Source organism: Stomoxys calcitrans, chromosome 2, assembly GCF_963082655.1.
Source record: "Stomoxys calcitrans chromosome 2, idStoCalc2.1, whole genome shotgun sequence".
Lineage (NCBI taxonomy): Eukaryota > Metazoa > Arthropoda > Insecta > Diptera > Muscidae > Stomoxys > Stomoxys calcitrans.
This window is the reverse complement of record NC_081553.1, coordinates 65,996,106-66,280,275: the sequence shown is the minus strand read 5'-3', so window position 1 is coordinate 66,280,275 and position 284,170 is coordinate 65,996,106. Positions and strand designations below refer to the sequence as shown.

Genomic DNA, 284,170 nt, shown 5'->3' with positions numbered 1-284,170 from the left:
CAATCAAGTTCGATAAACTTTTGCAAAACATTCGTAGCCGACAAGGCATTAAGGCGATCACTTCCGTAGACCTCATCGAGAGCTTTGTTGTGACTATTATGGGGTGGCCCAAGAAAAGTTGCGCAACTGCTGGATGGGCCTCACTACGTTTCAAACATTTATGTAAAGCTAGCAGCTTGAAATTTTGCACAGATACTTAATATTGACGTAGGTCGTTGGGGATTGCTAATGGGCCATATCGGTTCAGTTGTGGATATATTTACCATATAAACCCATCTCCCGATTTGACATATTTAGCCCTAGAAGCTGCAATTGTTATTAGATTGGGCTGAAATATTGTATGATTTGATATCTTGAGCCCCAGGAAGCCGCAATTTTTGTCCGATTTAGCTAAAATTTAGCATGTTGTGTTTTGTTTCGACTTTCAACAAATGTGCCAAGTACGTTTGAAATTGGACTATAACCTGATATAGGTCCCATATAAACCGATCTCCAGATTTGACTTCTTGGGCCCATGGAAGCCGCAATTTTTGTCCGATTTGGCTGAAATTTTGCATGTAGTGTTCTGTTATGATTTCCAACAACTATGTTAAGTTCGGTCTAAATCGGTTTAGAGCTTGATATAGCTCCCATATAAACCGATCTCCAGATTTGACTTATTGAGCCCCTGGAAGCCGCAATTTTTGTCCGATTTGGCTGAAATTTTGCACATAGTTTTCTGTTATGACTCTCAACAACTGTGCTAAGTACGGTTGATGTCGGTCTATAACCAGATATAGCTCCCAACAACTGTGCCAAGGATGTTTCAAATCGGTTAAGAAAATGATATAGCTCCCATATAAACCGATCTCCCGATTTGGCTGAAATTTTGCATATAGTGTTCAGTTATGACTCTCAACAACTGTGCTAAGTACGGTCCATGTCGGTCTAGAACCAGATATAGCTCCCATATTTTAGCAAACTCCATGGTGGTGGGTTCCCAAGATTCGGCCCGGCCAAACTTAGCATGCTTTTACTTTTTGCATTGCAATCTTTTTATATCCTTCACCATAGGATGAAGGTATACTAATTTTGTCATTCTGTTTGTTACACCTCGAAATATGAGTCTAAGACCCCATAAAATGTCTATATTCTTGATCGTCATGACATTTTAAGTCGATCTAGCCCTGTCCGTCTCTCCGTCCCTCTGTCCGAAAGCACGCTAACTTTCGAAGGAGTAAAGCTAGGCGGTTGAAATTTTGCGAAAATATTTTTTATTAGTGTAGGTCGATTGGGATTGTAAATGGGCCAAGTCCCCCCTATCACCAAATTAAGTCAAGATCGGATGACATTTGTAAACCTAAGAAATGTTTTCGATGGATCGGCCTATATACAACGAAAAATTAACCCATGAACATTCCATTAAATAACAGCGGGGACATTTCTTTTATATCACGAGTGTTCCCCAATGAAAGTTTAATATCAATGATATGGAACTTCCTAAAATTCCTTCCAGAGGGATCTGGGTCTGAGTCGAATGGGTTTGGCTGGGCAGTTAAACAGGTGACGTGTGTCGTGTGGTCTCAATCGGGACATACATCTTGCACGTTGGGATCAATCCTTGCTCCGTAGGAGTTGAGGCGGCTGCATCTGCCGCATAGTAACTGAACCAGAACTACTCTGGTTGGCCGGAGGAAGTCAATTTCTTCAGGTGCAAAGGGAGGCGGTCGTTATCCTGGGACCACATTCACCCCGTAGCTATTCGCCGCATCTGCTACCGCTTGATATGCTGCTTGATCTAGAGGTTCTCTCTTGTAGCACTGAACCTCACGCTCTAGATCATATAGATCTACCTTAAGGCTTCTGGACGTTGGCTACCTATCCACAAGATGATGAATTCGATGGTCTCTTCGATAACAGCCCAAAAGATATTGCTAGACATCATGTAGTTATGTCTTCTCACGGGTAGGACCTTTGTCTGCTAATGGAGATGGTCCATATGAGAACTGAGGGGACAGCCCGTCGTAGTTGCAAGGGCGGCATTCTCAGACGAGACCACACTGACTTTGCATTACTTACCACAGACCGGCCAATTGTTTTGTACGTGTTGCTACCGGCAAGTGACTTGAGGACCTTGTTTCAACTTTTGACCTTATCGCAAATTGCTGTGGCATGTGGGAAGAATGTGTAAGAGCTGTCAAATGTGACGCCAAGTATTTTGGGACACTTTTTGGTCAGAATCATTTCTCCATCGACCATCACTATCAGTTCAGTATTCACCTGACCAAATAAAAAAAATTTTGCCCATGAACATTCCACTAAGGAACAGGGGCATACTTCTGACATATCATTGAGTGCAGTCCGATTCAAGTCTAAGCTCACTGATAAGGGGCCTCCTTTTTATTGCCGAGTGCAAACAGCGTGCCGCAGTGCGACACCTCTTTGGAGAGAAGTTTTACATGGGATAGTACCTCACAAATGTTGCCAGCATTAGGAGGGGAAAATCACCGCTGAACATTTTTTCTAATATTCTCGCCAGGATTCGAACACAGGCGTTCAGCGTCATAGACGGACATGCTAACCTCTGCGCTACGGTGGCCAGATTCAGCTCGCTAATTCTGGGGTAAGTGGGGTCCGTACAACGAAACCCATCACGCTTGTCTGCGAGTATCACTGCTTGCGCCAAGAAATTGGTCCGCACTTGGTATTCGACCGGCTAGTATAAAGAGAGCGGCTGCTGCGTTAATAAAGTCTTGGAATTTCCTCTCGGCAACTAGCACATTCGAAGGGGGGTGTCAGTTCACTGAAGCGGCGATTGATGTACTCTCTGAAGCCGACTTAATCGGCCTTCATCTAATCGATGAACGTCGGTCGATGATGAGAATTATGAGGAGTCTGACCCCAAATAGATGACGTCTTGCCAGAATACTTCACTCAGGAGATCAGAGGATGCAATGGAAATGTCTAGCGAGCTGCGGCATCTCCTCAAAATCCTAGTGGGGGCCTCCTTATTCACCGTGCAAAACGTGGAGCTTTGATACTGCTATGCCTTGCTGGTCGTTACCTAGGGGAGAAAGTCTCCTAGAACCTGGCGATTATGGCCAAACAGTAGCCCACTTATGTCGGACATGTACGCTTGGCCATTAGGTTAGGTTAGGTTTGAGTGGCAGTCTGCCATCAAACTCACTTAGACGTTTTCGTCCATTGTGATACCACAAGAACAGAAGAAGGAAGATGCCTTCTAGTTCCTACCGTTGAACCATCCAGATCGCTTTAAAAAGCCCAATAACTTGCGAATGTTCACATCTGCTAAATCAGACAGCTTCTCAAAGAAATGAGAACCTAAAGTGGAACTCTTTCTAACTGCAAGCGCGGGACACATACAGAAGGTGTTCTATAGTCTCTTCTTGCTCGATGCCCCTTCAGCTTCTGCAAAAGTCGTTGCTGGCAACCTTTAATCTGTCAACATGTGTTCCGATTTGACCTGTCATGACGGACACAATGACTGAGACGTCTGTTCTTGCCAACGCACAGTGGGCCAAATGGCAAAAAAATTGGAAATAAGTCTACAACTTTTTATCTGTTGATTTTAGCCATACAAAATGTTCTAGACATTTGTAGAGGAGGACATAGGCTTTCAGAAAGGTGCTGTTGTTGGTCCATATCTTTAATACAGGGTGAGCTACAGGGTGTCAAAGTTGACCACTTTTGACTTCTCCAAGCTTCTGGGGGCCATAACTTTTGATCTACTCAACCGATTTACATGATTTAGGACTCTAGAGAAAGAGCTTGACAAGATCTAAAAAACTTATGCATAAAGTACCATGCCATCGTGTACTGTTAAGGAGTTATGAATTGTTTAATTTTAAAATATGAAAATTTGGCCTTGGTTTTTTTCAGTGTTTTTTTAATAACTCCGTCAATTTTAAAGCTATAAACTTCATACTTCACACAAATTATGCCAGCATATGTGTGCATAAAATACAAAAGGAATCACGTGAATATCTTTGGCGGTTTAAAAATGGCATCGTTTTCAATATGAAAAATATTTTTTTTGTCAAAAAATTGCAAAATTTTTCAAAAAAGATACTCCCATTTCCTTTAAGTTTTCGCAAACTTTGGCCGTCAAAGCATTATCATTTCTTTCCATTTTCACAAAGTCGAGGTATTAAGAAAAGTTTTAAGTGCTAATTTGGCTAATTTCGATATCAAACAACACCGTTATCTTAAGACCAAAATGGCCAATTTTTTTACTAAACTTCAAAAGTTTCTCACTGGAAAAAAAGTTCCACGGGGATTTTTTCGCTTTTTTTGAACTTAAATGAAAGCTTAAAATGTTCCCAACATTTTAAGGTATGTCTCGCCATATCCTAGCCATAAATGAGATCGTAGCGATCAAAATACTGAAAAAAGTCAATTTTCAAGTAGTGCTATATTCATTGCTAAAAAACAAGTATTACGTCACATTTTATTGCAAAGATGTTAAATAAACTTTTATTTGGTAACACTTCTTCTACAAAACACAAAAAGAATCATGGAAATATCTCTATTCTATTCCATTTTATGGAACCGGCAATAAAAAAGTCAATTTTTCAAAAAAGTCGAATTTCCCAAATTTTGTTTTTGTTGTCCTAATTGCACATGACACACTATAGCCATATTTACGCAACATACCTTATCGTAAAGGAAATTTTCATACCTTTCCAACGATGTATAAAACATTTCTCAACTCGGATTCTATCTACTCTAAAATTCATTTACACTTCATTAAACTCTATATAAAAATGTCTATTTGTGAAATGGAACCTTATATGGGGCCTACACTAAAACATTGATAGATTTGCCCAGGGTTTACAATACAAATGTGTTAGAATAAAAAAAGGTCTCCTGCCAAAGTTTAAAAAAATTGGAATAAAAATATGTGTTTTAGAGCGAAACAATTGGGAAGAAATATAAAAGTTTCGTTTCAACTACAACTCACTATGATCGATGGAAAGGTGGCAAACGCATTAACTGGCGTTATGTCCAATTGGAGATGCAATATTTGTGGCAAGAAGAATGGGCAATTCGAGGACAAGTCTGATGAAAATTTAGTAAACGAAAATGCGCTCAATTTCGGTATTTCGCCCCTGCACTGTAGAATTCGATTCATGGAGTATTGTTTGCATTTATCGTATGACCTTAAATATCGGACTAGCCCTGGAAACCGCGATGTCTCTGCTAGAAACAACCAAGATCTTCACAAAATGAGGCAGGAAGAGAAGAATCGAATCCAGTTGGAGTTTAAACAAAAGGGACTTATAATAGATAAACCTCTTTACGGATACGGAAGCACAAATGATGGCAACTCGGCAAGGCGGTTTTTTGAGGACCCCGTATCGACATCTAAAATAACCGGTCTTGATGAACACTTGCTAAGACGATTCAAAGTGATTTTGGCTGTAATCAATAGCAAAAAGATGATAAATTCAACCAAATTTGAAGCTTATAGTAATGACACAAAAAACATTTTATCTGATTTATATTCGTGGAAAGCTTTAACACCGACAGTACATAAAGTCTTACATCATGGCAAGGAAATTGTGGAATACAACATACTTCCGTTAGGAGAACTTACAGAAGAAGCTCAGGAATCCCGTAATAGAGATGTTAAACAGTTCCGGCTTTTCAATACCCGAAAGAGCACCAAATTTAACCAAAATTATGATTTACTTCAATATTTATTGTTATCGTCTGATCCGGTACTATACAGCATCAGAACTAAATGGCTACCAAAAATATGTGACGATATAGATAAGGACGATCCCGATGCCATTCAAATTAAAGAGCTTTTAAATTTTGATACCTTAGATTATTTGGTAGAGAATAAAATCAAATAATACAAAACTAAAATGCTTTTTTATTTTGGGAGTAGCTAATATACATATAAACGCACGCCGATGCGAAGTGTTTTCGCTCTAAAACACATATTTTTATTCCAATTTTTTTAAACTTTGGCAGGAGACCTTTTTTTATTCTAACACATTTGTATTGTAAACCCTGGGCAAATCTATCAATGTTTTAGTGTAGGCCCCATATAAGGTTCCATTTCACAAATAGACATTTTTATATAGAGTTTAATGAAGTGTAAATGAATTTTAGAGTAGATAGAATCCGAGTTGAGAAATGTTTTATACATCGTTGGAAAGGTATGAAAATTTCCTTTACGATAAGGTATGTTGCGTAAATATGGCTATAGTGTGTCATGTGCAATTAGGACAACAAAAACAAAATTTGGGAAATTCGACTTTTTTGAAAAATTGACTTTTTTATTGCCGGTTCCATAAAATGGAATAGAATAGAGATATTTCCATGATTCTTTTTGTGTTTTGTAGAAGAAGTGTTACCAAATAAAAGTTTATTTAACATCTTTGCAATAAAATGTGACGTAATACTTGTTTTTTAGCAATGAATATAGCACTACTTGAAAATTGACTTTTTTCAGTATTTTGATCGCTACGATCTCATTTATGGCTAGGATATGGCGAGACATACCTTAAAATGTTGGGAACATTTTAAGCTTTCATTTAAGTTCAAAAAAAGCGAAAAAATCCCCGTGGAACTTTTTTTCCAGTGAGAAACTTTTGAAGTTTAGTAAAAAAATTGGCCATTTTGGTCTTAAGATAACGGTGTTGTTTGATATCGAAATTAGCCAAATTAGCACTTAAAACTTTTCTTAATACCTCGACTTTGTGAAAATGGAAAGAAATGATAATGCTTTGACGGCCAAAGTTTGCGAAAACTTAAAGGAAATGGGAGTATCTTTTTTGAAAAATTTTGCAATTTTTTGACAAAAAAAATATTTTTCATATTGAAAACGATGCCATTTTTAAACCGCCAAAGATATTCACGTGATTCCTTTTGTATTTTATGCACACATATGCTGGCATAATTTGTGTGAAGTATGAAGTTTATAGCTTTAAAATTGACGGAGTTATTAAAAAAACACTGAAAAAAACCAAGGCCAAATTTTCATATTTTAAAATTAAACAATTCATAACTCCTTAACAGTACACGATGGCATGGTACTTTATGCATAAGTTTTTTAGATCTTGTCAAGCTCTTTCTCTAGAGTCCTAAATCATGTAAATCGGTTGAGTAGATCAAAAGTTATGGCCCCCAGAAGCTTGGAGAAGTCAAAAGTGGTCAACTTTGACACCCTGTAGCTCACCCTGTATTAAAGATATGGACCAACAACAGCACTTTTCTGAAAGCCTATGTCCTCCTCTACAAATGTCTAGAACATTTTGTATGGCTAAAATCAACAGATAAAAAGTTGTAGACTTATTTCCAATTTTTTTGCCATTTGGCCCACTGTGCAACGTCAGCAAAGCAGTAGACCTCTTCAAGTCTAGATGAGGCCACATAGTTTTGGAATGCCTACAGTCCCCTCTTTGTGACCATCTCATCATGAGTATTCGTTGCCCTTCGGGCCTGATCCTGAAAACTTAGCTTCCATGTCGCTAGAGGCATACCCACAGATTGCAGTGTCCTTGGAGGGTGTAAAGTAGTTCCTAGCCTCGCAAGCTCGTCTGCTTTAGATTTCCCTGGGATATCTCTGTGGCCCGGCACCCAGAACAGGTGAATTTTGAACTGTTCAGCCATCTCGTTGAAAAATCTGCTACAGTCGAGGGCACGCTTGGCCATTAACTGGGGTACAACTACCAACCGGTGGTATGTAAACGTTGTGTAGCTCCAGTACCGGACTTGAATGCTATCCCCATGCACTCCATGTTGGGGCCACTAGCGCTAGGTGCAGGCGGAATGGGTCTATACTGAACGGAAAGGTGTATGACACGACGTTTTAGTCTCTATATACAGCTACATCTAACTTAAGATCTAGACCGAATAGAGTAGGGAGGTCGAGGTATCGAAAGAAACTCACTATTCCGAATTTCGACGATATCGCGTAAAAAAATACCTCTGTAAGGGCTTAAGGCTTGACACCAGGAGATCGGGCTATATATCAGCTAGATTCGAATAAGGTCCGATTGGTATTATATTGGACAGGGATGTCACACTCTCACCAATTACGTCACTATTGGATGAAAAACAAATTTTTTATGGTCTCCAGACACTTAATCTGCATATCGGTATATACGGCAGCTATGTGCTAAAATTTTAACATTATTTGAAAGATTTAGAGCAATTTCACTTCTTTTGCGTATTTGGGGGCATGGTGTAAAAGATTTTATTTATTGTAAAAGGATATTTTGTATTTAAAAAAAGTTATTTTATGTTTTAAATTCCATAAAAAATTGTGTAAATATATTTTTTTAGAAATTTCGAATTTTTTTTAGATTTTGCCTAAGCGCTATGTTTCCTGGTCAACTTTTGTTCTCCATCACAGCGGAAGGTGACTTCAATGCCATCGGGCAACCATGGGCGAGACCAAATGGTCACATTGCACTTCTTGGTCTTGCCGTTGTTATCCACAAGATCAGCTACGATTTCGCTCTTGCGGCCAGCGACCACTTGTCTAGTGGCCGAATATATTTTCACCAATCTAGAGATATAAAGCGGTGATAATCAAAAAAAGAGTATTAGTTTAGATGGCAATTTTGTACATACCTATAGCGAGGACCATCACCAGTAGCTAACTTGGCCAAGGATGCATTCAATTCCTTTTCAGCTTCTTTAAGATTACGCACTGATGTGATACCACCTGACTGCAAGTAAAATAATATTAAATACCAGTGAGGATAGGCAAAAGTCGGGCGGTGCCGGCTATACCCTACACCTACCCTATAGGGGAGCTATATCTAATTCTGAACCGATTTCGATCGACCACACTTTTTCATTGCTCAAACTTTTGGCAAAATTGGTCAATAAATGCGCTTGCAGTGACTCTAGAAGTGAAAATCGGGCGATATACATATATGACAGTTATATCCAAATCTGAACCGATTTCTATGAAATTCACCAGTAATATTAAGAGTCTTTAGAAAATCCTTCATGCCAAATTACGAGAGAATCGATTAATAAATGAGCACTTCATTGCAATATTTCTCAAAATCGGATGAACATATATATGGGAGCTATATCTAAATCTGAACCGATTTCGAGAAAACTTCTTAGATATTGTAATAGTTATCGAGTAAAGCGGTGTACAAATTTTCGGCAAGATTGGTCAATAAATGCGTTTGCAGTGACTCTAGAAGTGAATATCGGGCGATATACATATATGGCAGCTATATCTATATCTTAACCGATTTCTATGAAATTCGAAAGAAATATTTAAAGTCATAAGAAAATCCTTCCTACCAAATTTCGAGAGAATCGGTTAACAAATGAGCACTTTATTAAAATTTTTCTCAAAATCGGATGAACATATATACATGGGAGCTATATCTAAATCTGAACCGATTTGAAGCAAACTTCTTAGATATTGTGGCAGTTGACGAAGAAAGCGCTGTATAAAGTTATGGCAAGATTGACCAATAAATGTGAGCCTTCTCAGTACGCTCCTGAATGTGACACTTCCAATTGGGTATCCTATCCAAAATCACTCCTAAGTACTTGACCTTGAAAATGCAAATTTTGCCCATGAACATTCCACTAAGGAACAGGGGCAAACTTCTCATCAATGAGTGCAGCCCGATTCAAGTCTAAGCTCAATGATAAGGGGCCTCCTTTTTATAGTCGAGTCCGAACGGCGTGGCGCAGTGCGACACCTCTTTGGAGAGAAGTTTTGCATGACATAGTACCTCACAAATGTTGCCAGCATTAGGAGGGGAGAACCACCACTGAAAATTTTTTCTGATGGTTTCGCCAGGGTTCGAACCCAAGCGTTCAGCGTCATAGGCGGACATGCTAACCTCTGCGCTACGGTGGCATTATTTGTCATAAAATTTTCAGTTAGGTATTTTCCCAAGAGTTGTCAACGTCGGATGCAACAGTGATGAGACTGCCTTTCAGACAGGAAATGAGGTACTAAAAGGGTGCGATGTGAAGTCTCACCAACATTAATAAGCGATGAAGAGTTCTGGCAGAATTTTTGAAATTGAATGTTGGAGACCATAGTAGAAGTCGTTGTGTAAAATTTCATAAAAATTGCGCCTTTATGGGGCTCAAGAAGTAAAATAGGGAGATCGGTTTATATGGGACCTGTATCAGGCTATAGACCGATTAAGACCATAATTGACACGTGTGTTCATAACAAAACACTTCTTGCAAAATTTCAGCCAGATCAGATAAGAATTACGCCCTGTAGAGGCTCAAGAAGTCAAGACCCCAGATCGGTTTATATGACAGCTATATCAGGTTTTGGACCGATTTGAAGCACACTTAACACAGTTGTTTAGAATTGGTAACAAAACTTCTGATGCAAATTTTCAGGCAAATTGGATAAGAATTGCGCCATCTAGTGACTCAAGAAGTCAAGATCCAAAATCGGTTTATTGGGCAGCTATATCAAAACATGGACCGATATAGCCCATTTACAATCCCAACCGACCTACACTTTTAAGAAGAAATTGTGAAAAATTTCAAGCGGCTAGCTTTACTCCATCGAAAGTTAGCGTGCTTTCGACAGATAGACGGACGGACGGACAGACATGGCTAGTTCAATTTAAAATGTCATGACGATCAAGAGAATATATATTGTTTATGGGGTCTCAGAGGAATATTTCGAGGAGTTACAAACAGAATGACGAAATTAGTATACCCCCATCCTATGGTGGAGGGTATAAAAATAAACCTTCCTATATGAAAATAAAGAATTAATTAATTCCCATCCGATTTGGCTGAAAATTTGCATGAGGTGTTTTGTTGTGACTTCTAAAAATCTGTATTAAGAATGGTTCAAATCGGTACATAACCTGATATAGCTGCCATATAACCCGATCTGGGGTCTTGACTTCTTGAGCCACTAGAGGGCACAATTCTTATCCGATTTTAATGAAATTTCGCACGACGTGTTTTGTTATGATATCCAACAACTGTGCCAAGAATGGTTCAAATCGGTCTATTACCTGATATAGCTGCCATATAAACCGATCTTGGGTCTTGACTTCTAGAGCCTCAAGAGTGCGCAATTCTTACCCGATTGGAATGAAATTTCGCACGACGTGTTTTGTTATGATATCCAACAACTGTGCCAAGTATGGTTCAAATCGGTTCATAACCTGATATAGCTGTCATATAAACCGATCTGGGATCTTAACTTCTTGAGCCTGTAGAGGTCGCAATTATTATCCGATTTGCCTGAAATTTTGTACGACGGATTCTCTCATGACCATCAACATACTTGGTTATTATGGTCTAAATCGGTCTATAGCCCGATACATCTCCCATATAAATCGATCTCTCTATTTTACTTCCTGAGCCCCCAAAGGGCGCAATTCTTATTTGAATTGGCTGACATTTTACACAGGTCTCCAACATATAATATAATTGTGGTCCAAACCGGACCATATCTTGATATCGCTCTAATAGCAGAGCAAATCTTCTCTTATGTCCTTTTTTGCCTAAGAAGAGATACCGTGGAAAGAGCTCGTCAAATGCGGTCCATGGTGGAGGGTATATAAGATTCGGCCCGGCCGAACTTAGCACGCTTTTACTTGTTGCTTATTACTAGTATTCTTTTTATACATTTCCCTTTAATGCAATGAATTTAGTAGCTATAACCACAGTATTGAGTTAGCCTTTTTTGTATCATCGACTTGATTCATGTTTTCATTTTCTTTGTTTTGTTTTAAGAAACTTTAAAATAACCGGACAATGTTGTTGTATGCATATCAGGAGTTCCCCACACATCTCTACCTCAAACACAAAAGGGTGTAACACACAGATTAAGTTCAATTAATCAAACATATTTAAATCAAATGTCTGTTGAATATAACATTAAATGTTTACTTACAATTGGTGGTTGGGAAGCCATGGCCATGGCCATACAAAAGCCCAAAAAAATCCACACTTTCATTGCAAACAATTTTATTCTAACCGATAGTTTGTTACAAAGCGCTCTAGAATCGAAGTCTTGCCGTCTTTCGAAGTGAATGATCAACAACTAATTTGTTGCATGCAATTGCAAACGTTTTTATAGAATAACCCCCGTTGACCACAGTACATCTCAGATTGCTGATGTGATAACGTAAAATGTGAAAAACCGACAAATATACCTACATACATAGGTATGTAAAAACGAATGTTTTTATTGCTTAACTCATTAGCTGAACTACCAATATAGACCAAATACTCATCATGCCAATTACAATAAGTTAAGACCACTTACAATGTGACGAATAAGAAAAAAGTTTCCTGATGAAACCTTAATTTTAACATAATTTTCTAAGAAAGATTCTGGAGATATTTTTTAAAAAGTTTTGCCACAGTTGTTGGAAGTCGTAACAGAACACATCATGCCAAATCGGACAAAAATTGCGGCTTGTAAGGGGTCAAGAAGTCAAATCGGGAGATCGGTTTATATAAGAGCTATATCTAGTTATAGACCAATTTGGACCGTACTTGGCACAGTTGTTGGAAGTCACAATAGAACACTACGTGCAAAATTTCAGCCAAATCGGACAAAAATTGCGGCTTCTAGGGGCTTAAGAAATCAAATCGGGAGATCGGTTTATATGGGAGCTATATCAGGTTACCGTACCGATTTGAACCGTACTTGGCACAGTGATTGAAAGTCCCAACAGAACACTACGTGAAAATTTTCAGCCAAATCGAATGAAAATTGCGGCTTCTAGGGGCTCAAAAAGTCAAATCGGGAGATCGGTTTATATGGCAGCTTTATCCAAATCTGTACCGATATGGCCCATTGCAATCCCCAACGACCTACATCAATATTAAGTATCTGTGCAAAATTTCAAGCGGCTAGCTTTACGTGTTCGACCGCTATCGTGATTTCGACAGACCGACATGGCTAAATCGAATCTGAATGTTGAGACGATCAAGAATATATTGGGTTGCCCAAAAAGTAATTGCTGATTTTTCATATAGTCGGCGTTGACAAATTTTTTCACTGCTTGTGACTCTGTAATTGCATTCTTTCTTCTGTCAGTCATCAGCTGCTAATTTTAGCTTGCTTTAGAAAAAAAGTGTAAAAAAAGTATATTTGATTAAAGTTCATTCTAAGTTTTATTAAAAATGCATTTACTTTCTTTTAAAAAATCCGCAATTACTTTTTGGGCAACCCAATATATACTTTATGGGGTCTTAGACGATTATTTCGAGGTTTTACAAACTGAATGAATAGTTTAGTATACCCCTATCCTATGGTGGTGGGTTTAAAAACCCGAAAACACCACCCAGAATCAAAAGTGGATCTATCGGGACAATATGAGTATCAACCAAGTAAGAGCGTGCTAAGTTCGGCCGGCCCAAATCGTATATACCCTCCACCATGGATCGCATGGAGTCGACTTCTATGCGAAATATCTCTTGTTAGGATCGTTCGGATCGCCTTCTAGGGGCTCAAGAAGCAAAATCGGAGGATTGCTTTATATCGGAGCTGTATCAAGCTATTGAACGATTCAGACCATATTAGACACGTATGTTGAAGGTCATCAAAGAAGCTGTTGTACAAAATTTCTGCAATTCGGATGAGAATTGCGCCCTCTAGAGGCACAAGATGTCAGCTATATCAGGTTATATACCGATTTACGCTATACTTAGCACAGTTATATCCAATATCTATGCTAAGTATGGCATAACATAACACCTCATGCAAAGTTCAGCCAAATCGGATGAGAATTGCGCGCTGTATTGGCTCAAGAAGTCAAGATCCAAGATCGGTTTATATGACAGATATACCAGATTATGAACTGATTTGAATCATACTTAACACAGTTGTTGGAAGTGATTCCAAAACACCATTTGTCAAATCGATCGAGAATTGCGCTTTCTAGAGGCTCAAGAGGTCATGTCCCAAGATCGGTTTATATGGCAGCTATGTCAAAACATGGACCGATTTGAACCATACTAAGCGCAGTTGTTGGAAGTAATACCAAAACACTACGTGCAAAATTTCAGTTAAATCGGACAAAAATTACGCCCTCTAGAGGCTCAAGAATTCAAGACCCAAGATCGCTTTATTTGGCAGCTATATCAAAACATGGACCGATTTGGCCCATTTACAATCGCAACCGACCTACACTAATAAAAAGTATTTGTGCAAAATTTCAAGCGGCTAGCTTTACTCCTTCGAATGTTAGCGTGCTTTCGACAGACAAACGGACATGGCTAGATCGACTTAAAATGCCATGACGATCAAGAGTATAAATACTTTATGGGGTCTTAGATGCATATTTCGAGGTGTTACAAACGGATGGGATGGTAAATGGGCCAAATCGCTCCATGTTTTGATATAGCTGCCATATAAACCGAACTTGGAGCTTGACTTCTAGAGCTTCTAGAGAGCGCAATTCTTTTCCGATTTGGCTAAAATTTGGTTTTTAGGTGTCACTTCTAACATCTGTTCCAAGAATGGTCTAAATCGGTTGATAAACTAATATAACTGCCATATTAACCGACTTTGGGTCTTGACTTCTAGAGCTTCTAGAAAGAGCAATTCTTATCCGATTTGGCTGAAATTTTGCTTGAATTGTTCTGGTTTGACTTTCAAAAACTGTGCCAAGTATAGTCTAAATCAGTCCATATCCTAATATAGCCGCCATATAAACCGATCTCCCGATTAGACTTCTTGAGCCTCTAGAGGGCGTAATTCCTATCGGATTTGGCTGAAATTTTCCATAACGTGTTTCGTTATGACTTCCAACAACTTTGCTAAGTATGGTTGAAATCGGTTGATAACCTGATATAGCTGCCATACAAACCGAACTTGGGTCTTCTTGAGCTTCTAGGGGGCGCAATTCTTAACCGATTTGGCTGAAATTTTCCGCGTGGTGTTTTGGTGTTACTTTTAAAAACTGTGTCAAGTACGGTCTAAATCGGTTAATAACCTGATATAGCTGCCTTATTAACCGACCTTGGGTCTTGACTTCTATAGGGCGCAATTTTTATCCGATTTTGGCTGAAATTTTGTTGAAGTGTATCGGTTGGACTTTCAACAACTGTGCCAAGTATATTCTAAATCAGTCCATAACCTGATATAGCCGCCATATAAATCGATCTCCCGATTAGACTTCTTGAGCCTCTAGAGGGCGCAATTCCTATCGGATTTGGCTGAAATTACGCATGACGTCTTTCGTTATGACTTCCAACAACTTTGCTAAGTATGGTTGAAATCGGTTGATAACCTGATATAGCTGCCATATAAACCGAACTTGGGTCTTGACTTCTTGAGCTTCTAGAGGGCACAATTCTTATCCGATTTGACCGAAATTTTGCATGAAGTGTTTAATTTCCACTTCCAACGACTGTGTCAAGTATGGTCAAAATCAATCAATATCCCGATAAAGCCGCCATATATACCGATCTCCCGGTTAGTCTTCTTGGGCTTTCAGAGGACGCAACTCTTATCCAATATGGTTGAAATTTGGCATATTTCGTTTTGGTATGACTTCCAACAACTGTTCCAAGTATGGTTTTAAACGGTATATAATCCGATATAGCTGCCATATAAACCGATCTCCCAGTTTGACTTTTTGAGCCTCTAAAGAGCGCAATTATTACTCGATTTGTCTGAAATTTTGGAGGTGGTGGTGTTCTATGACTGGTGTGTTTCTATCCTAGCGATCCATGGTGGAGAGTATATAAGATTCGGCTCGGCACGCTTCTACTTGTAATACCCACCACCGAAGGATGGGGTTATATTCATTTTGTCATTCCGTTTGCAACACATCGAAATATCCATTTCCGACCCTATAAAGTATATATATTCTTGATCGGCGTACAAATCTAAGACGATCTAGCCATCTCCGTCCATCTGTCTGTTGAAATCACGCTACAGTCTTTAAAAATGGAGATATTATTGAGTTGAAACTTTGCACAGATTCTTTTTTTGTCCATAAGCAGGTTAAGTTCGAAGATGGCCTATATCGGACTATATCTAGATATAGCGCCCATATAGACCGATCCGCCGATTTAGGGTCTTAGGCCCACAAAAAGCGCATTTATTGTCCGATTTCGTCGAAATTTGGGACAATGAGTTAAGTAAGGCCCATCGACATATTTCTGCAATATGGCCCAGATCGGTCCAGGTTTGGATATAGCTGCCATATAGACCGATCTCTTGATTTAAGGGTTTGGGCCCATAAAAGACACATTTATTATCCGACTTCGCTGAAATTTGGGGCAGTGAGTTGTGTTAGGCCCTTCGACTTCCTTCGTTTATTTGGCGTAGATCGATTCCGATTTGGATATAGCTGCCATATAGACCGATCCTCCGATTTAGAGTCTTAGGCCCACAAAAGCCACATTTATTATCCGATTTTGCTGAAATTTAGGACAGTGAGTTGCGTTAGGCCCTTCGACTTCCTTCGTTAATTTAGCCCAGATCGGTTCCGATTTGGATATAGCTGACATATAGACCGATCCTCCGATTTAGTGTCTTAGGCCCATAAAAGCCACATTTATTATCCGATTTCGCCGAAATTTGGGACAGTGAGTTGCGTTAGGCTCTTCGACAATTTTCTGCAATTTGGCCCAGATCGGTTCAGATTTGGATATAGCTGCCATATAAACCGATCACTCGATTTAAGGTTTTGGGTCCATAAAAGCGGCATTTATTATCCGATTTCGCCGAAATTTGGGACAGTGAGTTGTGTTAGGCCCTTTGATAGCCCTCCTCAATTTGTCCCAGATCAGTTCAGATTTTCAGATGTAGCTGCCATAAAGACCGATCTCTCGATTTAAAGTCCCCATAAACGGCACACGCTGAAATTTGACATAGTGAGTTATGTTAGGCTTTTTGACATCCGTGTCGTATATGGTTCAGATCGGTCTATATTTGGATATGGCTACCAAAAAGTTCGGCCCGGCCGAACTTAATGTCTTTTTACTTGTTTTTAACTATTGGGTTGCCCAAAAAGTAATTGCGGATTTTTCATATAGTCGGCGTTGACAAATTTTTTCACAGCTTGTGACTGTAATTGTATTCTTTCTTCTGTCAGTTATCAGCTGTTACGTTTAGCTTGCTTTAGAAAAAAAGTGTAAAAAAGTATATTTGATTAAAGTTCATTCTGAGTTTTATTAAAAATGTATTTTCATGCTTTTAAAAAATCCGCAATTACTTTTTGGGCAACCCAATAAAATACATTTACTTTACTTTAGTTGACCATTTCAGAACATTTACCCTCTAGCCGAAAGTAGTATAGATATCCTAGGACTTCGATTTCCTGCGCTGCTTTTCCAATCTCTGACACCCAGTTTCGTGCTTTGCTTTTCCACTTGGTCTCTCCTCCAGCACGGGGTAGCTGTGACCACCACACAGGCCGGAACATTGAGGTCCGATATGTGTGGTGCTCATGCGTCCACAAGTTACGAATAGTAGAATGCTCCATACGAAGTAGCTACAATGGCAATCGCGGACAATCAGCGGTATCGAGCGGAGAGTCTCAGTGAGAGGCCGGGCGGCATCGGCTTTTGCACAAATACTGAGTACCCATGATTTTTGATATGACAAGGAGAGTTATTGGCGCTTTTAAGTAACCAATGGTCAACCTGATCCCGCGGCGATCGGTCCTTTGGACCGAGCGATCTTACTCACATTCAGGAGCTTGACGAGGTACGTCACCGCACAAAAAAATGTGCCTACAACAACAACTTGGCCTCTCCATCGGAATTTTGATCTTCCCCTTTGCGCGCTGAGTTATGGTCGCTTTAAAAAGGCGCCTTTACTGGAGCTTCTTCATTCATTCTGACATCATGATGTAGCCAACGCGAGAGCTTGACGAGGATCGCTACCTCTACTCATAAATATGGTTGTCGTTGTCAACGACAACAATTAAAGTAGAAAATCATTAAAATTATTAAAAAATTTATTATATTTTATTATCTTTTAATATATTAAAAGGAATTAAAAAAAAGATTAAGAAACAAAACAAAAAGAACTGTTTAACAGATTTTAAACGGGGCTATTTGCAAATTAATTCTATTTTATGCAATTGTTATGAAAACTCATGTTCATACATTTTGCATCGACATATAGAAAGTTTACAGTATTCCATACAAATTTCTTTTAGCATTAGAGGCATAGTGAGCGCTAGATACCTTTGCAAAAAGGTAATAAAAAATGGTAAAAAATAACTTAATACAAAAGTGAATTATCTAAAATTAATATTAAATAGCTAAATATTGTACAACGACGTAGAAGGCTCTTACAAAGAGGGTGAAATTCCAATGGCAGGGGGTCAGAAAATCATTTAAGTCCCGAGAGCTTGAGAAAAACAGAAGAATCCAATTTAACAACTATTGGCACTGTGGTAATCATTAGTGTACGGGGAGGCGAGGGGGTGATAAACAACATCTTAGGCAGTTCCTTTAAATATGTATGGGCACATGATCCAAGAGCTGAGCACGATCTGAGAATACAGCCGAGCACATTTCACACTCAAAATAGCGTTGACGTTTACGGCTGGCCGTGGGATTTTGTTGGGCCGCAGCAGCAGCGGTAGCATCCGCTGCCGACACTACCGCCGATATGGAAGCAAACGAGTTGGCATTGTGGTGATGGTGATCATTGGGCAGCGAGGAGCTCGGCACTGCATTGAAGTTTTCCACCATGCCGTAGCTGAAAAATGATGCGGCATTTTGTGAGACTTTTGAGGGTTTAGCAGCTTCCGTTCTGGCCGCTTTGGAGGCTTTGATTGAAGGCGATCCCCCCATAGACAAATTTGAATGTGCAGAGTTCCTTTTGTGGGAGGAGGAGGCTTGATTGGAGGCAGTCTTGGTGGCGGCATTCAAGTGATCATTGGAAAATTCAAAATATTTTCTATTTGAGGCATTTGAATTCTTTTGAGATCTTGCAGCTTTGGAGTTTTTGCGAGATTGTGTGCCCATGCCAGAGCTCACATTCAGTTCCATGCCAGCGGTGGTTACCACCACCTCCGAGGTGTTAACTGAGCTAACCCCATTCACAATTTCCCTTAGATCTGGAGAAGTGGGTTCAATCTTGATTAAATGTTGCTCTTCTTCGGATTGCTCGTTCAAGAACTGAGTCGAAGACTCGCTGGTAAAACGCTGCCGCGAACCCGAAAGCTTATCCGATTTCATGGGCGATCTTAGAATTTCATCCAGATCAGTGCGTAGACCAGAAGCCTCCAGCAGTAGATGAGCATCGTAGATATCATTATTATGGCGGGTGCTGGAAGTTTGATTGCGATGGCTTGCCCCCGAATTTGGGGCTAAAACATTGGGATGATGATGAGTTTTCATTAGAATCTGATGTTCATGGTGTTCCTGTTTAATATGCAAAGGGCTGCAGCTGATTTGTTTGGGTGGATGTAAGGCAGGTGAAATTATGTCATAATCATCTACTATGCCCACAGATTTGGGTGGCATTTCAATGCTTGTGGTCTGAGTTCGGGTAACAACGGACTTGGATTTTTTCCTACCTCCCTCCACCGATGAAATCGTACATTTTTCGGTGCGTATCATTTGTGGTCCCTTTGTTTTGCTTGCCGCTGCCTTATCCGCCTTGCCCTTGCGACCTTTGCTGGCAGTGGTGCCATTTCCAATGCCGCTCTCCTTCACCTCATTTCTTACAATTTGTACTTGTTGTGTTCTTTGCGCTGTAGATTCGTGCTTGGATTTACGTTTCCCACTCGCAGGGCTGACAATATCCAAGTTATTCGATGATGGTCCCACTACTAAAGTGTCTATACTCTGCAATGTGGTTTCCAAATTGGACAAAAGCGATTTGTAAGTCTCCTCATTAGAGGGTTTAGTGCTCCAAATTTTATCACTACTTGTTGAATTAAATCTTGCCTTTTTGCCACCAGTGCCAGTGCCTCCGTTGCCATCCAAGCCAACGTCTAAATCGAAATCATCGGGATCCAATACAATTTGAGACTTCTTTTTGGAGGACGATGACTTTTTGCGTTGATTGTTGATTGCCTCCAGAGTTATATCGCTGGATATAGTCTTTTGCCTTGCGGATTTTTCAGTTAATGGTTCATGTTCCGATTTGCAAGTGGCATTTTCCGTCGAAGTATTTGTTTCGGTCATTGCCAAAAGATCGTCAACATTATCCATGTCAAAATCTGATAGATCGATGTCACTACTATTTCCGCCATTTTGTTTTGAATCACGTTTTAGTCGAGCCAATTCATGGGGTTTCAATTTCCGCCTGCGTTTATATTTTCGAGGTCCAGTCTGAAACGAAAAAGGAAGGCAGACAATTTAATAAACCACACACACACACTTTATTAAAACATAGAACACATTCGGAAAAAAGTTGGTTAATGGTAACAAATCAAACCCTAGAACTCCAAAATACAAATTTGCCCATGAACTTTCAGCAATCCAGTTGGCCAGAACCTATGTAAGGCAGTTCTATGTACCGGATTGACTCGGTGGTATACCCAACGGCCGGGGGCTGCTAACTCAATGTACGTTTTTATACCCTCCACTACAGGATGGGGGTATACTTATTTCGTCTTTCTGTTTGTAAATCCTTGAAATATTCGTCTAAGACCCCATAAAGCATCTTGATCGTCATGACATTTAAGTCGATCTAGCCATGTCCGTCTGTTTGTCGAAAGCACGCAAACTTTCGAAGGATTAAAGCTATTCGCTTGAAATTTTACACAAATACTTCCTATTGGTGTAGGTGTATAGTTGAAATCGCTCCATAACCAGACATAGCTGTCTTATAAACCTATCTGGGGTCTTGATTTCTTGAGCGTCTAGAGAGCTCATCCGATTTGGCTGAAATTTGGCATGAGGTGTTATGTCATGACTTCCAACAACTGCGCTAAGTTTGGTCTAAATCGGACTATAACCTGATATAGCTACCATATAAACCGATCTTGAATCTTGACTTCTAGAGCCACTAGAGGGCGCAATTCTTATCCGATTTGGCTGAAATTTTGCATGACGTGTTTTGTTAGGGCTTCTAATAACTGTGCCAAATATATTTTAAATCGATCCATAACCTGTTATAGCTGCCATTTAAACCGATCTGGGATCTTGACTTCTTGAGCCCCCAGGCGTAATTCTTACCCGATATGGCTGAAATTTTATACAACGGCTTCTCCCATGACCAACATACGTGCCAAATATGGTCCGAATCGTTCTATAGCCTTATACAGATCCCATATAAACCGACCTCTCTATTTTATTTCTTGAGCCCCAAAAGGGTGCAATTCTTACCCGAATTGGATGAATTTTACTATAGTCTCCGACATTCAATTCGATTAAGATCCGAATCGGACCATAACTTAATACAGCTCCAATCTTATAGCAATTCTTTTCTTTTATCCTTTGTTTGCCTAAAAAGAGATATCGGGAAAAGAACTCGACAAATGCGATCTATGTTGGCGGGTATATAAGATTCGGCCCGCCCGAACTTAGCACGCATTTACTTGTTTGTCATTTTTTCGTCATGGGAGAGGCACATCTCGGTACTATTCTAGTCCGTGCCGGAATTGAAGTTTGCCGGACCGCTTCATCATTGGTGTGATGTGTAACCGGAGCATGAAGTGAGAAGATTGCCGTTCGTTGTATGTCATGATGCCATTAAGGGAGTATAATCATACTAACTACCTTGCCGCAGCAGGGCTTGGGAATGCCTCTTTTTTTCAATTCAATTGCAATGGTCTCCGAAGCAAGATCGACAAAATGGTCGAATTTTTGGATCGGGAGAATAATATGGTCGCAGCGATGCACACAACAATGCTGATCAATATCTGCAATGTGCTGCGTAAGATTTGCACTCACAGTGGAGTAGTGGGTCATCGCTAGCACCGTCAGACTATGCGACTCGCCCGACTTCTCTCGTGTGGCGTAGTGGGTCATTGCTAGCGCCGTCACACTATGCGACTCGCCCGACTCCTCTCGTGTGGCAAAATTGCCGCAGCAGGACTTGGGAATGCCTCTTTTTAGCAATTCAACTGCAATTGTCTCTGAGGCAAGATCGACGAAATAGTGGAATTTATGGATCGGGAGAATACTATGGTCGCAGCGATGCACAAACTAAAACTGACCAACATATGCAATGTGCTACGTAAGATTTGCACTCACAGTGGAGGCGGTTACTGGCTTTCTTCATACACCGTTCTCTCTGTATATACCAATCTCCCCTACGCCTGGCGTTAGTGACCACTACATGGAGTGTATGGGGAAAGCTATCAGGTCCAACGTTGCTGTTTAACTGCCCAGCCAGACCCACTCGCCTTAGATCTAGATCCCTCTGGAAGCACCCCACCTTAGTACCTCACAAATGTTGCCAGCATTAGGAGGGGAAAACCACCGTTGAAATTTTTTTTCTGATGGTCCTGGCGAGCCCATAAGAAAAATTTTTCAGTGGTGGCTTCCCCTCCCAATACTGGCAACATTTGTGAGGTACTATGCCATGTAAAACTTCTCTCCAAAGAGGTGTCGAACTGCGGCACGCCGTTTGGACTCGGCTATAAAAGGGAGGCCCCTTATCATTCAGCTTAAACTTGAATCGGACTGCACTCATTGATATATGAGAAGTTTGCCCCTGTTCCTTAGTGGAATGTTCATGGGCAAAATTTGCATTTGCATTGTCCCAGTTGATACATCTTGGTTTGCATGGGTTTTGGGTAGGGCCTTCCGCTGTGTAGCTTGACACCATATGTATATGACAAACTCGCGTTTTTAGATTATCTTAAGATTGTAAACAAAGTTTCGTTCAAGTCAAAGCACAGAACTCAAATATCTATCATTTTTAAACTTTAAAGTAAGGGGACCCTCCGAATATCACCGACAAAAATCGGTTCAGCTGTTTTTCATGTCTATACGGAATACACAAACTAACCGCAACACTCCAACACCAATTTTTATAAAAAATTTTATTATATTTAATGGGATCAGATAAATTTCACAGCTGTGTTAACAGTCGTAACAACTTTTATAAAAAATTTTATTATATTTAATGGGATCAGATAAATTTCACAGCTGTGTTAACAGTCGTAACTTTATGTGTTGAGAACACAGCCTTCAAGCATTAGCATATGCCTGCAAGAAACTCAATCATCATATCCCATAAAAAAAACGACGGCAAAAAAAAAATTCCAAAAAGCCTTTACTTACCACCGGTTGCCTTTGCATGGCAGTATTGTTATCACTATGCTGTATTAGATGTTGTATCAAATCCCCCGACGAAGACAAATCAGCACCACAAACTGTACAATAGTATGTCCCTCGTTTGGTATCCAATCCAGAGTGATGCGATCGTATATGTTCTCGGAGAACCACTCGCTGATTGAATGCGCGAGGACACACAGAGCAAGCATAAGGCTTCTCACCGGTATGTATACGTTCATGTTTTCTCAAGGTACCACCGTCGGCGAAGGCCTTCCAGCAGAAACGACAACCATATGGTCGTTCCCCGGTATGTATGCGTACATGTATTTGCTGTGAGCTGCGTGAACCAAATGTTTTGCCACATTCATTGCAAGGAAACAACTTGCCAGCCGATGTAGTACTGTGCGAGTGGCGATGATTGGATAAGGTACGGCCATCGGGAAACTCTTCATGGCAAACATCACACTGTACCGATTTGTCACGATGCGAGGCCATATGACGTTTTAGTCTGGCCTTGTTGTGAAAATTCTTGCCACATTTGGAGCAAGAATGACATTTTTCGCGTGAATGATCCCAGGCATGTTTGATTAAAGCTTTGCGATCTCGACACTCTTTGCCACATAGAATGCAGGAATTTTCGGTCATTTCATGGGCATGTTGAGACTGTAGATGCTTTTTGATGGTGGGCTCTTCGAAAAAGGATTCACCGCAAAGAACACACCTGTAATAAGAAAAGATTGTACTTTTATCCTCGATATCATAATGACTTTCCAATTAAGACTTACTTGAAAGGCGGAAATCGAGCATGTATTTCTGCGTGCGCCAACAAGTCCAAAGCTTCAGCAAATGTCTCACCACAGGTATTGCAACAGTGTTGATCTTTAGAATTATCCACACTAATGCTATTTAGACCCGCATTATTTGTTGGCTTAGCATGACTTTTCGCATGTCTACGCAGCAGATCTTGCCTATGGAATGACATGCCACATTCGCTGCAATAAAATTCTCCATACAATTGTTGTTCGGACTCTGATTCACTTTGTGTATCATCTTCTCCCTCATTTGGATCGTATTCAGAATTGCTTTCTTCGAATTGGTGAGTTCGTTGATGATCCGTTAGGCTAGTTTGATCCCAGAAGATTTCATTACATTGCGGGCACTCGAATGGAGAATCATTGCGATGGGTCTGGAAAAGAAAGTCACGCATGAGGTTATTACAAAATTTAGAGGGAAGTGATTATAAAGTTTTAATTTTTCTCTGTGTGGTAGGGATCAGATTAATTTATAGAATGTGCTTTGGTCGTAACAATTGTAGGTTGAGCACACATTCCTCTAGTAGTGACAACCAGATCAAACTCAATCATCACTTCCCAATTAACATATTTTCAAAATAACAATAAAAAAATTTCATATAATCAGATCCTTCATATCAATGAAGGAATTTCGCAGCAATTGTGAAAATATTAAAAATAAATAAAATGGGATTGCTGGAAAATACATGAATACATCAGGCCATGTAAGGTCGAGTATGTTTGGGAGATGCACTTTTTTTCGAATCATGGGAAGGCTATCACAATGAAGATTCGTGCCCTCCGCCAAAAATCTATTTCACAATCTGCGACAACCTGTATCCCCAGACTCGCGCGAACACCCTCATCAGGAGACTTAGATCCAACCTTTCGTAGGCAGAATAACATGTTGTCTAAGCAGTATCTTCTGAGCCTTTACCGCAGCAGCCATCCAAATCACCATTTTGCGCATAGGCATTCATCGCCTAGACAACCACCCTTTCGGGCGGCGAAAGCATTGAAAAGCAATTAAAAGAATATCGTTCCCTAGGACACCGTACCGAAAGCGGTGAACATCTACCAGTGAATGTCATCCAACCCAAAGCACCCGAAGTAAACCTCCCTCGGCAACCCAGAGAAGTTCTGACTCAATAATAGGCTGGTACAGCCTTTTGGGCTAGCATTGATTGCCAACATGCTTTATATGTACTGCAAATGCAAAATCAAATTTTGCCCATGAACATTCCACTAAGGAACAGGGGCAAACTTCTTACATATCAATGAGTGCAGTCCGATTCAAGTTTAAGCTCAATGATAAGGGACCTCCTTTTTATTGCCGAGTCCCAACAGCGTGCCGCAGTGCTACACCTCTTTGGAGAGAAGTTTTATATGGCATAGTACCTCACAAATGTTGCCAGCATTAGGAGGGGAAAACCACCGCTGAAAATATTCTCTGATGGTCTCGCCAGGATTCGAACCCATGGTCTCTTCAGGATTCAGCGTCATAGGCGGACAAGCTAACCTCTGCGCTACGGTGACCTCCGCTGAATATGTACTACGCGTGCAAAATGGGACCATACGACGCACGTCACTTGTTTATATACCCAAGCAATCCTACTTGACCTACTACCTTATCCCCCTGGACGCATCCCATCCAAGTCGCAATATGCCTGGATCCTAATATTTAGCAAAATCTTGCAAACGAATAAAGCACGACATATTGTTACAACAACAAAAAGCACGCGAATGAGGCAAGGACTGATGCCGTGGGTTGCAGGGTGACCAAGTCCCTTTTGGCGAGTGTTTAGAGAAAAGGCACTTCACTTATCCTGGGGCAGGGGGAAGTATGACCTTAATTTGTTGAGAGGTGTCCTGAAAGGTCACTGCAATATTGGGCCCTGCAGTCGCGAACAATCAGCGGTATCGACTGGAGATCTCAGTAAGAAGCTGACCGGCGCCAAATCTTGCTGAAATATTGTTGTTGTTGTTGTAGCAGTGTCTTGTACACTGAGGTAGCAGCCCTTGCCGATAAGAAATGACTTCTTCGGGTCTATTCATTACATACAACCGACTGTCATGGGATTGTCTTGCTTAAATACTGAGTGCGTGTGATACTCGATATGACAAGGCGAGTTATTGGCGCCTTTAATGGCCAATGATTGGAGATGGTAGGGTGTCCAACTCTATTGTTTCCCTTGAAAACCATCGAAATTTGTGTTGTGTGGGGCTATTCTATCGATTCTTCCACGGTGTGTGTTCTTCGAAAATCAGTCTTCCGATTCCTGACTCGAGGTTGTTTGTCAGAAAAACAAGATTTTCTAGAAACGCGCACCCGTTTGTAATCGATTGGCCAGCTGATCGGACCATGCGCTACCGAGAGATTTCTTTTTCGCAAGAACGGTTCGTTTGAGGAATGGACTTCCAGCCGGATGTTTTTCCCCCTACTTACGACATCCAGAAATTCAAAGCAAATGTCAATAAACACTACTCCCTCTTTTTACCCTCCTATGGTTAACTTTCTACACTACAACGCAATGCACATACATAGGGGACATCCCCTGCGTGTTGGTTGGTTCAAAACAAAAAAAAATAGTGGTTTCGCGGCGAACGGTCCTGTGGATAAGAAGAAGCTTGCTCACCTATGGAGCTAGATGGGGATCGATACATCCACATACAAATGTGGCTCCAACAATAACAACGTCGCAACAAACCAGGATCAAGCGAAAGTCTGCAGGGTCAATGGTTGTTTGTTGTTGTTGCAGTACAATGAGGCGGCAGCTATTGTCGACGAAGGTCTCCATTGGGTCAATTTTGAGGATTTATGGTAACGAGGTAGAGTTCAGGACTATGCAGAAGACGAAATTGGCGGACGAAGCTCTCACATATGAGAGTCCCTTTTGGCCCGCTTTATTCCCATTTTTTGTTGTTGTAACAGTGCCTTGTGTTGTTCTATCTTTCGTCTGCTTAATTTTATTGAAAATCCACATCCAGGAACTGCGACTAAGGTAGGGTATGTCCGGAGGGATCTGGGTATGAGCCGAATGAGTCTGGCTGGGCAGTTAAACAGATTAAACATAAAGACGGAGCTGGTCTTCTTCAATGGCATATAAATTATACCGGGTTTAGACTTCCGTCTTTATACGTAAATATTAGTCGAATGAGGTTGTGTTGAGGTTGAGACTCACCGCTACTCCCTATGGAGCATTCCACAATTCGCAACCTGTGGATGCGCCCGGTAGCTCGCAGCTAAGCTTCTCGTGGCAGCAACGAACACCACACAGATCGGTCTTTAAGGTTCAAGCCTGTGTGGAATGAGGTGAAACACCATGGGCTAGTCCTATTTTCGAAATAGCTCTGAAAGAGTAATACAAAGAAAAAAGGCCGGAAACACTATGCGCCTTTTACTCTTGTAGGAGCTATGTGGCATTGCAATAGCCGAAAATGAAATCCGTGGAAGGAGATTACCGCCTTCCAAACTTAGCATTTATAAAAACAGAAATTTTAGCGCTCAAGGCCTTGGATTCAACGAAAGGATGCTGTTGTTGTTGATGCAGTGTGTTGTACACAGATACAACACGCTGCTACAACAACAACAACGAAACGAAAAGATGTTCAAGGTGCATGGCGGAAATTTAAATCTTCTAAAAAAAACTCCAAGCTAGTGACAGCGCTATCTTGGGTTCTCGCATACGCAATATTCCGGAAAATGACATTTCGAACGAAAATTCCCGGAAGGGTTCTTCCACGGCCAGCATGTATGCCATTTGTCGAACTTCTGAACAAAAAAAAGGGGAATGACTAATGCGAAGATTGTGGCGAAATATGAATATTTATAGGATTCCGGGCTGCCAGGATATTCTGGCATACCATCGACCGAAACAGCTGCTGACTTTTGGAGGTTTACTGAGAACGATGTATGACAGAAGTTAAAACCGGCACAGTGCCCGGGCAATTGGCATTCCGCATAACTTCAAGATCAGACTTGACGAACTCGTACACTGAGGCGGCAGCCCTTGTCGATGAGGGTTCCATCGGGTCAATCCGGCTGCCATGGGATTGTATCTGTGGTAAGTTATGCAGCGCCAGTGTGGTCTCATAAGCTTTGTGACACGCAGTGGATCTGTCAGAATGCCGCCCTCCGAACTGTGACAGGCTCTCTGTTCAGTTTTCATGTGGACCACCTCCATGAGGAGACAAAGATCCTACCAGTGCGAAGACATAACTACATGCTGTCTAAGCAATACGCAGAGACCATCCAAATCATAATCTTGTGGATATATATTCACCGCCCAGGAGCCTTAAGGTAGATCTACGTGAAGTTCAGCGCTACAAAAGAACCCCTAGATCAAGCGGCATATCAAGTATGTCTAGACAACATTCATGCAGACACGGTAGCAGATGCGGTAAATGGCTACCGGGTGAATGTTGTCCTTGGAGAACGACCGCCTCTCATTGCACCTGAAGCAATTGACCTCCCCCGGCAAATCAGAGTAGTTTTGGTTCAATAACGTTCCGGCAGATGCAGCCGCCTCAAATCCTCCAGAGTATGGATTGATGCCGACGTACAAGATGTATGTCCCGATTGTAACCAGGGACCGCACGATACACGTCACCTGTTTAACTGCCCAGCCAGACCCGCTCGACTCAGATCCAGATCCCTTTGGACGCACCTCATCTTAGTCGCAGAGTTCCTAGGTCTTGTCACTCAACAGAATCAAGCAGACGAAAGATATACCACAATAAACTGCTACAACAATCCACTCGACTCAGACCCAGATCCCTTTGGACGCACCTCATCTTAGTCGCAGAGTTCCTAGGTCTTGTCCCTCAACAGAATCAAGCAGATGCCAAAACAAACTGCTACACCAACAACATCAGACTTGGCGAGGATATGGAGAAGACTATATTTCAAGCGCTTGCTTTGTTCGTGTTTGAATTCTAAAGGCATATATGCTTTCCATCGTACGGAGGCGGTTCTTTTCCGATGTAGGTGATTACACTGTGTAGACAATTAAGTCATATACAGCCCAAATATGCATGGGTGTGGGTTTGAGTGTAGGTATATTGAATAGGTGCTTGCTCCCTGCTCTCTTCTTACATCAGTTTATATCCCCACCTCGCATTTTAACTTGATCTGGCGACTCACAAATGTTCTTTTCGTTCACTTTTACAATTCTTTCTCACTAGGTTTTCACTATGTGATGTTCTTCGTTATCACGAGAAGCTTAGCAGGGAGCTTCCGAGCACGTCCACAGGTAGCGGATAGTGGAAAGCTCCACACAAGGGTTTCACTATGGACCAGCCGGCATAAGATAACTATGAGCATCACACAGGCCGGAACTCAAATCTGTGTGGTGTTCTTCGTTATCACAATAAGCTTAGCTGGGAGCTACCGGATACATCCACAGGAAAGTGGAATGCTCCATACGGAGTAGCTGCAACTGCAACCGTGGACAATCAGCGGTATCGAGTGGAGAGTCTCAGTAAGAGGCCGGGCTGTACCGGCTCATGCTTAAATACTAAGTGCTTATGATGCTCGATAGGAAAAGGCGAGAAATTGGCGACTTCAAATAACTAATGGTCATCATGTTCCCGCGGCGATTTGTCGTAAAGACCGGGACGACATCCAAATGTGGCTAAAACAACAACTATGGACCAAAACTGCCTATCGAGTGAGTCTGCCTTTATGGTGGGTTGCCCATCCAACGTAAACCTAAACCTAGGATGCCAGTTCCTGTTGTTGTCGTAGCAGTGTTGTACACTGAGGCGGCAGCCTTCGCCAATTAAGGAATCCATCGGGTCAATCCGTAAACGCGGACAATCAGCAGTATCGAATGGAGAGTCTCAGTGAAATCACGGGCGGCACCAACTCTAGCTTAAATATTGAGTGCCCATGATACTCGATTTGACAAAGTGAGTTATTGGCGCCTTTAAATAATCAAATGCGACCACGTTTCCCGGAGGCCACCGTAGCGCAGAGGTTTGCATGTCCGCCTATGAGGCTAAACGCCTGGGTCGAATCCTGGCGAGACCATAAGAAAAAAACATTTCAGCGGTGGTTTTCCCCTCCTAATGCTGGCAACATTTGTGAGGTACTATGCCATGTAAAACTTCCCCCCAAAAGAGGTGTCGCAATGCGGTACGCCGTTCGGACTCGGCTATAAAAAGGAGGCCCCTTATTATTGAGCTTAAACTTGAATCGCACTACACTCATTGATAGGGGAGAAGTTTGCCCTGTTCTTAAGTGGAATATTCATGGGCAAAATTTGCATTTGCATCACGTTCCCATGGCGATCGGTCCCATGGAGCTTGCTCGGAGCGAACTTGATCACTTATATGAGCTTGAGGGGGATCGAAACCAAGGCGTCTACAACAACAGCAACAAGTGTGGAAGATTTAATAACTGGCGTTCAAAGCTAAAGTCGGCCATGTTAACCTCCTTAACCTTAAATTGAATAGGGTAACACTCTTTGCAGCACCAAACAGTGCCTTCCTTGAATTCGTAATTTCGAGGATGGTATCAAATTGAATTAAAATTGTAATTGTTTCCTTTTCTATTTTCTACTCCAGACGCTTGATATAGACACCACTATCCGAAAAATTTTATCTACTCACCTTGGTGTGTGAAAGCAAAGCCTTCTGTCGCGAAAATGCCAAACCACATTGCTGACAAACAAATGGTTTGTTATCATCTATTATGGGAAAATGTAGAACTTGTTTTTGTTGCAGCTGCTGTTGTTGATGTGAACGTTGTAGGTGTTGGGGCGTTGGCACTTGCAAGGAGGCGGGTGAAGGATCCTGAGTAAATTCAATGGTGTTATTGGGTAATGCATCACACTGTACTATACTGAAGGATGAGGCTAATGTGGCTGAATTATTGGGAGCACAATTATTGGCAACATTTACAACATAGGCATCCTCTTTGGGCTTAAGGCGACTTATGCGACCACGTGGTGGAGCTGTTGTAATTGCCACTGAGGATACTGAAGTAATTGCGGGCATTTGTAGAACACTATTGCCCATTACAGTGTGATGCTGATGGTGCCCACTACTGTGATTGTGATTGGAGGTAGATTGTTGTTGATGTTGTTGGTATTGTTTTCGACTAGATTTAATTGGTATTGTTACGGAATCTTCGGGAACACTCCAATCCTGCTCATAATAATGATCATTGGAGGTGCGTTGCGATGATGAAGTGGTATCGGTTACAAAGTGTATAACTGAAAAACAGGTTTGGAAAATTATTTTGGGCGAGAAGTCCAAAAACATAATGACTGAAACTTACAATCACTATCATCCATTTGAGGATCTGAGGCCGGCTCCTCCTCGGCATGTGCCTTAAGGTGATTAATTAGATCTTGCCTACGCATAAATCTTAAACCACACAGCTTACACAAATGAGGCCGATCATTCTGATGAGCCACCATGTGATTCATAAGACTTGCTTTCTTGCGAAAACGTCTACTACAAAAATCGCATGGATATGGTCGCAGGGCAGTATACTCATCTTGTACAGTGGGCAGGGGTACTTCAATATCCATTATTACTTGAGAATTGGAAATTATTTGTTCGGCAGATATTTCAACTCTGAAAGAAAAGAAAAAAAGCGAATTAGTTATTGATAACAAAATCTTTGAAGGTGAATGGCTTAGGTTGCCATTGTGGAATCAGATGAATTTCAAAATCGTGTTAAAGTCGTAACATTAGTGGGTTGAGAACACGATCATCAAACATTGAAAGTTGTGGTAACTCAATCATCATATTCCAGACTATCAAAGTCAGAAAAGTATTTGTCGAAAGGCCGAAGGAGGCCACCGTAGCGCAGAGGTTAGCATGTCAGCCTATGACGCTGAACGTGGGTTCGAATCCTGGCGAGACCATCAGAGACCTAATGCTGGCAACATTTGTGAGGTACGATGCCATGTAAAACTTCTCTCCAAAGAGGTCGCACAGCGGCACTGAAAAAAAACCCAGAAGTTGAGAAGGAGAGACCTTGCCCCCACGCTGCATAGATTAGGTAACAACCACATGCAAGTATCAAGATTCATTTTGCCGGCATGGGATAACTATGAGCACCACACAGGCTAGAGACCACCGTAGCGCAGAGGTTGGCATGCTCGCATTTTAGCCGAACGCCTGGGTTCGCATTCAGGCGAGAACATCAGAAAAATTTTCGTCGGTGATTATCCCCTCCAAATACTAGTGACATATATGAGGTGCTATGCCATGTAAAAACTTTTCCCGAAAGATGTGTCGTACTGCTGCACGCTTTTCAGAATGGGCTATGAAAAGCAGGCCTCTTGGCCTGCCAGCGGTGGTTATCCCCTCCAAATACTGGTGACTGGAACTGTGCCATGTATAAACTTCTCCCAAAAGATGTATCGTACTGCTGCATGCCTTTCAGAGTCGACTATGAAAATCAGGCCCTTGGCATTGAGATTAAACTTAAATCGGATAGCACTCATTGATAAGTGAGAAGTTTGCCCCCTTTCCTTAATGGAATTTTTATGGACAAATTTGGATTTGCATTTTTTACATAGGCTAGAATTTTCAGCTCCAATGTGTGGTTGTTGTTGTAGCAGTGTGTTATACACTGAGGCGGTAGCCCTTGCCGATGAAGAACTCCATCGGGTCAATCCGGTACGTACAACCGGCTGCCATGTGTGGTGTTCTTACCTATAGCGAAAAGCTTAGCTGGGACCTATCGCGCTCGTCCAAAGGTTGCGGATAGTGGAATGCTCCATACGGAATAGCTGCAAATGCAGTCGCGGACAATCAGCGGTATCGAGTGGATAGTGTCAGTGAGATACCAGTAGGCACCAGATCTTGCTTAAGTACTGAGTGCCTATGATGCTCGATTTGACAAGGCGAGTTATTGGCGCATTTAAATAACCAATGGTCACCTTGTTGCCGCGGCGGTCGGTCCTTTGGACTGGAACGAGCTTGCTCACCTACAGGAGCTTGGCGAGGATCGCCACCTCCACACGAAAATGTGGCTACAACAACAACAAAAGAACGAACAACGACAACAAGCCCCCATAGTGATATGTTTTATGCAACGGCACGACCCAGCTCACCTTGAGAAGCTCGCCAAGAAACGCTAACACCAAATGACGACAACAAATCCCGTCAATCCCATGGCAGCCGGTTGTACGTACCAGATTGACCCGATGGAATCCTTCATAGGCAATCCTTCACTGCTACAACTACAAAAACAACAAATCCCGTCCCGGCATTGGATAGCTGTGAGTACCACACAAGCTGGAACATTGAGTTCGGATCGAAGTAATTTTTTATTGCTGTCACGAGAAGCTTAGCTTCGAGCTACCGGGCGCGTCTACAGGTTGCGGATAGTGGAAACTTCATACAGAGTAGCTGAAACGGCAGTCGCGGACAATCAGTGGTATCGAGTGGAGAGTCTCAGTGAGAGGTCGGCTGGCACCATCTCTTGCACAAATACTGAGTGCCTATGATGCTCAATATGACAAGGCGAGTTATTGGCGCTTCTTCCCAAGGCGATCGGTCCTTTGGACCGGAACGTGCTTGCCCAACTACAGGAGCTTGACGAGGATCGCCACCTCCACGTGAAATGTGGTTACAACAACAAATACCGTCACGCTAGTCTGTGGTATTCGACCAGCTGGTAAAAAGTAAGCGACTGTTGTAGTAATTATGCCCGGGATTGCACAACTGATGGAGAAACTTGACAAACGCAATACTTGTCGGAGCATATATTAAATTGGCGTAAACCAAACTCTAAGCCCATAACAACAAACAAAAACTATTCCATGTTTTTCACCAATTGACACTTTTTGCGCCCCAAGACTTGACCCAGTTTGGAAATAGTGGACTTGAAAAGTTAAAAATAAAGCCCCATGTAAGCTGACGTTATTTATAAAAGCTACAAAGGCTTGTTGAGGAAACCTCACATGTTTACTGTTCGACGAAATATAAATGAACATGCTTACCTCTCTTCTCCTTGATGTTGAACCCAATCATCGGTTATCACTTCCTCTGTTACCATTTGTGGCGTTGTCTCGGTATAATGATCCACAGTGTAGACATCACCACCGCCGCCAGTGTCTTCATGCTGTTGTATTAAAGCGGCCTGCTCCATAATGGCATCACAATCTATCTGCTCTCCATCACTGGTTGTCATAACGACAGCACCATTTTTGTCCGTCCCATTGGTGTTTATAATTTCGGCCACCATTTGACCATCACGGGCCATGAAAATCAAATTTTCAGCAGCAATCTGATCAATGTTATTGGTGGCATCACCATCATCATCTTCTTCGGTGGCTATGTAGTCCGACGAAGAGTTGGCACTAGCCATTAGGTCCTCTTCACAAGGTGGTTGAGGATCTATTACCAATTGGCCGGCTGTCTTCATGTCTCCTGCAGAGGTCGTGGTGCGTCCACCGCCACTAGCACCTACGACATGATGCGTTGTTGTATGATGATTCACGGAACTGTGCTGTATCCATTGTATGCCACCATATTGACTATCCATAGTTTGTAAAGTTTTGTAGGTAAGTTATTACTTGAATCCAGGCAGGGCAAACACTAAAAGTTAACAAAAACAAAGATTTTATTAGCAAATATTGCCTATGACCCCCCACAAATGGTAGAAACACGTTGTTTTTGTGGAACACCAAATCCAATGTTTACTCAATTGGAAAAAAAATCAACAGTGTGAACCAGACATGAGCCGCTTAAAAAAATAAAGGGGAGGTAGACGACGCCGTTGAATTATTAAAATGGAGGCTTTGTTGTACAATCCATTTACATTCCACCAAATATTTGGCGGCATATAGCCATCTCTTTCTATAATACCGCATTATTGCGGCATTATCGACTGCTGCGATAACACTGTTTAACCATATACGAACCACACAAAAGCCGACAATGCCGAAGTACCATCGAAAAATTCCAAGTTATGAAAATTGCAATTTTCGTTCCATCTTTCATTTATTGATTGCTTTAAGGTTATGGCCAAATGAGGTTATGACCATTTATTTATTTACATTGCAACTGGGCCGCTTGCACTTGTATACTTTTTACGCTTGACAAATTGCACAAACGGTCAAAAACAGGTCAAATCACCCATCTTGGTTACATCACATGGTCCCACATTTATATCGAAAGCACGTTTTTTTTTTAATTTTCACCAAATCTCGAACAGAATTTTTCATACCGATTTCATTTTATTTTGTTTTGGTTATGAACACCCAGTGTAAATTTGAGGTTATTTTTAATGCAAAATTTTTCTCATCTCATGGCGATGGCATTTTGATGAAACTTACAATTTTATAACATTTCACTGCGCGACACGGCAATATTTTTAAGAATTTCTTTAGAAAATGTAGCAAACTCTTTAGGTTTCTTACGCCAACTGACACGAACAACATACTGGCTGTCAAGCGTGCACACAAACAACCGAAGACTAATCTTATTGGATTGAAAGTGGGGTGAGGTGGGGGCAACGCTACCAGCTAAGCAACATATTAACTGTGGGTAAGGCCGTTCTATGGAATGTAAAACAAAAACGCCAAAGTCAAAGTAATATAATATATATTTTGTATATAGATGATGATATGAAAATAGTAATTGGTTGAAATATTTAACAAAAAAAAGTCAAGTTCAATCAAGGACTTTGCATTTTCAATTGGATGCTGAATATTTAGTAAACAGTGGGTAATGCAGTTTACTCAAACGAAAGAAACAGTTAAAATTTTAAAACATATTCAGTATAATTGAATAAGGTATGTGGTTTGACTGCAATTAATAAAAAAAATGCGGCATTTTGTTAAATTTTCTATAATTCATTTAAAAGTAAGCATTAGAAAAACCATAATAATAAAAAAATTAGTTTATAAATAATAAAGAGCGAAAAAAATCCCTACGGTATTGCCACATTTCTCTTGTTTTTGATTTCTCAGCATTATTGCCATATTTAGTTTAATCCTACTACAGGGATGTTATGAACGAAGTAACCCAGAGCTGCTTTCGGAAAAATTTATAGACGCATAAGCGTTACGCCAAGTTGAATTATGTTTTACTTTTAACAAAAGTGTGTATTAGCAGATTAAAGAAGAAAACAGCTTAAAACAAGTAAGTTATATCGAAAATAATAAATATTAATGTGATTGTTGAAGCAAACAGGAAATATTTAACTAGTAAAGATTAGTCTTGATATCAAAACAAAGAAAGGCTGAACAAAAAATCGAAATATTAAAAATGTTTCCAACATTCTTTTCGTTTAAATTGCAGCAGTATATATCCGGCAACTAAATAAGTCTGCAAAACATGGTATTTGGCATCTTGAAAATCAAGATGACCAATCTGCACAATACAAATATGGTTTCAGGCGTCCCGCAGAAATCGAGAACATGCACCGAAATGCTCCAGTTCACTTTAAAAAGCTGGCTAAGGATTTCTACCAACACCTGATAGCATGTGGTTACAATAACATGCACCCGAACGACCTTGCTCATTCAAAGAAGCTTGTTCTGGCTCGCTACCCCGCAGGCATGTGGCTACAACAACAAATGGTTTCAGATGAGATTCATCTTCTTGTGAAATTACTGAGAAAAATTACATGCTATCCTGACTGAAATGGAAGTGGAACATTATAAACCAAATAAGAGGTGATACCCATCTATGCTGCCTCTTGATTTCAAGAGAGGAGTGATTGCAAACTTTGACCAATTGGCTTAGGCATTTGACCAAGCAGTTCCGTGGGACCAGAACGTTGACACCGCTTATACACAACAACAGGCTTAAAGTGAACTGAAACAAAAACAGATGTGGCTTTTGAATCAGGTAAGTAAAACACATTGTACTAAAAAACATTGTGAGCCGTAAATTAAAGGCTGTTACTAAGTAATTTTACTTCAGTCGGTATCATTTGGGTCTTTTAGAAGCTGGCTTGTGGCTTTTCTAAGAAAGAAGCGATCAGTGTATTCCCATGAATATGCTGCTGTTGTTGTAGCCAAATGTTCTTGTGGAGGTGGCGATCCTCGTCAAGCTCCTGTTGGTGAACAAAATCTTTAGGATCCAAAGGACAGATCGCCGCGGCAACAGGGTGGCCATTGGTTATTTAAAGGAGCCAAAAACTCGAATTGTCATATCGAGCATCATAGGCATTCAGTATTTGTGCAAGAGCTGGTGCCGCCCGGCCTCTCACTGAGACTCTATCCACTCGATACCGCTGGTTGTCCGCGACTGCCTTTGCTGCTACTCCATATGGAGCTGTCCGCAAACTGTGGTAGCTCGCGGATAAGCTTCTCGTGACAGCAATGAACACCACACAAATCGGGCCTCCAAGTTCTAGCCTGTGTGGTGCTCACAGTTATCCTTTGCCGGAATATGCTGATCTTTCACCCTGTGCAAACACCACCAATGATGTACAGGTTGTGGCTTTTAAAGAAAGACACTGTCGGTAAAATCATCATTGCGATTATTTAAAAATAATTTCGCTTTTGACATTTCTGTCTTCAGGTCATTTAGTCTGTTTTTGTGAGTAAGATAAGGTGATGATGGCAGTTTGCAAATCAGACTTATTGTAACACCTTGAAATATTGATCTGCATGCCATAAATTGCACATATTTTCTTTATCGTCTTGATATTCTAAGTGGATCTAGTCAAGAACGAATGACAGCTGGTTGGACATACCAGATTCACCCGATGGAGTCCTTCATCGGCAAGGACTAGCGCCTCAGTGAAGGACACAATGCTACAACAACAATAACAACCAATAAAGACTGCTTGAAATTGGGCACAGATTCTTTTTGTTGATGTAGTTCATTGCAAATGGGTCATATCAGTTCAGATTTGGAAATAGCTACCATGTAAAAGGGTCCTTCGACTTGACTGCATGGGCCTCTGATAGGCTCATTTATTATCCAATTTTGCCAAAATTTTACATGTGGTGTTCTGTAATAACTTCCAACAACCGTTTCAAGTACAGTACCAATCTGTAATCATAGTCTGGAAGCCACGAGTTTTTTTTTTCGCTCCTAAGAAAAAAATATATATTCGTACCTCGGAATAGGTACCACCTATTACGAACAATTTTTAAAGCCTTTTTGATTAGGCGAGAAATGGACTCCAAAGACTCAACAGCTGCGGTGGTGGCGTCAGACCGTAGGGTGTTGTCATACCCTCCTATAGGTGTGGATGCCTTGGCACCTGTAGTCGAGAGTAATGCTTCAAGCGCACAACTAGTCGTCAGACAAATTAATGAGGAAGAGTCGGATAAACCAGAGGAATGAACAGTGCGTCCCCAGCCTTTAAGTAAAGGAGGTGATTCTGACTCGAATTTAGACAGCGACGGTGTCAATGAAACAGTCATCGCAGCCGAATCGAGTGATGAGGATCGGGATGACGGCAGAAGTGAGCGATGGCTTTGCTAAGCTCAACCCAAACTGAAACTTTAGTAGAATATGGGAGTGAGAGCAGAGACAACGGAGGACATGTTGAGGCTTTTGATGAAAACCCATTTCTACAGGATACGACGGGACTCAGGGAGACACCGGAATCTTGGAATAATGACGTTGATCGAAGGTTTATAATTACGGAATTTATGGTGAAGGAATCCTTGAGGAGCTTCAAACCATTTAAGTCACCCGGGCGTGATGTAATATTTTCGGTGTTACTACGGAAAGAGGCAGACTGTCAAGCGCCTCATCTAGCCAATATTTTCACAGCGTGCCTAGGACTTGCATGTACTACGAAAGCCTGGCAGGAGATAAGGGTGGTGATTATACCCAAACCCGGCAAGCCAAGTTTTGCGACACCAAAGGCCTACAGACCCATAAGCCTTACGTCCTATCTACTCAAAACCATGGATCGTATTGTGGACACCATGATAAAGAGTAGGACATCCAGCGAACAGCTCAAATACAAAAAGCATGCCTATGTCAAGGGAAGGTCGGTAGAGATTGCCCTGCACGAGGTTGTGCATAAAATAGAAGAAACCTTCGTTGGCAAAACGTACATCCTGGTGGTATGCATTGACGTAGAGGGGGCTTTTATTAATGTGCGGACCGACACACTGATCCAATTCTTAGATCAGTACCGGGTGGAACCGGTTCTTAGAGACTGGATAAATCATATGCTAAGGAACAGGTTTATTAATTGTGTGTCGCATGGCACAAATATGGGGGAGGAAGTGGCAAGCCACAGGGGGCATTTTATCATCACTGCTATGGGTGACCACCATAAATGACCTATTACGGATGCTTACTGAGGAGGGATTTGAACCCGTCTGCTACGCAGAAGATGTTACAATACTTCTAAGGGGTAAGGATCCGAACGAGCTATGCGGAAGGGCCGAAAGGGTCTAGCATATGGCATATAACTAACCTAGATCCAGAGGTCTGAATATTAACGTAGAGAAGACTTTGTTCCAAGGAAGACGAAGGTGGGCCAATTTAACGCACCATGTTTCCTCAATAAGACAATTTCTTGGACAGGAAACTGAATTGGAAATGTCACATTCAGGAGCGTATTGAGAGAGCTTACAGATGCTGGGCACTATGTAGACGGGCTAGAAATGAGGCCTGAATCCGAGGATAATCCACTGGTTCAACATGAGCGTGATTAAACCAATACTTACTTACGCCTCAGTAGTGGACTGCTATGGAGAAAAAATGCAACATAAAGGCCATATAACAGGTTAAGAGAACATGTTGTCTTGGCATAGGCGGAGCGATGAGGACCACACCCACTCGGGCACTGGAGACTATTCTAGATATCCGATCCATTCACATACAGATTAAGTATGAGGCAGCTACTGTGGCCAAGAAACTTAAGGTGATGAAAGAATGGATTGAGAATGGGAGCAGCTCATAACATCGCGGTATAATCGAGGCGACGATAGGAAACCCAGAAGGAAAGGAAGAGGTTTCCGATTGGATACCTTAGATGAACCTTGATGAACCTTGAGGTCGAGTGCGAGGTACTGCTGCCAGCGGCACAGTCTTGGATTGATGGAACCCTAGTATTGCCATCCGGAAGATCATGTTACACAGATGGATCAAAGCTAGAGGACACAGTGGGCCTGGGCGCCTATATTGGGAACCCAGGGACTGAGATCTGTTTTAGACTGTCTCACCTTAATACGGTCCTGCAAGCGGAGATCCGGGCGATCACGGGATGCGTGAAGTAGTGTGGTGCTAATGCGAGGACGTCGAGTGTGAACATCTTTACGGACAGTAAAATTGACATAAGGGCAATAAGGGCCGTACGAACATGGCTAGATCGACTTACAATGGATCGTCCAGAATCCAGGATATATATTCTTTATGGGGTCACAGATCAATATTTCGAGGTGTTACAAGCGGATTGGCTAGATTAGTATACCCCCAACTGGTGGTGGGTGGGAATAAAAAAAACTATTGGTTGCCCAAAAAGTAATTGCGGATTTTTTAAAAGAAAGTAAATGCATTTTTAATAAAACTTAGAATGAACTTTAATCAAATATACTTTTTTTACACTTTTTTTTCTTAAGCAAGCTAAAAATAACAGCTGATAACTGACAGAAGAAAGAATGCAAATACAGAGTCACAAGCCGTTGAAAAAATTTGTCAACGCCGACTATATGAAAAATCCGCAATTACTTTTTGGGCAACCCAATATTTGTAAAGTGTCGATTTCATTTGCAATGATGCTATAGAATTAAATAGTTCGGGAACACATTGTTTACATTGCCATTTTCACTTTCGCTGCATCTGTCTTGCATCTGAGTTGACGCTGAAGAATTTGAATTTTTTTTCTTTTCAATGTATTTTTCTTCCAACAAATTTCGCTTATTGACTTACTTTTGTTTGTTTTAAAAATTCCGTTTACATTGTGGGTGGTTAGAAACAAAAAATTTTCTCTATTGCATAAAAAGGGATCAATTGAAATAATTAAAAAAAAATATATATATTTGACAATGTTATAAACACAAAGATATCTCGCGGTGATCGACCTAAGTAGGTGCATCACATTTTATCACAATCTTGAGAAAAATTCACCATTTATGAACCCATAGCAGCTATTAAGAAAAATAATAAAATAAGTAGTTTCGGATCAATATCGGCATGGACGTCAAGGGGTCTAACATTACTCACTGTATTTTATATTTGAGCGAAATCTTAAAAAAAAATTGGCTTGCAGAACGTAAGTCGGAAGCTATGTCAACATGGTATCTATATACTGATATGCTGAAAGATCTTCAATGGGCAGATCGGTCTATATGGGGGCTATATCCGATCTGTGGTCCGATCTGAATGGCACAGATGTCAAATGCCTAACACAGCTCACTGTGCCAAATTTCAGGGAAATCGGTAATAAACCCTTTTAATAGCCCAAGACCAAAAATCGGAAGATCGGTATAAAAGACAACTATATCTAAGTTTTAACCGATCTGAACCATATTCAGCATAACACAACTCTCTGTGTTAAAAAAACCCGTTTGAGACCTTTTTACGAGAAACTGAATACTTTTATTGCAAATTGCAAATTTTGCCCATGAACATTCCACTAAGGAACGGGGGCAAACCTCTCACATATCAATGAGTGCAGTCCGATTCAAGTTTAAGCTCAATGATAAGGGGTCTCCTTTTTATAGCCGACGATTGGTATAAAAGACAACTATATCTAAGTTTTAACCGATCTGAACCATATTCAGCATAACACAACTCTCTGTGTTAAAAAAACCCGTTTGAGACCTTTTTACGAGAAACTGAATACTTTTATTGCAAATTGCAAATTTTGCCCATGAACATTCCACTAAGGAACAGGGGCAAACCTCTCACATATCAATGAGTGCAGTCCGATTCAAGTTTAAGCTCAATGATAAGGGGTCTCCTTTTTATAGCCGACTCCGAACGGGGTGCCGCAGTGCGACACCTCTTTGTAAAAAAGATTTACATGGCATGGTACCTCACAAATGTTGCCAGCATTAGGAGGGGAAAACCACCGCTGAAAATTTGTTCTGATGCTCTCGCCAGGATTCGAACCCAGGCGTTCAGCGTCACGTGGACTCCATACTTTTGTTACAAAGTTTTTCTTTTATTGTAACTATGAAACGTTTCGCTTCAACGTATCTAACTTTAGTCATAAACGAAGTATTATTGAATGTAACTAACTTTGTTCATTGTTACTCTTTAGCAACTTCGCCTACGGCAAAAGTCCCTGTCTTTTGTTGTAAAAACAAATAATCTTTAATGACAATAGCGTTTCGATTGCCGCAAACGGTTATTCGTTTACCAGACCAATAATTATTCCCTTGTATCTATCCTACGAGAGAAAATGGGTGAGTTTTTGAGCAAATAGACCAGTGATGGGTAAAATACTCACACTATTTCACATTACTGTTTACGCACGGGATAATTATGAGCACCACGCCGGATGAAAGTTTGAGCTACATTCTGTGTGGTGTTCTTCGTTATCACGAGAAGCTTGGTTGGGAGTTACAGGACACGTCCAAAGGTTGCGGATAGTGGAATGCTTTAACTGAGTAGCTGCGACTGCAGTCGCGGACTATCAGCGGTATCGAGTGGAGAGTCTCAGTGAGGGACCGGGTAGTACCGGCTCTTATTTAAATACTCGATACGAATAGGCGAGATATTGGCTCCTTTAAATAACCAATGGGCATGATGTTCCTGCTGCGATCGGTCATATAGACCGGAACGAGCTTGCTTGCATATAAGAGCTTGACGAGGATCGCCCCCTACACATGCAAATGTGGCTACTATAACAACAACAACAATAAAAAATCCCAAGCAATGTCATATGCTTGCACATAATTGCAATTGGTTGTTCGTCACTGGTAAACCACAATTTCCCTCAAACAACATTTGTTTCATTTTTTTTGACTGACCAAAGAGCAGTCAACATTTTGAGCAGCTCGTTCGAGTACAGATGGAAAATGACAATTTTCACATTTTCGCCTTAGGTACATTAACGTCGGTATGTCTTTAGATCAACAGACAAATGACTGTCATGTACAAGGAAACACAACCAGAATTTCTTAGACACATACATTGTTTGGTAATTTTTAAACGATAAATAAATGTTCATCTCAAAGTAGGCATTTAAATGTGCGAAAACAACTACCACCATAAGTAATTTTTGTTTTATTTATCATAATAATTGCAAATTTTGCCCATAAACATTCCACTAAGGAACAGGGGCAAACTTCTCACTTATCAATGAGTGCAGTCCGATTCAAGTTTAAGCTCAATGATAAGGGGCCTCCTTTTTATAGCCGAATCCGAACTGCGTGCCGCAGTGCGACACCTCTTTGGAGAGAAGTTCTACATGGCATAGTACCTCACAAATGTTGCCAGCAAACAAGGAAGGCTTTTATTGGATTGCCCAAAAAGTAATTGCGGATTTTTCATATAATATAGTTGTGTAACAAATTTTTTTGTGAAATAGTCATCTGATATCTGCATACGTTGAAGCATTCCACTATCCGCAACATTTGGACGCGCCCGGTAACTCCCAGCCAAGCTCAAACTTCCAGCCTGTGTGATGCTCATAGTTATCCCGTGCGTAAACAGTAATGTGAAATAGTGTGAGTATTTTACCCATCACTGGTCTATTCGCTCAAAAACTCACCTATTCTTTCTAGTAGGATAGATAAACGAATAATCGTTTGCGGCTATCAAAACTCTTTGTCATTAAAGATTTTTGTTTTTACAACAAAAGACAGGGACTTTTGCCGTAGGCGAAGTTGCTAAAGAGTTACAATAAGTTTGAATTATGTTTCAACATTAAATTGAACTTGTAATTCTTTTATAAAAATTATAAAATTAATATTATAAAACAAAAATTGGATAACTTATGCACCCAAATTCGGCATTCGGACATTCAGTGGTCTAATAAAAATAAGTCACTGTAGAATTTTGTACTTCAAATTTCAAGAAAATCTGGTAATAAATAAAACTTTTATGAGCTTCAGACCCTTAGTCGGCATATCGGTGCATATGACAGCTATATCTAAATACAGTCCGATCTTTACCATATTTGGGTCGGATGGCGGGTGTCCTAAAACTACTTACTGTTTCAAATTCGAAATCGGATAAAAAATAAAGATTTTATGGGCTTTATACTCTTTATCGGGAGATCGGTCTGTATGGCAGCTATATATAAAGTCCGATCCGAATCATATTTGGGACGAATGTCGGGAAACCTAAAACTACCCACTGTTTCAAATTTCAGCGAAATCGTATACAAAATAAAGCTTTTATGGGTTTCAGACCTTTTATCGGCAGATCGGTCTATATGGCAGCTATATCTAAATATAGTCCGACCTCAACAATATTAAACTAAGACATCGGAAAGTTCAAAACCACTCACTATTTCAAATTTCAGCGAAATCGGATAAAAAATAAAGCTTTTATGGGCTTCAGACCCATTATCGGCAGATCGATCTGTATGGCAGCTATATATAAATATAGTCCGATCTGAACCACACTTGGGTCCTATATTGGGAGGCCTAAAACAACTCACCGTTTCAAATTTCAGCGAAATCGGCTAAAAAATAATGCTTTTATGGGCTTCAGACCTTTTATCGGCAGATCGGCCTATAAGGCAGCTATATCTAAATATAGTCCGATCTGAATCATATTCAGTTCAGATGTAAGGAGACTTAAATTAACCCACTATTTCTAATTTCAGCAAAATCGGATAACAAATAAAGCTTTTATGGGCTTCAGACCCATTATCGGCAGATCGATCCATATGACAGCTATATCTAAATATAGTCCGATCTGAACCACATTTGCGTCCTATATTGGGAGGCCTAAAACTACTCACCGTTTCAAATTTCAGCGAAATCGGTTAAAAAATAATGCTTTTATAGGCTTCAGACCCTTTATCGGCAGATCGGCCTATATGGCAGCTATATCTAAATATAGTCCGATCTGATTCATATTCAGGTCAGATGTAGGGAGGTTTAAATTAACCCACTATTTCTAATTTCAGCAAAATCGGGTAAAAAAGGAATCTTTTATGGGCTTCAGACCCATTCTCGGCAGATCCATCGATATGGCAGCTATATCTATGTATAGTCCGATTTGGACAAATTTCAGCGAAATCGGTTAAAAAATAATGCTTTTATGGGCTTTAGACCCTTTATTTGGAAATCGGTCTATATGGCAGCTATATCTAAATATAGTCCAATTTAATCCATATTTAGGTCAGATGTCGGGAGGCTTAAAATAACTTACTGTTTCAAATTTCAGCTAAATTGGGTAATAAAAATGGCATTTATGGGCATTAGACCCTTAATCGGCAGATCGAGCGTGCATCAAAAAGACGTGCCAAATTTCGGCTCAATTTATGAAGGCTGTAGAGCGATTACGACAGACGGAAGGACAGACACACGGGCATCGTTAAATCGTCTTAGAGTTTTACGACGATCCGAAATATTTATACTTTTAGGGTCGGAAATTGATATTTCGATGTGTTGCAAACGGTATGGCAAAATGAATATACCCCGCATCCTATGGTGGTGGGTATAAAAATGGACTAATACCAAGGATGCATATTTCTTTATGGCACAAAATATTGTCAAACAATCTATGCGCTGTAGAAATTCTTGTTGGCTCCAGAAAGGAACCGACTAGGAACTACCGCACACATTCCAGGGGAACTGGGATCCGTAGGATTGCCACAAGCTACATGTAAGCTTACTGTTTAGGGTCAGGCCCGAAGGACAACGAACGAAGATGGTCACAATGTGTGGGTTGTGAACATTCCTAAATGACTTGCTGGCTAGTCTCAGTTATTGTGTCCGTCATGACAGGTCACCCACAGGTCTGATCGGGAAGCATGCTGACAGACTGAAGGTTACAAGTGACAACTTCAGCAGAATCTGTGCGGTCGTCGAGGAAGAGAAGACTATAGAACATCTGCTATGTGTGTGTCCTGCACTAGAGTGTATTCGAATTTAAGCACGGCCGAACTTAAGGCATTTTTACTTGTTATACCCTCCACCATAGTATGGGGGTATACTAATTTCGTCATTTCGCTTTGGAATACATCGAAATATGCATATAAGACCCCATCGCCATGACATTTTTAGTTGATCTAGCCATGTCCGTCCGTTCGTCTGTCTGTCGAAAGCCAGCTAACTTTCGAAGGTGTAAGGCTAGCCGCTTGAAATTTTTTGCACAAATACTTTTTATTAGTGTAGGTCGGTTTGGATTGGAAATGGGCCAAATCAGTCCATGTTTTGATATACCTGCCATATAAGCCGATCTTGTGTCTAGACTTCTTGAGGTTCTAGACGGGCGCAATTCTTATCCGAATGGGCTGAAATTTTGTTCGTGTTGTTTTTGTATCACATACAACAATTGTACAAAGTATGGTTAAATCGGTTCATAGCCTGATATAGGTGCCATATAAACCGATCTCTCAGAGAGCGCAATTCTTATCCGATTTGGCTGACATTTTGTACATATCGTTTTGGCATGACTTCCAGCCACTGTGCGTTGAATGGTCTAAATCAGTCCATAACCTGGTATAGCCGCCATGTAAACCGATCTCCCTATTAGAATTCTTGGTCTTATAGAGGGCACAATTCTTAACCAATTTCGTTGAAATTTTGCATATGTCGTTTTGATATGACTTCCAACCGTTGTTCCAAGTATGGTCTAAATCGGTGGATAACCTGATATAGCTGACATATAAACCGATCTCCTATTTTGATTTTCAGAGCATCTGGGGGCGCAATAATTAATCGATTTGCCTGAAATTTTAGAGGTGGTATTTTTCTATGACTTCTAACAGTACAGTACTTCTAAGAAGTACAGTGCATATCGTTCAATAACTTGACAAATATTGGGTTGCCCAAAAAGTAGTTGCGGGTTTTTTTAGAAGAAAGTGAATGCATTATTAATAAAACTTAAAATGAACTTTAATCAAATATACTTTTTTTCTAAAGCAAGCTAAAAGTAACAGCTGATAACTGACAGAAGAAAGAATGCAATTACAGAGTCACAAGCTGTGAAAAAATTTGTCAACGCCGACTATATAAAAAATCCGCAATTACTTTTTGGGCAACCCAATATTATCCCTGGTGGAGGGTATATAAGATTCGGCCCGGCTGAACTTAGCACGCTTTTACTTGTTTTACTTAATTTTTAATAGCCATCGAGATAATAATTTTAAAATTTCAAATTGCATAGAAGAATTAGCTTTTTATGGGTTAGCAGAAAACACGTCTATTATCTCCTAAAGAAACAAAATACACGATTTTGTAGCACATAGCCTTGTTGAACCATTATCAAGGGAATTTTGTAATTATTTTGGATAGAATTTTTGTCGAAGCCTATTGCAGTTACAAAAATCTACCTCGACATTCGATGAAACTCAAGGGAATTGACATTATCACTAATTGGGCAATTATATGTCTTGAGATATGTGCTACCCCCAAAAACAAAAAAGTGTCACTAGTCCAGGGAAAATTTATCGCTTATGTTTGGCATAAAATTTGAAAATTTCAATATTTTCTACAATATAATGAACTATAAAGCACAATGAAGGTTTGGCCTGAATTGGATTTATTTCTACGAAAAAAAAGGAAATGTTAGTCTTACCAATTGGCAATAAACAGAAATGGATTCTGTCTGCTTGGTGTTTAATGTAAATATGTACACAAGGATGCTTTACCAAAACAAGTAAAAAGGCATTTGGATAACTACCACCTCGGAGATATATGTTAAACACCTCTCGTCCTAATACGGTGATCACTGTGTCAAATTTCAGGCCTAAAAATTTAAATCGGGAGATCGGTCTATATGGCAGTTATATCCAAATCTGGACCGATCCGGGCCGTATGAACAGTGATGTCGAGGACCCTAACACAACTCGCTATACCAAATTTATGAGAAATTGGGCGATAAATACGCCTGTTATGGGCCCAAGACCCTAAATTGAGAGATCGGTCTATACGGCAGTTATATCGAAATATAGACGGATCTTAACCATACTCGGTACGAATATCGAGGGGCCTAACGCAACTCATTGTGCCTAATTTCAGTGAAATCTGTTAATGTTAAAATTGGGAGATCGGTCTATATGGCAGTTTTATCCTAATGTGGACCGATCCGGGCCGTATTGAACAGGTATTATTGGCCCAAGATCTTAAATCAAGAGATCGGTCTATATGGCAGTTATATCGAAATGTAGACATAACTTAACCATACTTGGTACGAATGGCGAGGGTCATATCGCAATTCATTGTGCCCAATTTCAGCGAAATCTGTTCATAAATTCATCTTTTAGGGGCCTAAAACCTTAAATCGCTATATCAAATTTCTGAGAAATCGGACAATAATTTCACTTATTATGGGCCCAGGATTTTATGGCAGCTATATCCAAATCTGGACCGATCTAAGCCAAATTAAATAAGGATATCGAGGGGCCTAACATTACTCTCTGTCCCAAATTTCAGCGAAATCGAACAATAAATGCGTCTTTGATGGGCCTAAGATCTTAAATCGAGAGATCGTTCTATATAACAGCTATATCTAAATCTGGACCGATCTGGGCCGTATTGAACAAAAATGTCAGGTGGCCTAACCTAACTCACTGTCCTAAATTAAAGCGATAAGAAATGTGGTTTTAATGGGCCCATGACCTAAATTCGTCAGATCAGTCTTTATGGGGGCTATATCAACATTTAGTCCAACATAGCATATCATCGAACTTAACCTGCCTATGGATAAAAAAAGAATCTATGCAAAGTTTCAGCTGAATATCACTATTTTTAAAGACTGTAGCGTAATTTTGAATATGCTCCCATCCTTCGATGGTGGGTAAATGCAAATATGCCCATGAACATTCCCTTAAGGAACAGGGGCAAACTTCTCACATATCAATGAGTGCTGTCCGATTCCAATTTTAAGCCCAATGTTAAGCTGAGTCAAAACGGCGTCGGCGGCAGTGCAACACCTCTTTGGGGAGAAGTTTTTACATGGCATAGTGCCTCACAAGGCCATCGTAGCGCAGAGGTTAGCATGTCAGCCTATGACGCTGAACGCCTGGGTTCGAGCCCTGACGAGAACATCAGAAAACAAACATTTTAGGCGATAGTTATCCCCTCCTAATGCTGGCGACAGTTGTGATGTACTATGCCATGTAAAAACTTCTCCCCAAAATCCAGGGTGGTGGGTTCCCAAGATTCGGCCCGGCCGAACTTACCACGCTTTTACTTGTTTTTTTTTATGATGATCCCGCCAGGATTCCAACCAAGGCGTTCAGCGTCATAGGCGGACATGCTAACCTCTACGCTACGGTGGCCTATGTGGTGGGAATAAAAACGAAAATTAAGAAATGAGTAAGCGCCCCGGTAGCTGAATTGGTAGTGAGCTCGGATTACCAGTGCGAGTGATAACTATAAGCACCACACTTTGAGCTCCGGTATGTGGGATGTTCATCGTTATCATGCTAGGCTTAGTTGGTAGCATTGTTTGCGTCCACAGGTTTCGGATAGTGAAATGGTCTGTAGTAGTTGCTGCAACTGCAATCGCGGACAAACAGCGGTATCGAGGAGGATCTCAGTGAGAGTCCGGGCGGCACCCTCTCTTTCTAAAATACTGAGTGCCTGTGATACTCGATGTGACAAGGCAAATTGGCGCCTTTTAATAACCAATGATGATCATGATTCTGCGGCGATTGGTCCTATGGAACGGAAGGGCTTGCTCATGTACAGGATCTTGACGAGGATGGCTACCTCAACATGCAAATATCTGGTTACAACATTACCACAAGAGTCTTTACCCTGTCGCTAAGGTGAAATCACAATGGACAAAACTTGACCTAGTGAGCCGACTGTGGCTGCCACTATAACCTTACCTATGAAAGAATTGCAAAGGATGTCACCACCATCACCATACGATGGGGGGTATATTCATTTAGTCATTGCGTTTGCAACACACTTCCGACCCTAAAAAGTATATATCGGATCGTCGTAAAATTCTAAGACGATTTACCGATGGCCGTGTGTCTGTCTGTCAGTTGTAATAACGCTACAGCCTTCAAAAATTCAAATATTGAGTTGGAATTTTGCGCAGACTCCTCGTATATGCAGGTTAAGTTCTTGAATGGGCCACATCGGACTATATTAGAGTATAGCTGCCATAGAGACCGATGGCGATTTAAGGTCTTAAGCCCATAACAGGCGCATAGAACCGAAAATGATTCAGATCGGAACATATTTGGATATAGCTGCCATGTAGATCGATTGGCCGATTTTAGTCTTAGGCCTATAACAGGCGCACTGTTTACACTTTGACTTCGACGAAATTTGGAACAGTGAGTTTTACCTAGATTCTCAAAATATAGCTGCCATTGAGATCAATCTTCGCCTTTAGGGTCTAAGGACCATAAAATGCGCATTTATTCTCCGATTTTGCTTAAATTTAAAATAGTGAGATGCACTAGGGGGCCTTTACATCCGATCCGATTATGGTGTATACCGGATCATATTTACATATAGCTACCATATAGACCGATATGGCGATTTAGGGTCTTAAGCCTATAACAGGCGCATTTATTACCCGATTTCGCTGAAATTTGGCATAGTGAGCTTAATAAGGCCCGCAGATATTCGAAACAAAAATGGTTCAGATCGAAACATATTTGGATATAGCTGCCATATAGACCGATCTGCCGATTTGGGTCTTAGGCCTGTAACAGGCGCATTTTTTACACGACTTCATATGGTACAGATCGGTTAATATTTAGATATGGCTGCCATAGAGACCGATCTCCGGCTTTAGGGTCTAAGGACCATAAAATGCGCATTTATACTCCGATGAAATTAGAAACAGTGAGTTGCACTAGGGGCCTTGACATCCGACCCGAATATGGTGTATATCGAACCATATTTACATATGGCTGCCATAAAGATCGATATGCCGATATTTACGGTCTTAAGCCTTTAAGGCGCATTTATTACCCGATTTCTTTGAAATGCGGAACATTGAGTTGTGTTGGGTCCTTCGACATCCTCCTTCAATTCGGTCTAGATCGGTAAAGATTTGGATATAGCTTCCATAGGCTTTAGGCTTTTCGACATCCGTATCCTATATGGTTCAGATCGGTCTATATGTGGATATAGCGGCAATATTTTGATCAATAGTGCAATATTTTGTTCTACAAAATTGAACACTCAATATCCGTGCCGAATTTGGTCCAAATCGGACCATATTTCGATACAGCTGCTACGGGTGCATAAATTATGCATTTTTCACCAGATTGTGACGAAAGGAGGTTTACATGTATACCCGAGGTGGTGGATATCCAAAGTTTGGGCCGGCAGAACTCGCCGGCTGGCAGAACTTCGCCATCGACTATGACTGAAGTCAATTTTCGCGTTTGACTACGGGAATAAGGGTGATTATTCGTTTCATGAAAAATAATTGTTTAACAGTGACTCGTGAGTGTCTCGTGACTCGCGATTGTCTCGTGAGTCAAAAGTGTTTCGTCAGTGTTCCGTGAGTCGTAATTTTCTCATGAATGCCTTATGAGTCATTATTGTCTCGAGAGTCGTGAGTGTATCGTGAATGGTGTGTGTGAGGGTGCGTGAGTAAATTTTTTGTCTCGTGAGCGTGCGTGAGTAATATTTGTCTCTCGTGAGCGTGCGTGAGCACGCGCACGTCTCTAATACAGGGTATTATACCTTAGTGCATTTGTAAGTCTGTCTGTCCATGTTAATTTGTGTACAAAGTACAGATCGCAATTTTCATCTAATCATCAAATTTAGCACAGACATTTTTTTGGCCTAGAGACGAAGCCTATTGAAATTGGAAAAAATCCATTCAGATTTGGATATAGCTCCAATATATAGCCGATTTGGACTAATATTGCAATAATTTGGTCATTTATAAATTGATGAGGAGATTGGTCGAAATCGGTTCAGATTGCTTGCATTTTTTTCGTCTTTCCTTACTTGTTTTATTTATATCTCAATCATCTGGGTTAATATCTCAATCTTAAATTTGTTCTTAAGATTGATCGCGACAAACAATCCCTTTTATTTTTATGGTGACATTTCGAATACTTTTTTCATCCAATAAGAATCTATTGTTTGACATATAAACATCTTTCTCTGCTCTCCTTACTACTCTGCCTTTATAAATCATACCTTATGTGCATGTATGTATGTATGTGTGTGTGTATTGCATCTTATTAAAATGCAATAAAATATCCAACTCTTTAGGTTGCTAAGACACCCTAATCCACATTCACTGTGCATATTTAAATTCAGTGCGTATAAACTGCTACTTTACATACACATTCAACACCACACATGCCTTAGTGATGCATGATAGCAACAAAATAAACCAAAGCACCCAAACAACGCACAGCCCATCGGTGATCTGCTGCTGCTGCTGCTCACACTCGAACATCACTACATACCACCCACTAAAATAATTTATGTTCCTCACAGCAGCAACAACAATAACAAACACAACGAGAGCATCAAAACAACAAGGCGTATAAACAACATTCGCTCTTTTTTTATTTTGCTTTTACATTTCTCGCGTTTTTTGAGGAATTTAGAGAGAAATTTCTCGGTGCTTTTTTTGTTGGTTGAGAATAGAAATTGCAGAAAATTCAAGAGGCATGTAAAGAAAACTTTTGCTTTTTTTTCAAAAAGTAACTAACTAATGGGCGAACGATCGATCATATGATCTACCCCTAGATACGAGATGGAACCTTAAATTAAGGTAAAATAATGAATTTACTTGCAAATGTTCGGAAAATGTTTGCAAGTTAAAATAGATGAAGGGCATACGTGTTTTTTACGTACCAAATTTCTGCCATATCAAGCAAATATGTAAGCTTCTCGATTCCGTAGAAGAATCGGTTTATATGGGAACTATATCAGGTTCTAGACCGATTTGGGCAATATTTACTATTGATGTTGGAAAACATAATAAACCACAACGTGCAAAGTTTGAGACAAATAGGATTACAAATGGGGCTTTTAGGGACTTACGATATTAAATCGGGAGATTGGTTTATGTGGGTTCTATATTAGGTTGTAGACCGTACTTGGCACGGTTGATGAAAGTCGTAAAAGAAACACTACATGCAAATTTTCAGTGAAACCACTTAATATGGGTGCTGTATATGAATCTGAACGGCTATGGCCATTTGCAGTTCCCAATGACCTCAATTAATAAGAAATACCTGTGCAAAATTTCACGTTTTCGATCGCTGACGGACATGGCTAGATCAACTTAGAATGTCGAGGCGATCAAGAATGTGCAGTCTTTATGGGGTAGTAGATCAATATTTCGAGGGGCTACCAATGGAATGACTAGATGCTCTCTCTTTCTATGATGTTAGGTATACTAAATTATCATGGACTATTTAACAGCGCACAATGGGATGCGAAAAGCCTGCCATTAGAATGGATAGAGATATCTTCACGAAATTTAAAACGATTTTTATAAGGTGTTAACCAAAGGGATAAGGTGCTTACTAGTTGAAAATGTTTTAAATCAAATTTTCTTTAAAGGCACGAAACAATGAAACGCCTTCTTCCAAACACGATCAAGCAAAACAATTTTTGTTTGAAAAACGGACCATTAATTGGGCCACACGGCATTGCCTTCCCTGAAATCTATAGCATCAGGCCTTTTCTACCAATAAGTTTGCCCTGTGTTGTGCTCATAGCTTGGTTGGTCATTTGATGGCTGATGTTCATCATGTTACATTTTCAAGAATCGTATTTCCCGCCACAACCTGATGGGCCGAGACCCAGCTCATTCTGTAAACCTTCCTCATAATTTAAAGACCAATCTTACATTTATTGAGAAGTTAATCCAACTCTCCACACTCCAAACATTCCGACAATACGACTTCTAAGTTATCCTCGAAGAACGACTTCGCGGAAATATGCTCCGCCGCTTCACTCATACCTTGCATGGCTCACGTTCATCATTTAACATTTTCAAGCGAGCTCTGCCACCACCTGATGCGCAGCGACCAAGCCAATCCTGTAAACCTTCCTCATAATTTAAAGATCATTCTGACATCTATCGAAAAGTCAGCCCAACTCTCTACACTGACAAGAAGAATAACCTTCCTGATACGTCCTCCAAGAGAGGGTCTACTGTTTCCTATAAGGACCAACAACATCAGTGACACATTTCTGGCTAGCTCGTCAACAACGTCCTTCCTCGCCGCTGCCTGATGTCCCGGGATTGAGCACAGTCTGTCAACCTCCTCCATGATCCTGGCATTTCTCGACATGATCCACCCGACTGAACACAAATCGCTTTACTTTTATTAGTTAGTCACTACTGCCAAACAATCGTCTTCAGCTCCTTCAAGATTGCGTTGAAATCGCTGTACCTGTCCAGCAGTTTATATAGCTGCCTCTTTCCAATGAAATTAATGAAGACTACTGCTATTCTCAGCCCGCCCATATATATCCAGAAAAGGTTTGTAATATTCTCCCTCTTCAGCAAGCTGAATTCTGAGACATCAACGAAGAACGTTCTCATCGGTATTCTGTCTGTAGCGCCGCATATACCCTTTGTTTCACATAGCAAAGAGCTCACGCACATCACTCACCCATTTCTGGCTGGCTTGTCAGCAACCTATTACCTTCCAATAAAACGGTACCCATCACAACAAGTCAACCGCCTCCATGATCCAAGATGCCTTCCGGTGCGGGATAGCTTCGAGCACCACACAGGTTGGAACTTTGAGCTTCGACCTTTTTGATGTTCATTGTTATTATAAGAAGCTCTGCTGAGTGCTTATGGGCATAAAATAGTTTCCAGATAGTAGAATTCTCCGCAGAAAGACGGGGCTAATTTAATTGTAATCAATGGCATCCAGTGAAGAGTCTCGTAGCACCGGCTCTTGCTTAATACTGAGTGCCTATTGCACTTTATATGACAACTCTGGTAATTGGCAACTTTAAATAACCAATTATCATAGGTTAGATTAGGTGAAACAGACCTCCACCTACTTCCAAATCATGTGACAATGACCATAACGTGCTTGAGGCGACCTTTGGGCCGAAACGACCTTGCTCACATACGGGGACTTGATGAGGAGCGCTACCTCCTCATAGGTGGCTACTACTTTCATCTCTTGACATGTTTCGACTTGACATGACCTGAGGACAGATGTTTAAGCTCCACCTGACTGTACACGATGTAAAATTCTGACGGGACGGTCTCTCCTGGAAAGAATCTGACAAACAAGAAGCGACCAAATCTCAACAGTAAACATGCCTACAGTCCAAGGCCTAAAGCTACAAAAGTTCCCATGAACATTCCATTAAGGAACAGGGGATACTTCTCTCATATCAATGAGTGCAGCCCGGTAAAGTTTTATGCTCAATGATAAAAGACCTCCTTGTTTATGCCGAGTCCGAACGGTGTGCCGCATAGCGACACCACTTGGTAGAGAAGTTTTAACATGACAGGATACCTTATAAATGTATCCATTATTAGTAGGTGGATAACCACCGCTGAAAAATTTTCTGATGCTCACGGCTGAGTTTGAACCAGGGCTGCGTAGTCTGACCCTCGACTACGACCCCTAGTCGGAGTCTAAGTCGGAATCGGGGTATTAAGCCGGAGTCGGAGAGCGGTTTGGAGTCGAGGCAAACGTGTTCAACTCCGAACCGAACTCCGACTCCGGCTCAATAGTCCGACTCCAATTTCGACTCCGGCCTCAAAACCTAGACTCCGGTCGACTTCGCAGCCCTGGTTTAAACCCAGGCGTTCGGCGTCATAGTCGCACATGCTAACCTCTGCGCCACGGTAGGCCTAAGCCTACCTTAAACTTAAAACTGCAAATTTTGCCCATGAACATCACATACCAACGAGTGCAGTGCGATTCAAGTTTAAACCCAATAATAAGAGGCCTCCTTTTTAAGCCGAATCAGAACGGACACGACACTTCTTTGGAGAGAAATTTTTACATGGCATAGTACCTTACAAATGTTGCCAGCATGCTAACCTCTGCGCTACGGTGGCCTCCTACCTACAACTCGACAAAAGTAGGGCGCGTTCAGTCCTCTCTTTATCCCTTACTTTATGTTTCTTCTTCATTTCAATCAAGTGCCTAGGTACTTACCCTCCAGAAAAGTGGCAACTTCATCATGTCCAGAAATGGGAGCCTGACAGCGCCAAACTTTTTCTTTGAGGCGAATAGCTTAGATTAGTGTTTGAAGGGTTATAGTTGAGCCCATTGGCATTAGTCCACTTTGTTAGTGTCTTCAGTGCACCCTGAACCACCACCATAATGACAAAGTCATCCATTTAGGTGAACAACCATCACTCTCTCCTCCTTTGAAGGACCTGAGTATCTCAGATGTCTACGAGTGCAATTCGATTCAAGTGTAAACTCAATGATAAGCCACCTCCTTTATATAGCCGAATTCGAACGGCGTAGCGCAGGGCAACAATCCCTTGGGGAGAAGTTTCGAACCGCTGCGCCACGGTGGCTACCACCCTAGCCAGACACACATACCTGCTCTTTTTCTACACACATACCTCCTGGTTGAGCCCTCTCATATCTATGCGTCGATAATTCTACCCACCAGCAACATATTAACCCAGGATAGTTCAATTTCTCTGAGGATTAAAAATAAACCCCAACCTTCAAAACAATCTTCCGGTTTTTATTGACAAATGTTTTCTTTTTTTTTTTGGATTATAAAAAAGTCAACTCTATAAATTTGTCATTAAAACCCATGATTTTTGGGGCAAAACTTTCTAGAATTGGTCGAATATTTCGATTTAGGTTGTTGCTATACTTACTATACGAACCTCGTAACGATCAAAATACACAAATATTTGAAAGGAATTCCAATTTTACTATTGCGAGCAGTCAGCATTTGTTTTGGTACTAATTTTGCTCGCGATTTTGATGCTACTGCTGCGCTGTTGTTTGCTGTGTATTTGAAATGCTGCGGCTCTGCCTATTGTTTGGAGCTTCGTACTTTCTCGTTGGCAGTTTGATTTGGTTCGGAGTACGGTGCGCGCCAATGTTTTTTTTTTTTGTTTTACTGTTCGCATTTCTTTGCCACTTTTGTGTGAGTTGAATATGGGGGGATTTTAATTTGAGAGTAAACTATCTTAGTGTGGTGTTGGTGTGTGATGGTATGAGAATGAATGCTGCCGTCATTGATGGGGCTGTTGGTTGCTGCCGCTGCTGCTGCTGCGACTGTGCTGAATTTGTTTTACATTTTGAATTTTTGTGTGTACGTGAAAACAGTTGATCAACGCGTTACGTCCGATGGATGGTCGTGTATAGTGTGAGGCGCGTTGCCTATATCGATCGTTTGTTGTGTTGTGCTAGTTCTTCTTCTTTTTCTACATCGCCTTATTATGATTATAATTTATTTATTTATTTTTCCAAAGCGTGCCCGTGTCTTGTGGTAGTGGCGTTGTTGTCAGTCCCGTGTTGAAGAAAATCGGGAAGTTGCACAAAGTAAACTGCGGAAAAGACAAACAATTTCAAAAAAAGAATAACAAAAAGTTTTACGGAATTTTTTGCAAGATTTATATGGAAAAAACTGCAGAGATTTATGGTGTAAAGCATCTTTAAGTTGAAAAATTCCTTAAAAGGATATACCTACTAGTGAGAGTGTTGATTATTGTGAAAAAGAGTGTGTGTACCTAACAAGTGAACCAAGAGAGGCGCCATAAATGCTGCATACCACAAACAGCAACAACAACCTTGGTGAGCTCCCACTATGCTAATGTTGTTTAAATGAGGGCCCTATAATGCTTGCTGGTCGATGTAGTGGTAAGCCTTTTGTTTACATTTCTTTCCAAATGAACTCCGAAATCCTTTGATTTCAACTGCAAAGTGTCAGTAGGGGTTTCATGTGGCGCAATTGTGGTGTGTGTGTGTGTTGGAAGAATGGAGGGGAGTTTGGTTTCCCCACCTCCACACAAGCTGTAACGGTCAAAAGTTCTGGCACCCACTGCAGCAAAATATCTTGAAATTCTTCTGCTCTTTATGGTTGTGGCTATGAAAACTGATTTTGACAGAGAAGACATTCTGCGTCAGCTGTCGATCAACATCAACCATCAACTCAGTCAGTCAGTCATGCATAATTGAAGAAATCAGAAATCCTATAAGAAAACAAAAACAAATTTGATGACTATCGAGTGTGCGAAGAGAATTATGGAAATTTGATTGGGAACGAATAAGGAATGGGAAGTGGAGCTAAAAATAAGTCTAATGTAGCTAAAAATCTATAGTGCAGCAGAAAATGATTGCATTAGGAAAGTTTTGTATGCCTTACAGGGAAAACAATTTTTTGACACGGTCAGAGGTATTGGGGTCTTTGCAGATATTTACCTTAGTGAATAGGTAAGGCTAGGAATCAGAGTATGTTTAGGACTTGTAGGGTGCCACTACTTTCGCCTATTGGAAAGCATATCAAATTTTAAACAAATTGGATATTAGCTAAAGAAGGGGATCAGAGTATCGGTTAAAATGGGAGCTATATCTGGTTTATATGGAAGCTAAACCAGCCATTAAATCCCTGGGGAACATATTTCTTAATTCATGAACCGCCTTCGACTAGCGCATATTTCCCAGCGAGATGTCTGAACAGTTCAAAATTCTCATGTTCTAAGTGCCGGACCACTGAGATATAGCAGGGAAGAGCAGATGAGCTTATGAGACTAAGAACTTTCTTAAAAATTCCAGGGGAACCTTGGAATCTGTGGGTATGTCTCTAGCAAAATGTAAGCTTAGTTTTCAGGATCAGGCCCGAAGGACAACGAATGACAGATGGTTACAAAGTGAGGGGTGGTGAACATTACAAAATAATGTGGCCCAATCTAGACTTATATCCAAATAAAGCCCGTTCTGGGCCATACTCGGTATGAATCGGCAAATCGATATAGCCAAACTTTGTATTAAATTTGCCTATGGATAAAAAAAAAATTGTTCTCAGTTCAATATCTCTATTTTTAAAACCAGTAAGGAAGGGCAAAGGTCGAGCGGTGCCGACGGTATAATACCCTACACCTACCTACACCTACTCTATAAGAACAATGTGGGAGCTATATCTAATTCTGAACCGATTTCAAGCAAAGCGTGGTTCAAAATTTTGGCATGATTGGTCAAATAATGCGCTTGTAGCGGCTCTTGGAAATCTAAGCCGATTTCTATGAAATACGCCAGTATATCGAGAGTCATAAGAAAATCTTTCCTGCTGAATTTCGATAGAATCGGTTAACAAAAGACCATTTTATTGCATTATTACTGCAAATCGGACGAATATATATGTGGGAGATATATCCAAATCTAAACCGATTTCAATGAAATTCACCGGTAATATCGGGAGTCGTTAGAAAATCCTTCCTGCCATATTTCGATAGAATCAGTTAACAAAAGACCATTTTATTGCATTATTACTGCAAATCGGACGAACATATATGGGAGCTATATCTAAATCTGAGCCGATTTTTTCCAATTTCCATAGGCTTCGTCTCTTGGCCGAAAAACAGGCCCATGCCAATTTGTGTACTTTGTACACAAATAAACATGGACAGACGGACGGACAGACAGACAGACGGACATAGCTAAATCGAATCAGAAAGTGATTCAGAGTCGATCGGTATACTTATCAATGGGTCTATCTCTCTCTGTCTTCTGGGTGTTACAAACAAATGCACTAAGTTATAATACCCTGTGCCACAGCAATATTCTTTTTTGCCTAAAAGGAGATACCGCGCATAGAACTCGACGAATGCGATCCGTGGTGGAAGGTATATAAGATTCGGCCCGGCGGAACTTTGCACGCTCTTACTTGTTTATTTTTATACCCTACACCACCACTGTGGTACAGGGTATTATAAGTTTGTGCATTTGTTTGCAACGCCAAGGAGGAGAATAGCTAGACCCGTTGATAAGTATACCCATGGACTCTGAATCACATTCTGATTCGATTTAGCCATGCCCATCTGTGAGTCCATGTATTCTTGTAATCAAAGTTCAGGTCGTATTTGTTGTCCAATCATCACGAAATTTTGCACATATCACTTTTTTGGGACAAAGACGGACGCTATTGATTTTGGTAAAAATCGGTTCAGATTTAGATATAGCTCCCATATATATGTATCACCCGATTTGCATTTAAATGGCCGTAGTAGCTTCAATTTTCAACCGATCTGCACAAAATTTGGCACGGATTGTTTTCTTGCTGATCTTAACATATCTGCAGAATTTCATCAAAATCGGTTCACAATTGGATATAGCTCCCATTTATATACAGCGGTCAAAAAAAGTATTCATCATTCAATGTTTTTTTTTTTAATAAGTCTACAAAAGACAATTGAAATAAAAACATATTAAACTAATGATGCAGTAGTGCTTGTGTGATATATATGTACACAATTTCATTGTTTTTAAAGAAAAAAATAGTATTTATTGGAACAAAAAGGGCCATTTTACAGCTGAACACAAAAAATTAAACAAAAAAGTATTCATCATTGCAAAAAAACAAAAAAATAAATAACATAATTTAAAAAAATTAATACTTTGTTATTCGACCACCGCGTCTTATAACTTCTTTTAAACGGTTTGACATCGATTGGACTAATTTAGCGGTTATATTTTGGTCTATATTAGTCCCTTCACCCATTATCACCTGTTGCATTTGACTCTTGCTCGAAAAATTGCGCGTTCTCAATTTGCGTTCGAGATGTTCCCAAAGATGTTCAATTGGGTTCAAGTCGGGACTTTGAGGAGGAGTTTTAATGACTTTGGGGCAGTTATACAGCATCCACATCTTGGTATTTAAAGCAGAATGTTTGGGGTCATTATCTTGATAATATTGAAAGTTATTACCAAGCCCAAGTTTTACAGCACTATCTTTTAAATTCCTCTTTAAAATGTCAATGCAATACTTATGATCCATTACTCCATTAATAATTTCAAGATTTCCCGCTCCTGAAGCCGCCATACACCCCCAAACCATTAAACCACCTCCACCATGTTTTACAGTAGCAACTGTGTTTCGTTCTTCAAGCTCTGTATTTGGTTTTCTGTACACTATGACCTTTCCATCGCACCCAAAAAGATTAAACTTGCTCTCGTCTGCAAAAATTACTGTTTTCCAAAATGATTCGGGCTGTTTTACATACATTTTTGCGAAGTTTAGCCTTTTCACTCGGTTCTTCCTCTGTAACTATGCCTTTTGAGTGTATTTCGAATTGTTTGTGTAGTAACTTCCTTCCCTAAATATTCCATAGTGTTTTTACGAAGAATGGTCGCATTTGTCTTCGGAGTTTTCTGAACTTGCCGCACTAGCCAACGCACATCTCCAACTGAAAGTGCTTTTGGTCGACCAGATCTTGGTTTATTGTCAACAGTTTTCGTTTCTGTCCACTTTCTGATGATGGATTGTATAGTAGATCGTGGTCTATTTAATATTTCACTGATAGTTTTTTGAGTTAAACCATTCCTGTGGTGTTTTATTATCAAAACTTTTACCTCATCAGAAACCTCGTTTTGCTTACGACCCATTTTGACAAAAACTATATTTTCAATGAAATTAAATATTTGCTGTCAAGGGCAAAGCCTCCTTTACTAAATAAAACAGAAAAGGGGGATTCCCAAATAATATTTGAATTTGACTTTGATGATAGCACATCAATGATGAATACTTTTTTTGTTCTGTTTTTGGTGTTATTATATAAAATTGCATTTTTTGCGCTAATTAAATTTATTTTTTGAATTTATTTTAAAACATATTACGAAAAATAAACTATTGCATAAAACTGCATTATTTGTTTACTTTAAATTTTCTTCAATTACCCAAAATAAGTGAATTTATTATCAATTTTGCTAATGATGAATACTTTTTTTGACCGCTGTATATAGCCCGATTTGCACTTTAATGCTCGTAGTTACTACAAATTTAAACCGATCTGCACAATATTTGGCACAGATTGTTTTATTACTGATCCTAAAATATGTGCAAGATTTCATCAAAATCGGTTCAGATTTGGATATAGCTCCTATATATATGTATCGCCCGATTTGCACTTAAATGGTCGTAGTAGCTACAATTTTCAACCGATCTGCACAAAATTTGGCACTGATTGTTTTCTTGCTTATATCAACATATCTGCAAGATTTCATCAAAATCGGTTCAGATTTGGATATAGCTCCCAAATATATGTATCGCCCGATTTGCACTTAAATGGCTGTAGTAACTTAAATTTTCCACCGATCTGCACAAAATTTGGCACAGATTGTTTTATTACTGACCATAACATATCTGCAAGATTTCATCAAAATCGGTTCAGATTTGGATATAGCTCCCATATATATGTATCGCCCGATTTGCACTTCAATGGCCGTAGTAGTTACAATTTTCAACCGATCTGCACAAAATTTGGCACGAATTGTTTTCTTGCTGATCGTAACATATCTGCAGGGTTGCATCAAAATCGGTTCAGATTAAGATATAGTTCCCATATATATGTATCGTCCAATTTTTACTTAAATGGCCGTAGTAGCTACAATTTTCAACCGATCTGCACAAAATTTGTCACGGATTGTTTCGTTACTGATCTTAAGATATCTGCGAGATTTCATCAAAATTGCCTCAAATTTAGATGTAGCATCCATACATATTTATCGCCGGATTTGCACTTATATGGCCGTAGTAACAACAATTTTCAAACGATCTGTTTGAAAGTCGTTTCAGATTTAGATATAGCTCTCATATATACATGTATATGCCCGAATTTATAATTGTAGGATAGGTGTAAGGTATTATATAGTCGGCTCCGCCCTATTGTTGCCTTTCTTTACTGGTTTTTTTTTTAAATCAGAGTCCGAACATCTGTCGCCAGTGCGACACCTCTTTGTGGGGAAGTTTTTTGCAGTAAGGGGATAACCACCGCTGCAAATATTCACGCCGGGATTTTAACCCAGGCAATCGGCGTCATAGATGGACATGTTGACCTCTACGCCATGGTGGCCTTATAGCTAGATCGCCTTTGATTTTTATGACGTAGGGTCGGCCATAGATATTTCCATGTGTTGCAAACGGAATGACTAAATGAATATACACCCCTCGTTTCTTATCACACAACCCCATACGCTTTTTATAGATTTTTCTCTATAAAACTAAAGTTTTCAGTGTTCTTTGGCAGGCTTGTGAATTCTTAAAATCATTTTGTTATGATGTTAAACATGTTGCACATGCCTAAAATGCCGCAAAAATATAGAATGTACGAATGAAATTCTTTACATGCAGTAGCACTGATCATGATAATGTGAATAACGATGATAAAAATATGCAACTACTGGCTATGGTGATTACAACAAGTTAACAACAACAAAAACCACACAAAAACAACCATAATGACGATTAACATCGAGAGAAAAAACAAAAACAAATATTGCTCTCTTCCCCCATCAACATCATCGGCAACAATGTCGACATTTGATGGGATCGCTCATTAGTATTCCAATCGTTTGCTATTTTGTTTATAACGATCTTTTGTTGTAGGAGAATAGTGGAACTGTTGCCATTGCTGTTGATGTTGTTGTTGCTGTTGTTGCTGTTACTCTTACCGTTGATGTTCATGTTGATATTATTGCTGTTGTTTATTTATTTTCATTGTGTTTTTGCCCTCCCTCTCACGCTCTGGTCGTTAACGCACTTTGTTGTACATCGATCGTTAAGTGCTCTGTTCCCTCACACTTACTTTCATATATAACAAAAGCCGTGTGCGCGAAATTGCTTTTTTTATTAACGCATGCGCGCACGCTTATCTATTTCTTAGCGCTTTCGTTCAAAGCCATTTCGAAGAATGGTAGCAGAAAAAACAAAAAAAAAAGAAATAATAAAAAATGTTTTTTTCTTCTACTCAAAAGCATTCTTGCAGTTGGTGTTCTATTAAATGACCATTATGGAAAATGCCATGCACTTGCATTCGTTTTGTTCGCTCTTTAGTTTTTGTGGCATAAATTGCATGTGGGCTCTTTTGATTGTTGACATACAATTCATAAATTCATGTTGAAATGTTCGAATATCGCCCATAAATCCTTATGTGTGGTACATTATTTGCAATTTTATTTTCTCCAGAAATTTGATAAAAATCCGCATTTAATTTATTTTGAATAACGAAAAAAACCGTTTAAAGATACACAGTGTATAACTTAAAAAAAAGTGATTGCTAAACGAAGACTCGCTGTTTTGGCGCAATTGTTATCACATGAATCTGAATATTGAAAGCAGCACTGTGGACTAAATTACATCAAAAGTTTCAGTTGTGGCAAGTTTAAGCTTATTATGGCTAAACGTAATTTTTTTTATTTAAAAAAAAAAAAAGAAAACAAGCCTTCAAGTTCGGCCGGGCCGAACTTTGGATACCCACCACCTCGGGTATATACATAAACCTCCTATTGTCATAATCCGGTGAAAAATGGATAATTTATGCCCTCAAAGCAGCTATATCGAAATTTGATCCAATTTGGACCAAATTCGAAACGGATATTGAGTGGTCTAATATGTTCAAGTCATTGTTCAATTTTGGAGAACAGAAAATTGGCCTTTTTGGTAGCCACAACCAACTATAGACCGATCTGAACCATAAACGACACGAATATCGAAATGCCTAACATAAGTCACTGTGTCAAATTTCAGCGAAATCGGGTTATAAATATGGTTTTTATGGGGCCAAGACATTAAATCGAGAGATCGGTCTATATGGCAGCTAAATCCAAATCGGAACCCATCTGGGCCAAATTGGAGAGGAATGTCGAAGGGCCTAACACAACTCACTGTCCCAATTTTCGCCGAAATCGGAAAATAAATGCGCCCTTTTTGGGCCCAAAACCATAAATCGAGAGATCGGTTTATATGGCAGCTATATCCAAATCTGGACCGATCTTGGTCAAATTACAAAAAGTTGTCGAAGAGCCTAACGCAACTCACTGTCCCTAATTTTAGCAAAATCGCAAAATAAATGCGCCTTTTATGGGTCCAAGATCTTAAATCGAGAGATCGGTCTATATGACAGCTATATCCAAATCTGAACCGATCTGGGCCAAATTGGAGAAAGGATGTCGAAGGGTCCAATTTAACTCACTGGATAAGAATTCATTCGGATAAGAATTGCGCCTTGTATGGGCTCAAGAAGCAAAATCGGGAGATAGGTTTATATGGGAGCTGTATAAATCTATTGATCGATTCAGATCATATTAGACACGTATTTTGAAGGTCATGAGAGAAGCCGTTGTACAAAATTTCAGCCAAATCGGATGACAATTGCGCCCTCTATAGGTTCAAGAGGTCAAGATCCCAGATCGATTTATATGGCAGCTATATTAGGTTCTATACCGATTTACGCCATACTTAGCACAGTTATTGGAAGTCATAACAAAACAACTCATACAAAATTTCAAAAAAATCGGATGAGAATTGCGCGCTCTATTGACTCAAGAAGTCAAAATCCAAGATCGGTTTATATGGCAGCTATATAAAAACATGCACCGATGTAAACCATACTTACCGTAGATGTTGAAAGTGATACCAAAACACTACGTGCAAAATTTCAGTTAAATCGGACGAGAATTGCGCCTTCTAGAGGCTCAAGAAGTCAAGACCCAAGATCGGTTTATATGGCAGCTATATCAAAATATGGAACGATTTGGCGTGCTTTCGACACACAGACGGACGGACATGGCTAGATCGACTTAAAATGACATGACGATCAAGAATATATATACTTTATGGGGTCTTAGACGCATATTTCGCGGTGTTACAAACGAAATGACGGAATTAGTATACCCCAATCCTATGGTGGAGAGTATAAAAACAAAGCACAACAAACAAAGCACAACACAAGTACAGAGTATTATAACTAAGTGCATTTGTTTGTAACACCCAGAAGGAAGAGAGATAGATTGATAGATTGATAAGTACACCGATCGACTCAGAATCAGTTTCTGATTCTATTTAGCTATGTCCGACTGTCTGTCTGTCTGTCCGGTATTTGTCTGTCCGTCTGTCCATGTTAATTTGTGTACAAAGTACAGGTCGCAGTTTTCATCCGATCGTTCTCAAATTTGGTACAGGCACGTTTTTTTGGCCTACAGACGTTGCCTATTGAAATTCGAAAAAATCGGCTCAGATTTGGGTACAGCTCCCATATATATGTTCGTCCGATTTGCAGTAAAAATGCAATAAAATGGTCATTTGTTTGCCGATTCTCTCGAAATTTGACACGAAGGATTTTATTATGACTCTTGACATTATTGGTGAACTTCATAGAAATCGGTTCAAAGTTAGATATAGCTCTCATACATATATATCGACCGATTTTCACTCCTATGGTCACTTCAAGCGCATTTATTGACAAATTTTGTTAAAATTTTGTACAGTGCTTTCCCCGACGACTACCACAATATCCAAGAAGTTCACTCGAAATCGGTTCAGATTTATATATAGATTCCATATATATGTTCTTCCGATCTTGGGGAATATTGCAATAAAGAGCGCATTTGTTAACCGATTATGTCCAGATTTGGCAGGAAGGACTTTGACTGTGACTTTTAATATAACTGGTGAATTTCATAGAAATCGGTTCAGATTTATATATAGCTGCCATATATTTTAATTTCTAGGGTCACTGCAAGCACATTTTGACCAATATTGCCAAAATTGTCCACATCTCTTTCCTCGATGCCTACAACAATATCTAAGAAGTTTGGTCAAAATCGGATCAGATTAACATGTAGCTAAAATGTATTCGTCAGATTTTGGCTAATTTGCAATAATGTTGTCAATTGTAAAACGTAGTTATTACAGTTTGAACATATTTGCTCGAAATTTGATACGGGTTGTTTAATAACCCATCTGAAAACATCCGCCGAGGTCCATCAAAGTTGGTTCAGAATTAGATATTGCTCCCACTTTTCATTTATAGGGTTAGTGTAGGGTATTATTTATTATTTTGCCTTTTCTTACAGAGATAACATGCATACAAAACTTATTTTTGTTTGATTTTTGCTCTGTGCAACAATAAAATTAGTTTGAGAATTGGACCATAGAACACCATAGCGTATGAGTGTTAATAAATGCCAAGTAACAACAAGTATACGGCACAATGTACAAATATAATGGCTACTCAAACAGAGAAAAAAAACAGCTGGATGGTTTCTCTCATCACCGCTCTTCAGCGCCCTCTTTAACTCGCTTATACCTTTTATTTGAGCCCTATAATGCAATGGTCGACATATAAGTCCTGTTTTGGTAGAGTTTGAAGATTGGCACATTTCGCCCCGAATGTGGATATCGAATTCGTGTCATTGTTTGGGTCTGTTCTACTCCCTTATACTTTGCTTTGGACTCCTATATTGTAGTGGCTGAATATGTCGGGTTTGGGGTGTATTTTGAGAGTGAGCTGTCCACCCAGTAAATATAAGCTTCGTGCTATTCTCTCAAAAACTTTTTATATGAGCCCCATATGATCATAGTCGGTACATAAATCGTGTTCCATTTAAGCCCTATATTGTTGTGATTGGTCTATATATTCATTGGCGGGAGGTTCTTTTTGACGTAGGGATGGTATCTCAGACATTTGGCATTTTTTACATTCGTGCTCTACACCCAAATAACTTACTTAAGCCCAAAATTGCCATGGTCGATTAATATGTATGGGTTGGAGGGGTTTTTGAGGCTGGGGATGGCACTCCGCAACTTTGCCCAAAAGCTAGGTATCCAATGCGTTCTTTACTATCAAAAATCTTTCATTTAGGCCCCATATTCATATGTTCGGAAAATAAGTTCAGTTTAGGGAGTGCGCTAGGGTTTACCCACAAACACTTGGCCCCACAACTGTATTCTTTTTCTACTCTCAAATGCCTTTCCTTGGAATCTCAAATTGTCATGATGGGCCAAATAACCTATTTGAGGTGATTTAAGGAGGTTAAGCGCCACCTAGAAACCTTACCATAAATTTTAATGTCATTTTCCTAATCTACTGCCAAATTGCTTTCATTTGAGTTCCATATAGCCATGGTCGGCTAATATGTCCATTTCGAAAGTTTTTGGGGGTGGGGAAACCACCTATTCACCACATGCACTTCATTTGTTTGCGATATTCGTAATGTGTTCCCGAATGCCTTTCATTGGAGTCCCATATTGACATCAACGTCCAATATGTCCGTTTGGGGGAGTTTTGGGGTTGGGGAGGCTCGCTGGGTACTTAGTCACAACAAATTTTAAGACCATATTCGCATTCTACTTTCCAATACCTTTCATTTGATACCCATATTGTTCCGATCGTTCCACTTTTGATTTTGTGTTGTATTTTTGGGATAAGGGGGAGGGTACGATATCAAAAAATTATATAACCTATGTTTCCTTCCACAAAAACTTACACAATCTGTGAAAATTTTAATAAAATCCGTTCAGCCGTTTTTGATTCTGCGGAGCAAATAGACAAACCGAGTCTCATATAGTCATGATGGGTCATATGCCCATTTGAAGCATTTTTGGTGGGGTGGGGTGACCCCCTACACTTCGATCGGATTTTGTATGCCATATTCGTATTCTACTCTTCCATATCTTTCATTTAATATCCGTATTGTCCTTATCGGTCCACTTTTGATTTTGGGTGGTGTTTTTGGGATAGCGGGGGAGGGTCCGCCCCCTTCCAATATCAACAAACTATAAAGTCTGTTCATTTTTCCTGACTATATTCGTAATCTACTCCAGAATACCTTTCATTTGAGTCCCATATTGTCATGCTCGTCCAATAAATCTATTTTGGGGTGTTTTGGGGTTGGGGCGGCCCCCCAGTTACTTGGATACCAATTTTTAATATGAAATTCGTACTTTACTCCTGAATATCTTTCCTTTGAGACCCATATGGATCTGATTGGTACACTTTAATTTTTGGGTAGTACTTTTGGGGTAAGGGGGAGGGTCCGCCCCCCCCCCCCCTTCCGATATGAAAACATTTTTTAAGCATTTCTATAAAAAAATTATTTCCTTTAAATTAGAAATGAGATGAGAAATTTTAAGAAATTTGAAAGTTTTATACATCTTTTTTATAAAAATCACAATTTAACAAAATTTTCTATGAATACAAAACTTTAAAATGTCGCAAACATTTTCATAACAAATTATGTTTTGTAACACAAAAACATTGTGTGCCACTTTTTTCATATTGTCAACCACTGTATTTTATTTTCTCATCATTACCATCACCAGCGTTGGCAAACAGCACCTACATAAACCATAATTTAGCATAAAAAGCTGAAGAAAAAAAAAAAAACAAAAAAATTGGCACAAATTATTAAGCGCTCCAAATCGGACAATTGGGACTGCTGTATGGTGGCGATGGCGTTGATAGTTGTGGCAATGATGATGACGACGGTAATGGGGATGGCAAAGTATGTGCGTACATGACGCCATGCTTGAACAAATGCAGACATAATGCAAATAATCCCACACGTTTAAAACAATACTGCCCCAAAGGCAACACAAATAAAAACGACAACAACAATAGAATTGTTTAATAAATAAACAAATGCATGGCACAATGGAATGAATGAATGGACGGGCAAATTCTGAGGAACACTTGCACCTTCATAATTGTGAATTTACGATTTGTTGGAGAAATCAAAATAAATAGCCGAAAATTTCCAAGGAATTGAATGCGATGGTAAAGACAAAAACGTCTTAACTGAAGCGAGGGATGGCCGATGATGGATGGCAGTGAATTTATAGGTGAAAGAATATTCATTGAATTTCGGAGAATGTCAATCACCTTCAATTGTCACGATTAGAAGCTGAATAATGAATTTCATATCTCCATGAGATAGTAGGCTTTATGCAAAGGATTGGTGTGCTTTTTGAAGGCATTTTTTAATAGGTTGGCCACAAATTTTGTTTGGTCTATTTTTATACCCACCACCATAGGATGGGTGGGGGTATACTAATCTAGTCATTCTGTTTGTAACACCTGGAAATATTCGTCTAAGACTCCATAGAGTATATATATTCTTGATCGTCTTGACGTTCTGAGTCTATCTAGCCATGGCCGCCCGTCCGTCCGTCTGTCCGTCTGTTGAAATCACGATCGAGGTCGAAGGAGTAAAGCTAGCCGCTTGAAATCTTGCACAGATACCTAATATCGATGTAGGTCGTTGGGGATTGCAAATGGGCCATATCGATTCAGATTTAGATATAGCTCCCATATAAACCGATCTCCCGATTTGACTTCTTGAGCCACTGCAAGCCGCCATTGTTGCCCGATTTGGCTGAAATTTAGCATGTGGTGTTTACTTATAACTTCCAACAACTGCGCAAAGTGCGGACCGAATCGGTCTATAACCTGATATGGCTCCCGTATAAACCGATCTCCCGAATTGACTTCTTGAGCACCTGGAAGCCGAAATTTTTGTCCGCTTTGGGTGAAATTTTAAACAGGGCGTTCTGTTATGGCTTCCATCAACTGTGCCAAGTGCGGTTCAAATTGGACCATCGAGAGGCCATCGAGAGAGGACGATAAGGAGGTCAGTATAGATTTTGGTAACATAACGGGAGACATTGGACTATGAGCTCACTTATGCAAAATCGGTGCGGCAAGTGATAGCATGTGTAGGGCATGTGGGGAGACGTTAGACCATTTCCTATGTCATTGCCCGGCTTTCGCAGCTAACAAACACCGGTACATAGGTGGGGGCATAATACCAGACCTGAACCAACTTAGGGGAGTGGTATGGAAAACAATTAAGGATTAAGTAGCACGGAGTTCCAAACTTAAAATTTTCGTTTTCATGTTTACTTTTTAGTTTTGGAGCGCACATCAAGCCGATTACTCGCCTAGGTGTATGTTCATAGTGGCATGGGGCGGATTAATATCCGCATTTTCAACTTAACCTAACCTAAAATATTTTATAGGCCTTTTTTATTTGAGCAAATAATTTTTATACCCTCCACCATAGGATGGGGTATACTATTGGGTTGTCCAAAAAGTAATTGCGGATTTTTCATATAGTCGGTGTTGACAAATTTTTTCACAGCTTGTGACTCTGTAATTGCATTCTTCCTTCTGTCAGTTATCAGCTGTTACTTTTAGCTTGCTTTAGAAAAAAAGTGTAAAAAAAGTATATTTGATTAAATTTCATTTTAAGTTTTATTAAAAATGCATTTACTTTCTTTTAAAAAATCCGCAATTACTTTTTGGGCAACCCAATAATTTCGTCATTCTGTTTGTAACTACTCGAAATATTCGTCTGAGATCCCATAAAGTATATATATTCTTGATCGTTGTGACATTTTATGTCGATCTAGCCATGTCCGTCCGTCTGTCCGTCTGTCCGTCCGTCTGTCCGTCTGTCTGTCCGTCTGTCTGTCCGTCCGTCTGTCTGTCCGCCCGTCCGTCTGTCCATCTGTCCGTCCGTCCGTCCGTCTGTCCATCCGTCCGTCTGTCCGTCCGTCTGTCCGTCCGTCTGTCTGTCCGTCCGTCCGTCTCTCCGGCTGTCTGTCTGTCCGTCCATCCGTCTGTCTATTCGTCCGTCCGTCTGTCCCTCCGTCTGTCCGTCCGTCCGTCTGTCTGTCGAAAGTACGCAAACTTTCGAAGGAGTAGAGCTAGCCGCTTGAAATTTTGCACAAATACTTCCTATTAGTGTAGGCCGGTTGGGAGTGTAAATGGGCCATATCGGTCCATGTTTTGATATAGCTGCCATATAAACTGATCGGAGGTCTTGACTGCTTAAGCCTCTAGAGGGCGCAATTCTTATCCGATTTGAGTGAAATTTTGCTCGACGTGTTTTGTTACGATATCCAATAATTTTGCTAAGTATGGTTTAAATCGGTCCATAACCTGATATAGCTGCCATATAAACCGATCTGGGGTCTCGATTTCTTGAGCCTCTAGAGGGCGTAATTCTTATCCGATTTGAATAAAATTTTGCACGAAGTATTTTGTTATGATATCCAACAAATGTGTCAAGTATGGTTTAAATTGGTACATTACCTGATATAGCTGCCACATAATCCAATCTTGAATCTTGACTTCTTGAGCCTATAGAGGGCGCAATTTTTATCCGATTGGAATGAAATTTTACACGACGTGTTTCGCTATGACTTCCAACAACTGTGCTAAATTAGGTTCAAATTGGTCAATAACCTGATATATAGCTGCCATATAAATCGATCTTGGGTCTTGACTTCTTGAGCCTCTAGCGGGCGCCTGTGCGACGGAACCCCTCATGACTATCAACATACATGTTTATTATGGTCTGAATCGGTCTATAGCTCGATACAGCTCCCATATAAATCGATCTCTCTATTTTACTTCTTGAGGCCCTGAAGGGCGCAATTCTTATTCGAATTGGCTGACATTTTACACAGGTCTCCAACATATAATTTAATTGTGGTCCGAACCGGACCATATCTTGATATCGCTCTAATAGCAGAGCAAATCTTTTCTTTTATCCTTTTTTTGCCTAAGAAGAGATGCCGGGAAAAGAACTCGACAAATGCGATCCATGGTGGAGGGTATATACCATTCGGCCCGGCCGAACTTAGCACGCTTTTACTTCTTTAATTTTCTTTATCAACACCAAATGTTAATCCCATGGCCAAAGTATGGCTGTTTTTGACAGCTCTTTACCTTGCCTCACATTCCGCCTTAGCTTCTAATTTATGGCCTGAATTTAGATTTGCTTGACACCATCCAACATTTTTGTTGAAATTTCGTCACAATGTATGAGATAAAATATTTTGCTGGATAATCTTCTTGGGTTCAAGTTCGAATACATTTTTAGCTTTTTTTACATTTTTTGGAAAGCACAACCTTCATGGCCGTTGGCTGTTCATTAAAGTCACATAAAATGCTACAAATGGAAAAAAATATTAAACTAAAAAAAAAAATTTTGGGTAAAATTTGTATACCCTCCACCATAGGATGGGGGTATACTAATTTTGTCATTGCGCTTGTAACACATCAAAATATTGATCTGAGACCCATAAAAGTATTTATGTTTTTGATCGTCTTGACATTCTAAGTCGATTTAGCCATGTCCGCCAGTCCGTCCGTCTGTCGAAAGCACGCAAAATTTTGAAGAAATAAAGCAGAGCGCTTGAAATTTCGCACGAATACTTCTTAGAAAGGTAGTTCAGTTGGGATTGTAAATTGGCCATATCGGTCTATGTTTTGATCTCGGCTAATGACTTCATGCGCCTTTAGAAATTTGCATGATGGGTTCCAACAACAATGCTAAATATGGTCAAAATCGATTTATAGCCTGATAAAGCTCCCTTATAAACCGAACTCGGATCTTGGCTTCTTTAGCAGCTAGAGGGCGCAATTATTATCCGATTGGGCTGAAAATTTGTAAAAAGTTTTTTGATTTGAATAACGCCAAGTGTAGTCAAAATAGGTTCATAACCTGATATAGCTCCCATATAAACCGATCTCCCTGTATACTTCTTGAGCCTCTAGAGAGCACAGTTATCATCCGATTTGTCTGAAACTTTGCACGAGTTGCTTTGTTATGTCTTCCAACAACTATGTTAGGTATGATCAAAATCAGTTCGAAGCCTAATAAAGCTAGAATTTCATAAGAAGTGTTTTGATTTGAATTCCAACAATAACGCCAAGTATGCTCAAAATCGATTCATAATCTGATATAGCTTCCATATAAACTGATCTCCCTGTATACTACTTGAGCCTATAGAGGGCTCAGTTATCATCCGATTTGTCTGAAACTTTGCACGAGTTGTTTTGTTATGACTTCCAACAACTGTGTAAGGTATGATCAAAATCGGTTTGAAACCTGATAAAGCTCCCTTAGAAACCGATCACGGATCTTGACTTCTTGAGCCCCTATAACCGCAATTCTTATCTGATTTGGCCGAAACTTTACATGAAGGGTTTTGTTATGAGATGCAACAACTGATATGGCTTCCTGCCATACAAATCAATCTCGGATCTTGACTTCTTGAGCCGCTAGAGGGCGCAATTATTATTCGATTTGGCTGAAATTTTACACAATGACTTCTGTCTTCAACATCCAAACCAAGTATTATCCAAATAGCATAACTATTCGTATCCATTTTTCTTTGTTTGCCTATGAAGAGATGCCGGGCAAAGAACTTCACAAATATGATCCATGGTGAAGGGTGTGTAAAATTCGGTCCGGCCAAACTTTGCACTCTTTTACTTGTTTTACTTCATATGTCCCCTAAGCCCATGCAAAAAGTTTTTTGTACCAAACAATATTTGGATTTAGAAACTATCTTCACTCGAAATGGGTGTTTTGGATATTTTTGTGAAAAACTCGTTCAGTATCTATTTTCGGTTTTTTGAAGACGCCATTATCCAAAAAAACTCGGTCAAAATTATTTCTCACAATTTTTTCAATACGATTTTTCGTTTACAGAAAACTGCAAAAGTCAATCCAACTTTTTGTAGGGAATTTGGGCATTATTCAACAAAAAGATAATTTTGGAAATTAGATATACGGTGAAAAATGGGTGAACATGGGCAGATCGTTTTAAATATTTACGATGACCAAGAATATCATTAGACTGTCCAACGCTTAGATGCTCGGGCCCGAGGGCCGAGTAATAAAAGATACGATATTTTGTTGAAGTTTTTCACAGCTAAAATGAGTTTTTTAAGGGATTAGGTTAGATTTTCAAAATTTGAATCGATAGTACGGTCCATATAATTTAATGTTTGAAGATTATTTCATGCAAATGTTGACCGTCCAATATTGGCATACTCTTTCCCACATTTCGACTTCGATGTTGTCTTCCAATGCGTCAACTGCAGCGGGCTTGTCTGTATAGACATGAGCTTTAACATAGCCCCACAAAAAGTAGTCTAAAGGCGTTAATTCGCACGGTCTAGGCGGCTAATTGACCGGTCCCGCACGTGAAATAAAATGTTCACCAAACTCGCCTCTCCATTGTTACGCGACCTTTGTGGCATATGGCACCGTCTTGTTCAAATCATTGCATGACGCAAGACAAGCTCTTGCATTTTGGGCAAAAAGGTTGGATATCATCCCACGGTAGCGCTCACCATCCACAGTTACGTTACGATTCGTATCATCTTTGAAGAAGTACGGCCCAATGATGCCACCAGCATATAAACCGCACCAAACTCTGACTTTTTATACCCACAACCGAAGGATGGGGGTATATTCATTTTGTCATTCCGTTTGCAACAGATCGAAATATCCATTTCCGACCCTATAAAGTATATATATTCTTGATCAGCGTAAAAGTCTAAGACTATCTAGACATGTCCGTCCGTCTGTCCGTCTGTCTGTTGAAATCAAGCTACAGTCTTCAAAAATAGAGATATTGAGCTGAAACTTTGCACAGATTCTTTTTTTTGTCCATAAGCAGGTTAAGTTCGATGATGGGCTATATCGGACTATATCTTGATATAGACCCCATATAGACCGATCCGCCGATTTAGGGTCCTAGGCCAATAAAAGCCACATTTATTAACCGATTTTGCTGAAATTTGGGACAGTGAGTTGGGTTAGGCCCTTCGACATTCTTCGTCAATTTGGCCCAGATCGGTCCAAATTTGGATATAGCTACCATATAGACCGATCCTCCGGTTTAATGTCTTAGGCCCATAAGAGCCACATTTATTATTCAATTTTGCTGAAATTTGGAACAGTGAGTTGTGTTAGAACCTTCGACATCCTTCTTCAATTTGGCCCAGATCGGTTCAGATTTGGTTATAGCTGTAATATAGACCGATCCTCCGATTTAGGGTCTGAGGCCCAAAAAAGCCACATTTAGTATCCGATTTTGATAAAATTTGGCACAGTGAGTTGTGTTAAGCCCTTCGACCTCCTCCGTCAATTTGGTCCTGATCGGACCAGATTCGGAATGAAAGGTGGTTTACATATATACCCGACGTGGTTGGTATCCAAAGTTCGCCCCGGCCGAACTTAATGCCTTTTTGCTTGTTTATGGATGCATTGGTTGCTATTGCAATACTTTGGGCTGATCTTCACTCCAAAATTGACAATTCTGCTTATTTACTTACCCATTGAGCTAAAAATGAGCTTCGTCGCTGAACACAATTTTTAGATAAAACCGCGCGATGAACTTTCTTAACAGAGCACACATTTTGATAATAAAATTCAATGATTTGCAAGCATTGTTCGTTTTCATCGTTAAATTATAGACCAAACTGAAAATGTTTGACAGTGAAACAAAACACTAATCGTGCGTGAGCTGTTTAAACCGGTATTGCCAAAACGATAATGTCTAAAAAATCACCCTTTACAATGTTTTTTTAAGCGGCGAAGTCTATTAGCCTCAAACTCGACCTTTTCCCATCGTCAGACCAAAAAAATTCGCCCTTTCTGTGTTGCCATTAAAGTCTCCAACACGATTTTAATGCCATGTGGGCATGTAAGGCAGCATTGGTCTTTTAGTTCTTCTATCGCGACATATCGGCACAGATAAGATTGGTGTAAAAGTATTTGGTCTTTATGTGGATTGTGGCTGTCCTCTCACCCACAGGAGTAAATTTGGGAATACGAGGTCTAAGTCTCCGACTTACCACAAAACCACTGCCAAACTCACGTATTATAGCAGTTTTGATACATCTCACCTTGCGAAGTTTTTGTGGCGCCTCTCCATCCTTTTGCATCGCACTTTCTGCATGTAGACAATTCAAGTGTTTGATGGGATCTTCAACATCAGGAAAGTCTGCGTTTTTTTTCTCAAATTTTTATACCCACCACCGAAGGATAGGGGGTGCATTCATTTAGTCATTCGGTTTGCAACACATCGAAATATCATTTTCCGACCCTACATAGTATATATATTTCGGATCGTCGTAATATTCTAAGATTTAATGTCCGTGTGGCTGTCCGTCTGTCCGTCCGTCTGTTGTAATCACTCTAGAGCCTTCAAATTGAGATATTGAGCTGAAATTTGGCACAGATACGTCTTTTTGATGCATGCTAGTTAAGTTCTTGAACGGGTCAAATCGGACCATATTTGGATATAGCTGCCATATAGATCGATCTGCTGATAAAGGGTCTAAAACCCATAAAAGCTTTATTTTTTAACCGATTTCGCTGAAATTTGAAACAGTGAGTAGTTTTAGGCCTCTCGACATCTGATCCAAATATGGTCGATATTTAACTATATTTAGATATAGTTGCAATATAGACCGATCTCCCGATAAAGGGTCTGAAGCCCATAAAAGCTCTATTTATTACCCAATTTCGCTGAAATTTGAAACAGAGGGGTATTTTATTCCTTCCGACATCTGACCTAAATATGGTTCAGATCTGACTATATTTAAACATAGCTACCATATAGACCGATCTCCCGATAAAGGGTCTGAAGCCCATTAAAGCTTTATTTTTTAACCGATTTCGCTGAAATTTGAAACATTGGGTAGTTTTACGCCTCCTAACGTAGGACCCAAATATGGTTCAGATCGGACTATATTTAGATATAGCTGCCATATAGACCGATCTGTCGATAAAGGGTCTGAAGCCCATAAAACCTCTATTTATTACGCGATTTTGCTGAAATTTGAAACAGTAAGCAGTTTTAGGTCTCCTGACATCCGTCCCAAATATGGTTCGAATCGGACTATAATTAGATATAGCTGCCATACAACCGATCTCCCGATAAAGGGTCTGAAGCGAATAAAAGCTTCATTTTTTATCCGATTTCGCTGAATTTTAAAACAGTAAGTAGTTTAAGGCCACCCCCTATTTGACCAAAATATGGTAAAGATCAGACTATATTTAGATACAGCTGCCATATAGACCGATGTGCCGATTAAGGGTGTGGGGCTCATAAAAGCTTTATTTATTACCCGATTTTGTTGAAATTTTAAATACAAAGTTGAACAGTGACTTATATTTATTAGCCCACTCAATATCCGTGTCGAATTTGGGTACATAAGTTATCCAATTTTCACCGGATTGTGACGAAAGGGGGTTTTCATATATACCCGAGGTGGTGGGTATCCAAAGTTCGACCCGGCCGAACTTAATGCCTTTTTACTTGTTTAAGGCGATTCGGTAGGGTGGATAACTACCCCCCGCCTCCTAAACCCCAGGTGGCAACACGGAGAAGTCAGTGGCCACTATTGAGACCAAAGATGCCAAAATTGACATGAACTTTCACAATGTAGATGAGATATTCGATTAGAATCGATCCATGACTGTGGTTTTGTCAAGCAGTTCGACATTTCGTACATGCGAGGTGAAAAACTTTAACCATGGGTCCGCCTCTTAACCCACTATTGTCTTACAAAAAAAATATCTCAGCATTCCGTTTAAGAGAATCTTAAAGGTATCATTTCAAAAGTACAAACTTTTTTTCCAGAATTTTTCGATTTTTAACCACTGTGTAATGTTGGAGTTTTATCTCTATCGATAGGTCCCCAAAGTAATAAATAAAACTGTTTATCATAAATAATTTTTTTTTAGTTTTCCTTTAAACAGCTATTCACCTGTTCATTACTTCTATCGATTCGATATCTCTGATCATTGGAAACATTTTTGTTTACAAGTTCCATAGCTTCCGTTAGAAAACATGTCCTCAAAATCAGATTTATTAAGCCTCTAAATGCCTTAATGTCTTATCCGATTGTTCTGACGTATTGATTTCACCTTCATTTTCATTAAAAAAAATATATTCTCTTTCATCTTTCTCATCATGCTACAGAATGTGGAATATGGAACAGCACAATAGATTATGGACCAGTGCCGCGGCCGGCATTCCTCACTTGATAGACCATCTATCTTTGCGGACGATCATAAATTCTAGGGTGGAAAACAAAATATTTGCCTCGTCAAAAAGGGGGGATTTATTTATGTTTCTCAAGAAATGTGCCTTGATTAATACAAATGAACTTCTGAGCAGGCAGATCTCTTTAAATTTGTTACTTAATTGTCCATGGACAACTTTGGCACATAATCACTTAAGAAATAACAACAAAAAAAAAAAACAACAGCGAAGTCTATGCGTAAATACATTTGTTGGTACATGTGTAAAAGGGCATGTGTGTGTGTGTGTCTTTATATTTTTTGCGATCATATGTTTAGATATGTTGTTGATTTAAAGTAAACAGCTGATCATGGCCTGTGTTTGACTTCTTTCAATTCTTATTCGCTCTCACTGATATAGCTAGCTGCCAGACAGACAGACATACGCAAATTATTGTTTTATGATGATGCTGTTAAGGCTGGCTGTCTCTAAGTTTGGTTGTTGATGGTTTATTTATTTGTTTGTCTACGCGGCAGCAGCGTAGCGTTGTTCTTGTTGTTTTTTATTGCTGATGTATTTCGTTTGTTTGACAATAAAATAAACTATTTATAAAATGCCGCTACTTTGTCATTGAATACAAGCAATTAATTTGTTCCAATTTTCAAAACAAAAACAAACAGCCACCCAACAACATCTCCCCCACCCCCTACCAAACAAATGGAATTTCTTTTTCGTGGACTACACGACTTTCATCCATTCAACATAAGTGTGTGAGTATGTATGCGAATGCGAGTACAATCACTGTAACACTTACTCTCCGCTCTGCAATGAGTGAGTCTCTCTCATGTTTGTGTGAATTAAAATTGAATTGGCGTTGATGTTTGCCCGTCCATCAGTTCATTTGTCTGCTCTGCATGTCTGTCACCGTGTCTGTCCTTCAGAATTTTTTAGTTGATCAAGTAACCGAGCAATGGGCTTAAGGCGGCAAAAGTGAGGGTGGGGCAAGGGTTCAGGCGCGCATGCCGCCAGAATGTGTGCCAATATGTTTTGTTGTGGCTGTTGTTGTTATTGTTTTTTTTTATGGTTTTTGTTTCAATTCTTTAGCATGTAGTTGAGTTGATTGTTTTGGCTACTTCTTCATCTATTCCGTTTGCCCAAGTTAAACAATTCAAATCATTTGATGTTATAAATAAAGAAGCGTTCTTTCACCAAACATACATATACCAATTTGTGCACATCACACACATATGTGCATACACACACGCACACACACAAATAGTATTATTAGTAGCCAAATTTTACAAAAGAACATGCACGACTAGCCTTTGATTCAAAATCACAGTATTTTGCAAGATAAAAAAAAATTTTTAAAATTGGAAAACACTCTTGAAAATTTAAAATTTTGTAGAAAATTTCTTTAAAAATTAGATTTTCATAAAATAATTTTGAAATGTGACTTTTAAAGAAGGGTAATGAGCCTAAGGTTCCCCTGTAGGACGATGATAAGATGGGTTGGGGCGTCGGGTTAGTATTCCATCACCCGGAAAACTTGAAGAGATTACTTTGAAAAAAACTAAGAAGACGACTGAAAATCCCCCCTTAGGTTGACTACACCCAAAAACGTTTTAGTGACCATAATTTGCGTATCTGCACCTGGAATGTCCGCATTCTTTATAGGGAGGGTATACGCACTGGCGGATGTATTGGAGAAATACAGAGCAGACATTACCGCCATACAGGAAGTGCGATGGCTCGGGAAGAGCTCCACAACAACATTGAGAGGTGACGCCCTATGTTATAGCTGCCATGAAATGAGGCATGAATTTGGCTGTGGATTTGTGGTTAGGCGGAGAATGAAAAACCTTGTCTGCAGGTTTACTACGGTTAGCCACAATCCACATAAATGCAAAATTCTTCAACATCAACCTTATTTGAGCACATGTCCCGACGGAAGACAAAGACGAACAGACCAAGGATATTTCCTACGAAAATATGACCGCTGTCACGCCCATTATTAAAATAGTTCTGGGAGATTTTAATGCAAGAAAAGGGAAGAAAAATCTCTTTGGCTTAATAGTCGGAAAATTTAGCCTACACAAAGAAAACCGATAATGGATTCAGGCTAATAGATTTCGCCGCGGCAAAGAACATGGTAATTAGCAGCATCAGATTCCAACATCGAAGGATTCACATGACTGTCACCCTATCAAAACACAAGAAATCAATTACATCATGTTGTGATAGATGCAAGGCATTCAAACGATGGATGCAAGAGGCGAAAATCAATTCGGATCGTAACGTTATTGCAGCAAAGACTAGTTCTTGGTTTAGTGTGGCGAGAAACGTACGATCGACAGAAGGTGGACATCAAAAAGCTGCAAACACAACAGGTGGTAATGGCATACTCCACACGGCTGACGCAATTACTTGAAGAAAGTACTCCCTTTCCCTATAGTATAACAGCGCAATGGCAAACCATTGCCCACTGCATGGAATAAGCCGCAACTTCCGTAATTGAATACCAAAAGCCTCCCCCAAGCAACCCATGGTATGACCAGTTGTGCCAAAAAGGTGCTGTAGAGAAGAATGCGGCATACAGAGAAACCTTACGGTCAGTAACGGAAGAAAATTAGAGAGAAAAAACGACTCTTCCGCAAGAGGTAGAAGGAAATGGATAGACGTGAGTGGCTCCTGATCATATCGATCGGGAGCCACAATGAAATCCGTAAATTCTACCAAAGAATTAAACATGGCACATCCTCCTGCAGAGACAAAGAAGGTCATCTGGAAAGTGCTACAGATAGTGTGCTGAGGATATGGAAAAAATATTGTTGACAGCTGCTGGTATCCGATGATGGTGGCCATTAGTATACCACAGAATCAATCCCTGATGATGATACCGAATGTGTGGTACATAGTCAGAACGAAGTCCACGTAGCAGTAACCTGGCTGGCAGCAGGAGTCGATGGGTAGCCGGCTGAACTATTAAATACCGGAGACGAGACGCTTATAAGGCATATGGATCAGCTCGTATACACAGTGTGGCTAGAAAAACACATATCCGATTATTGGAACCTCACAGGTACACAAGGAAGGGGACAAGACGATATGTACCAACTACAGAGGAATTAGTCTTCACTCCATCGCATACAAGATACTATCGGGTGTACTGTGTGAAGGATTAAAGTCTAAACTCAACGAAAAAATTGGGCCCTATCAGTGTGGCTTGAGACCTGCTAAATCCGACCCGAGAAGGACTAATCAACACCATCTTTTCGTTGACTACCAAGCCGCCTTCGACAGCCATGTCTGTGTTTGGTATTCCTGCAAAACTGATACGACTTTCAAGGATAACGCTTGCTGAAAATGTTACTCCTAAGATAAAATGGTAAAGAATCTCTCGGATCCATTCAATACCAAACGAAGTATTGAAAGAGAATTATCGCTTCATATCATTTTTTTTTTTTCAACTGTGGGATTTGTGATCAAAGATTGAAGAGAAGCAGCCTTAGCTGCTTTGTCGGCATTTGCGTTGCAAACAAATTTTGAACTTTTTTCGAAAAAATTTACTATACCAAACACTGACAAAGGGTTGTCATCTCGACTCATCTCACATCGGCTGCTTCACCAGGTTCATGGAATATTATTTCATGTCAATTATTAAATCATTTTTTATTAAATAAACTGTACATTGACAAATTTGCATAGCTGAAAATTTATGTTTTTCATAATTTTTTATGTATTTATAATGACACTCTGTCTTATTTCTTTTTTTTTAACATATAAAAAATGCTAATGCGAGCAATAAAATTTTTATTGTTTTTCCCAAATTAATTATTAGTCGTTGTTATGTGTGTGTGCTCTTGTGGCGTTTTTTGTACAAAAACAACCAATTTAAATTATTATATTGCCAATACGTGCAGTTTAAACAATTCGCAAAAGTATGAAATCAAAATTATTGTTATGGAGTTTTTAATTTTATGGTTTTTGATTTGATGCCATTTGGCATTTTTATGCGAATCAAAAGCAATTCACGAAACACGTACAGCATGTGCGGCATGCTTAGGTGTTGACTTTTATGAATCATTGCGATTGTTGATTCTATGATAAAAAAAAAGAAAAAATCTTACAACTTGAAGAAAAAATAGACATGAGATTTGCCATAACATTCTTTAGACAAAATTTTCAATTGAAATAAATTGTAAAAAATTTTTGTTAAAAAAAAAAAAAAAAAAAATTTAAAAAAATATCTAAAGAAACAAAATGTTGACTAGATATTCGTCATAAATAAAATATTGAAAATATTATTTATCGACATAAAATTCTTAAAGAATCTATTACATAACAAGTAAGAGCGTGCTAAGTTCAGCCGGACCGTATCTTAAAACCCTCCACCATGGATCGCATTTGTCGAGTTCGATGTGCGATCTCTTTTTAGGCAAACAAAGAATATTGAATAAGAACTGTTATGCTATTGGAGTTATATCAAGTTATAGTCCGATTCGGACCTTAATGAATGCTGAACATTTTAGAAGTCATTGTGTAATATTTCAGTTCATTCGAATAAGAATTGCGCCCTGTAGGGGCTCAAGAAGTAAAATCGGGAGATAGGTTTATATGGGAGCTGTATCAAGCTATTGATCGATTCAGACCATATTAAAAACGTATATTGAAGGTCATGAGAGAAGCCGTTGTACAAAATTTCAGCCAAATCGGTTGAGAATTGCGCCCTGTAGGGGTTCAAGAAGTCAAGATCCCAGATCGGTTTATATGGCAGCTATATCAGGTTATGTACCGATTTGGCCCCATACTTAACACAGTTATTGGAAGTCATAACAAAACATCTCACGCAAAATTTCAGCCAAATCGGATGAGAATTGGCTCAAGAAGTCAAGATCCAAGATCGGTTTATATGACAGCTATACCAGATTAAGAACCGATTTGCGCCATACTTAGCACATTTGTTGAGGCTTAAGAAGTCAAGACCCAGGATCGGTTTATATGGCAGCTATATCAAAACATGGACCAGTTAAAACTATACTAAGCATAGTTGTTGGACGTGCTTCCAAAACACTACGTGCAAAATTTCAACAAAATCGGACCAGAATTGCGCCTTCTAGATGCTTAAGAAGTCAAGACCCAAGATCGGTTTATATGGCAGCTATATCAAAACATGGGCCGATGTAGACCATACTTAGCGTAGTTCTTGGAAGTGATATCAAAACGCTATGTGCGAAATTTCATTCCAATCGAATAAGAATTGCGCCCTCTATTGGCCCAAGAAGTCAAGATCCAAGATCGCTTTATATGACAGCTATACCAGATTATGAACCGAATTGAATCACACTTAACACAGTTGGCAGTGACACCAAAACATTTCGTGCAAAATTTAAGTCAAATCGGACGAAAATTGCGCCCTCTAGAGGCTCAAGAAGTCCAGATCGAAGATCGGTTTGCATGGCAGCTATATCAAAACATGAACCGATTTGGCCCATTTACAATCCCAACCGACCTGCACTAATAAGAAGTATTTGTGCAAAATTTCAAGCGGCTAGATTTACTCCTTCGAAAGTTAGCGTGCTTTCGACAGACAGACGGACGGACATGGCTAGATGATATGAGGATCAAGAATATATATACTTTATGGGGTCTTAGACGCATATTTCGAGGTGTTACAAACAGAATGACGAAATTAGTATACCCCCATTCTATGGTGGAGGGTATAAAAATGAAATTGTTGCGCTTTGATTGTTTGTTGGCTCTACAGATTTTCTTGGATTTTTTCACGGATGATGCATAATGATTCCGTGGTGAAAATAGGGTACCACATTTTTTGATAACTGAAAGTGGGGCGGACCCTCCCCCTTACCCTAATTTTCAGAAACGCCGGATCTCGGAGATGGGCGGAGCGAGTTAAGCGAAATTTGAGTGCTTTCTTATTGTAACCTAAAACCGAAAATTTGGGATCTAAATTTCGGATGGGCTACCTAGGGGGGCACCCCACCCCCAAAAGCTAACAAATATATATGTAGACCAAACACAACAATATAGACCTCAAACGATGGGTATTTAAGATTAGAAAACGCATATGATATCCAATTGTTTGAACCAAATGTTTGGGGGACGTCCCCAACCCCAAAAACCACCTAACTTATTTCACGACCATGGCAATATGGAAATCGAATGACAGGTATTTGATAGTGGAATATGTGGGTCCAACTGTTTGGGAGCCGCCCCTCCCTAAAAGCGCCTCCCAAACATTACTTATTTACTGACCATAGCAATATGGGGCTCAAATAAAAGGTATTCGAGTATAGAATACAAATCTGATATTCAAATGTGGGACCAAGTGTTTGGGGTACGCCCAAACACTGATATATTTTTAGAGCTTAGTGTTTGGGGGACCATCCTACTCACCAAAACAAGGCTAAATCGGGCATATTTACCGACCATGTCAATGTGGGGCTCATATGAAAGGTATTGGGGAGTAGAGAACAAAATTCATACCCACTTTCAGAAAAAATGTTCTGGGGGTCTACCCCTTTCCCCTAATAGACCACAACAGCAATTATTTACTGACCATCGCAATATGGGGCTCAAATTAATGTATCTGGGAGTACAATACAAATATCCAACTGTGAGACCATGTACTTGGGGCAACGCTCTTTCCACAAAACCGCCCCAAAGGGTAAAAATTTGCCTACCACGCCAATATGAGAGGTATTTGAGATTAGAAAACTAATTTGATAACCAATTTTGTGGCCAAGAGTTTGGGGGGGGGGGGGGGGTGGCAATGGAAATATGGGGTTAAAATAAATGGTATTTGAGACAAGAGCACGATGCTGATATTTTTTTAGGGTAAAGTGTCTAGGGGATCACCTCACCCAGTTCGGAAATAAAGTCATTTTAGAATGGCATTAAATCATCCGAGAGAATTCGTAGTCCTCTTCAATTGTCGAAAATAAATATTCAAAGGATAATTTTGTTCCATACAGAGTAAAAGAAAGCGCAGCGGCCGGATCAGTTAGTTTTCTATAAAATAGATATAAAATTTTTACAAAATTTTCTACAAAAACAAAGTTTTGACAGAATTTTCGTAAGAAATAAAATTTTTAAATAAATTTCTACAAAAATAAAGTTTTGCCATAGTTTTGTATAGGAATACAATTTTGACAAAATTTTCTAGGAAATTAGATTTTTTTAAAATTTTTCATGAGCATCGATTCTATTTCTTATCTGAAAACCTTGTTAAAGCGATTTCGATTTCTTAGTTATTTCTTCATACATTCAATTTTTGTTTATTTATTTTTTTTTTGTTTTAAACAAAATGAAAATATTGCCACCTCCATTAATTGCCGACCTTAAGTAAACTTTAATCGAGCCAAAGAAATTATTCATTTTCCGGCGAAACATACAGAGGAAAAAATCTCAGAATTTCTATGAGTAATTTGCCTGCCTGGTTCGAAAATAACTCAATTGGAAATTCTAAGCAAACGCCACGATTAATGAATGTTTTTGAATTAAATGCCCAATAAAAAATCACGTAAATTATATGGCACAAAAAACGAAAAACAAACAAGAGCAGCAACAATAACAACAAGGCAAATTACAACAAATCTACTTGCAACAATTTACAATACTTAAATAAAAAATTTACAAAAAAAAAATAAACAACACAGATGAGGGAATGCGATTTATAAAAGCTGCAAAATACCCCAATGGAGACGTCGTCGACCCCCACGACAGCATCCCGCCATAGCATCATCACCCTGATACTGATGAAGTGATAAAGATGCTGGTGCGATAGCTGCGAGGGCTTATCATGTATAAAGACTACGTCATCATCACTGATCGTCGTCATCGTCATCATCATCATCATCGCCAGAAAAGACAGAATATTTATAATTGTTTTTTTTTTTTTTTTTATTTTTAATTATGATGCAGAACCACTTGGCCAGCCTGTTGTCTATACTCACATGGCATTGTGTTAATGCCTCGCGTATTCACTCTCTGGTCTGGCGCGATCTTCAACGAAATGCATAAATCAAAAATATTAGTTTTTTTTTTTTTTTTTTTTTGGGGATATGTCAACTTTTTGAGACAACATATGTATGCAAATTTTTATTATCCTCAGTTGGCTACTGAAATATATGTATGCTACGGGTATATGAGCTATCAGATATATCAAAATATTTTTATTGTCTTGTCTAATATTTTGGATGTGATACCATTTTATAGGGGGGGTTAGTATGATGAGTTTTGTAATTTATGCTCGTAAAAGATGAGTTAGACATTTTTAGATATAAGGGGAAAATTTATAATTTCAAATGTTTTATTATGATTTTTATTTAAATCAATAGTAGGGTTATTAGGTTAGATTAGGTTGAAAAGAGACACTATGGACATAGACCTAAGCCAGTAATCGGCTTGTTATGCGCTCTAAAAACTAACAAGTTCTTTGAAAGACTTTTTCGAATAGATGGATTCAAATATCATGGCACCTCTTCTTAGGCAAAAAAAGGATAAAAGAAAAGATTTGCTCTACTATTAGAGCGATATCAAGATATGGTCCGGTTTGGACCACAATTTAATTATATGTTGGAGACCTGTGTAAAATGTCAGCCAATTCGAATAAGAATTGCGCCCTATGGGGGACTCAAGAAGTAAAATAGAGAGATCGATTTATATGGGAGCTGTATCGGGGTATAGACCGATTCAGACCATGATAAACACGAATGTTGATGGTCATAAGAGGATCCGCCGCACAAAATTTCATGCAAATCGGATAATAATTGCGACCTCAAGAGGCTCAAGAAGTCAAAATCCCAGATCGGTTTATATGACAGCTATATCGGGTTGTGAACTGATTTGAACCTTATTTGACACAGTTGTTGAAAGTAAGAATAAAATATGTCATGCAAAATTTCAGCCAAATCGGGTTGGAATTGCGCCCTCTAGAAGCTCAAGAAGTCAAGACCCAAGATCGGTTTATATGACAGCTATATCGGGTTATGAACCGATTTCAACCATACTTGGCACAGTTGTTGGATATCATAACAAAACAGGACGTACAAAATTTCATTCCAATCGGATAAGAATTGCGCCCTCTAGAGGCTCAAGAAGTCAAGATCCAAGATCGGTTTATACGACAGCTATATCAGGTTATAGACCGATTTGAACCATACTTGGCACAGTTGTTGGATATCATAACAAAATACTTCGGGCAAAATTTCATTCCAATCGGATAAGAATTTCGCCCTCTAGAAGCTCAAGAAGTCAAGACCCACGATCGGTTTATATGACAGCAATATCAGATTATGGACCGATTTGAACCATACTTGGCACATTTGTTGGATATTATAACAAAACACGTCGTACAAATGTTCAATCCAATCGGATAAGAATTGCGCCCTCTAGAGGCTCAAGAAATCAAGACCCAAGATCGGTTTATATGTCAGCCGTATCAAGTTATGGACCGATTTGAACCATACTTGGCACAATTGTTGGATATCATAACAAAACATGTCGTGCAAATTTTCATTCCAATCGGATAAGAATTGCGCACTCTAGAGGCTCAAGAAGTCAAGACCCAAGATCGGTTTATATGGGAGCTATATCAAAACATAGACCGATATGGCCCATTTACAATACCAGACGGACGGACATGGCTAGTTCGACTTAAAATGTCACGACGATCAAGAATATATATACTTTATGGGGTCTTAGACGCATATTTCGAGGTGTTACAAACAGAATGACGAAATTAGTATACCCCCCATCCTATGGAGGGTATAAAAAGAATAACATTCAAAAATGAAAACAAATTAGTAAACATTCCCTTTGCCCTACACAAGTTTGCCATGCATGGTCCCTGCCAGGCTTTGGAACACTTGAACTTGTAATTTGAAATGTTGAGCCCTCAGATTCATTCACTCACATTGCTGAATCGCTGCCACATGACATGACAGCCCCATGAAACATTCAAATAACCACGAATGTCACCATTTTAGGATTTGTTTTTTCTGTTTCTTATTTTGCTCCAACTAAATTCTTTAAATCTTCTACTTGTACTTGAACCCAAAAAAAAAAAAAAATTCTAAACTACAAAGAACAACAACTACAACGTTGGTTTAAGTAAATTTTCAAATGAGTAAAATACGTTGAGCTCGAATAAGCCGCCATTGGTATTGCCGCAGCGGTGGCAATACACAACGGCCCCATCATTGCCATCCACCATCACCGCCACCATCATCAGCGGCCGAGTAAGTAAGTAAACGGCGCATTTACCTAAATTGGAATTTCCGGTAAAAAAAAACCAACCAAAAGATGGAAAAATATGTACTCGGACTTGCTTCACTCACTACGACTATATTGGGACAAATGGAACTGAGAAAAAAGCACAGAAAAAAATGTCATCATGTTTGCAATCAAGCAAAAAAAAAAGTATAATGAAATAATTTAACTTATATAGAGAATAATAATAACGGTGTAAATGCTAACGAGGGTGGCATGATAAGGGAGTGAAGAATACAAATAAAAAAGAAAAAAAGTAAAAGATTGGTAAGTTCGGCCGGGCCGAAGCTTGGGAGCCCACCACCATGGATTCTGCTAAAATATGAGAGCTATATCTGGTTACAGACCGATTTGGGTCGTACTTGGCACAGTTGTTGGGACGCATAACATAAAATTTCAGCCAAATCGAATTAAAAATCGCGGCTTGTAAGGGCTCAAGAAGTCAAATCGTGAGATCGGTTTATATGAGTGCTATATCAGGTTATAGACCTATTCGGATGGTACTTAGCTTATATGTTGGAAGTCACAACAGAACACTACATGCACAATTTCAGCCAAATTGGATGAAAACTGAGGCTTCCAGGGACTCGAGAAGTCAAATCGGGAGATCGGTTTATATGGGAGCTATATCAGGTTATAGACCGATTCGGACCATACTTAGCTTAGTTGTTGGAAGTCATAAGAGAACACTATGTGCAAAATTTCAGCCAAATCGAATGAAAATGGAGGCTTCCAGGGGCTCAAGAAGTCAAATCGGGAGATCGGTATATATGGGAGCTATACCAGGTTATAGACCGATTCGGACCATACTTAGCTCACTTGTTGGAAGTCTTAAGAGAACACTATGTGCAAAATTTCTGTCAAATCGAATAAAAATGGAGGCTTCCAGGGGCTCAGGAAGTCAAATTGGGAGATCGGTTTATATAAGAGCTATATCATGTTCTTGATCGATTTGGACCATACTTAGCTCAGTTGTTGAAAGTCATAAGAGAACACTATGTGCAAAATTTCAGCCAAATCTATTGAAAATGGAGGCTTCCAGGGAAGTCAAATCGGGAGATCGGTATATATGGGAGCTATACCAGGTTATGGACCGATTCAGACCATACTTAGCTCAGTTGTTGGAACTCATAAGAAAACACTATGTGGAAAATTTCAGCCAAATGGAATAAAAATGGAGGCTTCCAGGGGCTCAGGAAGTCAAATTGGGAGATCGGTTTATATGGGAGCTATACCAGGTTATAGACCGATTCGGACCATACTTAGCTTAGTTGTTGGAAGTCTTAACAGAACACTACATGCAAAATTTCAGCCAAATCGGATGAAAATTAAGGCTTCCAGGGGCTCAGGAAGTCAAATTGGGAGATCGGTTTATATGGGAGCTATATCATGTTCTTGACCGATTCGGACCATACTTAGCTCAGATGTTGGAAGTCTTAACAGAATATCATGTGCGAAATTTCAGCCAAATCGGATGAAAATTAAGGCTTCCAGGGGCTCAAGAAGTCAAATCGGGAGATCGATTTATATGGGAGCTATATCAGGTTATAGACTACATGCAAAATTTCAGCCAAATCGGATAAAAATTGCAGTTTTGAGGGGCTCAAGAAGTCAAATCTGGAGATCGGTTTACATGAGAGCTATATCAGGTTATAGACTTATTTGGGCCATACTTAACACAGTTGTTGGAATTCATAAAAGAACACTAAGTGCGAAATTTCATCCAAATCGGACAAAAAATGCGGCTTCCAGAGTTTCAAGAAGTCAAATCGAGAGATCGGTTTATATAAGAGCTATATCAAGTTACTGATCTATTTGGACCGTACTTTACACAGTTGTTGGAAGTTGTAACAGACTTCTACGTGTAAAATTTCAGCCAAATCGGATAAAAATAGCGGCTTATAAGGACTCAAGAAGTCAAATCTGGAGATCGGTTTATATGGGAGCTATATCTAAATCTGACCAATATGGTCCATTTGCAATCCTCAACGATCTACATCGATATTAAGTATCTGTGTAAAATTTCAAGTGGTTAGGTTTACGCGTTCGACCTTTATCGTGATGTCGACAGACGGACGGACGGACATGGATAGATCGATTCAGAACAACGAGACGATCAAGAATATATATTCCTAATGGGGTCTTAGACGAATATTTCCAGGTGGTAGAAACGGAATAACTTGATTAGTATACCCCCAGCCTATGGTGGTGGGTATAACAATACCGTATGGTAAGGATGCTGTAAGCCATTATCAATACCATGCGGTAGTATTATGGTATTAATTCACGGTGTTGCTTTACTATGAATACCATATGGTATCAGTTTTTCTTTCGGTGTACTCTCTACAATGAATGGTATTTGTCATATCTTTTCTGAACAGGAGTCAAAAGAAGAAATCCTCATGGAAGATGGATTTACATAGGAGCTGTTTTAGGTTAAAGACCAGTTGGAATCAAACATTACTTGGCATGTTCATATCAGAACCCAACATGCCAAATCTTAGCTATTTCTTATTACTATTGCGCCACAATCCCATGGCAGCCGGTTGTACGAACCGGATTGACCCGATGGACTTCTTCATCGGCAAGGGCTGCCGCCTCAGTGTATAACTCACTGCTACAACAACAACAACTATTGCGCCATCTGTCCTTGATGGTTGGCCGGATCTTATATACCCTCCACCATGGATTGCATTTGTCGAGTTATTTCCCGGTATCTCTGTTTAGACAAACAAAGGATAAAAGAAAGAATTGCTATGCTAATTGAATTGAATGTTGGAGACCACAGTAAAATTTCAGCCAAATCGAATAAGAATTTTGCCTTTTAGGGGCTCAAGAAGTAAAATAGGGAGACCGGTTTATATGGGAGCTATATCAGGCGAAAGACCGATTCAGACCATAATTGACACGTATGTTGGAGGTAAAGCCGTTATACAAAATTTTAGGCAAAATTGGATAATAATTACGCCCTCTAGTGGGCAAGAAGTCAAGATTCAAGATCGGCAGCTATATCGGGTTATGGACCGATTTAAACCATACTTGACACAGTTATTGTAAGTCATAACGAAATACGTCATGCAAAATTTCAGCCAAATCGGATAGAAATTGCGCACTCTAGAGGCTCAAGAAGTCAAGACCCCAAATCGATTTATATGACAGCTATATCAGGTTATGGACTGATATAAACCATAATTGGCACAGTTGTTGAAAATCATAACAAAACACCTCATACAAAATTTATACTTGCAAAATTTCAGTCAAATCAGATAAGAATTGTGTCCTCTAGTGGCTCAAGAAGATCCCAGATCGGTTTATATGGCAGCTATGTCAAAACATGGACCGATATGGCCTATTTACAATCCCAACCGATCTACACATAAGATGTATTTGTGCAAAAGTTCAAGCGGATAGCTTTACTCCTTCGAAAATTAGCGGGCTTCTGACAGGCAGACGGACGGACAGACGGACGGACATTGCTAGTTTATGGGGTCTCAGACGAATATTTCGAGGAGTTACAAACAGGATGACGAAATTAGTATACCCCCATCCTATGGTGGAGGGTATAAATAACCAAACTCTCCAAAGTTTTCGATTTGTTTTTTAATTTCTTAACCATATTTAAAACTTCTCTCCAAAGAGGTGTCGCTCTGCGGCACGCCGTTCGGACTCGGCTATAAAAAGGAGGCCCCATATCATTGAGCTTAAACTTGAATCGGACTGCACTCATTGATATGTGAGAAGTTTGCCCCTGATCCTTAGTGGAAATTTCATGGGCAAAATTTGCAATTTGCAAATTTTTGCATTGGTTTATAACACCTAGAAGAACGAGAGATAGATCCATTGTTAAGTATGCCGACTAACTATTGGCAGCAATTTTCATCCGATCGTCTTCAAATTTAGTATGGGCGTGTCATTCGCCCTAGAGACAAAGCCTATTGAAATTGGAAAAAATCGGGTCAGATTTGTATATAGCTCCTATATACATGTTTCTCCGATTTGCAGTAATATTGCAATAAAATGGTAATTTGTTAACAGATTCTCCCGAAATTTGGCATGAAGGATTTTCTTGTGATTTTCGACATTACTGGTGAATTTCATAGAAATCGGTTCAGGTTTATATATAGCTGTCATATATGTATATCGCCCGATTTACACTTCTAGAGCCACTGCAATCGCATTTATTGACCAATATTTCCAAAATTTTGCATAACGCTTTTCTTGATGACTATCACAATATCTAAGAAGTTTGGTCAAAATCGGTGCAGATTTAGATATAGCTCCCATATATATGTTGGTCCGATTTTGAGAAATACTGCAATAAAGTGCTCATTTGTTACCCGATTCTCTCGAAATTTGGAAGGAAGGATTTTCTCTTAACTCTCGACATTGCTGGTGAATTTCATAGAAATCGGTTCAGATTTAGATATAGCTGCCATCTATATATATCAGCCGATTTTCACTTCTAGAGCCACTGCAAGCGCATTTATTGACGGATCTTGCCAAAATTTTGCACAACGCTTTCCTTCATGACTACCACAATATCTGAGAAGTTTTCTCGAAATCGGTTCAGATTAAGATATAGCTCCCTTATATATATTCGCCCGATTTTGAGAAATATTGCAATAAATCGATCATTTGTTAACTGATTCTCTCGAAATTTGGCAGGAAGGAATTTCTCCTAACTCTCGACATTGCTGGTGAATTTCATAGAAATCGGTTCAGATTTAGATATAGCTGCCATCTATATATATCACCCGATTTTCACTTCTAGAGCCACTGCAAGCGCATTTTTTGACGGATCTTGCCTGTCCTTACTGGTTTTGCACTGTTAAGGGGTTATAGCTATGAAGTCTCTCTCATTTTCATCAACATTTCACGTTCCCAACCTTATTAAACCTCCCTCATCCCTACGCAATGGCTTAATAGAAACATTCGTCCTCGTTAAATGTGTAGCAGTTTCAAACCAAATAATTTTTTCAATTTATTTTCGTTCAATTTTTATGTAAAACTTACTCTACTTGCCTGCTTGCCATCATTTTTATTGTCGATGTTGTTGTCGTTGTCGTTGTCGTTGTCGTCGTTGCCATCACCATTGCCGCTGCCACCGGCATCATTATCATTAAATCGTCATCAGTTGTTCCGTTCACTTTTCAATTCCTTTGGTACTTTTCTCATGCTTTCAATTTTTCGTACTTGTACTAATGCTGTGTTGTTCCAAAGGAATATTATATTCATTTATCAATTTCTCTGCGGATAGCATCTCATGAAAGCGAGAACTTTTGATTGTTTTTGGGTAAATTTGTATTTTGGATGGTATGGGGATTTAATATTTCTTGTGAAGGTTGTATTAATGAACTCACACACTCAAGCGTTTTTGAACGATTTTTAATGTAGTGCGCAGAAGGGCTTGCAATGTTGGCGGGACCAAAACTTTTATCTGCACAGCCATAAATTGTTATCAAAGGGATTTTTATTTAAAAATCCTTTTTTTATGGCAAAATATTTAATAAGGAGCTGTAAAGTAATAAATCGCTAACAAAACCAAATTGGAACAGGAACAGAAAACCCAAAACGTAAGATTTTTTGGATTTCACGGGTACCACCGTAGCGCAGAGGTTAAAATGTTCGCCTATGACGCTGAACCCCTTTGGTTCAAATTCCGTCGACATCATCAAACAAAATTGTCAGCGGTGGTTCTATCCTCCTTACGCTGCCGGTATTTGTGAGGAACTACGCCATGCAAAAACTTCTCCCCAGAGAGGGAATATTACTGCAAATCGGACGAACATATATATATAGGAGCTACATCCAAATCTGAACCGATTTTTTTCCAGTTTTATTAGGTTTCGTCTCTAGGGCGAAAAAAATGACCGTAGAAAATTTGATACGATCGGATGAAAATTGCGAAAAGTTTAATTTATACACAAATAAACATGGACAGACGGACGAAAAGACAGACAGATGGGCAGACAGATGGACAGACAGATGGACAGACAGATGGACAGACAGATGGACAGACAGATGGACAGACAGATGGACAGACAGACGGACAGACGGACAGATAGATGGACAGACAGACAGACGGACAGACAGACAGACAGAGAGACAGACAGACAGACACAAAGACGGACATACAGACAGACTGACAGACCGACAGGCATACATACAGACAGACGGACAGACAGACGGATAGACCGACAGACGGAGAGACGGACACACAGACGGACAGACAGACAGATAGACAGACGGACAGACGGACAGACAGACACAAAGACGGACATACAGACAGACTGACAGGCGGACAGACAGACGGACAGATAGACGGACATACAGACGGACAGACAGACAGACAGACGTACAGACAGACGGACAGACAAACAGACAGACAGACAGATAGACGTACAGACAGACGGACACACAGACGGACAGACAGACAGATAGACAGACAGACAGACACAAAAACGGACATACAGACAGACTGACAGACCGACAGACGAACAGACAGACAGACGGACAGACAGACAGACAGACAGACAGACAGACCGACAGACAGACAGTGGTGTAGGGTATAATGATTCTGAGTCAATCCATATGCTTAGAAATGGGTCTTGCGCTCTTCCCTCTGGGTGGTATTACAAACCAATCCACTAAGTTATAATATCATGTACCACAGTAGTGGTGTATGGTATAAATATGCTGTGCGAAAACATGTAGGGATATATCTTTGAAATTTAGAATGATTAGAGCTAAGGTGTTAGCGAGATCGTTTCAAGATCCCAGGTTGCCCGGACACCTTTTGGTAGGCCCCTAAAGTTGGTCACCTCGGCATTTCGAAAATTGATTGGGGCTACCAAATCTCCGTTTGTTATCCGATTTCCACAATTTTGGGAAATCGCAATCTGTATCAGAAAATTGCAGTTTTTCCCGTATTGATAAGTATACCAATCGACTCAGAATCACTTTCTGATTCGATTTAGCTGTCCGTCCGTCTGTCTGTCCACGTTAAGTGGTACAGTTCGTACAGTGCGCAATTTTCATACGATCGTCTTCAAATTTGAAAGGGGCATCTTTTTTTTGGCCTAGAGACAAACATTTGGATAAAGCTCCCATATATATGTTCGTCCGTTTCGGACTAATACTGCAATAGTATTGTCATTTGTGAACTGATTCTCATGAAATTTGGCTCAAGAGAGTCTCTTAGTAGAGCAATAACAAAAAATGCGAGCGAGCTCAGCCACACTTCGAAATGTGTACCAATGGTTGGATCAGGTAGCTTCTTTATAGTCATTATCCACAAATTAAAACAAGTAAAAAGGCGTTAAGTTCGGCCGGGGCGAACTTTGGATACCCACCACCTCGGGTATATATATAAACCACCTTTCATCAAAATCCCGTGAAAATTGTATACCTTATGTCCCATAGCAGTTATATCGAAATATGTTTCGATTTGGACCAAATACTAATTAGTACAAGTCATTATTCAATTGGGTATAACAAAATATTGGTCTTTTTAGTAGCTATATCTAAAAAAGGATCTGAAGCATATACGACACGGATGTCGAAAGGCCTAACATAAGTCCCTGTGTCAAATTTCAGTAAAATCGGATTATAAATGCGCCTTTTTTGGGGCCAAGACTTTAAATCGAGATGTCGGTCTATATGACAGCTATATGCAAATCTGTACCGATCTTGGCCAAAATAAGGAAATATGTCGAAGGGCCTTAGACAACTCACTGTCCCAAATTTCAGCAAAATCGGATAATAAATGTGGCTTTTATGGGCCTAAGACCCTAAATCGGAGGATTGGTCTATATGGCAGCTATATCCAAATCTGGACCGATCTGAGCCAAATTGATGAAGAATGTCGGAGGGCCTAACACAACTGATTGCCCCAAATTTCAGCAAAATCGGATAATAAATGTGGCTTTTATTAGCGTAGGACCCCAAATCGGAGGATCGGTCTGTATAGCAGCTATATCCAAATCTGAACCGATCTGAGCCAAATTGACGAAGGAGGTCGTAGGGCCACACAAATCTCACTATCCCAAATTTCTTCAAAATCGGATAATAAATGTGGCTTTTATGGGCCTAAGACCCGAAATCGGCGGATCGGTCTATATGGCGGCTATATCAAGATATAGTCCGATATAGCCCATCTTCGAACTTAACCTGCTTATTGAAAAAAAAATCTGGGCAAATTTTCAGCTCAATATCTCTATTTTTGAAGAGTGATTTCAACAGACAGACGGACGGACATGTATACAATAAATCGTTGTTGTTGTTGTTGTTGTAGCAGTGTGTTGTACACCGAGACGGCAGCCTTTGCCGATGGAGGATTCCATCGGGTCAATCCGGTACGTACAACCGGCTGCCATGGGATCGTCTTAGATTTTTACGCTGATCAAGAATATATATACTTTATAGGGTCGAAAATGGATATTTCGATGTGATGCAAACGGAATGACAACATGACTATACCCCCATCCTTCGGTGGTGGGTATAAAAATAGCATAAAAAATGGTTTTCTGCAGATTTTTTTACTTAAAACAGGAGATTGTTTGCTGATTTAGCTGATGGAAATGTTTGCTAAAACAGCAGCTCTATGTTTGCTGAAACAGCAGTAATGTCTGCTTTCCCATTTTCAGTTGACAAAAGCTGCTGTTTCAGCAAACATTTTTGTTGTTTTGAATATGCAATTTGGTTGAGAGAATGTATGCCGATTTTGATTTAAATCTGTTAAGATTTAGATATAATTCTCATATATATTTGTCAGATTTTGATTTATTTTGCAATAATTTTGGTAATTTGGTTATTTGTTAACTGATCCTCGCACAATTTGCCACTCTCTTTCTCTTGTGACTTTTTTGATCACTGATAAATTTCATAGAAAACTGTTCAGATTTAGACGTATCTTCCGATTTTCACTTTTAAGGCTTTTGCTAAAGCATTTATCAACAGATCTCCTCAATATTTTGCACAACAATTTTTTTATAACTCCGGATTTTGGTCGAAATTCTACATTTCATGTTTTAGTTTCGACGATTTAACTTGCTGTAGGCTAGCAAAAGTTCGGCTTTGCCGGACTTTAGCTCGTCCTTACTTGTTTTTACTGTTTTTATTTACATTACTCTCATTGTGCGACGTTGGAAGAGCTCAGAGCCAATATTGAACGGGAGATACTGACCGTTTCGGCTGACATGTGTGGCCGAGTCATCGAAAATTATGTCCAACGTATTGACAAATGCAGACGTACGTAGACGGTGGCCATATGCAATAATTCGAGTTCCATTCATAAACACTCATAGAATTTTCTTAGTAAAAACAGCAAAAATTGTTTGCTGAAACAGCAGAAATTCTGCTGAAAATGGGACAGCAGTCATTTTTTGCTAAAACAGCATACATTTTTTGCTGTTTTCAAATCAAAACAAGTAAAAGCGGGCTAAGTTCGGCCGGGCCGAATCTTATATACCCTCCACCATGGATAGCATTTGTCGAGTTCTTTTCCCGGCATCTCTTCTTAGGCAAAACAGGAAATAAGAAAAGATTTGCTCTGCTATTAGAGCGATATCAAGATATGGTCCGGTTTGGACCACAATTATATTTTATGTTGGAGACCTGTGTAAAATGTCAACCAATTCGAATAAGAATTGCGCCCCTTGGGGGCTCAAGAAGTAAAATAGAGAGATCGATTTATATGGGAGCTGTATCGGGCTATAGACCGATTCAGACTATAATAAACACGTATGGTGATGGTCATGAGTGGATCCGTCGTACAAAATTGCAAGCAAATTGGATAATAATTGTGACCTCTAGAGGCTCAAGAAGTCAAGATCCCAGATCGGTTTATATGGCAGCTATATCAGGTTATGGACCGATGTGAACCATACTAGGCACAGTTGTTGGATATAATAACAAAATACTTCGTGCGAAAATTCATTCAAATCGGATAAGAATTGCGCACTCTAGAGGCTCAAGAAATCAAGACCCAAGATCGGTTTATATGGCTGCTATATCAGGTTATGGACCGATTTGAACCATACTTGGCACAGTTGTTGGATATCATAACAAAACACGTCGTACAAAATTTCATTCCAATCGGATAAGATTTGCGCACTCTAGAGGCTCAAGAAGTCAAGACCCAAGATCGGTTTATATGGCTGCTATATCAGGTTATGGACCGATTTGAACCATACTTGGGACAGTTGTTCGATATCATAACAAAACACGTCGTGCAAAATTTCATTCTAATCGGATAAGAATTTCGCTCTCTAGAGGCTCAAGAAGTCAAGACCCAAGATCGGTTTATATGGCTGGTATATCAGATTATAGACCGATTTGAACCATACTTGGCACAATTGTTGGATATCATAACAAAACACGTCGTGAAAATTTCATTCTAATCGGATAAGAATTGCGCTCTCTAGAGGCTCAAGAAGTCAAGAGCCACGATCGGTTTATATGGCTGCTATATCAGGTTATGAACCGATTTTAACCATACTTGGCACAGTTGTTGGATATCATAACAAAACACGTCGTGCAAAATTTCATCCCAATCGGATAAGAATTGCGCCCTCTAGAGGCTCAAGAAGTCAAGACCCAAGATCGGTTTATATGGCAGCTATATCAAAACATGGACCGATATGGCTCATTTACAATCCTAACCGACCTACACTACTAAGAAGTATTTGTGCAAAATTTCAAGCGGCTAGCTTTACTCCTTCGGAAGATAGCGTGCTTTCAACAGAGAAACGGACGGACGGACCGACGGACGGAGAGACGAATGGACGGACAGACGGACGGACAAGGCTAAATCGACATAAAATGTCGCGACGATCAAAAATATATATACTGTCAGACGAATATTTCGAGTAGTTACAAACAGAATGACGAAATTAGTATACCCCCCATTCTATGGTGGAGGGTATACAATTTAATGGGTTTTCTTGTTTTGACTTTCCGCTAACTTGCTATGTGTCTGCCTGCAAAGAACCTGACAAGTGCAATTCATGGTGGAGGATATACTCGATTCGGCCCAGCCGAACTTAACAAGTTTTTATGTGTCTAAGTTTAGCATTTTCAAACACATTACGAGTATCACCAAAATCCCATTTAAAATCTATCGAATGATGGAGTACTTTATAGTCAATAATGTGAGCTACTACAAAACCACAAAAAGTCCATTAATACCCTCTTTAGTTCAATTGAGCCTCTTCCAAATATTTGGCGAGGAAAAAAAAATTCCTTCCCCTAAAAGGTTTGCAATTTGCGGTCAAATAGCATATTAAAATTATAACAAAATCTAAAACAAATTTGTGGTTTTCGAATGGCAATACGCGTTCATAATACATAATTAACTGACAAAGTTAGCCAAAAGCCATAAAAATAACTCATACTCTGAAAGTCTAAATCTAACTTCCAACACAAAGACACTCACCAGTACCATCATAAAAAATTCAACTCCATTTGTAATTGCTTGCCCACCAAACAAGGTGGAAATAAGCAACAGCAGACATGTTTGATGATGGAAATTAGACATTGGGATTTTCCCACTGTCATTTTTTTTTTAATTTCAAAGTGCAGGAAGTCAATGCCTAGACTAAAAAACACTCTTAAACGGAATGGCTTCTTGGGCGACAGCATGTGACCAAAGGCTAATTAAAACTGTTTCCATGCATGCACCTTCCACGATTTCCCAATACCTATCACAATCATAATAATAATACAAATAATAAATATTTCCATAAAAAAATAAAAGAAAAAAGCATAAAAATATAATAAAAACAAAGACAAATTAAAATTAGAAAAACCCACATTTACGATTAACAGTGTGGCCCGGTAGTCTTTAGTGCAATTGCGGTGACACGCATTGTAGAGAGGGCCAAACCAAGCATACACATATGTGTGTGTGTGTGTGTGTGCGTGTAACCATTTCCGTTTTGTTGCACCTGTGCCATATCCGCTTTTGACAGCTTAACACAGAATGCAAAGTGCTTTACCATCACACACCCACCGCAATATGCTCTGCTTGTACTCCGAATACTGTTTCTCAATAACAGGCTCGTATATGTATATGGCCCTAGTCTGGTGGTTTGGATAAAACCACCCACCACCTAGTGACCTCTACTAGGAATTAAAATGGGAAATAAACGGACTTAGAGTGCAATCACAGACGTTTGCAGACAGCAATAGATGGGTGGATAGGTGTATGAATAGATGAATGGATGGATAACTGACCGCAGGCCACAGAACAACTGACTGACCGCACCACCGTTCATTTCTGGTCGATCATAAAATATTCATAAATGCTGGATTCAATCAAATGTCTGTCTGGCTATTTGCTTGGTTCTTCGTATGTCTGTCTGTTTCTCTGACAGCATATATGTCCGTCTGTCTGAGCTCAAATATTGTTCATTTACTTTTCAATTTTGCACCGAAGGCAACAATTATTGAATGGCTTCGGCATGTTGATGTGTATGTGTGTGTGTGGGAGCCTATTTTCTTTGTTGATATTGGAAAATTATTTGCTTCCGTTATGAAGAAAATGCTTAAAGAAAATAATATTATGTATGCAATTTATGTTTACAATTAGATTTGGTATGGGCAACATAGGGCACCATATAGATAGAAAAGTGATTGAAAGTGACAAAATTTTCAATAAAATAAAATTTTTACCAAATCTTACATATATAAAAATCTATTTGTGTTTGTTTGTAGGTTTGTTTGTTTGTATGTTTTTGTGTTCCTTATAGACCCAGAAACGGCTGAATCGATTTTCTTGAAATTTTCACAGATACTGCATAATGACTCCGTGGTGAAAATAGGGTACTAAATTTTTTGATATCTGAAGGGGGGAGCGGACCCTCCCCCTTACCCAAATTTTCAGAAACGCCAGATCTCGGAGATGGGCGGTGCGATTTTAGCGAAATTTTGTGTGCTCTCATATAGTACCCTTAAAGAAAAATTTTGTTTCCAAATTTCGGATGGGGTACCTAGGGGGGCTGCCCTACCCTAAAACCTACCAAATATATATTTAGACCAATCACGACAATATGGGTCTCAAAAGAAAGGTATTTTGGATAAGAAAACGTATCTAATATCCAATTGTCGCACCAAGAGCTAGGGGGACCACCTCAAGCCCCAAAACACCCCTAAATCGGACATATTTACCGATCATGGCAATATGGGACTCAAATGAAAGGTTTTTGCGAGTAGAATACAAATCTGATATCCAAATGTAGAACCACGTTTCTGGGGGTCCACCCCTTCCCCAAAACACCCCCCAAACAGGACTTATTCACTCACCATGGAATTATAGAGCTTGAATTTGAATTGAATTTGAATGTAGAATACGAATCTGATATCCAGATATGGGACCAAGTGTTCGGGGGGCCGCCTCTCCCCAAACAACCCCCCGAAGGGGACAAATTTACGATCATAGCCCCAAAACACCCCTAAATCGGACATATTTACCGACCATGGCAATATGGGACTCAAATGAAAGGTTTTTGGGAATCTGATATCCAAATGTGGGACCACGTTTCTGGGGGTCCACCCCTTCCCCAAAACATCCCCCAAACAGGACTTATTCACTGACCATGGGATTATAGAGCTTGAATTTGAATTTGAATTGAATTTGAATGTAGAATACGAATCTGATATTCAAATATGGGACCACAAGTGTTTGGGGGGTCGTTTCAATTCATTCATTCATTCAAATCGGATGAGAATTGCGCTCTCTAGAGGCTCAAGAAGTCAAGACCCAAGATCGGTTTATCTGACAGCTGTATCAGGTTATGGACCGATTTGAACCATACTTGGCACAGTTGTTGGATATCATAACAAAACATCTCATGCAAAATTTCAGCCAAATCGGATAATAATTGCGTCCTCTAGTGGCTCAAGAAGTCAAGACCCCAGATCGGTTTATATGACAGCTATATCAGGTTATGGATCGATTTGAACCATACTCAGCACAGTTGTAAGGAGTCATAACAAAACACCTAATGCAAATTTCAGTCAAATCGGATGAGAATTGCGCACTCTAGACGCTCAAGAAAGGAGATCGGTTTATATGGCAGCTATACCAAAACATGGGCCGATATCACCCATTTACCACACTAACCACGCTGGACAATTACATCATGGAGACGTTTTTGTAATTAATCATCACACCTCATATGGTTGAAAAGTTTTCTAACCAAAGACGAACCGCGTCCCATAGTGGTGTGTGTTGATATCTCTGGCTTTGCTTTTCCATTTGCAAAGAAAATCTCCAATCATTGAGCTAGTCTCGAAAGAGGAACAAACATAAAAAATACAATTGTGACAAAATTTTCCATAAAAATAAAATTTTAACAAAATTTTTTAAAATGTTGACAAAATTTTGTATACAAATAAAATGTTGACCAAATTTTCTATAGAAGTAATTTACCCTACAAGTACTATCCAAAAATAAAAGTGAACCGATCACGACAGTATGGGGCTCAAAAGAAAGGTATTCAGGAGTAGAATACGAGTTTCGTATTAAAAATTGAGTGGAAATAACTAGGGGGCGGCCCCAACTCCAAAACCCCCTAAAATAGGTTCATTGGTCGAGCATGACAATATGGGACTCAAATGAAAGGTATTCGGGAGTAAATTACCCATATTCGTAATCAGGAAGAATAAATATGCTTTATAATTTGTTCATATCGGAGGAGGGTGGACCTTCGCCAAAAATACCTGCCAAAATCACAAGTGGACCGATAAATACAATATGGATATCAATTGAAAGGTATTCGGGAGTAGATTACGAATATGGTATTAAAAATTGGGTTCAAGTACCCAGGAAGGCGCTCAAAATATCTAAAATCAGACAAATTGGTCGTCCGTATCAATATGGGGCTTAAATGAACAACCAAAATCTGGCAACCAAAATCAGATCGAAGTATAGGTGGTCACCCTTCCCCCCAAAAACGCCTTAAAAGGATATCTGACCCATTACGACTACATGGCACTCGGTTTTTTGTTTGTTCAGTAGAATCAAAAACGGCTGAACCGATTTTCTTACAGTTTTCACAGATTATGTAAGTTTGTTTGGAAGAAAACATAGGCTATATAATTTTTAGATATCGGATGGGGGCGGTCCCTCAGGTTCGCATTAATAATCCTGCCATAAAGCATATTATTGGTCCACTGGGAGATTATGGGGTGAATCCCCGTGCAATCCAGTGCGGCGACTATCGATCCTATCTCCACATCCACACAATCCACAATCAATATCCAAGAAGGCCGCCAAAGAGTACTAATTCTTTCGAAGAGACGTCTCGACGTCATGTACCACCTCGTGAAGCACCGTTTCCACCGACCTGCCTTTAAGGCATGCAACACGCATACCTCAAAGGCAGGTCGGTGGATACGGCTCAGCAAAAACGATGACAGACTAATTGGCCTATAATTCTTCGTCGTACTGTTGTTTATTCTTCCCACCTTGGGCATGAAGACTACCTGAACCCCCCTCCATGCCCTCGGTACGTAGGACAAGGGCAGGATGACTCCAAGGGACTCCTGCAGCAATGCAGAGATAATTTCGTCAGGTCCGGACGACTTAAATGGCCAGAAAGTGCAGACCGCCCACATTATGTTCTCCTTGTCAACGATGTCCCTGACGAGGTCATCCGTTGAGGCCGCTAGATTGCAATTTATAATATACTAGCAGACCCGGGCCCGCTCCACTGCGCCTTCTTTTACTCTATATGGAACAAAAGTTCCCTTGGAATATTTATTTTCGACAATTAAAGATATTTTAGTGAAATTCCATGCTAACTTGACTAACAGTTTAACAATATAAATGCCTTTATCTGAATTCCACATAATCTTTATTGGTCTACGAATTTAAGTTTGGATGTAAAGTGTACTCCATTCTTAAAATACTTCATTTCAGTCCGATATTCTCATGATGTCTGATTAGGTGGTGCTTTCGGGGTAGAGGTGGTCCCCCAGCATATCAGCATCATGCTCTTCTCTCAAATACCATTTATTTAAGCCCCATATTGTCATTGGCTTAAGAGGAGGTTACAGGATGAGGCGCCACCCAAACACATGGCCCCAAAATAGGTTATCAAATTCGTTATCTAATCTCAAATACCTTTCATTTGAGCCACATATTGGCATGGTCGAAAAATTTTAATCCTTTGGGGAAGGGGTGATGCCCTAAATACATGGTCCTACATTTGGATATCAAATTCGTATTCTACTCCCAAATACCTTTATTTGAGCCCCATATTGCGATGGTCAGTAAAAAATTGCAGTTTATGGAGTATTTTGGGGAAGGGGTAGACCCCCTGAAAATTGGTCCCGAAAATGGGTATCAATTGCTCTTGCTCTACCCCTAATACCTTTCATTTAAGCTCCACATTGACATGGTCGGTAAGTATGCCAGATTTAGGGGTGTTTTGGAGATTGGGTGGTCCCCCAAACACTAAGCCCGGAAAATATATCATTTATTTTTACCCCATATTGCCATTGCCCTCAAAATTGGATATCAAATTCGTTTTCTAATCTCATTTAAACTCCTTATTGCAAGAGTCAGCAAATATGTCCGGTTTGGGTTATTGGCCCTAAAAACTATGAACTAAGACCAAAATTGCCTTAGTAAGGAAACACGTCCTTTTTGGGGGTTGTTAAGGTGGTGGGACGTCCCCTCGACAGTTGGCCACTAATGTTGATATCAGATACGTGGTCTACACCCGAATACCTTTAATTTGAGCCCCATATTTCCATAGTCGGCAAACATGACCGGCTTGGGGGGTGTTTTGTGGGATTGGCGGCCACTCAGTGAGTTGGCCTTGAAAATATATATCGGATTCGTATTCCACTTTAAAAACCCTCTTATTTGAGCCTCATATTGCAATAGTCAGCAAATATTTACTATTTGAGTGGTGTTGTGGGGGTGGGGTGGCCCCATAGACACTTTTCCCGAATATTGATATCAAATTCGTGCTTTACTCCCAAAGACCTTTCATTTGAGCCCCATATTGCTATGGTCGTAAATTTGTCCCCTTTGGGGGATGTTTTTGGGGAGAGGCGGCCCGCCAAACAATTGGTCCCATATTTTGATATCAGATTCGTATTCTACATTCAAATACGTTTTATTTAAGCCCCATATTCCCAAGGTCAGTAAATAAGTCTTGTTTGGGGGGTGTTTTGGGAAAGCGATGGACCCCCAGAAACGTGGTCCCACATTTGGATATCATATTCGTATTCTACTCATAAAGACCTTTCATTTGAGTCCCATATTGCCATAGTCGGTAAATATGTCCGATTTAGGGGTATTCTGGGGCTTGGGGTGGCCCCCTAGCACTTGGTCCGACAATTGGATATCAGATACGTTTTCTTATCCTAAATACCTTTCATTTGAGTCCCACATTATCGTGATTGTTCTAAATATATGTTTGATGGGTTTTAGGATGGGGCAGCCCCCCTAGGTCCCCATCCGAAATTTGGATACCAAATTTTTATTTTGAGGGTACTATATAAGAGCACACAAAATTTCGCTTAAATAGCACAAACCATCTCCGAGATCTGGCGTTTCTGAAAATTAGGGTAAGGGGGAGGGTCCGCCCCCCCCCCCCCCCCTTCAGATATCAAAAAATGTAGTACCCTATTTTCACCACGGGGTCATTATGCAGCATCTGTGAAAATTTCAAGAAAATCGCTTCAGCCATTTCTGAGTCTATAAGGACCACACAAACAAACAAACACAACTTGATTTTTATTGGGTTGCCCAAAAAGTAATTGCGGATTTTTCATATAGTCGGCGTTGACAAATTTTTTCCCAGCTTGTGACTCTGTAATTGCATTCTTTCTTCTGTCAGTTATCAGCTGTTACTTTTAGCTTGCTTTAGAAAAAGATTCGATAATCAGCTCACCCCTTTCGTTGATATCCGAACTTCCCCATATCTGGTTGTTGTTGTAGCAGTGTGAGGCGCTAGCCCTTGCCGGTGAAGGTAGCAGTGTGAAGCGCTATGGAGAACCTTGTCGATGAAGAACTCCATTGGGTCAATCTGGTACGTACGTCCGGCTGCCATGTGATATCTGGTGATGTGCATTAGCATCACTTTCTACAATGAGGCTCTTTTTTCCTTGCAAAAGCGGATTCAACCAGCAAATTAAGACTTGAATCGTGTGCCATATATAGTAAGCCAGCCAGTGATGAGACTTATTCATTTCAAGGCTGGCTACTACTGATTCCTCAGTACTTAGCGACGGAAGAAGAAAAACATTTAGACTACTCTTTGCAAGAATACAGACTCTGTGACTCCCATTCCCCGTACCCTTTAGTAGTTTAAATCCCGGAATTCTTAGTCCACGAACCATTCCTCCATTCCATATAAACTAATTATGACAACATTGGACTCAATTAAAAGATCTTTGCGAGTAGAGTACATATCAGGGCATTTATTATAGTCGACTAGAGACTCAAATAGAAAGTAATTCCAATAACACTAAGAATCACTCATCCACAGTTGTGACAAAGGGCCTTTGAGCTGACCCACCATCAAACATCCCCTCATTGTGGTGGTGGGCACCTAAGGTTCGGCCCAGCACATTTTTACTTGTTTTTGTTTTCATAAACACTCTCTTCATTATCCTATCAATTTTGTCCTATTGTCTGACGTTGATACAGTGGCAGGTTGATATGCTGTGTCTGTGCAACGGTCAACACCAAACACTCCACCCATTTCAATTTGTTCGATTTTTTCCTGCAAAAATATGCAGTTTAAATAAACCTGTGTGTCTGGCTGGCTAAGTGGCTACTAGCTGGCTGTTTGGCCCTGGCTAAGTACCTTAGCAATTAAATGACAATGATGACTTAGCCATATTTTATGTCAATTTTATAAAATTTTTCCCTAACAGCCTGTCCGTTGTACCAGGGTCCCTGTGTATGGAGAATATTTAATTACAATTTTATATTATTTTTATACGAATATTATATTCCTTATTATCTTTTTTTTTACCTTATGCAAATCACAGCAAATCCATGCAACAACATTATTAATGCATGTTTTTTTCTCTTAAATGTGTTTTTATTTTTTTTTTGCAGGTCAATGTTCTAAGCGAACTTTTTTGCCTTTCATTTGTTTACATTGATGTGTGGGTGTGGGTGTGGAAGAAGACAGAGAACAGCGAAAAAAACAGCCAAATGAAAAAATAATTTCTAAAGTTTATTTTATTAAAATTTTACTTTAAATCAAATAAGCCAGACAGGCAGCCAGCCCACAAACACATACACAGCCATAGGCCTCCACAAAAACCATTTGAATGTAGCCATAGCCCAAAACACAACGTTTCCGCCGGATATACAAATGCTGTTTTTGGGGAAGCAAACGAAGACGAAAAATTTCAGCTGCTATAACAAAAACAAATATTTGTTTTTTTTTTTTTTTGAAAAATAAGAAGGTGTGTATGGCTATCGTTGTTGTGTTTCGACTGATATTGCCACACAACAAGTGCACACTGCCAAAATAATAAAGAAAATGATTATTAATTCCATGGTGTTCAGAGTAATACAACAGAGACAGAGCGAAGACCTCACGAAAACGGCCGCTATATTTCGTTTGAATTGAACTTGAAGTTATTTCTTGTGTCTCGTGTACAAATTATTTCCCTCTAAAGAGATAGTGGTGGCGGTATTGGCTGTCTCAAAGGAAGCTCACACGTCTGGAACGCTTGCAACTACAATTGAACTAACACCAGCTACCAAAAGTTATTCAATATGTCTGTGGGTAAGTGAGAATACATTATCATATTAAATATTATTACTATTAATGCTAAGGGGAGAATATTGATATCTCAATTACTGTGAGAAGTCAATGTCTTAACTGAATTGAAACAGGTGTCTTATGGGCCTCTCATACTTGGGGAAATTTTTAAGAATTAAGAACAAATAAAAAGAAGTTAAGTTCGGCCGGGCCGAACTTTGGATACTCGCCACGTCGGGTATATATGTAAACCATCTTCGTCATAATCCGGTGAAAAATTCATAAATGTCCCCATAACAGCTATATGAATATATGGTCCAATTTGGACCAAATTCGACACTGTTATTGAGTGGTCTAATAAGTAAAAGTCATTGTTAAATTTTGTAGAACAAAATATTGGTCTTTTTGGTAGCCATATCCAAATATAGAAAAGCCTAGCATAAGTCACTGTGTCAAATTTCAGAGAAATCGGATTATAAATACGCCTTTTATAGGGCCAAGACTTCAAATCGAGAAATCGGTCAATATGAGGGGCTTAACTTAACTCATTGTCCCAAATTTCGGCGACACTGGACAATAAATGCGCCTTTTATGGACCCAAAACCTTAAATCGAGAGATCGGTCTATATTGCAGCTATATCCAAATCTGGACCGATCTGAGCAATATTACAGAAAGATGTCACGGGGCCTAACGCAACTCAATGTCACAAATTTCGGCGAAATCGGACAATAAATGCGCCTTTTATGGGGCCAAAACCTTAAATCGAGAGATCGGTCTAAATCGCAGATATATCCTAATCCGGACCCATCTGAGCAATATTACAGAAAGATGTCAAGGGGCCTAACGCAACTCAATGTCACAAATTTTGGCAAAATCGGAAAATAAATGCGCCTTTTTCGAGCCAAAACCTTAAATCGGGAGATCGGTCTATATGGCAGCTATATCCAAATCTGGACCGATCTGAGCAATATTACAGAAAGATGTCAAGGGGCCTAACGCAACTCAATGTCACAAATTTTGGCAAAATCGGACAATAAATGCGCTTTTTATGGGCCCAAAACCTTAAATCGAGAGATCGGTCTATATGGCAGCTATATGCAGACCTTCATCGATCTAGGCCAAATATGTCGAGGGGCTTTACTTAACTCACTGTTCCAAATTTCGGCGACATAGGACAACAAATACGCATTTTATGGTCTAATTGGACCTTTTATGGGCCCAAAACCTTAAATCGAGAGATCGGTCTATATGGCAGCTATATTCAAATCTGAACCGATCTAGGCCAAATTGAAGTGGGATATCAAAGGGACTAACACTACTCACTGTCCCAAATTTCGGCGAAATCGAACAATAAATGCGCTTTATATGGGCCCAAAACCTTAAATCGAGAAATCGGTCTATATGGCAGCTAAAACCAAATCTGAACCAATCCTGGCCGAGTTGGAGAAAGTTGTCGAAGAGCCTAACGCCATTCACTGTCCAAAAATTTTCGGCGAAATATGAAAATAAATGCGCCTTTAATGAGCCCAAAACCTTTAATCCAGAGATCGGTCTATATGGCAGCTATATCCCCATTTGGACCGATCGGAGGCAAATTGAAGGAGGTCGAGTGCAAAATTTCAGTAAAATCGGATAATAAATATGGCTTTTATGGGCCTAAAACTCTAAATCGGTGGATCGGTCTATAGGGGGGCTATATCAAGATATAGTCCGATATCTTCGAACTTAAACTCCTTATGGACAAAAAAAGAATCTGTGCAAAATTTCAGCTCATTATCTCTATTTTTAAAGATTGTAGCGTGATTTCAACAGACAGACGGACGAACATGGCTAGATCGTCCTAGATTTTTACGCTAATAAAGAATATATATACAGTATAAGGTCGGAAATGGAAATTTCGATATGTTACAAATAGAATGACGAAATTAGTATACCCCCATCCTTCGGTGGTGGGAATAAAAATTTGGTCACAATCAAATATATTTATTAAGTTACTAAAACAGAATCCATGATTTCGAGGCAGAAGCTTTTTGGTCCCATGAGCTTTTTTTCTCAATTTTCAGCATAAATTTTGGAGATATCTTTCACTAATTGATGTTTCCATCGAGGTTTCCATGTATATATAAGGCGTTCATTGCTGCAAAAATTTTTGCTGTTTTCTGTTTTTTTTGTGGGTCAGGCTTGGAAAATGCTTTACGTCTCGCCCTATGCCGGGCGCTGTTTCCAATGGCACCGTTCAGAAACCCACCATGTGTCACCTCTGGGGATCAATTTCACCTCGGAACCGCTTTCGCATTATTTCGTGGTGGACCCCTTATATGGTGATTATCCATATCATCATCGTTATATCTGCGTCCAGACCCCCGCATTAATACCCGACGTCCAGGTCTATCTTCTTCCTAGGGATCTAAAAGTCGACTTTCGACTAATCGATTAATAGACTTTTTGTGTAAAACAGTCGAAAAATCTAAGTTAACGAATAATCGACCTTGAAGTCAAAAAAAGTCAAAGAGTCGAAAAAAGTCAAAAAGTCGAAAATTCGAAAAAGTCGAAAAAAAGCCGAAAAATCGATAAAAGCCGGAGAAAAGTCAAAACTGATTTAGTTTCAATTCGATTTTTGCCGACGTCTGCTTCGACTATTTTTTTTAGTTATGGTTGCATTAGGTACAAACGTGATTTTTATAGAGCAAAAATACCAAAAATATCTCGAAATGGAGCGCCAAAAAAAGAAAGTAAAAGCGTGCTAAGTTAGGACGGGCTGAATCTTGGGAACCCACCACCATGGATTCTGCTAGACCGAATTAGACCCAACTTGGAACAGTTGTTGAGAGTCATAACAGAACACTTTATGCAAAATTTCAGCCAAATCAGATAGAAATCGCGGCTTGATCAGGCTCAAGAAGCCAAATCGGGAGATTGGTTTAAACGGGAGCAATATCAGGTTCTTAACCGATTTGAACGGTACATGGCACAGTTGTTGGAAGTCATAAAGTAATACTACGTGCAAAATTTCAGCCAAATCTGGGGAAAATTGAGGCTTCCAAGGGCTCAAGAAGTCAACTCGGGAGATCGGTTTCTATGGGAGCTATATTCAAATCTGAACAGATATGGCACATTTGCAATCCCCAACGACCTATATCAATATAAAGTATCTGTGCAAAATTTTGAGCGGCTGGCTTTACGCGTTCGACCGCTATCGTGGTTTCGACAGACGGACGGACGGACATGGCTTGTTCGAATCAGAATTTCGAGATGATCAAGAATATATATACTTCATGGGTTCCTATATCAATATTTCGAGGTGTTACAAACGGAATGACTAAATGAATATACCCCCCTATCCTACGGTGTAAAAAACCCAAAACCCCAAAGACACCACCCATTATCAAAAGTGTATATATCGGGACAATATGGGTATCAAATGAAAGGTATTAAGGTAAAGAATACGAATATTATTTTAAAACATGGTTTCCAGAACCCATGGATCCGCTCCATTCCAAAAACACTTTCGAACCGAAATATTGGAGTTCATACCAATATAGGTATTGGGGAGTAAAAAATGAAATTGGAATAAACATCAAATCCATTATTTGGACTTGATTTTTATGCCCCCACCTCCAAAAATCGTTCCAAATGGGCATATTAGTTGATAATGGTTATATGAGACTCAAATGAAATTTAGTTGCGAGTAGGTTACAAATATGAGATTCAAATTTTGATCTAAGTATTTAGGTGACACTTTCCTAAAATCACCTCAAACCAGTAATTGACGCATCATGCCAATCAGGTATCAAATTTAGTGGCCACATGTTTTGGGGTCCCATAACATCCGATAGTGGATATTCCTGCCCGAGAGCCATGTTGCCTCATTGTGAGTCCAGCTCCCTCAATGATGGTGTCCTGGAGCCGTTGCTTTATAAGGCGCTCCCAAAGCTTGCCGGCCGTAACTAGCATGCAGAGTGGCCTGTATGAGAATAAGGGTGTTGGATCACCTTTGCCCTTGCACCAGCGTTTGTCTCTTCCATACCTCTGGAAAAACAAATAGGCAGCGGTTAAACATTCCTAGAAGAAATTTTGCTCCATTTTCAGATATTTGCCTGTTGACCTTCGCCGGTATTCCATCAGGACCGGGGGCTTTTCTGTTCTGAATGTTGAGGGCTGCATTCCTTATCGTAAACGGGCTTGTGTTGTCAGTGGCCTCTTCATAGTGTGTGGACTATATTTTCCATTGTTCTTTCGTCCATCAACGCTGTTGGCCACCGTATGCCGAGTTTTTCCATCGCAATTTTGCACCCGAAGCCGCAAGGGTTTTGGTTTATGTCTTCTCTTAATCCTTCCTTCCACTTTTCTTTCCTGCTCCTATCTATTATGGCAGCGAGTAACTTTTTTGCCTCCTTGTACAGAGTGTCTTCTGTCTCAGCCATGCTTTTGCCACGAGCTTACATGTATTTGCGTCTTAGTTTAATGCAGTTACTACATTGCTCAGCTATAAAGTCAATCCACCAGTGTGTACTACGGTTCTACATTCTACATTTTTCTTTTATTCATGTTAAATTAAATTATTAAATTAATTATTAAATTATTATTAATTAAATTAATTAATTAATTAATTAAATTAATTATTAAATTATTATTATTAAATAGAAAAAAAGTTATTACATTTTTTTTTGGTAGCGGCTTTCATCAGCCACCCTGTATATCCCCTCGCCCTTTTGAGTCTTGGCATGGATTTCTTGCAACCACTCTCTATGATGCCTATCATTCGTTCCATTGTAGACAGAACGTCTGAACGCTGGGCTTGCCGGTCAGTTTCGAGGTGTCGAACTTGTTCAAGTTCCACTTTAGTGTATTTCTTGTTGTTGTCGTAGCAGTGTGTTATACACTGAGGCAGCCCTTGCCAATGAAGGACTCCATCGGGTCAATCTGGTACGTACAACCGGTTGCCATGGGATTGTTCGCGTACTTGTCCTCATTAGCTTTGTCCCTTTCAGCATTCAAGGAAAACAGAATATACTAGTTGTTGTTGTTGTAGCCACATGTCCATATGTGGAGGTGGCGATCTTTGTCTAGCTCCTAAAGGTGAGCAAGCTCGTTCCGGTCCAAAGGACCAATCGACTATACTAGTAGTCGCTTTCTACTACACTGCACTTTGTTATCTTTCCGATGATTTCCTCGCAAGCAAGGGTGATGCTTGCTTCCTGTGCGCTTCCTTTATATCTTCCTGAGCCAGGAAGGTGATCTGCCGGGCCTTTTCCGATGGGCGAGCGTATACAGCATTTCAGAGGGTTAGTGCACTCCTTGACGCATTTAATGCACCAGGGATTGGTTCCGTGGCATCCTGTTCATTCCATATCCTTAGTACACTATATGTATCAGTAACCATGTTTCCTTCTTTGTCTCTGCAGGATGGTGTGCCTGCACCAAAGCCATCGATTCGATGTTTGATTCTTTGGTAGAATTTCCGGACTTCACCAATGCCATTGATTCTATGTTTGATTCTTTGGTAGAATTTCCGGACTTCATTCTGACTCCTGTACATCTCAATTCGCTCACACACACGTCTTTCCATTTCCTTTTTCTGCGGAATAGACGTTTCTCCTCTCTCCTTTTCTCCCCATACCTCTTCTTCATCTGGCGCGTTGCTACTGATTACAGGTATACTCTCTATGCCGCATTCTTGGTTTCAGTAGCATCTCGACACTCTTGGTCGTACCATGGGTTTCTTGGAGGAAGCTTCCGGTACCCAAGTACGAATTTCGCTGCATTTTCCATGGAGTGGACAAAAGTTTGCCACTGCGCCATTATATCATCGGAACAAGGAGTGCTTTCATCAAGCAATTGGGTCAGTCGAGTGGAGTACGCCGGTGCGATCTGTTGTGTTTGCAGTTTTTCAATGTCCAGCTTTCGTACAGTGTCAGATCGTATGTTTCTCGCCGTGTTCAAATAGGTGCAAACCCTTGCTGCAACAAGGTAATGACCCGAATCTATATTCGCTCCACGGATCGATTGTACATCTAACACGCGGGATGAATACCTTCCATCTATCACAACGTGATCTCTTTGGTTCCTCGTGTTTTGATCGGATGACAGCCATGTGGCATTGTGAATATTTCTATGTTGAACTCTGGTGTTACTAACTACAAAGTTTTTTGCCACGGCGAAATCTATCAGCCTCAACACATAACTGGATGTTATTTCGTGGAGGCTAAACTTTCCGACCGTTAGACCAAATATGTCTTTCTTCCCTATCTTTGCATTAAAATTTCCCAGAACGATTTTAATATCATGGGCGGGGCAGCGGTCTTATTCTGTCTTTGGGCGCTCGTAGAAAATATTCTTGGTCTGCTCGTTTTTGTCTTCCGTCGGGGCATGGGTACAAATTCGGCTGATGTTGAAGAATTTAGCTTTTATGCGGTTTGTGGCTAGCCTCTCATCCACCGGAGTAAAGCTGGAGACAATGTGTTTCAGTCTCCGACTAACTATGGCAGCTATAGTATAGTTCGTCACCGTTTGGTGTTGTAGTGACGCCATTCCCAGTCCACCGCACTTCCTGTAAGGCGGTTATATCTGCCTTGTACTTCTCTAACACATCCCCCGTATACTGCACCTTCTCTATAAAGAATGCGAACATTCCAGGTGCAGATCCGCAAATCATTGTCCTTTTTTCGTTTGTGTAGGTCGTCAAAGTTGGGGGGTCCGTTTTTACTATTCCTTTGTTTCTCATAGTAGTTCTCATAGCTTTCCGGGGCGGGTTACTGGCCCAGTGCCCCAACCGCATGGATTTTGTGGGATCGCACATGTATCCCTCGTTGTGGCGAACCGCTTGCTCCAAGATCCGACGCTTGCTCCCAGTAGCCTCGAACCTGGGAACAGACGCTGATGTTCGCCATTGATTATATGAAGGCGCCAATAACTCGCCTTGTTATCTCGAGTATCATTGGCACTCAGTATTTAACTAAGAGCCAGTGCCACCTGATTCCTCACTGAGACTCTCCTCTCGAAAATCGCTGATTGCCCGCGGCCGTATTTGCAGCTACTCCGCATAAAAACGGAGCTTTCCACCATCTGCAACCTGTGGACGCGCCCGATAGCTTTCAGCTAAGATTCCCGTGGTAAGGATGGACACCACACAAGTCGGAGCTCAAAGTTACAGCCTGTGTGGTGCTCATAGTTATCCTGTGTCAGCCGGGACAGACCTCCACTAATAAGAAGTATTTGTACAAAATTTCAAGCACCTAACTTTACTCCTTTGAAAGTTAGCGTGTTTTCGGCAGACAGATGGACGGACAGACGAACATGGCTAGCTCGATTTACAATGTCATAACAATAACGAATATATGTACGTGCTTTATTGGGTCTTAGACGAATATTTCGAGGTGTTACGAATGGAATGACGATATTAGTTTATCCCCATTCTATGATGGAAGGTATAAAAATAGAGATATTGAACCCATACCTGCTCAGATTCTATTTTTGTCCATAGGCAGGTTAGGTTGGGTTAGATTGAAAAGAGGGTTCGGATCATAACCCGCCTCATGCCACCAATGACATACATCTAAGCCGTAATCGGCTAGTTGTGCGCTCTACTAAACTATATCCTTGAAAAAGAGAATCTTAGTTAGGCATTTCGTGTTACTTACAAAATCCTTAGTTGTTTCCAAACCAGGCCCCCAAGTAAATTCATGATTGGTATTGTGTCCGTATCTAAGTGCCGGTGTCTCCTAGCCACGAAAGCCGGGCAATGTTCCAACGTCTCGTCATTTTCAAATTTTTTAAATCATTAGACAATTTTGAAAAAACTTTGCAGAAAATCTTTTATTTCTTAAAAAAATTTTTTCACTGTTTTATTTTCATCACTGTCAACATTTACTTTATTTTCAACAATTTGCCAATTTTTTATTGTTAATATTTTTTATGTTCGATTTTCCCAGCATTTTCTTTTAAACATATATTCGACATAAATTATCAAAAAATTAGTTCTCATACATAAATTACATCTTTGTCACTTGTATCAGTATTTTGTTGGTGACTGACCCCGTCACGGACCCTCTCTGGTAATGCATCTGTTGCGAACACATGTAACAACATTTGTAATCTTCACATTTTGTTTACCTAATATTGAATCATAAACAAATCAAAAACAACAAAATTATCAATGAATGAATTATGGGTAAGGATATTAGAGTGGGTTAATGAGAATACCAAGAGAAAAGTTCAATGCAATGCTCATATAAATAAAAAAATATACAAAAAATTCATCTTGCAAGCGAGTCAAATTTTTAAAATATTTTTATAAACACAAATATTGTGCACAAGAATTGAGGCCCGACACGGGATGGCTGCGAGCATTACACAGGCTAGAACATTGAGGTCCGATCTGTGTGGTGTTCGTTGCTGTCACGAGAAGTTTAGCTTCGAGCTATCGGGCACGGCCACAGGTTGCAGATAGTGGAATGCTTCATACGGAGTAGCTACAACAGACAATCAGCGATATGGAGCGGGGAGTCTCAATGAGAGGCCGGGCGGCACCAGCTCTTGCACAAACACTGAGTGCCTATTATGGTCGATATGACAAGGCTGGTTATTGGCGATTTTAAATAACCGATGGCCACCCTGTTTCCGCGGCGAACCGACCGTAACGAGCTTGACGAAGATCGCCACTTCCACATGAAAAAGTGGTAAAAACAGCAATCGAGGCATAAGTGCCTCCCATCTAGATGTCGCTAGAGTGGCCATCCTATGCAATCAGTTTTATGAGTTCAATTCCGGATGATGGTAGAATGATATTTCTTGTTAAAAGTATGTAAATTTGCCCATGAACATTCTATTAAGAAACAAGGGATACTTGTCTCATTCAATGAGTGCAGTCCAATTCAAATTTAAGCTCAATGATAAGGGGCCTTCTTTTCATATTCTAGTCCGCACGGCGTGCCGCAGTGCAACACCTCTTTGGGGAAAAGTTTTTACATGGCAAAATACCTCACATATGTCGCCAGCATTAGGAAGGACAATTTTTTCTGATGTTCTCGCCAGGCTGCGAGCGGCTTCAAACCCAGGCGTCATATGCGGACATGCCAACCTCTACGCTACGGTGTTAAAAATATGTATGTGACTAAAATTCACCCATTGAATATATGGTTGACCCATCTTACAATATGTTTAGAAGTGTTTAATGTACATCTACATGCACCCATTCATACTTAGGCTGATGCCACTCATATGACATTATGGCATTCAAACAAGTGCGAGTACAGTCGAAATATTGATGTTGAGGGGAAAGGGATAAACGAACAAACAAAAGACATCATTTTAATTGCTTTAATTCCCATAAATATGCTGTGAAAGCCTTTAATTCAAGAAACGCAAAACAAGAAGCCAGCCACTTTCTTATTCATGTTGGATTAAATTCAAATCGAATGAAAAGAGGCAGCGACATTTTTTGCCAAACAGATAAACTTCGTAGGTACACGAGGGTTCAATGGCATCTTGGAAAATATAAAAAAGACCCTCATCAAATATTGAGATAAATAAGTGTTCAGTTTCAAACTAAACTAAAATAAATGAAAAAATTTAAATAAAAAAAAAACAAGTTATAGTCCGATTCGGACCATAAATGAATGCTGAACATTGTAAAAGTCATTATGTAATATTTCAGTTCATTCGGATAAGAATTGCGCCTTGTAGGGGCTCAAAAAGCAAAATCGCGAGATCGGTTTATACGGGAGCTGTATCAAGTTATTGATCGAATCAGACCATATTAGACACGTATGTTGAAGGTCATGAGAGAAGCCGTTGTACAAAATTTCTGCCAAATCGGATGAGAATTGTGCCATCTAGAGGCTCAAGAAGTCAAGATCCCAGATCGGTTTTTATGGCACCTATATCAAGTTATGTACCGATTTGCGCCATACTTAGCACAGTTATTGGAAGTCATAACAAAACACCTTATGCAAAATTTCAGACAAATCGGATGAGAATTGCGCTATCTAAGGGCTCAAGAAGTCAAGATCCAAGATCGGTTTATATAACAGCTATACCAGATTATTAACCGATTTGAATTATACTTAACACAGTTGCTGGAAGTGACACCAAAACAAAACGTGCAAAATTTCAGTTAAATCGGACGAGAATTGCGCCCTCTAGAGGCTCAAGAAGTCAAGACCCAAGATCGGTTTATATGGCAGCTATATCAAAACATGGGCCGATGTAAACCATACTTAGCGTAGTTGTTGAAAGTGCTACCAAAACACTACGTGCTAAATTTCAATAACATCGGTTAAGAATTGCGCCCTCTAGAGGCTCAAGAAGTCAAGATCCCAGATCAGTTTTTATGACAGCTATATCAGGTTATGTACCGATTTGCGCCATACTTATCACAGTTATTGGAAGTCATAACAAAACACCTTATGCAAAATTTCAGACAAATCGGATGAGAATTGCGCTATCTAAGGGCTCAAGAAGTCAAGATCCAAGATCGGTTTATATAACAGCTATACCAGATTATTAACCGATTTGATTTATACTTAACACAGTTGCTGGAAGTGCTACCAAAACACTACGTGCAAAATTTCAATAACATCGGTTAAGAATTGCGCCCTCAAGAGGCTCAAGAAGTCAAGACCCAAGATCGGTTTATATGGCAGCTATATAAAAACATGGATCGATTTGGCCCATTTACAATGCCAACTGACCTACACTATTAAAAAGTATTTGTGCAAAATTTCAAGCGGTTAGCTTTACTCCTTCGAAAGTGAGCGTGCTTTCGACAGACAGACGGACGGACCGCTAGATCGACTTAAAATGGCATGACGATCAAGAATATCTATATATACTTTATGGGGTCTCAGACACATATTTCGAGGTGTTACAAACAGAATGACGAAATTAGTATACCCCCAACCTTATGGTGGAGGGTATAAAAAAAAAATATATATAAAATAAAACGGAATAAAACAAAATAACATCTTGTTAAAATTGTTGCGCTTTGTTTGTTTGTCTGTTCCATATAGAAGCAAAAAACGGCTGAACCGTTGAGCCCCCTCGTCAAAATAGGGTACTAAATTTTTTGATATCTGAAGGGGGGGGCGGACCCTCCCCTATACCCCAATTTTCAAAAACGCCAGATCTCGCAGATGCTTGCACCGATTTAAGCGACATTTTGTATGCCACCTTATGGTACACCAAAAACACGAAATTGGTAAAAAAATTTTGGGGTCATATAACCTGGGGGGGACGCCCCATCCCAGAACCCACCCGAACGGACATGTGTACCGATTGGGACAATATGGGTATCAAATGAAAGGTATTTAAGAGCAGAGTACAAAGATTGTGTAGGTTGGTCTGGAAGGAAACATAGGCTATATACTTTTTTGATATCGGAAGGGGGGCGGATACTCCCCCTTACCCCAAAAGTACTACCCAAAAATGAAAGTGTGCCAATCGGGACAAAATGGAATTCAAACGAAAAGTTTTCAGGAGTAAAGCACAAAATTGCATATTAAAAATTGGGTCCAAGTAACTGGGTTCAAGCCCGCCCCAACTCCGAATCCCCCTAAAATAGGGCGGACCCTCCCCCGTTACACAAAAAAGACCACCCTAAACCAAAAGTGGACCGATATGATAATATTGGTATCAAATGCAAGGTATTGAAGGGTAGAATGCGAATAAGGTACTACAAATTGGCTTCAAGTATCTAGAAAGCCGCCCTTACCCCAAAACTCCTCCAAGCAGAAAAATTGAACGTTCACGTCAATATGGGGTTGAAATGAAAGGTATTCGGGTGTAGATTACGAATCTGGAATACAAAATCAGATTGAAGTATGGGGGTTCACACCAACCCTCCGAAAACGCCCCAAATGGGCATATTAAACAATTATGATTATATGGGACTCGGTTTGTTTGTTTTTCCGTAGACTCAAAAACGTCTCAAACGATTTTCTTAAAATTTTCACAGATTGTGTAGGTTGGTCTGAAAAGAACCATAGCCCATACAATTTTTTGATATCAGATGGGGGCGGACCCTCCTCTATACACCAAAAACACCATCCAAAATCAAAAGTTGGCCGATAGGCACAATATGGCTTTCAAATGAGAGGTATTAGAGACTATAAAACGAAAATCGTATTAAAATTTTGGCACCAAGTAACAAGCGGGCCGCCCAACCCCAAAACTCGTCCAAACTGATATATTCGACCTTGATGTCAACATGGGACTCAAATAAAAAGTATTTGGCAGAGATTACAAATATGGCATAACAAATTAAGTCCAAGTAATGGGAGGTCGCAAAATTGCAAATTTTGCCCATGAACATTCCACTAAGGAACAGGGGCAAACTTCTCACATATCAATGAGTGCAGTCCGATTCAAGTTTAAGCTCGTCTCGTCAGGTTTCGAACCCAGGCGTTCAGCGTCATAGGCGGAAATGCTAACCTCTGCACCACGGTGGCCTCCTGGGAGGTGGGAGGTCGCTCCACCCCCAAATACCCCAAAATGGACTCATTAGCCGACCATGGCTATATGGGGCTCAAATGAATGGTATTTGGGAGAAGATTACCAATATGAGATTGTAATTTGCGTTCAGGTCTAGGTGGCGCTTTTTCTCCTTACCCATTATGACAATATGGGACTAAAGTGAAAAATATTTAAGAGTAGAAAACGATTCTGATATCCAATTTTGGAGCCAAGTGTTTGGGGTACGCCCTAAAGCACCTCCTTAACTGAACTTCATTTCCGACTATGGCAATATGGAGCTCAAATCAACGGTATTTATAAGTAAAGAACGAATTTGATATCTATTTTCAGGACAAAGTGCCGATGGGCGCCTCATCCCCTAAACACCCTCCAAACGGTTCACATTTACGGACCACGACAATATGGGGCTCAAATTAAAGGGATTTGGGAGGGAAGCACAAATTTAATATCGATAAGTCTGAGGTTGCATCCCTCCCCTCTCCCAAATCTCGGAGATTGGTAATGCGATTGGTTCGAAAATTATTGGCCCTCTTACAGTCATCTAAAACAAAACATGGTTTCTATTGTTGGGGTCGGGTGCCTCGGGGGCCATCTAATAACCAGCAAATGGACATATAGACCAATCACAACAATATAGGGATCAAACGAAAGGTGCTTGATAGAAAAATGAATTTTATATCCAATTGAAGAGCCATGTGTTTGGGGGTTGCCCCACCCCAAAATACCTTCTTAATCGAACGTATTTATTTGACTTCAATATTTGACTTCTATAAAAGCTTTTTGGGAGTAGAATACAAAATTGACTTTCACTTTTGGGACAAGGACCCTGGGGTCCACTTCACCCTCAAACAGAACATATTTATCGATCATGTCAATATGGGGCTCATATATAATACATTTGAAAGTGGAGCACGAAGCTTATATTGGGTTGCCCAAAAAGTAATTGCGGATTTTTCATATAGTCGGCGTTGACAAATTTTTTTACAGCTTGTGACTCTGTAATTGGATTCTTTCTTCTGTCAGTTATCAGCTGTTACTTTTAGCTTGCTTTGAAAAAAAGGGTAAAAAAAGTATTTTTGATTAAAGTTCATTCTAAGTTTTATTAAAAATTAATTTACTTTCTTTTAAAAAATCCGCAATTACTTTTTGGGCAACCCAATATTTACTTTAAGGGCTAAGTGTCTGGGTAGCCACCCCACCCCGAAATACCCCATAAGTAGGAAATATTTCAAAAGTGGTAATATAGGACTCAAAATAAAGGCATTTGGGAGTAGAGTAAAATTTTGCCCATGAACCGATCAGGGGCAAACTTCTCACACATCAATGAATGCTTTCTCATTCAAGTTTAAACTGAATGGTAAGGGACTCTTTTTATAGGCAAGTCCAAACGGAGTGCCGTGACACCTCATTGGGGAATATTTACATGACCAAGCATGGCTTGGTACCTCGCAAATTTCGCCGGCATCAAGAGGGGATAACCACCGCTTTAAATTTTTTTTCCGAAGTTTTCGCCAAGATTCGAACGCAGGCGTTCAGCGTCATAGGCGGACATGGGCTACGGTGGCACGAATTCGATATCCACATTCAGGGCTAAAACAAAATATAATACAACAAAAAGAAAAATTTACGTTAAAATCAAACGTCAAAAATTACTTTTGTAGTTTCTTTGTCCTCCTCATTTCCTTGACTTCCCCATCTGCCCATGACAAATCTCTTCATTATTTCATAATAACAGAGTTTCAATTTTCTAATCCAATCAAAAAGATAACTGACCACTACTTTTTCACATTGGGAACTTTGGGAACAGTTAATGCGGGATAAACCCACACGAAAACGCGCATTTAACTCCCATACAAACCACTGACCAAATCAAGTGAAACAAATTGATGAATGACCCCTAACTAGCTGAGCAGGACTAAGGCAGTCAGTAAATGCATATTCAGTGCATGTGCAACTTGAGTCTTCTTCTTTTGTAAGACACAGAGACAAAGAGAGTACTTTTGCACATGGACATCAGCAGGGACCAGGCCACTTCATTTGTGTTCTATTGTGGCAATAAAATGAACAAAAACCCCAACAAGTCTTCTAGAACGAGAGAATGGGACAATGAGGACGCGGTGATTTATACTTTCTCTATTAGCAGTAATTCAAATCACAGCATTCCACTGTCGCACATTATCATAAACTTCTGGCATCATTTCAAATATTTTTGATTTTTTGTTGGACTATTTTTGAGATATTCCCAATGGAGCGGACACAGGGATAGATGTGCGGATATGAGTGAGAAAGAGTTGCCGTAGCATAGAAACTGAGCTGCTAGTTATTACAGGTCTTTTTATTATATTTTATTGTACTTTATTTTATTTCATTTTATTTTATTTTATTTTATTTTATTTTGTTTCATTTTATTTTATTTTATTTTATTTTATTTTATTTTATTTTATCTTATTTTATTTTATTTTATTTTATTTTATCTTATTTCACTTTATTTTATTTTATTTTATTTTATTTTATTTTATTTTATTTTATTTTATTTCACTTTATTTTATTTTATTTTATTTTATTTTATTTTATTTTATTTTATTTTATTTTATTTTATTTTATTTTATTTTATTTTATTTATTTTATTTTATTTTATTTTATTTTATTTTATTTTATTTCACTTTATTTTATTTTATTTTATTTTATTTTATTTTATTTTATTTTATTTTATTTTATTTTATTTTATTTTATTTTATTTTATTTTATTTTATTTTATTTTATTTTATTTCACTTTATTTTATTTTATTTTATTTTATTTTATTTTATTTCACTTTATTTTATTTTATTTTATTTTATTTTATTTTATTTTATTTTATTTTATTTTATTTTATTTTATTTTGTTTTATTTTATTTTATTTTATCTTATTTTGTTTTTTATTTTATTTTATTTTATTTTACTTTTTTTATTTTATTTTATTTTATTTTTTATGTTTTATTTTATTTTATTTGATTTTTATTTTATTTTTTTTATTTTATTTTATTTGATTTTTATTTTATTTTATTTTATTTCATTTTATTTTTTATTTTTTACTTTATTTTATTTGATTTTTATTTTATTTTATTTTATTTTATTTTATTTTATTTTATTTTATTTTATTTTATTTTATTTCATTTTTTTCTTCTATTAATGATTTTCTTTTGTAAACGGCAACTCTGATGTTATGGTTTGGTCTCTAGTTCGTTTGGTGTTTTTTTGGTTTTACTAGTTATGGTGGCGCTTTCCCATAAAACCAAACGTGGGTAAATCATGTCCACAAATAAATTGCATGCTCCATTAGCCGCAGTCACAATAGTCTCGAACTCTTAAACTGGGAAAAACAATGGGAAAGTATTCTCCTTTCAACTCAAAGATGCCACGACCATAAAAAGCGGCAGCCACATTTCCATCTTGGAAAAGGAAAATGTTTTGCGTTAATGAAGACAACGTAAAAGAAGGGACACAAAATGGTTTTGGAAAATTTTGCACTTTCCCTAATGGAATTTTCACATGAAAGTTCCCATAATGCATGCCAATGCATTATCGTAGGAGCAGACGACACATGTACTAGGAGGACACGGGGAGACTCCTATTTTTGCTACTTTGGCATCTTAATCACTTTGTCTTATACTTCTAAGTGCGGCTAAGGCTTTAGCTTGGTGTGTGTGTGTGTGTGTGAGTGATCATTACAGGGCCATTTGTACTAATTGTTTTCCCCCTATCAGCCACCAACAAATACCGCATCAAAATGCTAGCACACACATACCTATTGAACTACGAGAGAGAGCGAGAGAGAAAGAACTTCTAGACACGCATTTGAAGTGGCTCATTGTTTGTTGCTCTTAGAGGGATTTTTTCGTAAATGATAAATTGCTTAACGTTCTGGGAAATTTCCAATGTTCACAAGAGGCGCAGCATTTTGTGCATATTCCCGTTCGCCTCTTTTCATGGACATGTAGGGCCAAATTGGATATTTCTTCTTAAGATGTCCACTTATACTGTGTGAGGTTTTGTTGTTTGGACATTTCGATGGGTATTTTTGTGTGTTTTGTGTGGCAGAGATTTACCTCTAAGGATAATTTCTTTAAATGGCTTATTAAATGGATTTGTGTGTGACATTAATGAAACTGCACTTGTTTATGGGTGTTGCACAATTGTTGGGCCATATAACACCATTTACAATGTCAATTAATAACCTGAAATTAAAAAAAACGAACAAAATAAGTGGTCTTAACGAAATTTGAAGTAACTCCCTAAATGTTAGTCCTAGAGAAAAATAAGATTAAATTTAAACAAGATTTAAATAAAAAAAAATAAAATATAATAAAACAAAATAAAACACTATGACATGATATGATATGATATGATATTAAATGATATGATATGATATGATATGATATGATATGATATGATATGATATGATATGATATGATATGATATGATATGATATGATATGATATGATATGATATGATATGATATGATATGATATGATATGATATGATATGATATGATATGATATGATATGATATGATATGATATGATATGATATGATATGATATGATATGATATGATATGATATGATATGATATGATATGATATGATATGATATGATATGATATGATATGATATGATATGATATGATATGATATGATATGATATGATATGATATGATATGATATGATATGATATGATATGATATGATATGATATGATATGATATGATATGATATGATATGATATGATATGATATGATATGATATGATATGATATGATATGATATGATATGATATGATATGATATGATATGATATGATATGATATGATATGATATGATATGATATGATATGATATGATATGATATGATATGATATGATATGATATGATATGATATGATATGATATGATATGATATGATATGATATGATATGATATGATATGATATGATATGATATGATATGATATGATATGATATGATATGATATGATATGATATGATATGATATGATATGATATGATATGATATGATATGATATGATATGATATGATATGATATGATATGATATGATATGATATGATATGATATGATATGATATGATATGATATGATATGATATGATATGATATGATATGATATGATATGATATGATATGATATGATATGATATGATATGATATGATATGATATGATATGATATGATATGATATGATATGATATGATATGATATGATATGATATGATATGATATGATATGATATGATATGATATGATATGATATGATATGATATGATATGATATGATATGATATGATATGATATGATATGATATGATATGATATGATATGATATGATATGATATGATATGATATGATATGATATGATATGATATGATATGATATGATATGATATGATATGATATGATATGATATGATATGATATGATATGATATGATATGATATGATATGATATGATATGATATGATATGATATGATATGATATGATATGATATGATATGATATGATATGATATGATATGATATGATATGATATGATATGATATGATATGATATGATATGATATGATATGATATGATATGATATGATATGATATGATATGATATGATATGATATGATATGATATGATATGATATGATATGATATGATATGATATGATATGATATGATATGATATGATATGATATGATATGATATGATATGATATGATATGATATGATATGATATGATATGATATGATATGATATGATATGATATGATATGATATGATATGATATGATATGATATGATATGATATGATATGATATGATATGATATGATATGATATGATATGATATGATATGATATGATATGATATGATATGATATGATATGATATGATATGATATGATATGATATGATATGATATGATATGATATGATATGATATGATATGATATGATATGATATGATATGATATGATATGATATGATATGATATGATATGATATGATATGATATGATATGATATGATATGATATGATATGATATGATATGATATGATATGATATGATATGATATGATATGATATGATATGATATGATATGATATGATATGATATGATATGATATGATATGATATGATATGATATGATATGATATGATATGATATGATATGATATGATATGATATGATATGATATGATATGATATGATATGATATGATATGATATGATATGATATGATATGATATGATATGATATGATATGATATGATATGATATGATATGATATGATATGATATGATATGATATGATATGATATGATATGATATGATATGATATGATATGATATGATATGATATGATATGATATGATATGATATGATATGATATGATATGATATGATATGATATGATATGATATGATATGATATGATATGATATGATATGATATGATATGATATGATATGATATGATATGATATGATATGATATGATATGATATGATATGATATGATATGATATGATATGATATGATATGATATGATATGATATGATATGATATGATATGATATGATATGATATGATATGATATGATATGATATGATATGATATGATATGATATGATATGATATGATATGATATGATATGATATGATATGATATGATATGATATGATATGATATGATATGATATGATATGATATGATATGATATGATATGATATGATATGATATGATATGATATGATATGATATGATATGATATGATATGATATGATATGATATGATATGATATGATATGATATGATATGATATGATATGATATGATATGATATGATATGATATGATATGATATGATATGATATGATATGATATGATATGATATGATATGATATGATATGATATGATATGATATGATATGATATGATATGATATGATATGATATGATATGATATGATATGATATGATATGATATGATATGATATGATATGATATGATATGATATGATATGATATGATATGATATGATATGATATGATATGATATGATATGATATGATATGATATGATATGATATGATATGATATGATATGATATGATATGATATGATATGATATGATATGATATGATATGATATGATATGATATGATATGATATGATATGATATGATATGATATGATATGATATGATATGATATGATATGATATGATATGATATGATATGATATGATATGATATGATATGATATGATATGATATGATATGATATGATATGATATGATATGATATGATATGATATGATATGATATGATATGATATGATATGATATGATATGATATGATATGATATGATATGATATGATATGATATGATATGATATGATATGATATGATATGATATGATATGATATGATATGATATGATATGATATGATATGATATGATATGATATGATATGATATGATATGATATGATATGATATGATATGATATGATATGATATGATATGATATGATATGATATGATATGATATGATATGATATGATATGATATGATATGATATGATATGATATGATATGATATGATATGATATGATATGATATGATATGATATGATATGATATGATATGATATGATATGATATGATATGATATGATATGATATGATATGATATGATATGATATGATATGATATGATATGATATGATATGATATGATATGATATGATATGATATGATATGATATGATATGATATGATATGATATGATATGATATGATATGATATGATATGATATGATATGATATGATATGATATGATATGATATGATATGATATGATATGATATGATATGATATGATATGATATGATATGATATGATATGATATGATATGATATGATATGATATGATATGATATGATATGATATGATATGATATGATATGATATGATATGATATGATATGATATGATATGATATGATATGATATGATATGATATGATATGATATGATATGATATGATATGATATGATATGATATGATATGATATGATATGATATGATATGATATGATATGATATGATATGATATGATATGATATGATATGATATGATATGATATGATATGATATGATATGATATGATATGATATGATATGATATGATATGATATGATATGATATGATATGATATGAAATGATATGAAATGATATGAAATGATATGATATGATATGAAATGAAATGATATGAAATGATATGATATGATATGATATGATATGATATGATATGATATGATATGATATGATATGATATGATATGATATGATATGATATGATATGATATGATATGATATGATATGATATGATATGATATGATATGATATGATATGATATGATATGATATGATATGATATGATATGATATGATATGATATGATATGATATGATATGATATGATATGATATGATATGATATGATATGATATGATATGATATGATATGATATGATATGATATGATATGATATGATATGATATGATATGATATGATATGATATGATATGATATGATATGATATGATATGATATGATATGATATGATATGATATGATATGATATGATATGATATGATATGATATGATATGATATGATATGATATGATATGATATGATATGATATGATATGATATGATATGATATGATATGATATGATATGATATGATATGATATGATATGATATGATATGATATGATATGATATGATATGATATGATATGATATGATATGATATGATATGATATGATATGATATGATATGATATGATATGATATGATATGATATGATATGATATGATATGATATGATATGATATGATATGATATGATATGATATGATATGATATGATATGATATGATATGATATGATATGATATGATATGATATGATATGATATGATATGATATGATATGATATGATATGATATGATATGATATGATATGATATGATATGATATGATATGATATGATATGATATGATATGATATGATATGATATGATATGATATGATATGATATGATATGATATGATATGATATGATATGATATGATATGATATGATATGATATGATATGATATGATATGATATGATATGATATGATATGATATGATATGATATGATATGATATGATATGATATGATATGATATGATATGATATGATATGATATGATATGATATGATATGATATGATATGATATGATATGATATGATATGATATGATATGATATGATATGATATGATATGATATGATATGATATGATATGATATGATATGATATGATATGATATGATATGATATGATATGATATGATATGATATGATATGATATGATATGATATGATATGATATGATATGATATGATATGATATGATATGATATGATATGATATGATATGATATGATATGATATGATATGATATGATATGATATGATATGATATGATATGATATGATATGATATGATATGATATGATATGATATGATATGATATGATATGATATGATATGATATGATATGATATGATATGATATGATATGATATGATATGATATGATATGATATGATATGATATGATATGATATGATATGATATGATATGATATGATATGATATGATATGATATGATATGATATGATATGATATGATATGATATGATATGATATGATATGATATGATATGATATGATATGATATGATATGATATGATATGATATGATATGATATGATATGATATGATATGATATGATATGATATGATATGATATGATATGATATGATATGATATGATATGATATGATATGATATGATATGATATGATATGATATGATATGATATGATATGATATGATATGATATGATATGATATGATATGATATGATATGATATGATATGATATGATATGATATGATATGATATGATATGATATGATATGATATGATATGATATGATATGATATGATATGATATGATATGATATGATATGATATGATATGATATGATATGATATGATATGATATGATATGATATGATATGATATGATATGATATGATATGATATGATATGATATGATATGATATGATATGATATGATATGATATGATATGATATGATATGATATGATATGATATGATATGATATGATATGATATGATATGATATGATATGATATGATATGATATGATATGATATGATATGATATGATATGATATGATATGATATGATATGATATGATATGATATGATATGATATGATATGATATGATATGATATGATATGAAATGATATGAAATGATATGAAATGATATGATATGATATGAAATGAAATGAAATGAAATGAAATGATATGATATGATATGATATGATATGATATGATATGATATGAGCAAATAAGACTATTCGATGAAAATTCTTTATATTTGTTTTTCTATTTTAAATAGAACTTAAAGAAACGATGTAAACTAGTGTAATTAAAATCATGCATGGCTCATACTTTTCTGCCTATATCCATTTGATTTCAATTGCATTTCAGACGACTCGTGTCTGTTATTTTATTTTATCTCTTTTTTTTCGCAATGACTTGCTAAATCGGTTTGTCAGCCAACAAGTCTACTGTGCCATAAAACGGCACGCACAAATTGTGAATGGCGGTTTTTTAATTAATTACATAACAATTAACGCATAGAATGTGCCATTTTTGTTTTTATGGACGCTGCAATGAGTTTTTCTGCTCTTTCATAGAACATTCATTCCCATAGAAATGTAAATTTAGTCATTTTACTAGTAGGTTATTTTTGTGGTTTTATAAATACGTGTCATCTTTGGATTGACCTAATTGTTGCCAGACAAAATGTGCTAAATTTGCTATGGTAATTAAAAGGAGAATATAAAATATTGGGGATTTTTTTAGAAAACTAGTTAAACCGGGCAACAAAATTATCCTTTGTATATTTATTTTTGACAATAAAAGAGCTTTTAGTGAAATACCAAGCTACGATAATAATATGTGTATATCGTTGGAGCAACAGTATAACAATATAAATGACTTATCTGAGTCCCATATAAAGCATTGGTGTATGAATTCGCTTGGAGGGTTTACGGTCATTCTAAAGGCTTTTATATGGATTTTGGTACTGGGAAGTGCCTCAAGGTGGGTTGGTGGGTTAAGGGGTTAGTGTGGACCCCCAGAAACGTGGTCCTGAAAGTTGGTATGAATTTCGTGATCTACTCGCAAATACTTTTCATTTGAGCCCCATATTGCCATGATCGGTAAATATGACCTTGAAGTAAAATCAGCATCGTGCTAGAGCACAATTTTGTTTGAGCCCCATAATGTCAAGCATTTTGAAGGTGCTATCAACACATTCAAGGCTACGGTTTCACACTAATTCATTTTTTTGTATTGGTTATCTACATTCAAAATCATATTTCAAAGCGACCACTTGAGATATCACATTCTTAAAGACCCGCAGGTCCTCCTGTGTCCATCCCAATTTGAGGGTAAAAAGTGTACTCTACTACCAAAGACCTTTTATTTTTTCCTAATCGGCCTTCATATATTATTTCATATTACTCATATATATAAATCTAATTCCTTTTTTTTGAGAAGGATAGGGGGAGGGGGATTGCCCGCTGACTCGTCCTTTTCATTTGAGTACAATATATTCTTGTTCATCCTACATACCAGTTACGTTGCATTTATTGAGAGGAGAGGGTCGGTCCCCCCCTCGCAAAGAACCAAACGACAATTCATTTGAGTATTTTATTGTCGCGATCTGCGGAACGGTAGAACGTGATCCAGATACTTGAAACTTTATACCAACATTAGATTCGAAATATACTGCCATAGACCTTTCTTTTGATCGATATATTATCCCGATCGAACTACACGTCCTATTGAATGGTATTTAGTGGCTGGGCCGGTCCCAGACTCTTTCCTAATTGTTTATACCAGATTCGTAGTTAACTCCCAAAGACCTTTCATTCGATACCCATTTTGTGACGTTGGACATTTATGCCCGTTTGGGGGGTTTTTGGGGTTGGTTGATGGCCCCTTTGACACCTTGGACCAAATTCTTATAACAAATTCCAAATATCTTTCGTTTGATACCCATATTGTGTCAATCGGTAAATATGTCCTGTTGAGAGGTTTTGTGGGGTGGGGTGGCGCCTCAGACATTAAGGAATAAATTTTTATATCAGCATTGCACTCTTCTTTTAAATAGCTTTCATTTGATATCCATATTATCCGAATCGGTAAATTTGTCCTGCTGGGGTTTTGGGGGGGGTAGGGAGGGCCGTCAGACAGATTTGAGTTCTACTTTTAAATACCTTTTATTTGATACCCATATTGCTTAAAGTGGGTAAAGTGTCTTGTTGGGTGGTGTTTTTGAGGGTGGGGGCCCCCCGACACTTAGGGTAACATTTTAATGTCAAGTTCGTACTCTATTCTCAAATACCTTTCATTTGATACCCATATTGCCCAAAGTGGTGAAAGTGCCCTCTTGGGGCATTTTTGGGGGTGGGGGATCCCCCCCCCCCTTCCCGATACTAAATGTGAAATTTTTATAGTAAATTCGTACTCTACTGTATATTACCTTTCATTTGATACCCATATTGTCCCAATCAGTGCACATGTCCGTTCGGGTGGGTTTTGGGATGGGGCGTCCCCCTAAATTATTTGATCCCAAAATACTAATCGGTTCGGTTTTGGATATAGCTGCCATATATTCAAGCGCACAACTAATCGTCAGACTATTGAATGGGGTAAAGACACATAAACCAGAGGAATGTGCTGTTCGTCCCCAGCCTTTGAGTAAAGACGGTGGTGGCATCAGACCGTAGCATGTTTTTCGCACCCCCTATTGGTGTAGGTGCCATGTCACCTGCAGTCGAGAGTAATGCTTCAAACGCACAACGAAGGAGACTAAAAAGTAGCCGCCACTGGCAACGCAATTGGGCGTAAGTGCGGGATGCTGGCGAGGATAGAACTGACCGTCCAAGCACTTCTACGTACACTGAAAAGAGAATCAGATCTGCCGAAAAGCGTAACACTGCTAAAACGCTGAAAAAGAACTTACGCACTTTCAAGTACTCTGGGAAGATCAAGCTTGCCCTCCCGCAATGCGGAGGGAGACAAAATCAGTCTAGGAACGAAGGAAGCGCACACGGCCCATCATGGAGGGCTGTGACTTCTTAAATCGTCCGATTTGCAGTAACACTGCAATAAAATGGTCATTTTTTAACCGATTCTCTCGAAATTTGGCAGGAAGAACTTTTTTGTGATTTCCGACATTACGAATGATTTTCATAGGTATGGGTTCAGATTTAGATATAGCTCCCATATATATGTTTGTTCGATTTGCAGTTATGATGCAATAAAATAGTCATTTGTTAACCGATTCGCTTGAAATTTGGTGGGATGGATTTTATCTTGACTTTCGACATTACTGATGAGTTTCATGGAAATCGGTTCAGATTTAGATATAGCTGCCATATATGTATAACACCCGATTTTCACTTCTAGAGCCACTGCAAGAGCATTTGTTGACCAATCTTGCCAAAATGTTGCACAACGCTTTTCTCGACACGTACCGCATTATCAAATTTTGGGTAATTTGCGATAATGTTGTCATTTGTGACTCTTAGTTATTACAGTTTGAACATATTTGGTCGAAATGTGATACGGACTGTTTAATAACCCATCTGAAAACATCAGGCGAGGTCCATCAAAATTTTTTCAAAATTAGACATTGCTCCCACTTTGTACCTATAGGGTAGGTGTAGGGTATTATAAAGTTGACACCGCCCGACTTTTGCCTTTCCTTACTGGTTTTTAGATCCTTTAAAATTATCCAAGATTTGTATTTTTTTAAGATTTGTAAATGTTTCGTTTTTATAGTGATTTTATTCAAGTTTAGTTTTTATGGAAAAAAAAATCATACACCATATGTGTTTGAACAGAAGTACAAAATGGTGTCCCCCAAAAAGACATTGGTTCTAAAAGGATTCTGAAAACACAATTTTTTTTATTACCTCTAATAATCAAATGAATTATCAGTTTATTATGCATTAAATTTCCCTATTGCTCAACCAGTGCGATTACAAGACAATAAAAAAATCAAAATTAGCCTTAGAAAACCTGCATCACAACTCCATTTGCTTAGGCATGGTCCCCAGAGAAATGATTTAATAATGCGAGAGTATCATGCATTTTTATGACAAAAACAGAAAAAAAGAGTTTTTCATATTATTAACACAGGCATATGCCTTCAATGGTGCCCATAAATAGAGTCTCATTTATAGAGTCCCAGTTTTTATAGCTACTAAATCTTCGGAGACATCACAGGAAATGTACATTTGTGTGTTTGTCGGTGCTTGCTGCTATTTGCCAGGGCTTAATAATTTTAGTTTTCTTTTTTTGTTTTACTACACTACACTACTACACATTATGCTCCAATTAATAGAGAGAGTGGATTATGACACGACTTTATTGCCAAATGAAATTTTTATTAAGTGTATGTAAATGTTCATAATTTTGTTGTTCAGAAGGGTAGTTGGTGTAACCACAACAAACAAGAGCACCGACAAACATTAGGTTTTGTACATGTAAATAAATATTTATATATGACATAGCAAAGGGCTAAAAAACATAAAAGCAAAATTTTCATAAAAAATTTCTCTAAGGCAAAATTTCCCTGAAAAATTTCTCTAAGGCACAATACCCATAAAAAATTTGTCTAAAGACAAAATATTCATGAAATTTTCTCTAAAGACTAAATGTGCGTGAAATTTTCTCAAAAGCCTGAATGTCCATCGACATCTTATCGAACGCCAGCAACTCCCTTGTCCTCCTCTGGTCGATGACTGGCCATAGCGCCTTCGCAGTCCGTCAACCATTCACCGAGTGCCACCTCGCCACCGACGCCGCTCTGGCCATACCATCTACTGTGTTAAGTAGCTCGACAGATGGCACGTAGGCAAGACCGATGACTAGTCCCCCGGGCGCAGACGTACCCCTCGTGGCGCGCTCTTCCGCCCTCTCATTCCCTGAAGCCCCTCATGCCCAGGAACCCATATCAGCGTCACATCGTGGGCCCGGTCCCGGGATCCCAAAAAATCTGCCACGCATCTCGGCCTCACCATCCTTCAGCCCAAGGCCTTGTGCGCCGCCATACTGTCCACATAAATTCGAGAGTTTCGAGGGCGGTAAGCCCCTTACCAGAATTTCTCTTGCGGCCACTGCAATGGCACAGACCTCTGCCCGAAAGATCGTACAGTCGTCTGGCAGATATTAAGTGCATCAAAGTAGACCCCCAGTCCCGTCCCTGACTCCATCTTGAAGCCATCTGTGTAGATCGAGGTCTCATCGTCCTCAAGTACAGCATTTGCCCTCCATTCATCCCTCTCGGGAAATCGAATCGCGAATGCCCTCACTCCAGTCGGCACTGTTGCCAGGTTGTCAGAGATCCTCCTCAGTCTACCCTCCGCAACCATAACATCCAGAATCGAAGTGTGGCCGCAACCATCCTCCTTCAGCATGCCGAGCTCCCTCAGCCTAAGCGTGACCCTGGCGACGCAGTTCCGAATATAGGCCTCTATGGGCTGCATATCCAACATCCCCTCCAGGCCTGCCTGTGATGCGGATCTCAGTGCCCCTGTGAACCTGACGCAGGCCAGTCTTTGGACCTTGGATAACAGGCCTATTAGTCTGTCATCGTTTTTGCTGAAAACTCTGGAAAGACTGATTGATCTGAAGGTGAGAGGGTGACTGACGGCGGAAAAATTCAGTGGCGCACAACACGCATACCTCAAAGGCTGGTCGGTTGAGGCGGCCCTTCACGAGGTGGTGCAGGAGGTAGAGACGTCTCTCCGACAGAAGGAGTACACTTTGGCGACCTTCTTGGATATTGATTCAGTAACCGCACTGGACCGTGCTTTATGGCAGGATTATTAAAGCGAACCTTGGAGATAGTGTGGTCAGAAGGCGGGTGACCAGAGGAACGCCCAAGGGTGGGGTGTTCACGCCGATTCCATGGAACCTCGTGATTAATGAAATCCTGATGGATCTCAGTGGGGACGGCACGAGGTTTTTCGCTTATGCGGACGACGTTGTGTTGCTGGTCCGAGACCGAGTTTATGTCGACGATCAGCGAGATCTTGGAAGGGTCACTGAGAAGGTGGTCGCAATGGGCTATCAAGAATGGGTTGAGGACCAATCCAGAGAAGACGGAGCCGATGCTTTTACGCGTAGATATAAGATACCGGAGGTCAGACTCCCGTCCTTGGACGGTCTATTAGTCTGTCATCGTTTTTGCTGAAAACTCTGGAAAGACTGATTGATCTAAAGGTGAGAGGGTGACTGACGCCGGAAAAGTTCAGTGGGGCACAACACGCATACCTCAAAGGCTGGTCGGTTGAAACGGCCCTTTACGAGATAGTGCAGGAGGTAGAGACGTCTCTCTGACAGAAGGAGTACACTTTAGAGGCCTTCTTGGATATAGATTCAGTTCCCGCACTAGACCGTGCTTTATGGCAGGATTATTAATGCGAACCTTGGAGATAGTGTGGTCAGAAGGCGAGTGACCAGAGGAATGCTCCAAGGAAGGGTGTTCTCACCGATTCTATGGAACCTCGTGATTAATGAAATCCTGATGGATCTCAGTGGGGACGGCACGAGGTTTTTCGCATATGCGGACGACGTTGTTTTGCTAAGCCGAGACCGAGTTTATGTCGACGATCAGCGAGATCTTGGAAGGGTCACTGAGAAGGTGGTCGCAATGGGCTATCAAGAATGGGTTGAGGACCAACCCAGTGAAGACGGAGCCGATGCTTTTACGCGTAGATATAAGATACCGGAGGTCAGACTCACGTCCAAGGACGGAGGCACCCTGCAGCTGTCGAAAGAGGCGAAGTACCTAGGCATAGTCCTCGATTCGAAACTGTCCTGGAAGAGGAACAACGAAGAAAGAAGCCGTAAAGCACTCTTGCAGGAGGATTTTCGGTAGGAAGTGGGGGGTGACTCCCAAGAAGATTTATTGAGCGCTTTCTACTCCTGAAGAACGATGGTCGGTAAAAAGTATGGGATTATTTGATATACGGCCATCATGAGACCAGTGCTGTCCTTTAGAGCACTGATATGGTGGAATGCCGTAGAGGGGGTTACAAGGGCACTGAGATCCGCACCGCAGGCAGGCCTGGAATCGATGCTGGATATGCAGCCCCTCGAGGCCTATATTCGAAACTGCATCGCCAGGAACACGCTTAAGCTGAGGGAGCTCGGCATGCTGAAGGAGGATGGTTGCGGCCACACTTCGATTCTGGGTGTTATGGTTGCGGAGGGTAGACTGAGGAGGATCTCCGACAACCTGGCAAAAGTGCCGACTGGAATGAGGGCATTCGCCATTCGATTTCCTGAGAGGGACGAATGGAGGGAAAATGCTGTACTTGAGGAGGATGAGACCTCGATCTACACAGATGGCTCCAAGATGGAGTCTGGGAGTGGATTGGGGGTCTACTCTGATGCACTCAATATCAGTATGTCTCTGAGACTACCGGACGAGTGTACGGGCTTTCAGGCAGAGGTCTGTGCCATTGCAATGGGCGCAAGAAAAAATTCTGGTAAGAGGCTTTCCGCCCTCGAAACTCAGAATTTATGTGGACAGTATGGCGGCGCTCAAGGCCTTAGGGTGAAGGTTGGTGAGTGCGAAGCGGACTATTTGGTATCCCTGGATAGGCGCCCTGCAGGCCACCGTAGCTCAGAGGTTAGCATGTCCGGCTATGACGCTGAACGCCGGGGTTCAAATCCTGGCGAGACCAACAGAAAAAATTTTCAGCGGTGGTATCCCCCTCCTAATGATGGCAACATTTGTGAGGTGCTATGCCATGTAAAACTTCTCTCCAAAGAGGTGTCGCACTGCAGCACGGCGTTCGGACTCGGACTTGGCCCCTTATCATTAAGCCTAAGCTTGAATCGGTCTGCATTCATTGATATGTGAGAAGTTTGTCCCTGTTCCTTAGTGGAATGTTCATGGGCAAAATTTGCAATTTCCATTTTTTGGATAGGCGCCTGGCCCACGATATGATGCTGACATGAGTTCCTGGGCATGAGGGGTTTCCACGGAATAAGAGGGCTGACGAGTGCGCCAGGAAGGGTTCGTCTGCGACGGGCGGACTAGCCATCGGTCTTGCCTATGTGCCATTTGTCGAGCTACTGAACACAGTAGATGGGATGGCCAGGGCGGCGTCGGTGGGACTCGGTGAATGGTTTCCGGCCTGCGAAGGCGATATGGTCGGTCACCGACCAGAGGAGGACGAGGGAGCTGGCGTACGATAACAGGTTGATGAATACTTTGACAGGGGTCATAACCGGACACTGTGTCATAGGCCGCACGGCGCGCAGAGGAGGACGAGGAAGTTGCTGGCGTTCGATAAGAGGTTGATGAATACCTTGAAAGGAGTCATAACCGGACACTATGTCATAGGCCACACGGCGCGCATGGGGATACCGCACAATGACTGTAGGAGTTGCCTCGATGAGGATGAGGAGGAGACTATTGAGCACTTGCTGTGTTCCTGTCTGGGTCTGCAGAGATGTAGACTCTGCCTTTCTTCTGTGATCTTTGTGAACTTGCGAACGTACCTCTAGTATGTCTCCTGAGGTTTGTTGAGGGAACAGAAAGGTTCAGACAGGGGGTGCCACAAGCTCCGGCATAGGTAGATCTTTGCTTGCATAGGGACGGGTGGTTCTTCACCCACCGCTCGGCTTCTCCACTCCTTCTGCTTTTTCTTTTATTCGTGTATAACCTCTAGTCCGAGGTCTCACACTTTCTTTCTCCTCCATTTCTCTCTCTAGGATACCACAATGGGCCAAACTGCCCTCCGAATGAACTTACCTTTGACCGGCAACCCATTCAAAGACAAGATTTCCATAAAATAGACAAAATTTCCATGAAATTTTCTTCAAAGACAAAATTTCCATAAAATTTTCTCTAAAGACAAAATTTTCTCTAAAGGCAAAATTTCCATAAAATTTTTCTCTAAAGAGAAATTTTCTCTAAAGACAAAAATTTCATAAAATTTTTTCTTAAGACAAAATTTCCATAAAATTTTTTCTTAAGACAAAATTTCCATGAAATATTTTCTTAAGACAAAATTTCCATGAAATTTTCTCTAAAGACAAAATTTCCATGAAATTTTCTGTAAAGACAAAATTTCCATAAAATTTTCCCTAAAGACGAAATTTCCATGAAGTTTTCTCTAAGACAAAATTTCCATGAAATTTTCTCTAAAGACAAAATTTCCATGAAATTTTTTCTAAATACAAAATTTCCATGAAATTTTCTCTAAAAACAAAATTTCCATATAATTTTCTCTAAAGTCAAAATTTCCATGACATTTTCTCCAAAGACAAAATTTGTGTGAAATGTTCACAATGGCCAAAACTTCCATTAAAATGTCGCTAAATACAAAATTTTCACGAATTTTATCTGAAACTCAAAATGTTCATAAAATTGTTTCTAAGGTCAAAATTTTTATAAAATTTTAAAAAATTTTTCATGAAATTTTCTCTTTAGAAAAATTTTTCATAAAATCTTCTTTTTAGACAAAATTTTCAAGAATTTCTTTAAAAGCAAAATTTTCATAAAATTTTCTTTATACATAAAATTTCTTCAATTTTCTTTGGTGATGAGTATAATTGAAAAAATACTTCCCCCACCCACCCCATCGCACATCACCACTATTGAGCTTGGCATTTCAATTACTTGGAAACAAATTGATATAACGATCGTTGGGGTTCATTATAACTTCATTACCAAAAAGACAAAGACAAATAAAACACAACTTCAGGCATTTCTTTAGAATTTTTTTTCCCCAAAACGACATGTGTTTGCCCAAAAATAGAGTCCCACCAAACTATGCATAAATGGAAATATTTCCCTAAAGGGATTTAAATGATAAACCATTGACATCTAACATCACAACCTGTAATGTTAACACATCTGACAACCAAACAAAATTGTTGTCAGGTTTAGTTTAGTGTCGTCTTTGTGCGTTCTTACGATAGAATATCCCTTTGCAATCCCAATAGACAATCAGCCAGCCAGCCAGCCAGCCGGGCAGTCATTCTCAGCCACCATTAATGTATTTTTAGCTAAACCATTTCCAATGAAACGCCAAAAAACAACACGATCCCTTTAGCAAAATGCACGAGAAAAAAAACGCACCTCATTATTAAAAAAATACAGTTGTTGTAAAAAAATCTTCCAGATAAACAACTGCTGCTGGATAGTCTGTTGGGGGAAGCAGCCAAGTATGGGGCATTCCATACAGAATGTTTGAGTTTAAAGAAAATTTTATAAAAATGTTGTCTTTAAAGAAATTTTGTCGTTAGAGAAAATTAAGTGGAAATATTGTTTTAAGAGAAAATTTTTATGGAAGTTTTGTCTTTAAAGAAAATTTTATGAAAATTTTGTCTTTAGAGAAAATTTCATGGAAATTTTGTCTTTAGAGAAAATTTCATGAAAATTTTGTTTTTACAGAAAATTTCATGGAAATTTTGTCTTTAGAGAAAATCTCATGGAAATTTTGTCTTTGGAGAAATTTTCATGAAAATTTTGTCTCTAGAGAAAATTTCATGAAAATTTTATCTTTAGAGAAAGTTTAATGGAAATTTTGCCTTTAGAGAAATTTTCATGGAAATTTTGTCTTTAGAGAAAATTTCATGAAAATTTTGTCTTTAGGGAAAATTTTATGAAAATTTTGTATATATCATTTTTTAAGTTTTTTGCCTGTTATGGCGAAGATCATTAAATTTCACAATCTTTGTTTGTCTTTAGAAAAAATTTCATGAAAATTTTGTCTTTAGGGAAAATTTCATGAAAATTTTGTATTTATAATTTTTTAAGTTAATTTAATTTTTTTGTCTAAGATCATTAAGTTTCACAATCTTTATTTGTTTCTCTTTCGAGACGAGCTTAATGATAGGAGATGCAAATGGGTAAGGAAAGCCAAAGATAGCAACACACACCAACCACTATGGGACGCGTTTCGTCTTTGGTTAGAAGAGTTTTCAACCACATTAGGTGTGATAGGTTCAAGGGCCGTGTGGTTAGAGAAAATTGCATGAAAATTTCGTCTTAAAGAAAATTTCATACATATTTTGTCTTTAGAAAAAAAATTATAAAAATTTTGTCCTTGGAAAAATTTTACCTTTAATGAATTTTTCACAGAAATTTTGCTTTAAGAAAACATTTCATAGAGATTTCTTGTTTAGAGAAAATTGTAGAAAATTTTGATTTATGAGAACATTTTTTTTATTAGAGAAAATTTTACAAAAATTTTTTCTTGGAGAAAATTTCATCAAAATTTTATAAAAATTTTGTATTTAGAAAAAATTTCACGGACATTATGTTTTTAGAGAAAATTTCGTGAAAATTTTGTTTTTAGAGAATATATCGTGGAAATTCTGTCTTCGTGGAAAATTTATCGAAATTTTGTCTTTTCAGAAAATTTTGTGAATTTTTTAAAATATTTCATGAAAATTTTGTATTAAAGAAAATTTTCATGAAAATTTCGTCGTAACACAAAATTTTCATGGAATTTTCGTCTAAACAGAAAATTTTCATAGAAATTTCGTCTTAAAGTAAAATTTCATAGAAATTTTGTCTTTCGAGAATATTGAATAGAAGTTTTGTCTGTAGAGAAAATTGCATGGAAATTTTGTCTTTAGAGAAAATTTCATGGAATTTCATTGCCTTTAAACAAAATTTCATACAAATTTCGTCTTTAGAAAAAATTTCATGGAAATATAGTCTTAAGAACAAATTTTATGAAAATTTTGTCCTAGAGAAAGTTTTCCCTTTAGTGGAAACTCCACAGAAATTTTGTCTATGAAATTTTTTCTTAAGAAAAAATTCATAGAAATTTTGTCTTTAGAGAAAATTTTGTTTATAGAGACAATTTTGTGGACATTTTTTTATTAGAGAAAATTTCACCAAAATTTTGTCATAAGGAAAATTCTACCAAATTTTGTCTTAAGGAAAATTTTTATCAAATTTTGTCACCGAGAAAATCTTACCAAAAAGTTTTACCAACATTTTGTGAAGATTTTGCCTTTAGTGAAAATACCACAGAAATTTTGTCTTAAGAAAAAATTTCATAGAAATTTCATCTTTAGAGAAAATTTTAGGAAATTTTGCTTTAAGAGAAAATTTTATGGAAATTTAGGTATAAGAGAAAATTTCACCAAAATTTGGTCATAGGGAAATTTTACCAAAATTTTGCCTTTGGGAAAATTTTAACAAAATGTTGTCCTAGGGAATATTTTACCACAATTTTGTCTTAGGAAAAATTTAATGAAAATTACGTTTGTAGAAAAAATCGAAAATTTTGTCAGATTTTAGAGAAAATTTCGTGGAGAATATTTTGTGAATTTTTTGTTTTAAGAAAATATTTAATGAAAATTTTGTTATTAGAAAAAATTTCATGGAAATTTTGTTTTTAGAGAAAATTTCATGGAATTTTGTCTCTAGGAAATATTTCATAAAGATTTTGTCTGTAGAAAAAATTGAATGAAAATTTTGTGAGTAGAGAAAATTTCAAGAAAATTTTGTCTTAAGAAAAAATTTCATGGAAATTTTCATGTAAATTTTGTCATAAAAAAAATTTCATAGAAAATTTGTTTTTTAAGAAAATTGTATAGAAATTTTTTCTGTAGAGAAAATTTTGCCATTATAAAAAAATTAATAGAAAATTTTTCTATAGTTAAAATTGCATGGAAAATTTGTCTTAAGAGAAAATTTTATGGAAATTTTGTATTAAGTTAAAGTTTCATGACAATCGTGTCTGTAGAGAAATTTTCTTGGAAATTTGCTTTAGAGAAAATTTTAAAAAATTTGGTCTTCAAAAAAAATTTTATGAAAATTTTGTCTTTAACAAAAATTTTATGAAAATTTTGTCTTTAACAAAAATTTCATGGAAATTTTGTCTTTAAAGAAAATTTCATGAAAAAAATAAAGAACATTTCATGCAAAATTCTATTTTCGTGGAAACTTTTTCTTTAAAGAATTCGTCAAAATATAGTCTTTAGAGAAAAATGCATTTGAAAATTTCTTTATATGTCCCACTTAGCACGCAATACCCCATATCCCATTTGTGGCTGATCATTGTATAATTTCCCCCCTCCACTTAAACGAATATGACAACAATGCACATGCGCTCGTGCTTTAAAGAACAGACAACCACCGTCCGCCACCATCACCGCAACTATCGTCACTTTGACATCCCATATGGGGGATGGGATCACGCGTCTTTTTTTTTTTTTTTGATGTTCATTGTTTCCTTTTTTGTCTTTTGGTTTCATGTTATGCAGATGAGGGGAAGAAACAAGCAATATATATTTAATTTTGGTTTTTTTTAATATTTTTTTGGAGACGTGAGATGTGTACATCAGTTGTTGTTGTTCTTGGAGGATGTATAATCAAGTAACGGCATTTATGATTTTTCTTCTTTTTATTGTTTATGGATTTTTCTTTTCAGCGAGAGAAAAAAGGGGAATAAAGACATGAACTTTTTCTTTTTGGAAATTCTAAATAAGTGGGTATTTGTAAGCTTTTATGCGAAGAGAAAGAGCTGCTGTTGTAAGTTAAGAATTTAAAAGTAATTGCGGATTTTTCATATATTCGGCGTTGACAAATTTTTTCACAGCTTGTGACTCTGTAATTGCATTCTTTCTTCTGTCAGTTATCAGCTGTTACTTTTAGCTTGCTTTAGAAAAAAAGTGTAAAAAAAGTATATTTGATTAAAGTTCATTCTAAGTTTTATTAAAAATGTATTTACTTTCTTTTAAAAAATCCGCAATTACTTTTTGGGCAACCCAATATTTGGTTTCTAGTGTCTTGATCGGATGACAGTCATGTGGCAGTTGAAATCTGGTGCTGCTAACTACCATGTTCTTTGCCGCATCGAAGTTTATTAGCCTCAATCATTTATCGGAAGTTTCGTCGTGTAGGCTATATTTTCCGACTGTTAGGCCAAGGGTGATTTTCCTTCCCTATTTTTGCATTAAAATCTCCCCTCAATGATTTTTATTCCCTGGTCGGAACAGAGGTTATATTCTCTCTCTAGACGCTCGCAGAAAATATCCTTGGTCTGCTCGTCTTTGTTCTGCTAGTCTTTGCCTACCGTCAGTATCCGACTAACTACAAATCTTCAGTCAAATTTGTTCCTCTTTTCAGCATTTCCCTATCCATCTCGCTTCCTGTATGGCGGTAATGTCTACCCTGTATTTCTCCAATACATCCGCCAGTGCGTTTAATATTCTTCACCCTCTCTATTTATAATGAGTTCGGACATTCCAGACACAGACACGCAAGTCATGGTCCTTAAAAATGTTGCGGGGCTGAAAACCCAGAATCCGTTTTCAATATTTTTAGGATGGGGGTATACTAATTTCGTCATTCTGTTTATAACTACTCGAAATATTCGTCTGAGACCAAATAAAGTATTTATATTCTTGATCGTCGTCTGTCCGTCCGTCCTTCTGTTCGTCCGTCCGTCTGTCCGTCCGTCCATCTGTCCGTCCGTCCATCTGTCCGTCCGTCCATCCGTCTGTCCGTCCGTCCGTCCATCTGTCCGTCCGTCCATCTGTCTGTCCGTCCGCCCGTCCGTCCGTCTGTCGAAAGCACGCTAACTTTCGAAGGAGTAAAGCTAGCCGCTTGAAATTTTGCCCAAATGCTTCTTATTTGCGAGGTCGTCTTGGGTCTTGGCTTCTTGAGCCTCTAGAGGGCGCAATTCTCATCCGATTGGAATGAAATTTTGCACGACGTGTTTTGCTATGATATCCAACAACTGTGCCAAGTATGGTTTCAATCGGTCTATAACCTGATATAGCTGTCATATAAACCGATCGTGGGTCTTGACTTCTTCAGCCTCTATAGGGCGCAATTCTTATCCGATTGGAATGAAATTTTGCACGACGTGTTTTGCTATCATATCCAACAACTGTGCCAAGTATGGTTCAAATCGGTCCACAACCTGATATAGCTGTCATATAAACCGATCTGGGGACTTGATTTTTGAGCCTCTAGAGGGCGCAATTCTTATCCGATTGTAATGGAATTTTGCACGACGTGTTTTGTTATGATATCCAACAACTGTCCCAAATATGGTTCAAATCGGTCCATAACCTGATATAGCTGTCATATAAACCGATCTGGGGACTTGACTTCTTAAGCTTCTAGAGGGTGCAATTCCTATCCGATTTGGCTGAAATTTTGTACGACGTTTTTTATTTTGACTTTCAATAACTGTGCCCAATAAGGTTCAAATCGGTTCATAACTCGATATAGCAGCCATATAAACCGATGTTGGATCTTGATTTTTGAGCCTCTAGAGGGCGCAATTCTTATCCGATTGGAATGAAATTTCGCACGACGTGTTTTGTTATAATATCAAACAACTGTGCCATGTATGGTTCACATCGGTCCATAACCTGATATAGCTGTCATATAAACCGATCTGGGGACTTGATTTTTGAGCCTCTAGAGGGCGCAATTCTTATCCGATTGTAATGGAATTTTGCACGACGTGTTTTGTTATGATATCCAACAACTGTCCCAAATATGGTTCAAATCGGTCCATAACCTGATATAGCTGTCATATAAACCGATCTGGGGACTTGACTTCTTGAGCTTCTAGAGGGTGCAATTCCTATCCGATTTGGCTGAAATTTTGCACGACGTTTTTTATTTTGACTTACAATAATTGTGCCCAATAAGGTTCAAATCGGTTCATAACTCGATATAGCTGCCATATCAGCCGATCTGGGATCTTGACTTCTTGAGCCTCTAGAGGTCGCAATTATTATCCGATTTGCCTGAATTTTGTACGACGGATCCTCTCATGACCATAAACATACGTGTTTATTATGGTCTGAATCGGGCTATAGTCTGATACGGCTCCCATATAAATCGATCTCTCTATTTTACTTTTTGAGCCCCCAAAGGGCGCAGTTCTTATTCGAATTGGCTGACATTTTACACAGCTCTCCAACATTTCTTGCTTGGTTTATAACATCCCAAGTCATCCCTTTATCCTGATATACCTCCAATAAAACCGACCTCCCGATTTGACAAAATTGTGCCCCTAGAAGCCGAAATTGTTGTCCGATTTGACTTAAATTCTGCATCATGCACTCTTGTAAGACTCCCAAAAACTGTTCTAAAATCCATCCAAATCGGTTGGTAACCTGATATTGCTGCTGATTTGACATATTGAGCCCCTTAAAGCCGCAACTGTTGTCCGATTTGACTTCAATTTTATAAATGCCAACTTCAGCTTAGATCATTTGTGGACATTTTAAAACAATCCATCGAAATGGGTTCCGAAGATTTGATCCGGCCGATCTTAAGCGTTTTTACTTGTTTTGCATCCCCATTTTGGTGAATTAAAATCAAAATATGGCAACTCTATTTCTCTACGTATGCATATCAAATGCTATGAAAATAATTAAAATTTCTTTTTTCTTTTTTAAATGATCACATCCCAAGAAGGTGTAGGAAGCCAAGCATTTGCGACTTTTGCTTACGCGTTCTTGCGGTGATGTTCACTTCAATTTCGAGCGCTCAGTATTCAATGAAATCTGTTGAACAGATGTGTGGGCTGTGAGCTTGAGGTTTTTGTAAATATACAAAACAAACAAAAAATCCCCACAACACACAGTGTTCATGTGAGTCCTTTGTGGCCTCGAGTTAGGGAGTGTTGGGACTGGCTACTTGGTAGGTAGTTTGTTAATGATTTCTTGGTTTGCTGGTTTGATAAACATTTTGTGCTACATTAAAATACAGACTTTTAGGGAGTAGCTGCCTTGGACTTTAGAATAAAAATCGAATGGGGACTATGATTTATGTACTGGTTTTATGGATTTTAAAAGACTAAGGTTGTAGTAGAATAGGAAACCCCCATGTTAACCCATTAATGCCGGATGTTTAAAAAATACCCAGAACTAAAGCTGTGTTGGAAAAATTTCACCTCGCATTAGGAGGCGATTTGGTTGGAATAAAGTGGACGAATGAAACTAGATAAATAAATTTTAGCCGTCATATGGGGTCATGTGTTTGGGAGAAAATTCATGTTCATTCGTAAGTGCTCAGGAAGTCAAATTGGGAGATCGGTTTATATCATGTTCTTGACCGATTTGGACCGTACATGGTACAGTTGTTGGGGGTAAAACAGAGCACTATGTGCAAACATGGTTTACATTGGAGTTATTGGGTTGCCCAAAACGTAATTGCGGATTTTTTAAAAGAAAGTAAATGCATTTTTAATAAAACTCTGAATGAACTTTAATCAAATATACTTTTTTACACTTTTTTCTAAAGCAAGCTAAAAGTAACAGCTGATAACTGACAGAAAAAAGAATGCAATTACAGAGTCACAAGCTGTGAAAAAATTTGTCAACGCCGACTATATGAAAAATCCGCAATTACTTTTTGGGCAACCCAATATATCAGGTTCTTGACTTATTTTAGCCGCACTTGGCACAGTTGTTAAAAGTCATACCAGAACTCCACATGCAAAATTTCAACCAAATCAGATGAAAATTGCGGTTTTCAGGGGCTCAGAAAGTCAAATCGGGAGATCGGTTTGTATGGGAGCTATATCAGGTTATAGGCCGATTTGAACCATACTTGGCACAGTTATTGAAAACCATAACAGAAAACTATATTCAAAATTTCAGCCAAATCGGATGAAAATTGCGACTTGTAAGAGCTCAAGAAATCAAATCGGGAGATCGATTTATATGGGAGCTATATCAGGTTATAGACCGACTTGGACCGTATTTGGTACAATTATAGGAAGTCATAACAGAACATCGCATGCAAATTCATTCAGCCAAATCCGACAAAAATTGGGGCTTCCAGGGGTCAAATTGGGAGATCGGTTTATATGGGAGCTATATACAAATCTGAACCGATATGGCCCATTTGCAATCTTCAACGATCTACATCAATATTAAGTATATGTGCAAAATTTCAAGCGGCTATTCGTTCGTCCGCTATTATGAGTTCGACAGACGGACGGACAGATATGGCAGTTCGGCTCACAATATCGAGACGATCAAGAATAGTTTATGTGGAAATCGAAAATCGAAAATCTTCTCTCGAATCCTATTAGTATTCAAGAACTCTGCCAGGACTTGGTCCTACTTGTCAGCGCATCGCACCTTATAAGTACCTCGTTTCTTGTCTGTTTTGTCTTTCCTCACCAGCCGTTGCAGCTCCGACGCGGGTGGCAGTGTCGCAGAATCGAATATCTGCTATAGTGATGTCATGTATGCTGCACCGTCTCCCTGTCTCACCACTGTTGCATCTGACATTGACAACTCTGTTGGAAATACGGAGGTCCTCGGCCGAGTATCAGTGTTAGCCTAGAATAATTGGTAGTTGATATGGTTCAGTCCACAAAACTTTGTTCCGGGTCGCCCTGATTGCTGATTTTCTCCATCAGAGCGTGTGTAGCAGACTCGCTCCGCTGGAGGTTTATCTGTATAACCTAAATCATTGGTCCTCCTGTAAATGGGCTTCTTGGGAATGGGTGATGATCTCATCGCCCGCTCATTATGCAGCATTGACTTTCTTGTCACTGCAATGCCTGATGTTTTCGTATAAGGTTCTGTACCTATCCTAGTCTTCCGAATCTTTATAAGGTCGGTGATGGTTCCTTCGTCGGGACCCTGTTCGTTCCCGTCCATGTACTGCCTGATGTTTCAATACTATGGTATTTGCTTATTTCAGTCTTCCAAATCTTAAATGGGTTTCTTGGGAGTAGGTGATGGTTCCATTTTCGGCTCCCTGTTCGTTAGGCTGCATTGAAACTCCTGTTTATGCACTGCCTGATGTTTCAGTATTAGGATCTTTACCTGTCTTAGTCTTACGAATCTTGAAGTCGGTGATGGGTCTGTCGTTGGGTCCCTATTCCTTACGGTGTACGGGCGGTGTTGGGTGAGCGGGCGGTGTTGGGTATACGGGCGGTGTTGGGTGTACGAGCGGTGTTGGGTGTACGGGCGGTGTTGGGTGTACGGGCGGTGTTGGGTGTACGAGCGGTGTTGAGTGTACGGGCGGTGTTGAGTGTACGAGCGGTGTTGGGTCTCTCGTCCCTGCATTGCCTGTTGTTTTAGCACTAGGGTCTTTGCTTATTCTAGTCTTCCCAAAATTAAGAGAGACGGTGAATGTCTCGTCATTAGCTTCCTGTTTGTTGGGCGGTATTGAGTCACCTGCCACTGCACGGCCTGATTCCTATATATGAGGATTTTTGCCTCTCCTAGTCTTCCCAATCTTGAACAAGTAAAAGCGTGCTAAGTTCAGCCGGGCCGAATCTTACATACCCTCCACCATGGATCGCATTTGTCGAGTTCTTTTCCCGGCATCTCTTCTTAGGCAAAACAGGATATAAGAAAAGATTTGCTCTGCTATTAGAGCGATATCAAGATATGGTCCGGTTTGGACCACAATTAAATTATATGTTGGAGACCTGTGTAAAATGTCAGCTAATTCGAATAAGAATTGCGCCCTTTGGGGGCTCAAGAAGTAAAATAGAGAGATCGATTTATATGGGAGCTGTATCGGGCTATACACCGATTCAGATCATAATAAACATGTATGTTGATGGTCATGAGAGGATCCGTAGTACAAAATTTCCGGCAAATCGGATAATAATTGTGAACTCTAGAGGCTCAAACCGTCCCAGATCGGTTTATATGACAGCTATATCAGGTTATGAACCGACTTGGACCTTATTTGACACAGTTGTTGAAAATAAGAATAAAATACGTCATGCAAAATTTCTGTCAAATCGGATAGGAATTGTGCCCTCTAGAAGCTCAAGAAGTCAAGTCCTCAGTCCTGTTTATATGACAGCTATTTGAGGTTATGAATCGATTTGAACCATACTTGGGACAGTTGTTGGATATCATAACAAAACACGTCGTGCGAAAATTCATTCAAATCGGATAAGAATTGCGCCCTATAGAGGCTCAAGAAGTCAAGACCCAAGATCGGTTTATAAGGCAGCTATATGAGGTTATGGACCGATTTGAACCATACTTGGGACAGTTGTTGGATATCGTAACAAAACACGTCGTGCAAAATTTCATTCTCATCGGATAGGAATTGCGCTCTCTAGAGGCTCAAGAAGTCAAGACCCAAGATCGGTTTATATGGCTGCTATATCAGGTTATGGACCGATTTGAACCATACTTGGGACAGTTGTTCCATATCACAACAAAACACGTCGTGCAAAATTTCATTCTAATCGGATAAGAATTTCGCCCTCTAGAGGCTCAAGAAGTCAAGACCCAAGATCGGTTTATATGGCTGCTATATCAGGTTATGGACCGATTTGAACCATACTTGGCACAGTTGTTGGATATCATAACAAAACACGTCGTGCAAAATTTCATTCCAATCGGATAAGATTTGCGCACTCTAGAGGCTTAAGAAGTCAAGACCCAAGATCGGTTTATATGGCTGCTATATCAGGTTATGGACCGATTTGAACCATACTTGGGACAGTTGTTCGATATCATAACAAAACACGTCGTGCAAAATTTCATTCTAATCGGATAAGAATTTCGCTCTCTAGAGGCTCAAGAAGTCAAGACCCAAGATCGGTTTATATGGCTGGTATATCAGGTTATAGACCGATTTGAACCATACTTGGCACAATTGTTGGATATCATAACAAAACACGTCGTACAAAATTTCATTCCAATCGGATAAGAATTGCGCTCTCTAGAGGCTCAAGAAGTCAAGACCCACGATCGGTTTATAGGCTGCTATATCAAAACATCGGCCGATATGGCCCATTTACAATACCAACCGACCTACACTAATAAGAAGTATTTGTGCAAAATTTCAAACGGCTAGCTTTACTCCTTCGGAAGTTAGCGTGCTTTCGAGAGACAGACAGACGGACGGACAGACGGACGGACGGACACACGGACAGACTGACACACGGACAGACGGACGGACGGACAGACGGACGGACGGACGGACAGACGGACGGACGGACGGACGGACGGACAGACGGACGGACGGACGGACGGACAGACGGACGGACATGGCTAGATCGATTTACAGTCATGGCTAGATAAGTCATGACGATCAAAAACATATATACTTTATGGGGTCTTAGACGAATATTTCGAGTAGTCACAAACAGAATGACGAAATTAGTATACCCCCCATCCTATGGTGGAGGGTATAAAAAGACAGTCTTGCTCCCGTAATGCGCCATGCCTTTAGTCTTAGCCATACTTATCACCGAGACTTGAACAATGCCAACCACAAGGAGAGTTCCTTCCTCCTTGTCCTCCCTGGGAGGAAGACCTCCCACTTCCTTGTGACCAAACCTTGGTTTTGCTTGCCCAAGAATCCCAACATGCGTGCCGTCGCAAATTTACTCCCCCATCACTTGATGAAGACCGTAGCCTTTGTGAGCTGGGGGATGTCCATCTCTCCTTTGGTTTAAAATACACTGTTAATTGACTCATAGGTACTGTTAATGTCAAGACATTTCGCATTATTGACTATTTTCTCAAAGATCATTAACATTTGATGACCATTGGTCTCGAATTTCTAGCATTGTAAAGAAACAACTCACTGAGATGCCTATTGCCATTAAAAATAACGAATGTCATATGATGGTCGGTTTTTATGGCCTTTTTAACACATTAACAATGCAAGGCGGGGGGTTCAATAAAAACAACCAAAAAAGAAGCGAAAAAACAAAAATCCATAATAGGAAGAGAATAAATGTCCATTAAATACAACAAATTAATGGCTTCGTGTCCTAAAGGCCTAATTGATATTTCAAAGGAAATCCCAAAGGAATTCTAGGAATTTTTCTAACACTCAAACCACATGGATTTATAAAAGCCCTTTGGACTACAAGAAAATTGAAATTTTCCAAACACTAAAAGAATAAAATTAGCATTTTATCAAAAAAAAAAAAAAAAAAAACAAATCCTTTAATAGCTAGTTGTGAATGTCTATTTTTTCCTCTCATGAGCAATGCATTGTGGCTTCATGCAATGAAAACGGAAATGTCGATTTGTGTGTAGCTACCACAGCCAACTGGCAAGATGTTAAATATTTCATTGACACTGATAATTGCATCAGATCCCATCGGATCCTATGCTACTGTGAAATAAATTTCAATTAACTGTTGCTTAAGATGATGTAGGAACTTTTGTGCGTTTTGTTATCGTTGCTTGGAGCAGGAGGAATTTTTTAAATATTTTTGCAAGCCCAAGGGAAGTTGTCTAGCATTGTGACTTATGGGGCATATGATAAATTGGGTAAAAGTTTATAAAAGAGTATAGCATACAATCTGAGGGGTGATCAGTCACAAGTTAGAATAATGGTATTTGCTCAGTAGCAAAACCGTTAAAGGGTTTGGAGTTCCGCGGGTCAAATTTTTTTCAGAGGGGACGGAATTAAGCGAATTTTTGGTTGGTAATACTAACCCAAAAACATAAATAGTCCAAAGGGCCCATAATATGTATTTTATGGGAGAAACCTCCTCAGTTGGGAGTTCTTTACATATGGCAGCTATATCCAAATATGGTCTGATCTGGACCATACTGGACGTCGAGGGGCCAAACACAACCCATTGTGCCAAATTTCAGCGAAGATTGGTAATAAATGTTGTCTGGGGCCTTGTCCCTAAATCGGAAGATCAGTCATATCAAACTATAGACTAATTTGGACCATGTTTGATACTTATGTCGAAGGGTAAAATATAACTTAACTTGAAATCAGGTAATTGATGCGCTTTTTAAAGTGCCGGTGGGGACACAATATCGGACATGAACCAACTTTGGGTGGTGGCATGTCAATTTTTCATTTGGTTTGCATTACATCGAAATATCCTTTTCCGAGTCTACAAAGTATATATGTTTTGAATCGGACTATACTGACTATATTTAGAAATAGCTGACATATAGACCGATCTTCCGGATAAGGGTCTCCCAAAAGTAAAACCGAGGTCTCCCTAAAGTAAAACCGGGAGGTCTGATTATACTGAATTGGAAGTTCGTAGGAAATTTCACCGATATCGGATAAGAATTGCCCTATCTAGGGTCCAAGACGTACAATCGGGAGATCCGTTTATATGGGGGCTATAAACGGTTATGGACCGATTGAGACTATAGTTTACAAATGTTGGAGATCATAAAAGAAGCCTGTTTGCAACATTTCAGCCAAATCGGATAAGAACTGCGCCCTCTAGAAGCTCAAGAAATCAATTCAGGAGATCAGTTTATATGGGAACTTTATTAGGATATAGTCCGATATAGACGGCGATCAAGAATACATATAATCGGAGTTGAATATTCTTGATGCTGTAAACGTTATGACAAAATAAATGTATCATATCACAGGGCACGGTTTGTATCAGAATCTTCAAAAATAAATAGTTTATAGCCAAGTCCGAACGGCGTGCTGCCGTGCGACACCTCTGTGGAGAGAAGTTTTAACATGGCATAGTACCTCACAAATGTCGCCAGCATTAGGAGAGGAAAAAAAAATTTTGTGATGGTTTCGCCAGCATGCGAACCCAGGCGTTTAGCGTCATAGGCGAACATGCTAAGCTCTACGCTACGGTGGCCTCAGTCGAACGCGTAAAGCTAACCGCTCGAAATTTTGCGCGAACACTTCTTAATGATGTCTGTCGTTGGGAATTGCAATCGGTTCAGTTTTGGATGTGGCCCCTATCTAAACCGATCCCTGGATAGGACATCTTAAGCGCCTAGAAGTAGAAGCTTCAATTTCCATCCAGTTTGGCTGAAATGTGACTTCCGCTGTAACTTCCAACATCCATGACAAGTATGCTCCGAATCGGTCTACAAACTGATATAGCCCCTATATAAACCGACCACCGACCAAAATTTTTAGCGGAATCTATGGTGGTGGGGACCCAAGATTCGGACCGTCCGAACTTACCACGTTTTTACTTGTGTTTATATCATATTCGTACTATAGTCTTAATACCTTCTATATAAGACCCATATTGTAATAATCGGTAGACATGCCCGTTTTGGTGGGTTTTGAAATAGAGCACTCACCCCCTTTGCCTTTGTAGGTGTTTACTTAAATGGAAGATTTTGGGTTGCGTTTGTAGGTGACTACTCTTGTAAAAGTTTTCGGGAGGTCTTAAACTTGGGTACATCTTCTTACCATTTCGGTTTCCAAGAGGAAAAGAGCCTGTAGATGGCTGAATCCATGGGCAGGACTGTGTAAACGGGTCTAGCCCCAAATTTGTCCTCGAAATATTTATCGGTTACTTTTCATGGCAAGATGCACTTGTTGTTGGCCTATTACGCTGAACACCAAGATTCGAATCCTGGCAAGAACATTGGAAAAATCTTACGCGGTGGTTATTCTCTGGGAATATTTTTGAGGTACTACGCCATGTAAAAACCTCACTCCAAAGAGGTGTCGTACTGCGGCACGACGTGCGGACTCGGCTATAAAAAAGAAGTGCCTTATCACTGAGCTTAAACCTGAAATGGAATGTTCTTTGGCAAATTTGAATTAGTGGTACTATCAGTGGTAATATTAGTGGTACTATTAGTGGTACTATTAGTGGTACTATTAGTGGTACTATTAGTGGTACTATTAATGGTACTATTAATGGTACTACTAGTGATACTATAAGCGGTACTAGTATTGGTACTAATAGTGGTACTCTTAGTGGTTCTATTAGTGGTACTATTATTGGTAGTATAGTGGTACTATTAGTAAGAGTGCTCTCTTAGTGTACGATTAGTTGTACTTTTAGTGGTACTATTAGTGAGAGTGCTCTTTAAGCGGTACTCTTAGTGCTACTCTTAGGATACTCTTAGTGGCACTCTCAGTTGTTGTACTTTTAATGGTATTTTCAGTTATACTCTTAGTGGTACTCTTGGTGGTACTCTTAGTAGCACTCTCAGTTGTACTCTTAAAGGCACTCTCAGTTATACTCTTAGTGGTACTATAAGTGGTACTTTTGGTGGTACTCTTAGTGGCACTATTAGTGGTACTCTTGGTGGCACTCTCAGTTGTACTCTTATTGGTTATTTTAGTGGCACTCTCTGTTGTGGTACTCCTAATAGTATTCTCAGTTATACTCTTAGTAGCACTCTCAGTTGCACTCATAAAGGTACTCTCTGTTGTACTCTTAGTGGAACTATTAGTGGTACTATAGTTGTACTACTAGTGGTACTATTTGTGGTACTATTTGTGGTACTCTTAGTGCTACTCTTAGTGGCACTCTCAGCTGTACTCTCATTGGTATTCTTAGTGGCACTCTTAGTTGTACTTTTAGTGGTACTCTTTGTGGTGCTCTTGGTGTTACTCTTAGTGACACTCTCAGTTGTTGTCTTACTGGTACTTTTAGTTGTACTCTTAGTGATATTGTATATGGTACTCTTTGTGGTTTTCTTACTGGTACTCTTAGTGGTGTTCTTAGTGGTACTCTTAGTGGTGCTCTTAGTGGCACTCCCAGTTGTACTATCAATGGTACAACTTGGTGGATTTCTTAGTGATATTCTATTTGGTACTCTTAGTGGTATTCTTAGTGGTGCTCTTAGTGGTACTCTTTATGGCACTCCCAGTTATCAATGGTACTCTTGGTGAAACTCTTATTGATATTCTATGTGGTACTCTTAGTGGCATTCTTAGTGGTGTTCTTAGTGGCACTCTTAGTGGCACTCCAAGTTGTATTCTCAGGGTTACTCTTAGTGGTACTCTTGGTGATACCCTTAGTGGTACTCTCAGTTGTACTCTTAGTGGCACTCTTAGTTGTACTCTTAGTTATACTCTTAGTGGTACTCTTAGTGATATTCTAAGTGGTACTCTCACTGGTACTCTTAGTGGTATTCTTGGCGGTACTCTATGTGGTACTCTTAATGATATTCTTAGTTGTACCGTTAGTGCTACTATTATGCTGATAGCAAAGACCTCATCCTCAATTTTAACAACTACAAGAAATTTCCTTTAATTTTCATCCCATCCCCCCGTCATAAAATCATGTATGCTTTTCACACTTTTTGTCGAGCACAATAGTGAACTGATATTCCCCAATAAAATACGGAAATGCCAATGCCAAAGTAAATGGCATAACAGCTATGGAACAAATTTAATATGCCCAACGTATGCACATATGTGCAGGGTCGATGGTGTCGTTTACTCTTCCTTCCGATGATGGCCAGTCACCACTGATCATTATCATTGCGATCGAAATTTGTCTATGCACACTTACGAAAGAATTCACAATGAATGCTATCAATGCGCCTCCTGTCTGCCAACTGAGTGACTGCCTGCATGCCAGGCTGACAGCTCTGGCGAGAAAGTGTGAACAAAATGCATTTTTACTACCTGTCTGGGATGGGAGAATGAGCAGACAGACAGACAAACAGCCAGCCGGTCAACTTGCACAGACTCACTCAGTCACCCACCCAGCTCTATGCACTTCCGATTAGAAATGGTGTGGAAGATTTTCAAATAAAAATTCCTTGCATTGCTTTATGGACTGACTATTCGTATCGTACTCTCCTCAAAACGAAGCAAAAACAATAAAACTGAATTTGTTGAAACATGATTTTTATGGCTTGCCTTTGTTAGATAGGAGACAAGGAACGAAAAAAGGAAAATCACTATCCCCACATCCGTTCCCAGGCAAACAGTTCTAGGCTTCCTTTTTTTCTGTTACTGAGATATGGTCAATGGTATCCTTTAAATTTTCAAACGACAATAAAAGTTATTAATTATTCAGTACGCAATTACTTTGTGTTGTGGGTAGCATGTCCTTTAATCGGGGTTCCCATCTGCATGAGGATATCATTAATACGTTTCCACTTGTAACGATTTCACAACAATACCTTTGGTGATGTTTATCTTTAAACTTCTATTGTCCTTGTGGGCATTTTAATGGTGTTTTTAACAACACCTTCCATTGATTTTTAATTTTGTGATTTTTACGGCCAAAAAGGTTAAGGGTTTTAATTCTTAAAACCGAGGTTAAAAAGGTTGTCCCCGAAAAGGTCAAAATGCTCAAATCAAAATTCGGTTCAAAAATGATTTTTTTTTTTGATCCAGGGACATATAAGCCGTGGTGTAAGGAAACCTTATTGAAAAATTTAAAAGTTAACAACTTTTTGTATGTTTTGATTTTCCTCAAAGAAAAATTAAAAAAAAACATCAATAAGGATATTTTTTCAAACAAAGGATCTGTAGGATGCGAATGTCAAAAATTTAAAATATAAATAAATTAAAGTCGAATATCTTGAAAACTATATGAGATATTCTACACATTAATGCTTGTTTTTTGTAGTGTCCAACTAAAAAACCGCATTTCTTACCCAGAATTAAAGAAATTTGGTAGAGATCCCTTAACACTCGTGCCAGTTACTGTCAATATCACAACCTACGCCTTTTAGGATATTTTGAAACAGTGAGACGCCATGTAACAGAATTTGGCCCCTCAAAATCCATGGTTTTATTCTGCGCTGTTATCGAATACACCCACAGATCAATCCCATGGCAGCCGGTTGTACGTACTGGATTGACCCGATGGAATCCTTCATCGGCAAGGGCTGCCTCCTCGGTGTATAAAACACTGCCACAACAACACACAGACAAAAATAATTTTGAAAAATAACAACTTTCGTCGAAAAATCGACGACGAAATTTGTTAATATTCCTGCAACAATTTATTTCGAATTTAAACAACCCAAAATACAAATTTGTTGTTGAAAAGCATTCTTACAAGCCAACATACAACAACAATATATCCATAAGCAAGACAAAAAAACGTTTAACCAGCCGCTACATGTGCTTTCTTGCCTAGCTTCGGTTTGGTGGTGCTTTTATTTTCTTTGTTAGGCTTGGGCCGCTTCTCTTGTTTGTTTACTGCTTTGCTCTTGGGGTTTTTTTGTCACTCTCTCTACTATTACTCTAAAATCTAATTTTATTAATTTTGCCACCACGTGATTTGAGAACTCATGATTTCATGCTCAATAGTCTTGCACGCATCCTCTTGCCGACATACTTTATTCATGATGAAATAACTCAAGCATTATTGCACAGTAATAAATGTCTCAATAAAATTCGATTTTAAAGAAATGTAAAAACCGAATTTTTAGCTGAGTTTTCTAAAAAAGGTTTAAAGAAAAAATAACAACAAATAAATTTTTTGACCGGCTGGGGGATTTGAACCTGGGCTTGCAAGTACCTATAATGTCCCGGGTCACTAAGATTTGATGGGGAAATAACTTAGTGATCCGGGACATAACAGGTACTCGACCGTCTTCTACTTCCTCTCGTCACCATGGACCCTGCAAAAATTTGCCTTTGCCTTTGTACAGCGCGACATCAAAGACCTGACATTGCCATAACCAGTCAGGAGCCCCTTTCAGCAGCCCCAAGTCATGCTTCCTAAGCCGCAGGATAAGTAACGTCCTTTTCCGCGAAGCTCATGGCCACAGGGTTATATTGGTTGCAACCCATGGCGTCTGGCTCACACTTCATTCGCGCAATCATGTGCTACAAACGGTATTCTCTAACAACAAATTCCTGGTCGCAGCATCTCCTTACCAGTGTTGATCTCACATGGCCCAACACCAGATGCCTGTATGCCGTACTGTTTGACGCCCTAGAACGCCAAGGAACTCGAAGAAGATTCCAGCCCGGTGCTCCATCCATGTATACAGAAAGTCCTGGAAAGTCCAAAACAAGCAACTAGGAAACAACTTATCTTTGATTCAAAAGGTAAAAAAAAACCAGTAAGGAAAGGCAAAAGTCGGTCGTAGCCGACTATATAATACCCTACACCACCGAGTCTACGTAGCACTTTTAATATATAGCACTTATATCCAAATTTAGTCAGACTTTATTTTTGCATACCTATTGAAATATTGAATTGTGACTTCTACAGCCTTAAAAGTCGAAACGCTCAAAAGATATATATGAGACTTTTATCTAAATCTGATTCGATTTTAATGATATTTTTTGCATGTAGTGCGACGTCAAATAAAACATCTCCTGCAAAATTTTGTAAGGATGGCACCAAAATTGTGGCTTCTACAGCTTTAAAAGGGCATATCTGATGAAAGATATATGTGGGAGCTATATATAATTCTGATTCGATTCTGATGAAAATTTGAACACATAATAGGACGTCACAAAAAGCACTTCGCGCCAAATTTGGTAAAGATCGGACCAAAATTGTGGCTACTACAGCTTTAAAAGGACATATCGGATGAAAGATATATACGGGAGCTATATATAAATCTGATCCGATTCTGATGAAATTTTGCACACATATTGAGACGTCACAGAAAAGCACTTCGTGCCAATTTTGGTAAAGATGGGACCAAAATTGTGCCTTCTACAGCCTTAAAAGACCATATCGGATGAAAGATATATATGGGAGCTATATATAAATCTGATTCGATTCTGATGAAATTTTGCACACATATTGGGACGTCACAGAAAAGCACTTCGTGCCAATTTTGGTAAAGATGGGACCAAAATTGTGCCTTCTACAGTCTTAAAAGACCATATCGGATGAAAGATATATGTGGGAGCTATATATAAATCTGATCCGATTCTGATGAAATTTTGCACACATATTGAGACGTCACAGAAAAGCACTTCGTGCCAATTTTGGTAAAGATGGGACCAAAATTGTGCCTTCTACAGCCTTAAAAGACCATATCGGATGAAAGATATATATGGGAGCTATATATAAATCTGATCCGATTCTGATGAAAATTTGCACCCAAAATAGGTTGCCAAATTTGGTAAAGATCGGACCAAAATTGTGGCAACAAACAGCTTTAAAAGGGCATATCGGATGAAAGATATATACGGGAGCTACATATAAATCTGATCCGATTCTGATGAAAATTTGCACCCATGCTAGGACGTAAAAAAAAGCACTTCATGACAATTTTGATAAAAATCGGACCAAAATTGTGCCTTCTATAGCCTTAATAGGTCAAATCGGATATAAGTTATATATGGGAGCTTTATCTAAATCTGAACCGATTTAGATGAAATATTACACACGTGTTAAGACGTCACATGCTAGATTTGGCAAAGGTCGTACCAATATTGTGGCTCCTACAGCTTACAAAGGGCGTATCGGATCAAAGATATATATGGGAGCTATATCTAAATCTGAACCGATTTTATATTGGGATGTCAAAACAAATACTCCGTGCCTAATTTTGTAAGGATCGCACCAAAATTGTGGCTTCTACAGCTTTAAAAGGGCACATCGGATGAAAGATATATATGGGAGCTTTATCAAAATCTGGTACGATTTTTTTCAAAATCAATAGAGTTCGTCCTCGGACAAAAAAAACAGACTTGTGCAAAATTTTGTGAAAATCGGACAACAAATGCCACATTCGACCAGGCTGAATCTTATAAACCCTCCCACCATGGATTCCGCTAAAAATGTTTCATTATTAACTCTGTTCGTATTTGAATTATTTTGCAACAATCAAATCGGGAATTGATTGTGGCTGCTATGATCTCAAGTAGTCATATCGGAGAAACTGTATATAAGGGGCCTATATCAGTATATAGACCGATTCCGGATCGTACTTGGCACAGGCGCTGGAAGTCATAGCAAAAGTCTTTGTATCAAATTTCAGTCAAATCAAAGATTTGAGTGAGACCCCTAGGAACTCAAGAAGTCAATTCCGGGGATCAGTATGAACAACTACTAACCTGATATAGCTGCGATATAAACCGATCTTCAGATTTGAAATCTTGAGCCTTTCGAGGGTTCAATTCTTACCCAATTTGGTTGAAATTTTCTACATATTGTTTTGGTATGACTTCCAACAACTGTACCAAGTATGGTTAAAATCGGTCCATAACCTGATATGGCTGCCATATAAACCGATCTCCCGATTTGGCTTCTAGAGCCTCAAGAGGGCATAGTTCTTATCCGATTTGGCAGAAATATTGCACATGATGTTTCAGTATGATTTCCAACCATTGTGCTGAGTATTTCTAATTTTGCCCATGAACATTCCAATAAGAGAAGGGGCAAACTTCTCACATATCATCAATGGGTGTTGCCCGATTCAAATTTAAGCTCAAGATTTTACATGGCAAAGTACTTCACAAATGTCAAATACAAATTTTGCCCATGAACATTCCACTAAGGAACAGGGGCAAACTTCTCACATCAATGAGTGCAGTCCGATTCAAGTTTAAGTTCAATGATAAGGGGCCTCCTTTTATAACCGAATCGGAACGGGGTGCCGCAGTGCGACACCTCTTTGTTGTTGCCAGCATTAGGAGGGGAAAACCACCGCTGACAATTTTTTCTGATGGTCTCGCCAGGAATCGAACCCAGGCGTTTAGCGTTATAGGCGGACATGCTAAGCTCTGCGCTACGGTGGCCTCCCAAGTATATATCAGTAGCTGATGTAGCTCCTATATGAACCGATTTCCCGATTATACTTCTTGAGCCGCTAGAGGGCGCAATTCTTACCCAATTTGGTTGAAATTTGGTACATGGCTTCTCAGTATGACTTCTAACAACTATGTCAAGTATGGTGTAAATCGTCCCATAACCTGATATAACTGCCATATAAACCGATCTCCTGATTGGGTTTCTTGACCTTCTAGAGGGCGCAGTTGTGCAGCGTGCAATTATTACTGGATTTACCAGAAATTTTAGAGGTGCTATATTTCAATGCCAGCCATGATAAGTACGTTCAATATCGGTCTATAACTTGATATGACTCCTATTGAAAAAGTCATTCAAAGAACTGCGATCGCCTGCGATCCATGGTGAAGGGTATATAAAATTCGGCCCGGCCTAACTTAACACGCTTTTTCTTGTTTATATAGGTTGCCCAAAAAGTAATTGCGGATTTTTCATATAGTCGGCGTTGACAAATTTTTTCACAGCTTGTGACTCTGTAATTGCATTCTTTCTTCTGTCAGTTATCAGCTGTGACTTTTAGCTTGCTTTAGAAAAAAAAGTGTAAAAAAAGTATATTTGATTAAAGTTCATTCTAAGTTTTATTAAAAATGCATTTACTTTCTTTTAAAAAATCCGCAATTACTTTTTGGGCAACCCAATACTTCAATTCTCAATAATGAGTTTTATAACAAAGAAGCTAAAACTTTTACTATCGATTTGCCTTTCCCTAACCCATTTCTAGTACGAATATTTTGACTTCTAATTAAAATTTCAAAAAGAAAACAACAAAATCTTCTCAATATCAGCGACAGCGTAAAACTTTTAATTATACACCTCATTCGTGTTGGCTGCAGCTACGCAAATGTTGCATGCAACGCATGCAGCATTCAAAACAACTGCAACACGATAACCAAAAATTAAAAAAATAAGACAAAACTTAAAACTTTTTCCCGGCATAACCCTCGGCACCACATTGTGCAGAAGAAGTGCAGACAAATTTGTTTAGCCTTTATGGTTGGAATTGTGGCCGTAGCAATTGTTGTTCATCTTTTCATAATTGTTGATCAAATTTCATGAAATTTAACGACGCGTGCTCTCAATTTCGACAGTGGGAGCGGGGTGAGGTTATACCATCATCATACAACATCTTTCTTCAAAGAGTCATAAGGGGAGGGGGGGGTGAGAGAGTATGCTAACGAAGTTTTTGTTTTTTTCACAAAACCAAAATACATTTTCATTTTTATGAAATGATGCCTGCCTGGCAGACAGACCACTGCAGTTGTAGCTTTGCGTTGAAGGAGATTTGATGCCTCAAAAATGAAGCCATCAATCCAAGAGTTCTCGTTTTTCCTAATTGGAATAGAGCATATAGAAGCACTATTGAAGCTTGAGTGGGATGAAAATAAATGGGGAAATTTTTGGTGTGTCCGCTCATTTTCTCAACTGTATGTAAATTTAAAACCAAAAGAACAACATTTGTATGATATGGATCTGATCGGGGTAGTTTGAGGTGAATTAAGGGTTTCACGCAAACCACCAATGACTTCATTTGAAGTTAAATGGATATCTAATGTGGGTTTGCGTGCCCACATGCAATGTTACGCTTAGTAAAATGTCTTCAAGTGTAGGAAGAAGTTAAATTTTTTTCGACCCCAAATTGATTCATTTGAATATTTAATATGCATTAAGCTGAAATTGGGAATAAATGGAGCAATTGACACCATTTGGAGGATATGTCGTTTGGATATACTAGATCGATTTAAAATATCTATTGTGCCCAAAAAGTAATTGCGGTTTTTTCATATAGTCGGCGTTGACAAATTTTTTCACAGCTTGTGACTCTGTAATTGCATTCTTTCTTCTGTCAGTTATCAGCTGTTACTTTTAGCTTGCTTTAGAAAAAAGTGTAAAAAAAGTATATTTGATTAAAGTTCATTCTAAGTTTTATTAAAAATGCATTTACTTTCTTTTAAAAAATCCGCAATTACTTTTTAGGCAATCCAATATTTTATAGGATAACAGATCGATATTTGTATAAGGAACAAATTTTTGTCCTAATTTTGAAGATTCGAGCTAAAGTTTAGCAAACTTAAAAATAGCGTCAATGCACTCAATATCAGTGTCTCTGAGACTGCCGGACGAGTGTACGGTCTTTCAGGCAGAATTACCGCAAGAGAAATTCTGGTATGGCGCTTACCGCCCTCGAAACTCAGAATGTATGTGGACAGTATCGCGGCGTTCAAGGCCTTGGGGTCGAGGATGGTAAGATCGAGATGCGTGGCGGATAGTTTGGAATCCTTGGATATGCTCCGGGCCCATGATGTGACGCTGGCATGGGTTTCTGAACATGAGGCCTTGGGATCGGGGATGGTGAGATCGAGATGCGTGGCGGATTGTTTGGAATCCCTGGATATGCTCCGGGCCCATGATGTGACGCTGGCATGGGTTTCTGGACATGAGGGGATTCCAGGAAATGAGAGGGCGGACGAGTGCGCAAGGAGCGGTTCGTCTGCGCCGGGCGGAGCAGTCATCGGTTTTGCCTACGTGCCAATGTCGAGCTACTGAACACAGTAGATGGGATGGCCAGGGCGGCGTCGGTGGCGAGGTGGGACGCGGTACTGCGGAGTCGCTATGGTCGGACTGCAAAGACCCTATGGCCGGGCATAGACCGGAAGAGGACGAGGGAGTTGCTGTCGTTCGATAAGAGGTCGATGAGTACTTTGACAGGGGTCACAACCCGACACTATGCCATAGGCCGCATGTCGGCGCCCATGGGTATACCGCACAATGACTTCTGTAGGAGTTGCCTCGATCCCTGTCTCCTTTCTGGGAAGCCGTTTCTTCTGTGATCTTTGTGAACTTGCAAACGTACCTCTGGTATCTCTCCTGAGGTTTGTTGAGGGAACAGAATGGTTCCGACGGGGGGTTCCACAAGCTCCGACGTAGGTAAATCCGTGCTTGCGTAAGGACGTAGGTAGATCCGAGATTGCGTAAGGACGGACAGTTCTTCACACCCGCTCGGGTTTCTCCACACCTCCTGCCTATTTCTTTTATTCGTGTATAAGTACGAGGTCTCACATCTTCTTTCGCTTCCCTTTCTCTCTCAAGGGGACCACAATGGGCCAAACTGGCCTTCGAGTGAACCTAAATAAGTGAACAGAATTTGCAACGGATGGTCATGTATGGTCGAAGGCCACCGTAGTGCAGAGGTTAGCATGTCCGCCTAAGACGCTGAATGCCTGGGTTCGAATCCTGGCGGGACCATTAGAAAAAATTGTCAGCGGTGGTTTTCCTTTCCTAATGCAGGTAACATTTCTGAGGTACTATGCCATGTAAAACGTCTCTCCAAAGAGGTGTCGTACTGCGACATGCCGTTCGGACTCGGCTATAAAAAGGAGGCCCCTTATCATTGAGCTTAAAACTTGAATCGTACAGCACTCATTGATATGTGAGAATTTGCCCCAGTTCCTTAGTGGAATGTAGTTAGCACATTCCGTCTTGTCTCCTTTCTTGGGTGCGGGACATAGTATTCTGAGTTTCCAATCATCGGGTATGCGTTTTTCTAGACAGATTACGCAGATAAGCTGATGCATACGCCTCCGGTGTTAAATATTGGGTTGCCCAAAAAGTAATTGCGGATTTTTCATATAGTCGGCGTTGACAAATTTTTTCACAGCTTGTGACTCTGTAATTGCATTCTTTCTTCTGTCAGTTATCAGCTGTTACTTTTAGCTTGCCTTAGAAAAAAAGTGTAAAAAAAGTATATTTGATTAAAGTTCATTCTAAGTTTTATTAAAAATGCATTTACTTTCTTTTAAAAAATCCGCAATTACTTTTTGGGCAATCCAATATTTTATAGGATAACAGATCGATATTTGTATAAGGAACAAATTTTTGTCCTAATTTTGAAGATTCGAGCTAAAGTTTAGCAAACTTAAATCAGCATGAATGCACTCAATATCAGTGTCTCTGAGACTGCCGGACGAGTGTACGGTCTTTCAGGCAGAATTACCGCAAGAGAAATTCTGGTATGGCGCTTACCGCCCTCGAAACTCACAATGTATGTGGACAGTATCGCGGCGCTCAAGGCCTTGGGGTCGAGGATGGTGAGATCGAGATGCGTGGCGGATTGTTGGAATCCCTGGATATGCTCCGGGCCCATGATGTGACGCTGGCATGGGTTTCTGGACATGAGGGGATTCCAGGAAATGAGAGGGCGGACGAGTGCGCAAGGAGCGGTTCGTCTGCGCCGGGCGGAGCAGTCATCGGTTTTGCCTACGTGCCAATGTCGAGCTACTGAACACAGTAGATGGGATGGCCAGGGCGGCGTCGGTGGCGAGGTGGGACGCGGTACTGCGGAGGAGCTATGGTCGGACTGCAAAGCCCCTATGGCCGGTCATAGACCGGAAAAGGACGAGGGAGTTGCTGTCGTTCGATAAGAGGTCGATGAGTACTTTGACAGGCGTAATAACCGGACACTGTGCTATAGGCCACCCATGGGGATACCGCACAATGACTTCTGTAGGAGTTGCCTCGATGAGGATGAGGAGGAGACTTTTGAGCACATGCTGTATTCCTGTCTCTTTTCTGGGAAGCCGTTTCTTCTGTGATCTGGGTGAACTTGCAAGCGTACCTCTGTTATCTCTCCTGAGGTTTGTTGAGGGAACCGGATGGTTCCGACGGGGGGTTACACAAGCTCCGACGTACGTAGATCCGGTTCTTCACACCCGCTCGGGTTTCTCCACACCTCCAGCCTATTTCTTTTATTCGTGTATAAGTACGAGGTCTCACATCTTCTTTCGCTTCCCTTTCTCTCTCAAGGGGACCACAATGGGCCAAACTGGCCTTCGAGTGAACCTAAATCAGTGAACAGTGAATTTGAAACGGATGGTCATGTATGGTCGAAGGCCATCGTAGTGCAGAGGTTAGCATGTCTGCCTATGATGCTGAATGCCTGGGTTCGAATCCTGGCGGGACCATTAGAAAAAATTTTCAGCGGTGGTTTTTCTCTCCTAATGCTGGCAACAATTGTGAGGTACTATGCCATGTAAAACGTCTCTCCAAAGAGGTGTAGTACTGCGTGCGGCACACCGTTCGGACTCGGCTATAAAAAGGAGGCCTTAAAACTTGAATCGTACTGCACTCATTGATATGTGAGAAGTTTGCCCCTGTTCCTTAGTGGAATGTAGTTAGCACATTCCGTCTTGTCTCCTTTCTTGGGTGCGGGACATAGTATGCTGAGTTTCCAATCATCGGGTATGCGTTTTTCTAGACAAATTACGCAGATAAGCTGATGCATACGCCTCCGGTGTTAAATATTGGGTTGCCCAAAAAGTAATTGCGGATTTTTCATATAGTCGGCGTTGACAAATTTTTTCACAGCTTGCGACTCTGTAATTGCATTCTTTCTTCTGTCATTTATCAGCTGTTACTTTTAGCTTGCTTTAGAAAAAAAGTGTAAAAAAAGTATATTTGATTAAAGTTCATTCTAAATTTTATTAAAAATGCATTTACTTTCTTTTAAAAAATCCGCAATTACTTTTTGGGCAACCCAATAGTTAAGCGGGTAACCCATCGGACTTCCCGACTGTTGGATCAAAGATGTCTTCCTTCCCTATCTTGGCATTAAAATCTCTCAGAGCGATTTTAATATCATGGGCAGGACAGCGGTCATATTCTCTCTCTAGGCTCGTAGAAAATATCCTTGGTCTGCTCGTCCTTGTCTTCCTTCGCGGATTGCCACAAATACGACTGATGTGGAAGAATTTGGCTTTTATGCGGATTGTGGCTAGCCTCTCATCCACCGGAGTAAAGCTGGAGACAAGATGTTTCAGTCTCCGACCAATTACAAATCCACATCCAAATTCATGCCTCATCTTATGGCAGCTATAGTGTAGTTCGTCGTCGTTTGGTGTTGTAGTGACGCCATTCCCAGTCCATCGCACTTCCTGTAAGGCGGTAATATCAGGCGTGTACTTCTCTAATATATCCGACAGCGCGTATACTGCACCTTCTCTATAGGCAGTGCGGTCATTTCAGGTGCAGGTCCCCACATCATGGCCCTTTTTTCAATTGCGCGGGTCGTCAACGTTGGGGGGGCCGGTCCTTTGTTTCTCATAGTAGTTCTCATAGTTTTCTGTGGGCGGGTTATTGGCCCAGTGCCCCAATCTAATGGGTTTTGTGGGATTGCACATGAATCCCACGCTGTGGCGAGCCGCTTGCTTCAAGATTCGACGCTCGCCTCCAGCTGCCCCTAACCTGGGAACTGACGCTTATGTTGGCCATTGGTGATTTTAAGGCGCCAATAACACCACACAATTCGGAGCTCAAAGTTCCAGCCTGTGTAGTGCTCCTGGTTATTCCGTGTCGGCCGGAGATGGGCATACAAATTGCAAAAATTAAACTTTAAATAAAAAGTAAAAGCTGAGTTTATAGCGAGCACGGATTACCAATGTGAGGGTTGTGGATCCGGTTCCCACCAGAAGCTTTAATCTAGCACTACTGTGATATTGCAATGGACTAAAATTTGAGTCTGTAACGGACTGCTACTACTACCTAACCCATCTATAGTTAAAGTTCAAAGTGCCATTTTACATAAAAGATTATTTTTAAGTTCTTGGAATATTACATTAATACATAATTAATTTTTATATAAAAAATTACAACTTTTAAGAATATTTCAAACATTGTCTTGAATATTTTTTTTTTGTTTTTGAAAATGATTTTCTATTTTGTTTTCCCTGAAATTTCCTGAATTTTCACAGACTATTCAAAACCAAATTTCTTTTCGGAAAATGATTTTCCTCACATATAAAAATAGAATTTCTTGTGTGTTTTCTCTACCTCACTGATGTTTATTTTTTCATTAACCCTTCCTTAAACTTCCATATGATGGATGAGACAAATCACCCCCACCCCAAACATGTGTTCAGCTCAAGCCCATCTATGACCTTTTTACATTTCAATTTACATTTTTTCATACTCGTACATAGTAGTACCTCAAGTTGTGATTAGATTAACATGTGTTTTCATAATTTCCATGTAAATGATGGCTGCGTTTCCATTAAAGCAATTTCCGGAAGTATGGCTACAATCTGTCGGGGCTTAAGGTTGCAGGTGAATTCGTTTATTGATTTTTTGAATATTTTTTCATATTCTCATGGCAGAGACTATAAGGGAAGAAACTATTATTTCCATATATTGTAAAGGGAAATTATGTGATGTAAAGTTGTATTTTTATTTTGTTTGAAAGAAAAGATTCTTAGCAAATGGGTATACAAAAAAGAGGAAGTGTAATGGGTGGAAGAGCTGCGTCGAAATTTTAATTCTGATTTAGGTTATATTTTAAATAAATAAATAAATTTAAATAATAAAACAAAAAAAAACACTAAGAGCGCTTACAGTTCGGCCGGGCCGAGTGTTACATACCCTCCATCATGGATCTCATTTGATTCGTTCTTTGAATGACTTTTTAAAATATATAGACTACTTAATTTCCCATGAACATTCAGTTAAGGAAGAGGGGATACTTCGCTCATATCAAAGAGCGTAGTTCGACTGAAGTTTTAAGCTTAATGAAATGGGGCCTGCTTTTATATGACGAGTCCGAACTGGGAGCTGCATAGCGACACCACTTGGTAGAGAAGCGCCACGGTAGCCTCCAAATATATAGGGAACACATCAAGTTATGGACGGATATGGACCGTACTTGTCTAGGCTATTAGAAGTTATAAGAAAATACAATGTTAGAAATTTCGCTCCAATCACAATAATTGCGCCCTCTGGAGTCTCAAGAAGCCAATTAATGCGATCGACTTATATGGAAGTTATAGCAAGTTATGGACCGATTCAGATCATACTTGGCTGTTGGAAGTCAAGTATAAACTTTACGTGCAAAATTTCAGCCAAATTGGCTGATAATTGCGCCTTCTAGGGCCTCAAGATTTCAAATCTAAAGATCGGTTTATGTAGCAGCTTTATATGTTTATGAACTGATTTGGACCATACTTGGTAGAGTTCTTAGAAGTTAAAACAAAGCACCCCTGCAAAATTTCAGTCCTTTTGTATAAGAATTGCGAATTTCAAGAGCCTTCGACAGAATGTCAAGACTATGAAGAATATACAATCAAATAAATATTTCGATGTTTTACGCACAGAATGACGAAATTAGTATACCCCCAATCTATGACAAAGGGTATAAAAATCAAGAACAAAATTAAGAGCGCTTTAAGTTCTGCAGCCTCGAATTTTAGATTGCATTCGATGGGTTCTTATAACATGGGTTCTTATAACACAGATTACATAGGAGGTATATCAGGTTATAAACGAAATTGACCCTTGCTTGCCGTAGATGGTGGATATAAAACAAAACCAGTAAGGACAAACGTCGAGCGATACGGACCTCGGCGAGCAAATATGTTCAAACTGTAATAACTACGGTTGACAAATGACAACATTATTGCAAATTGCCCAAAATCTGTCGAACATATATATAGGAGTTATATCTAATTCTGAACCGATTTCGAGCAAACTTCTCAGATAATGTGTTAGTCGTCGAGAAAAGCGTTGTGCCAAATTTGGCAAGATTGATCAAACGATGCGCTTGCAGTAGGTCTTGCGGTGAAAATCTGGCGATATACATATATGACAGCTATATCGAAATCTAAGCCGATTTCTATGTAATTCACCAGTAATATGGAGAGTCATAAGAAAACCCTTCCTGCAAAATTTCGAAAGAATCCATTTAAAACTGAGCACTTTCTTGCAATATTTTTCAAATCGGACGAACATATTATATGGGAGCCAAACCTAAATCTAAACCGATTTCGAGCATACTTCTCAGATACTGTGGCAGTCGTCGAGGAAAGCGTTTTGCAAAATTTTGGCAAGATCGGTTAATAAATGCGCATGCTGTGACTGCAGAAGTTAAAATTTGACGATAGATATATATGAGAGCTATATTTAAATCTGAACCGATTTCCATGAAATACACCAGTAATGTCGAGAGCCGAGCGGAAATCTTTCCTGCCAATTTTTCGAAAGCATCGGTTAACAAATGACCATTTTATTGCATTATTACTGAAAATCGGACGTTATCGGAAGTTATAATACTCTGTACCACAGCATTGGTGTAGGGTATAAAATTTTTATTATGCTCCGCTAGAATATTTCCCCACCACGTAATATGAAGGAAAATGTACAGCCGTTTAAGGATAGCTACGATAGTGTTATTCACTAGGCGGTTGACGTTTCTTTTCTCGAGGAGTGAGAACTTGAGTCCAGTTGTAGTCTCAGAACGGATTCCAAAACTAACAGCTGCGGTGATAGTAAAAGGCGTTAGCATGTTGTCTGCCACCGAGATCCGACTGGGGGAGCTGTTGACCAGACTCCACTAGCCTACAGGCATCTGGTAAGCAGGTAAATTTCCGAATCCAATTAAGGAAGTCTTATCGCAGATATTGGAATCAGTCGTACAAAGACTCTCAATTAGCCTGAGAAAAATGCACGCCTTTGAAGGGCGTATTTGTTTGCCAGTTAAGGCCGATGGCCAAGGCAATAATGAACAATCATGTGTATATTTTCTGGTCCTCCCTCAATTGCTGGACCTCCTTCAGCTTATGACGATTCATGCTGAGGCCGATTCGAGAAAATTGCTTTCAACGTTCAATTGACAAGTATCATTGCCTCTTCAAAATATACAAGAGATCTAGCCCGGCGCAGCACTGGACTTAGGAACATAACTCTTCTGGACTCAACAAGGAACATAACTCTTCTTCACCAATGGCACACGCATGGAAACCAAGAAGAGCTTCAGATCCTGAATCCATTCTTGGGAGACTGAAGCATTGTAATTCTAATTCTTCAACCACCGACTGGAAAATTTTTAGATTGTATAGAGCAGACTGCAATCGGCGATATGCGGTATTCGTACTAAACACCGAGCGCCTAGTAAACCTCAACAAGTCTGAAGTTGTTGGATCCTATGGATTCAACAAGTGAAACATGAGGTGCATGGGAGCGGTAAGGTAGGGGAATCAGAAGATGACTCAAAAGATGTTGCTGACGACGTATGGGGAACAATCGGAGACATCTCTATCTCTCCCCTACCATGATGAAAATAGTGCTTCGAGAAGGGATCGGAGAAGCCTCGTGTGGGAGGGTGTTCTGGTTGACTAAGGCTCTAGGAGTGTGCCAGCCGGGAAGAAGGGATCTCAGAAAGTACTTCAACAACAGAACCTGTGAAAGCATCTTAGGTGGAATCGCCCAGCCAATACCGAAGGAGTTTGTGGGTATGCCTCCAGCGACATGTATGGTAATTCTTAAGGATAAGAACCACAGTCAAATATTTCCTCTACTCTACTCTACTCTACTCTACTCTACTCTACTCTACTCTACTCTACTCTACTCTACTCTACTCTACTCTACTCTACTCTACTCTACTCTACTCTGCTCTACTCTGCTCTACTCTACTCTACTCTACTCTGCTCTACTCTACTCTACTCTACTCTACTCTACTCTACTCTACTCTGCTCTACTCTGCTCTACTCTGCTCTACTCTACTCTGCTCTACTCTACTCTGCTCTACTCTACTCTACTCTGCTCTACTCTGCTCTACTCTACTCTACTCTACTCTACTCTACTCTACTCTACTCTACTCTACTCTACTCTACTCTACTCTACTCTACTCTACTCTGCTCTACTCTGCTCTACTCTGCTCTACTCTACTCTGCTCTACTCTACTCTGCTCTACTCTACTCTACTCTGCTCTACTCTGCTCTACTCTACTCTACTCTACTCTACTCTACTCTACTCTACTCTACTCTACTCTACTCTACTCTACTCTACTCTACTCTACTCTACTCTACTCTACTCTACTCTACTCTACTCTACTCTACTCTACTCTACTCTACTCTACTCTACTCTACTCTACTCTACTCTACTCTACTCTACTCTACTCTACTCTACTCTACTCTACTCTACTCTACTCTACTCTACTCTACTCTACTCTACTCTACTCTACTCTACTCTACTCTACTCTACTCTACTCTACTCTACTCTACTCTACTCTACTCTACTCTACTCTACTCTACTCTACTCTACTCTACTCTACTCTACTCTACTCTACTCTACTCTACTCTACTCTACTCTACTCTACTCTACTCTACTCTACTCTACTCTACTCTACTCTACTCTACTACTTCTTTTCCTCCCATAAATTGATCTTCATCAACCCTTCAACAACAAACTGTTCTATATTAAGATATGTATGGCTTATGCAAGCCACAACAACAACAACAACAAAACTAGAAAACTATTATCCTCTGAAGGCACGCATGCACTTGTAACAACAAACCAACGATGCCGGGGAATATCAATTTTTAAATAAAACGTTCGTACAGAGCAAATACCTTCTAGTGTGCTTGCTTTATTATCTACCCCACGAATCCCTTTCAATTCCCCTCCCCTCTATAAAATTTCAATGCGATCATCATTTGTGTAAAGTATTATCGTCAACAACATCATCATCATCATCAGATATTCAAAACGTCCTCTTCCTGTTTGTTGTTATTCCCTTCAATGAATGCATTGATGGTGTGCAGTGTGGACGTGTATTGGTTGCCACACAATGTCGACTGTATGCCTGGCTGCCAGCCTGCCTGATGGGGTAGACATTTATGCTCCTCGTCGGCGGTTTGGCTACTAGAAATGCTTCAAATATATGCATGAAAACATTGAATATTGGTTATACGCATCTAACCACCTCACCCGGCCGACCGCCCGCACTTTTCAGGGTGTTGGGTTCTTTGGATAGTTTGTTGCATGTTGCGTGTCTTTATGCGCATGCGCCGCTGCCTTAAGGCATACGGAAACAAAAGAAAAACAATACAAAATGTGAACATAAATGTATTTCGGCTTTGTCCTAATGTTTCTTGGTGTGGCCTTTCTCGGTGAAGACACTCACATGATGGTTGATGGTGCCTGGTTCTTCATTGGTGTCGGCCTATCCAAATGTTTATTATGGTAGTTATGCTCGCAGTTTTGGTAAGCGTATTATGAAAACAAAAATTAAATTTTCTTGCTTTTATTATTGTTTTGATACTTCGTAGGCAGGCATATGGAGAAGGGGTGGCGCAAGAACAAGGTTTAATGTAAATAAAATAATGAATGTAGGAAAATAGATTCATCATTTGCATAGTGTTTCATATGGCTAATGGATAAAATTAGAAAAAAACTAGATCTTATAGAGATTTTTTCAGTGGTTCATGCTGGATGCGTCATTTCAGTGCTAAATAGAGAAATTGTTTGATGCTTTGGGGTCTAGTACGTTTCTTTTTAAATTTCTAGCGCCACGCTACGAAATGGTTTTAACCAAGTTTCGTTCTCCTCCTTCTATATGAACCATTGGCAAAAATTGCAAGTTTGCCCATGAAAATTCCATTGCGGAACAAAGTTTACCGTCTCCGGCCTAAGCACCCAACTGCTTCCTAACAAGTTGGGAGAGGAGTAGAATGCATTCAGTCCCTTTTAGATCATTTTTTTCGACGCTCCTTCTCCAACTAAGTTTCTTGTCAATTCGGATGCTATGTCAGGTCATGGGCCAAGGATGGCAAACTTTTGGTCCACAGAAGCTTTAAAGGCGAATCAGTGGGCTAGTTTATATAGGACCATAGTGTAACAGAGCTAAATGCATAACTTAAAATTTGTCCATGGACATTCCATTAAGGAACAGGGGCAAACTTCTCTCATATCACTGAGTGTTATACGATTCAGGTCGCTCATAGGCTGAGGGAGCTTGGTATCCTGAAGGAGGACGGTTGTGGTCACAGTTCGATTCTGAGAGCTATAGAGGCGGAGGGTGGACTGAGGAGGGTGAGGGCATTCGCGATTCGTTTTCCCGGGAGGGATGAATGGAGAGCGAATGTTGTCCTTGATGAGAATGAGACCTCTATCTACACCGATGGCTCCAAGATGGAGACAGGGACTGAATTGGGACGCACTCAATATGGGTATGTCTCTGAGACTGCCGGACGAGTGTACGGTCTTTCAGGCAGAGAAATTCTAGTAAGGGATTAACCGCCCTCAAAATTCTAAATTTATTTGCACACTATGGCGGTGCTTAAGGCCTTGGGGTCGACGATGGTGAGGTCGAGATGCGTGGCGTAATGTGGACCCGGAGGTGACGCTGACGTGGGTTCCTGGACATAAGGGGATTCCAGGAAATTAGAGGGCGGATGAATGCGCCACCGGTCTTGCCTACGTGCCATTTGTCGGGCTACTGAACACAGTAGAGGGGATAGCCAGGGCGGCGGATTGTGCCTAACCTCTCACCCACCGCAGTAAACCTGGAAGAACCGTTATCAATCTTTTTCGTTTTTTTTAAGTAATTTCTTCAGGTTTATGGAAGATAACCCATTGACCCGATAATAGTTCTTCGGGTTACTTGTAGCACATTTTAGCCAGGTAACGACCGGGGAGGGGAGGTTTCTGTCCACATTTGAGATGAATGAAGAAGAAGATCCCTGCAGAATGTATTTCTGAACACAAAAAACGCCCTCGACTGTCGCAGATCTCTCAACAAGATGGCTGAACAGTTCAAAATTCACCTGTTCTGGGTGCCGGGTCTCAGAGATATCTCAGGGAATTGTACAACCTATACATTCCAGGGATACTGGCATCTGTGGGTATGCTTCTAGCGACATGTAAGCTAAGTTTTCAGGATCAGGTTTGAAGGACAACGAATGAAAGATGGTCACAAAGAGAGGGCTATGAGCATTCCAAAACTACGTGGCCTAATCTAGACTTGAAGAGGTCTACCGCTTTGCAGTCATTGGCTAGAACAGATGTCTCAATCATTGTGTCGGTCATGACTGGTCACTGTCTAATCGGAAAACATGCAAACAGACTGAAGGTTATCAGCAACGACTTTTACAGAAGTTGTGGGGACATCGAAGATGAAGAGACTATAGAACACCTTCAGTGTGTGTGTCCCGCACTAGCAGTCAGAAGGAGTTCCATTTTAGGCTCTCATTTCATTGAGAACCTGTCGCATTTAGCGGATGTGAACATTCGCAAGTTATTGGGCTTTTTAAAGTGATTTGAATGGTTCAACGGTAGGAACTAGAAGGCTTCTTCCTTCTTCTGTTCCTGTGGTATCACAATGGACGAGAACGTCTAAATGAGTCTTATGGCAGACTGCCACTTAAACCTAACCTAATACTGATGTGGGTCTCTGGGGATTGCAAATGGGCCCTATCGGTTCAGGTTTAGACATAGCTCCCATATAAACTGATCGCCGGATTTGACTTCTTGAGCCACTGGAAGCCACAATTTCTGTCCGATTTGGCTGAAATTTTTCACATAGAGTTCTGTTATGACTTTCAACATTTGAGCCAAGTACGGTCTAAATAGGTCTATAACCTGATATAGCTCCCATATAAACCGATCTCCCGACTTGACTTCTTGAGTTCCTGGATGCCTCAATTTTTATTCGATTTGGCTGAAATTTTGCACATAATGTTCTGTTATGACTCTCAACGACTGTGCCAAGTGCGTTGCAAATCGGTTAAGAACCTGATATAGCTCCCATATAAACCGATCTCCCGATTTGACTTCTTGAGCCACTGAAAGCCTCAATTTTCATCCGATTTGGGTGAAATTTTGCACATTGTGTTCTGTTATGATTTCCAACAACTGAGTTAACAACGGTCCGAATCGGTGTATAACCTGAAATACCTCCTATATAAATCGATCGCCCGATTTGACTTCTTGAGCCCCTGGAGGCCTCAATTGTTATCCGATTTAGCTGAAATTTTGCACATTGTGTTCTGTTATGACTCTCAACAACTGTGCCAAGTACGGTTAAAATCGGTATATAACCAAATATGGCTGCCATATTTTGGCAGAATCCATGGTGGTGGGTTCCCAAGATTCGGCCCGGCCGAACTTAGCACGCTTTTGCTTTTTATACCCTCCACCATAGGATGGGGGTATATTAATTTCGTTATTCTGTTTGTAACCGCTTGAAATTTTGCACAAATACTTCTATTTGGTTTAGGTCAGTTGGGATTGAAAATGGGCTATATCGGTCCACGTTTTGATATAACTGTCATATAAACCGGCAGCTTTTGAGCCACTAGAGGGCACTATTCCTATCCGATTTGGCTGAAATTTAGGATGAAATGTTTTATTGTGACTTCCAACAACTGTGCTGAGTATGGTTGACATGGGTCCATAACCTGATATAGCTGTCACATAAACCTATCTGGGGTCTTGACTTCTTGAGCGTCTAGAGTGATTTGGCTGAAATTTTGCATGAGGTGTTTTTTTATGACTTTCAACAACCGTGTTAAGAATAGTTCAAATCGGCTCATAACCTGATATAGCTGTCATATAAACCGATCTGGGGTCTTGACTTTATGAGCTACTAGAGGACGCAATTATTGTCCGATTTGGCTGAAATTTTGCATGAGGTGTTTTGTTATGACTTTTAACAACCGTGCCAAGTACTGTTCGAATCGGTCTATAACCTAATATAGCTCCCATATAAACCGATCTCCCGATTTTACTTCTTGAGCCCTTACAACCGCGTTTTTTATCCGATTTGGCTGAAATTTTATGTTATGACTCTCAACAACTGCACCAAGTACGGTTTAAATCGGTCTATAACCAGAAGCCACCGTAGCGCAAAGGTTAGCATGTCCGCCTATGACGCTGAATGTCTGGGTTCGAATCCTGGCGAGATCATCAGAAAAAAATTTTCAGTGGTAGTTTTTCCCTCCTAATGCTGGCAACATTTGCGAGGTGAAACTTCTCTCCAAAATGGTGTCGCACTGCGGCACGACCTTCAGATTTGGCTATAAAAATTAGGTATCTTATCATTGAACTTAAACTTGAATCGGACTGCACTCATGGATATGTAAGAAGTTTGTCCCTGTTCCTAAGTGGAATGTTCATGGGCAAAATTTGCATTTGCATAGCCAGATATAGCTTCCATGTTTTAGCAGAATCCATGGTGATGGGTGCCCAAGATTTGGCCCGGCCGAACTTTTACTTGTGTTTTTTTTTCTTAAATTTTAATTTTATTGTCAAATATTTTGAAAAAGGGAATTCAATTTATCACCGCATCGTTGCATTAATTTCTACATATTCTGTTCCTCATTGTAATTAAAATTGTCTGTCAAAAATATGTTAGTTTTAACGAGATTGAAGATTGACAACAACCCCTTACCAAGTCTCTCATCACCAAAGGTAAAAACGCCCATTTTGGTGACAATCATCTCAAGTTTACTTCACACATCTCCAAAGACCACGTGCTGAACATCACATTTAAATAACTCTTCAATGATGTCTTAGGGAAATGAACCTGTCAACAGGCAACAATCATAACCATAGCTAAAGTGAGGACCCAAAAGAAGCTGCGCAGACGCAGCAGTATTTAAAATAACCCTCCAAAGTAAATGAATATTCCAAAGTGGCATTTGTACAAAATTATTTAGCTTCCTATGAAATGGGGAAAATTGACTATAAGGATTCCCCCGAGGAGTTTATGACCACACTCGGTAACAATTGTACTCTTCCCCGTAAGTACTTTGGCGTTTACAGATTTACGAGTGCCAGCAGACAGGAACAGTAGCATCAGAGACAGGAACCATAAAAACGACTCCACTTAACTGACACTCATTGTTGCTGGAAAATGGAGCTGCAACACTATTGGAATGCAGCGAGAAAAAAAAAACTCCCCAAAGGCTCACTCTATGAACACAGGAAGGTATGGTGGAGTGTGTAAAAATGTTTGGCACTTTGCTATGCGGCGGAATGACTTGTAACACTAGGGGCACTTAAAAATCCAATATTCTTTAAACATTGTTTTCTTTATGGTTTTTCAATTTCACTTTTCAGTTTTGTTTTGCTGTTTTTTATATTCTAAACAATTTTGTTCTTTAATATTTTCATTTACATTTAAAAAATGTTTTACGCTGCATTAACTGCATGGTGTACCATTTCAAGATCATTGCAAGATGGCCAATGTAATGCAGCTGTGAAATACTGTAGCACAGTGGTTAAGGTAAGAAGTAAATTTAAGTTAATTAAACTAGCCCTAGCCACCGTAGCGCAGAGGTTATCATGTCCGCCTATGACCCTGAACGCCTGGGTTCGAATCCTGACGAAACCATTAGAATTGTCAGCGGTGGTTTTCTTCTTCTAATGATGGCAACATTTGTGAGGTACTATGCCATGTAAAACTTCTCTCCAAAGAGGTGTCGCACTGCGGCACACCATTCGGACTCGGCTATAAGGTTAACATGTCCGTCTATGACGCTGAACGCCTAGGTTCGAATCCTGGCGAAACCATCAGAATTGTCAGCGGTGGTTTTCTTCTTCTAATGATGGCAACATTTGTGAGGTACTATGCCATGTAAAACTTCTCTCCAAAGAGGTGTCGCACTGCGGCACACCGTTCGGACTCGGCTATAAAAGGAAGACCCCATATCATTGAGCTTAAACTTGAATCGTACTGCACTCATTGATATGTGAGAAGTTTGCCGCTGTTCCTCAGTGAAATGTTGATGGTAGATTCATGGTCCTCATAGATAGATGGAAGGGGGGTTCCATTGGATCCCTTTCCTATATATGCATCACACATCAATATGTGATACAAGGACAGACAGACAGATAGACGGACAAATTGATTCCAGGACAATTGGAATACTTATTAATGGGTGTCTTATCATCACCTTTTGGGTGTCACATATTAATTCACAAAGTTCCAATAAAATAAGTTTCTTCACAAATGAGGAAATATTTTCCCAAATCCTTGTACTTTCTTTCTAAGGTCTATCTGAGATTGAAGCATTTGTCTGCTTTGCATCACGGTGTCCCATCACTTTGTTGTACACTTCAATAATTGTCTATGTGAATTTCGCATTTCCTTTGCTCTGCATCCCATTCCATGCACTTTCACTTGCTCTTGCATTGTTTTTTATGGATAAATCCAAGTGTCTTTCTTGTGCTTGGCCATGACACTAGGTACTATGATTTTTTTTACACTTGTGTCTTGTTTTGCGAAAAAAGCATAAAAAACCAAGATCCACTTTATGTCAGTCACTATTTGCCGAAGATGTTGTTCTGCGGTGGTTTGCCTCAACTCAAATCCATTCTTCTTGCACACAAATCTGGAGTAAAAGACAAAAACGGCTAAAAAAAGAACAAAGCCACAATGCCCTAGGTTTAAATTTTGTTGTTTTCAAATCACTTAAGAGGGTGGGTCATTTGTGAGACTAGTGTATAATATTTGTCAGTTTTATGATACTTGTCCTCCGACATGCCTCACCTCCTGCTGTCTTGACCACTTGAAATAGGTTTTTATGTTCTTGTTGTTGTTACTGTTTTCTTGCCGTTTGCCTTGACAACATTCAAGGCAAGCTGTGCTGTTTGTCTATGAGTTTTCTAATTGTCCTATTTGCAATTTCTTGTCTCTCTCTCATTATTCCTTCCATATGTTTTTCGGTAGATAAAGTGGAAATTTGAAATTCCCTTCCACTTCTCCTTTATAACCATGGGCCATGGGACTGGGTTTGTAGTGTTTTTGTTGTATGTTATTAACATTGCATTCATTAGATGTCGTTTTGCTAGCTGGCCATAGCCATTTGGGTAATTTGAACCATATGGATTTTGTGGCCAAAATTGTCATGGGTTTTGGTTGCGAGTGAGAGAGGAGTTTTAAATGAGTGAATGAAAACTCTTGGCTCTTGTGTTAATGGCTTCGGCCATAGCAGCACATTTGAAAGTGTCAAAGGCATGTTTTCAATTAGAATTATTGGCGTAAAGAATTTCTAACAGTGTGTGCCAACTCAATTTGTTGACATTTGTAAGGTCAAAAGAGGGGAGATTTTGTTTATATATTTGCCATGTTATGGAAGTTTTTGTTAAAGAAACTTCAGCTAGAAACACAACCAAATCTTAAATTTTAAGTTAAAATGACATGCTTCATTACAAAAAACAAATAAAAGCGTGCTAAGTTCGTCCGGGCTGAATCTTGGGAACCCACCACCATAGATTCTGCTATATCAGGTTATAGACCAATTCAAACCGTACTTGATACAGTTGTTAGAATTCTATACTGAACACCACATAGAAAATATCAGCCAAATCCGAAAAAAAATTTGCGGCTTGTTAGGGCTCAAGAAGTCAAATCGGGAGGCCGGTTTATGTGGGAGCTATATCAGGTAATAGACCTATTTAAACCGTAATTAACACAGTAGTTGGAAGTTATAACAGAACACTATGTGCAAAATTTCAGATAAATCGGGCAAAAATTGAGGTTTCCGGGAGCTCAAGAAGTCAAATCGGGATATCGGTTTATATGGGAGCTATGTCAGGTTATAGACCTATTTGGACCATACTTGACACCGTTGTTGAGGGTCATAAAAGAACACTACGTGCATAAGGGCTCAAGAAGTCAAATCGGGAGATCGGTTTATATGGGTGCTATATCAAGTTATAGACCGATTTAAACTGTACTTAACACAGTTGTTGGAAGTCATAACAGAACACCACATGCAAAATTTCAGCCAAATCGGACAAAAATTGTGGCTTCCAGTGGTTCAAGAAGTCAAATCGGGAGATCGGTTTATATGGGAGCTATATCATGTTATGAACCGATTTGGAGTGTACTAGGCACAGTTGTTTGAAGTCATAACAGATTACCACATGCAAAATTTCAACCAAATCGGACAGAAATTGTGGCTTGTTAGAGCTCAAGAAGTTAAATCGGGAGATCGGTTTTAATGGGACATATATCAGGTTATGCAACGATTTGGATCGTGCTTAGCACAGTTATTGGAAGTCTTAACAAAACACTACATGTAAAATTTTAGTAAAATGGGACAAAAATTGCGGCTTCCAGAGGCTCAAGAAGTAAAATCTTTAGATCGGTTTATATGGGAGCTATATCTAAATCTTAACCGATATAGCCTATTTGCAATCCCCAACGACCTACATCCATATAAAGTATCTGTGCAATATTTCAAGTGGCTAGCTCTACGCGTTCGGCCGTTATCGTGATTTCGAAAGACTGGCGGACGGGCATTGCTAAATCGACTCAGATCGTCTAGACTAGAGGGGTCTAAGACGAATAGGGGTCTAAGACGAATATTTCGAGGTATTACAAACGTAATGACTTGATAACATATACCCCTTCCTATGGTGGTGGTTATAAAAACGTACCAAAAACAAATAAAAGCGTGCTAAGTTCGGCCGTGCCGAATCTTATGTACCCTCCACCATGAATCGTATTTGTCGAGATTTTTCCCGGAATCTCTTTTAAGGCAAACAAAGGATAGAGGAAAAGCATTGCTATGCTACTGGAGCTATATCAAGTTTTGGTCCGATTCCGACCATAATTAAATTGAATGTTGGACAACATAGTAGAAGTCATTGCTTAAAATTTCAGCCAATTCGAATAAGAATTGCGCCCTTTAGGGGCTCAAGAAGTAATATAGTGAGAACGGTATGTATGGGAGCTGTATCAGACTATAGACTGATGCAGACCATATTTGACACGTCTGAGGGTCACGAGAGAAGCCGTTGTACAAAATTTCAGCAAAATCGGATAATAATTGCGCCCTATAGAGGTTCAAGAAGTCAAGATTCCAGATGAGTTTATATGGCAGCGATATCAGGATATAGACCGATTTGAATCATTTTTGGCACAGTTGTTGAAAGTCATAACAAAATACGTCATGCAAAATTTCAGATAAATCGGATAGTAATTACGCCCTCTAGTGGCTTAAGAAGTCAAGATCCAAGATCAGTTTATATGGGAGCTATATCAGGTTATAGACCGGTTTGATCCATACTTAGCACAATTGTTGAAAGTCATAGCAAAACACATTATGCAAAATTTCAGGCAAATCGGATAGGATTTACGCCCTCTAGATCCTCAAGAAGTCAAAATCCAAGATCGGTTTATATGGCAGCTATAAGAGATTATAGAAAGATTTGAACCATGCGTAGCACTGTTGTTGAAAGTCATAACAAAACACGTCATACTAAATTTCAGCCAAATGGGATAGGAATTGCACCCTCTAGACGCTCAAGAAGTCAAGAACCCAGATCGGTTTAAATGACAGCTATATCAGATTATGGACCGATTTCAACCATACTTAGCATAGTTGTTGGAAATTATAGAAAAGCACTATGCGCAAAATTTCAGTTAGATCGGATAAAAATTCCGCACTCTAGTGGCTCAAGAAGTCAAGATCCAAGATCGGTTTATATGGCAGCTATATCAAAACATGGACCGGTATGGTCCATTTACAATTCCAACCGACTAACATTAATGGGAAATATTTGCGCAAAATTTCAAGCGGCTAGATCCTTCGAAAGTTAGCGTGCTTTCGACATACAGACGGACGGACATGGCAAGATCGACTTAAAATGTTATGGCGATCAAGAGTATATATTCTTTATGGTTCTTAGACCAATATTTCGATGCGTTACATATATATGGGAGCTATATCTTTATCTAAATCTGAATCGATTTTGATGAAGTCACGTAGATATATTAAGATCAGCAACAAAACGGTCCGTGCCAAATTTTGTGCAGATCGGTTTGAAATTTTAGTTACTGCGACCATTTAAGTGCAAATCGGGCAATACATGAAAGCTATAACTAAATCTGAACCTATTTTTACCACAATCAATAACGTTCGTCCTTGGACCAAAAAAGTGATATGTGCCAAATTTCATGATGATTGGACAACAAATACGACTTGCATTTTGATTACCAGAATATATGGACTCACAGATGGACAGACGGACATGGCTAAATCGAATCAGAAAGTGATTCTGAGTCGATCGGTATACTTATCAGTGGGTCTAGCTCTTCCCCTTTATAGCTTTGCAAACAAATGAACAAACTTATAATACCATAAGCAGGATAAGTTCGAAGTTGGGAAGATGGGCCCCCAAATAGACCGATCCGCCGATTTAGGGTCTTAGGCCCATAAAAGCCACATGTCTTTTCCGATTTTGCTGAAATTTAGGACAGTGAGTTGTGTTAGGCCCTACCACATCCTTTTTTCAATTTGGCTCAGATCGGTTCAAATTTTGATATAGCTGGCATATAGACCGATCTCTCGATTTAAGGTATTGGAGCCATAAAAGGCGCATTTCTTGTCCTATGTCGCCGAAATTTTAGCCAGTGAGTTAAGTTAAGCCCCTCGATATACTTCTGCTATATGGCACAGATCGGTCCGGATTTGGATATAGCTGCCATATAGACAGATCTCATGATTTAAGGTTTTGGGGCCATATAAGGCGCATTTCTTGCCCGATGTCGCCGACATTTGGGACAGTGAGTTAAGTTAGGCCCTTCAATATCTTTCTGCAATATGGTCCAAATCGGTCCAGATTTGGATATAGCTGCCATATAGACGGATCTCTCGATTTAAGGTTTGGGGCCATAGAATGCGCATTTCTTGTCCGAAATTTGGGCCAGTAAGTTGTGTTAGGCCCTTCGACATACTTCTACAGTATGGCGCAGATCGGTCTAGATTTGGACATTGCTGTCATATAGACCGATCTTTCGATTTAAGGTTTTGGGGCCATAAAAGGCGCATTTCTTGCCCGATGTCGCCGAAATTTGGGACAGTGAGTTATGTTAAGCCCCTTGACATACTTCTGCGATATGGCACAGATCGGTCCAAATTTGCATATAGCTGCCATATAGACCGATCTCTCGATTTAAGGTTATGGGCCCATAAAAGGCGCATTTATTGTTCGATGTCGCCGAAATTTAGAACAGTGAGTTGTGTTTGGCTTTTCGATATTTTTCTGCAATATGGCCCAAATCGGTCTAGATGTGGATATAGCTGCCATATAGACCGATATCTCGATTTAAAGTCTTGGCCCCATAAAAGGCGCATATTTAATCCGATGTCACTAAAATTTTACGCAGTGACTTATGTTACGCTTTTCGACATCCGTGTCGTATATGGTTCAGATCGGTTTATTTTTAGATATATTGGTTTGCCCAAAAAGTAATTGCGGATTTTTTAAAAGAAAGTAAATGCATTTTTAATAAAACTTAGAATGAACTTTAATCAAATATACTTTTTTTACACTTTTTTTCTAAAGCAAGCTAAAAGTAACAGCTGATAACTGACAGAAGAAAGAATGCAATTACAGAGTCACAAGCTGTGAAAAAAATTGTCAACGCCGACTATATGAAAAATCCCCAATTACTTTTTGGGCAACCCAATAGCTACTAAAAAGACCAATATTTTGTTATACACAATTGAACAATGGCTTGTACTCATTAGTATTTGGTCCAAACCGGACCATTTTTCGATAAAGCTGCTATGGGGTATAAGGTATAAATTTTTCACCGGATTTTGATGAAAGGTGTTTGTGGTGGGTATCCAAATTTCGGCCCGGCCGAACTTATCGCCTTTTTACTTGTTTCTTATATGATTGCGTTTAAAAAACAAAAGTGCCGACTACTGCTACATAACGAACTCAGGAGCACTTATCCTACGGTCTTAGATTTTTTAGTCTCTAAATAAATAATTTAAAATTAAGTTTAGGATGTAAGTAAAAAAAACCCAACTCGCCCACATGGAGTTACAGCTTGGTAACGTAAGCCTCTTTAAAGTATGTCCTACCTACTGCCGCCTGCTAAACACAATTCTTTCCCTCACACTTTGTTATTGGTTATTGTTACATATACCATATCAGTGGGTAGAATAGTTTTTCCAGTAGGAAAATTTGTCAACGCTGCAATGTGATATGTTTTCCACCTCGGTAAATCATACCATACCGTATTTATCATTGTTATTATTGTTTTGTTTGAAATCCTTACCTGCGTAGTGCTAAGCTACGCACGCTTAGAATACATAACAATTCTCTCATATCACCTTAACCATTACCTGGCGGAGATAATCAATGACTACCGACTAGCCAATGAATGGTCAAGAAGCCAACATTTCCATTTTGTTGGTAACAAAACTCCTTTCTCCTTTTTTAACCTTAGCAATAAATGTCTATGATCAATGAATATTGATCGAGATGGCCATGGTCTTCTAACATTATCTCTATTTTTGTTGTGTCCACAACAGCAACTCAAATAGCCTTATGAGTTGTCTGTCCACCACAATTTGTTTTGTATGCCACACGTTAACACCTACAACTCGTAGCCTTACAACACAATTGCCTGCCACCTGAGTATGAGGGTTGTTTAACTAAATGAAGATGAATAACAGAGCGCCGAGATGTTTTTCGAATTGCTAATAAGAGAAAACTTATTTTTGTTTTCGGTTTTGAGGATTTTCTGGTAATCCTTAAAAATTCCCATTGGATTATAAATTTTGAAATTTCCACAAATGCTTAAGGGGGAGGAAGGTTTGCCCGCCTTTTTTTAGCTGTTCTTCATTTGAAATGTGGGAATATTTTTTGGGAAAAAATCCCGCGGCTTCTGTGATTGGATTTGATATTATACCGACTGTCATAATGGCTTGTAATAGCTCTAATGAAATCATATCTAATCTCCAGCAGTTGAGTGAGGTGTTTATTAGGGGCTTTGTTAGAATTAGACTTGCTGGCAACACAAAGTTTTTCACTTTCCCACGCCATTGCTTTGCTGAAGATGGCAGTTGTTTACTACATCATTGGGTGTTTTATCTTTGTTAGGACTTTTTCTATCTGAGGCGGCACTTTCAAGCTGTGCCTTAGATTAGGTTAACCAAACACAGACTAGAAAGTTATTAAGTGACGCTGTCACATTAATGCAGAAAGGTAATGGGCATGATAACTTGGAATAAGTTTTAAAACCATTGATTCACACAAAATCTAAAACTGTGATTACCACGAGTGAATTAACTTAAATCCATAATTCAATTTTCATTGTCCCTTTGTCTGTTATTCGTGGAATTTGTTCCACTGCTTGTTGTTTATCGCATTAATTTCAATAAATCTTTTGCTAAAATCGTTTACAATTTTATAAACACACATTTCATTGTCAATCACTTGAAAATTATTGATGTTTCTTAAAAGAATTGGCACTGATAACAGAGCCAAACCCCCCACCACCCACCCTCATCAATAGCAAGTGGCATTTCTTTGGAGTGAAACAAAGAATCGTATTAAGTGCAACCCTGGCGTAGGAGTATGAAAGAGTACCACACATTAATTTTACTCTCATTGCAGTGATTGTTTCTACTGCTGCTCTTGTATTACAATTACAATAGTTGTTGTTGTTGTTGATGCTGCTGGTATATTCAATGTACATCCCCACTTACGCACTTAAAACAATACGCATTAATTGTATTCGATTTATTAGAGTTGCCATGTAGAGAAAAAGAATGTAGGTTGGAATAAATTAAAAAAAGGGGAATAAAATACAATTAAGTGAAAACAAACAAGTAAAAAGACGTAGACGTGGATAACCACCACCTCGGGTATATATGTAAATCACCTTTCGTCAAAATCCGGTAAAAAATGCATACCTTATGCCCAATAGCAACTATATCGAAATAAGTTCCGATTTGAGCCAAATACTAATAAGTACAAATCATTGTTCAATTGTGTATAACAAAATATTGGTCTTTTTAGTACCTATATCTAAAAATAAACCGATCTGAATCATATACGACACGAATGCCGAAAAGCCTAACATAAGTCACTGTATCAAATTTCAGTGAAATCAGATTATAAATGGGCCTTTTATGGGGACAATACTTTAAATCGAGATATCGGTCTTTGTGGCAGCTATATCCAAATCTAGACCGATTTGTGCCAAATTGCAAAAAAAAATGTCAAGGAGGCTAACACAACTCACTGTTCCAAATTTCGGCGACATCGAACAATAAAGACCTTAAATCGAGATATCGGTCTATATGGCAGCTATATCCAAATCTGGACCGATCTGTGCCATATTGCAGAAGCATGTCGAGGGGCTTAACATAACTCACTCTCCCAAATTTCAGCGATATCGGGCAAGAAATGCACAAATTTATGGCCCCAAAACCTTAAATCGAGAGATCGGTATATATGAAAGCTATATCAGAATCTGGACCGATCGGGGCCAAATTGTACTTACTTACTTCACTGTCCCAAATTTCGGCGACATCGGACAATAAATGCACCTTTTATGGGCTTTTACGGCAGCTACATTCAAATCCGAACCGATCTGGGCCAAAATGAAGAAAGATGTCGAAGGGCCTAACACAACTCAATTGCAAATATTTACAAATTTTGCCCATGAACATTCCACTAAGGAACAGGAGCAAACTTCTCACATATCAATGAGTGCAGTCCGATTTAAGATTAAGCTCAATGATAAGGGGCCTCCTTTTTATAGCCGAGTCCGAACGACGAGCCGCAGTGCGACATCTCTTTGGAGAGAAGTTTTACATGGCATAATATCTCACAAATGTCGCCAGCATTAGACGGTGTCCTCCCAGTCCATATGTTAGATATATCGAAATAGGCTCCAACTCACTGATTTTCAGCAAAATCGCTTAATACATGAGGATTTTATGTTACAGCTAAAACCTTTCGAATAGCAATGGATTTAGCAAATTTTCGGGGTGGGTGCTTAGTCCTACTCCCATAGGCATTTCTACGCTTATGGTTACAGCTATATGAGAATATGGTCCGATATGGACCATACACGGTTCGGGCAACGAGATTCGAGATTCCAGGCAGCTACATATATCCAAATATAACCCGATATGTTGTATATCCCCTTCGGATATCAAGCGCCATAGAAGAACTCACAGTGCCAAATTTCAACGGACAATCTATGTGCCTTATATGGGCTTAATATCCTAAATTGGCAGGTCGGTCTATACAGCAGCTACATAAAAATATAGTCCGATTTGGTCCAATGAAGAACTTGACCTGCGTATGGAAGAAAAAAATCAAACAAAAACAAGTTAAAGCATGCTAAGATCAGCCGGGACGAATCTTATATACCCTCCACCATGGATTACATTTGTCGAGTTCTTTGCCCAGTATCACTTTTAAGGCAAACAGAGGACAATGGATAAGAAATAATAATACCATGCTATTGGAGCTATATCAATTTATGGTCCGATTCGGACCATACTCGAATTGAATGTTGCAGACCATAGTAGAGGTCATTGTGTACAGTTTCAACCAATTCGGATAACAATTGCACCCTTTAGGGGCTAAAGAAGTAAAATAGGGAAATCGGTTTATTTGGGAGCTGTATCAGGCTATAGACCAATTTAGAACATAATTGACACGCATGTTAAAGGTAATGGAATAAGCCGTTGTACAAAATTTCAAAAAATTCGGATAAGAATTGCGCCCTCTAGGGGTTTAAGAAATATTATCGTGAGATCGGTTTATATGGGAGCTATATCAGGCTATGAAGAAATACCATAAATCTGTAGAATGGTATATATCGAAGTCTTAGACATATATGGCCCCATCTGAACCACACCACATATGGACGACGAAAACGACGTCTAACGCAGTTCAGTACCGAATTTCAGCGAAACTGATTAATATATTGGGTTGCCCAAAAAGTAATTGCGGATTTTTTTTAAAGAAAGTAAATGTATTTTTAATAAAGCTTAGAATGAACTTTAATCAAATATACTTTTTTTACACTTTTTTTCTAAAGCAAGCTAAAAGTAACAGCTGATAACTGACAGAAGAAAGAATGCAATTACAGAGGCACAAGCTGTGAAAAAATTTGTCAACGCCGACTATATGAAAAATCCGCAATAACTTTTTGGGCAACCCAATAGTTTCTATGGGCCTTAGACCTTAATCGGGAGATCAGTCAATATGGGAGGCTATATCAAGATATAGTCCGATCAGGACCATACTCGGTACGGATTTCAGCGAAATCGGTAGATAAATGCGGATTCTATGCGCTTTAGAGCCTAAATCGGAGGATCGGTTTATATGGAAGCTATATCTGGTTATAGACCGATTTGGATCGTACTTAGTATGGTTGTTAGAAAAACCTACAAAACACTACATGCTCAATTTCAGCCAAATCGGACAAAAATTGCGGCTTCCAGGGGCTCAAGAAGTCAAATCGGGCGAACAGTTTATATGGAAGCTGAATCAGATTTTATACCGATTTGAACTGTACTTGGCACAGTTGTTGAAAGTCATAATGGAACACTACATGCAAAAGTTCGGCTAAATCGGACAAAAATTGCGGCTTTCAGGGGCTCAAGAAGTCAAATCGGGAGATCGGTTTATATGGGAACTATATCAGGTTCTTGACTGATTTTAACTGTACTGGACACAGTTGTTAAAAGTCGAACAGCATAAGATCAGCCAAAACGGACAAAAATTGCGGCTTCCAGGGGCTCAAGAAGACAAATCGGGAGATCGGTTAATATGGGAGCTATTTTAAGTTCTTGACCGATTTGAACCATTCTAGGCACATTTGTTGGAAATTACGGCTTGTAAGGGCTCAAGAAGTAAAAACGGGGGATTGGTTTACATAGGAGCTATATCAGGTTCTTAACCGATTTGGTCCGAAGTCCCAAAGAAACACCACACTCAAAATTTCAGCCAAATCGGACAAAATTTGCGTCTCCCAGGGGCTCCAAAAGTCAAATCGGGCTATCGGTTTATATGGGAACTATATCAGGTTCTTGACCGATTTGAACCGTATTTGGCACAATTGTTGAAAGTCATAAGAGAACACCACATTCAAAATCCTAGCCAAATCGGACATATTGCGCCTTTCAAGGGCTCAAGAAGTCAAATCGAGGGATAGGTTCGACCGCTATCGTGATTTCGACAGACGGACGGACGAACATGGCTAGATGACTCAGAACGTCGAAACGATCAAAAATATATCAACATTATTGGCTCTTAGACGAATATTTAGAGGTGTTACAAACGGAATGACTAGATTATTATACTCCCATCCTATGGTGGTGGGTATAAAAATTAGCTGTGCGAAGTTTCAGCTCAATATCTTGGGGGATTAGATTAGTGGGTATAAAAAAAACTGTAGCGCTCTTATTGAAAACCCCAATAAAAAAGACCAAACCCCTCAATCGGGAGATTAGTCTATATGGCAACTATATCTCAATATGGACTGAACCCGATCGTTTCTATGCTTCTTTTCTGGCAACCCTATAAATCGATCAGTAGTCAGAAAACACACACTCGCGTCGACAGAGAGTTATTACTGTATGGATATAAAAGAAGATGAGCACTAAGCTGAGATGAGAATTGAATGGAAATTTAAACATCAACAACAACTACTACTGTCAAAGACAAAGATTGAAGTATGGCCAAAGCATAATTTAAGCGGCAACATAACAAACAACCATACGCGCACACTCACACACCCCCATGCAGCATAGGATCGCTTATTATTGTTTTGAATGTTATACGCAGCGAGAACCCCCTGACTGGCCACTGGTGGCAAATAAACAACAAAATAATGGTGAGCTCGCACACGAATGCAATTCTACTCTGACGAATGCCAGTGAGAGTCGTCCATATGAGCAGCATAGAGCCTTTATACAAACAACATCAACAACAACAACAAAGGGCAATCGTTTAGGCACACGGATGCCGGGCAAATTGAAGTGTCTTTCGTTTAAAGTGCGTGCATGTGTATGTGGGGATATGTGCGTGGTGTTTGTTGTCAGTGTGCGCGATGGTGTGTGCTGCCCCTGTAGTAAAAGAAGCGCGAGGCATGTTGCACATAAGTTGTTGTGTTGTGGGTTGTAGAATCACTTAGAACGTTGATTTTTTTATTCCGTTTCGGGATGTCAATGCAATCAGACGCATAACGGCACACACTAAGCAGTTTAGAGAAAAAAGAAGAATAATTTGAAAAACATTTTTGAATAAAAAGCAATAACAGTAAATGAGGAATATACAAACTTAATAAACGAAAAAAAGAAAAAAAAACAACCGTCAAAACAAAACATTTTTGAAACTAACACAAAATAAAGTGCATAAGAGAAAGATTGGCGCGTGTTTTGTTTACATTCAATTACAACACCAACAACCACTGCTGCCTTAAAACTTCAATGGCATACACACACTCTCAATTAAAAACTACAATAATAACAACAACAATAACTTATAAACAATTTGGTTGCCTTATCATAATTGCCAAGAGTGTAGTCGTGTGCCCACATCAATAGTCCACTATTGAGTATTGTTTACACATTCAACAATTAAACATATATGTAATTAAAATAATAATACATAATTATGTGTATGAATAGCCCAAACTGCATTCAACAATTTCTCATGCCCTAAGGCCATAAATAGTTTGTGGAAATTAAGTGAAAGTTTGAAAAAAGCAAATTAAAAATCCCACCAAGGCGTCTGTTGTTTGAATGCCAAAATGTCAATATTTCTATAACAATGAGTGCATAAACAATTAAGTAGCCAACGAACGAACAAGCAAACACACAAATTATAAAACCATAAAAAAAGTGGAAAAAACATTCAATTGCAGATACGCAGATACAAGTTATTCATACTCGGCAATGTTTTGCTAAGTTATATTTTAAATTTTGGATTTTTCTTAATAACTGCCACAGCGAGCCATCAGCAGCAACATGTTTGTCACTGTGGATAATGCAACAAATACTTTCTTCTCAGGTAAACTACATACTTACATAGATATATGGAAATTTGATGGGTATTTGTAAGGACTTCGAGGGGATTTTTTTGAAGAATTTCCCTTGTTTTTCCAATAGTATTTGTTGGAGTGGAAAATCTGGTTATCAGAACCAAGGATCTATAAGATGTATAATGTGAGCATGTTAATCTGACATGGTAGAACAACAATGATACTATGAGTAACTGATGATAAAGTTTAAACGTCTTTCTCTCTCACTCTATCTCTCTCATTAGAGAATTTGGTATATATAACATATTGTTAGTAATCAAGTTTGTGAGAGTTTAATTAACGATATACAGGTCTGTTCCGGTTTTCGAATTCGCAAAAGGCAAAAAAACTGTTTTTCCTATATTTTCTAAGCTACAGAGGCCTTCGTAGCGCAGAGGTTCGCATGTCCGCATATGACGCTGATCGCCTGGGTTCGAATCCTGGCGAGACCATCAAAAAAAGAGGAGGAGGAGGTTTTCCCCTCCTAATGCTGACAACATTTGTGAGGAACTATGCCATGTAAAAACTTCTCTCCCAAAAGGTGTCGCAATGCGGCACGCATAAAATAAAATAAAATAAAATAAAATAAAATAAAATAAAATAAAATAAAATAAAATAAAATAAAATAAAATAAAATAAAATAAAATAAATTAAAATAAAATAAAATAAAATAAAATAAAATAAAATAAAATAAAATAAAATAAAATAAAATAAAATAAAATAAAATAAAATAAAATAAAATAAAATAAAATAAAATAAAATAAAATAAAATAAAATAAAATAAAATAAAATAAAATAAAATAAAATAAAATAAAATAAAATAAAATAAAATAAAATAAAATAAAATAAAATAAAATAAAATAAAATAAAATAAAATAAAATAAAATAAAATAAAATAAAAGAAAAGAAAAGAAAATAAAATAAAATAATATAAAATAAAATAAAATAAAATAATATAAAATAAAATAAAATAAAATAATATTTAATAAATTTAAATAAAATAAAATAAAATAAAATAAAATAAAATAAAATAAAATAAAATAAAATAAAATAAAATAAAATAAAATAAAATAAAATAAAATAAAATAAAATAAAATAAAATAAAATAAAATAAAATAAAATAAAATAAAATAAAATAAAATAAAATAAAATAAAATAAAATAAAAGAAAAAAAAAGAAAATAAAATAGAATAGAATAAAATAAAATAAAATAAAATAAAATAATATAAAAATAAAATAAAATAAAATAATAAAAAATAAAATAAAATAAGTAAAAGCGTGCTAAGTTCAGCTGGGCCGTATCGTAAGAACTCACCACAATGGATTTTGCTAAAAATGTTAACAAAATAAATTTAGTTAAAGGGCATAATTTTATTCTGCATACCAAACTTCTGTCATACCAAAAAAATTAAAGCTTCTAGGAACCGTACAACGATGAACGAGAGACCGGTTTATACGGGAGCTATATCAGGTTATAGACCGAATTGACCGTACTTGGCACAATTGTTGGAAGCCATAACAGAACACTACATGCGAAATTTCAGCCAAATCGAACAAAAATTGCGTCTTGTAAGGGCTCAAGAGGTCAAATCGGGAGATCGGTTTGTATGGGAGCTATAACAGGTTATAGACCGATTTGAACCGCACTTTGCACAGTTGTTGGAAGTAATAACAGAACACCGCATGCAAAATTTCAGCCAAATTGGACAAAAAAGCGGCTTTTAAGGACTCAATAAATCAAATCGGGAGATCGGGTTATATGGGAACTATGTCAGGTTCTTGACCGATTTCAACTGTACTTAGCACAGTTCGTGAAAGTCATGACAAAGCACTATGTGCAAAATTGTAGCTAAATTGTGCAAAAAATTGAGGCTTGTAAGGGCTCAAGAAGTCAAATCGAGAGATCGGTTTATATGGGAGCTATATCAGGTTATAGACCGATTTTGACTATACTTGACACAGTTGTTTGAAGTTATAACAGAATTCTATGTGCATAATTTCAGCCATATCGGATAAAAACTGCGGCTTGTAAGGGTTATAGAAGTCAAATTGGGAGATCGATTTATATGGAAGCTATATCAGGTTATGGATCGATTCGGACCGCAAGTCTAAACGGTATGAATGTCGAGGGCCCTAATGCAACTTAAATAGCAAATTTTGCCCATGAACATTCCACTAAGGAACACGGGCAAACTTTTCACATATCAATGAGTGCTGTCCGATTCAAGTTTTAAGATTAATGATAAGGGGACTCATTTTTATAGCCGCGTCCCAACGGCTCGCCGCAGTGCGACACCTCTTTGGAGAGAAGTTTTTACATGGCATAGTACCTCACAAATGTTGCCAGCATTAGAAGGGAAAAGCCGCCATTGACACCTTTTTTTTGATGGTTATGCTTGGATTCGTACCCAGGCGTCCAGCGTCATAGGCGGATGCCTATAAAGAGTTACCTGGTAAATAACTTGACAAATGCGATCCATTGAGGAGGATATGTAAGATTCGGCTCGGCCGAACTTAGCACCCTTAGCACACAGATGTTTATCACCTGGAATGAACTTGAGGTACGTTGTTTTGGGCAAAGGTCCGTGGGCACCCGCGTAAAAAAAAACTATCCCGCGGATGTTGCCCAAATATGTTGGGTAAATGTGCTCTACAGAATTGTTGTTGTTGTCGTAGCAGAGTGTTGTGCACTGAGGCGGCAGTTCTTGGCCAATGAAGGACTCCATCGGGTCAATCCGTCACATAGTACCAGCTTCAAGGTATTGCTATAGACTTGCCGAAATGTGGGACGTATGTTACTTTGAAATCTCCTTCACTTTATATTGTAGGAGACAAAATAGCCTTTAATTGGATTTACTTAGGCACCATATTTGAAAAATTTTCAAAATTTTATTTAACAATTATTGAATTAATTAATTTTTTACTTCAATTACGATTGGGATTGAAATAATTTTCAGATTGAATAAATTAATTTTTTAGTTGAAAATGACAAAAATTTCAATCACGGCTGTAATTGAAAAGAAATCGTATTCAATTAAAAAAAATAATTGAATCAATTAACTTTTAATTGATAACGATTTATTTTCAATTAAATTTTTAATTGAAATTTTTTTGCGATTTTTTTCGGTGTAAATGCGCTTAAAATATTTGGGCACCCCGGTAGCCGAATTGGTAGCGTGCTTGGATTACCAGTGCAGCGGTCTTGGGTTCGTTTCCCGCCAAATGCCTTGGTCTGTCGCTACTGTGGTATCACAATGGACTTAAAATTTTCTAAGTGAGTCGGTAAAGGACTACCACTCTTAGCTAACCTAACCTAACCATAATCAGTATTTCGATGTATTACAAACGTAATGACTAGATTAGTATACCCCTCATTCTATGTAAAAGGCATTAATTTCGGCCGGGCAGAACTTTGGATAACCACCTTACGTCATAACACGGTGAAAATGCATCATTTATGAACCCATAACCACTGTATCGAAATATGGCCCCATTTGGCTTAAGCTCGGCACGGACGTCGAAGGGTGTAATACAATTTACTGTTCAAGACGGTAGAGCAGAATATTGGTCTATATGGCAGCTATATTTAAATATAGCCCGATTCCCACCATATTCCGGAAGAAGTATGGGTCTAATACTGTTGTATTAGACCAAATTTCGTTTGAAAACGCATCTTCTATAGGACCAAGAACACAACCGAAAATCGGTACATGTATATGGTAGCTATATCTGTCTGTCTGTCTGTGTGTCTGCTTGTCTGTCTGTCTGTCTGTCATTCAGTCTGTCTGTCTGTCTGTCCGTCTGTCCATGTTAATTTGTGTACAAACTACAGGTCGCAATTTTCATCCCATCGTCTTCAAATTTAGTATCAGCATATTTTTCGTTCAAGAGACGAAGCCTATTGAAATTGAAAAAATCGGTTCAGATTTGTATATAGCTCCCATATATATGTTCGTCCAATTTGCAGTAATACTGCAATAAAATGGTCATTTGTTAACCAATTTTCTCGAAATTTGGTATGGGCGTGTTTTGTTGTTGACCGATTTTCTCGAAAGTTAGCAGGAAGGATTTTCTTATCAATCCCGACATTGCAGGTGAATTTCATAAAAATCGGTTCAGATTTGGATATAGCTCCCATATATATGTTCACCCGATTTGCAGTAATAATGCAATAAAATGATCATTTGTTAACCGATTTTCTCGAAATTTTGTATGGGCGTGTTCTTCAGCCTATAGATGAAGCCTATTGAAATTGGAAAAAATCGGTTCAGATTTGGATATAGCTCCCATATATATGTTCGTCCGATTTGCAGTAATAATGCAGTAAAATGGTCATTTGTAACCCGATTCTCTCGAAATTTTGCAGGAAGGATTTTCTAATGACTCTCAACATTACTGGTCAATTTCATGGAAATCGGTTCAGTATTAGATCTATCTCCCATATCTATGTTCGTCAGATTCCTATTTGGTACGATTAACTTTAGCTGGACAAATACTCTAACTTCAACAACTAAATGCTAACAATAAGTTGTCTAAATTAGACAGGAAAGCCATAAATCATAATTAACAAACTAAAACAAAACTAGACTCAACTTCAGCAGTTTTCCTCAAACTCCCATGCGTCTATGAATTATGATTTGGTTGACAACACAGCACACCACATCAAAAAATCACTGTTAACCATTTAATTGACATCAGCATCATCAGCAGCAGCAACTATGCTGCACAGCTCACTGTTATGATGCAGTGACATCCAACAATTGCTATTTAGCGCCCTATAGGCATAAATTGTAACACTGAGATAGAGAGGCTCGGACAGACAATAAGTACTCCAATAAGCTAAGGGCGACAAACTCTACACATAGAAGAGTGAAAAAATATGACAATTGTTAAAAATCAAATGGCTGTTTCCGCTTTGTTACACTACAAGTTCTTGATGAGTTTCATAAGGCTTTGGCGATTCAATAAAAAACGGAAGTTTAAGGGAGATGAATAGAAGGCCGAACAATGATTTTTGTTATCTTTTTTTTTTAATACGTCTGTGGGGCCTTTTTTAAGGCACTTCATTCACATGTATATTTGCCCAAAGATTTCATTAATTTCTTTTTCTTTCTTTCTTTTTTGATTTTTCAGATAATCCCTATTACTTCTACAATGATCCCAAATCGCCTTGCACTCCGGACTCTCAGAGTTCCAACAAAGGTTTTTCCATCTTCAAACGTCGCAACTCCAAAGGCAACAGTCCACGCGTTAGCATACCGGAACAAACACGATTTATTACATCGGCAAATCTTGATACCACCGCCACATTAACATTGGGAAGTCCGCGTAGTGGATTTGGCATGCATGTAAGTTGAAAAGGAACAGCAAGTGGGAAATAGGGGGGGGGGACATGGACATGTCATGCACTTGTAATTCCCATTAATCACGTTATTAAAGAGGGCAAGTGCAAATGCAAGATTGATGAGGAAATCATAAAAGCACAAAAAAAAACTTCCTTTTATAGTTTTTCCAATGGTTCTAAGCAAACATTCTTTTCTTTTTGTCCGATTTGATTTTTAGCAATCTTTTGAACTGCAGCCATTGATGTCCCATCATTTGCCCCATCATGCACATCAGCATCATCATCAGCAGACGGCATCGTTACACCAAAGACGTCAACGCTCATCGAATTCACATTCAGATTCCTGTCGCGAACGTTTGGGTTCCTGCAGTGAATCGTCAACAGCCAATCATAGTTTTGATGATGCTTTCAATGACTCCACATCGCCAAGGTAAGACAAAAAAATTCACCCTTTTTTCCCTAAAGTTCTCTAAAAATAGTTGCCTTGATCTTTGTGACAATTTTTTTTTTTTGTATGCTCCTTCAACATCTCCACTCTTCAAAAATTTAAGCAGCTGTTGATGGCGTTGTTTTTTGTTGCCCCAAACACCCCTTCAACAGTTTGTCTAACTTGAGGAAAAACCTAATCTTGCTGAAATCTGCTTCTTTTTACTATTATCCCATATATCCCCTTAAGCGAAAACGTGAAGATTTAAATGTCTTTGTTGAAATGTTCCCTTGTTTGCAATTTTAGCAAAACCCATCCCCATCATCATTCGCTTCATCATCATCATACATTGCCAACAGTTGGTGGACGACGTCACTCCTTTAGCAATTGGCGTCAGACTAGTGAGCGTCATACCTCAGCCCATCATAAGGCTGGAGCTTCCACCCTAACAACAAATGATGAAGTGCCACAAATGATGGCACCACGTCCACCGGTCATATCGCCTAATAAATATCTTGGTGGCGGTTCACACAGAAGACGAGGTAAGTTTGAGGACTTAAATTTATTTTAGATTGTTTTAAATTGAATGGTGGAATCATAATTTTATTTAGATTTTTTGATCATTAAAAAAAATGCCTACATTTAGGGGCTAATTTCATTGAACTAGGGGGAAAATATTACAAAGCATATACACAACTGCCTACATTTAGGGGCTAATTTCATAGAACTAGCGGAAAAATATTACAAAGCATACACTCAAAAATAGATTATTAAGAATTTTTGATTTTCTTCCTGATAGATGGATTTGCGGTAGCGGTTTTGAGACTAAACTAGTAAAAGCGTGATATGCGTGGAATCATAATTTTATTTAGATTTTTTGATCATCAAAAAAAAAATTGCCTACATTTAGGGGCTAATTTCATTGAACTAGGGGGAAATATTACAAAGTATTTACACAACTGCCTACATTTAGGGACTAATTTCATTTAATTAGGGGAAAAATATTACAAAGCATACATACAAAAACATATTATTAAGAATCTTTGATTTGTTCCTGATAGATGGATTTTGCGGTAGCGGTTTTGAGACCAAACAAGTAAAAGCGTGATATGTTCGGTCGGGCCGAATCTTTTGTACCCTCCAGAATGGATCGCAAATGTTATGCTCTTTGACCGTTATATGTCTTTAGGCAAACAAAGGATAATCTATAAGAACTGGAGGCTCAAGAAGTATAAACGGGAGATCGATTTATATAATTATATAAACTTCGTTAATAGTATTCAGTTACGACTTCCAACAACTGTGTCAAGTACAGTTGTTGGAACAACAGTCAAATGTCAAGTACAGTTGGAATTGGTCTATAACCTGACATAGGTCCCATATAACCTGATCCCCCGAGTTAACACCTTAAGCCTCTGATGTCCCATATTAACCTATCTCCCGATTTGACATATTTAACCCCAAGAACCCGCAATTACAATTCGATTGAGCTGAAATTTTGCAGGTAGTGTTCGGTAATGACTTCCAACAACTGCGTCAAGTGCGTCCCATTTTAACCCGATCTCTCGATTTGGCTTCTTAGCCCCTACAGTCCGTAATTTTTTTTCGGAAATCGGTCTATAACTTGATATAGCTCTCATATAACCCAATCTCCCGATTTGACATCTTGAGCATCTGCAGTCCGTAATTTATGTCCGATTAAGCTAAAATTTTCGACGTAGTGTTCTATTACGACTTCCAACAACTTTGCCAAGTACAGTTGAAATATGTCCGAGCTAAAACCTGATATAGCTCGGAGTTTTATAAAAACAAATGAAATTTGATTTAACTTAAAATGCGTATATCTCCTTAAACATAAGATTTAACACTACGTGATTGCTGATTTGAAAGTAGTCTTAAGCCATAAAATGTATAGGTTTAAGTTTCGGTAAAAATTAAATATTTTGGTTTAAAATAAGAGCCCAAAAAATTTGGTGTAATCAGTTTATGCATTACCCTGATTTGGCATTTTTGATACATCAGCTACTTGCGGGAGGGTACGTCTCCTTTAGATATCGTAAAATTGAGTATGGAAATATTTCACCACGAATTATTTTGACCTTAAGTCTACGTTGGTCCTACAAACAACACACAAATTGATGTTTATGCCTCCATCATAGGATGGTGAGAAAATCCACTGTGAAGCGTTGGTTGGCGTGACGGACTATAATGCTGAAAGCCTAGATTCAAATCAAAACCAGTAAGGAAGGGCAAAAGTCGGGTTGAGTCGGACAAAGCCCTACACCACCGAGTCTACTTATTTTTTTACCCACCACCGAAGGGTGGGGGTATATTCATATATTTATTACATTTGCTACACATCGAAATATTCATTTCCGACCCTATAAAGTATATATATTCTTGATCGTCGTAAAAATCTAAGACGATATAGCCTAGTCCATCCGTGTGTCTTTTAAATTAAGCTACAGTCTTTAAGAAAAGAAATATTGCGCTGTCACTTTGCACAGTTTCATTTTTGTCCATAGGCAGGTTTAGTTCGAAGATCGTCTATATCGGACTATATCTTGATGTAGCCCTCATACACAGTTCTGATGATTTAAGGTCTTAGGCCCAAAAAAGCCAAGTTTATTGTCCGATTTTGCTGAAATTTGGACAGTGAGTTATGTTAGGCCCTTCGACATTTTTTTTTTTAATTTGGTTAAGATCAGTCCAGATTTGTCATATAGGTCAATCTCTTGATTTAAGGTCTTGGCCCCATAAAAGGCGCATTTTTTCCGATTTCGCAGAAATTTAGGACAGTGAGTTAGGTTAGGCCCATCGATATTCTTCTTCAATTTGACTCAGATCGGTTTAGATTTGGATATAGATGTCATATAGACCGATCTCTCGATTAAAGTCTTGGCCCCATAAAAGGTACATTTATAATCTGATTTCGCTGAAATTTGACATCCGTGGCCTATATGGCTCAGATCGGTCTATATTTGAATGTAGCTGCCAAAAAGACCAATATTTTGTTCTACAAAATTTAACAGTGACTTGTATTTGCTGCTGGGCCATAACGGAGTAAGAGGAAATGAAAGGGCAGACGATTTGGCAGTGAAGGCCAGTCAATAAACTTGGTTAACCCAAAGCCTTTCGGGTCGACGCAGTCCAAGTTAAGGGAGTGGGCGGCGAATGCGCATGCAACATTGTGGAACAACGAAACGATCGGTGGGACGGCGAAAATCCTACTCGGGGATCGAGATCATAAGAAGACGAGGCTATTACTGAAAGGAAGCAAGAAGGAGGTCAGTATAGCTATTGGTAGCATAACGGAACATATAGGACTACGAGCGCAAATCGGTGTGAAATTGGTGCGGCAAGTGATAGCATGTGTAAGGCATGCGGGGAAGATGATGAGACGTTGGAGCATTTCCTAGAGCAGATACCGGCACTTAGGTGGGGACACAGTACCAGACATGAACCATCTTAGAGGAGGGGTACTGAAAACAATTAAGGATTTTGTAAGCAGCACGGAATTCCTAACTTAAAATTTTCTTTTAAGAGGTTACTTTATAGTTTTTAGAGCGCAAAACAAACCGAATACTGGCTTAGGTGTATGTCCAAAGTGTCATGGGGCTGTATTAATATCTGCATCCTCTTTTCAAGCTAACCTAACCTTACCAGTATTTATTAGACCACTCAACGTCCGTTCCAAATTTGGTCCAAATCGGACCATATTTAGATATAGCTGCCATAAATTATGCCCGAGGTGGTGGGTGTCAAAAGTTTGACCCAGCTGAACTAAATACCTTTTTAATACCTTACATTGTAAGATTTTCTTACGACTTAAGTTGTTGCTACTACAGCCTTAAGAGGCCATATCGGATGTAAGATATAATATGGGAGCTATTTCTAAATCTGAACCGATTTGTATAAAATCTCGTACACATACTGGAACTTTTTTTCGCAATACTGAGGTTCTTAGCTTCATCGAAATTTAGAAATATTTATAAAGTTAATTGAGTTTTTCTTTTAACTTAAAATGGTTGTATCTCCTTAAATAAAAGATAACTACTAAAGTTCCGGTTGACAATATAGTACAGCTGTAGAATTAAGTTTCGGATGTAAAATGTAAACTGTATTTATCTTTAGTTAAAATAGTGGCTGTATATGCACAATTTAATTGGACAACTATTGTCACCTGTAACTTCATTACAAGCACACATAGGCTGACGGACATTGTTTAATAGATTTAGAAAATGTCGATCCAAGTCCATGTCGATCGGTATACATATTATTGGGTTTAGCTTCTCTTTTCGTTGGAGTTAAAACATCTTGAAGTTATAGTACCCTGTACCACAGTATATGCATATTTAGACTGTGCACAATAACCCAAATGAAATAAGTTATCATGAACTAGGTCTAGGTAAATAAGTACCAACTTCAAAAATGAAGGGTATATAAGGCTCGGTACGTTCGAACTTCTGCTCGTAAACTATAGCTCTTATCGAGCCACTGTGTCTGATAAGTAAGCATGTCACCAATGACGCTGAGCGCATTGCGAGATCAAAAATTTTTTTCAGCGGTAGTTATCAGCTAAAAAAAGGCTGGCCTTCAGCCTTTTGTGCTCCTAAGCGACATCTTAATCGGATTGAGCTGTAAAAAGCAGGTCCTTTGACATACATAGAGCACCCATTGAAGTGAGAGAAATCTTTGTCCTGTTTCTTCATAGCATATTTGTGGGACGATTTTCATAAAGCTCCCAAATAAAACCGATCATTCGATCAATTCGTATCCTGTACTAAAATTTTGAGTATAATAATCTGGTATGACTTCCTAAAATTGGATTTTTCTAAAGAGATGCTCTTTTCTCAAATATTTCTTAGAAATACATCTCCTTATATAAAATTCCTTCATATATTTTACACAGATATGTGTTAAATTTTTTTATTTCCTTGTTTAATTTGTTGCATTGTTCCTGTATTTTAAAAAATGCCACCACAACAAACCATAATCCCTTTGTAGAAACATTGTTTACCATTGTTGAGACTCCCCAGACCACACCTCTTCTCTGGCAATTAATTTACAATATACAAGTGTCAATTTGTGAAAAAACTTCTAGGAGAAGTCGACATAAACTATTGCACATCATTAAAACAACTTCACAAATGAAGCTAATGACACCACTCAAGGAACACAGCCATATTGTCGTAGATGACCAGACCAGAAGACTAAGAAAACTTATTAATTCCTGACCATTTTTAAATGTCATTTTTTATAAATTCAATATTGTCAATGTCAAAACTACGTTTAAATGTCACTTTTATTTACAATGCAACGAAAACACAACCAATGAACAGAGAGAAAAAAAGTAGCAGCAATAAAACGAAAACAAGCCACAATGCAATCATCAATGTGAGACTAGCTTGTAAGATAGTAATTAGTAACCTGATATGCAAAGGGATACACAGGGAAAAATTTTGATGACACAGTGGTGTGAAGATTGGCAAGCTATCCGGTTTGTCCTCCTACTAATGCTGGCAAGGTTTTTCTTATAAACTAAAAATGTCTATATCTCCTTCGCTATATAACTGTCTATATCTCCTTATAAGCTAATTTCGAATCCATGAATTAAACTTTAACAGTAAAAAGGCGGGCCGAACTTTGGACACCCACCTCCTAGGATATTTATATTAAACACCTTTCGTCTTAATATGATGAAAAATTTATCACTTATGAACCCATAAAAGCTAATTGCAAATATAGTCCAATCTCCACCTTATTGAAGAAGGCTATAAAAGTTTCTAGCACAACTCTTTGTCACAAATTCATTGCTTAAAATTCATCTTTTATGACCCAAACAACTTAAATTTGGAGATCGGTATATGTATGTGGCACTTACATCCAAATATTGACCGATCTAAACGATATAGTGCACGGATATCGAAGAGTAAAACAGAGCTAACTGTGCCAAAACTCAACGAAATCGGGCAACAAATGCACCATTTTTTATAGGTCCTAGACCTTAAATCGGGAGATCGGTCTATAAGGCAAATATATCTAAATATAGACCCAGCTGGGCCAAATCAAACAAAAATATCGAGGGGCCTAATATATGTAAATAATTGTCCCAAGTTTCAGCGAAATCAGACAATAAATGCGCCTTTTGTGAGCCCAAAACCCTAGATCGGGAGAAAGGTCTATGCAAATTGCAAATTTTGCCCATGAACATTCCACTAAGGAACAGGGGCAAACCAGGTGAGAAAGGTCTATATGACAGCTATATCCAAATCTAGACCGAACTGGGCCACGTTGAATAACAATGACGAGAGGCCTAACGCAGCTTACTGTCCCAAATTTCATCTTAATCTTATAATAATTGGAGGCCACCGTAGCGCTGAGGTTAGCATGTCCGCGTTTGACGCTGAAAGCCTGGGTTCGAATCAAGGTGAGACCATCAGAAAAAATTTTCAGCGGTGGTTTTCCCCTCCTAATACTGGCAATATTTGTGAGGTACTATGTCATGTAAAATTTCTTTCCAAAGAGGTGTCGCAATGCGACACGCCGTTCAAACTCGGCTATAAAAAGGAGGCCCCTTATCATTGAGCAGCCCTCATTGATTTGTGAGAAGTTTGCCCCTGTTCCTTGGTGAAATGTTCATGGGCAAAAATTTGCAAATTTTTTTAATAATTATTGTGGCTTTAATGACCATTAGACCTTAAATTCGTAGATCGGTCTATATGGGAGCTATATCAAGATATAGTCCGATATAATCCATCTTTGAACTTAACCTGGCTATGCATTTACAATAAAACAATCTGTGCGAAGCTTCAGCTCAATACCTCTATTTCTTAAGACTGTAGCATGATTTCAACAGACAGATCGATGGACAGACAAGAATAGATCGTCTTAGATTTTAACGACGATCAGGAATTTCTATACTTTAAAGGGTCGCAAATAGAAGGCCACCGTAGCGCAGAGGTTAGCATGTCCGCCTATGACGCTGAACGCCTGGCTTCGAATCCAGGCGAGAACATCAGAAAAAATTTTCCCAGGTTATTATCCCCTCCTAATGCTAGCGATAGAGGAACTGAAGCATCTGGTATGGCAGCCATGTTAAAGCTTCTCCTAAAAGAGGTGTGGCACTGCGACATGCTATCCGAACTCGGCTATAAAAAGGAGTCTCCTTAACATTGAGCTTAAAATTTGAATCGTACAGCACTTAGTGACATGTAAGAAGAGTTTGCCCTACTTTCTTAGTTGAATGTTCATGGCCAAATTTGCCCTAGTTTCTTAGTGGAATGTTCATGGCCAAATTTGCATTGCATATGCAGGGTGGCAAATGGATATTTCGATGTGTTGCAAACGGAATGACAAAATGAATATTCCCCCATTCTTTGGTGGTGGGTATAAAAATGTTTGTAAAATTAGATAAAATTTTATATGAACTTAAAATGATTGTAAATCCTTTAAACCCAAGTTGCAGATGCATATTGAAAAGAAGACTTATGAAACTTTAGCTGAACTCGGTAAATTTTTCAAGGATTTTTTTTTCTTTGCTACACTTAACGATTTTTTTTTTAAGTAGCAAAAATATTTCCAAAAATAACAGTTTTTGTCTGCTGAAAATGGGAAAGCAGACATGACAGCTGTTTCGGCAAACAGAGAACTGCTGTTTTAGCCAACATTTTCGTCTGCTATATCAACTAACAAAATCTGCTGTATTTTATTTTATTTATTTTAGTTTTTTCTATTCTTCTATTGAGCAGCAGACATTTTCAGCAAACAACAATCGTTTAACAGGTAGCTTGCTGGTATGAAATTGTAAACATTTTGCTAACTACCGCTGTAACAGCAGCAAAATTAATTATGTACAGTTAGCAGCCATAAATGCCAACATTTTATTACTAAAATCGAAGAAATCTAATGTACCCACGGAAGCAATAAATTCCAACATTATCAGCGGATTAGGTTAACTTCAATACTGAATATGCAATGGTGTGAATAGCACGGAAAATTGAGGATGAGGATAGTGTATATGGAAGACATTAACTACTTCTGGTGAAGTAGCAGGATCTGACTTGAGAAACTGTGTGAAAGATGCAACGTCGTATTATAAGTGTAAGCTAACGACATCTGTAGTTTTGTCAATTATATACTGTTCAAAGTACCTAAAGATACGTCGGACATTTTTGTAGGGATTTTGGAATTTCCCTTAAAGAATATTCTTCGTCTGTCCTGCTATACTTTTACCCCATTGGGCTAATTCTACATCTATTCACAGTTTCTCAATGCAGATCCAGCTACTTCAGGCGTGAAGAAGTTAAGGTTTTCCATATTCACTGTCGGTAGTAAATCCTCCTTTTTCCGTGCTACCCACATCATTGCATGTTCAGCATTGATGTTGACCTAATCCTCCTGAATATGACATTCATTGCTAATTTAGTTTCCGTGGAAACATTTGATCTGTTCGATTTTAGTCAGCTGATATAATGGGGAGGAATTTTCGTACCTCACTGCACTGTTACCAAACGACCAAATTTTTCTGGCACCCAGTTTCTTTATTGTTTCCATATCTAATGTCGACACGAATGTCGTGTTTAACGCAGATGCCTGCCATTACGGCCCAAACCTCCGAGGCCCAAGGGTGAATACAATGCGTCTACCAATGCCCCCACATGTGGTGTCGGCAGTAATTCACCCTATTTTCCCATTAATTCCATATATTCCTCTTATCATTTGATATACCAAAGAAAATTTGGGTTATTATTCGCCCTGCCGCTTTGAAACCCCGTTGAGTACCTAAGACATTTACATCGTGCAACCTTAAATTTAAAGTATTTCATTTAAATTTTTCCAAGTGTAGTCTGTCTGTCATTCTCCATAGTAGTACTGGTCATCATCCTATCACAATGGCAAAATAATCACCATAACAAAACACAAATAAAGGTTGGGGTAGGATTTGTGGCTAACAATAGGCCAGAGAAGCATTCGATGCATTTGTTTGCATTTTGTGTTTTTTCGGCTTATAACAATTCTAGGCATTTTTTCAATATTGCTCCCAATGAAAATGGTAATAATTTCCTATCTTTCATGATGGCATAACTTTAGTTGTTTTCGCCCCCCCTCCCAACGATCATGGCGACGACCGTGTTAAGCAAAGGTGTTGAGACTTACAGAAAAAAAACACAATCACTTGTTTAAATAAACTGTAATACGGCTGCTGTTGTTGGTCAATATCACAAAAATAAGTGGCGCCTCATGTATGCATGCATACATATTATGGGGTTTTCATTTTCCTTCTCCTATTAGAGGGGGCTATAACTTAACGATCCATACGTGCTGAAGAGAATAAATGCATGCAATGCGCATGCCTACCGTCTATCAAGGGCTGTGTTTTGTTTTGGGATTTGAATGATATTCCGCATTGCACTCATCGTCTACAGGATGTCAAGATGGTTGTAGCCAATAATTTTGATTAGAGTCTACCTGGTCTGGCCATACTGACTTGCTGTGACTGATAAGTGTTAGATTCAAGGCAATCAATTCATTTCCAGTTGACATTGATTTTAAATTCAATATTCAGTGAGACTAGTAGTTTCTAGGAAAACTTTTGGTTAAGACAACTACACTTGCGGTTGGCTGGGTTTGTTATCAACAATAAGCTGTCGTAATACATCACTAATGGTGCAATTGATTGCTTTGTTAGAGAGAATATTAAATAGAACATTTAAATCAGTAAACTGTCTTTAATGAAAAAATCTAAATATAAACTTCCAGTGACAGAGGGTTATTTTTAAAGAATTTTGAAAACTAGGTTAGGTTGTGTTGAAAGGGATAAAATAGATAGATATCTGTCTGGAGGTCTCTAGACATATATCTTGGCTGGTATGCCGCCAATAAAAATGTCTGCATCGTATATATGTAACTTAAAATGGTTGTATCTTCTTAAATTGATTCGATATGTAAGTAATTCTGTAGAGCTAAGATTAACCTACAATGTCTTGAAAGGAATTCAATAAGTAGTTTTCAGCATTGACTATTCCCTCAGTTTTCTCAAAGACCTTATTAAATTTAATAATCGTAGGTCATAGTCAATGAAGTCTCCATAGCACCTCTTATTTCTAATAAACATACATATAAGCTATTCTGGATCTTTACAGAATCCACTTTCTTGTTAACAGACGATCACTAATCAAAATTATTGGACCTATTTTTAAAAATTATTTTTCATTATTATTTCTTTTTTTCAATGGCCACCATTACACAAATTTGTAAAGAATTTTTTTTACAATCAACGCATTTTTTTGTCTTTCTTGTTTTCACAGTTCCATAATTCCTGGAACTTTTAAAAAACTTTTTGTTTGTAAATTGAGCAGTTTTCCATTTACACATAGCCAAGCATTTATACGAGTATGTGTAAAGGCAAAAAGGAGTTCACAGAATTATAAACAATAATAAATACGCAAGAAATTACAGAAAATTTTGGTTTAGCTGCATTTGGTGTTGCCGATTGTTCAGGCATCTTGTTGCATATCACATGAACTTTGTGTTTTGTTTAAGTCCCAACCCATAACAGACATTAACATTAACGCAAAGTAAAACAAAAACACCATCAGAGTCAAAAAGCACCAAAGAGCCGCCAGTCATGTCTGCCAGCCATCATCAACAATCTGATGAACAGATGTTCCCTTTTTTCTTGTTCTTGTCTTTAGGAAGAAATATGAACAGATAATGCAAGTGTGCCAAAAGTAGAAGTAGAAATCAGTCGAATAATGATGAATGTACTGGAAAATTATGGACTTGTACAGACATATGTTCTCATAAGACTGAAAAAATCAACCAAAAACAAAAACGAACTTAAAACAGCTCATAAACATTTAACAGTGTGTTGAGGGTGGGTGGAGGTGGAGAAAAACCCTGGACTACATATGAGAAACCAAAGGGCAAAAATTCATAGAATAAAACACAAAGTTTCTTGATTATAGTTTCGAATTGTGTGGTACACGAACTCTGTGTTAGAACTTGCCATTCATATACACCTGCAATAACTCAAACATTTGGCCATCAGGGAAATAAAAGGCTGATAGTTTCATATATTCGCTTTCAGTTTGCCAGTCACATGTTGCCCCTATCCATGGCACAGCAGTTGGGAAGAATATTTTTGGGTGGTGTTTGTGAAATATTTCAACGGGTTTCCATAGACAAACTTTATTTGCTCCCTCGCCCATTCAATAGTTTTCATTTCAATGGCCCCATAAGGAAGTAAAAGTGAAAACGTAAAGGAAAGTTGGTGTTTTTTTTTTTCATACTTTTTGATTTTTCCCAACATTTTTGATTGACTGTAAAAGGTATATGAAAGAAGTGATGTTGAGAAAATAAACACATGGGTTATGATGGGGCGTTGCGGCAGATACGAGTGTGTAAATTTTAACAGTGGTTTCAAAAAAGAGGGGACAGATGGTAACATCCAGGAACATTTAACCAGGAAACTTGGCGGGTCTTGGTTATAAGATTTGAAAATGATTTAATTTTTCTTATAAATATAGCCTTTTCGAGCGACGCGCTATTTGGACTCGGTATAAAATGAGAGGCCTCATATCATTGAGCTAAAACTTGAATAGGACTGCACTCTTTGATATGAGAGTAGTATCTCCTGTCCCTTAATGGAATGTTCATGCGAAAATATGTACTATAATATCAAAAAAAAAATAGTTGAGCTGACAATACTCATCCTTCGTAATTTAAGCGAAGGCGTGTAACCCTTCCATAAGCTCCAAAAGTTAAATTGAAAAATTAAAGGGGCGTAAAAACGAAATTTGTAGCGAAAAGGTAATGAAAATAAAAAGGAAAAGAAAGAAAAAGCGGCCATATCTTTGAATACCTTTCTCAAAAAGAGATCGATTTATATAAGAGGCTATATTAAATAACGAACGAGATGGATTATGCTTATCTTTGCTGCTAGAACCCATTAAAACATTACGAGTAAAATTTAAACCAAATCGGATAATAATAGTACCGTCTAAAGCCTCAAGAAGTAAAATCATTGATGTTACTCTCCATGGATCTTGAAAGTCAAATCAAACACCATGTGCCATGTATCAAATATATGGGATGATATAAGCGCTTTCTAGGGGCCTAACATTAAATTGTAACATCAATTTATCTAGAAGCTATATTCAAACCGTTCCAGCCCAATTACAATTCTTAACGGCCTATATCAATATAAAATTCTTAATTTCTTAAAAAAAGTCAGAATGCATTCACCAAACAGACATAAGGACAATGCTTTATCGACTTAGGGTCTAACACCAACTATAAATAAGCAAAATCGCCTAGCACCCGGAACACCTTGATAGAGAAATCTGATGAGAACGTTAATAACATTTTTCAACTTAACTTAAAATGCTTGTATCTTCCTAATGAATAAAATCCTGTCCGAAAGGCACTGAGTGCGCTCTTACCTGTGTTAGCTCCGATCAAAGCATTTTTAAGAATTAGTAGGGATAATAATTTCCTTATAACATGAAATTATTTTTTTCTAAATATTATTTTATCTCAATATTATTATAACCTACACAACCACTGTGGTACAGGGTACTTAACTTTGTGCATTTGTTTGTTACGCTAAGGAGGAGAAGAGCTAGACCCATTGATAAGAGTACTGATCGGCTTAGAATCATTTTCTGATTCGATTTAGCTATTTTCGTCTGATGTCCACGTAATCTTGTGAGGAAGGTACAGGTCGCATTTGTGATTTGATGTGTGGGTTTGGAAGTTATATGGAATAAAACCGCTAATTGACTTGACAAATTTATATTGGTCCTATTATTTTGACCGCAGCTAAATATCTCTCATCCGATATGGCATTATACGTTTATAGAAGCCACAAATGTGGTCCAATATTTACAAAATAAAGGAAGCGTTTTGGTTTGATGTCTTAGTATGTGCGCAAAATTTCATAAAAATCGGTCCAGGTTTACTCTTACACAAAACTTTCATTCGAAAGGGCCTTTCAAAACTGTTGAAACCAAAATTTTGGTCCGATCATTACAATATTTAGCGTTTCATTCGATATTGCAATAGGTTAAAAATTAAATTTGACTAGATTTTGACATCTTAGAACCTAAAAAAGTACGTAGACTCGGTAGTGTAAGGTATTGTATAGTCGGCTCGGCTTTTATGCTCTTATCTGCTTTTATCTCTCTATAGTATAAAAGAAGTGTAGACGTGTTAAGTTCGGCAGGGCCGAATCTTGAGGACTCACTACCAAAAATTCTATTAAAAGTTTGCACAAAATTATTTTAATTGAATTGAACTATGCATACTTTATTTCTGCCATACCAGTAAAAAAATCGTAGAGGGGTTGTGGAAGGCTAGTCAGGAAATCGGCTTATATTTGTTTGGACCAATTTGGAAAATACTTACCATGGCTGTTCGAAGTAATAACTGATACGTACAAAATTTCAGCTCAATCGGATAAAATCAGATTATACACCGATTTGGATTATATTTGGCACGATCGCTGTAAGTCGTAACGGAACACTATGTGCAAAGTTTCAGCTCAATTGGATAGTAATTGCATCGGATAGTAATTCTGCGGTCTTAAGAAGTACAGTCGAAGGACCATTTTATATGTTCACTTTATATCGAAATATGAACCGTTATGGCTCATTTGCTGTGGCCTCCATCAATATTATGACCTACATCAGTATCGTGATTTCCACAGACGGACGGACGTACATGGCTAGGTCGAGTTAGAGTGTGAAGAATACGTTGATGGCTTATTATGAGAAGTGTCTTGCTCAATTTTTTCCAGAATGACGTTTTTTATTTAATTTGGAAGAAAAATGGCAGATTCACCTTCCCTCAAAATTGTAGGTGCCGCTCTAAAAGTCTTTAGTGCAATGGGCAACGGAATGCAAATCAACATCACACTAACACCCTCTCCGTGATTTGTATATAAAACATACTCTGGTGTCTCATCAACCAAAGTAGGATCCAGTTTTTCTGATACCCATTCCAGTCCCCATTGAAGGGCAATTCATTTGTTATTTGAGCTCTTTACGGCCATTTCGAGGATTACCTACTCTTTGACATTATCACCAATTTATTGCCCTACGGTTTTTTATTCGATTTGATATAACAATCAGGGGAAATATCTGCTAAGTTGTCTTATACGATACATTGGGTGACCAAATCGTGTCAATTTTCTTCTATTTATCCTATATCTCCTATTAAATTTTTTTAATTCAGCTGTAAAATCCCATTGAACGATCAGTGATTGCCATTTGCAATCACTGTTTTCAGTAAGATATTGCAAATTTTGCATGACAGGTGAGAGTGCATCCAACAAGATTGAAGGAAAACTCAAACGCAATATGCAAGACTCTATAAAACGTTGAAAGTTTTATAAGAAAAAAATCCCAAGCAGCTGTTGAAATACTGAAAACGATTGATACTAGCATTTATGCCACAAAGTTGATATAGATTGTCAGCACATCGCCATGGAATTGCTGTCATGGTCTTGGTAAGGCGGTGTAAATGATTGATTTTGCCAAGGCACTTTTACAGATTACACATACCAAAAACAGTCTTTCTCCACATTGCACCACAACCAGCCTTTCTCTTCATGGCTATGAAAATTTTCAAGTGAAGCAAAGAAATGGTTGTGAAAATTGTCGTTATGCTTGACAGCAGGGCTTGCAAATAAAAATTCAAGTTTTGTACTCCTACCAACAAAAAGAGTTGACAAATATGGTAAAGTTTTTTTTTTTTAATTTTTGGCCAGATATGGCAACTGGTAGCAATTGACAGGTTTTCATGTACAAAATGGCACGCGTTACCATATTTTTAATTAATAAAAAAACAAGAAACAAATACAAAACGTTTGCAAAGCTTCCGTGCTAGTTGTTTAGATTTAGATTTTTTTTCTTTTCAAAAAGGCATATGGAAAAAATGTCTAGTCTTTGAGTTGTTCAAATTTAGTTCCTTTATATCTAATGGTGTTTGGGGTTACAACACCATTATTATTTTAATATTTTTTTTCTCTTCGTATTGAATTCTTTTAACAGTGGCCATGTTATTACAGCTGCTATTTGGGGCCTTTTGTTTTTTGTGTTGGGGTATAGCGATGGAAATTATGGTCAACGGAAATGTTGTCATTTTGGCCACATGTCCATGTATGTCAATGAATGTCAAAGCCTTTTGGAGTCTCATAGAGCAAAAGCGAAGCCAATATGAAAGATAAAAGCCAGATAGCTGAATATTTACCCAAAGGCATACGTATTTTTATTATTTTGATTTAAAGTATTTTAATGTGTTTTTTGGTGGCCAATTTGAATGGAGGTGTTAAATGTATGGCAAAGTTGTCATTATTTTAAAAGACAATTTTGGCAGTTGGCACATGAAAAACATATTTCAAAAAAAAAAAAATTCTTTAGGCTTTAAAAAGTATTTGAGCATAATGTAAAGGGTTAAGTGAGATTTCTTAAAGAAAAAAAATTGTGCACAGTGGGCAAAACATCTATGGGTTATAAAATTGAAAAGCAGTAATTATTTACAAGAAAAGTTATAAATTATCGAAACTTTACCATAACTATATTCAAATATTTTATTGTAGTTATAGATTTTTTCGGCTCTCATTTCTTTGGTGGCTCTCCAAAATGTTTATTTCAAGTCCTAGTAGACAACATAAATTTCTAAGTTGCATTGGCCAACTCCGCCATTTGCCTTTTCCTCGACCACATTTTATGTTGTCTTTAACTTTAAAACTAAATTCCCTGACATGGCCTCCTGATTGACTATTGATATGCCTGTCTTCTTAGTTTGGAGATATTCTGTTCGAGATTACCACAACGAACAACTCTTGAAGGGTAATTTGTATGCAGGTTTATTATGATTTTCTGTTTTATTTTGTTTACCTATGGTTTTGCTTTTTTTCATTCTTTCATAATTTAAAATTTTGACATATCTGTCAGCAAACATCAAGATTTTCTCAATTCGTGCTTAATATGTTTTTGGATAAATTACGTGAATATTATATCAAATTTTATTTTTTTGAATTTGAGACTTAAATAGGAGTTTTAAAAAAGTCCATTTTAATAAAATAGCAGATGTTACTTGTTTTTTTTTCATACATTTTTGTATGAAAAAAAAAACAAGTAACGGCGTGTTTTAATCGACTAGTGAAGAGTACAGTGTTATATAATTGTACTCTCCACTATGGACGATATACAAAGGCGATAACATATTTTATATCCCGAATTTGAGCCCAATCGGGTAAAAATTAAAGATTCTAAAAGCTCAATAACTCAAATTGAAGGACAACTTTGTATGGGAGCTATATCTAAATATGAACCGATATAGCCCATTTCTGAAAGTTTTCTAGTGCCTAGTTTTACAACTTCAAAAGACGGCATGCTTTCGATAGACGGACGGACATGGTTATACCTTCTTAGAATGTATAACGATTAAGATTATATAATTTACAGGGTTGCAGATAAATATTACTAAGAAAAAAAAAAAAAAAGCAATAGACATGTCTTATTAATTCTTTTTGAGTTTCGCACACAAAAGTGTCTTTAAAACTAACAATAAATACTGTCCGAACTTTTTTACAAAAATACCCCTTTCGGTTTCTAAATCGTACTTTTTTTTTAGTATATTTGCTGTGGAGTCTAGAAATATTGTTAGGTGCAAACAATTTTTTGCATGGGTTTAGGGTACATATGATGTAAAAAAAACATTAAACCAAATGGGAATCTGACCTTTGGAATTTGAGAACTGAGGGCGTTTTTAATTTTTTAATAAAAAAAATGGGCATATTGAAGTACATATAGCACCCGCTAAAGTTGTTCAAATTTCACTTAAAAGGCATTTACAATATGTCCTCATTACAAAAAAAGGACAAAATTAAGATGTTTAAGAAAGTTTTTTTCAGTAAAGGCTAATCAATAAAAACACCTTTTTTGAACAAAAAAGGCGAAAAAAATAAACTTTTTCACATTTTTTTACTTCCAAATTGCATAACTTATAAACTGTGTTATCAGTTTGTCACGAATTGAAATCATGCACAAAAATGAAAATCCAACCATAAGTCCCCTCGGTCTCGGTCAAAATTGCAAAAAAAAAAAAAAAAAAAAAGTCGATTATCCCCGAAACCAGTGGAACTATTGTATACCTCAAATGGACTTTTTTGAACGGATTTTTGAGCGCTATCCAGATCCGATATCCAAAAATTTGGAAATCGGATTGCAAACGAAGATTTGGCAGCCTCTACAAATTTTCGAAATACCGAGGTCACCAACTTTAGGGGCCTGCCAAAAGGCGCCCTGATAACCTAGGGCCTTGAAATTTTGCACACAATCTCGCTAACAACTCTAACTTAACTCTAATCATTCGAAATTTCAAAGAGATATCTTTACCTGTTCTCACACGGAATATTTTTTACTAATTTTTTTTCGATTTTGTATCACTGTGCGGCGTGCCGCAGGGAGAAGGTTTTAAATGGTTGCCATATCAAATGGTACAGTACCTCACAAATGTCGCCAGCATTAGGAGAGGTCAAATTGTAAATTTTTGCACGAATATTCCACTAAGGATCAGGGGATACTTCTCACGTATGAATTCAAAATCCAAATTTCAATAAAATCTTACTTTTAAAGTTTCTTTAGCCTACCATTCCAAAAAATTGCATTTAGTCAATATGTCATTGAAATTTTGTCTAAAGAGAATTTTTTAAGTCTAATTTTTAGCATGACGATGGTTTTTTCAGAAAATCTTTGACGATTTTGACCAATTTTTTTTAAATTTTGTCGATTTTGCATGAATAACACATGAGAGCAGTTTATGGTAGTGCGTATATAAAATAAAATTATTTTTGAATGAAAATATTTGTTGAAATTTTGCATTCAAAGAAAAATATCTTAAATTTAAATTTTTATAGAAAATGGTTTAAAAATTTATAATCATAGTGAATTTTAAATTTAATATATAACTTAAACTTAAATGCTTGTATCTCCTTTTCAGTAGGCTTGTTAATAAAAGTCACCTTGATACATATAGTAACAAAATTTTCTGGTTCGCAGTTTACTTGGCATAATACCTGTTGATAAATCTATTCGATTTTTCAACATAACTTAAAATGCTTGTATGTCCCCTTAGGATAAAATCATGTCCAAAAGACACGCGCTGTCAGACTATCTATAAGTCGGTCAGAGCATCTATAACACTTTACAGGGATATTTATGCTCTCACTAAGGCTGGCAAAGGCGTCTTTTGTGAATAGTGTCATTTATAACTTAAAATGCTTGTACATCCTTCCAAAATAAGCTTTTGTAGTCGAATTTGTATGCTTCCCTTGCGTCAAGGATCTAAAAATAGAAAATTTACACAAAAAATATTTTATCAAAAAACTTTGGCAAAAATTTGATAGTAATTGAAAATTTGGTCACACTTAAAAATTTACTTCAAATTTTTATAAAAAAAAAATTTAGTTTCATAAAAAATTTAAAATAATAAAAATTTCATAAAAGTTTGATATTCTTGAAATTTTATCAAAACTTAACATTCATACAAACTTTCGTTGAAGTTTTTTAATATAAATATTGCCAAGAGTTTGTAAATATAGATTTCTTAAATGTTAACAAGTTAAAGGGTATTAAGTTCGGCCAGGCCAAATCTTATAAATCCTCCAACGGCGATCGCATATGACAAGCTCTATCACAACATGAACCGATATGGGCCATTTGCAATCCCTATCGATCTTCACTAATAGGAAAATTTCTAAATTTACTCTTTTGAAAGTTAGCGTGCTTTCGACAGACAGACGGACGTACATGGCTAGAACGTCAAGGCGATCAAGAATATATAGTGACACAGAAATGTCTACATACCTTTTCATGAATAGCAGTTATATAAAGTGGCGGTAACGTAGTTAGTAGGCCACCGTAGCGCAGAGGTTAGCATGTCCGCCTATGACGCTGAACGCCTGTGTTTGAATCCTGGCGAGAGCATCAGAAAAAATTTTCAGCTGTGGTTTTCCCCTCTGAATGCTGGCAACATTTGTAAGGTACTATGCTATGAAAAATTTCTCTCCAAAGAGGTGTCGCACTGCGGCACGCCGTTCGGACTCAGCTATAAAAAGAAGGCCCCTTATCATTGAGCTTAAACTGGAATCGGACTGCACTCATTGATATGTGAGAAGTTTGCCCCTGTTCGTTAATGGAATGTTCATGGGCAAAATTTGCAATTTGCAACGTAGTTAGGATTAGATTTTATCTTTAAAATTTAAACTAATTATAATACTGGGAACCATGGTAAACAATATTTGCTACATTAGAAATTGGGCAGAAAAATTTATGGTACAAAAAATTCGATTTGTAAAATATGTTTTTTTTGGTGGGTATGTAGCCTTTTCTGTGCCACTGTATACACTTTGTTGGGTCTCAGACCAATATTTCGATTTTTTACACCACCCTGTGGTGAAGGGTATAAGAGTCGCTACACGTTTATTTTGAAGTCTGACACTTTGAGTTTAACACTTGATCTAAACTTAGAAGTTATGCAAATGCACATTTTGCCCATGAACATTCCACTACGGAACAGGGGCAAATTTCTCACATATCAATGAGTGCAGTCCGATTTAAGTTTTAAGTCCGAACGGCGTGCAGCAGTGCAACACCTCTTTGGAGAGAAGTTTTTACACGGCATAGTACCTCACAAATGTTGCCAGCATTGGGAGGGGAAAACCAACGCCGAAAATTTTTTCTGATGGTCTCACCAGAATTCGAAACCAGGCGTTCAGCGTCATAGGCGGACATGCTAACCTCTGTGTTACGATGGCCTTCCCCAATATGTTTCATTCGAGTTCCACATTGTCCATCCAGACCGGTCTGCACTTATGGTAGGGGAGTTCTATGCTATATTTGTTGTCTTTAGTCCTCCCAGTATATAATTATAGATTCCCAGAAAGTTAAAAATAGTACAAATATTGCCATGAGAAAAATTCCCAAGAATCCCAAGATTATGTATGACACTATCATGACATTTTGGCATTTATTCTATTCAACTACTTCTTCGAAGCAAAAAATAACCAAAGACTCAACTCAGCGGCAAAAGAAGTCCTCAAAGAAGAAAAAGTAGAAGCCTTTAGAATTTAACAAATTCTGACACACGTAGAAATTTCTATGTTAATCCTTAAATCATTGAATCGTGACCAACATTACCAATATTGTTTTTTTTTTTCAGTAGAGAAAAAGATACAAAAAAGAAAAAAAGAACAGAAAAAATTAACATAAATCAAACAGCAAAAAAGAAAACATAGAAAACAGAAGCCAAATCGACTAGAGGCAAACGAATAATCCTTAAAAGGTACTCTATGGCAATGCGCGCGCATGCGCATAAACATTTCAACACCTGATATGCATGGGCAACATTGGAGGTGTATGTCATTAGGTGTGTGCGTGTGTTTGGAGAAACGGTGTTTTGCCTTCCTACAAGGAAGAGAACAAAAAAAAAACTTGGTTAATTGAAAATTTATATTTTAATTGGCAACAGCCATATTAAAATGGCCATAAAAAGTAACAAACAAGCCATAGGTACATGCCCCTTAATGTTATTTCGCCAGAATTTGACCGTGGGCCACATCAACTTCTGCCCTCGAACATCAAATTTTGATCACGTTCTTAACCGATTGAAAGGAAAATAAAAAATTAAAAAAAAAAAACAATGAACAGCAACGAATGCAGAAGTTAAGCCAAAAGGTTCCTTGTTGTTTTTTTTTTATAATTTATTCGCTGGTTGCTTGTAGTTTTTCATCATGTTTTAGTAGTTTTGGTGGCCATTATTTGGCGTCTTTATGCACATAAAATTTATACAATTTATATATACATATATGATTTAATGCTCTCTGTCTGTTTATGAGTTTATATATGTTAAAAAGAAGAATATTTTTGTAGACAGTAAAATAAAAATATTCACAATTGAGAGTATGACTTGGAATAAAAAAGAGCCTTCTGGAGCCTAGTATAAAATTGATAAAAAATTTAACTTTTATACAAGTTATAATTTATATACCCTCCACCATATGATGGGGGTATACTAATTTCGTCATTCTATTTGTAACACCTCGAAAAATGCGTCTGAGACCCCATAACGTATATATTGGGTTGCCCAAAAAGTAATTGCGGATTTTTTAAAAGAAAGTAAATGCATTTTTAATAAAACTTAGAATTAACTTTAATCAAATATACTTTTTTACACTTTTTTTCTGGGGGGGGTAAAGGATGTAGTGCTTATTGGCATTTGTCTTAAATCTTTGGATGTCAAACTGGGTGGGAAAAACATTAGCCGGAAATCCATTCTACATACGAACGGTTCTGGCGAAATAAGAATTCTCTCTACAATGCATTGTGCGGTCCGCTGGCCAATCAATTACAAACGGGTGTGACTTCCTGGAATGTCTGGTATCCCTGACATACATCCTTATATCAGGAAAATAGAAGTTAAATATTAGACGAACACACACCATGAAAGTACCGATAGAACAGCGCCAAACAACCCACATTGCGACGATGATGAAGGGAGGCAATAGAGGGTATCCAACTCTATTGCCTCCCTTCATCATCGTCGAAATGTGGGTTTGTTGGTGGGTTGTCCCCAATCAACTCCATCGCTCTCTTCTATACACGGTCGCTCCAGTAGCTCCAGGGATGATTTTGAAGCTCCAGCCCATACATGTGAGTTGTACTACATTTTCGGCCTTATGAAAGTGATGTAGATGTTAAGAAGATCAGATGGAGTGAAGTAATTCTTAAACCGTTTAAGGAAGCCTAAACATTTGAATGCTTCTTTCGACACTTCAAATGTTTAGCCCAACGGACATCACTTTGTATTTTCATGCCCTAAACATCTTCTTCTGATTGCTCAACATCTACACCGTTGATAGACAAAGATGATCGTAATGGGTCAGCGAATCGTTTGTGTGACAACAAGCAGCACTCAGTCTTCCGTGCATTAAAATCCACTCGATTCATTCGACCCCACTCGGAAATGGTCAGCAAATCCTGGCAGAGCGTATCGTCCATAACCCGTCCCTTGTCCTCAATCTCTCGAAGACTCAGCCTATGGTCGAATGAGTACGAATGACAGAGATTACCTGATATAGCTGCCATATAAACCGATCTTGAATTTTGACTTCTTGAGCCACTAGAGGACGCAATTCTTATCCGATTTGGCTGAAATTTTGCATGAGGTGTTTCGTTACGACTTTCAACAACTATGCAAAGAATGGTTGAAACCGGTTCATCCTTATTCGATTTGGCTGAAATTTTATTGGGTGATTTTTTTGAGGTTAGGATTTTCATGCATTAGTATTTGACAGATCACGTGGGATTTCAGACATGGTGTCAAAGAGAAAGATGCTCAGTATGCTTTGATATTTCATCATGAATAGACTTACTAACGAGCAACGCTTGCAAATCATTGAATTTTATTACCAAAATCAGTGTTCGGTTCGAAATGTGTTCATTCACCGTAACGTTGCGTCCAACAGCATCTTTGAAAAAATACGGTCCAATGATTCCACCAGCGTACAAACCACACCAAACAGTGCATTTTTCGGGATGCATGGGCAGTTCTTGAACGGCTTCTGGTTGCTCTTCACTCCAAATGCGGCAATTTTGCTTATTTACGTAGCCATTCAACCAGAAATGAGCCTCATCGCTGAACGGTGAATGAACACATTTCGAACCGAACACTGATTTTGGTAATAAAATTCAATGATTTGCAAGCGTTGCTCGTTAGTAAGTCTATTCATGATGAAATGTCAAAGCATACTGAGCATCTTTCTCTTTGACACCATGTCTGAAATCCCACGTGATCTGTCAAATACTAATGCATGAAAATCCTAACCTCAAAAAAATCACCCTTTACTTTTATTTCGAAAGCACATTTTTTTAAAATTTTTTTTCTATAGAAAATTTTTTTAAAATTAAATTCTATAGAAAATTTTGCTAACATTTTATTCCCATAAAATATTTAGCTTCTACTTTATTTTTATACAAAAAAAAAAATCAAAAACGTAATTCGTTTGAAAATTTTGACAGACGGGCATGCAGCTGTACAGAAAGATGGAGAGAGTACACACTACAATAGATCAACTTTGAATGTCAATGAATGTCCTATGGTAATGGCTATAAGAAACTAAACTTTTTCAATGAGGGTAAACTGTCTTTCTGTCATTTCCATGTACCTAATAAGCCCATAATATCATTATTTACCATTTGAAGTGTCATTCATTGCTTATCTATCTAAATCTTGAATCTAAAAAAAGCGTGACCTATCTAACTGTTCCTCGAGGCATGTTTATACAAACAAACTTAGAAACCAAAAACCTACTCCCCCTCTCCATATAAAGAAGTCAATTGCCGCTATATTAACTTTAGTTCAATAAACAAGCCTAATTTAGTAGCCCAAGACTCCCGAAAAGAAATGCAGTCAAGACAAAGAAGACAACAAAGAAAATAACCAAACACAACCACTCAGCAATGGCCACTTATATTCAATAGCCATCAAAATTGTATTGCCATAATTTGTCTTAAAAAATAAATAAATTACCATTATTTTTTGTAATATGCTCGAGAAATAATTGTGGAACTAATGGTGGCGGTAGTAGCAGAGAGACCGAGTTATAAAAAGGCAATGCGACAAATTTATATGACAAACGGCGTCAATACAATGGCAGACATAAATGCGGCTTTAAATAAAGTCTGAAATTGTTATAAGACCCTCCAAGCAAACCCTCCGCTCCCACCTTTTCAAATGGCTTTTAAGTCATATAAAGCTATATGCAAGCTCTTTACTTTGAATTACGATCGGTCTACTGCCGAGTTTTCTTGAAATATCTCTTTTTCCTAAGACTTCTCAACCACCTCCTCTCTCTTTCTCTTTTCGAAGGTAGTTCGATTTTGTTTAACCTAAGCTAAGCACGTACCTTTGGAACATCGTTGACAAGCAAAATGAAAATTATGTTCAGAAAAACGATACACTGGGGAAAAAAGAGATCCTGGAAATCTCTTTTAAAATTGCTTATATACTAGAAAATAAAAATTAAAGAAAAATTACAAATTAAACTTACAATTTCAATGAAAATGCCCAAAAGACTTTTTTTTTATAAAATTTTAGTTAAAATATATTAAAATCAATAAAAATTATAACTTTCTTGAAAATAAAACATTTAAACGTGTTTTCGGCCGTCCAGATTTTACATACCCTTCATCATGGATCTCATTTTCAAGTTCTTTACCCGATATCTCATAATAGGCAAACAAAGGATAATTTACAAAAATTGCTATGCTAATGGAGCTATATCAAGTCATGGACCAATTCGGACCGTACTTGATTTGGATGTTGAAGGCCATAGTCATTGGGCACAGTTTCAGCCAAATCGGGTAAGAATTACGCCCTGTAGGGGCTCAAGAAATAAATTGGGGAGACCGGTTTGTATGGGAGCTCTATCGAATTATGGGCAGATTCAAACCATAGCATGTATGTTTAAGGTCATAGATTCGTTGTACAAAATTTTTGCCAAATCTGATAAGAATTGCGCCCTCCAGAGGCACTAGAAGTCAATATCCGAGATCGGTTTATATGGAAGCTATATCAGGTTATGAACCGATTTATACCATACTTGGCTTAGTTGTTGAAAGTCAAAACAAAACACTCCATGCTAAATTTCAGCTAAATCATATAATAATTGGGCCCTCTAGAGGCTCAAGAAGTCGAGATCCCAGATCGGCTTATATGTCATTCACATCAGGTTATGAACCGATTTAGTCCAAACTTGGCACAGTTGTTGGTAGTCAAAAACAACAAAACGCTATGTCAAATCGGATAAGAATTCACGAAGTCAAGATTAGAAATCGGTTTATATGGCATCTATAACAAAACTTGGACCGATTTGGCCCATTTACATTCCCAACCGACCTGCACTAATAAGAAGAATATGTGAAAATTTTCAAACGCCTAGCCTCCTTTGAAAGTTCGCGTGCTTTCGACAGACAGACAAACGGACGGACATGTCTTAATCAACTTAGAACGTCAAGACGATCAAGAATATATATACATTGTTAGGTCTCAGATCAATATATCGATGAGTTACAAACCGAATGACGAAATTAGTATACCTATGGTGGAGGAAAATTCAGGAGTATCACTCGGTTTGGAACAATGAGCTTCGATTCGGTGGTGTACATCATCATGATTTGTGAAAAGTTTTACCCTGTTCGTAATGGAATGTTCATGGGGAAAATTGCAATTTGCAAGGTCCAATCTCCTCGCCGGACCATAAACTGCACCAAAAAGTCAAACGTGGGGGATGGAGAGGCTTCTCTACAATAAGTCTTGGGTTTTCTGAGCCCCAAATGTGACAATTTTGCTCTACTGCGGTCCGACAACGAGTTTCACGACGGCCAACAAATGCATTAGTTTTGTAAACTGTGACGGCAAGATTTTCAACGTTTTTGAAATGAATTTTAATAATTTCAATACGTTGTTAAAGCTTGCATCGTTCCATTTTTATACTGTACACCACCACTGGGTATTATATATACTTGGTGTATTTGTTTGTAACACCCAGAAGGAAGAGAGATAGGTCCACCGATAAATATACCGATCGGCTCAGAATGACTTTCTGTTTCGATTTTGCTATATCCGTTTGCCTGTCCATCTTAATTTGTGTACAGAGTACAGGCCGCATTTTGTCTCCTACATTCAAACCAAGTATGTCCTGTATCGGCCAATAATTTTGTATAGCTCCAATAGCATAGCACTTCTTTTCCAATATTCTTTGTTTGCTTATAAAGAGATACCCGACAAAGAACTTGACAAATGCGATCCAAGGTATATAAGTTTCAGCCCGGCCAAACTTAGCACGCTTTTACTTGTTATATAATAGACTAGCTTAACACGGCCCGCTCCGCTACGCTTTCATTTACAACACTCTAAAAATATGTGGCTTACTTACTACCATATAGAACTCTTCAATAGAGTTTGTTTATCTACTCACATATACCCATTATTTGTACCCCATATAGCTATGAATGTCAAAAGTTCCTATATCGGGGGAGGTTTTTGAGTTTGGAGCTGTCCCTCCTATAACTTCCATCTCATTTTTTAAAACCCGTATTTTACTTCCGAATATTTTTCATTTGGGTCCCATATTGGCATGATTGCCCAAAATGCACATTTGAAGGAGTTTTCGGGGTCGGAGATCCCTCTAGATACCTGGCCCCAATTTGCAATATCAAATTCGTACTCTACTCTCGAATACCTTTTATTTAAGCCCCATTGTGTGCCGATCGGTCCACTTTGTTTTGAGTGGTGCTTTTTGTGGGAAGGGGGAGAGTCCGCCTTCCCCCCTCTCTAGCCTTTTGCTCCTTCCTGACTATATTCGTAAACTACTCGCGAATGCCTTTCATCTCAGTTCCATATTGTCATGAACGTCCAATATGCCCAATTGAGGAGATTTTGAAGCCAGTGCGGCCTTGTATGTGCGTTATGTTAGGTTTAAGTGGCTGTATGCCATCAGACTCACTTAGACGTTTTCGTCCATTCTGATACCTTCCTTCCTATCGTTGAACCATCCAGATCGCTTTAAAAAGCCCAATGACTTGCGATTGTTCACATCCGCTAAATCAGACAGGTTCTCAAAGAAATGAGAACCTAAAGTGGAACTCCTTCTGACTGCTAGTGCGGCACACACACACACAGAAGGTTTTCTATAGTTTCTTCTTCTTCTATGTAATTACAGTTCCTGTGTGGCCCTGTAGGTAAATGGAGCCAATTTTTAATATTAAAATTCATACTTTAGTTTGCATTTCAAACTTAACATCCAGTCCCATCGTTTTGTCCGGAACAATACGATGTATTCCCCAAATTCGGCTAAATTTTACTTCATTTATTAACTTCATGTTTACCAGTGTATTATGATTTTCAATATTTATAGCTGAATTGCTTGATGGTTACACAAAGTAAGAGTGTGTTAGTGTTAATGTGAACGGCCACTCAATGCATATTTTTTAGTGTTTATTAATTGCTATCTCTATATTCAATTCTATAATTCATTTCCCCATACGCTCTCTCTCTCTCAATGTTTACCTAAACCCATGCTCAAAACCCAACCACCCATAGTCTCTCTTCCTCTCTCTCTCTCTCTCTAGTTCTTTATGGTTTTTGTTGGCAACTCTAAAGAGCGTCTCTATTTGTTTTCATTTGTCTTAGCCACTCGTTTAGCTTTGATCAGTCGTAGCCGGGCTTAAGTTTGTTCGGCTAACACATTCGTTCGTTTATTACGTTCGTTCGTGTTTATGGTTAGAAGTTTTCTCCAAGAGCTTTTCTTACCACAGAACCTATCCTGCCTGGTTAATAGGGCCCAGTTGTTATGTGTATGCGTTTTGTTAAAGTTGAAGGTCTCGCAAAGTTACGCCTGCGCGCAATAGTTTAACTTAAGAAAACAATAAAAGATTTAAAAAAAAGACGCGTACGTGAAAATTAAGGAAAAAATGCAAATGGAAAATTTTATTACAGAATGCATTGCAATTATGAATGACTGTTTTCGTTTGATACGATATTGTTATTATTAAAAGTGCTGACATTTGTGAACATTTATATATTGGCTTGGAATTTTGATTTGATATCTCATAGGAGATAGGAGATTTTTGGTGATTTGTTCAAACCTAATTTTTTTTGAAAAAAAAAAGATTAAAGATGGTTTTGAAAATGGATGAAATTGAAATGGATACGTTTTGTTGTGGTAAGTGTTTAGAGAATATTTACATAGAACTTAAGAAAAAAGAATAATTTAAAAAGGTTTAAAATAATTGCAGATTTAGAAATGAAGGAACTTTTCAATATGTTTACCCTATGAAGGAGGGTCGAAAAAATTTCTTATTTTTTGAATTTCTCACAATTTCAGAAATTAAAATATATAAGAAAACAAATTAAAAAACAAAAATGTGTAGTAAAAAAAAACTTAAAAACAGCTGATGAGTAGTTACATTTTGGAACAATATTTTAAAATTATACAATTTAAAATTAAAACTATAAAATGTTATTAAAACAAATTTTAAAATCGTGGATTTCCAAAAATTTTTTTAATACTTTCGTAAGCAAGAGTCTACTTCTACTTTCTTAAAAAAATTACTAAATTTCTTTTTATTACCAAAAGACGTATGTGGTGCCTTAAAATATGATATGTAAATACAAAATTATTTTTATTTATGTAATATTTTTTTTTTTTAAATTTCAAACATCAATTTGTGAGGAAAAATTATTGTAGGTTTTAGTTTTTATAATTTTAATGAGGGTATCAGAAGATCGCCCAATAAATCAGTGTTGGGAAAATTCTAGCCCGAATTAGGAAAGTGGTATCGCAGTGCGGTTTTAACACAACATATAGTGGACGAAGGAAACTAATTAAATAATTTTTTTTCTCCATATAATGTCATGTTTTTGTCAAAAGTCAACAATGCTATTTAGCTCAATATTTGAAACCACAAATTTCTAAAAATTTGTTGGGAGTCAGGTGACCGAAAATCTTTTTAATGTCTTGTTGCTTTTGATGGTTTCTTTATTTTAACAAGTAAAAGTGGGTTCAGTTCGACCGGGCCGAATCGTATACACCCTCCGCCATGCACCGTATTTGACACGTTCTTTGAATGACTTTTCCAACAATATAAGAGATATATATTCATATACAGATGGATCGTACTTGGCATGACTATAGAAGTCATAAACAATATCACTATTTAAATTGCAGCAAAATAATTGCGCCCTCTACAGGTTGAAGAAGTTCAATCGGGCGATAGACCTACTTGGACCATAGTCGGCACGGCAGTTGGAATCATAGAAAAACTTTACTTGTAAAATTTCAACCAAATCAGGTGGCAATTGAGCATTCTAGAGGCTCAGGAAGTCAGATATGAAGACCGGTTTATATGACAGCTATATCAAGTTATAAACTGAATTGGACCATTCTGGTCACAGAAGTAATAACAGTTTTTTTTTATTGCATTTCTCCCAACGTTTCGTCACTTATTTTTGACTTCTTCAGGGGATTATTTTTCCATAATATCAATTTTAACCGTTTACATAGATTTTTTGCCAACATTGAACATAAAAACCAAAACACGCCAAATTTTAGAGTAGAGTAGAGTAGAGTAGAGTAGAGTAGAGTAGAGTAGAGTAGAGTAGAGTAGAGTAGAGTAGAGTAGAGTAGAGTAGAGTAGAGTAGAGTAGAGTAGAGTAGAGTAGAGTAGAGTAGAGTAGAGTAGAGTAGAGTAGAATAGAGTAGAGTATTTGCATTTAGTAGTCCATAAATGCAACGTTTATTATCCGATTTCACTAATATTTGGCACAGTGGGTTTCGTTAAAACCTTCGACATCCGCGTTCAATATGGCCCCCATCGGTCTATATTTGGTATTAGCGGTTAACATATATACACGAGGCGCTGAGTATCCAAAGTCCGTTAACTCTCAAATACCTTACGTAACTCATATTGTCCCGTTTGGGACATACTTTTGGAGTGGAGCAGGGGGTCGGGATTTGACCCAAATTTTTTATAAAAGTTTCGTATTCTACTTTCAAGTACCATGTGAGTTCCATACCCCCAGGGAATTGACCTAAATTTATATATAAATTTCGTAATCTACTCTCAAGTACATGTCCTGTTGGGGATGGCTTTCGGGTTGGGGCAGCCCCTTGCGATTTTATCCCAAATTTTTAATTAAGTTTCGCAATCTACCCATTTTGCCGCAATCGATAAACATGTAATTTCTGGGTGGTTTTTGGGGATGAGGCGGGCCTCCCGATGCCTGGTGTCAATTTTTTATATCAAATCCGTACTCTACACTGAAATACCTTTCATTTGATGTCCCAATTGGTAACGTTTCCGTTTGGGTGAGTTTTGCGGTAGGGCGTCCCCCACGGTTATTTTCGGGTTACCATAGTAACCCCTTAAATAACCATGGGGGACGCCCCATATTACTTAAATCTATGCACCCATCTCCGAGATCTTGAGTTTTTGAATACTGGTGTTAGGGGGAGAATCCGCCCCCTCGCGAATATCACAAAATGAAGTCGATTTAGCCAAGTCCATCCATCTACCTGTCGAAAGCAAGCAAACTTTCGACAGAGTAAAGCTTGGCGCTTGAAATTTTTTACAAATGCCTTCTATAAGTGTAGGTCTCCCGATTTGACTTCTTGACCCTCTAGAGAGGGCATTTATTATCCGATTTGACTGAAATTTTACAGGTGGCGTTTTGTTATGACTTCTAACTATAGTCTTCTTTGGTCCAAATTAATCCACAAACTGATAAAGCTCCTACATAAACGGATCTCGCGTTTTGACTTTTCGAGCTTTTAAAGAGTCCTGGAATTTTGTACAAAGACTTCTGCTATGATCTCCAATGTCTATGGCTCGAATCGATCCATAACCTTATAAAGTTTTCATATAATCCTATATCTCGATTTGACGCCTTGAGTACCTAAATTAGTCAATTCTCCAAATTTTTAGGTTTTTGCGTTAGAGGAAACGTGCAAAGAACTTCCCACATACGATTCATGGTGGAGGGTATATAATACGCGGTCTTTTTGAACTTTGCTCAGTTTTACTTGTTTGAAATAGAAAGCATCAAACGGTTTTCAGAAATTTTAAGCCATTGAATCCCGTATTGTGATATCTTGGACAATTTGATTTGTCCTAATTTTTCTACCCATTGGTCGTTAATGGGTTAAAAGAGCTCCTATGAGCCTCATTCGTTCCACAAGTCAACTGAGCTAGTTTATACACATTGTTAGCTGAATTCAGGCCGCGGGTGCCCAAGTTTTCAGCCAGAACAATCTTAGCGCGTTTCTGCTTCTTTGTAGACATAACAAAAACCATGTTCGATTGTTGGCAAAATTTATATTTGGAGTGGTTATAAACGCACTATAAGTTTTTATACCAGCACTCTATGGAAGTAGCCTTTTTTCCTACTTTCATAGGGTGGTGGTTTACTTTTTGTAAAGATTTTTTTATTTTTTTAAGTCCAAAAAAGCAGAAGAAGAAAACGATTTTCTTTAATAATGTTATATCCTACACTTTTAATGCACTATTTTTCAATAGCTCTGCTTTTAGCTCCACAAAACTTAAGCATCCAAAATTATTTTCTTTTAACAACACATTAATCAAATACATTCTTGTTTTACCGATTTAATGCATTTTGATGTTTCTGTTGCATTCATCAACCCACTTTCAAATCATACAACTCTATGCCTTAAATGAAAAATGTTAAAAATCTATATTTTTAGAAAAACAAAATCGAAAGCAAAAACATTTGTTTAACATTTACCATACAAAACATTAATGTCAAAACTAACAGAAAGACATCAACAATAAAGATGACAGACAGCAGGCCAACAGAAAAGCCACACATGCAACGAAACAAAAATTATACCCCTAAAATAACCCATTAAGAGAAGTTAAAGGAAAGGGAGACAATAACAATGGAATGATTGAAAGCATCACAAAAAGCAAGACCGCACAAGAAAAAGTTATAACATAAACTAATCCAAAAGGGAGAAAAAGCGTAGGAGTAAAACAAACATCCATCTCCTGTGAAAGTACAGATTTTGAATTTTGAATTTATTCATTTAGTAATTCTTTTATTTGGTTAACTTCCGCCCAAAAAGGAACGGATGGTAACTCCTAAAATAACCACAACCAACCTTTTTGTATGTAAACAACTAAAATTTATTAACCATACCAATACCTTGACAATGATTGCAAGCATTTCTAAGTTTGTAACTTTAAATTCAACGTTAATGACAGTTACTTGGTGTTATGTGTGTGTGTGTGTATTAGTGATGATATGTTCCTCAAATCTTCAGTGCTTGTTTGTATTATTTAAGGGCTACATGCTTAATGCTTACTCGTTGCTTGTGCATGCAACGAGTATCCATCACTTGTGGCATAAATTTGAATAAATTGCTTATGCTCAGTGCTCGCTTAGTACTCACTCACTCACTCACTTACTTACTAGCTTAGTCAATTCATGTGGTATATGAATGATTTCCGGTGCGTTTTGCTTTTACACCACTTTATCACTGTAGGTACCCCCCATACACCAACATCATCATGCATAAATACGAGCACACTGCATTGTCTAATACACATGAATTCTCAACATGAACCACTCATATATATGCACGTAGTACGCACTCAGGCGGCACACAAATAAAATCAAAAATACTTTTTTTTTGTATCCGATGAAGTTAAAAAATAAAGGAGGAACTGGAGAAAAAATAAAAACAAAATACGAGGGGAGATGATGATGGAAAGGAAAAATTAACAAAATAATTAAAGGCAAAATTTCAATGAAATTTTCTTCGAAAAAAATTTCTATAAAGCCAAATTTTGCATGAAATTTTAAATAAATTTGTTTTCTAAGGACATTTCAGTTGAAGTTTTTCCAAAGAAAAACTTTTGACGAAATGCTTAATATTATGATTTTTTTCTAAAGAATAAATTTTTTCTAATTTCAATGAAAATTTTCCTAATTTTAATGAATTTTTTTTATTTTAATGAAAATTTTCCTAATTTGAATAAAAAATTTCCTAATTTTAACAAAATTTTTTCCTAATTTGAATGATAATTTTTTTCTAATTTGAATGAAATTTTTTTCTTATTTGAATGAACATTTTTTTAATTTTAATCAAAATTTTCTTAATTTTAATGAAAATTTTTTACTTTTAATAAAAAATTTTCTATTATTTATAAAATTGTTTCCAAGTTTAATAAAAATATTTCTAATTTGATTGAAAACTTTTTTAATTATAATGAAAATATTGCTCATTTCAATGAAAAATTTCCTAATTTTAATGAAAATTTTCCTAATTTTAATGAAAATTTTCTTAACTTTAATGACATTTTTTTTTAATTTTAATGAACATTTTTTTAATTTTAATGAAAATTTTCCTAATTTTAATGACATTTTTTATTTATAATGTAAAATTTTCTATTATTAATAAAAATTTTTCTAAGTTTAATAAAAATACTTCTAATTTGAATGAAAATTTTTGTTCTAATTTGATTGATAAATGTTCTAATTTTTATGATTTTTTTTTTCTAATTTGAATGACATTTTTTTTTTAATTAGAATGAAAATTTTTTTAATTTTAATGAAAATTTTGCTAATTTTAATGAAAATTTTTTATTTTTAATGAAAATGTTTCTATTATTAATTAAAATTATTTCTATTATTAATTTAATAAAAAATTTTCTAATTTTAATGAAAATTTTTCTAATTTTAATGAAAATTTTTCTAAATTTAATGAATTTTCTTTTTAATTTTAACGAAATTTTTACTTTCAAATTTTATGAAAATCAGTCTTTAAAAATAAAGATATAGAGCTGAATCAGGTTAAGTTCGAAGATGGGCTATATCGGACTATATCTTGATATAGCCCCCATATAGACCGATCCGACGATTTAGGATCTTAGGCTCATAAAAGCCACATTTATTATCCGATTTTGCTGACATTTGGGACAGTGAGTTGTGTTGGGCCCTTCGTCATCCTTCTTCAATTTGGCCCAGATCGGTCCAGATTTGGATATAGCTGCCATATAGACCGCTCTCGATTTAAGGTCTTTCGACCATAAATGGTGCTTTTATTGTCCAATTTTGCCGAAATTTGGGACAGTAGGTTGTATTCGGCCCTTCGACATTTTTCTTCAATTTGGCTCAGATTTGTCCAGGTTAGGGGTATAGCTGCTATATGGACCGATCTTTCGATTTAAGGTTTAGGGGCCATAAGAGTCGCATTTATTGTCCGATTTCGCATTTTCGAAATTTCTCACAGTGAGTTGTGTTGTTATTTTTCATCGGATTTTGACCGAAGGGGGTTTACGTATATACCCGAGGTGGTGGGTATCCAAAGTTCGGCCCGGTCGAACTTAACGCTTTTTTACTTGTTCGAGGTTACTTTTTAGTTTTTAGAGCGCACAATAAGCTGATTACTGGCTTAGGTGTATGTCCATAGTGTCATGGGGCGGATTAATATCGGCACCCTCTTTTCAACCTTACCTAAACTACACTTAGGACAAAATGTCCATAAAATTTTCACTTAGACAAAATTTCCAGTAAATTTTTTTAAAAGACAAAATTTCCATAAAATTTTCTCTTAAGACAAAATTTCTCTAAAGACAAAAATTTTAGGAAATTTTCTCTTAAGACCAAATTTTTCAGGAAATTTTCTCTTAAGACCAAATTTTTCAGGAAATTTTCTCTTAAAACCAAATTTTTCAGGAAATTTTCTCTAAAGACAAAATTTTCATGAAATTTCCTGGTAAGACAAATTTCCAAAAAAAATTTGTATGAACTTTCCCTAAAGACAAATATAATTTTTTCTAAAGGCAAAATTGAATCCGAATTGTCTTTTCTCTTCCTCTCATACCACCCCCCTTGCTCTTAATAGTGCACGTACTACTAAAAAGTTGTTTTAAAAACTATTTTTAAAAAAATATACACAAATGAGCCACCACACACCAAAGAAAGCAGCAAACGTTTACAAATAGGAAAATAAGAAAAAAAAAATAAAACTAATATCACGAGCTATCTTTTTTTCATGGATTCTTCTTCTATTTTTAATGCACCTTTAACAACTTGGAAGTAGCAGAAGACACACAAAGCATTTGCTAAGGCAAAACACACATGAAAGAATTGAACAAGAACAAAAAATTGAACATCTGTTGCAGGGATTTGTTGCCGCTGGTGGTAGATGGTAGTGCCGCATAAAATGCATTTCCCTCCATTAAAGAGACTTCATGCAAAGGGAGCTCCCACATATTTGTGTGCATTCATTTTGAAGGGCTTTTGTTAATGCATACTCCATGCAATAGGCAAAGAGGCAAAGCGAGTTGTTTTGCTGCTTCGTCCCCCCTTTAATTTATTTGTTGTCCTTTGTAGCTCAAAGGAGAAAATTAAAGATTTTTTTTCAAGTTTTTCTATGCGAGGCATGAAGATACATACTTGGAATTTATTTTCTCCCCCATTTTGGTTGTTGTAATTAGGGACTCTCAAGCGTAGCTTTGTGTCTAGACTGGGGATAAGGCAAATTTTCCTATATGGAAGAAAAAAGGAGTAGTACTCTTTATTCTTTAAATATCCTCATGCAAAAGGGATTATAAAAATTGTATTATAATCTTCAGTAAGATGAGATTTAGGACAATTTGTATTTTAAAACGTAAAGGATTCGACTGTCGATGGCAAATGTCGAAGACTAGAATCTTCTTCCGATGTTCTCTCGAATCCTGGCGAGAACATCGGACAAAATTTAAAGCGGTGGTTATCCCCCTCTTAATACTGGCAACATTTGCGTGGTACCATGCCATGCATGGTCTTGCACAGAATTCTTCCCAAAGAGGTGTCGCACTACGGCACGCCGTTTGGACTCGGCTATTGAGTCTACCCCTTATATTTCGGGGTTGATCACTTGGCCATTAAAGTAAATATAAGATTCGTGTTCTTCATTCAAATACATTTTAAATGAGCCCCATAATGGCATGATCGGTAAATAAGTTATGTTTGAGGGTGTGAAGGACCCCAGGGAGGGTGTGAAGGACCCCAGGGGCGCATTTATTTTCCGATTTTGCCAAAATTTTGGGACAGTGGGTTGTGTTAGGTGGGCTGGATATAGCTGCCATATACACCGATCTCTCGTTTTAAGGTCTTGGGCCCATAAATGGTGCATTTATTATGCAATTTCGCCAAAATTTGGGACATTGAGTTATGTTAGGCCCTTCGACATCCTTCTTTAATTTGGCTTAGATCGGTCCAAATTTAGATATAGCTGCCATACAGACCAATCTCTCGATTTAAGGTTTTGGGGCCATAAAAGGTGCTTTTATTGTCCGATGTCGGCAAAATTTGGGACAGGGAGTTGTGTTAGTCCCTTCGACATTCTTTTTCAATTTGGTCCAGATCGGTTCAGATTTGGATATAGCTGCCATATAGATCGATCTCTCGATTAAAGTTCTTGGGCCCATAAAAGGCGTATTTATTGTCCAATGTCACCAAAATTTAGGACAGTGAGTTGTGTAAGGGCCTTCAACATCCTTCTTCAATTTGGCCCAGATCGGTCTAGATTTGGATATAGCTGCCATATAGATCGATTTCTCGATTTAAGATCTGGGGCCCATAAAAGGCGCATTTATTGAGCGATTTCGCTGAAATTTGGGACAGTGAGGTGTGTAAGGCTTTTCTACATCCGTGTCGTATATGGTTCAGATCGAACCAATATGGGGATATAAATTATGAATTTTTCAACGGATTATGACGAAAGGTAGTGGTGGTGTATATACCCGAGGTGGCATAAAGTTCGGCCCGACCGTAAAAGCCTTTTTACTTGTTTATTTTTCTCATTATTAAAAACTTTTTTTTTTACTTTCTTATTCACATTTCTCTCTACCTTTTTGGTTTTTTCAAAAACCCCACACCATATCATAGGCCTCCAGCATAAACTTACAGATTTTTCAGCTGATGTGTACACCGACAATAATCATATCCATCATATTTGTAAATTCCCATTTTAAATGCCACAGGAAATAACTTATTTACAAATATAACAATTTTTTTTCGTTCTCTTCTTACGCTGTTGTAATAATAAAAAAAAATAAAAACAAAAAAAACCGCATGCATATACAACTCTATAAAAATATTTATTGAGGAACGCCAGTCCACAAAGGCAAAAATCAGCAAAGGCAATAGTTATAGCAGTAGCAGCAGCATCATAATCATAAGAGTGGCCACAATAGAGACAGACAGACACATCAGCAGCCGCCTCATCGTTCAACATAATGACCATTACAATGATTATTATTATGGTGATATACAAATATGTGTGTGTATGTATGATGATGGGCATTAAAGTGCCAACATGCACAACATTCCATAGTACAGAATGTTTATTACATATGAGTAGAACTTTCTAGGAGGAGAGAGAGAGAGAGGTAAATGTCCTCTCTCTTTCTCTCTCTCCCTGGAGCAACACTGAGGTATTAGCTAGCGATTATTTTATGAAGTAAAATCAAAGTAGTAGTAGATCTAGTGATATGTGAGGATGTGTGTGGGATAAACTTTTGTAGGCATTTTATAAACTTCCATGCAAAAAAAAAAAGAACAGAAGAAGAGCATTAAAAAGTAATGTAGCAATTATAATAAATCTAATATTAATGTGTTTACAAAAACAAAAAGCAATTGATATAACACGAAATGATATACATGAGAGATCTCTAAGGCATGGAGGATCTACATGAAGGCTCCCAAAGTCACCGATGATTGATGATGATTATGATCAAAGCAATCATGGATATGGGGCATTAGCGAAGTTGTATAACAAAAGTGATGGTCATAGTTGAATTACTTTATGCATAATAAGGGATAAAATAAAAAAATATTAAAATTTTTCTAAAAAAAAATTATTTTGTACTTTAAGAATCTAATACTTCTTTCTGGACAAGGTGAATTCCTTTGAGTTTTCTTTAAAATGTTCCAAATTGCATGAAACTGATTCCAGAATATATTGGGTTGCCCAAAAAGTAATTGCGGATTTTTTAAAAGAAAGTAAATGCATTTTTAATAAAACTTAGTATAAACTTTAATCAAATATACTTTTTTTACACTTTTTTTCTAAAGCGAGCTAAAATTAACAGCTGATAACTGACAGAAGATAGAATGCAATTACGGAGTCACAAGCTGTGAAAAAATTTGTCAACGCCGACTATATGAAAAATCCGCGGCAACCCAATACTTTTCTCATCTCTTAAAATTTCCTTCACACACTTAATTCTGTTTTTGGTGTGTTAAAAATGGTGTTATAAAACTCATTTGAAAATTTCCCAATTTTTTTATGGTTTGCATGGATTGCATTTGCCTTCTGACCACCAACACCACCATTTTTTTATTGACTTTAAGAAATCTCCCATTTTTCAAACTTTTTGTTCTTTGATGATGCTTTTCATTTTATAACTTTACGTCGAAATTCCTAAGAATTTATAAATCTTTCGCAAGTAACCACATCTAAAGCATTCTTCTATTGATGTGTGCATATTATGGCCGTTTTTTTTTTTTTAGATCTCTTAAAAGCATACTTTGTGTTCTGCTTGAACTAAGAACTTCCTCGAAATTGTTTTAATGGTTTATTTAGAAAATGATTTTCGACCATTAAATGGAGTGTTAAATTTTTGAGAAAAAAAAGAAACAAAAATGTAAAGAAATAGAATGCAAATCCAAATTTGTCCATAAACCGTACATTTAGGAACAGAGGCAAACTTATCACATAACACTACTGTCCCATTTAAGTCTAAGCTCAATTATAAGGGACCTCCTTTTTGTAGCCACCGGACTACGCCGGTATTTGAACCCTGGCGTTTAGCGCCAAAAGCGGACAAGCTAAACTCTAATCTACGGTGGCCTTCACTAGTCTAGTTGTATAGTTGAAGTTTAAGTCGGCCGGGTCAAATCTGGGGAACCCACCACCATGGATTCTGCTAAAAAATTTTCCAAAATATATTTAGTTGAAGGGCATAACTTTATTCTTCATACCAAACTTCTGTCAAACAAGCAAAAATTAAAGTTCCTAGAAACCAAAGAAGGATGATCGAGAGACCGGTGTACATGGGTGCTTTATCAGGTTATAGACTGATATTTGCGCGTAGTTTGACACATGCAAAATTTCTGCCAAATCGGATAAAAATTGCGGCTTCCAGGGGCTCAAGAGGTCAAATAGGGAGATCGGTTTATAGGGGAGCTATATCAGCTTGTTGACCGATTTGGACCGTACTTAACACAGTTGTTGGAAATCATAATAGAACACTACATGCAAAATTTCAGCCAAATCGGTTAAAAATGGCGGCTTCCAGGTGCTCAGGAAGTCAAATCGGGAGATCGGTTTAAATGGGAGCTATATCAGGTTATGAAGCGCAATTGTAGAAAGTCATAACAAAACACCTCATCAAAAAGTTCAACCAAATCGGATAATAATTGCGCCCTCTAGAGGCTTTGGAAGTCTAGATCCAAAGTCTGTTTATATGGTAGTTATATCAGATTATGATTATGGTTAGTCCATATTTAGTACATTTGGTGAAGGACACAGGAAAAGTCGTTGTGAAAAAATTTTGCCAAATCAGACAAGAGGTGCGTACTTTAGGGGCACAAGTGCATTCAAGATATCGGTTTATATCAGGTTTTTGACAGATTCGGGTCATACTTGGCACGTATGTTGTAATTCACAGCCAAATCGGATAAAAAATACGCCATCTAGAGGTTTAAAAAATCTAGTTGGGAGATCGGTTAATATGGGAGCTGTATCAGGTTTTGAACCAATTTGGACCATACTTGGCACATCTGTGGAATATCTATGAAAACTTCATAGTATAAAATTTCAGCCAAAATAATTACGCCCTCTAGAGGCTTAACAAGTATATTCGGATTCATCTGTTGAATATCTATGAAACCGTCATGATACAAAATTTGAGCCAAATAAGATAAGAATTGCATCCTCTAGAGGTTTAAGAAGTATAGGTGGGAGATCCGTTGATATGGGAACTATATCACGTTATAAACCGATTTAAATCATTCTTAGCACAGTTGGCGGGAAGTCATAAAAAACACCTCTCTCAAAATTGCAGCGAAATCGGATAAGAATAGCGCCGTCTAGAGGCTCAAGAAGTTGAGATTCAAGATTGGTTTATATGGCAGCTATAACAAAACATGGACCGATATGGCCCATATACAATCCCAACCAATCACTACACTAAAAGAAAGTATTTGTGCAAAATTTCAAGCGCCTACGCAAATCGCTAAAATCCAAGTGGGAGACATATATGTCTTGTTCTAAAAGCCCAAACCATAGTTCATTTTAACCCATGAACGACGAATGGGTAAAAAAATATACCCAAGAATAGAGCTATCTTAGAAAATCTCTAGCTCAAATTAGGGAAGATGTATTCTAATGAAATTTACATTGACGTAAAATAGACGAATGAAACTTGTTGAAAAAATTTTCCCCTCGTATAAGGTCATGTTCCGGAGTAAATTGGCTTGCCGAGAGTCCGAAATTTTTTTAGACTCTAAAAATCAAACAAAAAATTCTCCCAAGACTCATAGGAGTGAGATTAATGGAAACCGTTTAGTGTCTTGTTGCATTTCATGGTTTCTATATTAAGAATTTTCGTTATCCTTAATTTTTCGAACATCTTCCAGCTCGAGGTCATATTCAATGCTTTTTATTCAAAGAATAGCATAGCAAAGAACTTATAAAAGTTGAGCAAGTGTGTGTTATTATTCAAAACACTTTGACTGGCTAGTGGATCATGATTTCTGATAGGCCATGGTTTGAGGTTACCATGTCCGCCTATGACGCTGAACGACTGGGTTCGAATCCTGGCAGGACCATCTGAACATTTTTCATCTGTGGGTATCCGCTCCTAATGCTGGCGACACTTACGAGGTACTTTGCCATGTAAAAACTTCTCCCCAAAGAGGTGTCGTTTTCCGGCACGCCGTTCGGACTCGGCTATAAAAAGGAGGTCCCTTATCATTGAGCTTAAAATTGAATCGGACAGCACAATTTGTGAGAAGTTTGGCCCAGTTTCTTAATGGAATGTTCATATATATGCATTTGCATGTGTTTGTTTGTTGTTCTTAGCATTGATGATTAGTTTTTATCGGAATAGGTGAAAGTAAGGCTTTCTTCACACTTACTGCACTAAGGAGAATTAGAGGACTTATTAGAGCCCTGTTTCAAAACAAGAGCGTGCTCTATACCGTACTCAATAATCTTTGGGTATGTAGGACACCTTAATCAATTTCACAAAGGTGGTGAAAAGATACATGGCGTATCAGAAATCATGATCCATTAGCCAGTCAAAGTGTTTTCAATAATAACACACACTTGCTCAACTTTTATAAGTTCTTTTCTATGCTATTCTCTGAATAGAAAGCATTGAATATGATCTCGAGCTGAAAGATGTTCGAAAAATCACAGAGAGATTTTAAAGCACAAAATAAAAGAGCGCAAATAGACAAAATTAATTTATGGCGAAATGCTTACTACTTTTGACAGCAGGTGCGATTTTATGTAAAATTCATTAAAATTCACTTTTCTTAGCTAAATGGTTCCATAATATTAACAAAATTAGTTTAAAAGTGGCTTAGGAAACAAACGTATGTTTTTTAAATTTTTTTTTCATAAAATTTAAACATAAATGCTCTAGATAATGAATGTAATAAATTTTATCAAAATCAGAGAAGGGAATCGAGGATCAGGCGTTAATGTGCTAGGAAGGCTATTGGCTTGTCAACTAGTGGAGCTTCAACCACTCCATCAGTCGAGGTTTCATTTGGTTTGCATACATTTTTTCTGCATCGTCAGTGTCTCTACGACCTAAACAACATTTACTTTTATGTAGTATTCCTCAAACTATTATTTTTATTTAAAAAAAAAAACTTTAATGCTTAATAAAATCCCCATAACTTTAATTTCCAACATACCAATCCACACAACATTTAAATAAGATGTAAAAGGAAAAACATTTAACCACAACAACTATAACTGGCAGAAAACATTTCAACTCATGTTGTTACACTTACCAAACGAGCATTGAATGTCAAGTACGAGAGCAATCGATTTAATTGATATCAAAATGCAATTCAAACAAACAAAGAGCAAAACATGTATCGAAACCTCACCAACCGCAAGCTCTTCAGTTCCCTGGAGAAGGAAGGTAGGAGACTGGTGAGGTGGGGAATATTGTTTTGTACCTTCAACTATGCAATCAAGCATATTCCATTGTATTCTTTTGTCGACTCTTAATTGATAATCTATATTCGAGAATGGTATGTAGCCCCATACAACCAACCACAATGGTACGTGTTCGTTGAAATACCAACATTTTCATAGAAGCATATATGCAGGGAGTATGGTGCGTATGGTCTGTATGGTATGGAAAATTATACATGCGAAGGAAAATCTATGGTGGTCTATATTGTTAGGAGTGGTTTGGTAGTGTAATATGTAACCCCTTGATTAAGCGATTAAGGTGGTTGCTATTGATTTTTTTTATTTTTCCCACAATAAAAGTTAAATTAAAGTGAGAAAAATTCAATTCAATTGCTTTGGTTTGCTGGTGGGTGGGGTTAAAGTTCTAGGGTGTTTCATTAAGACTTAATAGGAAACGCTTAATTTTATGATTGTTTTGTTGAACTGAAATTCTATCCAAATGCAGACGGTTGGTTAATCGACATAAAAATTGTAAATGCAAATTTTGCCCATGAACATTTCACTAATCAAACTTCTCACATATCAATGAGTGCAGTCAGATTCCAGTTTAAGCTCAATCATAAGGGACCAAGTCCGAACGGCGAGCCGCAGTGCGACTCCTCTTTAGAGAGAAATTTTACATGATATAGTATCTCACAAAAGTTGCCAGCATTGGGAGAGGAAAACCACCGCTTAAAATTTTTTCTGACGGTCTCGCCAGGCGTTCAGCGTCATAGCTGGACATGCTAACCTCTGCGCTACGGTGGTCTCCACTATAGGATGGAGGTATACTAATTTCGTCAATCCTTTGTAGCTCATCGAAATACTGATCGTCGTCTTGACGTCTGATCATCGTCTTGACGTCCTAAGTCGATTTAGGCATGTCCGTCCGTCTGTCCAACCGTCCGTCTGTCTGTCTATCAAAAGCACGATAACGTTCAAAGAAGTAAAGCTAGGCGCTTGAAATTTTGAACAAATAATTTTTATTAGTGCAGGTCGGTTGGGATTGTTGCTGCCATATAAACCGATATCGGATCTTGACTTCTTGAGCCTCTAGGGGGCGCAAATCTTATCTTATTGCATGAAGTGTTTTATTTTGCCTTCCATTAACTCTGTCAAGTATAGTTCAAATCGGTTCATAATCTTATATAGCTCCCAAATAAACTGAGTTCGGATCTTGACTTCATGAGCCTCTGGGCGCAACTATTACCAGATTTGGACAAAGTGTTTTGTTGCACAAAGTGTTTTATTTAAACTTCCAGTAACTGTGCCACGTATGGTCTAATTGGGCTATAACCTGATATAGCTCCCATGTAAACCGATTTCGGATCTTGAGTTCTTGTGCCGCTAGAAGTCACAATTATTATCCGATTTGGCTAAAATTTTGCGTGATGTGTTTTGGTTTGACCATCAAAACTGTGCCAAGTTCATAACCTGATAAAGCTGCCATACAAACCTAGCTTCCAGAACCTCCATAAGTCACGATTATTATCCGATTTTTCAGAAATTTTGGGTAAAGTGTTTAATTTTCTCGTAACAACTATGCAAAGTATGGTCGAAATCGGTCCATAACCTGATATAGCTCCCATACAAACCGATCTCCCGATTATACTTCTTGAGCCTCTAGAGGGCGCAAATCTTATCCGATTAGGGTGAAATTTTGAAAAACGACTTCAGCTGTGACCATAAACAAATATGATCTGAATCCGATGATATCGATATCTTAATTGCACTTGAGCCCCTAGAGGGTGCATTTATTGTACGAATTGGGTGAAATTTTCCACAACGACTTCTCCTGTGACCTTCAAAATACGTGCTTAATTAGTCCATATTAACCATAACCTGATATAGCTGCCATATAAACCAACTTCGGATGTTTATTTCTTGCGCCTCTAGAAGGCGCAATTATTATCCGATTAGAAATTTTGAATGAGGTGTTTTGTTATGGCTGTTTGGTCGGAATCAGTTCATAACCTGATATAGCTGCCATATAAACCGATCTCGGATTTTCACAGCTTGAGCCTCTAGGAGTCGCAATTGTTGCAATTTTGAACGAAATGTGCTGTTTTGACGTCGAACATCTGTGCAAAGTATGGTCCTAATCGGTCCTAACAAAAATTTTTTTTTTCCAGAAAATTTGCTGAAATTTTTTTTTATTATTTTTAAAAATAAACAAAAAAAATTCAAAACATTTTTATTAAAAATTTTCTTACCATTTATTATAAAAAATGCTCATAAAAATGTAACTTTATTTTATACATGTACACAATTTTGTCCACTTTTAGGTGAGCATGTAAATTGTTTATTTTGAAGATTTATAAGTTGATAAAGTTGATAATTTTATCTGTTTGCGCTTTCTTTTCTTTGGCCTTAAAATCCATTTGTTTATTGTGCCGAAAATTCTTTCGACGAAGAAAAAACATTTTCTAAGAGACCGATCCTCAGAAGTATGCAATATTTTTCTCCTGCCCTAGGTTTGTAAAAAAACCATGGCATACTTTTAGGTGAGCATATAAATTGTTTATTATAAAGATTTATATGCTGATAATTTTGTCTGTTTGCGCTTTCTTTTCTTTGGTCTTAAAAACCCATTTGTTTGTTGTGTCGAAAATCAAAAATTCTTTCGACGAAGAAAAAACATTCTCAAAGAAACTTGAAGAACATAAAATTTGAACCGACCCCTAGAAGTATGCAATATTTTTTCTTCCCTAGCAAAACCCTTCTAATTAATCGCAATTGTCTCCTGTTAGAACAATATATTTTAAGATTTTTCTTTTTTTAATTTTCCAAAAATATTTCTTTTTAATATTGCAAAAATGTTGGAACCCCTAAAAGTATGCTTTATTTAAATTTCCTGTTTTAAGCAATTCGTTGTCTTCAAAAGAATATAATCACCAATTTCGTTAAGTGTTTTCTGCATAAAACCAATGTTAAGAATCACTGAAAACATGCATTATTATGCTCTTCAAAGTGCCAGCAAATTATGACATTATGACTTTTCAAGCATACCTAAGCTCTTCATGCTTTTAAAGACATTTGCATAAGACCATCATCTACAACAACTAATGCAAATTTGCTGTGGGCTTTCTCCTCCTACACCTTCACACCCTCAAGACGACGTCAGTCAACTTTTAAAGTAGCGAATACGAGAATACATTTCAAAGTAGCCGAGTCAAATACAAAAACTAATGTTAACATAAATATTATGTTAAATGTAAGACTAGTGCATAAATTACTCTAAAACAACTTTATTTGGCACAACAAAGCTACAGGGGCTTCGCCATGGCACTCGGCGATTTTCCAGCAAAATTTATGATATTTTTGAAGTAGACAAAAGTGAAACATAAAAGCCAGCCACACGCACATATTCCAGAAAACAGAAAAGCGAAAGCCTACAATGGCAACACACGCTCTCTGACAATGTGTAAATTTATGAAGACATTTATTAGACAACCAAACGCATATTCAGCATGCATTTTGGGATGCATTACAAAACAACAACAAAAAACAAAACATAACGACATTTAAAATTTCCTAGAGAACAAATTTGCGTTGGACTTAATAAATTGTTGGGGAACAAAAGGAAATTGTCTTGCTGCAAAGAAGAAAACAAAAATCAATAAAGTCCCCCCCCCCCCTACTATGGAAGAATAAGAAAGGAGAGGGTGGTGGGGACTCCTGGAAACCATAGATTTTATCACCTGATTTGAAATGAAATGAGACACGATTAAAACCATAAATTTCCTTAACTCACAGAGAGATGAGAACAAAAACTCATACCACTAGGGGAAATGTAAAATATTTCCGTTTCCCTTAAGCACAAGAAGCAGAGGACGAGGACAGTTGTATGAATGGATGGATGGATGGATGAAATGTCTTGGCTTTCACAAAAAAAAATGTTTTTGGGTTATAAATTAATCTTTCATTTGAAGCGGAAAATATTTTGTCACTTTTCTTTGCCTCCATTTAGGGTTTACGTTTCTTATTTGTTGTCTCCCCTCACATTCTTTTCCGGAGGTCCCTTTATTAAAACACCACAAAAGTGTTGTTTAACATTTTTTTCTTTTTCCCCACTTTTAATTTTTTGTCATTTACTAATTCACTCACTCATATATGTGTCTGTCGTTTGTGATGTTATGGGAATGTAAGCATTTTTCGTTAGTTTGTTTCTCTTTTTGGGATAAAAGGCCTGAATTCAGAATGCATGCTGTTTGATAGGTTGCGTTGATGCGTAGATGAGTAATTGTCATTTCCTGCTGCGAAAGCGTTAATTTACTCATTCGTTTAGAAGTTTTACACTTAAAATTGGACCTCCCTTCCTCCCCTCCCACCAAGAAAAAATGGGGTTAATAAAAATTGTGGTTATTTTTTCTTAAATATTTTTTCCGAAATTTATGGCATCATTTTTTCTTATAAGAAATGTTGAAAGAAAAAAACTATATTTGTGGATTATTGGAAAAAAATCAAAATCCCTATTTTTCCTTTATGATTGCTGGTTGTGTGGTGTTTGAAGTTGTTTGTTTTTTGGGATAATCCAAAATTTTGTTTAGTTTTCGAAAAAAAACCCAACACATGTTAGACATTTGAACAAAAAGATCAGAAGTGTGTTTTATGGACTTTTAAAACTACCTGCTGTTGTTGTTGCTGTTGTAGAGCTGTGTTTTTGAATCTTAGTTTCATTTCATAACACTGCATGGGGTCCTGAATATCCTAGAAAGTGGCCTTAAGTACGTACCTTAAGTATGGCATATTGAATGTGTTTTTGAAAAAACAAAGTACTTGAGGGTATATCTTAAAAGCCAACACTCACATGTGTTAGAACTGAAGGATGAAAAAAAAATACTCAATTGACTAAGCTGCCAAATTGCTTTAGGGATATTAAAAACTAAAAGGCAAAAACTAAACAATTAAAAGGATCAAGTAAAAGCGGACTATGTTCGGCCGGGCCGAATCTTGAGCCAAATCAGGCAAATTTTCTATTCTACTAGCCGAAACGGGCCCGCTCCGCTGCGCCTTCTTTAACTCTCTAATATCTTTAGAGCGTGGGGACACTTCGCCCTGAATGTGGATATATAATTCGTGCCATTGTGGCCTATGACGCTGAACGCATTCGAATCCTGGCGAGAACATCGCACAAAGCGGTGTTTATCCCCTCTTAATGTTGGCGACATTTGCGAGGTACAATGCCATGCATGGTCATTTAAAAAAAAATTCCCCCAAAGAGGTGTCGCATTGCGGGACGCCGTTCGGACTCGGCTATAAAAAAAGGCCCTTTAAACTTGAATCGAAAAGCACTCACTGATGTGTGAGAAGATGACCCCTTCTCGGTTCCTGTTCTTCCTAGGGCAATGTTCTCATTAGGGAAGGGATGGCATCTCAGACATTTCGACTCAATTATGGATATCAAATTCGTGCTGCACTTTCAAATCCCTTTAATTTGAGCCCCATATTGCCATGACCGGTAAATATGAACCTTTTGGAGGGTGTTTTGGGGCTGGGGCGGCCACCGGCACCTTGCTCTGAAAATAGATATCAAATTCGTTCTTTATTCCTAACGGAAATGAAGTTCAGTTTAGGGGGTGCTTTAGGGTGTACCCCAAAATACTTGGCTCCAAAATTGGATATAAAATTCGTTTTCTACTCTCAAATACCTTTCATTTGGGTCCCATATTGACATAATGAGTCAAATAACCCATTTGATGTATCTTTAGGAGGAAAAGTGCTACCTAGACCTAGAACGCAAATTTTATTGTCATATTCGTAATCTACTCCCTAATACCTTTCATTTGAGTCCCATATAGCCATGGTCGGATAATATGCCCATTTGGGGGTATTTGGGGATGGGCGACCTGCCAGTACTTGGACCTAATGTTTTAAGCCATATTTGCAGTCTACTGCCTAATACTTTTCATTTGAGTCCCATATTGACATGAACTTCGATTATATCTGTTTTGAGGAGTATTGGGGTTGGGGGGGCGGGCCCCGCTGGGTTCTTGGATCCAAATTTGAATACCATATTGGTTTTCTGGTGTCCTATACCTTTCATTTGATACTCTTATTGTGCCCATCGGACCACTTTCGGGTATGGGGGTGTTTATGGGGTAAGGGGGAGGGTCCGCCTCCATTCGATATCTAAAAATTATAAAGCCAATGTTTCCTTCCAGACAAACGTACACAATCTATCATATTGTCGTAATGGGTCTAATGGCGTTTTTTTAAAAGGTGTTTATGGGGTAAGGGGGGAGGGTCCGCCTCCACCCGATATCTAAAAATTATATAGCCTATGTTTCCTTCCAGACACAATCTATGAAAATTTTAAGCAAATCGGTTCAACCAAGTATCATATTGTCGTAATGGTTCTAATGGCGTTTTCTGAGGGGTGGCGTGACCCCTTATGCTTCGATTTGATTTTGTATGCCATATTCGAAAACTACTCCCCAATACCTTTCATTTGAGCCCCATATTGAAATAAACGTTCAACATGTCTGTTTGGGGGAGTTTTGGGGTTGAGGCGCTCCGATGGGTACTTGGACTCGAATTTTGATACCATATTCGTATTCTACTCTCCAATACCTTTCATTTGATACCTGCATTGTCCCGATCGGTCCACTTTTGGCTTTGGGTTGTGTTTTTCGCATAAGGGGGAGCGTCCGTCCCCCTTCCGATACCGAAAAATTATATAACCTATGTTTCCTTCCAGACCAACGCCTATTCCTACCTCCTGACCATATTCGTAATCTACTCCCGAATACCTTTCATTTGAGTCCCATATTGTCATGATTGTCAAATAAACCTATTTAAAGGGGTTTTAGGGCTGGGGCGGCCCCCGGCCCCCCAGGTACTTGGACCCAACTTTTATTATGAAATTCGTACTCTACTCTTGAATACCTTTCATTTGAATGCCATACTGTCCCGATCGGTTTACTTTTATTTTTGGGCAGTACTTTTAGGGTAAGGGGAGGGTCCGCCCCCCTCCCGATATCAAAAAATATATGACATATGTTTCTTTCCAGACCAACTAACATAATCTTTGAAAATTTAAAGGTAATCGGTTCAGCCTTTTTTTGGAGTCTATACGGAACAAACAAACAAACACAAATTGGTTTGCAGGTTAGCCTCATCAACTGGGTCTTTGAATATCTGGTTGTCTTTAATGAGAGTAGGGATAGTCGATGAGTCGCCCTTCACTTTTTTCATAAACGACCAAAAACGTTTACTTCCCCTTGGAGAAGCAAGAACTTTGGCACGAAGACGCTGTTCGTGCAGAAGCTTTTCGCGTCTAAGTACTCTGGCACACGAAGTTTTTGACTGTTTGCGTAATAATTCATTACTGGCATTTTTATTTTGAAAACCAATTTCTGACTCTTCCTCTTTCCATCTGACGGCATTTCTGCACGCCTGTTTAAACCAGCTTTTGTTTTTCGATTTAACCGAAATGATTTTCTTTGGGTTCGGTTCATTCACCAGTTACGTCAATTCATTCTGCATGGCCTTAGAAACTTCAAGGCCTCAGAAGTTTAATAGGGAAATGCGTTTGTAGGGGTGTTATATCAGGACATAGACTGATTTAGACCCTACTTGGCAAGGTTGTTGGATTAGTATATACCAACTTTCAGGCAAATTGGATTAAAACTTCGGTTTCAAGGGGCTCTAGATGTCAAATCAGTAGATCGGTTAATATGGGAGCAACATCAGAATATAGACCGATTTTGACCGAGCTTGGCGCTGTTATTGGAAGTCATCATAGGTTAGGTTGGCGGAGGATGATGCCAAGACCTTAGTCGTATAGACATCCACGTTGGCAAGATTAAGACCCATTGTGATTCCCTTAATCACAAAACACTATGTGCTAACTAGTCAGCCAAATTAGACAACAATTTCGGTTTCCAGAGGATCAAGATGTCAAATCGGTGGGCATGGTTTACATGGGATCTACATCAGGTTATAGACCGATTTGGACCGTTTTGGCACAATGTGCTAACTTTCGGCCAAACCAGACAATAACTGCGGTTTTCAGAAGCTTAAGATGTCCAATGGGGAGGTCGTTTTATATGGAAGCTACATTGGGTTATAGACCGATTTGATCTATACTTTGTACAGTTGTTGGAAGTCACAACAGAACACTATGTGCGAAATATCATCCAAATCGGATAACAATTGGTTCCAGGGGCTAAAGATTGAAAATCGGTGTGTAGATTTATATGGGAGCTATATAAGGGTATAAACCGATTTGGACCATAAAAGGTTCAGTTGTTGGAAGTCATGGCAGAAAACTATATGCCAACTATCAGCCTAATAGGACAACAATTTCGATTCGCAAAATGTCTAATGGTCGTTTTACATTGGAGCTACGTCAGGTTATGGACTAATTTGGACCGTATTCGGTACGGTAGTTGGAAGTCTTAACAAAACACACTAACGTGGAATAATCGAGACGACGATAGGAGTCTGGATGGATTAGAAGAGGTTTCTGTTCGGAAACCTGAGATGACACTTGAGATCGAGTGGGAAACTCTGCTGCCAGAGGAAATGCCTTGGATTGACGCAACTCATGCTACACAGTTGAATCAAAGCTTGAGGACAGAGTGGGCCTGGGCTCTACATTGAGAATCCAGGGACTGAGATCTGTTTTGGAATGCCTGACCTGCAAACTTTGGTCAAGCTCCTGTAGGTGAGCATTGTCGTTCTGGTCCAAAGGACCGGTCGCCGCAGGAACATGGTGGCCATTGGTTATTTAAAGGCACGAGTAACTCGCCTTGTCATATCGAACATCATAGACACTCAGTGTTTGTGCAAGAGCCGGTGCCGCCTGGCATTTTACTGAGACTCTCCGCTAGATACCGCTGATTGTCCGCGACTGCCGTTGCAGCTACTCCGTATGGAGCATTCCACTAGCCGCAACCTGTGGACCCGCCCGATATCTTGCAGCTAAGCTTATCTTGACAGCAATGAACACCAAACTGATCGGATCACACTGTTCCAGCCAGTGTGGTGCTTACAGTTATCCCGCGCCAGGTCCCGGACTGATAATCCGAGCACGCTATCAACTTGGCTACCGGGGCGCCTATATGCAGGCTTAGTCGTCGAAACTAAAATTAGCTCAAATTTGAAATTTAGAATTTCAAGAGATAAAGGAAATCCTTGGGCAAAATTTGGATAAGATTGGTTGGCATATGCGTTGGCGTAGATCCTAAATGTAAATCGAGAGATTTATGCATATGGGAGCTATATCTAAACCGATTTATATCAAGTTCATCAGCAATATCGAAACTCATGTGAGGCTCCCTTGTTCCAAATTTCGTGACAATCGGTTCAAAACTGACCACATTATTGCAATATCAGTCCAAATCGGACAACATATATGCGTATGGGAGCTATGTACAAATCTGCATCGATTTTTTCCAATTTCAAAAAGCTTCGTAAAGGAGGCCAGTAAAGGAGTCTGCGCCAAGTTTGAAGACGATGGGATGAAAATTAAGACCTGTACATTGTATACAAATTAACATAGACAGACGGACAGACAGCCATAGCTAAATCGAAGGAGAAAGTGATTCGGAGTCGATAGCTATACTTATCAATGATGAGTCCTACTCTCTTCCTTCTGGGTGTTCCAAACAAATGAAGTCAAAGTACCCTGCAGTAGTGGTGTTGGGTATAGAAATCAAATCGGCGTATAATTGAGATTTTAGAGACTCAAAGGCAAATAAGGAATCAGCTTATATGGGAACTTAATCTTCTATTTTCCCAAAAAAGAAACACAATCGGGAATTACTTCTTTTTATTATAAAATAATTTTTATTGTCTCAAATGCTCTGATTTCTTCCCACTGCCAATTAAAAATTGACAATTTGTTTCCAAGAAATGCGGGACTTTGATTTGGCTGAGGACATAAGAATGCAACAAAATAAAAACACAAACTCCAAATGTTCAATGAGCCCCCAGATCACATGAATAAGAAACATATAAAATTTATTTTACTAATTGTTAACACAGAAATGAACAGTGACAAAACAAGATGAACACACACAAAAAAAAACCCATAACTCTCTCAGACATACATAATAATAAAAAAAAATCATGAATATGACTTAATTAAGAACCCTTGAAGATGATCACTCTATAAAACACAAAACAGGAGAGTAAACTTTTTTTGGAGAAAAATCAAAGAATTATAAAAAAAATAAATAAATTTCAACATTCTTGCTCACATGATGACTTAGATGGCTTTGATGATCATTATGATCATCATTGTCAAATAAATCGCACATGTGTCACAAGTTTCATATGCCGCTCATAAAGCGTTCGACAAAGCAAGCATATGCCATTACTATGACCCAAAAATCACGGGTTACAGTCACTGAATACTTTTTTTTGTTTAACATAAAACAAAAATGCTAGAAAATTTAATAGATTTTATTTTATTTAAATTTATGATCATACAGCAACACACATAATTTTCGCGCTTTTTTCACACATTCGCTGTAGAAATGCCTGAGCACGAGTTTAGTTTATAACGCCGTCACTCTCAATCATAGCATGACTAAATTCTCAGGGTTTTATATCTTGTCTGCGGCATTGTTGTTGCTATTGGCTGGTGTTGTTGAAAAAAACAATTTAATAATTTAATATACCCCTTAATAATTTTATGTTGACTTAATGCCTTTGATAGGCAATGCTTTACAAAAAAAAAAAAATAAAAATTATGTGAAGCATAGCATAGAGAACAGATTGAAAGTGAAAATTATGATTTTATTATTTAATAGGGAATAATGGTGCATAACAGATGGCTTAAATAGCTTAGATGTGAAAAATTATTGTAAAAAAGTTATAATATTTGAAATATATAGCAAAATTAATAATTTATTTTTATAAAAAATTTTCACAAGATTTAATTTTTCAAGAAAATATTCACAAAATTTTATTTCTATAGAAAATTTTGTCAAAATTTTATTTCTATAGAAAATTTTGTCAAAATTTTATTTCTATAGAAAATTTTGTCAAAATTTTATTTCTATAGAAAATTTTGTCAAAATTTTATTTCTATAGAAAATTATGTCAAAATTTTATTTCTATAGAAAATGTTGTCAAAATTTTATTTCTATAGAAAATTTTGTCAAAATTTTATTTCTATAGAAAATTTTGTTAAAATTTTATTTCTATAGAAAATTTTGTCAAAATTTTATTTCTATTGAAAATTTTGTCAAAATTTTATTTCTATTGAAAATTTTGTAAAAATTTTATTTCTATAGAAAATTTTGTCAAAATTTTATTTCTATAGAAAATTTTGTCAAAATTTTATTTCTATAGAAAATGTTGTCAAAATTTTATTTCTATAGAAAATTTTGTCAAAATTTTATTTCTATAGAAAATTTTGTCACAATTTTATTTCTATAGAAAATTTTGTCAAAATTTTATTTCTATAGAAAATTTTGTCAAAATTTTATTTCTATAGAAAATTTTGTCAAAATTTTATTTCTATAGAAAATTTTGTCAAAATTTTATTTCTACAGAAAATTTTGTCAAAATTGTATTTCTATAGAAAATTTTGCCAAAATTTTATTTCAATAGAAAATTTTGTCAAAATTTTATTTCTATTCTATAGAAAAAAAAAAAAATAAATTTTGTCAAAATTTTATTTCTATAGAAAATTTTGTCAAAATTTTATTTCTATAGAAAATTTTGTCAAAATTTTATTTCTATAGAAAATTTTGTCAAAATTTTATTTCTATAGAAAATTTTGTCAGAATTTCATTTTTATAGAAAATTTTGTTTCAAAAAAAATTTGGTCAAAATTTTATCTCCAAGTTTGAGGTGAAATTTACTTTTTATTTTTGGTTGTTTCATTTTATCGATGAATTTCTTTATCCATCTGAAAACAATCGGCTTTTGCTTCAATTTAGAATAGAAAAAAATAGAGGCATTAGTGATGTGCTTAAATGCGTTAGTCAGACTACGGAGATCGTATTTTCGAAGCTAACCAAAGCTCCATCATCAGACCAAAGCTTGATCATAGTACGCTTTCCTTAAGAAAGGGGGAGTTTTGGCACAATTCACATTAGGAGAGGGTAGTTAAAGTACCCTTTCCAAGGGTAAAGGGTAGTTCTACTACCCTTATCTTGGGAAAAGGCTAGTTAAAGTACCCTTTCCTTGGGAAGAGGGTAGTTATAGTACCCTTTCCCTGGAAAGAGGGTAGTTATAGTACCCTTTCGCTGGGAAGAGGGTAGTTATAGTACCCTTCCCTTGGGGAAAGGGTAGTTATAGAACCCTTTCCAAGGCGAAAGGGTAGTTATAGTACCCTTTTCATGGGGAAAGGGTAGTTATAGTACCATTTCCAAGGGGAAAGGGTAGTTATAGTATACTTTTCTTGGTAAAAGGGGACAGGGTAGTTGTAATACCCTTTTCTTGGGTAAAGGGTACCTTTTCCTTGCGAAAAGTTATAGTAGCCTCCCCTGGTAGTTAAGATACCCTATCCGTGGAGAAAGGGCAACTATAGTACCCTTTCCTTTAATGAAAGGGTAGTAATAGTTCTCTTTCCCTGGGGAGAGGGTAGTTATAATACCCTTCCCTAAGGGAAAGGGTAGTTATAGAACCCTTTCCAGGGGGAAAGGGTAGTTAAAGTACCCTCTCCAAGGGAAAAGGGTAGTTATAATACCCTTTCCAAGGGGAAAGGGTAGTTTTAGTACCCTTTTCTGGGGGAAAGGGTAGTTACAGTACCCCTTCCTTGGGGGAAGGTTAGTTATAGTTATAGGAAAGGGTAGTTATAGGGTAGTATAGCTACCCTTTCCTCAAGGAAAGAGCACTATAATTACCCTTTCCCCGAGGAAAGGGTAGTATAGCTAACCTTTCCCCAAGGAAAGGGTACTAAAAAGAGGGTAACTATAGTACCCTTTCCTTGGGAAAAGGGTAGTAATAGTACCCTTTTAGTAGTTAAAGTACTTATTCCTGGGGAAAAGTGTAGTTATAGTACCATTTACATGTAGTTAAGGTCCCGTTTCCGTGGAGAAGGGAAAGGTTAGTTATAATACCCTTTTCTTGGGGAAAGGCTAGTTATAGTAATCTTTTCTTGGGAAAAGGGTAGTTATAGTACCGTTTTCTTGGAAAAAGGGTAGTGATAGTACCGTTTTCTTGGGAAAAAGGTAGTTATATTGCCCTTTTCTTGGGAAAAGGGTAGTTAAAGTATCCATTTCTTGGGGAAAGGGTAGTTATAGTACCCTTTCCTTGGGGAAAAGGTAGTTATAGTACCCTGTTCTTGGGGAAAGGCTAATTATAGCAAACTTTCCTTGGGGAAAGGGTAGCTATAGTACCCTTTACTTGGGAAAAGGGTAGTTCTAGTACCCTTTTCTTGGGAAAAGGGTAATTACAATACCCCTTTCTTAGGGAAAGGGTAGTAATAGCACCCTTTCCTTAGGGAAAGGGTGGTAATAGTACCCTTTCCTTTGGGAAAGGGTGGTAATAGTACCCTTTCCTTAGGGAAAGGGTAGTAATAGTACCCTTTCTTTGGGCATAGGGTAGTTATACTACCCTTTTCCTTGGGCATAGTGTAGTTATAGTACCCTTTTCTTAGAGAAAAGGCAGTAATAGTTATTTTTCCTTAGGGAAATGGTAGTAATAGTGCCCTTTCCTTAGGGAAAGGATAGTTAGAGTGCCCTTTCCCTTGGGAAAGGTTAGTAATGGTACCCTTTCCTTAGGGAAAGGGTAGTTATAGTACCCTTTCCCAAGGGAAAGGGTACTATCTTTCCCCAAGGGTACTATAACTACCCTTTCCTTGGGGAAAGGGTAGTTATAGTACACTTTTCTTGGGGAAAGGGTAGTTATAGTATCCTTTACTTGGAGAAAATGTAGATATTGTACCCTTTGCTTGGGGAAAGAGTAGTTGAAGAACTCTTTCCTTGTAAAAACCGTAGTACCCTTTTCTTATGAAAAGGTAATTCTAGTACCCTTTCCTTGAGAAGAGGGGAGTCATTTTCCCCTTTTCTTTGGGGAAGGGTAAATAACTACCCCTTTTTTCAAGAAAGGGTTGTTATTTTAGTCTTTTCTTAGAGAAAGGGCAGTTATTTCCCAAAAAAAGGGTAACTATTTGAACCTTTCCTTGGGGAAATGGTAATTATTTTACCCTTTCCTTGGGGAAAGGGTAGTTTTTTTTGCTCATGCCTTGGGGAAAGGGTAGTTATTTTACCTTTTCCTTGGGAAAAGGGTTGTTTTTTACCCTTTCCTTGGGGAAAATGTAGTTAGAGTAGTCTGTTCTGTTTGCTTGAACCAAATCGTATTAAAATTGCGAGATCGGTTTATATGTGAGCTATTATATGAGGTTATGCACCCATTGGGACCATGGCTTTTACAATATCGTGACAGAACACTGCATGCTAAATTTTGTTTAATCGTATAAAAAGTATAGTTTTAAATTTTTTAGAAATTATTGCTTCAATTAAAATTACCAAAATGTGTATCAAAATTCTATATCTGTTAAAATTTGTTTATGTCAATTTTCTAACTTGCCTACGTCCATGATTATGTCGAACTACTTGTATCAGGTTAAATCTAGTTCCTATTGTTTAAAATAAGTCTCTGTGGGATTAATTAATACGCTAATTAAGTGTAAATTATATATAAAAAAAAGAAAAAGAAGAGAAACACACACTCAATGAGAATCAAAGACTGATTTAACATTTTGGGATGAGCAATAGCAGCAAAAGCCCTGGGCGAGGCATTCATTTGCTTGATGTCCAATGATGCCGAGAGAATGGCTCTAATTAAAGGCAAGCAAGCAAACATCCAGCTGGAATAGTCATCTATTCCAACAACAAGGCACTGACAAGAGGAATAGAGATTTAGATTTTCAGTTACAATTTAGCATTTAAAGTGGACAATTAAACGAAGAAATAGTTAACAAAAAAAAAACAGAAACGAGAAACGAATACAACAAGCGAATCGAAAACTATTTTTTGATAAATTTTCATAAAAGAAAAGTAAAAGCACCAAAGAAAGCGAGACAAAAAAAAAATGTCTTTTCGAAAACCCAAATTTCGTTTATTGCGACATTGTACAGTTTTCAATCGAACCGTGGACGAGGATGATGATGTGGATACAGATGGTGATGGCGATGGCGATCAACAGTATATTGACATGTTGCCAAGGGGTGAGATTGCAGACATTTGTGTTATTTTTATGAAAAAATTCAATTTAAAGAGAATTTTTTTTGGTAAAAAGTCACGTTTTTAAATTTAAATTTGGCATTTTGTCAATCATGCTAACAGTTCCAATTGGCCCAATGACAGCTCTAGTGCAACACGAGATGTTTTTTTGCAGTATGTTATAAAATTGTGAAAAAATAAACCTGCCCATTTAAATTAAAGAAAACCACTTAACTTTGTGATAAAAACTTTCATTCGTCAATCTTTGGGGCAAAAAAAAAGCAGACATCTCCCTTCTAAAGACTTGCTGTTTCCCATTAAAACTCTAGACAATGAAAACGCCATATAACACTTAACAGATGTTGTTTAAGCAAAACCAAAAAGAAAAGGAATGTCTGCGGACTTACTTTTTTGCAGATTTTATTTTCTCATCTTTTATTTCTGTTGAAATTAAAATTCAATACTTATTATCCTCCCTTTGGGCAATGGCTTTTGCATGGGATTTTAAACTTTGTTTTTTTCTTCTTCAAGTCCCCATTGTCTCCATGTTGTCAGCTGCATTGTCTGTAAATTGTAAATGAAATATGTCATTTTAATTTGTATAACCGAAAACCCAACGTTAATTGGGAAGCCATGTAAAAGTAAGCAAAAAGTTACATTGAGTGGTGAAAAACTTTTAACGTGAAGAGAAAAAAGGGGGGAAAAGGAGATGCGAAGAACTTGTTGAGCTTAAATTCTCTGAAAGAAAAGACAGAAAAGCAAATTATCTTAAAGAATTTTTTTTATCATTTTTGTATAACTGTCTGCGAGATTTCTATGTAGGTGGCCTTTTTAAATCCCGAAAACAGAATATCAAGAGTAGATATCTTAAAAAAGTGTTCAAGTTCCTAATATAATGTGAAAATAAATTTTATGATAAACTAGCTGGAGCGGGCCCACTCCGCTGCGCTTTCTTTTACTTTATATGGACAAAAATTTTCCATGGCATATTTTTTTTCGACTATAAAAGAGCTTTTAGTGAAATACCATGCTACGAAAATTGTATATTGCTTGACAAACATTTATCTTATATGAATCCCATATGATCTTTATTGCTCTACGAATTTTAGTTTGGATGTAAGACGTACGTCCATTCTTAAAATACTTTATTTCAGCCCAATATGCTCATGATGTCTGATTTAGGTGTGTTTTCGGGGGTGAGGTGGTCCCCCAGACACTGAAAAAATATCACCATCATGCTCTTTTTTTTAAATCCCATATTGCAGTTGGTTTTGACGGGAGTTTACAGGATGAGGCGTCTCCCAAACACATGGCCCCAAGATTGGTTATCAAATTCTTTTTCTAATCTCAAATACCTTTCATTTGAGCTACATATTGGCTTGGTCGAAAAATTGTTACCCTCTGGGAGTTGTTTTGGGGAAGCGGTGATGCCTAAAATACGGGGTCCTACATTTGGATACCAAATTCGTATTCTACTCCTAAATACCTTTATTTGAGCCCCATATTGCAATGGTCAGTAAAAAATTGGTGTTTGTGCTCAATTCTCATCTATTTGAACCCCATATTGGCATTGGCCTCAAAATTGGATATCAAATTCGTTTTCTAATCTCAAATACCATACACTTGACCCCTTATTGAAAAAGCCAGCATATATGTCCGGTTTGGGGTATGGACCCTAAAAACTATGAATATCGAGCTCCACTGTCTTGAAGACCCAAATTGTCTTGGCGAGCAAATACGTCCTACTTGGGGGTTGTTATGGTGGTGGGACGTCCCTTAGACAGTTGGTCCCGAATGTTGATGTCAGATTCCTGATCTACTCCCAAATACCCTTCAATTGAGCTCCATTTCTCCATAGTCGGCAAACATGACCGGTTTGGGGGATGGTGTGGCCTCTCGGTGACTTGGCTTTAAAAATTTATATCAGATTCGTGGTCTTTTCTAAAATATCTCTTATTTGAGCCTCATATTTCAATGGTCAGCAAATACTTCCTATTTGGGTGGTGTTATGGGGGTGGGACGTCACCTAGTCAGTTGGTCCCGAATGTTGATATCAGATTCATGGTCTACTTTCATATACCATTAATTTGAGCCCCATATTTCCATAGTCGGCAAACATGACCGGCTTGGGTGATGGGCGGCCACTCAGTGAGTTGGCTTTGAAGATATATATCGGATTCGTGTTATTCTACAAAAACCATCTTAGTACAGCCCCATATTGGAATGGTCAACAAATACGTCCTACTTGGGTGGTGTTGTGGGGGTGGAGTGGCCCCATAGACACTTTTCCCGAATATTGATATCAGATTCGTGGTTTACTCCCGAAGACCTTTCATTTGAGCCCCATATTGCTATGCTCGTAAATTTGTATGTTCTCGGGGATGCGGTCCCTCAAATACTTGGATATCAGATTTGTATTCTACACTCAAATACCTTTTATTTAAATCAGAAAATAAGTCCTGTTTGGGGGTTGTTTCGGGGGAAGGGTTGGACCCCCAGAAACCTGGTCCAACATTTGGATATCAGATTCGTATTCTACTCGCAAATACCTTTCATTGGAGCCCCATATTGTCATGGTCGGTAAATATGTCCGATTAAGAGTGTTTTGGGGGTTGGGGTGGTCCCCCTAACACTTGGTCGGACAATTGGATATCAGATACGTTTTCTTATCCTAAATACCTTTCATTTATGTCCGATTAAGAGTGTTTTGGGGGTTGGGGTGGTCCCCCTAACACTTGGTCGGACAATTGGATATCAGATACGTTTTCTTATCCTAAATACCTTTCATTTGAGTCCCATATTGTCGTGATTGGTCTAAATGTATTTTTGGTAGGTTTTGGGGAGGGGCGCCCCCCCTAGGTACCCCATCCGAAATATGGATTTCAATTTTTTGTTTGTAGGTTACTATAAGAGAGCACACAAAATTTTGCTTAAATGGCACCGCCCATCTCGGAGATCTGGCGTTTCTGAAAATTAAAGTAAGGGGGAGGGTCCGCTCCCCCTTCAGATATCAAAAAATCTGGTATCCTATTTTCCCCACCGGATCATTATGCACCATCTGTGAACATTTAAAGAACATCGGTTTTTTTGGAAATTAAATTTTCTTTAATTTTGATTAAAATTTAATATTATAATGAAAAAATATTTCAAAAATCTTCCATTGGCAATAATTTTGCATAAAACAAGACTCAATATTTTGCATACCCATAATTTGTCTTTTTTTCCATGCGCCTCAAATGTATGTTTGGAATATTCCTCTGGCATAACGGGTGGATAGGAAGCTTCACTTGCAAAGACTCTGAGAAGTGGCAACATTAAAAAATATTTAAACAGGAAGGAAAGCATACTGCAAGAAGAAAAGAAAACGCAACTTCTGAAATTCAAATGGCATACGCACATGCAACAGTTCCCTGCAGCAGTTATAAGAAAACGGTGCCGGATTTCGCAGCACATAAGTCAACAATGACAAAAGCGTGGAAATGTAAACAAAATGTCACAAAAGCGAAAATAGCAAGAGAGGAACAGTGGCAATAAACTAAGTTTTAATTGAAAACATTTTTTGGCTGCAAAATGGTTTAAATCTGGCGCCCAACGTAAGGTGTATTTTTTTTTTTTTTTGAAAAATCAACTTTAAACTAGGCTGCCAATAATATTAGCAACAAATTTAAAAATTTGTTTTTATACAGGAAATTTCACTTGAAAACTTGTTGGTAATAGTTCTGGCGCCCAACGTAAAGGGCATAGAAAAAAAATTAAATAATTGTTATTAGGTTCCAATGGAACACATGATGGCGGACATTAAATAAAAAAAAGTTAAAAACAAACAAAAAAAAGTAAAAACGTGTTAAGTACAACGGTGCTGATACTTTGGATACTCACCATCATGGACCATATCCATAGTAATATGCAAATTGGGGTTGATCTGGATCATATTTGATTCAGGCCCCGAGAACTGTTTTACAAGCCACAGTTTCAGCTAAATCGGGCAATAAATCCGCTTCTTATGGAATAAAGACCCTAAATTAGAAGATCGGTCTATATGGTAGCTATATCTAAATATATTCTGATCAGGACCATATGCAAGTCCAATGACGGGAGGCTTAATGCATCAAATTGCGTCAAATTGTAGCGAAATCGGGTAATCAATGCAGCGTTTATGAGCTTAAGAACCTTAATCAGCAGATCGGTCTATATGGCAACTATATTTGAATAAAGACCGATCCGAACCATATTTGAGTTGGATATCGGGAGACTTTCACACACTCACTGTTTAAAATTTCAGCGAAATGCCACAGTCGGAGCAGCCCCGGGTACTTTGCCCTACATTTTTTAATCGGATTCGTACTATACTCCCAAATATCTATAATTTGATTACCATATTTTTCCAATTGTCTCATACCTTCGTTTGGGGAATTTGGGTGATGAGTTCCTCCTGCATATCGGATTTATGTGTTGGACAACTACTACAAATTTGCCCATGAACATTCCATTAAAGAACAGGGGCAAACTTCCCTCATATCAATGAGTGCTGTCCAAATCAAGTTAAAGCTCAATTATAAGGAGCTTCCTTTTTATAGCCGAGTCGGAATAGCGTGCCGCAATGCGATACCACTTTGGGTGTCACAAATGTCGCCAGCATTAGAAGGGATAACCACCGCTGAAAATTTTTTTGTGGTATTCTCGCCAGAATTCGAAACCAGGCGTTCAGCGTCATAGACAGAACTCTGCGCTACGGTGGCCTCCAATTTTTGCCAATTATTTGGGCATAAAAAAATTGATAGGGTTCAAACAAAAAATTCCTGTTTTTTGCGGGTCAGGATGGGAAACTGCTTTACATCTGTGACGAGTACATCTCTCGCCTTATGCTGAACTCCTTTATTACAACCGCACAATCTGCACCGATTTTTTCTTGATACCCGAAAAATTTTGCAACCTTTACAGGCATATATAAAATTTTCAATCGGTTCACAACAGGTCACACAATCTCAAAAATACCGGCGACAACTTGACTAAAATTTTCAAAAAAAAAAAATGTTCTAAGTCGAATAACTCATAAATCGTTGGAGATATTTCATATTTTTGGAAATTTTTTGTAGGGGTATACGAGTTCCATCTTTTCACAAAAGCATCAAGCCGATCGGACCATACAACCAACCTTCAAGCCCAAGGACCAACCTTTTGAATCCACTAGGACCCCCAAATTTTGCATACTTATGTGAAAACACCTCAACATTGGCTGTGTTACGTTTCGTATACACATCTCTATCCATTCAAAACTTCAAGAATTATTTCCAAGATTTTTCAATTTGGCAACACTGTGCATCGCCGTGCTTGATATTTTTTGCAAATCTTTACATCGGGGAGAAGTCATCGCGTCCACATAGGTCCCAATCCCACTCGCTCTCCATAATCTCCTCTCGCATGTTCCGTTTGAATTTCACCCTCTTCACTTTGGGTGGTGCACCTCGAGGTGTAGAGTCTGGCGCTCTCCATGGGCTGTAGGTCTATCGGAACCATTCTTGCTATTAGAAGGGCTGCGGGCTTTGCCACTGTCCGGTAGGATAATATGTCCATAAAATCCGGCATCCTCTGTACCAAGAGTAGGGATTCGCTCGGCATGCTGCCTGCAGAATCTGGCCCCATATTTTGCTTCCATAAAAGAAGATGCTATTGCATGTCCCCATTAAGAGTCTGCGACTATTCGGGAGAGGCCCAGCTATGTTTTCTATCAGTCCACTGAGTTGCGTCGTTGTGTTTAGATAAATTCTGAAACATGTTTGGTTTAAGCATTTTTTATATTCCCCGCAAATATGTTATGTTTGCTGCAAACATTTAACGTTTGTCGTAAACAAACTATTTTTCTTAATTTTCTTACAAAGAAGAAACTTTTTCCTTGGGATTTTTGTTAAAGACAAAAAACAACAAATCTTTTGAGAACCATTCTAGAACATATTTTGTGTTTGTAGCAAATCTTAAATATATGCAAAAAAGTTAGCAAATTATACTTGCACTGAAACTTTTCAAATGAAACATTTTAGTGCAAACATTGAATATTTGATGGTAAGCTAATTTAGTTCTTGCAATTCTGGCAAATGTTCTTTTTTCATTGTTTTTGTATTTCCCTTGGACCCACTATGCAAATGGCGTGAAATCTGTTTCTTTTTCATTTTCAACGACTAAAACGATGTGACACAAACAACTGCTGTTGTCTTCCATCTGCTGATCTGCTACTGTCGCCATCCCTTCTTCTTCCTCTTTTGGTTTCCTTGGATGATGCTGCTGCTGGTGCTATTCTTTGGTTGCCATTCATGCTTGCAACTTATGGTGGGTGTCACAAAGTTCAATATTTGCCTTCATTTTTAGTAGGAACAACGAAGCCAAATGCAGTAGTATTTGGTGGCCACGCTTGCCGATAACATCATAACAAACACTAAAACAACGAAAAATAGCAGCCGCAGCAACTGAAAAAATCCTCAAAGCATCGAGAAAAACGAGAAAATTAAATAAAAACAAAACTCAAAAAACCATTTCATACTCCTACAAAAATAAAATAACGAAAAATATATAAAACGCTTTGATTTGCTAAAATAAAAGCTGCCTTAATCAGTGTCAACAGAGTTTGTCTGCGGGGTACAATCATGGTGTTTGTCCCTCTATCCATGGCCATAATTCTGTGCAATGCGATGTGAATGTGAACCTTAAAACAATAAAAATCAAACAGATTTGTGTTGTTCTTCTTGTTGTAATAGTTATTTGAAAAGCTAAATCCAGTATTGTGCATTAGTGAGTGCTACGATGCATGCATGTGTGCGTACGTCCGTGTTTGTTTTACCGAACGTGACTAAATTTATGTTATTTATTTAAACTTTTTTTCGCCGACATTAAGTGTTTTATAAACGTTTTTGAAATATAAGCGCTGCTGCTAAAAAGGATTTACTCACAAGAATATATTAAAGCTCTATTGAGTGTATATGGATGTTCTGCCGGTAGCTGGACCATAAAGTTCCCCCCCCCCCCCACCTCTCGTGCATAAATGTTGATAGAGTAAATCTGGCATAGTGTTGTTGCTTAGAGAGAGAGAGAGAGATAGAGAGAGTGCGCCCGTTAGAGATGATTTGCTTTTGTTTTTACATTCTCTAATCCATGGTAATTTATTGTTGTTAGTTTAAGGTTGTTGTGTTTTGTTGTTGCTGTTATTTTATGGACTATTGTGACCATTGAAATGCAAAGTTTTTCAGTGTTTTGACCACCTTTGGGGGATTTTCAAGGAAAATTTATGGCAAAAAAATGTGATATTTGTCATACAAGTAAAGAATGATTTATGTCAAAAGTTGTAACAAGAACATCTGCAAAAACATATGAAAATCTAAATCTGTTTAGTGATGGACGGCAAAGCCAATTAAAAAAACAAATTTAAACTAAAGAATATTCCATAAAATTTCAATAACAAAGTAAGGGTTTTAGATTTCGAAAACTGAAAAAAAATTTATGAACCGATTTTGACCATACTTAACACGAATGTTGCAGGTCATAGTAAAAGTCATTGTGAAAAATGTCAGCAAATCAAGTAATAGTTGTAGATTCTAAGGGCTAAAAACGTCATATCGGTGGATTGGTTTACATGGAAGCTTTATCCAAATCATAACCGATATGGCCCACTTGCTATTGGACTATTGAACTACATCAACAAGAAGTATCGGTGCAAAATTCAAGCAGATTCGTTCGAACGCTAAAGTGATTTCAGACGGACGGACGGACATGCCTACATAGACGCAGAATGTACAGACGATCAAGAATATACATACTTTATAGGGTCGTAGATCAATATTTTGAAGTGTTACAAATGACTAGACATCCTTAGGTGGAGAATAAAAAAAATTTAATTTTTCTATAGAAATACAATTTTCCAAAAATTTTTAAGGAAAGCTATAAAAAACTTTTACAACCTCCTCTAAAAACTAAAATCTTGGAAAAAAATTACTTTAAAAATTAACAAGTAAAAGAGTGCTAAGTTCGGCCGAGCCGAATCTTGGGAACCCACCACCATGGATTCTGCTAAAATATGGGAACTATTGGGTTGCCCAAAAAGTAATTGCGGATTTTTCATATAGTTGGCGTTGAAAAATTTTTTCACAGCTTGTGACTCTGTAATTGCATTCTTTCTTCTGTCACTAATCAGCTGTTACTTTTAGCTTGCTTTAGAAAAAAATGTAAAAAAATATATTTGATTAAAGTTAATTTTAAGTTTTATTAAAAATGCATTTACTGTCTTTTAAAAAATCCGCAATTACTTTTTGGGCAACCCAATATATCAGGGTCTTGCCCGATTTGAACGGTACTTGGAACATAACAAAAAGTCATAACAGAACATTATGTGCAAAATTTGAGACATATCGGTTGGAAATTAAGGCTTCCAGGGGCTCAAGAATTCAAATCGGGAGATCGGTTTATATGGGAGCTATATCAGATTATAGACCGATTTGGACCGTACTTGTCACAGTTATTGGAAGTCATAACAGAACACTATGTCCAACATTTCAGACATATCGGATGAAAATCGTGGTTTCCAGAGGCTCAAGAAGTCAAATCGGGAGATCGGTTTATATGGGAGCTATATCAGGTTCTTGACCGATTTACACCGTACTTGTCACAGTTATTGGAAATCATAACAGAGCACTTTGTCCAAAATTTCAGCCAAATCGGATGAAAATTGAGGCTTCCAGGGGCTCAAGAAGTCAAATCGGGAGATCGGTTTACATGGGAGGTATATCAGATTCTTGGCCGATTTGAACGGTACTTGACACAGTTGTTGGTAATCATAACAGTACACAATGTCCAAAATTTCAGCCAAATCGGATGAAAATTTAGGCTTCCAGAGGCTCAAGAAGTCAAATCGGGAGATCGATTTATATGGGAGGTATATCAGATTCTTGGCCGATTTGAACGGTACTTGGCACAGTTGTTGGTAATCATAACAGTACACAATGTCCAAAATTTCAGCCAAATCGGATGAAAATTTAGGCTTCCAGAGGCTCAAGAAGTCAAATCGGGAGATCGATTTATATGGGAGCTATATCAGATTATAGACCGATTTGGACCCTACTTGGCACAGTTGTTGAAAGTCATAACAGAACACTATGTTAAACATTTCTGACAAATTGGACAAAAATTACGGCTTCCTGGGGCTCAAGAAGTCAAATCGGGAGATCGGTTAATATGGGAGTTATATCCACATCTGAACCGATATGACGCATTTGCAATCCCCAATGACCTACATCAATATTAAGTATCTGTGCAAAATTTCAAGTGGCTAGCTTTAGGCGTTCGATCTGTATCGTGATTTCGACAGACGGACAGACGGACATGGCTAGGTCGACTCAGGATGTCAAGACGATCAGGAATATATGTAATTTATGGGGTCCTAGATCAATATTTCCAGGTGGTACAAACGGAATGACTAGTTTGGTATAACCCCATCCTATGGTGGCGGGTATAAAAATGACAAATTGTTAAAAAAAAAAATTGTCAAAATTTTTTACATAAAATTGTCAAAATTTTTTCATTAATTTTTTTTTTCGAGTTTGCGCCCAAGCTGCTGTCAAAACGCTAGAGAAAGGAGAAGAGCCACGGGGTCTTTCCTATGTCACAGCTTTGGTTAAATCCGTCGCAGTACATTCGATGAATGCATTTTTGATTTTTAGGGATATCTTGGCATGATCACCATTCATGAAGGAGGTAAAGACCTCACCACTTCATTGGCATCATAGATCACGGGATAGACCGGAGAGCCAGAATGCAATCGCTGTATTGTGAGATTTCACAAAATTTCATTGATGTTTAGCAACATTTTCCGCACAATCGCCAGTCAGTACTAGGCTTAAATTAAAAATTTTACAAAATGTTTTATAGATGTAAAACTTTTGTCGTTGGGGTATAGTTGACATTTTGTTAATAATTTTTTGGAGTTTGTTTGACTTTGTGAAAAAAAATGTGAAAATCCAATTTTTCCATTTTACTCTGAAAATCTAAATTCAATCACATTTTATTTTTTTGTCTCCCTATTTTCCTTCGCCAACTCTTCAGCCACCATTACAACAATTTGTCTACCCCAATTTTCGCATGAAATGAAAACAAAAATCCATCAAAAAATTCGTCTGTCATATGTCTGGCATAATAATCCTTTTGTGGAAAAACATGCAACATGTGTAACTCAGAATGCAGACAGTAAACGCCGAGTCTATAAAAATAGTCGCTTTGCAAATAAAAAAAAATAAGACTAAAATAAGCAAATAAATATTTGCAACATACCATGTAAGAACAACTCCATACACCCCAACCATCATAAAGTTATGTGAAAAAAATCCAAAAAAAAAAACACATTCTGGAGTAATTCTGGATTTATTCTTCAGTTGATATGAGACGAGTTGTCAAAAAGACTAACATAATAAGAGAAAAAAAGAAGAAGAGACAGTTTGCAGAAGCAACAAACAGACACTGAATGGAGTTGTAGGCAGACATGTCTCTGGATTAAAAAAAAAATATATTAAAATCTTTCCCTAATCTCAACTAAGGAGGGAAGTATGGGAAATATAAGCCTGAAAACTTCAAAACTGTATATAAAATAAATAAAATAAAATAAAATAAAATAAAATAAAATTAAATTAAATAAAATAAAATAAAATAAAATAAAATAAAATAAAATAAAATAAAATAAAATAAAATAAAATAAAATAAAATAAAATAAAATAAAATAAAATAAAATAAAATAAAATAAAATAAAATAAAATAAAATAAAATAAAATAAAATAAAATAAAATAAAATAAAATAAAATAAAATAAAATAAAATAAAATAAAATAAAATAAAATAAAATAAAATAAAATAAAATAAAATAAAATAAAATAAAATAAAATAAAATAAAATAAAATAAAATAAAATAAAATAGAATAAAATAAAATAAAATAAAATAAAATAAAATAAAATAAAATAAAATAAAATAAAATAAAATAAAATAAAATAAAATAAAATAAAATAAAATAAAATAAAATAAAATAAAATAAAATAAAATAAAATAAAATAAAATAAAATAAAATAAAATAAAATAAAATAAATAAAATAAATAAAATAAATAAAATAAATAAAATATAATAAAATAGAATAAAATAAAATAAAATAAAATAAAATAAAATAAAATAAAATAAAATAAAATAAAATAAAATAAAATAAAATAAAATAAAATAAAATAAAATAAAATAAAATAAAATAAAATAAAATAAAATAAAATAAAATAAAATAAAATAAAATAAAATAAAATAAAATAAAATAAAATAAATAAAATAAATAAAATAAATAAAATAAATAAAATAAATAAAATAAATAAAATAAATAAAATAAATAAAATAAATAAAATAAATAAAATATAATAAAATAAAATAAAATAAAATAAAATAAAATAAAATAAAATAGAATAAAATAAAATAAAATAAAATAAAATAAAATAAAATAAAATAAAATAAAATAAAATAAAATAAAATAAAATAAAATAAAATAAATAAAATAAATAAAATAAATAAAATAAATAAAATAAATAAAATAAATAAAATAAATAAAATAAATAAAATAAATAAAATAAATAAAATAAATAAAATAAATAAAATAAATAAAATAAATAAAAATATAATAAAATAGAATAAAATAGAATAAAATAAAATAAAATAAAATAAAATAAAATAAAATAAAATAAAATAAAATAAAATAAAATAAAATAAAATAAAATATAATAAAATAAAAAAAATAAAATAAAAATAGAAATAAAATAAAATAAAATCCATATTCCCGGAGTTTTTTTTATGCAAACAAAGGATAAAGTAAAGAACTGTTATGCTATTGGAGCTGTATCAAGTTATGGTCTGATTCAAACCATAATTAAATTGTATTTTGGAGATCACAGTAGAGGCCATTGTGTAAAATTTCACCGAAATCGAATAAGAATTGCGCCCTTTAGGGGCTCCAGAAGTAAAAAAGGGAGATCGGTTTATATGGGAGCTGTATCGGGCTTTAAACCGATTCATACCATATTTGAAATTTATATTGAAGGTCATGGAAGAAGCCGTTGTACAAAATTTCAGACAAATCGGATAATAATTGCGCCCTCTAGAGCCTCAAGAAGTCAATATTCCAGATCGGTTTATATGGCAGCTATATCACGTTATAGACCGATTGAAGCCATATTTGGCACAGTTGCTGGAAGTCATAACAAAAGGCTTCATGCAAACTTTAAGCTAAATCAGATAATAATTGCGCCCTCTAGAGGCTCAGATCCCATATCGGTTTATATGGCAGCTATATCAGGTTATAGACTGATATAAACCATGTTTGACACAGTTGTTGAAAGTCATAACAAAAGACTTCATGCTAACTTTAAGCTAAATCGGATTATAATGCGCCCTCTTGTGGCTCAAAAAGTCAAGATCCCAGATCGGTTTATATGACAGCTATATCAGGTTATGAACCAATTTTAACCATGCAAAGCACTGTGGTTGGAAATCATAACAAAACACCTCATGCAAAATTTCAACTAAATCGGTTAATAATCGCGCCCTCTATACACTCAAGAAGTCAAGACCCCAGATCGGTTTATATGACAGCTATATCAGGTTATGAACCGATTTCAACCATACATAGCACTGTGGTTGGAAATCATAACAAAACACCTCATGCAAAATTTCAACTGAATCGGATAATAATAGCGCCCTCTATACACTCAAGAAGTCAAGACCCAGATCGGTTTATATGACAGCTATATCAGGTTATGAACCGCTTTCAACCATACATTGTACTGCTGTTGGCAGTGATACCAAAACACCTCATGCAAAATTTCAGCTAAATCTGATAATAATTGCGCCCTCTAGAGGCTTAAGAAGTCAAGACCCTAGATCGGTTTATATGACAGTTATATCAGGTCATGGGCCGATTTGAACCATTTGGAACAAGTGTTGGAAGTCATAACAAAACACTTCATGCAAAAATTTCAGCCAAATCGGATAGGAATTGCGCCTCCCAGTGGTTTAAGAAGTCAAGATCCCAGATAGGTTAGGTTAGGTTGAATGGGTCGCCCAACAAAGGTGGCCAGTTTGGCCCATTGTGGTGCCCTAGAGAGAGAGAGAGAAAGGGAAGAAATAGAAAATGTGAGACCTCGTATTAGAGGTTACACACGAATAAAAGAAAAAGACAGGAGGAGTGGAGAAACCAGAGCGGGGAGTGAAAAACCGCCCTACGCAGGCACGCATCTACCCACACCGAAGCCTGTGGCACCCCCCCGTCGGAACCATTCTGTTTCCTCAACCAAACTCAGGAGAGATAACAAAGGTACGTTTGCAAGTTCACCCAGATCACAGAGGAAACGGCTTCCCAGAAAGGAGAGCCTACGTCTCTGCAGACCCGGACAGGAACACAGCAAGTCCTCCATAGTCTCCTCCTCATCCTCATCGAGGCCAATACTTACTTACGCCTCAGTAGTTTGGTGGACTGCTAGGGAGAAAAAGTGCAACATAAGGACCATACAACAGGTTCAGATTACATGTTGTCTTGGCATATACCATCACCACTAGGGCACTGGAGAATATTCTAGATATCCAACCCATTTGACATACAGATTAAGTGTGAGGCAGCCACTGCGGCTATGAGATTTAAGGCGACAGGAGAATGGATTAACGATAGGAGCAGTTCATACCATCGCGGCATAATCGAGGCGATGATACGAAACCTGGAAGGAAGGGAAGAGATGAACCTTGAAGTGGAGTACGAAATACTGCGGCCATGGGTACAGTCTTGGATTGACGGAACACTAGTATTGCCATCTGGAAGATCATGTTACACGGATGGATCAAAGCTAGAGTACAGAGTAGGCCTGGGGGTCTACATTAAGAACCCAGGGACTGAGATCTGTTTTAGACTGCCTGACCATAATACGGTCCTGCAGGCGGAGATCCGGGCGATCACGGAATGCGTGAAGTGGTGTGGTGCTAACGCGAGGACGTCGATTCTGAACATCTTTACCGACAATAAACTGGCCATAAGGCAATAACAACCAGGACGGTAAGGTATCGAACAGTCTTGCAGTCTTGTCAGAATGAGATTAACACCTTCTCTGAGGATGGCAAAATCCGCATTGTTTGGGTGCCGCGCCATAACGGAGTAAGGGGAAATGAAAGGGCAGACGATTTGGCTGTGAAGGCTAGAGGACTGCCGTAAATAAACTTGGTTAACCCGAAGCCTTTCGGGTCGACGCAGTCCGAGTTAGGGGAGTGGGCGACGAAACGGTCGGTAGGACGGTGAAAATCCTATGGGGGGACCCAGATCGTGAGAAGACGAGGTTATTACTGAATGAATGTAAGAAGGAGGACAGTATAGCTATGGGTATCATAACGGGACACATAGGACTGTGAGCTCACTTATGTAGAATCGTTGCGGCAAGTGATAGAATGTGTAGGGCATGCGGGAAAGATGATGAAACGTTGGAGCATGTCATTGCCCGGCTTTCGCTTCTTACAGATACCGGCACTTAGGTGGGGACACTATACCTATACTACATGAACCATCTTAGGGGAGTGGTATGGAAAACAGTAAAGTATTTTGTAAGTAGCATGGAATTCCTAACTTAAAATTTTCTTGTTGGAGGTTACTTTATAGGTTTTTAGAGCGCACAACAAGCCGATTACTGGCTTAGGTGTATGTCCACAGTGGCATGGGGCGGATTAATATCTGCACCCTCTTTTCAATCTAACCTAACCTAATTTAAATTAAAGATTTATAATATTAAATATTATTTATATAGAAAATTAAGAAAAATGGACTTACCAACACATTAAACTGAAAATAAAAAAATAAAAATTTGTTTACTTAAAATCGGTGCTATAAAGTTTATTCAAATAATATTGGGTTGCCCAAAAAGTAATTGCGGATTTTTTTAAAAGAAAGTAAATGCATTTTTAATAAAACTTAGAATGAACTTTAATCAAATATACTTTGTTTACACTTTTTTTCTAAAGCAAGCTAAAAGTAACAGCTGATAACTGACAGAAGAAAGAATGCAATTACAGAGTCACAAGCTGTGAAAAAATTTGTCAACGCCGACTATATGAAAAATCCAAAAATCCAATCCAGCAATTACTTTTTGGGCAACCCAATATAAAAAAATTTCATTTGTATTAATGTACAAATAAATAATTTAAAAAATTTAACAATTTCAAATTTTTCCATAATTCTATAGTCGATACTAAACACCAAACTTCATAAATATAAAAAGTTCAACTATATCCTACCTCTCGAAACATTTTCCCTAATTATTAATGATACCTCGTGTTCATATGGAAAACCCTCTCCCTTTAAAATCTTCCAGACATAATTCTCCACAAGAAAACGCTAGAAAATTCTATCAATCAAAGAATCAGCAAATACAATTATTTTCTTGAGCGTTAAACAAAAGACGCTCTACTACGTAGCACCTAAGTCATCAACTCTTATCAGCAATCATACACCCCCTGGCACTTATCTTTTGAAATGCCAAAAACCCTATCACAAACACTTAGAGGATAATTTTTAACACATATCTTTCAACATCTTGAGTGAGAACGACAGACATGCAATGCTTACAAATCATCAAAACAAATACAAAGTGTCGATTAGTTAGGTGGCTGGATTTGGTGACAGTTTCGGGCAGAGATTTTCTCTTGCCTATATAAAATGGTGACACAAATGTTTGCCTATAATCGCTTCTGCATTTTTTTCCCATCCACCCATCAAAGGCCATAAATGAAATCCTATGTAAACACACAAATAAACATACATATCATCGACATCCACCCATCCATCTATGCATACAGTCAAACAGTCCGTCAGTCAGTCAGTCAGTTAGTCAGTCATCTAAAGAGCAGGAAGAAAAGTATGCTACAAGATAGGAAACGCCATGAAACCGCATGTAACGAGGGCTGGGATAAACTTGTTATCAGTTTGATTCCACCATTCGCCACTCTAGGGTCTTGATATGTTGTTATTGTTGCTATTCTCTTTTAGTCAACTATTGCCTTTTTGTTGTTGTGGTTGTTGTTGTCTAAATTTACCTCTGCATGCTTAGTTGCAGCGGCAAGAGATTGTCGCCCATCTCGATATGGTCTCTATGGTTTCTTATGAAAATTATGCTTTTATTTTACAGACAACTGTGGAACCATGAACAGCAGCATGAGCAGCAGCTCTTCGGGTTCATACAACATGGACGATATACTGATTGTCACCGCCAAGCATAGTGAACGAGCGATATTGCGTGCAAATTTCTTAAAGAATCATTTCGATAAAATCACCAAACAGCGTGGACGCAAACCTTTCAAGTAAGTTGCGCCTTTTCAACTGAGATTAGTTGTTTGAGTGTATGCTCAATGACAAATGCCAATAAATTGTTGTTGTTGTTTTACAGCTTTTTGCACATAAAAATCGAAGATGGTCCATTTAGCGAGGAAATTGCTTACAAATACCAAAACACTGCCCTGCAAATTATCATTCTGTGTCCCGCTCTCTTGGCTCTCTCCCACTCACTGTTGATGTCTCAGCTCTTAAGCATAGTGAGAGTGGAAAAGGTGTTGGGTATACTCTTAGATGTGACTGAGGAAAAAGTAAAGGAAATACATAAAGCTGGTAAGTACAGATTTCAAAGCAAAGAAATATATTTATTTCAAATGAAACTTTTTCCAAACTTTTTTAAATTTCTGGTTTTTTTGTTTTCAGCTCTCCCTAATTACTTAAGATGGCGTCGCTGTGTCATACGCGACAACGATCAAGCCCAAATTAGCAACATTCTAGGCATTGCCACTGACATTTTGGGCCGTGCCTTATGCCAACGTCCCGTCTGCCATGACTCGGGCTCAAGTATATCGCGCAGTATTTCTTCTTGCTCAGATGGCTTTACCATATTGCCGAAGAAAGTGAAAATTGGTCAAAACAAAGTTGTGGTCATGCTGAATGATGGTTTGGAGAAAGATGACATGCTGAAAATTGTTGTCGAGAAATCCGGGGAATTGATTGAAATTCGCAATTTTAAATGCCGCAATCCCTATACTGTGCAATTTGCTATACCAGGTAAGTTGGAAAGAGAGAGAAAGAGAGAAATGCTTGGGAGAAATTTTTAGCACACAGGTGGGGGGGCACGTTCCCCCGTCTTTTTTGATAACAACATTTTTTTTTACATTCATGTTTTTGGATTACCATAAAATTATCACAAAATATTGGAATAAATTGTTGATCCGTCTTCGAGATTTGGAATTTTTGAAAATCTATGATAAAGCGAGGGTGCACTTCAGTTCACCACAAGATCATTCTATAGAAAATACCATGCAAATTTTTTTCTATATTAAATTTCACATAGAGACCAATCTAAACCATAAATGGCCTAGGCAGCGAAAGGGCCAATATAACCCACCATTCCAAATTTTAGCAAAATCGGAAGGAAAATTCAATATATACGAGCCCAACAAGTCGAATCGGAATACATAATGGCCATAAAGCCAAATGATATGGATATACAGTGGTGGTCATATGATAACGGAAATCGTTTTTATACCCTCCACCATAAGATGGGAGTGATTTTTTTTCTATGACTTTTAATATTCGTATCAAATATGATCTGAATCGGTCCGAAACCTGATATACCTCCCATGTAATCCGATCTTCCGATTTTACTTCTTGAGCCTCTAGAGGGCGTAATTCTTACCAGATTTGGCTAAAATGTTGAAGTCACTGATTCTATGCGGGTCAAATATGATCTGAATCGGTCCATAACCTGATATACCTCCCATGTAATCCTATCCCCCGATTTTACTTCTTGAGCCTCTAGAGGGCGTAATTCTTACCAGATTTGGCTACAATTTTGAACTGCCACTGTTTTTATGACCTATAACATGCATGTCAAATATGATCTGAATCGGTCCATAACCTGATATAGCTCCCATATAAACCGATCTCTCGATTATATTTCTAAAGCCTCTAGAGGGCACAATTCTTATCCGATTTGGCTGAGATTTTACACAGAGACTATTTCTGCGACCTTAAACATAAGTACCAAACATGATCTGAGTGGTACAAAAACCTGTAATAGCTTCCATGTAAGCAGTTCGCCCGAGTTTACTTCTTGAGCCTCTAGGGGGCGTAATTCTTATCAGATTTGGCTAAAATGTTGCAGTCACTGATTCTATGACCTAAAAGATGCGTGTCAAATTTGATCTGAATTGGTCTGAAACATGATAAGCTCCCCTGTAAACCTTTTCCCCCGATTTTACTTCTTGAGCCTCTAGAGGGCGTAATTCTTACCAGATTTGGCTAAAATTTTGCACTGTCACTGTTTTTATGACCTATAACATACATGTCAAATATGATCTGAATCGGTCCATAACCTAATATAGCTTCCATATAAACCGATCTCTCGATTATATTTCTTGAGCCTCTAGAGGGCGCAGTTCATATCCGATTTGGCTGACTTTTTCACAATGACTTTTTAATGACCTGAAACAACGAGCCAAATATGGTCCAAATAGGTTCATATCGTTATATAGTACTTAGCGGACTCTAGATTTAACTTCTTGAACCCCTATAGAGGAAAATTCTTATCCGATTTGGTTGAAATTTTTCACAATGGCATCTTCTATGGTCTCCAATATTCAAGCTACATAAGTATGACCTGAATAGGTTCATACCTTAGTATAGCTCCAATAGCACAGCAAATCTTATCCATTATGCTTTGTTTGCCTATAAAGAGATGCCGGGAAAGGACTTGACAAATGAGATTCATGGTGCGCCTCATTCGCATTTCCACTTGTTCGTCTTCACAAAGCTCTCTTGACACATTTTGAGAGTTTTTAATCGGGGGTTCTCATAGGATCAGTCTAATAAACCTAGAAAACCAAGATTTTACGATAAAAAAAACTGGTCTGTTTTCATAGGAAAAGGTTTTCATTCCTTTTTCCATTACATCTGCATGCCAATTATGATCCATTCTTTGAGTAATCATACATATAGTAACCACAATATAGCCGAATGCATGGGTTCGAAACCTGGCGAGAACATGAACAAAAATTTGTAGCGGTGGTTATCCCCTCCTAATGCTGGCGACATTTGTAAGGTACTATGCCATGTTAAAACTTCTCCCCAAAGAGAGGTCGCATTACGTCACGCCGTTCGGACTCGGCTATAAAAAGGAGACCCCATGTCATTGAGCTTAAAATTTTAATCGGACAGCACTCAGTGATGTGTGAGAAGTTCGCCCCAGTTCTTTAGTGGAATGTTCATGGGCAAATTTTCAATTAGATTTCCTGTCTTTAAAGTAAACTGAGCATCAAATTTTTTGTTTTGAGGTTTGAGCCTTATGTATTTTTTACCACTCAAGTCAAACAAATTAAATTTGGACTTATAACACCAAAGCTAAACACATATATACTCTTAATTAAAAAAAAACAAATAGTTTCGAAAGTGTCCCTAATTAAATGACCACCACTGTAGGTTTATAATATTCCTGGGGTTTAAATATTTCGTTAAATTGCATCCTTTGTTCGTGGTTAGAGAACAGCGATGCCCGGGCCTTTACGGTAGCGTTGATGGCAAGTCACCCGCATTCTTATGCTATTTGTTTCAGTCGTTGTTGAGGTATAAACGAATGAACATGTGCGGGGGCATACATATAGTCTTTCTGATTTTATTTTAAAAACAATGATCTTAATTGATTAAACGCTTGGAAAGAAAAAAAGTATTTCAGTTTTCTTATTTTTTATGTTTTTTTTTTGCAAAACACCACTCATTCTTTCAAAAAAAATGATTTTTTACGCATTGAGAGAATCCAAAATACCTATGGAGAGTATCTCACAAATACAGTCTCATTTTCATTTTGGGCATCGCTGTTATGTGTAGTTATTGTGTGTGTATGGTTAGTATTCATATCTCACCACTGAGGATTTGAATAATCAATAACTCACCATTTTCTACGAAAAAAAAGTAGTGCATACTTTTAGGCGAACTAAAAGGGTCCTTTACATATTGTGGCTTATGAGAGAGAAACAACATTTTACCAAATACAAATATGACAATAACGAAACCTTATACATAAAAATTAAAAAAAACGAATTACCAATGACCAATTTTCGACTCTGAATACACATCAGTTATTTCCAAACAATGATTTTGTATAACTGCAAACTGGATCACTTAAAACAATTAAAAAAAACAAACTGTCGTTTTGACACCTATGGCTCTTCTGTAAAATCCCTAACATGCAAAGCTAATGGCTTGTGTTTTTCCTCTATGTTGTAGATTTCTCATATTCAAATAATTTCTTTACAATTCTTTCATTTCCTTTTCATTTCAGAATCCTGCATGGAAATATCCACCATGGTTGAGATACGCATCGAAAAGAATCACAAAAGTCTAGGAGCTCGCCCCATTAAATGTGAATCTCGTCTGCGTGAACTCGAACAACTTCTACGCACCGAAGATTCTCCCATTGAGTTTATGTGCCATGCCTTGGGTATTGGGCCCACAGAAAAAGATGAATTGGATTTACATTTGCTGCAAAGTTTCCAAAAGAATATGCCACCCAACTTCCATTTGCTCAATGGGCCATATGAGAAGCAGCATCATTTTTTGACCATACGTGAAACTAGTCCCGAAGAATATCCCACTCTGTTACACTTTGCTGCCCGATGGGGTCTCAATCGTTTGTGCATGCAATTGATGGAGAGTCCAGGTGGTGACACGGCCTGTGGCATTAGAAATTGTGCTGGAAAAACGCCAGCTGAGTTGGCTGACATGGAGGGTCATCACAAGCTGGCAAGGAATATTATGAGCTTTTCGGAATTCCATGAATTGACTACCATGTATCATTATTTTAAGGGCATTAGCAATGAGAACAAAAATAATCCCAATGTTGGCAGTGGCAAGAGTAGTGCTGCCACCAAAGTTGTCATAGAGGCTGTCAAATCACATCCCACTTCGCCAAAAACCAAACAACCAAAATCTCCCAGGTCACCTAAGATCAGGGATTTGCCAGCAGACCAGCAGGCTGAGTATATGGAAATGTCCAGTGGCTCGGATAGGGAAAATTCTCCCGAGGGTAAACCCAAATGTGAGACTATGGCCATATCAAATCTCAACTATATAAGTGTGGAAACGGAAGAGGAAAACCTCCAAGGGTCCTCGGCAGATGTGTGCAAGAATTTCGATACCAATAAAGTGGTTACCACGCCAGAAATTACCACCAACGAATTGAATATCAGTGAACCACCCTATTATGCCTCGAAGGAGCAAAATAAGCCTTCAAAGGATGTCATTGATGCTCCCATCTACCAGACAGACAAATTTAGCCAAGAGTGCTCCCAGTTATTGGAGAATTGTTCCAGCACAGCGGCCAATAATGACTATGTGCTGCAGCCCTCCAATGTCCCGGTGCCCTCTCAGCAAAGGGAGGCAGTGAGACAACCACAACAGCAACAACATAATCCCACCTCCCCCACCAACACAGATGATGGCAATTATTTATTCCAACCCTCAAATCGTCCAGTCGAGGGAGAGTTTCTACATCATTCTCGTCAAAGCCTGAATCGCATGGGCAGTTCCAATCGCCTGGCCCACCAGCCAACCTATGGCACCTTGAAAAGATCCGTTTCGGATGCTTCCTCCTCAGCCCGAGCCAATGTGGATGATGAATTGGCCGAAATCATGCATGACTTTAAGAACAATGTACTCTCGATAGGCGATGTGGAGACCTTAGTGGAGAAATGGAAGCATCGCAATGATGTGCAGCAAAGCTTCCGTGAGAAGCAGGATCAAATCGATCAATTGCGCAAAGAATATGAGCGCATACAAGATCAGCTGAGATCTCATTTGAAAAGAGAGACTCCCTTTGAAAAAATCAAGAAGTTGTTCTCCAGACACAAGTCCACCTCGAATTTACAGGACAAGTCCTCGTGTGTGGACAGTGCCCTGGATGAGACCAAGTCATCCATAACCACCTCGTCAAGTTTCAAATCTTCGGCCAGGCCCATAAGCTCTTTGAGTCTACAATCCGTGTCATCATCCTCCTCTTCAGGGCGCTTGAGCACAGGCAGCAATTGCAGTGGCACTTCTTTGGGAGATTCAGGTACACACTCTGATCATGATGAAAGAAGATTTGGTTGCCGTTTGGCCTCTCCTGTGGTGCCCATGGACAACTATTTGGTGCCGCCCACACCCAGGCCAGTGTATACACCAACTTCCACACCAGGCGATGAGAGACATCACATAGTCTTCCCCTCGCCCATGTCATCATGTACAAAACTCAACACCCCCACTAGTCCCACCAACTCAGAGCACTACCAAATGTTCCCCTCCAACATACCCGTCTATACCAGCCAGAATTTATCCTCATCCTCATCAACGGGCAACAATTATTTGAATACCATAATGGAGGCTAAACAGGAGCAGGAGCACAATTATCAAAATCAAAATGGAGTGACCTTGCAACCCATCAAATTGAATGAAAAATCGAATATCATCTATGGCAAATTGACCAAGACCAGCCCGAATTGTTCATCTTTTAAGCCCAAACAGGTGGCCATACCCCAGGTGGGAAGTGTAGAGATACAGGCAGAGGTCTATCAAAATGTGGGAACAAATTTAGGGGATCACCCTAAGGAGGAGGAGAAGGAGCAGGTTAAGAGCGAAGATGTTGTGGATGGAGGAGATGATCATAATTATATGAATGTTTAAACGAGGTTTGAGGTAATATGCGGGACCAAGGGGGCCAGAAGGTTGATTACAAAGCTTTTATGGCTTTTTATGAAAATTACCTTAATAGGTATTTTTACTTTGTTAAAGCTTCAACACAACATGGTTGTAAGGGGTAAAAGTTTGACCAAAAACCTTTCAAACTACTTTTGAGAGCTTTTGGCAAAGCTTTAACACAAAATGGTTACAAGGGATAAAAGTTTGGCAAAAAGCTTTCTATCACATACTGAGAGCATTGAGCTTTTTAAGATTTCTTTGATTTTCGGTGCCTTTTTGAAAGCTTTCCAAAACCTTTAAAGATTTCTAAGGCTTTTAAGCCTTATAAGCTTTTAAAAGCTTTTTTTGTAGATAAATGCTTGAAATGTATATAGAGGGCTTTTATTTTTGTTATAGGATACGACAGAAAAGGCTCTTTCAAAAGCTTGTTAGGTTCTTATGAAAATGTACTTCTTGTGTATGTTTACTTTGGTTAATCTTTAACACAAAGGGGTTTGGGGTTCAAAGTTTGACCAAAATATTACTAAAAATGTGTAAGCCCAATGAGCTTTGAAGTTTTTTAGGCTTTTCTGAATTCCTCCTCTTTTTTAACTTTCCAAGCCTTGTCGGCTTTCAAAAGCTTAAAGTCTTGAAGCTTTCCAAGCCTTGTAGGCTTTTAAAAGCTTAGTTTTGAAGCTTTTTAAGAATTTCAAGCTTTCGAAAACCAATTGTACATAGAGGGTAAGAATATTGACTGGGTGTTTAGCTTTTCAAAATATAAAATTTTGATAAGTCTTGTATAAAATTAAGTATTTGCTAAAAATTGCAAAAAAAAAGCTTTTCAAGGCTTTTATGGAGAGGGCAGTACTATTTCAGATAGGGGTTGTAGATAAAAGCTTAAGAAAATTTCCGAACCTTCATAGACAAAGGAAAGGTATAGACTTTGAAACTCAAAATGTAAATAACTCAAAAGTTCTCCGTTTCATGTCGGTCGGGTTACCTGGGCACTCACATATAAACGACTATAAATTTGACATTTCTCCCATCTGTTACAGCTTTTATGAACATACTGTTATGAGTCGTTAGATATCCTTTGTTTTTTTTTTTTTAAAGAAAAAGCTTTGCATTGAAAATCTTGATCAGCACTTGCCTTTAAGCAGTAAGAAAAAGCTATTAAGGTGTTTAGGAAAGCTTTTAAGCTATTAAGGAAATCTTTCAAGATATACAGGAAAGCTTTTAAGCTGTTAGGGAAAGCTTCTAAGCTGTTAAGGAAAGCTTTTAAACTTTAAAGGAAACCTTTTTTAGTTCCAAGCCTTATAAGCTTTTAAAAGCTCAAAGTTTTGAAGCTTTCTAAGCCTTTCAAGCTTTCAAAAACGAATTGTTCATAGAGGGTAACAATTTTGACTGGGTGTTTAATTTTTCAACATATAAAACTTTTTGATAATTTAGTAAAAAAAAGCTTTTGAAGTTTTTTATGCAAAAAGCACCAGAATTTCAGAGAGGGTTGTAGATAAAAGCTTAAGAAAATTTCTGAACAGACAAAATATTCATAGACAAAGGAAATTTATAGACTTTGAAACTCGAAATGCTGGTAAAATAACTCAAAATTCTCCGTTTCATGCCGCCAGGGTTTCTTCACACTCACATATTAGCGATTGAGAATGTGACAATTCTCACATCTGTTAGAGCTTTTTTGAACAAATTGTTATGAGTCTATAGATTTCCTTTGTCTATGCATTTTTCTGAAAAAGCTTTGCATTGAAAATCTTGATCTGCACTTTAAATTTATATGTGAATATTTGTCTGTATTGTGAAAGCTCTCATAAATTTCTACACTTACAAATGGTTAGAAAGTTCTAAGGGGAAGCCTTAAAGCAGTTAGAGAAAGCCTTTAAGGTGGTTAGGAAAGCTTTGAAGTTGCTAACGAAAGCTTTTAAGTTGTTTAGGAAGCTTTTAAGTTGCTTAAGAAATCTTTTAAGTTGCTTAGCAAAGCTTTTAAGTTGCTTAGGAAAGCTTAGGAAGGAAATCTCTCAAGCTATACATACAGATACAAATAAACAAGAAAGGTATTAAAAAGCTTTTTCACGAAAGCTTTAAAAGCTTTTCAAACCTTTTTTTCGAATATTTCAGACATTTTGAGAAAATTTAGGTATTTTAAAGCTCAAAAAAGGCGAACTATTACAAAATATCTAACAAGAAAGGTACTGAAAAGCTTTTCATGAAAGCTTTTAAAACAATTTTTCGAAAATTTAAGACATTTTGGGAAAACTATGGTATTTTGAAGCTCAAAAAAGGCCAACTATTACAAAAGATCTAACAACATTTTCTGAAGAAAGTTTATAAAAAGCTCTTAATGATAGCTATTTAAGCTAGCAGGCGTAAATATAGCGTTTATATAATAATCAATTTTGTAAATGGCATGGAAATTAACACCTTAACCTTTTTGTACATGGACATAACTGATTAGCCAAACTTTCCTTAAAAAGACGGCAAAAAGCTTTCGCAAAAAAACCCAAGACAAGCCATAAAAAAAAACGCTGATATTTTAATCGATCGAAAGCAAAATCTGAGCGAAGCTAAGGCAGAGCTTAAAAATAAGCAAAGGATACCCAACAAGATAAAGGAAGAAAAAAGGCAAAAGCAAGCTCGAGGGTCTAAACATTTTATATAGTCTATTCTATTACATTGAAGAGAAAGAACTATGGGCGGATAGAGATAAGGGTTAAAATAAACAATAATGCAGTAAGAAGCAGTCTAAGGGAGAGAATAAATATTTTTTAAGTTAAATATTTTTAATAGTGGCATATGAACTTTCTCCAATTGTGAAAGCTTTAATGAAAAGCTTCTTTAGCTGTGCATGTGTGGGGTTACCAAGTAATGTATAGATTTTTTGAACTTATTTTGAAAGTGATTAAATAGAAGGCAACAAAGGCTTTGGAAAGCTTTGATTTAACGCATGAAGAATATGTCAGATAAACATTTGATTGTTATTTTTTTCAAAGAGTTTAGAGAGCAATTGGTGCAAAACTCAAAGTTCTCAATTGGAGATTATACATCGAGATTAATATAAAAAGCCTTAAAGCTTTTTTGGAACAGATTTATATAACAACATGTAAGCTAAAAAAAGCTCTGAAAGAGCTTTCATTAAAAAAATCAATAATTTTAAGCTTCTAATGATTTACTTTTACATTGTTTTTATTTGTTTTAAATTTTTAATATTATAATAATTTTTTCTTTTTGTTAAATTGTATTATTTTTAATTTTTTTTTAGTTTGTAAAATTGTATTATTATTTTTAAAAAACCATATACACAAAACAACAATGAGTATAAACTAGTTGAAATATTAAAAAGTTATATCAAAATGAGAACAAAAATGAAGAAAAAAAAAACAAAACGAAATTTGATTCTAAGACTGTGGATATGTTATTACAAACTTCACATTTTATTATTATTACATATATTAAACATTTTTTTTTTTATAAAATCTTTTTTTTAGCTTTAAGGCAATTGCATGTAAATTTTTGTTTTAAAATGCATCCCTTGTTAAACGGCAAATAAACCAAACATCTAATTTTTATATATTTCTTTTCATAAGATATTATAAAAATATAATAAAAGAATTTTTTTAGGTTATTAAGAAATTGTTTATTTCACCTATATGTGGCAAACGAACAAACAAACCAACGATCTAATGAAATATATTAATATACACCATACATGATATTGATATTGTTTTGTTTTAAGAAAACTGATTATTTTGCTTCGATATATCCTTTTGTATTATAGACAATAGGCAAGCTATTCTAAAATGTTTATCGATATAAATTTTTATGTAAAGTGCTATATTTTATGAATGCTCTATAGTTTTTAAGAATTTACACATCAAAACCAATAAGGAAAATACAAAAAAAAAACTACTTTTATTTTTTTATTCATTAATCAAGATATTATCATATATTCTCATTTATTTTATGGAATAAATCATGCAAAAAATAATGTTTAAAACCCCTCCAAATGAATTTGTTTTATTTGTGGTTTGTGGATATCGTGAAAAAAATTGATCGAAAATTCAAAATTTCATCGAAAATTCATCAAAAATCAAAATTTCACTAAGAAAACTTTAAAAATGGTTGAATCTTCTAAACTATTCGTTCTAGGGGAAAATGGGCCTTAATTCGTGGTATCCTCGAAAAATTCAAAATTTCATCGAAAATCCATCAAAAATCTAAATTTCACTTAGAAAACTTTAAATGACTGTATCTCCTAAACTATGCTGCCTGGAGGGAAATGGGCCTTAATTCGTGACTCCAACAAAACATACAAAATCTCATCAAAAATCTAATTTTTTCTTAGAAAACTTTTAATTGGCTGTATCTCCTAAACTATGCGTCCTAAAGGGAAATGGGTCTTAATTCGTGACTCTGTCAAATCAAAATTTCATCGAAAATCTATCAAAACTCTAAATTTCACTTAAAGAATATTTAATTGGCTGTATCTCCTAAACTATGCCTCCTAGAGGGAAATTGGCCTTAATTCCTGATTCCACCAAAAATTTCAAAATTTCATTGAAAATTCAACAAAAACCGAAATTTCACTTAAAAAGGTTTTAAATGACTGTATCTCCTAAACTATGCGTCCTAGAGGGAAATGGGCCTTAATTCGTGACTCCGTCGAAAAATTACAAATTTCATCGAAAATCCATCAAAAATTCTAAATTTCACTTAGAAAACTTTTAATTGGCTGTATCTCCTCAACTATGCGCCATAGAGGGAAATGGGCCTTAATTCGTGATTCCACCAAAAAATTCAAAATTTAATTGAAAATTCATCAAAAATCTAAAATTTACTTAAAAAAAATTTTAAATGACTGTATCTCCCAAACTATGCGTTCTGGAGGGAAATGGGCCTTAATTCATGATTCCATCCAAAAATTCACGAAAACAATTAAGGATTTTGTAAGTAGCACGGAATTCCTAACTTGAAATTTTCTTTTTCGAGGTTACTTTATAGTTTTTAGAGCGCACAATAAGACGATTACTGGCTTAGGTGTATGTCTATAGTGGCATGTGATGGATTAATATCTGCACCCTCTTTTCAACCTAACCTAACCCACAAGAAAAAAATAATATAAATTTTGTTCTGTACCCCATAAATATCTTGCAGCGTACTGGTTTCACATCGTCTTTCAATTTTCCAAAACAAAAATGCAAATGCTTTCTCCTAAAATCTCAATGGCTATAAAATAAGACAATAAAACAAAAACATGCAGCCAAAAAATTGGAAATTTATTCGCAGATGCCCCTA

The 284,170-nt window shown here is 37.8% G+C and overlaps 3 protein-coding genes across 6 annotated transcripts; 1 reads left to right on the top strand and 2 right to left on the bottom strand.

Annotated features, from left to right (window-relative positions):
* Positions 1 to 8,308: 8,308 nt before the first annotated feature.
* Positions 8,309 to 12,041, bottom strand: LOC106092467 (sarcocystatin-A). The gene is made up of 3 exons (XM_013259340.2): positions 11,879 to 12,041; positions 8,590 to 8,687; positions 8,309 to 8,524 (listed from the first exon to the last, which is right to left on the bottom strand). Exons 1-3 carry the CDS (start codon positions 11,939 to 11,941, stop codon positions 8,326 to 8,328), a joined length of 360 nt encoding a protein of 119 aa, XP_013114794.1. The 5' UTR covers positions 11,942 to 12,041; the 3' UTR covers positions 8,309 to 8,325.
* A 5,859-nt stretch (positions 12,042 to 17,900) lies between these two features.
* Positions 17,901 to 35,374, bottom strand: LOC106092472 (uncharacterized). Its single transcript, XM_013259345.2, has 7 exons — positions 35,240 to 35,374; positions 33,902 to 34,499; positions 31,219 to 31,520; positions 30,549 to 31,153; positions 23,931 to 24,331; positions 23,152 to 23,866; positions 17,901 to 20,247 (listed from the first exon to the last, which is right to left on the bottom strand). Exons 2-7 carry the CDS (start codon positions 34,444 to 34,446, stop codon positions 18,415 to 18,417), a joined length of 4,401 nt encoding a protein of 1,466 aa, XP_013114799.2. The 5' UTR covers positions 34,447 to 34,499; positions 35,240 to 35,374; the 3' UTR covers positions 17,901 to 18,414.
* Positions 35,375 to 108,429: 73,055 nt separating this feature from the next.
* On the top strand, positions 108,430 to 279,972 carry LOC106091641 (uncharacterized). 4 transcript variants are annotated; one of them, XM_059363579.1, is made up of 8 exons: positions 108,430 to 108,762; positions 198,484 to 198,698; positions 198,913 to 199,124; positions 199,428 to 199,663; positions 272,307 to 272,478; positions 272,565 to 272,782; positions 272,873 to 273,223; positions 276,495 to 279,972. In XM_059363579.1, the coding sequence occupies exons 1-8, from the start codon at positions 108,753 to 108,755 to the stop codon at positions 278,870 to 278,872; spliced, it is 3,792 nt and encodes a 1,263-aa protein (XP_059219562.1). In that variant the 5' UTR covers positions 108,430 to 108,752; the 3' UTR covers positions 278,873 to 279,972. The 4 variants fall into 4 exon arrangements, with proteins under 4 accessions (XP_059219562.1, XP_013113682.2, XP_013113686.2 ...); XM_013258228.2 differs by lacking the exons at positions 108,430 to 108,762; positions 199,428 to 199,663 and having other exon boundaries at positions 198,609 to 198,698; XM_013258232.2 differs by lacking the exons at positions 108,430 to 108,762; positions 198,484 to 198,698; positions 198,913 to 199,124; positions 199,428 to 199,663 and adding an exon at positions 226,834 to 226,917.
* The last annotated feature ends 4,198 nt before the right edge of the window (positions 279,973 to 284,170 follow it).

Bases quoted from the DNA above. Each gene is read 5' to 3' on its own strand.
- LOC106091641 (XM_059363579.1), top strand. The intron at 199,125-199,427 runs GTAAGACAAAAA...TTGCAATTTTAG, and splicing joins AATGACTCCACATCGCCAAG to CAAAACCCATCCCCATCATC. The intron at 273,224-276,494 runs GTAAGTTGGAAA...TTTTCATTTCAG, and splicing joins TGTGCAATTTGCTATACCAG to AATCCTGCATGGAAATATCC.
- LOC106092467 (XM_013259340.2), bottom strand. From the start codon at position 11,941: ATGAAAGTGTGGATTTTTTTGGGCTTTTGTATGGCCATGGCCATGGCT. The intron at 8,688-11,878 runs GTAAGTAAACAT...TTTTACTTGCAG, and splicing joins TGGCTTCCCAACCACCAATT to TCAGGTGGTATCACATCAGT. The intron at 8,525-8,589 runs GTATGTACAAAA...TTATATCTCTAG, and splicing joins GGTGATGGTCCTCGCTATAG to ATTGGTGAAAATATATTCGG.
- LOC106092472 (XM_013259345.2), bottom strand. From the start codon at position 34,446: ATGGATAGTCAATATGGTGGCATACAATGGATACAGCACAGTTCCGTG. The intron at 31,154-31,218 runs GTAAGTTTCAGT...CCTGTTTTTCAG, and splicing joins TCAAATGGATGATAGTGATT to TTATACACTTTGTAACCGAT. The intron at 23,867-23,930 runs GTAAGTCTTAAT...TTCTTATTACAG, and splicing joins GCTCGATTTCCGCCTTTCAA to GTGTGTTCTTTGCGGTGAAT.